The sequence below is a fragment of the Thalassophryne amazonica genome, chromosome 4 (assembly GCF_902500255.1).
Source record: "Thalassophryne amazonica chromosome 4, fThaAma1.1, whole genome shotgun sequence".
NCBI classification, from domain to species: Eukaryota; Metazoa; Chordata; class Actinopteri; order Batrachoidiformes; family Batrachoididae; genus Thalassophryne; species Thalassophryne amazonica.
In genome coordinates, this window is record NC_047106.1 from 33,077,478 (window position 1) to 33,325,038 (window position 247,561).

The window sequence follows — 247,561 nt, forward strand, 5'->3', positions numbered from 1 at the left end:
GCTCATCTAATAATATTAAGTGGTCAAACAAATGAGGTTTGGGAAAAAGAAAAGTTCTACATATTAAAGGTTTTACTATTGGTTGCCCACAAACTGATCACAGCTAATTGGTTGAAGCCACAGTCGCCTACTTTGGATCAATGAATCCAAAGATTAAAGTCCATAAATTGTATGGAAGAAATTACAGTTCCTGAGTTTAAAGAAGGACATTTATTTAAGAAAAATGTCATCTGTTATTCTCTACTTAGAAAAGAAATGTCTTTTGGATTGATATATTGTGTATTATTATAACTGCTATTATTTCTATTACAGGGGTCGAAATACATTTTTTAACCTACTTGCACTGGTGCTAGTAACAAAAAAATTACTTGCACCAAAAAAAAGTTACTTGCACAACCAAAAGTCAGTCTTAAATCACCCTTAAAACTCTGATGTGTCAGACTCTTAATTCCTCTCTGGGGAGAGTTTGCCGCTGTTGCTGCTGCTCTCCCCTCAGTTTTTTTTTTTCACGTACACGTGTGAACGAATCATCCGTGAAGATTATTTTATTTATTAACTACACAGATGTATAATAAAACAAATGTTGACTGGTTTATAACAGAATTATGACAGAGTTTCAGGGGAGAGAGAGTGAGTAACTACGGAGCCTTGGAAGTTTTGCATGTGGAGAGAATGTGTGCACGTTTTATTATATCATGCGCTCGTTTTATTATATTGTGCGCACGTTTTATTATATCATGCTCACGTTTTATTATATTGTGCGCTTGTTTTATTATATTGTGTACACATTTTAAACATCGTTTGAGTAAAACAAGGGCACGATCTACTTAAACGTGGCCACATTTTGTAAAACGTGCACTCAATATTGTCTTGACACATAAATGCTGATTATTAGTCAACAAACCAGGAGACAGTGTAATACATTTCCCCATTAGAAATGGATCTGGTCAGAGTGTATCATCATGGTTTGGGTGCACAAGGACATACAGAGAACTCCAGCTACCCAGCATGGCATCATCTGGAATTTAAGCACATGAAAAAGGATGCTGAGGGGGAAGCGTCGTGAGGATGACAATTTAGGTCATATTATGGAGTTCATTTTGAATGAAAGGAAAACATGCACACGTTTTATTAATTCGAGGACTCAATTAAAGGAAAACGTGCGCATGTTTTATTAATTTGAGGGCTCGAATAAAGGAAAACATGCACACAAATTAACACGGCCAGGAAAACAGGCGCACATTTTATTAATTCGAGGGCTCAATTAAAGGAAAACGTGTGCATGTTTTATTAATTTGAGGGCTCGAATAAAGGAAAACGTACGCACAAATGATCACGGCCAGGAAAATGTGCGCACATTTTATTAATTTGAGGGCTCAATTAAAGGAAAACGTGTGCACGTTTTATTAATTCGAGGGCTCGATTAAAGGAAAACGTACACACAAATTATCATGGCCAGGAAAATGTGGCAAATTTTATTAATTTGAGAGCACGTTTTATTCATTTGTGTGCTCAATTAAAGGAAAACGTGCACACAAATTATCATGGCCAGAAAAAAAAAAATCACTTTAAGTGACATCTCCTGGGTTCCATAAAGGAACCGCAGCGGCAGCCACTTTTTTTTTTCATGTGCGTGCGTGAACTAATCGTCCGTAAAGGTCATTTTATGAACTACACAGTTGTATAATAAAACAAATGGTGACTGATTTATAACACAATGATGACAGAGTTTGAGGGCAGAGAGAGAGAGAGGAACCACAGCCAGCCAGTTTCTTTTCTTTTCTTTGTTTACATGTGCGCGCGAACACAACAAATGGAGCACAGCAACTCGCTTCATGTGTCTGAGTCATAAAATGAAGGGAAGACGAAGACAACACACTGGAAATTGTATTTTTCCTTATTTATTCCTCTATTGGTTCATTTTACTGTTGCTTATAGTTGATAAATCTTGGATAAAGTTACTTGCACCAGTGCAAGTGCAGTATAAAATTATGTGCACCGCTCAAATAATACGTGCACAAACTAGCACATGCATGTACTATTTCGAGCCCTGTATTATTATTATTATTATTTACTCCTCTTTTTTCCTGTCTTTTGCTGTTTCTTGCTCATTGTGAATTTTCAAAATGTCCTAAATAACGAGTGTGCATACATGTCAAGGAATGTTCAGTTTTAAAAAATGTAAAAAAAAAAAAAAAAAAATGGTTCAAACACAAACAAATCAGTTGCTCCAAAAAATTATTCACTGTTTGAAAATCCTCAAAACAGGAGCTTTAACGGGCAGTCGGCTACACTCTCGGTCAGATGGATCAGAAGTTGTCGGGCCTTATTTGGCCCCCGCTCCACGAGCGGTAGCAGGATAATGACGGCATATTATTGAAAATCTACACAGAATTATTTGTTGCTGATAGATTTGTGATCATTTTACCTCTCCAGTCATCTCACAATAATTTAAAAAACAGTAAAACGGCTGATTAAACTTTGCAGAGCTCCTGTACGGCCCTTGAAGTGGGGGTCAAAGGTAGGCATGGGACTGTGTATTAAAAAAACAGCCAGGATGGATGAGAGAAGCAACAACAGATGGTAACACTAATCCGCTATACCAGTGGCGCCTCGAACTCTTTCCACTGTACCAGTTGCAGCAGGTTACTCACTCTTGGTGATCTTCTGTAACCCAAGCACATCCTCCGGCGTTATAACGGTGTTTCTGCGCAGTTCCTCCTCCGTTCGCACCGGGATGCCCATGTCTGACGAGTTGCAGCCTTGCTGCACTTTCATGTCCACCTCAGCAGAGCTGACAGGATCTGTGCGCTTCCCTCCTCTTTTGCTCAGTCGTGTGGCCGTAGCAGGAGCCGATCGGTTTGCGTCGGTGCCGTGTGATCGCGCGCTGGTTAAACCGCGGCGCAGCAACCACACGCTGTGCGCCGCCACAACCAGATCTCCGCGCCTCCTCCTCCTCCTCCTCCTCTGCTCCTCCTCCTCTTCGTCGATCCCGTACAAGATAGACAGAAAGCAGCCCTTCAGCGTGCTGCCTCCCCGTCCTCAAGGCTCAGCGGCTCCCAAGATATTTAATCCAAATCCCGTGTCTTTAAACGCACCACCAGGTCTGTGCGCTGTCGGTGCATGCGCGTCATCCGTGCGCGGCTGTCGGTGCGTGCGCATGGATTTATTCAGCTGGAGCCGTTTTCAATTCAAACATGATGCGCCTTTTTACGCACACGAAGGAGAAATGCATCCTGCAGCAGCCTGAGATGTTACAGCAAATCCTGTGACCCGAGCAGGAATGATATTTTAGATACTACTGTCAGGGTCGCAGAGGAATAACCAAAAGTACTTTTACCCCCCAGAGAGACTTATTGTTGTGTTAAAGGAGGTCACATTGTGCCAAATCTTTTTATTTTTACCTTTACATTGGGTTCATGTTCAGTATCTTGCATGACTCATCAAGTCAAAATTTTGTGGAATGTGCAATTAGAGCTCTTGGGGAACTTGTATTATACTTTCTTTAAATGTCCACCAGGTGGAGATATTGCTCCATATCAAGAGCTGTGGGACACAAAGTTGCTTTTTGTCATTAAAGCCCCATTTACACATAGACGGTAAGAGCTCCCGGAAGCGTCCGGAAGAGTTTATGGCCATCTTAAGGATCACACGCCATTGTTAACACCGGCACTAGGGGGCGTGGCTTAGTTCCGGCTTTACTGGGAATCATCGAAAAAATTATTCAACATGTCGAATAATTCCGGGAGCGCTCCCGGAGAATTCGCGTGACGACGGAGACAACGCGAACAACGGCGTTTGATACTTTTTAATTGCCGTTTCATCCTGCCCCTTCCTGTAGTGCCGCAGTTTACACCGCCGTAATTGGCGGCCGGCGTTGTATCCCTAACCAACGGTGTGTAAAACGGCGATAGAGCCCACATTGGCGTCCTCAAAGGCGTTTTAACTGGCGACAGAGGAAGACAAAACGGCAGTGCTAGTGGGCAGTACGCCATTCTAAACGCCACCTCCCGGTTAACGGCGTTCCAAACGGCCGATAGGTGGCGGTCAGTATAAAAACGCTAGCGCGCTGCATGCAGGCCTCTCACTCACGGCCAGCTCCAGATATTTTTGCAGAGAAGCTCCAGTATGCCTCCTATAAGAAAATTGGCAGCGGCAAGGACTTACAAAGAGGTCTGATTCAGAAGCAGAGGAGAGGCCTGTGGTGGAGACGAGCAACACGTTGAGGAGGGGAAAAGGAGAGGAAAAGAAAAGGCTGAGCTCCCTCCCCCTGCAGTGACAGCTGCTTCAGCCTATTATACTCTGGGGGCGGTGCCTATATGCAAAAGTTCCTGGAGTAACGCAGGATTTGCCTGGATATATCCAGCGGTACACAGGGCATTATCGGCGGCAGCAGAACACCGCCATTCTCACGCGCGTCTTAACCTGCGATTGTAAAGGATAGAACTGGATATTAACCCCCGTTGCCTGACGTGTGCCGGATGCTACGGCATCAAAACACCGCTTTATTCGGCGGATTTAGCGGTGTTTTATCCGCGTATTCGCGGCTAGTACGGCGCTCAAAACGGCGGCGAAATGCTCCGCCCTTTTCCACCGCGAAAACAGCCGGAGCTACCGCGAACTTCGGTCTACGTACTACCCGCCGACAAAACCGTCTATGTGTAACCTGGACTTAACACACATTAGCTACAAACGATGGCCATTCTCAGGGCATGTGCATTACATCTCCGGAAAAAGTCTTGTAAATCACTTCAGAGGCGTTATCTGATTACAAAAACAGCTTTTTTTTTTTTTTTTTTAAGTTTTAGAAGTGTTTATTTCTTGCTCATCTTACAAAACATAAGAGAAACATGTTAGATATATACAGAAACACAGATGGTTCAGAGATTTTGGATTAGCATCTTGGATTATTTAGTTCACATGAACAACCAGCTGTTGTTACGCTGTCACTCTGATTGACAGTCGTGGTGTCACGTCGCTCAGTATTTGCCTAAAATACATTTCAGGTATATTTTGGCCCTGCCAAGCTGGCGGTAGAGCAGCCGTTGTCTCTTGTTCATGCAAAACGCCCACTCTGGTTGAAAATAAATGTCTCTGCTTTGCCTCTGTTGCTAGCTTTCACTTGTAGCTAATGTGACCACAGCTTTAAAGAAGAACTCTGGGATTTTGTAGGTGGCGGTATGCACCTCTCCAGCTGGCTTGCGATCTGCTGCTAAATGCAATGTTAAATTTATTTACAGACTATGGTTGATGACATGACCAAGGCTAGCATCTTAAAGCAGTGATTCATGATGGATTTAATCATTCACGTGTATTGAAAATGACTCATCTTGTAGAAGTTGCTAGCATGACAGGCATTTGCATGAGCAAATGACTCCTCTGTGAGGATTTTATTACAAATATTTGTATCATAAAGGACCTTAGGTACAAATATAAACGCAACACTTTTGGTTTTGCTCCCATTTTGTATGAGATGAACTCAAAGATCTAAAACTTTTTCCACATACACAATATCACCATTTCCCTCAAATATTGTTCACAAACCAGTCGAAATCTGTGATAGTGAGCACTTCTCCTTTGCTGAGATAATCCATCCCACCTCACAGGTGTGCCATATCAAGATGCTGATTAGACACCATGATTAGTGCACAGGTGTGCCTTAGACTGCCCACAATAAAAGGCCACTCTGAAAGGTGCAGTTTTATCACACAGCACAATGCCACAGATGTCGCAAGATTTGAGGGAGCGTGCAATTGGCATGCTGACAGCAGGAATGTCACCAGAGCTGTTGCTCATGTATTGAATGTTCATTTCTCTACCATAAGCCATCTCCAAAGGCGTTTCAGAGAATTTGGCAGTACATCCAACCAGCCTCACAACCGCAGACCACGTGTAACCACACCAGCCCAGGACCTCCACATCCAGCATGTTCACCTCCAAGATCGTCTGAGACCAGCCACTCGGACAGCGGCTGAAACAATCGGTTTGCATAACCAAAGAATTTCTGCACAAACTGTCAAAAACCGTCTCAGGGAAGCTCATCTGCATGCTCGTGGTCTTCATCGGGGTCTCGACCTGACTCCAGTTCATCGTCGTAACCGACTTGAGTGGGCAAATGCTCACATTCGCTGGCGTTTGGCACGTTGGAGAGGTGTTCTCTTCACGGATGATGCGAAGGAGATGTGTTGCACTGCATGAGGCATATGGTGGTCACACCAGATACTGACTGGTATCCCCCCCCCAATAACACAAAACTGCACCTTTTAGAGTGGCCTTTTATTGTGGGCAGTCTAAGGCACACCTGTGCACTAATCATGGTGTCTAATCAGCATCTTGATATGGCACACCTGTGAGGTGGGATGGATTATCTCAGCAAAGGAGAAGTGCTCACTATCACAGATTTCGACTGGTTTGTGAACAATATTTGAGGGAAATGGTGATATTGTGTATGTGGAAAAAGTTTTAGATCTTTGAGTTCATCTCATACAAAATGGGAGCAAAACCAAAACTGTTGCGTTTATATTTTTGTTGAGTATATATGGCTCTGTATTTTTGCGGTGGCTTATGAATTCAGGAAGCCACTACGCCAGACACACATACAGAGCCACAGAGCCGCTTGAGCTGCCATGTAACGAAGTAAAAATACTTCACTACTGTACTTAAGTATGTTTTGGGAGACTTTGTACTTTACTTGAGTTTTTTAAATTCAGCTTACTTTCACTTTTACTTCACTATATTTCCAACGTTAATTGCATACTTCTTCTCCGATACATTTTCTATGCGCCATGCCATTACTCGTTACACAAAAAACAAAACAAAAAAACAACACACACACGAAAAAAGTCGTGTTTTCACCCAGAGACACCACTGATTACTAGTGACTGTAATGAAGTCAGGCCGATTTGTCATGAGGCCTGTCCAGTAGGCTTTTTTGCAGTTGCGCACTTGGGGGGTTTGTCAGGAAAATGATCATTTCTCTACATTGATTACAGACTTGCAGTGGGTCTGTAATCAACTTTTCTGGAGTGCGGCTTTGCTTTGAACCTTGAACCAATCGAAGCAGTGATTCGCAGATCGAAGCAGTGCTTCGTTCTACGATTCATGGATTCATTGTTTAATTTCACTTTATCCTAATTTTTTCCCCACTAAAACCCTGAAGAGCATATGTCTGTGAGTAATATTTAATATTTTTATGTTAAACCGACCTGTTATGGTCTTCTGAAACAGTTGATTTTTTAAATTTATTTTTATTCATATATTAATAATATCAACAACAATAATAGTCTACATAATAGACAATAATAGTCAATAATAGACTAATAATGTTACAATACAATTTTAGAGAAAGAGACAAAAAGAACCTAATGAAACAAAACAACAGAAAAGATAAAACCATGTAACAATGAAAATAAATAAATACATATAGAAATAAATAACTGTTTCTTGTGAACACCTAGTGAGTAGCTTACTCTCATTTAGGTTTTGAAACCTTGTTTCTGAAGTGTTTTTGTGTGATGTGCACAATTTTCAGTATTTTGACTAATACTACCAGTCATTTACAGGCCTAGATAAACTTTGTAATATAAAAAAATCAGTCCGTTTTTGATTATTAACATTTACTTGTACTTTTATTTTCAATACTTGAGTACATTTAGTTGTACATTGCTTGTCATACTTAAGTACAATAAATACTAGATACTTTAAGACTTTTACTTGAGTAGCATTTCAATCTGTGACTTTTTAATGGGTATCTGTACTTTTACTTAAGTGTGATTTTCCGGTACTTTATACAACACTGATAGGCACACATAGAGCCATACAGCCACACACGTTTGTTTCTTCAGTGCAACTTCATTATCATATTTGTCAGAAAGTACTATATGATTCATCATATGTCGATCCTTGTCTGGATGGGCACAAAAGTTCACTTTTTCACAGTCAATTCTTGTCTTTCTATTTCTGATTATTTCTTTAAAAGCTGTTATTACAGTACTAATTTCTTTATGTAACAGTCAAATCAAAAAATATGCAGTTAGTTACCTCAAACCTTGTGGTTTTTAGCTCAAGATATGATCTTCTCCATTCAACAAAGATGTACAGTGACTTTTGTGACCTCACAAAGGCTTTGGAACAAATCAGTAAAGATGGTTTGTTCAAGATACTTGAGAAATTTGGTTGCCTAACAAACTTAGGTGCCATCATTGTTGCCATTATTTGCCATATGTTTCTGTAAAGGTTGGCTCAGACCCATGTAAATGGGCTTGGATCAGAAGCTTAAAACAAAACAACAACAAAAACACTTTTTAGTGAAGGGTTTATTAGTTTTATAACAGGGTACATGCTAACAAATGTGTAATGTTGGAATTTCTAATATGTCTATTTATTCAAATTTAAAACCCAAACACTGTGACATAATTAAAAATAATAATTACAAAAAGAAAGACAGAAGACTGTAGATTTGTAACATTTATTACTGTTATTCCACTGGAAAGTTGTTTTCCAGATGCCAGCTTCCCTGAGAAAGTGTCAGATGCACATCTTGTGGACTGTCTCCTCAGTTAAGGAGTGAGCGATAATACTGAATCACATTTGCAAAACACAACCCGCACAGCCACATGTCTCTTCAACAGTCGTCTGACTCTTCTTGAGATATTTTTGTTGTTGAAAAAGAGATAGCGCCTCCTTGTGTGTGGCAGTCTTACTTCAGGGCTGAGAGCTGTCCAGTTATATTTTACTATTGCGAGGAGCATTTGAGGAGTTCAGATGCAAAACCCAGTAAGTATTTTTTAATGGAGAAAAATGCGGGTTGAAAAACGAAACCATATTTGGAAATGCACAGTCTTTCATCAATAAAATAAAAACAGTTTGTTCAAATTCTTTCATATTTTGCACACTGATGGTCCCCTAGACAGCCAAGTACATGTTGGCCTCAGCTAAAAATGTATGGTTTTGGAGATACTGGGTTTTGCATTTGAACTCTTCATTTAGTCTTAGTCTCTAACAATGTGGATGCCAGCACAAAGTGAGTGATTAATGGCATCAGTTCAGTAAACAAGAATAATAAAAGATAAATGCATGGATGCATATAGCAATTAAACAAACTAAAAAAATAAAATAAAATACAAAGTATTCATTGAATCTGCTATAATCTGACTTGTATAAATGATATTTCTATGAGGTCTGTAGATTCAGTTTATATCAGTGTTACTCTGTAAGTGTCACAGTCACAACATTCCATCCCATAAACGATGGCACATACTCCCTTCATCTGCCAATAAAAGCAGTAACAACATCCAAAAGCCATTATCTTTAGTGGCTTTTTTTTGAATTTCCAATGGATTTGCAGCACCATGGTAAGCGCGACCCGTGTGTTTCCTTCCTCTTCGTCTGTCGATCTCATTTCTATGCATTCATCTCGAAACAGCCCCTGCGGTGAGTCTGCATGTCTTTCACACGTCGGATGGACTGGATCTGGGGGTGATGAGCACCCCAGTCATTCCAGTGCTTGTAAGGACCCATCTCAAACACATACTGGTAGCCACGGTAACCCGGGTACTGGTAGCCCACCCAGCTGTGAGATATGGAAATACATGGAATGTAAGATATGTCATACACAAAACAAAAACTGAAAATTGTGAGCTGAAACAATTCACTGCATCGTAATTTATTTAAAAAAATGAAAACAATTACTATATTATCATTAATATAACATTTTTCTTGTATAATTGTTGTGTGGGCCGCTGAAGAGGAGGTACTGCTGGCCCACCACCACCAGAGGGCGCCCTGCTTGGAGTGCGGGCTCCAAGCACAAGAGGGCGCCAGACCCAGAGGAGGTGACAGCTGTCACTCATTACTCCAGCTGTCACTCATCTACACCACCATATAAGCCGGACTGCAACTCCACCTCCCCGCCGAGAAATCGACTACCGGTACTAAGGTAATTTCTCTGCTGACTGACACATTGTGTAACCAACTGAACTTCTGTTGCAGCCGTTTTCCTGAAGTGTTTCCTTGTCTGGAGGATTGGCGTTTTGGTGTGACAGTGACGGCTTCACCTCGCACCCCGTCCCAGATAAGTGGTTGATCAGGAGCTGCACGAGTGTGTGTGATTTTGGAGGTGGAGGTGCTCCCTCCTAACGGTGTCTGGACTGTTAATCACTGAGTGTGCGGACTCACACTCACACATCATCTTTCTGTTTTCTGCCAGCAGTACCAGGGTCGACAGCCGAAGACAGAGGCCACCTGGGGACTCGGGACTTGGCGGCTCCGGTGTTCTTCAGGCCGTTGGTGGTGGAAGCCGTGTGGGACGCGGCTTCTCTCTCGTCGGGCGTCTTCTATCTTCGAGCCTGCCCACACGTCACCTGGTGTTTATTGACTGTGAACATTAAGACACGTTTCGTTGTGTAATATCACAACATTAAATTGTTACCTTTTGGCTTACTCATTGTCCGTTCATTTGCGCCCCCTGTTGTGGGTCCGTGCTACGACACCTTCACAACAGGATTTCTCGGCCATCGTCATGGACTCCGAGGGGCGTCAACTCCAGCTTGAACGGCCAATGGAAGAGCCAGGAGCACAGGCGTCAGCGGGAGGCGGGTTGAGTGAGCTGCAGCAGATCTTAATCGCCTTCAAGGCCCGGTTAGAATTAGTGACCGAGCAGAGTGTCCTCCTTAATCGGAGGGTGGAGGCTCTCACCGCCAGGGTGGAAGCGCGCGATCAGGGCGCTGCTGCAGCCACTCCTCTGGCTGGTCCTGGGCCCGTATCAAACGTTCCACTGGTCGTTCAACGAACCCCCCCACCGTCCCCTGAAGCATACATAAGCCCTCCGGAACCGTACGGGGGCTGTGTCGAGACGTGCGCGGACTTCCTCATGCAGTGTTCGCTCGTCTTTTCACAGCGCCCCGTCATGTACGCATCAGACGCTAGCCGGGTGGCTTATGTTATTAATTTGCTTCGAGGATCGCATGGGCTACGGCGCTTTGGGAGCAGAATTCACGGCTCCTAACGTCTTATACTGGGTTCGTACGGGAATTCAAACAAGTGTTTGATCATCCCAACAGAGGCAAGACCGCTTTGAATGTGCTGCTGTCGATGAGACAGGGGCGCCGTAGCGCAGCCGAGTATGCAGTCGACTTCCGCATCGCGGCAGCGAGGTCCGGCTGGAATAACGTTGCGCTCCGCGCTGCCTTTGTAAATGGACTGTCCCTGGTCCTTAAGGAGCACCTACTGGCCAAGGATGAACCGCGGGAATTTGACGGGCTGATCGATTTGGTTATACGTTTAGACAACCGTTTAAATGAGCATCGTCGGGAGCAGGCCGGGGGGCGTGACCGGGCACGAGCCGTCCCTCCCCCTTCCGGTTCCGACAAGGTGACGTCGTCCCCACGCTTCACTGCCAGAGAGCTCCGTGTGGCTACGGCTCCCCCTGCTGAGGAGGCTAGGGACACGAGCAGGGCCAAATTAAGATAAAAAATCAGACAAAGGAGGCTGGCCCGCGGGGAGTGTTTTGTCTGCGGCTCTTGCGAGCACATGCAGAAGGACTGCCCTAAAACGGTCAAACTACAACGCCCATCCTTAGAAACTGGGCTAAGGGTGGGTCATAACACGCACGCGGGAAAACCCCGCAAATCTGCACGAATCCCAGTAACAATCCTTTGTGGGGATTTAACCCTTCATGCCCCAGCACTGATAGACACAGGGTCTGAAGGGAATCTGCTGGACAGCAGATGGGTAAAGGAAGTAGGGCTCCCTCTGGTGGCTCTGCCGGCACCATTGCAGGTGCGAGCACTAGATGGCACCCTGCTTCCATTAATCACACATCAGACACAACCAGTGACTTTGGTTGTGTCTGGGAATCACAGGGAGGAGATAGTGTTCCATGTAACACCTTCTACCTCCCGAGTGATTTTGGGCTTTCCATGGATGGTGAAGCACAATCCCCGGATTGATTGGCCGTCTGGGGTTGTGACGCAGTGGAGCGAAACCTGCCACCGGGAGTGCTTAGGATCCTCGGTTCCTCCCGCCACTACGGCTAATGAGGAGGTCAAAGTTCCCCCCAATCTATCGGCGGTGCCAAAGGAGTACCACGATCTTGCTGACGTTTTCAGCAAAGATCTGGCACTCACTCTTCCCCCGCACCGACCGTATGATTGTGCCATCGATTTGGTCCCGGGCGCTGAGTACCCGTCCAGTAGGTTGTACAACCTCTCACGTCCGGAACGCGAATCAATGGAGACCTACATCCGGGACTCCTTAGCTGCCGGGCTGATCCGGAACTCCACCTCCCCGATGGGTGCTGGTTTGTTTTTTGTGGGCAAGAAAGACGGCGGACTCCGTCCATGCATTGATTACCGAGGGCTGAACGAGATCACGGTTCGCAACCGATACCCGTTACCTCTGTTGGATTCAGTGTTCACGCCCCTGCATGGAGCCCAAATTTTCACAAAATTGGATCTTAGAAACGCGTACCACCTGGTTCGGGTCCGGAAGGGAGACGAATGGAAGACGGCATTCAACACCCCGTTAGGTCATTTTGAGTACCTGGTCATGCCGTTCGGCCTCACTAACGCCCCGCGACGTTCCAAGCTTTGGTAAATGACGTCTTGCGGGACTTCCTGCATCGGTTCGTCTTCGTATATCTGGATGATATACTCATCTTTTCCCCGGACCCTGAGACCCATGTCCAGCATGTACGTCAGGTCCTACAGCGGTTGTTGGAGAACCGGCTGTTTGTGAAGGGCGAGAAGTGCGAGTTCCACCGCACTTCTTTGTCCTTCCTGGGGTTCATCATCTCCTCCAACTCCGTCGCCCCTGATCCGGCTAAGGTTGCGGCGGTGAGAGATTGGCCCCAACCGATAAGCCGCAGGAAACTACAGCAGTTCCTAGGCTTTGCAAATTTCTACAGGAGGTTCATTAAAGGTTACAGTCAGGTAGTTAGCCCCCTGACTGCCCTGACCTCCACCAAGGTCCCCTTCGCCTGGTCGGATCGGTGCGAAGCCGCGTTCCAGGAGTTGAAACGCCGGTTCTCGACTGCACCAGTTCTGGTGCAGCCTGATCCTGATTGCCAGTACATAGTAGAAGTGGACGCCTCTGACTCAGGGATAGGAGCCGTGCTGTCCCAGAGCGTGGAGGCTGATAAAGTCCTCCATCCTTGTGCCTTTTATTCCCGCAGGTTGACCCCAGCTGAACGGAACCATGACGTCGGCAATCGGGAACTTCTTGCGGTGAAGGAGGCTCTTGAAGAGTGGAGACACCTGCTGGAGGGGGCATTGTTGCCCTTCACGGTTTTCACGGACCATCGGAACCTGGAGTACATCCGGACCGCCAGGCGGCTGAACCCCAGGCAAGCCCGCTGGTCTCTGTTCTTCGGGCGCTTTGACTTCCAGATCACGTATCGCCCCGGGACCAAGAACCAAAAACCAGATGCATTGTCCCGGGTGCACGAAGAAGAAGCCAAAGCGGGGCTGTCGAACCCCACCGAGACCATCATCCCCGAGTCCACTGTCGTGGCCACCCTCACCTGGGACGTGGAGAAGACCGTCCGGGAGGCCCTGACAACGAGCCCGGACCCGGGGACTGGCCCCAAGAACAGACTGTACGTCCCACCAGAGGCAAGAGCTGCCGTATTGGACTTCTGTCACAGGTCCAAGCTCTCCTGTCATCCCGGAGTGCGTAGGACCGTGGCAGTAGTCCAGCAGCGCTTCTGGTGGGCGTCCCTGGAAACCGACGTCCGGGACTACGTCCAGGCCTGTACCATCTGCGCCAGGGGCAAGGCAGACCATCGGAGGACGACGGGACTCCTCCAACCCCTGCCAGTGCCTCATCGTCCCTGGTCTCACATCGGCCTGGACTTCATCACGGGCCTCCCGCCGTCCCAGGGCAACACCGTTATTCTCACGATAGTGGACCGGTTCTCCAAGGCGGCCCACTTCGTGGCCCTCCCGAAGCTCCCGACGGCCCAGGAGACGGCGGACCTCCTGGTCCACCACGTCATGCGGCTGCATGGGATACCATCGGACATCGTTTCAGATCCTGGTCCCCAGTTCTCTTCACAGGTGTGGAAGAGTTTCTGTAAGGAGCTGGGGGCCACCGTGAGTCTCTCGTCCGGGTACCACCCCCAGACCAACGGCCAGGCAGAGCGGGCTAACCAGGAGTTGGAACAGGCCCTTCGCTGCGTCACCTCCGCGCACCCGGCGGCCTGGAGTCACCATCTGGCCTGGATGGAGTATGCCCATAACAGCCAAATCTCGTCTGCTACCGGCCTCTCCCCTTTTGAGGCATGTTTGAGGTTCCAGCCCCCATTGTTCCCGCTGGTGGAGGGAGAGGTCGGTGTGCCCTCGGTCCAGGCCCACCTCAGGAGGTGCCGCCGGGTGTGGCCCTATTAAAGGCCCGGATGAGGGCCAAAACCCATGCGGACCGCCGACGTTCCCCGGCCCCCACATACCAGCCCGGGCAGGAGGTGTGGCTGTCAACAAAGGACATCCCCCTCTGTGTGGACTCACCCAAATTAAAGGACAGATACATCGGCCCATTCCCCATCCTCAAGATCATCAACCCGGCCGCAGTGAAGCTCCGACTCCCAGCTTCACTGCGGTTCCACCCTGTTTTCCACGTGTCCCGTATCAAGCCACACCACACCTCGCCCCTCTGTGCACCTGGCCCTACGCCGCCTCCTGCCCGGCTCATCGACGGGGAGCCTGCTTGGACGGTCCGCAGGCTCCTGGACGTCCGTCGTAAGGGCCGGGGGTTCCAATATCTGGTGGACTGGGAGGGGTATGGACCCGAGGAACGCTCCTGGGTGAAGAGGAGCTTCATCCTGGACCCGGCCCTCCTGGCCGATTTCTACAGCCGACACCCGGACAAGCCTGGTCGGGCGCCAGGAGGCGCCCGTTGAGGGGGGGGTCCTGTTGTGTGGGCCGCTGAAGAGGAGGTACTGCTGGCCCACCACCACCAGAGGGCGCCCTGCTTGGAGTGCGGGCTCCAAGCACAAGAGGGCGCCAGACCCAGAGGAGGTGACAGCTGTCACTCATTACTCCAGCTGTCACTCATCTACACCACCATATAAGCCGGACTGCAACTCCACCTCCCCGCCGAGAAATCGACTACCAGTACTAAGGTAATTTCTCTGCTGACTGACACATTGTGTAACCAACTGAACTTCTGTTGCAGCCGTTTTCCTGAAGTGTTTCCTTGTCTGGAGGATTGGCGTTTTGGTGTGACAGTGACGGCTTCACCTCGCACCCCGTCCCAGATAAGTGGTTGATCAGGAGCTGCACGAGTGTGTGTGATTTTGGAGGTGGAGGTGCTCCCTCCTAACGGTGTCTGGACTGTTAATCACTGAGTGTGCGGACTCACACTCACACATCATCTTTCTGTTTTCTGCCAGCAGTACCAGGGTCGACAGCCGAAGACAGAGGCCACCTGGGGACTCGGGACTTGGCGGCTCCGGTGTTCTTCAGGCCGTTGGTGGTGGAAGCCGTGTGGGACGCGGCTTCTCTCTCGTCGGGCGTCTTCTATCTTCGAGCCTGCCCACACGTCACCTGGTGTTTATTGACTGTGAACATTAAGACACGTTTCGTTGTGTAATATCACAACATTAAATTGTTACCTTTTGGCTTACTCATTGTCCGTTCATTTGCGCCCCCTGTTGTGGGTCCGTGCTACGACACCTTCACAACAATAATATCTGAAAAAAATGGGTCAAGACTTTTTTATGTAATTTTATAATTTTTATAATTTATAATTTATTAGACAGCCATGCATAACAGAAATTCACTCTTATACAAATGACCAAACTCGTAACAGAAAAGTCAAAGATGAAAAGAAATATAAGAAAATAAACCAAATACATGGTGCCTAAAGGTGTAGGCAGAAGCAACGCTTATCCACGCCTGCCCTCCTGTATAAAATCAAACAGGCATATATGCCTGTTCATAGACATTTATATCCAACACAATCTGAACACAGCAGCACATAGTTACAGATAAAAGAAGTCAAATATTTCTCCAGACAACTCACAACCCCCCCCCCCCCCAAAAAAAACGAAGGTTCCAGTACAACAGCATCTACATATAACACAACTCAACCATATTAATCTAATACATATCTAGAAAATACCACTTGTTTGTATAAATGTTTGAACCGGTTAATATCTGGACATTGCATAAGTTTCTCTGGTAAATTATTCAATTTTTTTGGGCCACAAATGGAGACACAGAAGCACCTCCTTGTCGTCCTAGCGCCCGCAATTTTAAAATAAAACGTGCCCCTTAAATTATACATTCCTTCTCTCAGCGTAAAATATTCTTCAATTCTGAGAGGTAATTGCTTATTTCTTGCTTTATGCATCAACTGAACAGTCTTAAATGAAATCATATAAAGTTTTAATATCTTTGATTTAACAAACAACGGATTGGTGTGATCCCGAAACCCTGAATTATGAATTATTCTTAATGCTCTTTTTTGAAGGATGAATAATGATTGTAATGTAGTTTTATAGTTATTACCCCAAACGTCCGCACAGTATCTCAAATATGGTGCAATCAATGGACAATACAAAGTATGTAGTGATTTACCATCTAGAATATACTTTACCTTATTCAATATTGCAATACTTTTAGAAGCTTTCTTTTGAATATGATGAATATGAGCTTTCCAGTTAATTTTATCATCAATCATACCTAACAACTTATATACCATATACATCAGCATACATCAACAGTTAGTGGTGGCAAATACCTGAGAAATGAGTGTGGCTGCAAGGACTGAAGTGTCTCACCCCCCTCTAACTAGCTTATATTGCTACATGATGGAAAGAGAGAGTGATTATTCTGAAAAGAGAGTGCCTCAAAATTATTGTAAATTATCCAGCAACTGAGAAGAAGCTATGATGCAACTTTCATACGATGGTGATAAATACAGATCAGTCATCAAACCACTCTGAAGCAGCCAAGAAATATGGTGTGAGAGTGTAATGATGAAACTTGTAAGATGGCAAGCCCAAAAATACAGTTTTAAAATTGTTGTCAGGTAGGCTTGCTGCAGTCATAAGTGTGGCAGTAGGTAGTCTGTTACTTGGTTGAGGTGCAGTTGGTGGGGGGAGGGGGGGTTGTTAGAGATTGTCTATAAAATATGCTTTTATTGTAATTATTTTCAAATTAAACCATTTCCTTGCTAAAAAAAAAGATGTTTTTCAAAAAATGGGGTTATATTATGCGTCATTTCCACATATCGTATGCGTATGTAGCCATGATGACCATTTACCTATTTATTTCTGTGGAAGCCTGTGTAATATCCATTTATTCTCTAGTCTGGAATGTGCTTTAAGTACATTGAAAAAAGAAACCTAATTTTGCTGTATGCCTGGAAGCTAGCTTTGGCAAGCTGACGCTTTAGAAAGTGAACAGGCTAGGTGCTAGCGCCTTTGCTTCAGTTATGTTGATGAAAGTATAGTTGGAAAAATAAAAATAAAGTATTTTAGACTGGGTTGAAATATTAATAATTTTTTTGCAGCAGCATGAAGTGAATTTGTTGGCTCTTGTTTTTTGTCTCTATAGTGTTTCATGTGCATATTCTACACAAGTAGATGAGGAAAAACCAAAAACAGACTCTCATGGCTCCTGGTGCATGTAAAGAAATGCATTTCTTTGTGTATATTGAGGAAACCTTTCATCCAAACTTGTTCCATGCAGCCTTCTCCCTCTCCGTGATGGAATAAGGACACAGCTAGTGGCATGTCTTTTTCCTTTCAAGAAATGGGCACAGCAGTGACACTTTTAATGGAGTCCTCCTAAATTGTGTATTTTTTTTAAGGGTGCTTCAACCAAATCGTCATGGGGTATGTTGTGTGTGGGAGTGTGTTTTTATTTTTAGCTCCAAACAAATTATTTTCCAGGAACCCGTTCAATATACATTAGATTTTTGAAAAATTGTACAATATGACCATTAAAGTACAACACCCTCCAAAGTGAACAAGCTCAGAAAGCCAACTGTGTCTGACTTACGTTCCACCAGTCACCTGAAGACTACCGACACGATCTTGGAAGCCGTACGACCACAGACTTGGTATATCTTCATCGCAGACCTCCATCTTACGACCCTCAAAGTTTGCACATTCATACAGACAAATTTTGTGGTCCTGTGGGTCCTGTAAGATACATACAACACTGGGGTTTTGTTTTCCAGAGCCAAAAAAGTTCCAAGTTGGGATGTCTTGAGTGTTGGTGGGGTTAAGAACTCCTATAACCGTCCGTCACATTATAAAATATGGACATGCAGTGCATATATGTACAGTAATGTGCTAAAAGACCAGAGAACAATAACATCAAGACCTGATCTTTGATACTTTTGAGGATACTTTTGCACCCTGACAGAGATGGACAGTAACTATTGTTTTGTAGAACAAACATTGATAGTTGTCCACAAAATAGATAAGAGCTGCAGTGGGTGGACAAAAAAACACCTGGACTTACCATTTGGACTGGTCTGACTGACATGATACAGTCACACCTGTAGCTGTTGGACCAGGTGTCCCAGCGGGGGTACTCCCCCTTTTCCAGCATGAACATCTCTCCCATCATGTTCTGCTGCTCATAACCCACCCATCTAGAAAAATACACACATAAGTATATGCTATACTATATTAATATGATGTAACAGAGTTCTTTGGATGACCTACGGTCCACAATCCACTCTGATTGAGCCGATTCTATCGAAACCTTTCTCACACAAGTTGTGGCACTTGCCAAACAGGTCCATCCTACGGCCTTGGAAGTTCTCATATTCATAGAAGCATATCTGAAAGGTAAAATAAGTCAAAGTAATCGATCAGTTGTATTGAATGGCTCGTTTGTTTGCATTCTTACTGTTTAGGGATTAGGGTCCTAAAAAACAACCAGACTACCTTGTAATTGTGCAGTCCTATTGCAGAGTGGCTGCCAAAGCTGCCTTGAGCACCGGAGTGAGACATGATCTGATCTGAAGAGAAATGGGGGATGGACGGAAAAAGACCCAAAGACACTTTCAGGAATCACTGAGTATGACAAAGGAACTGCTTATTTTGTACACACTTTATGTAAAATTGCAGCTTTACATGCAGAAAGTACTACAGGAAAGTCACTGAAAGAACAATTAATTTGATATTTCAGTCATAACTGTCTCTCAACAGTCACTCAGTGAATACCAAACACTGAAGCACAGATTTCAATGCAAGTAAACTCACTGTCAAAATATAAATACTATTTTCAAAAGAGATATAGTCAGTTTCAACATTTAATTTAACCAGGTTTGTCCCACTGAGACTGAGACCTCTTTTTCAAGGGAAACCTGGGCAATTATAAAGTTTCCAATTCATCTAACCCGCATGTCTTTAAATGTAGGAGGAAACCAGAGTACTCAGAGGAAGCCCATGCAAACACGGGCGAACATGCAAACTCCACACAGACAGGCCACAGGTGGAAATTAAACCCATGACCTTCTTCCTGTGAGGCAACAGTGCTAACCAACAGGCCACCATGCTGCCATTGTCCCCTCTGATCATTAATGGGCAACAGCTTGTTTCTGTCATGGGTTATGTTTAAGTGTTTTGGGTTCATCTCCTTGTTGATTGTCTCTCACGATTATTTCTGCTTGTCATATTGTCATTTTTATGTTTTAGCCTTCTTCATCACTTTGTCTCCCCTTGGTCTCTGGCTCCCTGTTGTGTCCTCTTTTGGCTCAATCCCTGTTGTCCTCAGTGGTCATCAATCACTTATTCTACATCTGATTTCCTATTGTCACTCATTTGTCACTATTTAAGGTACTTCCTTTGTCACAGTATTTGTTGGTTCATCATATCCCACTCCCTGTATTTCCTGTTTCAGACCACGTCTTGTGATCTCCAGTGAGAGATCTGCTGTTGCTCTTGAATAATATGTCTTGGCTGATGCCATACTAGTGTTCCTGAGGTTTTTTTTTGTTTTTTTTTTAGCTTGCTGTTTTGAACCTACTCTTTAGTATGTGAATCTTTCATTGCTAAAGTCAGCTTGTTTTTAGGAAAGCCCTCTGCTGCCTCTTTCGAAGGACTGTTCTTGGCCTTAGTTAGTATCCTAAATTTCTTTTAGCATGTCTCCTAAATGATTAGTCTGGCTATATCATAGACTTTTGTTCCTGGCCCCTGTTTTTTGGTATAAAATGAAGAACTCTGGGCTATACATCTGATTGTTCTCTCTGCACTGGGGTCATGTCCAAGTACTCACCTTCACAGCTTCTTGATTGCATGTTCTTTATATTTATAAGGTCTTACCAGTTTTACATAACATTCAGAAGGCTGATATTGAGATGTACCTATATTTGGTCATACTGGAAACCTGTATTTATATCGCTGAGATGTTTGGGGTATGTGCTTTTCAGTGAAGAATAAAATAAATCCTATAGAGGTCCTGAGGCCCAATGAAGGCCCATTAATCCTGATTACATGGTCAAAGTAAGAGAGACAAAAGGTGACAAAAACACATTTTCCAGAGGAGGATCAGGAATCAGCACCAAAGATAAGTGCTCGGCTTTAAAAAAAATCATCAATTGCAGGTGAGTGAATAGGATCAAAGTCACAGACTTTTTTTAAAAATCAGCAAATGAGTGATCAGGAACAAGTGCCAGCAATTACGAACAAAAGATCATGGTCAAACGTCAATGATCAGGATTTATGAATAATAATAATAATAATAATAATTTGTATTACTCAGAGATCAGGCAGGGGTGGTAGCCTAGCAGTTAGTGTCTTTGCTTCCAGTGCAAAAGGTTCCAAATACAAGACCACCCCTGTCTATTCTCCATGTAATATGAAGTTGCATCAGGAAAGACATCCAGATTAAAACGTGCCATTTCAACATGCAGATCCACCTCACTTCTGTTGTGGTGACCAGTGATGCCGGTAACGCGTTACTAAGTAACGCAATCTGACTCTAATCTGACCACTTTTTTTAGTAACGAGTAATCTAACGCGTTAATCTTTCCAAATCAGTAATCAGATTAAAGTTACTTCTCCATGTCACTGTACGTTACTATTATTTTTTCATTGTGGGTCGATAGCAGCATTAAACTTGGTCTGTGGGCAGGAGGTCGGGGTTCGACTGAACTGCCCACTTTAAGTGAGCTGTGAGCTTTTCATCCACGTTTTTTTCCAGCTGCTCGACTCGTCTCCTCTTAAAGCACGGTGATCAGCACACCTGCACTGAGCTTTACAAAGACATTTTTATACTTTTTTTCCTCCTTTATTTAGAGCTGAGCCGCTCTTTATCTGGTCATTAAAAACAGCTGATCCTCCGCGACGCGTCAACAACTAACACTATTTTCCACTCAAATGCACCTAAACTCTCTTTCTGAGGACCACATGATGTGAAAACACAATAAAACTTTACCTGTAAATCTGGTCACGTTTTCTGCATAAATAAATGTTATCCATTCTTTGTGCTCAAACGCCAAAGCAGGGGCGAATCCAGATGGAATGGGGGCGTGGGGCAAGGATGTGCCCCCCTCCCCCACAACACCCCTAGATTAAAGGTCCAGTTTTGAAGCCTTTTTTTTTACTACAACTACTAATACTACTTAAAATAATATTAATTTCGACAAGTAAAATATTTAGAGAGAATTTAAATGTTAGAAAAATGCTAGAATGAATTTAATAGTTACATTTATAAACAATGTAGGTTCGAAATTGCAAGTTTTACTGTTACAGTGCTGTCAACAGTTAAATATGAGGTCAAGAAAGAGGTCTTTATTTTACTTTTTATAAAACAAGTATTTATTTTCATTGAAGTCAAGAAAGGGTGACTATAAAGTAAGTTTTGGCAAAACAGGTATCATTGTCATGTTGAGATGGCAGAGGGTTGTTGTCGGTAGCTGGGCAAAGTAACTTAAAAAGTAACTAGTAATCTAACTTAGTTACTTTTACAATTGAGTAATCAGTAAAGTAACTAAGTTACTTTTTCAAGGAGTAATCAGTAATCAGTAATTGGATTACTTTTTCAAAGTAACTGTGGCAACACTGGTGGTGACCCTGAGTGAAATACGGGAGGAACCCAAGGGACTTGCTGTTATATTGTGTCTAACTGTAATTAGGATGGGTTAAATGCAGAGGACACATTTCGTTGTATGTATGTACAAAGCCAAATAAAGGAAATTATTATTATTACTCAGTTTAAGCATGTGATCTTATTAGGATTCTAAGCCCCACGGGGCTGTTCTTCAGATTTGCAAAAGGAGACTTTGTAACCTGTAAATACTTGTTCTCTTGCTGAGAGAAAAATGCACATCATTCTGTCCAAACCTGATTTGCTCTGGAACAATGAAGTGTGAGACCGTCTTCCATCGTTCTCTCATGTGTCAGAACGAGCCAGTCAATGTACAAGTTCATAACCTTGTTGTCTTCTGAACCAATCCTCCATCTCGTCAATCCAAAGAGACATTTTAAGAAATCAGCCAATCCATTCTATCAGTCCAAAATGTGAAAAATCACTTCAGCCACCCAGTGACTCACATTTTAGAAAAGAGTTTAGAACTTTGGAGACAAACTTACATAGTTACGGCTGCAGGATGAGCAGAGCGATCCCTGGAGAAAGTGATGGACACAGGTGTTGCTCTTGGGGATATATATATATATATATACATTCCCAACCAACCTGAGTCTATAGAACCATAATTCTCAATTCTTATTGGCTGTGAGGTGTTTGGAACATAGTGCAAGGTCAGAGGTCACACTGCTGATGTATGGACAAGCTGTGCTGACTCGACTGCATGCTTTGTTGTCCCGGCACTATTGTGGAAGATGGGGGACAGCCACTGCCATCAGCAGAAACTTAAATTGCCTGGCACACACTCACACACACACACACACACACACACACACACACACACACACACACACACACACACACACACACACACACACACACACACACACACACACACACACACACACACACACACACACACACACAATCCTGCTCACTTTTACACTTCAACTTATTTTTCATCTTTCTCTCTGCATGCTCTGTTTCTTCTCTACTGACATTCAGTCATTTTCTCTGCGTGAATCGATTTGTCTTTTACTTCGCTTTTCTTTTGACCGGTGGTGTAGTCGCATGAAGCCTTTCAGTGGTGTGTAGCTGTGCAATGTGCTGACTGCAGGAGACAGCTTGGACATTTTTGTGTGCTGCATATACTCAACAAAAATATAAACGCAACACTTTTGGTTTTGCTCCCATTTTGTATGAAATGAACTCAAAGATCTAAAACTTTTTCCACATACACAATATCACCATTTCCGTCAAATATTGTTCACAAACCAGTCTAAATCTGTGATAGTGAGCACTTCTCCTTTGCTGAGATAAGCCATCCCACCTCACAGGTGTGCCATACCAAGATGCTGATTAGACACCATGATTAGTGCACAGGTGTGCCTTAGACTGCCCACAATAAAAGGCCACTCTGAAAGGTGCAGTTTTGTTTTATTGGGGGGGGGGGGGGGATACCAGTCAGTATCTGGTGTGACCACCATTTGCCTCATGCAGTGCAACACATCTCCTTCGCATCATCCGTGAAGAGAACACCTCTCCAACGTGCCAAACGCCAGCGAATGTGAGCATTTGCCCACTCAACTCGGTTACGATGACAAACTGGAGTCAGGTCGAGACCCCGATGAGGACGACGAGCATGCAGATGAGCTTCCCTGAGATGGTTTCTGACAGTTTGTGCAGAAATTCTTTGGTTATGCAAACCGATTGTTTCAGCAGCTGTCCGAGTGGCTGGTCTCAGACGATCTTGGGGGTGAACATGCTGGATGTGGAGGTCCTGGGCTGGTGTGGTTACACGTGGTCTGCGGTTGTGAGGCTGGTTGGATGTACTGCCAAATTCTCTGAAACGACTTTGGAGACGGCTTATGGTAGAGAAATGAACATTCAATACACGAGCAACAGCTCTGGTTGACATTCCTGCTGTCAGCATGCCAACTGCACGCTCCCTCAAATCTTGCGACATCTGTGGCATTGTGCTGTGTGATAAAACTGCACCTTTCAGAGTGGCCTTTTATTGTGGGCAGTCTAAGGCACACCTGTGCACTAATCATGGTGTCTAATCAGCATCTTGATATGGCACACCTGTGAGGTGGGATGGATTATCTCAGCAAAGGAGAAGTGCTCACTATCACAGATTTAGACTGGTTTGTGAACAATATTTGAGGGAAATGGTGATATTGTGTATGTGGAAAAAGATTTAGATCTTTGAGTTCATCTCATACAAAATGGGAGCAAAACCAAAAGTGTTGCATTTATATTTTTGTTGAGTGTATATATATATATATATATATATATATATATATATATATATATATATATCCTGGTATCCGTCTGTCTGCAGGAGACGATAGTGTAGCATCCAGTTTGTTTGTTTTTTTTGTTGTTGTTTTTTGTTTGCTTTTTTATATACACTTTTCCAATTCAATTTCAGTTTATTTATATAGCACCAAATCACAACAAAGCTGCCTCAAAGCACTTCACACAAGTAAGGTCTAACCTTACCAACCCCCAGAGCAAACACACAGGCGACGGTGTTAAGGAAAAACTCCCTCTGATGATTTGAGGAAGAAACCTCAAGCAGACCACACTCAAAGGGGTGACCCTCTGCTTGGGACATGCTACTGACACAGTTGACAATACAAATATACAGGAAATTTTTGTCTTTTCTATCTGCGCCTGCTCGAATGACTTATCAGTCCAATGCACGAGGGACAATCTCTGCTGCATTTGTTGCACGTGTACTGTGATGCCTGCAAAGACTGCGTCTGTCACTCCATCTTCCTACTTCATTGCTCAGCAAAGCGTTGGTTCCTGTCCTGCTCAGCCCTCTGTGCATCTGTTCTGACAGTAAGGCACCAGGCTGCACGGTCTCTATACACACTGCTCCCACGTGTTGACATTGATGCTGCACATTTTCATATGCTTCTTGCAGATATCCTTGAAGCGCAGGCGTGGTGGACCAGCCAAACAAGTGCCCTCTGCCAGCTCACAGTAGAGTAGATCTTTAGGAATGTGGCCCGGATTCATTCTTCTGACGTGGCCAAGTATACACACACACACACACACACACACACACACACACACACACACACACACACACACACACACACACACACACACATATATACAGTGAGGCAAATAAGTATTTGATCCACTGTTGATTTTGCAGGTTTTCCCACCTACAAAGAATGGAGAGGTCTGTAATTTTTACTGTAGGTACACTTCAACTGTGAGAGACAGAATCTAAAAAAAAAAAAAAAAAAAAATCAGAAAATCACACTGTATGATTTTTAAATAATTAATTTGTATTTTATTGCATGAAATAAGTATTTGATCACCTACCAACCAGCAAGAATTCTGTCTCTCAAGGAAAGAACTTTGCAACAAAATAATATACACACACATATATATATATATATATATATATACACACACACACACACACACACACACACACACACACATATCCCCGTTTTCCCATCAGGGGGCCCAGGGCTCTCTATGCAATATTCTGCCTTAAGAGGGATGGGTCGGTTTACAAGCATGGCCAATATCATGTACATTGGAATGCCAGTATCAATAAAATGTCAAATTTCATCACAAATAAAAAATATATCACAAATAACTCACCTGATTGTGTCCATTTCTGTCCTTTTTCATTTATTAAATTATTTCATGTAATTTAATTTAAGGTTGGCGTTTGACCAACTTTCTTCAAATGGGGTGGGCTGATGTTTGGCACTGGGCCCCATGACAGGCAAAAAGAGGATATATATATGTATATATTCATTCAGTCTCTATACCTGCTTACTCCAGCCAAGAATCACCATGAGGGGCAGCTATCCCAGCAGTCACAGGGTGAGAGGTGGGGTACACCCTGGACAGGACAGCAGTCTATCGCAGGGCCACATATAAAGACAAACACTTTCACACCTATGGTCATTTTCAAGTTTCCAGTTCACCGAACTTTCATGTCATTGGAAGTGGGAGGACGCCGGAGCCCTTGGAGGGAAAAACACACATACATTGGAAGAACATGCAGACTCCACACAGAAAGGACCTGACAGCAGTCTATGAAATAGCTACTATATATTAGGGCACCACCCTGGCGGGCTAACACAGGGCAGGACGATACTAATCATGAAGGATCCTGACAAGCGTACAACATCATTGAACTAACCTGTCTCTCTACAAACTCAGAAGGCCGCTGGAAACAATAACACAGGATGGAAGCACCAGCTACAGGCCTACAGAGCAATTAGCCAAGACTCTACCACACAGACACACCTGAGTATGGCCTGGATTGACGACATGACGGTTTATGAGTCAGTGCAGGCTCTGCACAAAGTCAACAGAATGCAGCTTGGATGACATCAAACTATCTGCCAAGAGCAAACAAGACATTTACTCAGTGATCTACCGCACTAGGATATTCAGCAATGACATTTGGACTGAGGCAAAGAGGACAAGGTGGTTAAAATCAAGGTAATTAAGTTACCAGAAGACAAGATTTGACATAAATGATAGGTACAAATGCCCCAATATCCCACAGGCCAATGGGAGCCATGATAAAAAAGCAAGGAGCAAGGACAGCCACAGCTAAATACACCTCGAGTGAGGGAAGCACAGAGAACCCAGCTGAATTGTAGAAATAAGAACTCAGCCATTAACATGTATGCTCTTGCAGCTATCAGATGCTTTGCTGGAATAATAAGATGGCCACAAAACATACACTCAACAAAAATATAAACGCAACACTTTTGGTTTTGCTCCCATTTTATATGAGATGAACTCAAAGATCTAAAACTTTTTCCACATACACAATATCACCATTTCCCTCAAATACTGTTCACAAACCAGTCTAAATCTGTGGTAGTGAGCACTTCTCCTTTGCTGAGATAATCCATCCCACCTCACAGGTGTGCCATACCAAGATGCTGATTAGACACCATGATTAGTGCACAGGTGTGCCTTAGACTGCCCACAATAAAAGGCCACTCTGAAAGGTGCAGTTTTATCACACAGCACAATGCCACAGATGTTGCAAGATTTGAGGGAGCGTGCAATTGGCATGCTGACAGCAGGAATGTCAACCAGAGCTGTTGCTCGTGTATTGAATGTTCATGTCTCTACCATAAGCCGTCTCCAAAGGCGTTTCAGAGAATTTGGCAGTACATCTAACCAGCCTCACAACCGCAGACCACGTGTAACCACACCAGCCCAGGACCTCCACATCCAGCATGTTCACCTCCAAGATCGTCTGAGACCAGCCACTCGGACAGCTGCTGGAACAATCGGTTTGCATAACCAAAGAATTTCTACACAAACTGTCAGAAACCATCTCAGGGAAGCTCATCTGCATGCTCGTCGTCCTCATCGGGGTCTCGACCTGACTCCAGTTTGTCGTCGTAACCGACTTGAGTGGGCAAATGCTCACATTCGCTGCCGTTTGGCATGTTGGAGAGGTGTTCTCTTCACGGATGATGCGAAGGAGATGTGTTGCACTGCATGAGGCAAATGGTGGTCACACCAGATACTGACTGGTATCCCCCCCCCCCCAATAAAACAAAACTGCACCTTTCAGAGTGGCCTTTTATTGTGGGCAGTCTAAGGCACACCTGTGCACTAATCATGGTGTCTAATCAGCATCTTGATATGGCACACCTGTGAGGTGGGATGGATTATCTCAGCAAAGGAGAAGTGCTCACTATCACAGATTTAGACTGGTTTGTGAACAATATTTGAGGGAAATGGTGATATTGTGTATGTGGAAAAAGTTTTAGATCTTTGAGTTCATCTCATACAAAATGGGAGCAAACCAAAAGTGTTGCATTTATATTTTTGTTGAGTGGAGGGTTCCACCCAAAGTTCAGCACCCCAAGACTGTACGATCAGCAAAAAGAATAGTAATAAGTACTACGTAATAAGTGTCAAAGCCACTATGATGAAACATGGGAGATCCAGGAGTACATTAAGAAATGGATTTCTGGGGACAAATCACTAGGTTAGTACCTCAAACAGCAAAAAATGGAGCGCAGTGAAAACAAAGGGTGGCGGTCATGGAAGACCGACCCCCTCTATAGGATGTCACACCAGCAGATAGCAAGGCTAGCTGACATCAAGAAATCCTACCAGTTGATAGAAAATGATGGCCTGATGAACAGCACTGAGGCTCTGATCATGACGGCACAAGAACAGGCCCTGAACACCAGACCCATAGAGGCTGAGGTTTGCCATAATATACTGCACCAGAGATGCAGGCTGTCTGTGCAAAGATTCCTCTGAGGCAGTCCAGCACTTAATGACAGTGTGCAAGATGCAACCTGGGATGGCATACATTGGGAGCCACAGCAAAGTAGCTGGGATAGTGTAAAGGAACATCTGTGCCAAGTACAGACTGTAAGTACCAAAGTCCAATTGGGGAACACCACCAATGGTGGCTGAGAACAGTACAGCCAAAAAGTGCTGTGTGACCTCAAGACCCAGACAGAAACAGGTACTGGCCAACCAACCAGACATATGGCAAGGAGCGAAAAGGGCCGCTATTGTCGATGAGGCAAATCAAGTGATAACAACATCAGAAAGAAAGAGCATGAGGAGAAGAAAGACCACCATCGGGCCAGCCGCTGCTTGCCCATGGATACCATAGCAATAGCATAAGAATCTGAGAGTTCACTGTGGATGGAACACCAGTCCATCCCAGATTAGTTCCACAGCCAAGACCAGTATCCATTTATAGATGGTTTTGTCCAAAACCACTAACAGGCAGCTTGAAACTGACATACCAGAAATTGAACCTTGGTCTATATAAAGGTAGTTCAACTCCAGTTACAAAGGTAGATGGGTTAGGAGTTGAAAATAAAGTAGCAAAGATCGCATGAGAATCCCATATTAATTGTTTAATACCTTATTTGCTGGAGTATTTTTTTATTATTATTTTTTTTTACTAGTTTGGGAGGTCCTGCAACTTATATCCTGGTGCAACTTATATACTGAAAAGTCATGTGTTTGTTATGTTAAAAATAATTAGAATAATTATATAGGTATTTCCCAACACAATAAACAAAATAGCATATCCCTTTGGCTTTTCCCTTGTTTTACACTTGAGGTCACCACAGCAAATCCGAGATGGATGTGCATGTTGAAATGGAACAAGTTTTACGCCGGACGCCCTTCCTGACAACTCCACAATACATGGAGAACTGCCAGGGGTGGGGTTTGAACCGTGAACCTTCCACACCAGAAATTCCAATAATGAAAGATAAATGACAGTAATAAAAATTACACTACAAAAATGCACAAAAATCCAATACCAGCAGTTATCTGCATGTATAACTGATTGTCATCAGCATAGTAATGAAAAGCAATCCCATAACGCCTCAGTATGTGCCCAAGGGGTGCTATATAAAGGGAGAAAAGCATGGGGCCTAAGACTGTGGAACCCCGTATTTCATGTCAAGGTTAGAGGTACTGTTATTGTATAGAACACAATGACAGTGACTGGTTATGTAAGATGCCAACCATGCAAGGACATTCCTAGTAATCCCAAAACGATTCTCCAGCATATCAAATAGGATACAATGACCTACCGTATCAAACGCAGCACTAATATCTAACAGTAACAGAACCGTAGTGGTGTCTGAATCCATTGAAAGGAGAAGATCATTCACCACTTTAGTGAGCACTGTCTCCATGGACTGGTGCACTCTAAAAGCAGAGTGCAGTGGCTCAAAGAGAGTATTTTCAGTAAGGTAGTCTAGAAGCTTCTGTGAAAGCACTTTTTCAAGAATTTTAAAACAAAATGATGGCGGAGATTGCTACGTCACACTCTGGCTGTTTCCACAACCAGCAAAAAGTTCAGAGATCGCCATCTTGAATTTGCGTCGCCTGAACCACAAAAAACCTTTAAAAAACAGCAGTAGAACAATTCTCCCATCACCCTGCAGGGAGAAGCTTTTTTTCCAGCTACTTTTCGGAGTGACGCCGACTGAGGGAGGACTGACGACTTGGTGGGATATTGATCGAACCGCGACAGCGGGCCGACCCGCATGGAGAAGACGGGGTTCAGGCATCATCCCTGGGCAGACCGAGGCAGGCAGCCGGGGTGATGGAGCAGATCCACTCAGTCTGTAATCTCCCACTTTTTGGATATGTTTGAACTCCCAGTTTGACTACCAGAGTTTAGTTCTGCAGCTTTATCGAGGTGAGAATAATATAAAAATAAAACGTGACGTTTACTACACTGCTGTGATGGTTTAGTGATCAGCTAACGTTAGCTTAGCCTTTTAGCACAGTTGATCTGAGTGAAAGCTTTAATTTATAAATGGTTCTTTTTTTTTTTTTTACCAAAGTTACAGCTTTTTTCAGAGACCATAAAAGCTCAACTTAAATAACTCAGTTTTTTCAGGTGTTTCTTTCCATAGTTTTTCTGTTTTTTAATATTATATATATATATATATATACACTCAATAAAATGCAACACTTTTGGTTTTGCTCCCATTTTGTATGAGATGAACTCAAAGATCTAAAACTTTTTCCACATACACAATATCACCATTTCCCTCAAATATTGTTCACAAACCAGTCTAAATCTGTGATAGTGAGCACACTCTGGCCACTCTGAAAGGTGCAGTTTTGTTTTATTGGGGGGGATACCAGTCAGTATCTGGTGTGACCACCATTTGCCTCATGCAGTGCAACACATCTCCTTCGCATAGAGTTGATCAGGTTGTCAATTGTGGCCTGTGGAATGTTGGTCCACTCCTCTTCAATGGCTGTGCGAAGTTGCTGGATATTGGCAGGAACTGGTACACGCTGTCGTATACGCCGGTCCAGAGCATCCCAAACATGCTCAATGGGTGACATGTCCGGTGAGTATGCCGGCCATGCAAGAACTGGGACATTTTCAGCTTTCAAGAATTGTGTACAGATCCTTGCAACATGGGGCCGTGCATTATCCTGCTCACGGTATCTCTGTGCATTCAAAACGCCATCAATAAAATGCACCTGTGTTCTTCATCCATAGCAGACGCCTGCCCATACCATAACCCCACCGCCACCATGGGCCACTGGATCCACAACATTGACATCAGAAAACCGCTCACCCACACGACGCCACACACACTGTCTGCCATCTGCCCTGGACAGTGTGAACCGGGATTCATCCGTGAAGAGAACACCTCTCAAAGGTGCCAAACGCCAGCGAATGTGAGCATTTGCCCACTCAAGTTGGTTACGACGACGAACTGGAGTCAGGTCGAGACCCCGATGAGGACGACGAGCATGCAGATGAGCTTCCCTGAGACGGTTTCTGACAGTTTGTGCAGAAATTCTTTGGTTATGCAAACCGATTGTTTCAGCAGCTGTCCGAGTGGCTGGTCTCAGACGATCTTGGAGGTGAACATGCTGGATGTGGAGGTCCTGGGCTGGTGTGGTTACACGTGGTCTGCAGTTGTGAGGCTGGTTGGATGTACTGCCAAATTCTCTGAAATGCCTTTGGAGAGGGCTTATGGTAGAGAAATGAACATTCAATACACGAGCAACAGCTCTGGTTGACATTCCTGCTGTCAGCATGCCAATTGCACGCTCCCTCAAATCTTGCGACATCTGTGGCATTGTGCTGTGTGATAAAACTGCACCTTTCAGAGTGGCCTTTTATTGTGGACAGTCTAAGGCACACCTGTGCACTAATCATGGTGTCTAATCAGCATCTTGATATGGCACACCTGTGAGGTGGGATGGATTTTCTCAGCAAAGGAGAAGTGCTCACTATCACAGATTTAGACTGGTTTGTGAACAACATTTGAGGGAAATGGTGATATTGTGTATGTGGAAAAAGTTTTAGATTTTTGAGTTCATCTCATACAAAATGGGAGCAAAACCAAAAGTGTTGCGTTTATATTTTTGTTGAGTGTATATATATATATATATATATATATATATATATATATATATATATATATATATATATATATATATACAGTGAGGAATATAAGTATTTGAACACCCTGCAATTTTGCAAGTTCTCCCACTTAGAAATCATGGAGGGGTCTGAAATTTTCATCTTAGGTGCATGTCCACTGTGAGAGACATAATCTAAAAAATAAATAAATAAATAAAAAATCCGGAAATCACAACGTATGATTTTTTAATAATTTATTTGTACGAGTTACTGCTGTAAATAAGTATTTGAACACCTGTGAAAATCAATATTAATGTTTGGTACAGTAGCCTTTGTTTCCAATTACAGAGGTCAAACGTTTCCTGTAGTTTTTCACCAGGTTTGCACACACTGCAGCAGGGATTTTGGCCCATTCCTCCATACAGATCTTGTCTAGATCAGCCAGGTTACTGGGCTGTCGCTGAGAAACACAGAGTTTGAGCTCCCTCCAAAAGATTTTCTATTGGGTTTAGGTCTGGAGACTGACTAGGCCACTCCAGAACCTTGATATGCTTCTTACGGAGCCACTCCTTGGTTATCCTGGCTGTGTACTTCGGGTCATTGTCATGTTGGAAGACCTATCCACGACCCATCTTCAATGCTCTTACTGAGGGAAGGAGGTTGTTCCCCAAAGTCTCGCAATACATGGGCCCGGTCATCCTCTCTTTAATACAGTGCAGTCGTCCTGTCCCATGTGCAGAAAAACACCCCCAAAGCACCATGCTTCCACCCCCATGCTTCATATAGGGACGGTGTTTTTGGGATGGTACTCAGCATTCTTCTTCCTCCAAACACGGCGAATGGAATTAATACCAAAAAGTTCTATTTTGGTCTCATCTGACCACATAACTTTCTCCCATGACTCCTCTGGATCATCCAAATGGTCATGGGCAAACTTAAGACGGGCCTGGACGTGTGCTGATTTAAGCAGGGGAACCTTCCGTGCCATGCATGATTTTAACCCATGACGTCTTAGTGTATTACCCACAGTAACCTTGGAAACAGTGGTGCCAGCTCTCTTCAGGTCATTGACCAGCTCCTCCCATGCAGTTCTGGGCTGATTCCTCACCTTTCTTAGGATCATTGATATGCCACGAGATGGGATCTTGCATGGAGCCTCACTCCGAGGGAGATTGACAGTCATGTTTAGCTTCTTCCATTTTCTACAGTAATAATTGCGCCAACAGTTGATCTTTTTTCACCAAGTTGCTTGGCAATTGCCCCGTCGCCCTTTCCAGTCTTGTGGAGGTCTACAATTTTGTCTCTGGTGTCTTTGGACAGTTCTTTGGTCTTAGCCATGTTAGTAGTTGGAGTCTTACTGATTGTGTGGGGTGGACAGGTGTATTTATGCAGCGAACGACCTCAAATAGGTGCTTCTAATTTGGAATAATAAGTGGAGTGGAGGTGGACTTTTTAGAGGCGGACTAACAGGTTTTTGAGGGCCAGAATCTTTGCTGATTGGCAGGTGCTGAAATATTTATTTGCAGCAGTAACATGCAAATAAATTATTGAAAAACCATACATTGTGATTTCTGGATTTTTTTTTTTTTTTTTTTTTGGATTATGTCTCTCACAGTGGACATGCACCTAAGATGAAAATTTCAGACCCCTCTATGATTTCTTAGTGGGAGAACTTGCAAAATCACAGGGTGTTCAAATACTTATTTTCCTCACTGTGTGTGTGTGTGTATATATATATATATATATATATATATATATATATATATATATATATATATATAGTCATGTTTTTGTCCTGTTTGGGTTCTTGTCTTATTCGTCCCCTTTTCTTTTCCTTCAGTTTAGCCCGTTCTTGACTTATTGTTTTCATTCTTGTCTGTTTCTGATTATTCATGTTTGTGTATTATTCTGTGTTCCTGGTCTTGGTTCTTTATTGTATTCTTGGTTCTCTCATGTATTGCATTTTCAGTTTAGTCATTTATTGATTTTCTTTCTGTCACTAGTTTCATTCTTGGTTATCTTTTATTTTATTAGTCATGTATGTATTGGTTTAGCTTTTCACATTCTTTACATTATGCTTTAGTCTGATGTTTTGCTTATTGTTTATCTTCAGTGTTTCATATCTGATTAGGTTCTGTTTGTGATTTATTGAATTCTCTGTTTTAGTTATTTTGTATTGTCATTGTATTTATTTCTATACTTTATTCAGTGTCAGTTCTGTTCCAGTTTTGTTTATTATTATTGATCTCCTGGTTTTCCACTTTGATTAGTCACATTATTTCCTAGTTTTCCCCTTTTGTTTTGCTCACTTTTATTTTTGTCTGCCTTAAGCACATCTCATTTTCCTCTGTTAATTTTCCAGTCACTTAGTTCTTCTGGTTTGTCTGCATTGCATCTTTTCTTCCCTCACTTTTGCACCTGTTTCTCTGTCAGCCACGCCCCCTTTCCAGATCCTTCGTCCTCACGTGCACCTTGTTTTCCTGTCACTGCCGTTCCTTATTTAACCTGTCTGCTCGTTTGTTGATGATGTTCATCACTTACCAGCACTTAGTCTCGTCCTGTTTTTGCTCTAGCCGTATTTTGATTCTGCTCTGTGTACCGGATCCTGCTTTTGCCTCAGCCCTGAAAACCCAGTTTGCTCGTATACTGACCCTGCCTGTTTTTGACCACGTCCTCTGTCTCACCCCTGCCTGGTACTTTTGCTCCGCGTACTGCCTTTGTATTACCGAACCCCTGCCTGTAATAAAGACCAGTATTTTTACTCATACGTCCAGTTTGAGAGCCTGCATTTGTGTACAGCCTCTGTGCCTCGCCTTCGCTCAGCCTGACATATAAGCTCAACTTTAAATAACTTAGTTTTTTTTTTTCAGGCATTTTTTCCATAGTTTTTCCATTTATATACACACACACACACACACACATACATATATATATATATATATATATATATATATATATATATATATATATATATATATATATATATATAAACCGCTAAGGTTAGCTTAGCGTTTTAGTACAGTTGGTCTGAGTGAACACTTTCATTTGTAAATGGTTCAGTTTTTTTTTTTTTTTTTTTACGAAATAAAGCTACAGCTTTTTTCGGAGACCATAAAACCTCAACTTTAAATAACTTAGTTTTTTCAGGCGTTTTTTTCCTTAGTTTTTTCTGCATACATACATATACATACATATATATATATACATATATATATATATATATATATATATAGTAGTATTTCTTTATATTTTTTTATTTGTCCCATTCAGGAACATTTGCTGTGCAGACAACCTAAATACAGATGCGTTTCAAAAACATCCATTGATGAGCCGAACACCATGAAGTCTAGTCAGAAGAAAACATCTCTGCTCTTCAAAATAGGAGAAAAGTGTCTTCAACAGGCAGCACGGTGGATTAGTGGTTAGCACTGTTGCCTCACAGCAAGGCCTGTGGCCTTTCTGTGTGGAGTTTGCATGTTCTCACCGTGTTTGCGTGGGTTTCCTCCAGGTGCTCCGGTTTCTTCCCACATCCAAAGACATGCAGGTTAGGTGGATTGAAGTCTTTAAATTGTCCATAGGTGTGCGAGTGGGTGTGAATGTGTTTGTTTTTCTGTTTGTGGCCCTGCGACAGACTGGCGTCCTGTCCTGGGTGTACCCCGCCTCACGCCCTATGACTGCTGGGATAGGCTCCAGCCCCCCGCGACCCTTGATTGGACTAAGCGGTTGAAGATGAGTGAGTGAGGGAGTAAGTGTCTTCAACAATAACACCAGAGGTCAAAGCTGCAGAAGAGACCTTCATTTGGTCCAGAGAATCCAGCATAACATCATCTGCTTCTAAATAAAAGGCTTTAAACAGCAACTGTTTTATTATTTTTTTAAAAAGCTGTGTCATTTTATATTTTAACAGTAAATCATTCATCTTTAAAAATGTCCACGAAATCAAAGTCAAAATACATTTGCACAGGTAGAAGCTCTCCCCTTATTGTGCACAATTTTAAAACATTCACAATCAATAGTCGCATTTATATTTTAGAAATGACTGTCCTGATCACAACATCAAAGGCAATCACATATTTTGATGTAATTACAAGTTGAAATGACTCAATTAAAAAAAAATTTCATCATGAGGTTTATGTCAGAAATCCTACTTTACAATCACACTGCAGTCATTCTTAAATTATCTCCTGTTGCATTTATAATAAACACTTGCATTTATTTACAGTGTGTGTTTTTCTGATTGAAATGAGACATGAATAATCTACCAGACTTAAAACAGTACAAATTTCCATGTTATTTTATTTGACTAAAAATAAATGTCCATGGTTCCTTATGTTAAACAAGAAATTATCTAATCTGAAATAACAGGTGGTTTTAATTTACAGATGAAGAAAGCTTTCTAAAGAACCATGTATTTATATATTTAGCTATTTTAATTACAAGTGTTCTAAACTTTTTTTAACAGTAATCAGAAATTGAGGCAAAAAAAACATTTGCAAGGGTTTTTCTTCAGAAAACTGCTCTATAAATGAGCAGTCCTGTCACACGTTTCTGTTTTGTATAGATCAGTGGTTTCTGCCACTAGTATAGTCTTGTACGGATCAGTGGTTTCTGCCACTAGTCTAGTTTTGGCCCGACACGTCATTCCTATTGGACAGCGCGAAGCTATGTCATGGCTCAGAGGGGCAAAAGTTGGATTGGGTTGAACTTGGACCGCATCAGCCTGTTGACAAGTGGCAATGGGCGCTCCCATCAAAAGCGTCGGTTTAGCTCCGCTTTTGACGCGACGCTTCTGACGCCTCTAAAAAGCAACGCTTGTCATTGAAAATAATGCTTTTTAGACCGATTTGTGACGCCTGTGACGCTTCCAACACGTTCGGTGTGAAAGGCCCTTTATGCCTGTTTTTGTTAATAGGCCTGCTTTGTAGCCAGTAGTGCATGCTTATAGTCTAGAATAGCATCACGCCATGGAAGGTGGAATACTTTTAGTTTTGAACTACGCCATTTTGCTGTAGACCTCTAGACGTATGCTTGAGGCCACATAAGTAATCATGGAACCAAGGCGAGTGTGTTTTGGGGGGTTATGGTTTTAATGCAGATGGAGTGATCATGTCCAATGTGGTTGTGAGCAGTGGTGGGCACAGCTATCCAAAAAGTTAACTTTGATAACTGCTAATCAGCTAACTGAAAAGTTATCTTTTATAACTGTTAACGCTCAACTACTAACAAGCCGATTTTGAGTTTAAACACCGCCAGCGCTTCTGACAGAATCAAAGGCAATCACAAACCCAAACACAGCCATTGAGTCAGCGCTTCTGTCTTTGTGCGCTCTGCCCACTGCTGTAGGAAAGCATTATTTACCTTGACAGCATACAGAGATTCAGCTGTGAGGCAGACACCTTGAAAAGGAAAGCAGGTTTGACTTATGGTTTTGATTTATAAATCAAATTAATCCAGATAGAATAACTACATTTAATGTGTTGTTGTTGTTGTCCATTTGACTGCTCCCATTTTTGTTCGGGGTTGCCACAGCGGATACAGCCAGATCCGCACTGGTATTTGGCACATGTTGTAAGCCGGATGCCTTTCCTGATGCAACTCCAGTGTTACCTGGAGAAACACACACAGCCACTAGTGTTCCAAAGAGGTCTCCCATCCAAGTACTAACCAGATCCAGCACTGCATAGCTTCTGTGATCTGTCAGGATCAGGCTGACACAGAGCAGACCAGCTGCAATAACTACATTAATGTCAACTCTTAAAATGTACAAAGTGAAAATATAACACATATTTGTTAATTTAAAATAATGCACTAATTCTAAAGATTTGAACACACACAGATGCCCAAAGGTATTATTGGTAAGTTGTGATTCGACAACCATGTGATATAACCGGGTGCCAGTAGATAGCAGTGTTCTATGCATTCTGACCCTGGTTATATCACACGGTTGTCAACCGAATCAGAACTTGGCAAACAGACTTTTTGGTTTTGTGAATGCTTCTTTTTTTTTTTTTTCTTTTTTTTACAAATGAAAACAAAGACATATTTTACAAAACCCATTTATTTGTAAACACCAACACACACACATTACATTAACTTGTGTTGGTTTTTACATAGAATGAATTAGTAAACCAATCAGTGTGAGCAGAGACTGAGTTTACCCATAATCCCAATGGGCATGTGTGTGTGTTAATGTTCAAATCTTCAGAATTAGTGTGTTATTTTAAAATGAACAGATATGTGGTTTCACTTTGTACATTTTAAGAGTTGACATTAATGTAGTTATTCTATCCACATTAATTTGCTTTATAAGTCAAATCTGCTTTCCTTTTCAAGCCAGGTTTCACATAAGCCAATCATATCTAGGTTTTGCTTATATGTTCAATCCAGTAATTTTTTAACAGGAAGAATCTTCAAGCAGACCAGACTACTAATAACAAAATAACACATAACAAATCATAACAAATCACTGGCAACATCATACATCTTCATGGCTACACTTCGACTTCAGTCGTGGTAAAACTCCTAAGAGCCAGTAAGCTAAACCCCAATTTATGAATTAGAGTAATACCTTGCTTTGTATCATGACGGAGGTGACTGAATGTGTGCACTGGTGGGCAGGCTTAATTTAAGGGGAGGACAGCGGTAGGTTTCAGCCAGGTTTGACTTAAACCAATCATATCTAGGTTTGACTTATATGTGGGTTGATTTTTGTTTCTTTCTTCTTCAGGAGGCATTTTTTTGACCGATGGGACTTATATTCTGGTATAAAAATCAGGCAATTAATTATGGAATTCTTCTTGTATAAAATTTGATGAAAACATACAGCTGGAGTTAAAATATTTTTGAACTGTTTAATTATTGTACATTAAGGGAAAATAAATATTTTTAAAATGAAAGGATTTTATTTTTACATTGCAGAGGAGGGGAACCATTGTTCATCTCCAACGTGTTTTGTGTTGCTGTCTGAATGGCTGTGTACATTACTTCCTTTGTGCACACAATGTGTGGGTGCCTCCGTGAGCAGGCCTTGGCTTTGTGTGTCCATGATTATCTGTGTGCATGACTGAGCATGTGTGTTCAAAGCACTGTATAAAAAAGTGAAAGGAGCACACATGTGGGGTCAGCTGTGGTGGGCGCCAAGCTCAGATCGGATACAGCGCGGTGCGGTGAGAATGCAGAAACTCAGTATGTACAAATTCAGAATGCTGTGCTTTGGATAAATTGTTACTTCAGACTGTTCGTAGATGCAGAGTTTTATTTGTTTTACCTTTTCTAAATGCACTCCCCAATGTTTGCACCTGTGATGACCTGTATCCTGTACCGCACCGTGCAGAGCTCTGAGTGGCCCATTTGGAACTTGTGCTCACTGGCACTGGGCACTGTGCCCTTCATCCAGATCCAGTACTGCGAACTAAAGCCAGGAGCTCAGTTCTGAACAATGGTTGGACCTGTAATGTGCTGACTGCTGACCCGACCCACAGGCCCGGCAGCTTTTAAGCAACAACATGTATAAATAGGCCCACTTGCACTGGGGTCAGGGTGTTGTTTTCTTGGAACCCCCTGTGAGCACTCCATAGTCAGGTAAGCCATCTATCTCATTTTAGTTTAGAAAATTGACACTTTATATTTTTTTTTTCTTTAATTTTGCTGAGAGACTTTAATGTATAAACATGCAAATGCACATACAAAGACATATTGATCCTGAAGGTATAGCAAAGGTTTTCAGACTGGGTCCAGGCCACCATGTTTTTTTTTCAGGGATGGGGGAGGGGAGATAAACAAACTGATGCTGTTGAACACCAAAACACCTGATGTGCAAAATGATAACCTTTTGGCAGAGGAATTTATTACTTCCATCAAACATGCCAATCAAAACCAAAACGCAACGAATCTCATCCTGCTTTTGAGTTCAAAGTGTTAAGTCAGCGTTAAGTGATGCAAACTACTGGTGGGTGCATAAAACTTAAATGTTTCACTTTGCCATGAATAGAGCCTAAGCAATTTATCGGTTATCCGATAATATCGGCTGATATGAGTCTTTCACAAACATTTTAGTATGTGCACTATTTCTGCCGATATTAAAACTTTTATTCTACCAGATAAACAATGCCAAAAAACACACTGGCTGTTGGAAATGGTGTAATTGCAAAGTTTGTCCAGTAGAGGGTGCTTTGACAACATTGTTTACACTGCTGTTGAGCATGCGGGGACCCCCACCAGCCCTCGGTCATATTAACTGCAAGATGCAGACTCAAAGGGACCAGCTTTTCAAACAGAGCGAGTGTTTTACAGTGACAAGAGACAAGTGGTTGTTATGCGACCAGCTAGGCGAGGCCAAAATGGACAACCGAAGGGTCTCCCCAAAATCCATAATGGTCAAGCTCTATTCATGAAGAAACTATGCAAAATTTCAAAAAGCTGCAGGGCGTGATTATTACTGTTACAGTGGTAAAATTATACTTTCATCTGCAGTTTTATTGACAGATGATTGAATTGAAACTGGTTTATCTGAGAAAAGAGGCTTGGCTGTACTATAATGTCAAGCAGGCAAACCTTTTCCTTCAGCATCAGTTGTGCAAACACACCTCACTCTGGCAGAAAATAATTTTTCTACGTAATAATGTCTTGTGATAGAGGTCAGAGATTGTGGCTGAACTTTCCAGTGTTTTCTTGAACTTGCCTTTGACACTCCTGCAGTGAAGGTTAATTCGCACTGAGGCACGTAGCAGGATGGCTCTGAATAATCCCAACCCACTGGGACCATGGAAGGTAAGGTTGATGATTAGATGATAAACCTAAGCAGATTTGTTTTTTAATGTCCAGCCTGATGATGTCAGTAGAGTATGTGTGTGCGTACCTTACGTGTCTACCAGCCTGATGTCATCAGTAATTTTTGGCCCATCTCCAACTGGCATCCGGCTGCCCCTGTTTGTTCAGAGTCACCACAGCAGATCCAGCAGACAGCCACACCAGGATCTGGCACAAGTTTTATGTCAGAGAAACAAACACCAGTTTAACTGGAGATGCCGCTGGTCTTCCTAAGCGGTCTCCTAGCCAAGTACTAATCAGGACCTACTCTTCTTAACATCTGAGGTCTGATAGGATCGGGTGTACACAGAGCAGGTTGGTCCATTTCCAATCAAAGTAAAGAAAATACTGCAGCATACATGTTGTGGCTTCCCAACTTCAAACTCACCTGTTTTTTTTCACAAATTGAGTCATTGCGATCAGATTTTCACCCTCAACACAGCACAGAATCATCTGTCCTCAAAATCTCCAGAGATCTCCTCCTCTCTTCAGACACTGGCCACCTCAGCATTGTCATTGTCCTTGATTTCACTGCAGTTTTTGATACCACCGGCCACACCACTCTTCTCTTTTGCCTTGCATTGACTATTTTAAATTGAATGTAGAATGACTTTGAGCAAATTGCAAAAGTGCTCATAAAATAAAATGCATAACCGCCTTGATTATTCTCCAGATTACAGTCTATGACCAGGAGAATTTTCAGGGGAAGCGTCTGGAGTTCACCGCATCCTGCCAGAACATCATGGATTGTGGAGTGGACAACATTCGCTCCCTGAAGGTGGAGTGCGGCGTGTAAGTTAAGACTTCTGCAGAATATTCTACACATAATCAGTGTCATGATCAAAATAGGTGAAACTTTAACTTCATGTTCGCAGTAACTGTTTCTTAAAGTAACAGTTTGTGCATTTTAACCATTATAGGGAGGTTCAGCACATGTTCAAAGCACAAAAAGAGCCCAAGGTACATTACACCGATTTGACCTCAGAAATCAGCTTATTCAACATCTTCCAATTTTGTGGACAAACCCAAAAAAATCTTGTATTTCTGTGGAAATAAAATTAACATCTGGATTGCAAATGGTGAAATTTGACAGTACAAGTTTCTACTTTGTTGTAAATTATTATGTTTCTGTGATTTTCACATCAATATTTACAAAGAAACAACACAATTCTCATAGTAGGCATAGATGGATGATAAGAGCTGGTGCAAAAACAGACTAAAAAGACACTGATGCTGTTTTTGTTATTATAAGAAGTGAAATGAAAGAAAGGAAAAAACAAGCTAATTTCAAGCTACATCTAACTTAAACCACACCTGCTCCTAATTTCCATTCTTCATGTGATGATAAATTATTCCACGCAAAAAGCCAAATGCACATCCATGCAACATACAGTGACGTGGTATATTAAATAAACAAAACATACTAGGTTTTTTTTCTTATTTGGTGCATCAGAGTTGAACAAATTTTAATCTGTTCATCCTCGTTATATGTATGTTTAATTTGGAAAGTTAAAGGATGACATCATGTATAGTTTTTGAGTTAACGTGCTAATAATTTGTCATTCATTTGTGTAGTCACTCACTGCACTTTACAGGGTACAAGACTGGAAGACACAACTTAAGCATTAAACTGGCAAAAGGCTGCACCTCAAACTACATTAAATTAGACTGTTCTGGTTTGAAATAATAAATAAATATGTCTGTATTTGACACATTAGTGGCTGATCCAATACACAAGTCTATATGTGTGTGTGTTGTTGTGCATGTAGCTGGGCAGGATATGAGCACTCCAGCTTCTGTGGACAGCAGTTTGTGTTGGAGAGAGGAGAGTATCCTCATTGGGAATCATGGAGTGGCAGCAACGCCTACCACATTGAGAGGATGATGTCCTTCCGCCCCATCTGTTCTGCAGTGAGTCTCAACCCCAAAGACACTGTAGGGCTTCTGTTTGTCAGACACATTTAGATTTTTTATTAAAAAAAAAAAAAATCTCATTTGAGATTGGTATCTTCAAAGTGACAGTCCTATGACTGACAATGCTTATATCTTAAAAGAAACTGTTTTTTTTAACCAACAAGAAATTCAAAGATGAGTATGTTTTAAAAGATGAAAAGAGTCATATTTTATACCTTTTCATCAAGCTAATATGGGTCACTTTAAATCAAAAGGAGCTGCTGCTGCTGCAGCCCTCAACATTTTGGAAAAAAGGAGCATTTCTCTGTTTGCCACAGTGCAAACTGGATCAGTGGGCGTGTCTCACAGAGAGAGAGAGAGAGAGAGCAGGAAATTCATATTTATTTAGATTTTTTTAGCTTCAAGATCAAATTCTTAAGATTTGAACAAAACTACAACAGTTGTGCCAGTTGCAGTATTTAGTTACGTATGTACGAGGGTCAGCTGAAAAGTTCTGCCTCCTATGCTATTTCAATAACAAGCAAGATACTATCATAAATTGCATTATCTGTTTAAAGCTTGGAATGTTCTCGATCAGGCCACCTACTCTCCTTCCCTTTGCACACACTTACGCCAACCCCGGACAGGTTTTTGCGAAAAATTGGTTGTCTACTTTCAGCTGTAGCAGCATACAGTTGCGTCCACCTCTGGATGATAAGTCAAATCCGGACTGTACAACAGGTGTGGTAAGATCTTGTCAAATCTGAGCTGCTGTAAATGCATCCTTTATTTGTGGACTCACCTTCTGAAGAACTGCATCTTTTCAGTATATTCCCACTTCAAAACCCACTTTTGCAAAGTGTCTAAATAGAATTGAGAGTTGACATTGTTGCTGTGCTCCAAAACTTGTGTGAGGATGATGCCATCACACCCACACATGATGCTGAGCATCTGTGGCTGTCATGGGGTTCCAGGTCATGCAGATTGGTTGTCTCTGGAATTTTGCCCTTCAGACTCCTTGCCCACCTCCACACGGGAGTTGCCATGGACAACAGTCCTTGACAAATGTCCACAGGTGCACAACCCTCTACCATGAGAAATTCATTAACAGCATGTTGTTTGAAACTCATGTATGTTTATGATGCCATTTTTTTAACCGACTACTGTGCACATGTGTTACATCGCTGGCGATTCTGTGCCTGCCTGAAATTACATGTTACAATCCCTTTGGTGTAGCAATAGTCACAAAGTAAAGGATTATTCTCATACCACCTTCACTTTCATATCTTGTTTGTTATTGAAATAGTCACATTGGAGGTATAACTTTTCAGATGACCCTCATACATCATCCATCCCACTATTAATGGTGGGATGGATGATGGATACCCACTCACCATGTGTCCATCCACCCACACCCCATCCATATGTCCACCCAACCATCGACCCACAAACCCACTTAAGTGCATCCACCCAACTAGCCACCCACTCACCCATCCTTCGACCCACTGTCTGATCATCCACTAAATCATTCACCCACTCACTCATACTGTACATCCACCCACTCATTGTCCATCCATCCACTCATCCATCCACCAGCTCACCCAGCTCACCCATCCTTCAATCCATTGTCCAACCATACATTCATCCATCCACCCTCCTAGTCACCCACTCACTCATCCATCCACCCACCCATTGTCCATCCATCTACTCATCCATCCAGCCACTCAGCCATCCTTCGACCCACTGTCTGTCCACTCACTCATCCATCCACCCTCCTAGCCACCCACTCACTCATCCATCCACTCATCCATCCAGCCACTCAGCCATCCTTCGACCAATTGTCCATCTGTCCACTCATCCATCCACCACTCACCCATCCATCCATCCATCCTACTAGCCACCCACTCACTCATCCATCGACACATCCACTCATCCATCCATCCACTCAGCCATCCTTTGACCAATTGTCCATCTGGCCACTCATCCATCCACCACTCACCCATCCAGCCACCCACCATCTATCCGCCCACTCATTCATCTAACACATCACCCATCCTTCGATCCACTATCTGACCATCCATTCACCTATCCATCCACCCATCATCCCCCTGTCCACTCATCCATCCACACATCTGTTTATCCACTCACTCACCCACCATCACAGTCTCAGTGGGGTTTTCCTTCCACACAGAACCACAAGGAGTCCAAGATGGTGTTGTTTGCGAAGGAGAACTTCATGGGGCGCCAGTGGGAGATAAGTGATGACTACCCGTCTCTGCAGGCCATGGGCTGGGGCAACAATGAAATCGGCTCTATGCAAGTGGAGAACGGCGCGTGAGTCACAGTTTACTACACTCCGACAGCTCCCTTTTTTTTTCTTAGAGTTCTAAATTGCATGAACCAGGTATTTACAACACACTAGAAAAATGACTCCTTGATAATCAATGTACCTGAACACCTAGGAATATACAGTGACTGGGAAATTTTATTGTATTTAACCTGATTTTTCTAAATCCAGCTGGCTGTAACAGTGATTATGTGTGTTTTATTTAAAAGAATGAGTACTTATGCAGGTTATTTGATGTTTTTATTTTTATTTGATTCAGATCATGCTGTACAGATTATTTCTTACTTTTATATTAAACATCTTAATTTTTTTGTTATTATTTCATACGGAAGCCAGAATGTTTTAAATTGGCTTTTGTTTTTGTTTTTTGCAATATATCTCTAAACATTTTACTTTGTTTTGTGCATATTTCACCATGTCATACTTTAACATTAATCATCTTTTCATCTCCTCCACCCTTAGGTGGGTGTGCTACCAGTTCCCAGGTTACCGCGGTTACCAGTACATCATGGAGTGCGACCATCATGGCGGCGAGTACAAACACTACAGAGAGTGGGGCTCTCATGCTCAGTCCTTCCAAGTGCAGTCGGTGCGTCGGATTCAGCAGTGAACGCTGCAGCTTCCTCTCACATCATCTCACTCTTTACCTCCTTTAACTCCTTTTCATCCCATCACCTAATCATTTCAAGCTACAGCCAGCTCTGTCCGAGCTCAAACAGCTGAGGCCACCCCCCAAAGACGTTTACTTCACTTTCATTTTGTTCTGCTGCTAAAAGAAAGTTTCTGACCCCCCCCCCCCCAAAAAAAAACAACTGACTGACTCCCCACTGAGAAGAAAGATGTCAATCAGAGTCATCACTACGACACTGCTGCAAGTAAACCAGATACAAGCAGAGATCAGTAAGAGGGAATGACAACTTCAAATAAAAAAAGAATGCGACTATGTTCATAACTTGCATTGTTATATTTTCTTGAAGTGCTTTCAGGACATTTACTTTTGCAGTAAATTGCCAGTTTCTCCTTTGGATTGTGTCTGCTTACTGACAGAAATCATATAATCATATAAAATATAGGTTTGCTTAAAGATGATTTAATTAATTTATTTAATTTATATAGCGCCAAATCACAACAAAGCTGCCTCAAGGCATTTCACAGAAGTAAAGTCTAACCTTGCCAACCCCCAGAGCAAACACACAGGCGACAGTGGCAATGAAAAACTCCCTCTGATGATTTGAGGAAGAAACCTCAAGCAGACCAGACTCAAAGGGGTGTCCCTCTGCTTGGGCCATGCTACCGATACAATTGACAGAACAATTTATAAAACGAATATACAGGAAATGTTGCCAGAGCACAAGACAGGAGAGTTGCAAGAAGAAGACACCACACCCATCTCTGGATGGAGTCGCACCTCAAACAGAGAGGCAAAAAACAGAATCAGGCATCAGAAAGACAACAAATACAGTATAATTTGTCAGCATTAAGCATCAAGAAAAATAGAAGAAATACTAAGGTGATTGCCAGCCACTAGCCCTAAGCTTCACTAAAAGACACAGAATTTATATAAAGTTAAGGCCGCGGCACGCTTCATATCCTAATAAAATGAATTTAAAAGGGTAGAAGGCATAGTAACATACTATGCCAGTATGCTAGCCATATGAAAGGGAAAATAAGTGTGTCTTAAGTCTGGACTTGAAAGTCTTTACAGAATCTGACTGTTTTATTGACAAATGGAGAGACTCTGCTAGATGAAAGGATGAGTGGGTTCTTTCTTGCTTACTACGTTATACAAATCAAATAAAGTCTGGGAGCATGTATGGGCGTGGCGCCTCGCCACATCCACGGCATCACTGAATTGCTATGGGTCCTGGATGGCAACCAGCAACTGGTCTGTCCCCACATCACAAAACAAAAAACAAAACAAAAACACCCCATCAATCTGCTGCAGCTAAGTGAGGTGTGGGCATCCCTTTGGCCTTCTTCAGACACTGGAAGGAGTCTAGCAGGTCGAGGAAATCTAAAGAACAAAGCTGGAAATGAAGGCACAAGGTGCATCGATCTGGCGGGGGAACAGGTGCAACTGGTGGATCTTAAATACACCGAGGTGAGCTACAAATTAGAAACACATGCGTGGAAAGCATCAGAACAACGGTGTGGCCAGACAGAGGGAAACGCCCACCACCAAGCACCAGGAGACAGACAACAGAGACAGAGACAGACAGACCCAAGCAGGAAAAAACCCAGCAAGAGAATAAACACACACAAAACCAATGAACAAAAAAATAACAAAATAGACCAGAAAATAAAACAGAAGACATGGCAAACCTCAAACCCTGACACCTTTGTCACAATTCTTGCTGTTTTTACCCCATAACATTCAGTCATACATAGTCCACACTATGCCTTTTTGGAATCTTTATGTTCAGACAAATAATGTGGTATAGTTTTCATTATGATTGGAGAATTTCTAAATTTTGACCTCTGTATAATTATTCCGTTGACCCCTACCTGGTCACCTATTCAGAATTCAAGTGGCCAGTCAGTTTTTTCAAAAGAGTAATGTCTAAGGAGTATTTGTGCTGAATTTGGTGCTTGCATCACGATTTGCAGGATTCCTATGTAAATATTCGGTTATCTGCTGCACTACAAGGAAAATGAACAGTTAAAAAAAGAAAAAAATACCAGGGATAGGTTGATGAATAATCTAGGAGGGGAAATCCATGAGCGCATACCTCTGGCAAGGACCCAGAGTTCTCTTTAAACTAAGCCACAAACCAAATTCCAGTCCTTAGTCTGCCCCAGTGAATGACATCACTCTGAAAACATACTTTTTTTCTATCTACTTTTTTTATGGATAGAAAATTGTAGGATCTTGAGCACTCACCTTTGATCCTGGTTTCAGTATTTTGATCCTGAATGCTAAAATTAGAACACCCATCTTTGATCTTTATGTTTCATTTTGATCATACATTTTTGATTTAGAATAGACCTTTAACTGTGTTTGCTGACCTTTTGATCCTGATTGTTGACCTTTCATTCTATTCTTGATTCTGATTGTTTACCTTTTGTCCTGATATCTGATCTTCAGCACTGAACTTTGATCCTGATTGCTTGAATTCTTGGAATAAGGTTACGTTTTTGTTTGTGTTTGTTAGTGTGCCTTTGAAGAATAAGGGTTAACGCCTGACCATTGACCACAGATGCTGACCTAATGTCTTATCCTGATTACAGAATCACAACAATCAGGATCAAAGGTCAAAAGCAAGATCTAGCACTGATCCCAATCAATTCTAATTCTTGTCTAATGTGTAAGCTGCTGGATGCCTTGAATTTCCCTCTGGGATCAATAAAGTATCTATCTATTTATCTATCTATCTAAAGTGTATTCAACTATTCCTTTGACCCAAGTCCTATCTCTCACCACATTTCATTGAAAACTATTGTGTCCTTTTGAAATATCCTGCTGAAAGACAACCAGGCAGTAATAAAAACAATCTCCCAAGTGGAACAAAAAGGTGCATTTCAGATCTGTCTAAAAATATACTCAACAAAAATATAAACGCAACACTTTTGGTTTTGCTCCCATTTTGTATGAGATGAACTCAAAGATCTAAAACTTTTTCCACATACACAATATCACCATTTCCCTCAAATATTGTTCACAAACCAGTCGAAATCTGTGATAGTGAGCACTTCTCCTTTGCTGAGATAATCCATCCCACCTCACAGGTGTGCCATATCAAGATGCTGATTAGACACCATGATTAGTGCACAGGTGTGCCTTAGACTGCCCACAATAAAAGGCCACTCTGAAAGGTGCAGTTTTGTTTTATTGGGGGGGATACCAGTCAGTATCTGGTGTGACCACCATTTGCCTCATGCAGTGCATCACATCTCCTTCACATCATCCGTGAAGAGAACACCTCTCCAACGTGCCAAATGCCAGCAAATGTGAGCATTTGCCCACTCAAGTCGGTTACGACGACGAACTGGAGCCAGGTCGAGACCCCGATGAGGACGACGAGCATGCAGATGAGCTTCCCTGAGATGGTTTCTGACAGTTTGTGCAGAAATTCTTTGGTTATGCAAACCGATTGTTTCAGCAGCTGTCCGAGTGGCTGGTCTCAGACGATCTTGGAGGTGAACATGCTGGATGTGGAGGTCCTGGGCTGGTGTGGTTACACGTGGTCTGCGGTTGTGAGGCTGGTTGGATGTACTGCCAAATTCTCTGAAACGCCTTTGGAGATGGCTTATGGTAGAGAAATGAACATTCAATACACGAGCAACAGCTCTGGTTGACATTCCTGCTGTCAGCATGCCAATTGCACGTTCCCTCAAATCTTGCGACATCTGTGGCATTGTGCTGTGTGATAAAACTGCACCTTTCAGAGTGGCCTTTTATTGTGGGCAGTCTAAGGCACACCTGTGCACTAATCATGGTGTCTAATCAGCATCTTGATATGGCACACTTGTGAGGTGGGATGGATTATCTCAGCAAAGGAGAAGTGCTCACTATCACAGATTTAGACTGGTTTGTGAACAATATTTGAGGGAAATGGTGATATTGTGTATGTGGAAAAAGTTTTAGATCTTTGAGTTCATCTCATACAAAATGGGAGCAAAACCAAAAGTGTTACAAAGCAACAATTGATAAGACTTTGGAAAATGTTAAAATTGGTTTGTTATTGGGATTTAAAACTGTGACACAATTTCCTTTTATGAATGTTTTGCACAGATGAAAAGATTTATAATGAAATCAAGCGTGACATAAATAATAAAGAAATCTATTTTGAATAAACTACAAATGAAAGGCATCAGAGAGCTGATGCATACCCTGCACACAACAATATAAATGAACAAATAAATATACATATGTCTGTAATGGTGTTTCCGACTATGTATGACTTCATCATATGACTTCTACATGATTTCATTATGAAGTCATTCATACCAATCAATAACAAGTATTGTGCTGATCAATATACGCCTTACAATCGAATATCTATCTAGGCTTCTTGCTGTTGAGATATACAAAATGGTGTTTCTCAGACCATGTTTTAAGTTGACCTGGAACTCTGGCCAAGCAACTCCAAAATATAATCACCTCTAGAGATCTAGCCAAGTAATATCTCCCCCAAGTTTGATGGTAATCTGTCCAGGCATTTTTGACACAAACACACATGCCAGTGTAACTAATATATATATATATGTGTATATATATATATATATATATATATATATATATATATAAAATTGTCAAACTTTGATTAAAGTTTGCCGACGGCACTACGGTGGTAGGCCTTATCAGGGACAACAGCGAGACCTGTTACTGGGAGGGAGGTCAAACACCTGACAGTGTGGTGTGCAGACAACGACCTGGTCCTCAATACCACCAAAACCAAGGAGGTCATCATAGACTTCAGGAGGACCAGGAGAGTCTCACAGCCCCCACTACATGTCAGCGGAGAAGAGGTGGAGAGGGTGGACTCAATCAGGTTCCTTGGCACCCACATCACCAAGGATCTGACATGGACATTACACATCCACAACCTGGTGAAAAAAAGCACAGAAGTGGATGTTCTTCCTGAGGAAGCTGAAGCAGGCTGGTCTGGCTCCACAGCTGCTCAGGAACTTCTACAGAAGCACCATTGAGCGCATTCTTTACCAGGGCTGCACAGTGTGGTACAGCAGCTGCATGGCAGAGGACAGAAAAGATCTGTCCCAGGTGGTGAAGACAGCACAGATGATTGTAGGATTGAGCTCCCGGAATTAGATTCTGTGTATGTTGAGCGCTTGCAGAGGAAAGCACTGGCCATCTGCAAGGACACAGCCACCCGGGACATTCCCTGTTTGTTCCTGTGCCATCACGGAAGAGGTACCGCACTACAAGGACACAGACTAATAGGCTAAGGAACAGCTTTTCCCCAGAGCTGTAGCCTCCATCACCTCACTATGCCCAACCTCCCACAAACACAAATACAGACATTCAGTAACGGATATCAACATGTGCAATAAATAATTTAGTCTGTTTACATATCTAAAACTATCATGCCTCACTAAGCATTAAGCACCTTAATAATTTATTAAGCACCATCTTTTTATTTTTTGTACTTTAAGAAGGTCTTGCCATCCTGGAAAGTTGTTTATTGTTTTTAAAGCTGCTGTTGTGTTGTTTTTTGTGTATAGCTGTTTGGAAAGTGCCACCAGAATTTCATGCAGAAATGTAATGACAAAAACATCTGTTCTATTCTATTAACTGTTTATACAGATGAGCGAGAGAGAGAGAGAGAGCGAGAGAGAGAGATAAACAGTTATTAAATCAGAGTTTGACAAATACAAAATGTATTTTATAATAAAACAATAGCACCTTCCCAAAAAGTCAATTAGGACACTTTGCCTCTGGGCCACCTTAAAAATATTTCCTGTGACACCAGGAGCTCCGCCCCGTCACGTGACAGGGAAGTAGTTGTTTGCTGTTGTTAGGTCAGTGTGTGTGTCTGTCTGACAACAAAGCGGACGTACGATGTCGACAAATAGTTTTTAAATTTTCAACTGGGGTGGAATATATTTCTGTAACTAAAAGCACGAATGTTTTTAAAAAAAACACAAGTAAGACAATCATGTTGGATATCTGGGCGCTTTGCTTGATGAGGCCGAAACTACCAGCGTCACTTTTTGCGTTTCTTCTTCTTCTCCTCCTCGTCCTCGGCTCCTCCAGTGACGCCGGGCTGCAGCGGACACGAAGGTCTTCCACGGACGATTTAGTGGAAGAAACTTACAGCGAATACTACAACTACGTGAAATTAACGGCACGGCTGCAGGCATGGGTTCAGAGGTACCCTCACATAGCAAACCTCACCAGTATCGGAGAGTCTGTAGAGGGCAGGCAGCTGTGGGTGATGCGGATCACTAAGGACCCACGCGCGGACACGCCGGGGAAGCCCAAATTCAAGTACGTGGGGAACATGCACGGCGACGAGACTGTGTCCAGACAGGTGCTGGTCTACCTTGTGGAGCACCTGCTTACTGAGTACGGTAAACATCCGCGTATTACTGAGCTGGTGAACGGCACCGATATTTACATCATGCCCAGCATGAACCCGGACGGCTTCGAAAGGGCCACAGAGGGGGACTGTGACGGAGGTTCCGAGGGTCGCAACAACGCCAGAAACATGGACCTCAACAGAAGCTTTCCAGACCAGTTTGACGGAAACACTCTTAACCCAGATAGTATTCCTGAAGTCATGGCCATGATCAGATGGATCCAGGAGAAAAAGTGAGTCTCTTTCCTGTCTTCTCTGGCAGGGGCTGAGGCAGAAAGTTATGAGTGGGGTGGCCATTGGGTGTTTAGAGGGTATCCTGGCAGTTTTTCCCGCACAAATATTTTTTAAAGCAATTTTCCCTATTGAGGTTTCAAATACCACAAACTCTCCGCAAAATTTCGGAGAGTTTGCTGCTGTCAATAACCAGTGATGCCGGTAATGCGTTACTTAGTAACAAACCAAATTCCAGTCCTTAGTAACGTGTTACTCTAACCACTTTTTTTTTTTTTTTAGTAACGAGTAATCTAACACGTTAATCTTTCTAAATCAGTAATCAGATTAAACTTACTTCTCCAAGTCACTGCGTTACTATTATTTTTACATTGTGGGTCGATAGCAGCATTAAACTTGGTCCGTGAGCAGGGGGTCTGGGTTCGACTGAACTGCCCACTTTAAGCGAGTTGTGAGCTTTTTATCCGCGGTTTTCTGCAGCAGCTACGACTCGTCCTCACCTCTTAAAGCACGGTGACAACAGCACACCTGCACTGAGCTTTACAAAGACATTTTTATGCTTTTTTTCTCCTTTATTTATAATTCTGAGCTGAGCCGCTTCGTATCTGCTCGTTAAAAACAGCTGATCCAGCGCAACAACAACTAACACTATTTTCCACTCAAATGCACCTAAACTGTTATGTGTCGGACGCAGCTCGGAGAACCGACCAGCGTTTGAAGGACCCAGTATGAAATAAGCAGAGCACGGTACAAAGGCTAACTGAATTTAATACATAACAGTGATACATAAAGAACAAAGTGCGGTCTGGCGTGGTGCGCTCCCAGCAGCGCTAACGGTCCGGAGCCAGAAGCTGTTCGGGCCCAAGGACCCCGCCGACACCCCCCAGGTGGCCGCAACAAACCGAGTCTGTGAAAGAAGGAACCATTATGTGAGTCCACACTCTACACACAGAGAGAACACTTAAAGGTGTACAAACAGCAAACACTTCCTGGCTTGATTACTAATCAACTTCCCAACCTGCAGGCATGGAACATCCAGTTCACAAAACTCCACTGCAGGGGAAGTCGATACATGACTAACATACAGCTCAATATAAAAAGGTGTGAGGGACACCACATTTACTGACTGTATAAATGTTAGTCACAAAATCTAACGTACCTCAGGAAGTGTGCTGACGAGCGTGAGACCTCACCCCCTCCTCTTTCACAGACCGTCCATCAAACCTGGACGTTCTCTGCATCCACTGATGATGAGATGGCTCCCGAGACGACGATCTCACCCGTCTGGTCACAAGGTCGAGTCTCTGGCAAATACACACTGTGCACTCCAGTCTTAAATGCCACCATGTTCCAATCCATGCAGATGCACCACAGCTGTGAGTCCTGTCCTGATAAACTCAGCAACACAGCCACTCAGTTCCAAATGCAAGCCACCTGGAAGGAAAACAAAAGACAGAAAACAAAAGGCAGCCAGGCCCCCAGCCATACAACATAAACTCTCTTCTGAGGACCACATGATGTGAAAACGCAGTAAAACTTTCTTACCTGTAAATCTGGTCATGTTTTCTGCATAAATAAATGTTATCCATTCTTTGTGCTCAAATACCAAAGCAGGGGCGAATGCAGATGGAATGGGGCGTGGGGCAGGGATGTGCCCCCCCCACAACACCCCTAGATTAAAGGTCCAGTTTTGAAGCCTTTTTTTACTACGACTACTAATACTACTTATAATAATAATTTCGACAAGTGAAATGTTTAGAGAGAATTTAAATGTTAGAAAAATGTTAGAAAGAATTTAATTTATAAACCTTTTACATTTATAAACAATGTAGGTTAGAAATTGCAAGTTTTACTGTTACACTGCTGTCAAAGGTTAAATATGAGGTCAGAAAGAGGTCTTTATTTTGCTTTTATAAAACAAGTATTTATTTTCATTGAAGTCAAAGGGTGACTATAAAGTGAGTTTTGGCAAAACAAGTATTATTGTCATGTTTAGGTGGCAGGTTGTTGTCAGCAGCTGGGGAAAGTAACTAGTAATCTAACTTAGTTACTTTTACAATTGAGTAATCAGTAAAGTAACTAAGTTACTTTTTCAAGGAGTAATCAGTAATCAGTAATTGGATTACTTTTTCAAAGTAACTGTGGCAACACTGTCAATAACATTGAAGACTGCATTGAGATGGTCTGATAAGGCTGCAATTTAACCGCTGCACACACACGGTTAACATCGCAACGTAAAATTCTTTGTATATTGTGCCTAAAACTCTAGTGAATATATTTTTAGATGTTGTAGTGATGTCATCATGATTGCTCCTATTTTTAGCAGCTCCCTGGGTTCATGCAGAGTTCATGACTGCCTTGGGTGGTGGTGAGCTTGCTGTGGTGGTCTATAGGTTGGCTCAACTTTGACTGGTTTTGAACGTGTTCAAAATCTTTGGGAGCATGGCCAGACTCCTTGCCACTGCAGCTCAAGTTGATGCAGTCATCTGGGAGGCCTAGTGCAAGCTCAACACAACTGAGCACCCAGTTTTCATACTAAGCATGGAAGAAGTTAAGTTGAGGACAAGCTCAGTCATAATGTATGCCACATTCACGTGGAGTTACACCAGGCTGTCCTGGGAGGGCTGAGGTTTGAGAAGTCTGACAAAGCTCAAAATTCTACACACAATACCCCATAATGACAATGTGTTTTTTTTTTTAGATTTTTGCAAATTATATATATATATATATATATATAAACCTAAGAAATCACATGTACATTCACATTTACTCCATTTTGGAATAAGGCTGTAACATAACTAGGGCTGCCACAACTAGTCGACTAGTCACGACTAGCATCGGCGTTAGCATAAAATACATCTATCAACTGTTTCAGAAGACCATAACAGGTCAGTTTAACATAAAAAAGGTAAATATTCCTCACGGACATATGCTCTTTAGGATTTTAGTGGGGAAAAAATTAAGATAAAGCAAAATAAAACAAATGAAACCAACGAAGCAGCAGCTCGAAGCACTCCTGCATTGGTTCAATATTCAAAGCAAAGCTCGGTTGATTATATGGAAGAAACGAAACATTTGTGGTAAAACAAAGTTATTTAGCAACTAATCAATGACTAAATTAGTTGACAACTATTTTAATAATCAATTTTAATCGGTTAACTCGATTAGTTGTTTCAGCTTTACTGTAATTTCAGAATGCAACAGAAACAACCACAATCAGAAAAAGTTGGACTATATGTAAAATGAAGATGAAAATAAAAATGTTGCACTATTCCCAGTTTCACCTCTCACAGAAGCCAAACGTTCTTCCAGAGTTGTGTCTTGGTGGCTTCCCTCACTTGTCTCCTTCCAGCATGGACATTTAGTTTTTGAGAACTGCCTACCTGACACAGATTTACTATAAAGTACCACACTGTTTGTATTTCTGAATGATTGCTGTAAATGAAGTCTAAGAAATAGTCACCGATTTGGAAATGTTCATGTTTTCATCCCCTGACGTTTCTCGGAAAATGCTGCAGGCCTTAATTTAGGAAATTACATATGATCCGACTAGTCGACTAATCGCAAAAATAATCGTTGACTAGTCAACTATCAAAATAGTCGTTTGTGGCAGCCCTAAACATAACAAAATGTGGAAAAAGTAAAGTGCTAAGAATACTTTCCGAATGCACTGTACATATCCTGATACACCTATCGCAGTATGATACATACCATTAAACATAATTACATTGTATAATTTCTAAATCATTAATGATTCTTCTTCAAAAGGTCATGATTTCTTCCATGCAGTATTTGATGTTTCATGATATCATGATGCAAATAAAAAAAAATTGATTTGATACAGGCATCATGATAAGATGGTCAACATTGATGATACATTATTACACTCCTACTACGTAAGTAGTACTGTGGGAATTTGGTGATTTGATGTTACCCATCATGCAATGTAATGGTCATACTTTGCAGGACATGTTGGCTATGCAGAATCATTGGAGAGTTCCAGTTTGGTCCAGAATATAAATAAATCATGTGGTTGCATTCATGTTATAATAATTTGAGTCAAAAGGTATTGGACAAATGTTAACAGTTTATCTGGCTAACAGTCCTTTCTGGCTTTGGAGAGCTTAAATTAAGTAGTATTAACATTGAAAATACAACTTCATGTGTATCAGTAGAAAAAAAAACTATAAAAAGAACTACGACAATTTTGTGGGCATGTGTTGTAGTGTAGCATCACTTTGCATTATGGTTAATGTCAAAACGTCAAGTTATCTCCACAATAAGGGTCACTATTTTTTGCTACAGACCCTATCGCATTACAAATTGTTAGCACTGTAGTACTTATCTTCGTTCATGAGCACAAATTTAGTGGAAAAAGTTAGGAATTAATCAGTTGAGCAACTGCACAGGAAGTTAAAAATCCACTGTATTCTTAAAATTTTAATCATCAGCATTGTACTTTTACAAAATCTGAAGAAATGTACAAAGTCTATAGAAATGTGACCTGTTATGTATTCATTTCTCCAATTCCTGCTTCAATATTATTATATTATTATCAGAAACATTGAAATATTCAGTTCCTTCTTAAAGCTCAGATATAATAGATGACCATTTTTTGTCAGGACGAGTTGCCAGAAAGATCAGTTTGAGGTCAGTGAACTTTACTGAGCTTAAACACTTTTGCAGTCACAATGACTCTTGAGGTAGATCATTTAGAGTATGTCAAAAAGCCCTGTCAATGAATGACTTGCCTATGTCTCGAATTTTATTTATTATAGCTTCAGGCATAGAACAACAACTAATGAACTGCTATAAGACTGAGGTAGGGTTCATGTTGAAGGCAAGTATTCTTGCTTGCATGACAACAACAAAAAAATAAAGTCAGCCAACATCAAGGCTGTTTAGGGCAAAACAAGAATTTCCAAGAAGCTTCATATTTTACTCAGAATAGTGTTTCCTTCATAGCCTGCAGTACGATTATTTGGCAGTGTTTAAATAAATCTTGTTCTTTAGATTGTGTTGTTCAGGGAACCTGCACGGCGGCTCTGTGGTTGCCAGTTTCCCCTTTGAATGACTCCGCCTCCCACCAGCAGCAGGGCCTCTACAGTAAGACGGCGGACGACAGCCTGTTCGCTATTGGCTTGGGTATATCCCAGAACAACCCTGTGATGAAGACCGGGAAGCCCAACTGTCCTGATACCCCATATGAAAACCTTTCAAGATGGCATACTAATGGAGCAGAGTGGTATGACGTTGCTGGTAAGACTACACATTTTCAGTGTTGACAAGTCATCAAGGAGGCAGTTTTGTTATTTCACACAGTGGTTTTGTCTGCTGTGAGGGTGTCACAATTAGAAGGGCACATGTTGTATAATACCATAATTATTCAATTCAGTCAAAACTAATAAAAAAAAGGTTTTCCTTTGATTAATGAAAAATAAATGAGCTCAGTTCCTCCTAAATCATTTGGTGGCTTTCCATGAAAGTTCACATAATGGTTGAACACCACATGATAATGTACATAATAATAATAATAATAAAACATAAAAAAATAATAACATAAAAAATCTGAAAAAAGTCTGACATCTTCAGTGGGTAATGATTGTTTTTTTTTAAAGATCAATTTGTTAAACTGTGTGTTTCATAAGGAAGTATTTGCTGCTGCTGATATATAACATATGTAAGCATGTAGTAACGGCAGAGTGGTGGTGGTGGTTTGTGTATTGTGTGACATGCTCATAGATCTCTCATTTTGATTTTTTTCCAGTCAAGTAGTTCCTTCTTCATTGTGTTGCTCTTGTGGTACTGCGGATGTGGATATTTCCGCTTGCTGATGTGGGTGTTGCTTTTGGAGGATGTGTGCAAGAAAGCTTCAAGTGAAGTAGTGAGTGTGTGGAATTGGTGTGTTGTTACCTCTGTAAAAGAGAGAGGTTTTTTTTAATGCTGCTCTCTGTCGGTTTGTTGGTCACAAATCACTCCTGCCACCTTTCTCCACCCACTCCACCCAGTCTGTACTCTCTTCTTCACCTCTCTCCCACACTCTCCATTACTTTGGACAGTTGACCCCAAATATTTAAACTCATCTACTTTCACCACTTCTACTCCTTGTAACTGCACTATCCCACCGGGCTCCCTCTCATTCACACACCTATACTCTGTCTTGCTCCTACTGACTTTCATTCCTTTTCTCTCCAGAGCATATCTCCACCTTTCCAGGCGAGGCTGAACCTGCTCTCTACTCTCACTACAGGTCACAATGTCATCTGCAAACATCATAATCCATGGAGACTCCTGTCTGATCTCCTCTGTTAACTTACCCATCACTATTGTGACCAAGAAAAGACTCAAAGTTGATCCTTGGCATAATCCCACGTCCACCTTTAATGAGTCTGTCATTCCTACTGTGCATCTCACCGCTGTCACACTATCCTTGTACTTGTCCTGCACTACCCTCACATGCTTTTCTGCTACTCCAGATTTCCTCATATAATACCACAACTCATTTCTTGGTACCCTGTCATAATTTTCCTCTAAATCCACAAACACTCAATCTAACTCCTTCTGGCCACCTCTATACTTCTCCATCATTATTCTCAGAGCAAACATTGCATCTGTAATGCTCTTTCTCAGCATGAAACCATATTGCTGCTCACAGATCTTTAGCTGTTTTCTATGCCTAACTTCTACTACTCTTTCCCATAACTTCATGCTGTGGCTGATCAACTTTGTGCCTCTGTAGTTACTGCAGCTCTGTACATCACCCTTATTCTTAAAATTAGGAACCACCGCACTTTGTTGCCACTCCTCAGACATCCTCTCACGTTCCAAGATTTTATTAAACAATCTGGTTAGAAACTCCATTGCCATCTCTCTGAGACATTTCCATGCCTCCACTGGAATGTCATCTGGGCCACCTGCCTTTCCACTCTTCATAGCTGCCCTCACTTCATTCTTACTAATGTCTTGTACTTCCTGATTTACTCTTTCCACATCATCCAGGGTTTATTCTCTCATTTTCTTCATCCATCAGCTCCTCAAAATATTCCCTCCACCTTCTCAACACAATCTCCGCTTGTCAGCACATTACCAGGTGCATCTTTTCCAGCTCTGTCCCTTTGTCTAGCCAATCGGTACAAGTCGTTTTCTCCTTCAATTTCAGTTAAATTTATTTTCATTTATATAGCTCCAAATCACAACAAGGTTGCCTCAAGGCAAGTAAGGTCTAACCATACCAACCCCCAGAGCAACAGTGGTAAGGAAAAAATCACTCTGAGGAAGAAACCTCAAGCATACCAGACTCAAAGGGGTGACCCTTTGCTTGGGCCATGCTCCAGGCACAAATTACAAAACAATTCACAAAACGAACTTACAGGAAATGTTGTCGGTGCACAGGACTGTTTCCGGAACAGATACAGCACCCATCTCTGGATGGAACCGCACCTCAAACAGAGAGAAAAGAAAAAGCAGAATCAAGCATCAGAAAGACAACAAATAGTGTAATTTGTCAGCAAGGTGTAAGGTGATCGCCGGCCACTAGCCCCAAGCTTCACTAAAAGGCCCAGAATTTACATAAAGTTGAGGCCGCGGCCCACTCTGTTTTCTAATAAAATGAATTAAAAGAGTAAAAAGCATAGAAACATACTATGCCAGTATGCTAGCCATACAAAAAGGAAAATAAGTGTGTCTTAAGTCTGGACTTGAAAGTCTAGAATCTGACTGTTTTATTGATGCAGGGAGATCATTAACAGAACAGGGGCACGATAAGAGAAAGCTCTGTGACCCGCAGAATTTTTATTCACCCTAGGGACACTAGGTAGTCCTGCTCCTTGAGAGCGCAACGCCCGGGCCGGTACGTAGGGTTTAATTAGGTCAGCTAGGTAGGGAGGTGCCAATCCGTGAACAATTTTATAGGCTAGTAGCAGAACCTTAAAATCTCATCTCACTGGGACAGGAAGCCAGTGAAGAGATGCCAAAATGGGTGTAATGTGGTCAAACTTTCTGCTTTGTGTCAAAACTATGGCAGCAGCATTTTGAACCAATTGGAGACCCATAATGCTGGACTGCGGTAAACCAGAAAATAGAATATTGCAGTAGAAGTAGTCTAATCGAGAAGAGACAAACGCATGAGACTTACTTACTATTCAACTTCTTGCCAATTCTGTTTTCCCCTCATGCCGCATCTCCTTGTGCTCCTGTCTACTTTCTTCATCTCTCCGACTATCCCCGTTCTTTATCATCAACCTCTTTTTCCTTAAACTTTCCTGGACATCTTTGTTCCACTACCAAGTTCCCTTGTCTTTCTTCCACTGTCCTGATGTCACACCCAGTACCTTCCTAGTTGTCTTCTTCACTACATCTATAATAGTTTTCCAGTTGTCCAAAATTGCTTCCCCTCTATCCGGTGCCTCTCTCACCTGGTCACTGAATTTCACACAACAGTCTTCCTCCTTCAGCTTCCACCATCTGATCCTTTGTTGATCTCTCGCTTCTTCTTTTTAACCTCTAATGTCATCCTACCAACCACCATCCTATGCTGTCTAACTACACATTCTCCTGCCACCACCTTACAGTCTCTAATTTCTTTTGGTTTGCATCTCCTACAAATAATGTAGTCCACCTGTGTGCACCTTCCTCCACTCTTATTTCACCCTGTGCTCCCCCCTTTTCTTAAAGTAGGTATTCACCACAGCCATTTCCATCCTTTTTGCAACATCAACTACCACCTGTCTTTCCACATTCCTGTCCTTGATAACATGTCTACCCATTATTTCCTCATCACCTCTGTTTCCTTTGCCAACGTACCAATTGAAATCTGATCCTATCACCACTCTTTCCTGCTTGGGCACACTCTCCACCACACCATCTAACTTGCTCCAGAAATCTTCTTTCTCCATCATCTCAGAACCTACCTGTGGGGCATATGCAGTGATGATATACACTGTCACCTCTTCAATTTCCAATATTAACCTTTTAAATAGGAGATTTGTAGTATGACATTGTCAATATGATCAAAATTTGAGGTGTCCGTTAAAAATTAAAAATGATTTCCCTTGAAGGAAAACCTTCAAGTGAATAGATGGCCATGAACTACTTAATGGCAGTGACCCATACAGTCTATGATAGCAGCCATAGCAATGTCCTAGATCAGATGGGGGTGTCCCCCAACTTGCGCGAGGGATGCTGGGAAGCATACAGCAACAGACAGAGGTGAGATGCATGGTGATGTCAGCTTGCTGCTCACTTCAGCAAAATGATCCATGATGGTGGAAAACCCTCCGAAACAGCTTATTTGTGTCTAATCTGTTTCTCATATATTTTGTAAAAGTTATTGAGAAATAAACACTTCTACATCTAAAAATGCCATTTTTGAGACCAGATAACACCTCTGAAGTAATTTAAAAGACATATCACAGATGTTAGTATGCACGCCCTGTGTTCTTGCATCACGACAAGTCAAAGGTAACTTCCAGTAATTTCAAAACCTCAACCCCACTTCCTCAAAAGTTTTGAACTGTCAGACACTGAAAGGGCCAGCAGGCATTTCTCTCTGCATGGGCTGGAGGACAGTAAGCCCTTCAGAGTTCATGGACAGAATGCTGCAGCTCCAGCTGGACTTTTTGTGCAGCACCTCTCTCCTCTGGTGTGTGCAGCACTGGAAAAACACCACGATCACGGACTGCCGTGCGCTGGCGGAGAGACTGACAAATTCTTCCTTGCCGGCCAGCACCACAGCATGACCGCAGCAGCACTCACCACATCACACGCAGCGGCAGAAACCCCACAACACACGCACCAGCACCGCCGCGGAGGAGCTGCAGCCACTCCACAAAAGTGCTCACAAACCAGCTTCTGTACTGTGTGAAAACATTCAGGTGGTTGAATGAAGTCAAACTAAACGATGATATTACAAAAACTAAAATGATAAAATACTGTCAAGAATGACAGCAAACAGCAAAACGAAATACAGACAAATTGAGGTTTTCGGCAGCATGCGTTCAAATTTTTCAACAGTTTAAAAATTCAGACGAAATGCCAGCTGCAGGAACAAAGCTGCGCAAAGGTTAAACGATGCCAACGAAAGTGAATAAAAGTCCAGATTTCTTGTTTCGTTTGGGCTTTGTTGCCCTTTGTTAAGTTCTGTGTGACCGGGCCTCTAGATTTAGACAGAAATAAGCTGTTTTGGAGGGTTTTCCCACCATCTTGGATCATTTTGCTCGAGCAAGCATCTCTACTTCGATTGGCTGTAACAAAAATTGTAAATATTCTGCACACTTGCTGTATTTTTTTTATAATTTCATTAAACATCTTCATGATTAGTAATATAGGTTAGCCGGCTGATGTATAAATTTTGCTTATTTTTTAACTTGAATTTTTTATTTTATTTTATTTTTTGGTCACTAGGCATTTTGAGTTTGATATTGTACTATTTTATGTAGCCCTGTTGGCGTGTCATGAACAGGAGCTACAGACTGTATAAAAGCAGTGAATTGTTTTCACAGCCTTGATGGAAGTGTGTGGTAATAAAGTAGATTACAGCAGAAGTCTGTTGTAATGTTTGTTGAGTAGTGATTACTATGGACTGAGGCTGATGATCTTTAACTGCAGTACTGCTAGAAAAACATCTTTGGGGGAAAAGGCTATTTTGGCTGAATGGGACCGTTTTCTGCTGGTTCTTAGAAAAAAAAAAAAAACAGTCACTATTGAGAGGTAAATGTCTGCTAAAGCTCTCTGAATCATATCTCCAGAGGGTAAGACCTGCAGAAAATTGCTGAATAGACAATGCTGTATCTGTCCGACACTTCTCAGTGTGCAGTCTTGCTTTCTAAAAGTGGGCTAGTAGCAGATGATGGAATGGACAGGTCTTTGTATGTCATAATGGGTGATCCACCATCGACAGATTGTTGCTGTGACGCGAATCTGAACTTCACACAGTTGTATACGCTTCTTTTATTTCTGTTTTGCACTCTTCTGGTTATTAATTGTATCTACTCTGAACGTTATTTAACAACAGTCCTGTTGTGAATTGCTAGCAGTTAGCATTCGCTAGCAGTTAGCTATCGCTAACTAGGTCGACCCCTCCCCTCTCCGTTGTTACTTTTATAGCCGTTTCTTTTCTACCCGTTAAATACTTCTGTTCGTTTTTCAGTTGAACTGCTGTGAGTTTTAAGTAATTATTTTACTCCTGTGTAAAATCTTAGGAGCGGCTAGCATGTTTGCTAGTGGTTAGCTTGCATTAGCTATTTCGGACCCCCGTCATCATTTTTTCATTTCATTTTTTACACTCCTGTTAGTTAATTAACTGTTCAGTGTATTTTATAGCTGCTGCTTTTTTACCTGTTTAATACTTCTGTTAGTTTTTCAGTGTAACTGCTGTGAATTTTAATTCATTTATTTGCGTCTGTGTGAGCCTTAGGAGTGGTTAGCTTATCCATTATTGGTTAGCTTGTGTTTGCTTGGTTTGACCACATTACACCCATTTTGGCATCCCTTCACTGGCTTCCTGTTCCAGTGAGATCAGATTTTAAAGTTCTGCTACTAACCTATAAAATTATTCATGGACTGGCACCTCCCTACCTAGACCTAATGACCTAATTAAACCTTACATACCGGCCCGGGCTTTACGTTCTCAGGGTGCAGGACTACTTTGTGTCCCTAAGGTGAATAAGAAGTCTTCGGGTTACAGAGCTTTCTCTTATCGTGACCCTGTTCTGTGGAATGATCTCACTGCGTCAATCAGTGTGTCTGCGTCAGTCAGATTCTGTGGAGACTTTCAAGTCCAGACTTAAGACGCACTTATTTTCCCTTTCATATGGCTAGCATACTGGTACAGTTTTGTTTTACGCTTTTTACTCTTTTAATTCATTTATTAGTAATTGGAGCGGGCCGCAGCCTCAACTTTACCTAAATTCTGGGTCTTTTAGTGAAGTTTAGGGCTAGTGGCCGGCAATCACCTTAGAATTTCTCTGTTTTCTTGTTGTTTAATGATGGCAAATTAGACATTATTTTTTTGTCTTTCTGATGCCTGATTCTGTTTTTTTCTCTCTGTTTAAGGTACAGGTCTATCCAGAGATGGGATTTGTATTCGTGTTGGCGATCCTCCTGTCCTGTGCGCCAATAGCATTTCTTGTATATTCGTCCGTGAATTGTTCTGTAATTTATGTTTGTAGCATGGCCCAAGCAGAGGGTCATCCCTTTGAGTCTGGTCTGCTAGAGGTTTCTTCCTCAGAGGGAGTTTTTCCTTACCACTGTTGCTCTGGGGGTTGGTAAGGTTAGACCTTACCTGTGTGAAGCGCTTTGAGGCAACTCTGTTGTGATATATATGCGAAAATAAATTGAAAGTAAATTGAAATTGATCCAGACAAATTTCCCAGGCCAGGATTTAGGAACAGGACATTTTATTTTTGTGCAGCAGTGAGGTCTTGAAATGATGTTTCTGTAGAAGATTTTCCTCAATCTTTTCACCCTGTGTAGTCTCAAATAGAACCTTTAACTTAATTGAAAAAATATTTTTGATTGATGTACAGTAAAATACAACATCATCAATACTGCTTGAAAATTGTTTCAGTTATGGAATTTCTTCTTTCATAGTTTTAGGTACAGTGTGTCCTACCTAACAAAATTTTATTGTGTATGCATAATTACAAAGAATTATCGATTCTATTTGTTCTGTTACAAAATAGAAAATTGCATGTTCTCTGAACATTTGTTCTAACCTTTGGCCCTATTGAAGCATAGCCAATATTAAACGCAAGTATGCATCACTGTTTTATTGTACAACCCCTGGCAAAAATTATGGAATCACTGGCCTCGGAGGATGTTCATTCAGTTGTTTAATTTTGTAGAAAAAAAGCAGATCACAGACATGACACAAAACTAAAGTCATTTCAAATGGCAACTTTCTGGCTTTAAGAAACACTATAAGAAAATCAGGAAAAAAAAATTGTGGCAGTCAGTAACGGTTACCTTTTTAGACCAAGCAGAGGGAAAAAATATGGAATCACTCAATTCTGAGGAAAAAATTATGGAATCATGAAAAACAAAAGAATGCTCCAACACATCACTAGTATTTTGTTGCACCACCTCTGGCTTTTATAACAGCTTGCAGTCTCTGAGGCATGGACTTAATGAGTGACAAACAGTACTCTTCATCAATCTGGCTCCAACTTTCTCTGATTGCTGTTGCCAGATCAGCTTTGCAGGTTGGAGCCTTGTCATGGACCATTTTCTTCAACTTCCACCAAAGATTTTCAATTGGATTAAGATCCGGACTATTTGCAGGCCATGACATTGACCCTATGTGTCTTTTTGCAAGGAATGTTTTCACAGTTTTTTCTCTATGGCAAGATGCATTATCATCTTGAAAAATTATTTCATCATCCCCAAACATCCTTTCAATTGATGGGATAAGAAAGGTGTCCAAAATATCAACGTAAACTTGTGCATTTATTGATGATGTAATGACAGCCATCTCCCCAGTGCCTTTACCTGACATGCAGCCCCATATCGTCAATGACTGTGGAAATTTACATGTTCTCTTCAGGCAGTCATCTTTATAAATCTCATTGGAACGGCACCAAACAAAAGTTCCAGCATCATCACCTTGCCCAATGCAGATTCGAGATTCATCACTGAATATGACTTTCATCCACTCATCCACAGTCCACGATTGCTTTTCCTTAGCCCATTGTAACCTTGTTTTTTTTCTGTTTAGGTGTTAATGATGGCTTTCATTTAGCTTTTCTGTATGTAAATCCCATTTCCTTTAGGCGGTTTCTTACAGTTCGATCACAGACGTTGACTCCAGTTTCCTCCCATTCATTCCTCATTTGTTTTGTTGTGCATTTTCGATTTTTGAGACATATTGCTTTACGTTTTCTGTCTTGACGCTTTGATGTCTTCCTTGGTCTACCAGTATATTTGCCTTTAACAACCTTCCCATGTTGATTGTATTTGGTCCAGAGTTTAGACACAGCTGACTGTGAACAACCAACATCTTTTGCAACATTGCGTGATGATTTACCGTCTTTTAAGAGTTTGATAATCCTCTCCTTTGTTTCAATTGACATCTCTCGTGTTGGAGCCATGATTCATGTCAGTCCACTTGGTGCAACAGCTGTCCAAGGTGTGATCACTCCTTTTTAGATGCAGACTAACGAGCAGATCTGATTTGATGCAGGTGTTAGTTTTGGGGATGAAAATTTACAGGGTGATTCCATAATTTATTCCTCAGAATTGAGCGAGTCCATATTTTTTTCCCTCTGCTTGGTCTAAAAAAGTAACCGTTACTGACTGCCACAATTTTTTTTCCTGATTTCTTATAGTGTTTCTTAAAGCCAGAAAGTTGCCATTTGAAATTACTTTAGTATTGTGTCATGTCTGTGATCTGCTTTTTTTCTACAAAATTAAACAACTGAATGAACATCCTCTGAGGCCGGTGATTCCATAATTATTGCCAGGGGTTGTATACAGACTTTGACATTGTCACAGAGTACTCAGGTGTGATCCAATCACAGAGAGCAAATCAGATGCTAAAGTCCAGAGTTCTTTATTTAAATAAATACAGGATAAGTCCAGGAACAAAAAAAACAAGCATCTATGGTGTGCTATGCTGAACGTTAACTTGGGATATAATTTGACTTCAGGGAAATAGGGAATTAGGTTAACCAGATGGCAGTCTTTCACAGGGTGGCAGCTGAGGATTATCCAATAGCAGATGAGGTTCAGTGACAAGGGGGGTATCATACCAGTTAATCAGACCAAAATGGCAGGCAAGACATTAGGAATGTAACACAGCAGCAAAGGTCTGTAACAGGAAGGCAGCAAAGTGGAACTTGAAAGGCTAACAACTGGGAGCACCCATGACATTTGGGCTGATTGAACATGCGTGTGGTGACTATTGTCTACAGAGGATATAAGAAGGAAGCAGAGACCAGATAGAAGGGGAGAAGAGACCAGGTTACAGAAAACTGAAACACAGGAATGGTGATATGCCAGAGACTAAAGAAGCACAGGAATGACAATATGACAGAAGGGAGTATCCATTATAATTACAATTGCCCAAATTGAAGTTGGGAACTGAAAATATGCTGAATCTAAACACGCATATTTCAGAAAAAACATGAAATATCGCTAAATAAATAAAATTAAATTATGCTCTCGTGATGTTATTTTTCACTTCTTTCATTTGTCCGAAAACAGTCAGACATCATTAATAGCTAGCAGTGCTAACTGCTTCATAGCCACACATAGCTGTCAGGTTGAGATTGCTTCCTCTGTAAGTCTTCATGGTTGCACTCTGGCAAAATCAGATAAACTTGTGTGGCTGTCTCTGAGATACATGTAAAATTAAAATGTGGATGTCAAGCATTGTTAACAGTGGGACTGGAAATTTTTATGACTTAAAAAAAGGATGTTGACAAAACGATGTATTCTGGGTCAATTTTTTTTGTTGTTTTATATGGTAGGGAGAATGATGCATTCTGGCCCACTTGTCCTACAGATAGATATATATAGATATAGATATAGATATATATATAGATATATAGATATAGATATATATAGATATATAGATATATATAGATATATATAGATATATGATTTATATTGGCTATAATTTGCTTCACTGACTCTTCCTTTGTTGGCTGGACAGCAGTTAAATTTAGGGTGCGCCACTGGATCCGGTATATAGGCAGGATCTGTAAGGATTGGTATGTCAGGCAGTATCCTTTTGGTATATTTGTCATTTCATCAGGATAAAGAGAATGTTTGCTTTAATGACAGGTGTTAAACTTACACAAAATTTCTTATCTTGTTTTTGGTCTTGTATTGTACTGCTACAATTCTTTCAGTGCATGTCAAATATACAAGGAAATTAATTAGTTTTATGTCTATATGTCTGTAATATGAAAATAATAGATTATTGTAAAAATAATTGACAATATGTTGGCCCTCAGTATAAAGTTTGTGAAATAAATCCTGGCCATGTAATGAGGACAAAAAAAGTGTAGAAACTGTTCTTTAAAGTCAGATGCAATTGAAAATGATTTCATGAAATTGCTCAGAAAAATACTGGTATACTGTAAATGAATAGGACTTATTTAGCTATAAATAAAACACTTTTGAAGTCATATTATGATTCTGTATGTTAGATTCATGCTATAAGAACAGTTGCCTCTTATTATTGTTACAACTGCTGAGAGATGTAAAAATAACTTAAAATCTGTTTGTCTTACAGTAGCTCAAAACAGGATTTTTTTTGTTTGCAGCCAGTCCAGCAGTAATTTGATAAAGTTGGATGAACTTGCGTGTGTCTGTCACAGTGGTTGTCACCAAATTGTGTTTACCAAGATCACCTTCTTTTTTCCCATTTCAATTTGTTTATGGTTGAAAATTTAATGTATGACTCTTAATATTTGGACTTTGGATGGAAGGTGCATTTGGTGACTTTTTGTTTTCTTTGGCCACCCAGCAGGCTGTCATGGCAGCTGTCCAGGCAGGGGGCATATGGCAGGTTGCAGGGGGAAGGCCAGCTGAATTGCCTCCTGTCCTCTCTGTCTGTTTACTGGAGGGCCACGTTTGCTTGCAGACTGCAAATGTCTCATTTTAGAAATGTCATATGCAAAGTGGCTCTTGAAACGAAAGAAGAAATCAGTTGTCATGATAAAGTTGAGATTTTTAGACACAAATTTGATGGAAGAATGCACAGACCTGTGCAGAAACTCTCTCCCAGTTGTACACACACATTGTATTTTAGAATTGGTAGAAATTGCTGACGCCAAAGGTGAACAAATGAAGCCAGATTTTCCAGTTACCTGTATCACATGAGTTCTTTATACTCTGTAACAATTGAAAGATAATAAAGGCAGTTTGAAAAATGTGAAGCATTTATTGTTATTCTGGAAAACCGAGAAGTACAGTTACAAAATTAAGATGCACAGAGCTCCGTGATGAGCTGGATCAAGTCATGAGTGTTTCATTCTAATAATATGTTTTGAACAAAAGGTACATTATATTTAGAAATAAAAAATAATGCACAGTACCCATAAAATGAATACAAACAAAGACAAGCAGTCAAGATGAATGTATGACAGGGACTTTGGACAAAGCTCTGTATCTTTATGTTTATAACATGCTGGCCAAGCACAAACCAAGTTTTGGCTTTAGTTGACAGAGTTGAGAGTGAAGAATTTGCTGGAAGTCTGTAAGGGTCATTCTCAACATTATTCAGAGCATTCTGGTTTCACACCCAAGACGTTTATCATTAGTTGCTCTTTGGATTTAGGGTTTTCATGGAACACAAGAATAACTGTCTAGAGTTGTTCTTTGTAGACTATTTAGTTGACTGAACTGCTCTGTGGGACATTCTGAAGCTTCCTGGGTTCCCTACTAAATTTCTGGGTATTATTATTATTATTTTGGTGGTGGGGGGGGGGGGGGGGGGGGGGGGGGTTCTGGCCTTTATTTTAGAGATAGCGAGAGAGAGACAGGAAATAGAAATAACAGAGATGTCCAGCATAGATCAGGAAGGCTGGGATTTGAAATCTGAACACTGCAAACTGTATCTTCTGGCATGTGGTTAGGACCTTAAACCTCACTGGCCAACCTCACTCCCAGACCCGAATTGATCATTAAATTTTGTTACAATTATCGTTTATTACTTCAGTTTAATTGTAAAAATTCAGTGTTCACTTTGATATTGTAATAGTTTGATGGGTGGCTGATTTAAATAAATGTTGGTTTTTGTTGAATACTTTGTTTATTATTATTTTGTTGACTTGCTACACAGGAGGGATGCAGGACTACAACTACATCTATGGAAACTGTTTGGAAATCACCATGGAGCTGAGCTGCTGTAAATACCCTCCTGTTGATCAGCTCCATAAGGAATGGAATCTCAACAGGGAGTCGTTATTGGCATACATGGAAAAGGTAGAGTTTACAGTATAAAGGAGGAAACAGAGGGAGCAATGATTCACTCACTTCCTGTTTTCTGATACATCTTTTGCTATTTATATACAGGTTTAATGGCATAATCAGAGTCCTCTGGACTGCAATTCATGTTTTTTTTTTTACAGTATTTCTGTTTTCCAGGTCCACATAGGCGTCCGTGGCTATGTCGTAGATGCCATCACTGGTGCTGCTCTTCCCAGCGTTAGCATTATAGTGATGGGGATTCAGCACAACCTGGTCACAGGCTGCTTTGGGGACTATTACCGCCTTCTGCTCCCAGGGATATACAACATAACTGCTGCTGCTGTTGGGTAAATCAGATCATTAAAATATTTTGATATGGCATGCCAGCTTTATAAAAAATCATTTACAAAGGTTTTTGAAGTTTATTAAAGAATTCATAGTGTAATCCACATCAGAATAATATGAATGTGTTTTTCTTCCTTTTGCAGTTTTTAAGCGTTTATTAAAACTAGATTATGTTCACATTGTTCAGTGATGTAGAAGAAGCTATAGTTACCACAATGGGCATATGAGGAATCTGTCATTGACCACACAAGTGAAGCAGAATTTGTAATGTGGCTTATTGAGCCTATCTAACAGTGAGGAAGAGGCTCCACCTTTCAGACAACTTTGGCTCCAAGGCCGTATCATCCACCATCCGCAAAAATGGTGCATGAGTCAGTGTAGGTGTAACTGCTAGTTTACACCTGACGTGGATGTCATATTCAAGTTACAGAGCACATATTGTCCTTCATTACCAAATGTACTCACTCTCATCTGTACACCCATGGGCATGTTTGTATAAAAACAAGGTGTGGTCATCTAACTAGCTGGCAAGTTCCTGTTGAACTTTAGAAGAAAGTGTTTGCACTTTAGACTACGTTAAAGCAGATCTGAAATGTACCCCCGTGACTCTGTGCTGTGTTCGGAGCCCTGCAAAATATAAGAAATAAATTGAACCAATTTAAAGCACAAAATTTTAATAACTCTGATTTGTATCATATTTTTACAAAACTTCTCTTCCCCCACACAGCTCGGACTTTGTGGAGAATGGGGGAATATGCAGTTTACATCTTGATCTTAAAGACTGAAATGAAAATGTATCTGCCGGTAATACATATTTAAAATGCAGAACAGCCCTGTGCTTTGGTGTCAAAACGCATTACAAACACAAATCACGCATTCCAACTATGCCACTTTGCACAGAGTGCATGCCATTTATTGGCAGTCGAGTTGTAACTGAAAAATTTCTGTATGCAGCAGGTCCATCTGCATGTGAGAACCATCTCATATTCCAGCTGGAACAGTTGCAGCTCACATGCACAATTTGTGCACAGTTGTCAGTGGATGCATCACATAGAATGCAATATTCACATCTGCGTTTAATGTACTGTTGTGGCAATAATAATACAATAATCCATGTGCCCACTCTGTCCATGTGCAGCCATTTAAACTAAATCCTTTACACATCTTTCCTTTGAACCACAGCACTGTACGCATTGTGCTCCTGTCTAAAGGGGATGACAAGTGACTGATTGTTTAATGTTATGAAATGCTACAGAACACTCTCAAAGCACTCCTGAATAATGTGATGCAGTACTTCAGCCCATTCAGGTTTTCGCTCAAAAATTCACATCCTCAATATAGTAATGTGTGCTTGGCCATGGCCTAAATGGATTTACGCCATGCATTTTACTCATTTATTTTTTTTCCCATTTTCATTTAAACGCTACAAAAACAATGAACAAATACAAACCCTGAAAATGGGTCAAAGGAAAAAACAAAATGAAAACAAACAAACACACACACACTTAATCAGAGGCTTCCATTGCTGAGGAGTCACACATTTTAAACCCTGCACCAAGGAATTTCAAGACAGGGCCCTATATGTCTTACTAAAGAGATTCTTTAAAGTTGCATGGAAAGATTTGCTACCTACAATTAAAACAAGTTTCACTGCATCATTGTTGAATGACTTCCTTGATGACAGAAAAGCAACCAGCGTGCATTTTGTCACAGAAGAGATGGCACTCACTGATAATTTTAAGGTGGATCTGAAAAATTATTATGCCTGTGTTTTTATTTGTCTGCAGATACAAATCAGTTACGGTCTACAGTGTCCAGGTCTTGGAGGGCAAAGCAGCAGAACTTAATTTTACCATAGCACCTGTGGTCACGGAGTCTTTAAGTAGCACAGTTGTGCCCACAACCAGCGTCCTGCCGACTGTGTCTGTGCCATCCACTGCCTCCAGTTCCACCTCTGCCTCCCAGAATCCCTTTGTTTTTTCCAAATTGTCTGAAAGCAGCCCACCTTCGTTTCCCCCTGAACACCAGCCCATCCAGCCCCAGGAATTTCGTCACCACAACTATGCAGATATGGAGCTCTTCTTGCGCAAGTACAACAGCAAGTTCCCCTCTATTACCCATCTTTACTCTGTCGGCCGCAGTGTGGAAAATCGTGAGCTGTATGTCATGGTCATCTCAGACAAGCCCAGTGTCCATGAGCATGGTATGTTCAGGAAGTATAATTAAATGAGCACTTTATCTTCCCTAGAATGAAGTAACGAACTTTAAAATTATGTGATTTGTCTTTACCTCCCATTTTGTTCTTGTCTCTCCCCCTCTATTCACCTGTCTGTCTCCTTGTCAGGCGAGCCTGAGTTTAAGTATGTGGCCAACATGCACGGTAACGAAGTGGTGGGCCGTGAATTATTGCTAAACCTCATTGAGTATTTGTGCCGTAACTATGGCACTGACCCAGAGATCACTCAGTTGGTCAACACCACTCGCATTCATATCATGCCTTCTATGAACCCCGACGGCTATGAGGAAGCCACAGAAGGTAAGGCAATATGATGTGCAAACACATTAGTGGGACTCTGAGGCGTCTTACATGGGTCAAAATGAAACGCTATCTGCAACAACTCAACGCAACGTAAACTTTATAAAGCACGTTTAAAATGACCAAGGTTTACCAAAGTGCTATACATATTCCAATTAGCAAATCAATAACAGATACACAATAAAAGTAACACAATACTATAAATACAACATAAAATAAAAATTGCCAAAAGAGCCACTTAGACTTGATGAAAGCCAGGGGGAAAAAAAAGATGTCTTTAAAAATGATTTAAAAACCTCAATTGATCCAGCAGAGCGGATTCCATGGCAAATTGTTCCAGTGCCTTGGGGCTGCAGCCACAAAGGCCCTATCATCATTAGTTTTTAACAGTTGATTGGCAGACCTCAGTGCTCTAGCAGGGGCACAGACACAGAGAAGCTCAGACAAATACTGAGGGGCTAAGCCATTGAGAGCTTTAAAAACAAATAATAAAATGTTAAGATCAATTCTAAAAGCAACTGGAAGCCAGTGCAATGAGGCCAAGAAGGGGAATATATAGTCACGCTGCAGGTGGTGCAAGAGTGACTGATCCAGACCACAGTACAATGAGTTGCAGTAATCCAGCCATGTATTATTAAAAGCATGGATCACAGTCTCAGCATCTTTACATGACAAGTACCCTATAACGTTCGCTAAAATCCAAAATGGAAAAAAATATTTTTCACAACCAAATTCACTTGACGATCAAGTTTCAACCTGTCGTCAAATATTATCAAGATTTTTCACAGAAGGCCAAATGGTTAGAGTCAAATGGCCTAGAAATCCAACAGAACAATCTAATGGACCGCAACCAAACAGAATTCAGCCTTATTTTCTTTCAAGTTCAAAAAATTTGCAGTGATCCAAGACTTGGGCCCAATCTCATTTCTCTTTTGTACCCCTTCCCCCTCCCCTTGGCCCCACCCCTACCCCTACCCCTTTAAAACAAGGGGTAAAAAAAAAAAAAACTGCCTGTCTCATGTGTTTGACATCATCATGTTGCGTTGCTTAAAGTGCCGTCTTCACTGTTTGTCAACATGGCAACCGAAGCGCAATTTGTTGCAGTAGCCTGTTTGCTCTTTTTATTTTCTTGCCTTTCTGCGTCAATGCAAAGAAATAGTAGGGGACCAAGATTTCTTTGACGCATCACAATCATGTTGGAGAATTTTGTGGAGTTAATAATTAATTTAATTAATTAGTCAATTCATTAATAATTGTTTACTTAATAATCAATATTAATAATCATACTTAATACTAATTAATAATATAATATTATTAATTAATTAATAATTAATGGATTAATTAATTAATTAGTAATTAGAAGAAATAAACACTTGAAATATATCAGTCTGTGTGGAATGAATGTATACATTATACAAGTTTCACTTTTTGAATGGAATTACTGAAATAAATAAACTTTTTCATGATATTCTAATTATATGACCAGCACCTGTATGTATGTTATGGGCTGCATCTAGTTCTGTTAACCTTATATTTCTTTTTCAAATTCTTCCATTGTTTTGGAGGCCTGGGAATTGTTGATGACTCCATCCAGCCCCATTTCCTTTAGAAATGTCCTTGACAAAAATAATAGCAGTCTATTAGGACATCGGGTTATGTGTTACACATATACATGTATGTGTATATGTTTTCCAACTTACTCCCATTGGTCTTTAGCTGACTGCTTAGAACGCAGAAACTTCTCCTCATTTTCTGTCCAAAAGCGAATTAGGAGACGAGTGTGCTCAGGGCTGTTTACAAAATACACACGTGTTACAGACCTTGAAATCCAACAGCAGGGATCGCTATTATCCAAAGATTTATGAACATACAAATTTACGTGTTTTATCATGATTTTCTTCATTGTGAGATATAAAAGTGTCTTATCGTAGCGTTCATGTGTATATGCATTATAACGCCTCAGCACACGAGCGAAGTTACGATTTTGTTCAGAACAACAGTATATGCAACATGCATCCAGCAGCATACACGTTGCTGTCATAGGCAATTGCCTGTAAAGTTTTTTGGCAAGTTAGAACTTTCTAAACAGTGTAATTTGTAATGAAAGCCACTTACATTTGTGCGACTCTTTTGGCACCATGTTTGTTTCTTTGGAGACAGCGATAAGCTCCTCCTACCCCTCTAAACAGAGTGTGTATCCAGATTCCCTCCATTTGAAGGGGTTTGTAGCCCTCCGCCTACCCACCCCCCTCGCTCCAAAAAGAGAATTGAAATACCCCTCTGTCTCTCGTGTGCGTGCAAAATGGAGGGGAAGGGGTAAGGGGAAGGGCTGAGAGGTAGAATTGAGATTCAGCCTTAACGTCAATTAAACGTCAAACAGTGTCTCCACAGAATCATTGAATCTTGGTGTCAGGGGCAGCAATGGAAAGCACAGCAATGGAAATTTTGGCCCTAATGGTAACATGTACAACAGGAAAAGAATTGGCCCAAGGATGGATCCCTGGGGAACCCCAGAGACAAGAGGAGCCGAGGATGAAGTGAAACCACCTGACTGCATGGAAAAACCCCGGTTCGGCCAAATAAGAATGGAAACATGGGAAATCCAGAAGCACTAACAACGCAGGATTTCCTGTTTCAGCAGTTACCACTAGATCATTGAAAACTCTCAACAACGCCATCTCAGTACTATGACCTGGTTTAAAACCAGACTGAAATTTCTCATAAATATGATTGCCCATCAAACGTGTTTGAATCTGGATGAAAACTACTTTCTCCAAAATTTTAGATAGAAATGGCAGTTTGGAAATAGGCCTAAAATTAGACAGCATGGCAGGATCCATTTTTTTTTTTCTTTTAATAAGAGGCTGCACAATGGCATGTTTAAGAGCAACTGGGACACATCCAATACTAAGGCAGGAATTAATAAACAAAAGTATAGCAGAGTCCACCGTACCGGCTACCTCTTTAAAAAGACAGGCAGGAATAGTATCCAAAGGACAGTTTGTAGGTCTCAGGTGCTTAACCACATCAGCCAATAAAGAAAAAGTTATAGGATGAAAGTGATCAAAAACAGCATGTGAAACTGGAGGTGTGACATCAAAACTAGAGCCCACAAAAGAGGAATCAGACGTCCTCAGAGCAGAGAATTTCCCAACAAAAAAATTTAATAAAACTCTCACAAAGAAAAAGGATACCGCTGGCAAATTATCACAGGGGTTTACAAGAGAGTTAAAAATATAAGAACCAGAGGCTTATGGCTATTCTTGAATTCACAAATTTCGTTTACACTCATAGACAGATCATAGGATAAGACCAAATCTAAAATATGACCTTTCTCATGTGTCAGGTTCCTTAACCCATTGAACAAGATTAAAAGATTGAATAAGAATAATAAAAAAAAATCAGTAACTAATGGTCTTTATTTGCAACAGACATGAATATTAAATTCTCCAGAAACTAAGAAATGGTCATATTTCACAATAACGTCTGAGAGAAAATCCCCAAAATCACAAATAAAATCCTTCCTTAATTTCCTTGAACCACAAACAAAACAGACAAAGAGCTGAGTTGAAACGAAACATTTGCTTTTAACCTGTGTAAGCTCTGACAAATGACACGTTACTGCACAGGTTATACAATCAATCAATCAATCAATCAATCAATCAGCATTTATTTATAAAGCACTTTACAGCACCGACTGGTGCCCAAAGTGCTTAACATTAAAAACAAATTCACAAAAATAAAACACGTATAGAATAAAAATTTTAAAACAGCACATAAAAAAACAGAACATGTCACCTCCCCACTAAGTGTTAAAAGCCAGTTTAACAGTTTTTAAATAAGTCTTTAACTTAGATTTAAAAAGTGCTAGGTCAGGAATAGTACGTAACTCAAGAGGTAGCTTGTTCCACAGTCTGGGGCCAGCTACCGCGAAAGCATGATCACCCCAGCATTTATATCTTGACCTTGGAACATCTAAGTAAAGCTGGCCAGACGCCCTTAATGTCCTACTGTATGTGCGCAAAGTTAAAATTTCAGACAAGTAGGGAGGTGCAAGGCCATAAATAGCTTTAAAAACAAACATTAAAATTTTAAAATCAATTCTAAAACGAACTGGAAGCCAGTGGAGTGAGTACAGGACAGGCGTAATATGGTCATGTCTAAAAGTGTTTGTTAAAAGACGAGCAGCAGCATTTTGCACCAACTGGAGATTGCAAGAGACGACTGATTAATGCCTGAATAAAGTTCATTACAATAATCAAGTCTGGAGCTGATGAAAGCATGAATGGCCATCTCAAGATCACGTCTACTGAGAAAGTGCTTTATTTTAGCCAAAAGGCGAAGTTGGAAAAAACTAGCTTTGACAACAGAGTTTATCTGTTGATCAAACCTCAAACAGCTGTCAAATATCACTCCCACATTCTTGACAGCTGGTTTTACATAGTTAGCCAAAGCACCAAAATTTGGTGTTATCACATTTGGTATGCCAGAGCGCTCAAACACCATGATCTCCGTTTTACCATCATTCAGGTAAAGGAAGTTTTGGGACAGCCACTGCTTTACATCGCGAATACAATTAAATAATGATGACAAAGCATCACTCCCATTAGTCCTCACAGGCAAATAGATTTGCAGATCATCTGCATAACAATGAAAGGACAGATTGTGCTGGGTTATAATTGACCCCAATGGCAGAATGTACAAAGAAAATAGAATCGGCCCAAGGACAGAACCCTGCGGCACACCACAAGACAGATGAGCAGTTGATGAGGAAAGGTCCCCAATCATGACAGAAAAGCTCCTTTCAGCCAAATATGATCTAAACCACTTAAGTGCAGTACCATGAATGCCAGTAAAATGTTCTAACCGGGAAACAAGTACTGTGTGATCCACAGTATTAAAGGCTGCTGTGAGGTCCAACAGAACCAGCACAGCAGGATTCCCTGCATCCACCGACGAAGTAATGTCATTATGAACTTTTAAGAGTGCCGACTCAGTGCTGTGTCACGATCTAAACACAGATTGGAATTTTTCAAGGATGAGATTGTCTTCTAAAAATGATTGTAACTGTAAAAAGACAACCTTTTCTAAAACCTTAGACAGAAATGGCAGATGAGACACAGGTCTAAAATTGGATACAACTGATGAGTCCAGGTGAGGTTTTTTAAGAAGAGGTTGAACCACAGCATGTTTAAAAGCAGCTGGAACAGACCCTGATCTAAGACAAGCATTCATAAAATTTAGGAGACCCGCTCCAACAGTATTAAAAACCTCCTTCAGCACCTTAGCTGGAACAACATCTGAAGGACAACTTGTAGATTTTGTGTGTTTGACAACATCAGCAAGAGATGCAAAAGAAATGGGCTCAAACTGCTCGAGCACAGCAGAATGTGCACGAGGAGCAGACAACTCAACATTACAGTTCTGATCAGCGTTCTGTCTGACTGATGAAACCTTGTCAATAAAAAAACTGAAGAAACTCCTCACAGGCTGTGGTTGTAGCGTCCATCAAAACAGAGGTGCGTGGATTTACAACTGAGTTTATAGTCTGAAATAACACACTGGGACGATGACAATTGCAAGAAATAATATGAGACAGATATTGTCTCATATTATTGTTGTAATGTGTATATTAATGTGTATTATTATACACATTAAGGCATTTGATTTATTGCTATAAGGGAGGAGCTCAGAGTCGAGCCGCTGCTCCTCCATGTCGAAAAGAGCCAGCTGAGGTGGTTCGGGCATCTTTTGTGGATGCCCCCTGGACGCCTTGCTGGAGAGGTGTTCCAGGCATGTCCCATTGGGAGGAGGCCTCGGGGAAGACCCAGGACACGCTGGAGGGGACTGCGTCTCTCGGCTGGCTTGGGAATGCCTCGGGGTTCCTCTGGAGGAGCTGGGAGAGGTGTGTGTGGATCGGGAGGTCTGGGCGGCTTTGCTGTGCTGCTTCCCCCGCGACCCGACCTCGGATGAAGCGGAAGAAAATGGATGGATGGATGGATGGATGGATGGTTTATTGCTACTATATTCTAAAACTGGAACATTACTTGCTTTCATTGAGGGAAATGGTGTTTTTCTGTACTTCTTCTTGTTTGTTAGCAAGATTAGTTGAATTTGGAACTAATTTTCATGGCTGCAGCTTTAATTATCTTTATTAAAGAGGTTGCATGTGTGTGTGTATATGATTGTTTGTCAGTATTTCAGACTTGCAAAAATGGCAGAAGTAAAAAAATTTTTTTTATTGTAGAATAGAGTAGATTAATGTACATAATTTTCCTGAAAATTGGTGAAAGGTTTGGGCTGATCCGATTACAAGTGGCCTTTCAGTTTTGTAGTGCTTTGAGATAAAAGGTGTGGCCAGAATATGTTGATATAATAATGTGTAATTATGAATTTGGAACAAATTTTCATGGCCACAGCTTTATCTCCATAAAAGAGCCTGCATGTGTGTTCAGTGGTCAGTCATTACTACTTAAAAATGAATGAACCCATTATAAAATTTGATAAAAAGGATTGGCCTTGACTGGATTAGTTATAGATGTGCAAAAAAAGGGGCAGAAGTAGAAAATATAGTTTTTGAAACAAATTTTTTTTAATATAGAAAAAATGAGCCAGGACATTCTCATAACAGCAAAACAAAGTATACATTTATTGAGTGCTTATAGGGGTTTTTTCTAATCATATTTCTCAAGAGTTGGTGGATCAGTTAGTTTATTCATGGAAAAATAATCAACTATTTCCATAATTATTAAAGTACTCATGTACAAAATTAAGAAAAATGCCAACTTTGAGTGTCTCCATTTCTATGTTAGGATTTGCTATTTTTCCTCTGCTTTTCTCTTTAAATTGAGTACGCTAAAGTTATGGACTTTTAATTGGACATTAAGGGCTCACTTTGTGGTATAGATTTACTAAAAAAACAAAACAAACAAACAAAAAAAAACTACAAAATATTCTCTAGTATTGAACAAAAAAAGAGAGTTGTCCGCGCTTCTGTACAGCACAAAAATCCAGTGCAACCAGGTAGGACTGACTTGTAGAAGAGGAAAGCAGCTGGTGCCACACAGAAGTAGGTGCTGAAAAGTTTAATAACATGCTGAAAACATAGAAAAGAGACTAACGTTTCGATGTGCAATTCACATCTTCATCAGAGTCAGAGATGAAGATGTAAATTGCACATCGAAACGTTAGTCTCTTTTCTGTTTTCAGCACCTTATTAAACTTTTCACCGCCTACTTCTGTGTTGCACCAGCTGCTTTCCTCTTCTATTCTCTAGTATTGTCTGCACTAAACAAAACGACAGTTTAATAATCATGAAAATAAGTTTTATTTGCAACCCTGATTTATTTTGAGTGCTAAGAAAATTGCAAAATAGTCAACTTGCATAGTGAGCAGATGGCATTTGTGTACAGGGCCTGTGTGTTTAGGGTAGTATCTAGGGTCTATGTTTTTTGGGTAGGGAGACATTTGTTTGCATTCTATGTCATGTGAAAGCTTTACAAACCACTTCCTCTATTTGCTGAAGCATTTTAAAATGGTGGCTGCTGTTAATGAATAACAGGAATTATGCCAGAGGGTATCGTCTTAGACCACTGGCAAGACATTTCTATAATGCATATTGTCACTGCGTTGCTCCATGTTAATCTGATGTGTGCATACAGACACACTCATTGTAATTCTTTCCTCACAGGCGATGTAAAGGGCTACAAAGGGCGCAACAACAGCAACAATTTTGACCTGAACCGCAACTTCCCAGACCAATTTAATACCATCACAGAGCCCAGGCAGCTGGAGACAATAGCTGTGATGAACTGGCTAAGGAGCATCCCCTTTGTCCTGTCTGCCAACCTTCATGGAGGTATGATGTTATTTTGAGAATGTATCGACACCGCTACTCCCAAGATAGCCCTATCATTAGGGCCCGAGTAGGATAAAGTCCTACGAGGTCCCTATTGTAATTGTGTTGTTTATTATTGGGTTTGCTTTTATCTCCTGATAGTGAACCCATTGTTGCTATTTTACCATTTGAGAGAGCTGCAGTCATTAAGTATGGTCTTCCAACAGGGCTGCTTCAGTTCCCTGCTTCTGTCTACATTGTGACAGTTGATATGGGAAATAGTATCTCCTTAAATTTCCAGGTAATAATGTTATAAATGATACTCCTACAGCATCAGTGGCATGGCATCAACCTGACAAAGGAGAGGTTACAGAATTTGTTGAATGGTGTAAAGGGCATAATTTGTTGGTTATTGTTAAAAACAATGGAACCTAAATCATTAATAAGGTAGAATTGATTAAACATACAATGGAAGACAAATATTTAGCAACGATCTTTGAGTGGACCACAAGAAACTGAGTTTTAAAGCTGCTGCATCAGTCAACTCTTACTACACAGATCAAAACTGTTCAGAATAAACAGAATTGCAGTGATGTTCATTATTTCCTCTGAAAGAGAGTTGCTGGCCTGTTGATCAAGTTTAGCATTTACTTGATTAATTATAAACATTAAAAGCTGTTATTTGTTTTTTGTCTTTAGATGTTTTCAGTCCAAGTATTGGATTTTAAAACTTTTAACCACAAATTCTGTTTGTCTTCTCTGTTTTGTCTTTGTCTTGTGGACTGTAGGTTCTTTGGTGGTAAACTATCCTTATGATGATGACAAGAAAGGGATTACACAGTATAGCAGGTCACCTGATGACAAGGTCTTTCAGCAGTTGTCTCGAGCTTACTCACAGGTAACTATTGCTGTCGGATGTCTTTCAAGATTTGAACATTGGCCGACTCATTTGTTGAGTTCTCACTTGTATGGATGTGTATGTGTACAGGAGAATCCTTTGATGCACAATGGGCACCCTTGTCCCGATCTGTACCCTGAGGAGTACTTTGAAGACGGCATCACTAATGGTGCCAACTGGTACAATGTTCCTGGTATGCCTACATTGTCTATCTTTCTGTGATTAGCTTTCACTGAAACATCAGGGTCCGGTTTCATAAAGTGGTCTAATCTTGTTTAGTGGACTAAACTCACTTAGTCCACTCATCTTTTGACATTAGTCATTGCACAAAGCACTTAGTCGGCTAAAGTTTCACATTCCCAACTAAACTTTTTAGCCTGGTACAGAGGAGGCACATTTTATTTTAGTCGACAAAACACCAGCGTCTTACCTCAAAAAAGGCGGCTATCATGTACAAGCACTTGATGGAGGAGGAAGGAAGGCGAGACTTGTGGCAGACACCCTCTCTACTTTTAAGATTAGGCTTAAAACTTTCCTTTTTGCTAAAGCTTATAGTTAGGGCTGGATCAGGTGACCCTGAACCATCCCTTAGTTATGCTGCTATAGACGTAGACTGCTGGGGGGTTCCCATGATGCACTGCTTCTTTCTCTTTTTGCTCTGTATGCACCACTCTGCATTTAATCATTAGTGATCGATCTCTGCTCCCCTCCACAGCATGTCTTTTTCCTGGTTCTCTCCCTCAGCCCCAACCAGTCCCAGCAGAAGACTGCCCCTCCCTGAGCCTGGTTCTGCTGGAGTTTTCTTCCTGTTAAAAGGGAGTTTTTCCTTCCCACTGTAGCCAAGTGCTTGCTCCCAGGGGGTCGTTTTGACCGTTGGGGTTTTACATAATTATTGTATGGCCTTGCCTTACAATATAAAGCGCCTTGGGGCAACTGTTTGTTGTGATTTGGCGCTATATAAAAAAAAAATTGATTGATTGATTGAGGAGTGGGTGTTCTGGACCTTAATCCGTTGGAGATGTTTACGGACGCTGAGGTCGGGAGCGCCTCTCTGCTATGGCAGACTCGGCCATGTTTGTAGCAGACGGACCAACCCAAAAGTAAACAAAACTGTCGCGCATTTGAGGCGTTTTTTGGCATCGGCACTCGTGAGGCTGCTATGACTGTGAAAATTGTTTACGAACAAAAGACAGCTAATCTAAAAGTTTAGTCGTTGATGTGAAACAGAGATTAGACTGATAATGTTATATGACTAACCTTTTTGTTTGTGCTCTGACATGCACTGTCAACTGTGGGACCTTATATGTGGACAGGTGTGTGTCTTTCCAAATCATGTCCAATCAACTGAATTTACCCCAGGTGGACTCCAATTAAGCTGAAGAAACGTCTCAAGGATGATCAGTGGAAACAGGATGCACCTGAGCTCAATTTTGAGCTTCATGGCAAAGACCGAATATTTGTGTACGCGTGATTTCTTAGATTTTAATAGATTTGCAAATATATATATATATATATATATATATATATATATATATATATATATATATATATAAATTAATTGTCTTTTTTAACATTGTCATTATGGGACATTGCGTGTAGAATTTTGATGGAAAACAAAAGAATTTCATTCATTTTGGAATAAGGCTGGAACATAAAATATATATCAGTTTATTGACGTCACCTCACAGTTTTTCCATAGTCTTGAAATGTTTTACAGTTCAAAACCTAAAGGTTTTGCTTGCGAAATAATATAACAGTTACGATTAACAAAACTGTATTTAATTAATTTAATTTCAGATATAAAATTCAGATATTGTCAGGGATTGAGACTCTTTCTTTGACCATTTAATCCTTTTGAGAACAATCAGTGATTCTGAACTATACATGCAAATTGACTAACTTGACATATTTTATTATAGTCAGTATAGTTGAATGTAGCTTCAGTATAAAACAAAGTGTTACTTATGAACTGTTTAGTTAGTTCTTTTGCCATCTAAAGTTGTAGTCAGTCAACTCAAATTAAAATCTACAGTAGCTGTATGTTTTACCCATGTGCATTATACTGTATTGCATAATAAGTTAATCCTTTGGTCTTGAGTGTGTCTGTGTACAGTTGATGTTGAAATAAAGCACAGTCTGATTTGGGCTTAAATATTGTTATTATTTTTTTTTTAGGTGGCATGCAGGATTGGAATTACTTAAACACCAACTGTTTTGAAGTGACCATAGAGCTGGGATGTGTCAAGTACCCCATGGCCAAAGAGCTGCCCACATACTGGGAACAAAACCAACGAGCCTTGCTTCAGTTTATACAACAGGTAAATCACTTAAACTGCAGACAGTTAAATATTTCCTCTTATTATATGGCTGCGATGCTATGCGTGCTCTGATTGGCTGATTACCAGTCGGATATTTTCCCATATCCGGACTGGGTACCATGACAGTCGGTCTGCAACGTGTATTTTCATTACAAACCAGGAAGCAAAAAAACACAATTACAAAAACCAAGTCAGATATAAATGTACTCCATGAATATCTAAACAGCATCTGATAAAACACAGAAATTGAAAGCTTACCAGCTAATGACCAGATCATCTGTTAGAAAGTTCTTCATGGAGGCGAAGTGAATAGGTCTGACTACGAGCCATCAGCAGCTTTCATATTTGGGCGATACTGTAAGTTTGTGTGTTTGTATATTTAATAGTCATATAATAAATGATTAACCATCCGTACTGACAACACATCGATGTAATATTTTCCTGTACAGACCTCGCATTCGGTTTATAATCCTTAATATTTCTCTTCACTGACTCAGTTTCTGATTTTACTCCACTGGATTCTGTGTTTTGGGTTACTAGGTTCACAATGGAATAACGGGCACAGTAGCTGACAGCAGGGATGGAGCAGGCATCCCCAATGCCACTATTAGTGTGGAGAGTATAGAACACAACATCACCACAGCCCTTACTGGAGATTATTGGAGACTGCTTGTCCCTGGGACCTACTCTGTTACTGCCTCTGCCCACGGGTAAATTTTGAATGTTGGAAGGAAACACTGTACTACAAACTGATTATTAATTTGCTGTCAGTAGTAATATTACATGCACAGTTCCAGGCAAAACTTTTTGTGCTCCTGTTTTTCTGTGGCATTAACTAGAGTACATAACTCCTCTATTCTTCAGGTACAACCCTGTCAGAACCTACGCCACAGTTTCACAAGAAGGTGTTGAAGTGGTGGACTTCAGATTGACACGTGTCTTCTTAGAGCCTAAGGGCCCACCACCTCCACAGAACCCATTTGAGGAGGAGTTCCACAAATTAATCAAGAGCCTCTCACTCGGTCAGGGTTTGGAGCAGCTAGTCAGCAGCACTACTACACAAAATAACTTCCAATACCGACACTACAAAGGGCAGTCGGAGTTCCTAAGGGGTCTCACCCTCAACTTTCCAAAAATTACATCCCTACGCAGGTTGGAAGACTTTATCTTTGGTTGTATTTGAATCATTTCTGTTTATGAGAATTTTAAAAGGAGAACAGTGGGATTTTTCAAGATGGGCTTATTTTTTTACATGTTTTAGGGTTCAGCTTTTCACTGAGACAAAAATGATTTTATCTGTTCAGTATTGACTTAGATTGCTAACACTATCACAGGTTATGGGGCAAACTAAAACCCTCAACATTAGCAGTCTCTCGCTACCATCAAATAGGCAAAAATATTAGAGGCATCTGGTAGTATGGAGAGGATCCTTATGGAAATACATGTGCATATTTACCTCAGCAAATGTAAAGAAACTTTTTAAATTACTAATTATACATTTAGTGTCTTACTTTAGCCTGCTTTTGTTTTGGCAAGTTTACTGTGGCATTCATTACAAGTTGATTTAAGATGTGGAGCTTGTTGTTTTTTTTTTTTTTTTTTTTGTAAACAGAAGAATGAGCTCTTCGTGACATTGTTAGCTCTCTGCAGCCTCTACACCTGCATGCTGCTTGATTATGTTGTGTTCATTGCTGACTTGCTAAGATTGTCACAGCAATGGGGAATCAAAGAGAGGATCCTCTAGTCTTGAGCCAAACATTGCTAGCGTTCTAACAAGGAAATTGGTTGATTAAAAAAAAATTATCTAAAAATTGAGCCCATATTGAAAAATGCTGACGTTCCAAATTAATAAATACAATCTTAATCCTTATCAATATATGTGTATTTTGACACATTTTGAATTTTGACACATTTTGAATTTTTAATTGTCATTTTTTTTCAACACAACAAAAATATAAACGCAACACTTTTGGTTTTGCTCCCATTTTGCATGAGATGAACTCAAAGATCTAAAACTTTTTCCACATACACAATATCACCATTTCCCTCAAATATTGTTCACAAACCAGTCTAAATCTGTGATAGTGAGCACTTCTCCTTTGCTGAGATAATCCATCCCACCTCACAGGTGTGCCATATCAAGATGCTGATTAGACACCATGATTAGTGCACAGGTGTGCCTTAGACTGCCCACAATAAAAGGCCACTCTGAAAGGTGCAGTTTTATCACACAGCACAATGCCACAGATGTCGCAAGATTTGAGGGAGCGTGCAATTGGCATGCTGACAGCAGGAATGTCAACCAGAGCTGTTGCTCTTGTATTGAATGTTCATTTCTCTACCATAAGCCGTCTCCAAAGGCATTTCAGAGAATTTGGCAGTACATCCAACCAGCCTCATAACCGCAGACCACGTGTAACCACACCAGCCCAGGACCTCCACATCCAGCATGTTCACCTCCAAGATCGTCTGAGACCAGCCACTCGGACAGCTGCTGAAACAATCGGTTTGCATAACCAAAGAATTTCTACACAAACTGTCAGAAACCGTCTCAGGGAAGCTCATCTGCATGCTCGTCGTCCTCATCGGGGTCTCGACCTGACTCCAGTTCATCGTCGTAACAGCCTTGAGTGGGCAAATGCTCACATTTGCTGGCGTTTGGCACGTTGGAGAGGTGTTCTCTTCACGGATGAATCCCGGTTCACACTGTTCAGGGCAGATGGCAGACAGCGTGTGTGGCGTCGTGTGGGTGAGCGGTTTTCTGATGTCAATGTTGTGGATCGAGTGGCCCATGGTGGCGGTGGGGTTGTGGTATGGGCAGGCGTCTGTTATGGACGAAGAACACAGGTGCATTTTATTGATGGCATTTTGAATGCACAGAGATACCGTGACGAGATCCTGAGGCCCATTGTTGTGCCATACATCCAAGAACATCACCTCATGTTGCAGCAGGATAATGCACGGCCCCATGTTGCAAGGATCTGTACACAATTCTTGGAAGCTGAAAATGTCCCAGTTCTTGCATGGCCGGCATACTCGCCGGACATGTCACCCATTGAGCATGTTTGGGATGCTCTGGACCAGCGTATACGACAGCGTGTACCAGTTCCTGCCAATATCCAGCAACTTCGCACAGCCATTGAAGAGGAGTGGACCAACATTCCACAGGCCACAATTGACAACCTGATCAACTCTATGCGAAGGAGATGTGTTGCACTGCATGAGGCAAATGGTGGTCACACCAGATACTGACTGGTACCCCCCCCCAATAAAACAAAACTGCACCTTTCAGAGTGGCCTTTTATTGTGGACAGTCTGAGGCACACCTGTGCACTAATCATGGTGTCTAATCAGCATCTTGATATGGCACACCTGTGAGGTGGGATGGATTATCTCAGCAAAGGAGAAGTGGTCACTATCACAGATTTAGACTGGTTTGTGAACAATATATGAGGGAAATGGTGATATTGTGTATGTGGAAAAAGGTTTAGATCTTTGAGTTCATCTCATACAAAATGGGAGCAAAACCAAAAGTGTTGCATTTATATTTTTGTTGAGTATAAGATCCTATTGGAGATGGAAGTCATTTAGCTCCCCGTTGTTCAGTGTTTGATGACGGTATTTTGTTACCTTCTGGATTGTGTCCAGTTTAGGGCAAAGTGTGGAGGTTCGAACTATTTGGGCACTGGAAATCTCCAACAAACCAGATGAGCCTGAACCTTCTAAACCCAAGATCCGATTTGTGGCAGGAATTCATGGCAATGCTCCATCGGGCACGGAGCTTCTGCTGGAGTTTGCTGCCTTTCTGTGTATCAACTACGGCAAGAACCCAGCCATCACCAGAGTGAGTTTTTGTTCCTCAGGAACTATTGGGGGTGGTGGTGGGGGGAAAAAAAATTACTGCAGGATATGCTCAGTTGGGTTGTATGTTATGTATGTTATACAAAGAAAATACTAGTGATTATACTGTAGTATTTCATTCTCACAGTCTCAGAACAGCATGGGGTAATGTCATAAAATACCAAATTGAATATTTGTTAACAGCAATAAGAAATTCTTTATTCATATCTTTACAAAGGACACAAAATATATATCATCTTGCATCTAAAATTGTTCACAATTTATTCATATATTAGACAAGAGAGCTATTCAGATGATCCCAGTAATTATGTAGTACAACTTTGACTGTAGTTGTTGCTTTTTTTACTCTTCCTGTTACAGCTGATTAATGAAACCCAGATTGTCATCTTACCCTCTATCAACCCTGATGGACGGGAGTTGGCAAAGGAGAACCAGTGCACTTCCACTCAAGGTTTCACTAATGCTCATGGCAAAGATCTGGACACAGATTTCTGTGGTTAGTCATTTTATCTAATTGCCATAACACTACAAGAGATTAAAAAGTTATCTTTGCTTGTAAATAACACACGCTCAGCAGCAGCACCTGTGGGGATATTATTTGTGGTCCTGTATGTCTGTCTGTCCATCCGTCTGTGTGTGTGGAAAAAATAAACTTAAGTTTTGATCCGATTTGGCAATGTCATATTATGAATCCCCTATTTAAAGACTAATAAACAAAATTATAGTGGTGCGATATCTTAAAAAAATCTCAATGGCTATACACCTTTAAAGTCAATGTGGTCAAGGTTCAAATTTTGGTACCACTTACTTTTATATACAGTAGGATTGCTATTCTAAGGATTTAGTTAAAGATATCCCTGTGCTTTCTGTTAAACCCTAATATGATCCCATCTATCTATCTATATATGTATCACCTTTCTTTGGTCACTTGACCCTGGGTCACCTTAAAAGATCACCACGGTCAAGTTCATAAGTCTTTTAATTCAAACCGTTTTGAGTTGGGATGAATTAAATGTGTTGGAAGGCTTGTGTGTTGAGGCTGGAATGGTTCAGTTTTTTGTTTGGTTTTGTTTTTTTTACAGAATGTATTAAATATCAAGGCTGCACAGACCATATAATATGGTATCACTGACTCACAAAGAATTAATATGAATGACTCCATGTTGTATTTGTTTTCCTGCTCCTCCAACTACTCCCTATCCTATTCATTAAAAAAAAAATATATATATATTTTTTTGCTCAGGCAATGCATCCCAAAATGTAGTAGAACCCCAACCAGAGACCAAGGCTGTGATGGATCTGATCCTAAAGAAGGACTACACGATGTCTGTGGTCCTCGATGGAGGCTCCCTAATTATTACCTACCCATATGACAAGCCCGTACAGTCTGGTAACGTTACTGGGCTGAAAATGTGTTAAGAACTCTGTGTTTAGTTTTATAATTTATGTAATAAATTACTTATTTTTGCAGTTATAAATGAGGGAACTCTCAAATACTTGGCAAATGTGTATGCCAGCAACCACCCCAAGATGCGCTTTGGAGACATTGGATGTCCAAGTAATGGGCAGAGTATGTAAAAGAAGTGTTACAAATGATTACTGTTGACAGGCAATCATTCATGAAAGTGAAGGTCGTTCTGCTCATTGTAATTTTGTGGGGTCTGTCTCTCTCAGTGGACAACACCCACAGTGGCGTTCTGAGAGCAGCAGAGAAACAAAGTCATATGGGGAGCATGAAGGCAAGTCTCATCTTCAGTTTGCAACAGTATCAGCAGTCCATTGTTTCAGAATAAGCCATCTATTGAAGATACATTAAAAATGTGCGTTAGATTAACATATGATCTGAAAAGAATCCAATACTATGTCTCAGCTGAGGACAGATCTGATTTGATGTATTGCTAATTAACTTTACAATTGATAATATTAATTTGGACAGGTGCACCAAATTAGAAGGATAAAGTGTAATCATATTCTCTTGCGGTGTGAGAAATGTGGTGTCACGTGTGTTCTGCGCTCTTTCAGGACTTCAGCATGGATTTTGGCCACTGCCCTGAAATCACGGTGTATACTGGCTGCTGTCTCTTCCCTCCTGCTGAGCAGCTGTCAGCGCTCTGGGCGGAGAATAAGAAGGCGCTCCTCAGCATGTTGGTGGAGGTACACAACAAGATCAGCTGCTTTTGGGCAAATATATATACACTCAACAAAAATATAAATGCAACACTTTTGGTTTGCTCCCATTTTGTATGAGATGAACTCAAAGATCTAAAACTTTTTCCACATACACAATATCACCATTTCCCTCAAATATTGTTCACAAACCAGTCTAAATCTGTGATAGTGAGCACTTCTCCTTTGCTGAGATAATCCATCCCACCTCACAGGTGTGCTATATCAAGATGCTGATTAGACACCATGATTAGTGCACAGGTGTGCTTTAGACTGTCCACAATAAAAGGCCACTCTGAAAGGTGCAGTTTTATCACACAGCACAATGCCACAGATGTCTCAAGATTTGAGGGAGCATGCAGTTGGCATGCTGACAGTAGGAATGTCAACCAGAGCTGTTGCTCGTGTATTGAATGTTCATGAATGTTCATTTCTCTACCATAAGCCTTCTCCAAAGGCATTTCAGCGAATTTGGCAGTACATCCAACCAGCCTCATAACCGCAGACCACGTGTAACCACACCAGCCCAGGACCTCCACATCCAGCATGTTCACCTCCAAGATCGTCTGAGACCAGCCACTCGGACAGCTGCTGAAACAATCGGTTTGCATAACCAAAGAATTTCTGCACAAACTGTCAGAAACCGTCTCAGGGAAGCTCATCTGCATGCTCGTCGTCCTCATGGGGGTCTCGACCTGACTCCAGTTCGTCGTCGTAACCGACTTGAGTGGGCAGATGCTCACATTTGCTGACGTTTGGCACGTTGGAGAGGTGTTCTCTTCAGTGATGAATCCCGGTTCACACTGTCCAGGGCAGATGGCAGACAGCGTGTGTGGCGTTGTGTGGGTGAGCGGTTTTCTGATATCAGTGTTGTGGATCGAGTGTCCATGGTGGCGGTGGGGTTATGGTATGGGCAGGCGTCTGTTATGGACGAAGAACACAGGTGCATTTTATTGATGGCATTTTGAATGCACAGAGATACCGTGACGAGATCCTGAGGCCCATTGTTGTGCCATACATCCAAGAACATCACCTCATGTTGCAGCAGGATAATGCACGGCCCCATGTTGCAAGGATCTGTACACAATTCTTGGAAGCTGAAAATGTCCCAGTTCTTGCATGGCCGGCATACTCACTGGACATGTCACCCATTGAGCATGTTTGGGATGCTCTGGACCAGCGTATACGACAGCGTGTACCAGTTCCTGCCAATATCCAGCAACTTCGCACAGCCATTGAAGAGGAGTGGACCAACATTCCACAGGCCACAATTGACAACCTGATCAACTCTATGCGAAGGAGATGTGTTGCACTGCATGAGGCAAGGTCAAGGTCAGGTTTATTTATAAAGCACATTTACAAACAGTCAACACTGCCCCAAAGTGCTGTACAATAAAAGGATTTAAAATATCGTTAAATACAAGAACAAAATAAATCAACAAGACAGTAAAAGATGTGGCAGTGTTCAGCTCATCTTGTATTAAAAGCCAGTGCAAAAAGATATGTCTTTAAAAGAGTCTTAAAAGAATCAACTGAAGGAGCCAGTCGGACATTCAATGGCAGAGAGTTCCAGAGCTTGGGCCCCACAACAGCAAAGGCTCTGTCTCCCCTGGTCCTTAGCTTAGATCTGGGACAGACCAGTGAACTCTGGTCCGCGGAGCGCAGAGCTCTTCCTGGAGTGTACAATGACATCATATCAGATAAATAGAATGGGGCTCGACCGTGAATTGATTTAAAAACAAGCAACAAAATCTTAAAATCAATTCTAAAAGGAACAGGCAACCAGTGCAGTGAAGCTAAAACAGGAGAAATGTGTTGGTGCCGTTTGACTCCAGTGAGCAGACGCGCAGCTGCATTTTGCACCATCTGGAGACGATGCAGAGATGACTGATTAAGACCAACATACAAAGAATTGCAGTAGTCTAAACGAGACGTGAGCAAGGCGTGCACAACCTGTTCCAGCTGATTTGGGGGCAGGTAACGCTTGATTTTACTTAAAAGTCTAAGCTGGAAGAAGCTTGTTTTGACCACTGTGTTGATCTGCTTCTCGAATTTAAAAGAGCTGTCTATAAAAACACGAAGGGTCTTAGCAGATGAACGACAGTAGGAGGCGAGTGGACCAAGGGCAGAAAGGTCAAGGTCACCAAAGACCACAATCTCTGTTTTGCTTTCATTTAGATTCAAAACGTTTAAAGACATCCAGTCTTTGACTTCTTGAAAGCAAGTCTGTAGGATGGCAGATGAGTTTGTTTTAAGGTTCAGAGGTAGATAAATCTGCACATCGTCAGCAAAGCAGTGAAACTGAATGTTATATTTCTTAAAAATTGATCCTAAAGGAAGCAAATAAAGCGAAAATAAAATGCAAATGGTGGTCACACCAGATACTGACTGGTATCCCCCCCCCAATAAAACAAAACTGCACCTTTCAGAGTGGCCTTTTATTGTGGACAGTCTAAGGCACACCTGTGCACTAATGGTGTCTAATCAGCATCTTGGTATGGCACACCTGTGAGGTGGGATGAATTATCTCAGCAAAGGAGAAGTGCTCACTATCACAGATTTAGACTGGTTTGTGAACAATATTTGAGGGAAATGGTGATAGTGTATGTGGAAAAAGTTTTAGATCTTTGAGTTCATCTCATACAAAATGGGAGCAAAACCAAAAGTGTTGCGTTTATATTTTTGTTGAGTGTATATTTCTGAAAAAGAAAAGTGTAACTGTAATATCACTATGTAGTTTTATGTTTGACATTTTCAGAATGTATGGAATTTTTGTTTTAAAAGGATCACTTTAATCCACATTTTACATGTGGTTTATTTGTCAAATAGAATCAGTCAGAATTTATAATAGATTATCTCGCCTACAGCAGCCATTCCCAAACTTAAGAATGCCACAGCTCACTTTATCTGAAGAAAAAAAAAAAACCTGACTCTTCAATCACAACTTTGATCAGTATACCAGTCCATTCTTCATTTTCTGCTGTTTATCCTGGACCAGGTCGTAGATATGAAATGGTAAATGTACAGCATTTGTTATATCTATCTATCTATCTATATATATAGCGTTTGTCCATCTGTATCAGAAGCTCAAAGCGCTTTACAGTTATGCCTCATATTGAGGTTGACCACTACTTTGGTCTGCTCTGGATCATTGTGTTTTTCCACAATGTGGTTGTAATCATTTCAGCAGCAGCACCCGCCACACCTCCCTTGAAATTTTTTTTTTAATTATTATTATTAATTTTATTTTTTATTTAAGCAGTAGCAGAATAAAGATACAGAACATTAGCTGAAACAGCAAGGTTAAATATAATATTCTGCCCCAGGTGTGATGTACACTGGTTGCCTAAACAGAATAGTCCAAGATGGTGGAATACACTCAGAGACAGCATTATTTCTATATAAATCTAATATGGTTGGACTTTTTTTCTTGTATTTTGTAAAAGTTAAAGTCTAAAAAAGCTGGTTTTGTAACGAGATAATACTTCTGAGATGACTTCTAAGACAACTTAAGGAGATGATAACAAGCTCAGTAGCGACATAGGAAACATTCTAATGAAACCAATCAAAATTTGGTTCTGTCACTCACTCAGGCACAGAAGAAAAGCTCATGTTAACTGTGTCGGATTTCCCTGTCCTTTATACGCTATCAATTATTGTACACAGTAAAGTCAAGTACCCACAAACTCCCCACGTACTGGGAATGTTCATCAAGCGACAAACGTCAGCTGCTTATCGTCATTTGTAGATAACCTGACCATAGGGTGCATGTTCTTTGTTTGATGAGTGACAGTAGGTATGGTTTGTATGTGCTTGTGTAGTGTAAGTGATAACAGCATTTCATTCCGGGGCCCTTTGGGTTATCAGCAGCCCTCTATCTATATGGAGAGCATCTACTGATAAAGCAGAGTGCACTTCAAACTCATGTTATAGCATTATTATTTTGGGGTAATTTTAAACTACATTACAAATTTGAAAATTTAAGAGACTTATTTTTAATAGCCTCCAGTACGTCCATGTCCCACCATGGGGCTGTAGCCCACAGTTTGGGAATTAATGGACCACTGAGGTTTTTAAAACCAGGCTTAAATTTTTTATTCGTATCTATCTGGAATCACTCAGTTTGTGTATTGTTTTAGTCTTAAAGTTGTATTTTATTTTATTTATTTATTTTTTTGTCAATGTTAAATGATAGTGTATATACGTATTGTTCTTTTCATTGTATTTTATTTTGTGCAGCACTTTGTATCTGTTAATTCTAGAATAGAATTTAAAATTCTTCTTCTTACTTATAAGGTTTTGAATAATCAGGTCCCATCTTATCTTAGGGACCTCATAGTACCATATCACCCCAATAGAGCGCTTCGCTCTCAGACTGCAGGCTTACTTGTAGTTCCTAGGGTTTGTAAGAGTAGAATGGGAGGCAGAGCCTTCAGCTTTCAGGCTCCTCTCCTGTGGAACCAGCTCCCAATTCAGATCAGGGAGACATACACCCTCTCTACTTTTAAGATTAGGCTTAAAACTTTCCTTTTTGCTAAAGCTTATAGTTAGGGCTGGATCAGGTGACCCTGAACCATCCCTTAGTTATGCTGCTATAGACTTAGACTGCTGGGGGGTTCCCATGATGCACTGAGTGTTTCTTTCTCTTTTTGCTCTGTATGCACCACTCTGCATTTAATCATTAGTGATTGATCTCTGCTCCCCTCCACAGCACGTCTTTTTTCTGGTTCTCTCCCTCAGCCCCAACCAGTCCCAGCAGAAGACAGCCCCTCCCTGAGCCTGGTTCTGCTGGAGGTTTCTTCCTGTTAAAAGGGAGTTTTTCCTTCCCACTGTCGCCAAGTGCTTGCTCACAGGGGTCGTTTTGACCGTTGGGGTTTTTCCGTAATTATTGTATGGCCTTGCCTTACAATATAAAGCGCCTTGGGGCGACTGTTTGTTGTGATTTGGCACTATATAAATAAATTGATTTAATTGAAAGGGCTGTATAAATGTGTTTGTCACTGAATTCTTGCAAGATATTGTGTCACATGTCAGCATGCAACCTGCTCTCCATTTTTGTCCCCATCCAGGTACACAAAGGGGGTGCGTGGCATAGTGAGGGACATGAGTGGGAAACCTATTGTTGGTGCTATGATCAAGGTCAATGGAGGCATGAGAGCCTTTCTACTGAGGGCGGTTATTTCCATGTGCTGCTCGTCCCTGGCAACCACAATATTGAAGCTGTTGCTGATGGCTACAGACAACAGGGGCAGAAGGTACAGAATTAGCAGCATTATTATGTAAGATAGACTCTCACCTAATGAGCCAAATCAGATCAGTTTCATTGTTCAGCCAGCTGGTGATTGTGTTTATCTGATTAGATCAAGAACTAGTGGAAAATGTGCAGTACTTTGGATCCTGAGGATCAGCATTGGCAAACACTGATGTAGCGGAACACAAGAGAATTGTAAGGGTTTATTTATTTTTTTAAACGAGTGCTGCTGTTGAAAGTCAAACACAGCTTTGGTAAATTTTCAAGTGGATGCACTTAACAGGTAATAGGGATGACTAAGTAGGGTTTTACTCAATGAATGCATCTACTTTAACTGAGCCCAAATCTACCTTAATTGAGATACAAATCCTACAGGGGGGGAAACGACCCCCCCCCCCCCCCCAAACCTTTCACTGAATTTGACTGAGGTCTTTTATAGATTTGTAAAATGAACTTTCAGTGCTCCCCCCCAAATAAGTAAATCTGATTTCTACATTTTTATATTAGGAAAAAGTAAAAGTGAATTGTCAAACTAAAATGTCATGATCTTGTCAAATAACGTAGCTGTGACTCTCCTTAGCAGTCCAGGTCTGTGTGAGGTGTGGGGCGGAGCACACAGAATCTTTCCAGCACTTCTACTTCTCCATTTGGCTGCTCTGAAATTTGAAATGTTGGGTACGCCAGCTCCTCAAACAGGCGTTCCTTGATGGTTCGTCCCAGCTCCAGACTGTAGGAAGTGAGTTTCCCGCATGCACTAAAAAGAAGAGGATCCACCACTGAATGATATGTGCGCTGGTACTCCAGCACTGTGAAGCCATGGATCAGCAAAGGTCCTGGCTGACTTGAGCGCAGACTGCTGGAGGTCTTCTCCTGGGACGTGACAGCGGAATCACTGAGCAGCAGAGAGGGTTCTGGTAGAACCGCAGCGTTCCTTATATACTTCTCATGCATGGGTTTTTGGGGGTTGGCTTCACTCTGCTCACACTCCATCTCCAGATCATGGTTTGGGGCCGATATACATGTTCTCTCTGTGATGGTCTCCCCATATTTCTTTGGACACCTAATGCTCCGCCTGAGTCCATAAGGGCGCATCTTACATGTCTAGAAATTAGTCTACAAAGTAAAGTAATGTCACATTTAGTTAACTGAGATGCATCTGTGAATTCCACTCTCTAGAAACATACCAAAATACTGATAACATATAAATGAGAAGATAGGATGAAGAGGTGCACTTACTCTTTTGCAGTGCTGTCCTTGGTGTGTGTTGAGATATCGCAGCATGACTCAGTCAGGTCTAAAACAGCCACGTGCAGTGAAATTCTGGTTTCCTTGCACCCATAGCGCCTGACAAATAATAGTGAAGAAATGAAAGACACATTCACACACAACACATGGTGCTAAAAAAGAGTGAAGTTTTAAGTTCTGCTAACCTACTTTTCTAAAGGAGCTGAAAACTTTTTTAATTTTCATGAGCAAAATCCTCACATTGTAAGTCAGAGATACAACACAACCTGCTTTAATCACACTAACCAGTCACACCTGCAAGTGAGGATTGTTAATGAGGTGATTGGTGACCCACTTTTGTAGGAAGCCTTACAACAAAAGCCCACATAAGCTGTTATATTGTTGCTGGTTTATGTTTTTGAGTAGCCAAAACAAAATAATATGTTCAAAAAGGATTGTAACAAGGCAGATCTTTGTGCCATTGAAATATAAGTAATGTAAGTTTGTTGATTTGATTTCCCAGTAAAGCGGGTCTGATTCTGGTGTCGCACATGGAACCACTTCACTACTTGGAATTAAATTTAGTGGCACATTTACTTTGTCCCTTCCAGGTGGTTGTGTCTCGATATGAAGCTGCTGTGTCCATCACCTTGGAGTTGGACATAGACAACAACGTCCTTGGTCTCCCCAGAGAGTTTGTGGTGGCCATTACAGGTACACACTCAGGGTTCCCAGTGAGTCATTGTGTTGCTTGTTCATTTAGAATGATTGAAAGAAAACAAGCAAATTCTCATGTTTTGGATGCTGAAACCAGACACGCTGGCTTTTTAAAATAACTTGGCTATTTTTCTGTCAGTTGACCAATTAAACATTGGTTTTAGCTTTCGTAGATGAGAACTATTGCTGCTTGCTCTCAATAGAAAAGTCATATTGTTTGATTATGGTAAAAGTCTATAACTTTGTTTCATCATTTGTTAAAATTTAATGAGCAAAAGATTTATGAAGGGTGTCTTTTCATCCATTTATAGTATACTCTCTGGGTGCATGTGTACCAGTGTTTTTTTTTTTTTTTTTTTTGATATTTTAACTTCAGGCATCCTGGTGAAGCAGGTCAAAATAAAAAGGAGACCGGGCTAAATATGGGCCGCAAATTAGCAGCTCTGATTCAGCTGCTGAACATCGTCCGAGTTAACAAGCTGGTTTGCTGAGGGTCACATTAAAGGCTTAAGCCTTGTGTGTTTTCCCGCCATGACACTTTACTTTCAGAAATGCAGCCGTCTGTTAAAACAGGTGTTACTGAGGAGTTTCAAAGACGTATGACTTTGCACAAACTGGGCACGTTTTGTCTGGGCAGGTGTTAATGTCCCCCTTTTGCTTCGTTGATAGGAGCCAAAATCTTCTGAGTGGATGTTAGTCAGAACTTTCAGTAGAAGGTGTCAGACTGGTGATTATATTTGCTGCTGGATAGCAGGCCATCAGCACTGCAGTGCCGATCTAAGGGTGGCACTGAAATGATTGATTTAGAATTAATGGGTTTTTGATATTGGTTTTCATTATTTAATTTGTATTTACTAAACTGTGTATATGTGTGGCTTGTGTTGCATAATACAGGAGAAACACTGCAGTGCATTGTGACTTACTCAGAGTTGGATTGAATAAATAGGACTTGCAGCCTTTTAACAGAATAAGTACCAGGAGGTATCAAACATACTCAGTTGTATATTTTTCATCCCCTGCAGCAGCCTCCATGATGGCATTCTTGGTGACGGCATGCGTCATCTGGTGCGTCTGCACCTCCAAGTCTAACCGGCAGAAGGACGGCTTCTACCGTTTACGGCAGCATCGGGAAGACTACGAAGACGAGGTCCGGCTCACTTCCATGGGATCCAAGAAGTCACTGCTCGCTAACGAGTTTCAGGATGAGAGTGATAGTGATGCAGAGACGCTATATGCTAACAAAGTCTAAGAACTGTTGCACTAACTTGACTGTTGGTTCACAATCCCCTCCTCTAAAATTTAAGGTCTTTGACCAACAGGAACTGGTTGAACACTGGGCAGTGGTTCTCTCTCTGAGGATGGTCACCTCATTCTGTTAAACCAGCAACGTCTGGGCATTCAGTGCTACTAGAGTGATACTTATCTTGTTGCTATGTGGACTGAAGAACTTATTTGTGCTTCGTGTCACTCAGTCTGACTGGATCAGGAACACTGGTTCACTGTGGTACTCATCAACACCTATCTTTCCATGCACAGAATCTTTTTTATCAAGCCTGACTTCAGGTGTCATGCTGATAAGTGTGATGAACTCTGTGTACTCCTCCCTCACTGATCTGTCTTCACCCCAACATTCTGTAAATACTGCTGTGACGGCAGTAAGTCACATTGGGTTTTTATCTTCAAGTCAGCCATCATAGAAAGTTTTCAGCTTTTAGCAAACTTATTACTGTGCCTTGGTTTCTGTAAAGTTATTCTTGGTGGAGTAAGCGGTAGCAATTTGCAGCAGGGAATAGAAATATTTAATCCATGTTTGAATCGGATCCGTCCTGTACTCAAGCGGCAGTAGAAAGAGTTGGTTTAAAGAGCTGCTCAGTTCCAGTGTTAGAGATTCCGCACCAAGACGGTGTGTGTGTTTTAGCTGGTTTCAAAGTATCAGGGTAAATGCTCCTGAACATGAAAATGTGCTGTTACTGCTGCTGAACATGCAGCAGGGATCCCTGCTCCTGGAGATCACCTGCAACTACTAATTAACTTCAGTTAGCTTACCAATCAAGAGCAAGGAAACTCCAGATTTAATCAATGAGCTGTGGGCTGCAGGTGGAAAACATTTAGGATGGGTGACACCTGGCAGTCATGTTGCATCTTGTGCAAACATGCACAATCATCCCTCCTTCATGGTAAGGAAATTATAAATTAAGAGGGTAATTGTTTTTGTTTTAAGCATAACTTTTGTTGTGCCCACTTCTAATGGTTTCAGTATGAAAGCTTTTATTTTTTAATATAAATTTGTTTTAATTTTGTTTTTGTTGATGGGTGTGCGGTTTCACAAGGCCCTTAATTGGTATCGCTTCAAGGATGATCAGTTTTATTTTGATTTGAATGTATGCTCTTTTTCTCCCCAAAACACTGAGTACAGATCTGGTACTCAGTCTGCCAGTCAGGGCTCATAATCAGAACCAGCCCAGACAAAATTAAATGTCTGAACTTTGTTAAACTGTTGTCGTGGTGTAAATTAAGTTTAAAATCTACTTAATGTAACTCTTCTGCTGATCACCAAAAACTGATATTCAGCAACTACCTGACTGATGTGAAAAGAATAATTGCATAGTAATGCAGTTTAATTTTTTATATTTTTAAATCTTGGCATGTACATGTTGAAGTCACCAAATTTGAGTTGAATATGTTGACAGAAAGCAAGGAAATGTCCTTGTACACAAACTTTAGAGGAAGGAATGTGAAATCTGAATTGACAGTTGAAACTTGCAATTTGATTATAATTTATATTTAAAATGTTGCTCACTGGATGATTAAAATATGTTTAAGTTATGAGTGGGATTTTTGTGCACATTTACGTGAAGATGATCACTAAACACACCCACCCAACACACGCACATCCTTAAAGATTGTAATGCTGATAACAAAATTCTGCTTGAAAGCCCATGAGGCATTGTATAAGTTCTGACTTATTTGGTGTGTTTTTTTGACGCTGTATGGGTTTTAAGATTCTTTTGGTATCGCAGTGTGGAGTTGTGGGTAAAAACAAATTCAATCTAAATGTTTTAGAATTGAGAATGAATGCAGTTATTATTTACTAATTTACACAAAAACTAACAGTTGCTGTGCTGTTGGCTCCAATTTTTTTTCCAGCTTTTTTTCTTTTTTGTTTTTTTTTTAGTTCTTAAATAAGCTGTCGTACTCAGTGGGTCAGACCCACATGTCACACCTGATGCCTTTCTTGAAGCATCAAAATGTACAAGGAGAATGGAGTCAAAGGGGTCTAGTTTGCAGTGCCCCTGTGGTGACCTTGTGCAAAATTGGTAGAAGCCAATTATGCTTAGACCGGTTCAGTGAGGCCACAGGTGAACCATCATAATGTTGGTGGTTGTCCTGTAGAAAATGCCTTGCTGCCTGTGTGGCCTTGTGTTATTGTGCTCAAACGCCAATCTGTTGTTAAAACCATGTTTCACCTTTAAAAGAAATGGCTGTAAAAATTCCAGTGATGCACAGTGAGGAAAATAAGTATTTGAACACCCTGCGGTTTTGCAAGTTCCCACTTAGAAATCATTGTTGGGGTCTGAAATTTTCATCTTAGGTGCATGTCCACTGTGAGAGACATAATCTAAAAAAAAAAAAAAAAATCACTTTTTTTTTAATAATTTATTTGTATGCTACTGCTGCAAATAAGTATTTGAACACCTGTGAAAATCAATGTTAATATTTGGTACAGTAGCCTTTGTTTGCAATTACAGAGGTCAAACGTTTCCATTAGTTTTTCACCAGGTTTGCACACACTGCCGCAGGGATTTTGGTCCACTCCTCGATACAGATCTTCTCTAGATCTTTCAGGTTTGGAGTTTCAGCTCCCTCCAAAGATTTTCTATTGAGTTCAGGTTCTGGAGACTGGCCAGGCCACTCCAGGACCTTGAAATGCTTCTTACGGAGCTCCTCCTTAGTTGTCCTGGCTGTGTGTTTGGGGTCATTGTCATGCTGGAAGACCCAGCCATGACCCATCTTCAGTGCTCTTATTGAGGGAAGGAGGTTGTTTGCCAAAATCTCGCAATACTGACCCCATCCATCCTCCCTTCAATATGGTGCAGTTGTCCTGTCCCCTTTGCAGAAGAGCACCCCCAGAGTATGATGTTTCCATCCCCATGCTTCACAGTTGGGATGGTTTTCTTGGGGTTGTTCTCATCCTCTAAACATGGTAAGTGGAGTTGAAGCCAAAAAGCTTTATTCTGGTCTCATCTAACCACATGACCTTCTCCCATGCCTCCTCTGAATCATCCAGCTGGTCACTGGTGAACTTCAAACAGGCCTGGACATATGCTGGCTTGAGCAGGGGGACCTTGCTGCCCTGCAGGATTTTAAACCATGACAGCATCATGTGTTACTAATGTAATCTTTGTGACTGTGGTCCCAGTTCTCTTCAGGTCATTGACCAGGTCCTCCTGTGTAGTTCTGAGCGTTCGCAGAATCATCCTTACCCCACAAAGTGAGATCTTGTATGGAATCCCAGACCGGGGGAGATTGACAGTCATCTTGTGTTTCTTCCACTTTCTAATAAATAATCATAACAGTTGTTGTCTACCAAGCTGCTTGCCTGTTGTCCTGTGGTCCATCCCAGCCTTGTTCAGGTCTACAGTTTTGTCCCTGGTGTCCTTAGACATGATTTCTAAGTGGGAGAACTTGCAAAACCGCGGGGTGTTCAAATACTTATTTTCTTCACTGTAACTCAGAACACCTCACCACCATACCAATGCCTTTCTTGGACATGGAGAACAAGTAGAATCTGACCCACTGCAATAAATGGAAGTTATTCGTTGGAGATTTCTGCCTCGCCCTCTGACTGTGACCTGCAGTGGCAGTCCATCTCTACCTTGCAAATTTTTGTCTGAACCTGATATGGTCTTGCACAAAATGTACACAGCTGTGACACTCCTACACGTGCATGCATGCAAAATAATAGCACAAATGAAGTGGTCTAAGAGCATTAGCTCATGATTCTAAACATTTTTCTGGACCCATAATGAAAACTCCAGCTTGCTCTTGAATTCAATTTATTTTCAATTGTACAGTGCCAAATCACACAAAGTTACCTCAAGATGCTTCACACAAGTAAGGTCTAGCCTTACCAACCCCTAGGGCAAGCACACAGGCAACAGTGGTAAGGAAAAAAACCCTCTGATTTGAGGAAGAAACCTCAAGCAGACCAGACTTAAAGGGGTGACCCTCTGTTTGGGCCATGCTACAGACACAATTGACAATACAGGAAAGTATACAGGAGATTTTGGGAGTCCATGGTGGTGCACAAAACACCCAGTCCCATCTCTGGCTGGAGCTGCACCTTAAACAGAAAAAAAAATTAGGTGGCAGAAAGAACAAATGTAGTATAATTTATCAGCATTTAGCAACTAGAAAAACATAAGAAATAATAATGTGATTGCCGGTTGCTGGCCCTGAGCTTCACTAAAAGACCCAGACTTTAGATGAAGTTAAGGCTGCGGCCTGCTCCGTTTAATAAAAAAAAAAGAATTTGATGAAGGCTCTGCAAAAATTCTATATATTTTATTAAACCATGCCTGAAAACCATTTTAATTAGATAATATATGTGAACATTAGAATTTAGCCTTTAGCAAATCATTTCTTGTCAGTATATTTTATTCTCTTTAATTAAGAATGCCAATCAAATTATTTAGCAATGTGAGCGACAGCCAAATACTGTGATAGGACTGCCTCATTCCTGCTCAATAAGAACGCTAGATGGCTGTTTGTACAGTTTGCTTGTGCAGCTTGGGCCTGACAGACATTACTGAGGGAGATAAAAACCTCTGTGGTTGCGGCACATACTGACACGTGACTTGCTGGGTGACGTCGCAGAATAACAAAGATGGCGGGATTAGCAAGCGGCACCTACTGGGAAGGTGAGAAAACAAAACAGTTTCATTTGCAGTTTAACAATACCGCGGGGACAGTCTGGAGTGTTTTATAACATTTATGGCAGTTTATTTTGCTACAGTGTACGAAAATACGCTTGGGTGTAAAATCGGTCGTGTTTCTGTAAGGTTTAGCTCTCAACATGCTAGCTAAATTATCATTAATGGTCAGTAACGTTACAAAAGCTTTAAATAAGATTAGATTTTAATTAACCAAATCTGTGATTATGACTAATTGAGGGCCACATTGGAAATAAGTGTTTTATACTTTAATATGTTATCTTCCTTTTATTTATAGTTGTTGTACAGGCATGAGTTTGACCAAATACATCTAATCCAGTTTAGCGAGAGTTCCTTGTGAGAACTGTCAGCGACACTGGTTTTCCTTTAACTTTGTTTACTTTCGGATTGCTTACGGCCATACATAGATTACCTCATCTGTAGGTAAAACTGCTGGTTGTGTGGGTGGGTGGCATGACGATATCAGTTCTAGTTAGATAAAGTTGGAAAGATATTCGACCTTCCGGAACATGCCGTTTGTTTGTTGGTTTTCTTTTTTTTTTTTTTTTTTTATTTGCAAAAATCTCAAACTTTTTTCACATCGTCATTATAGGGAAATTGTCTGTAGAATTTTGAGGGGAGAAAATGAATTTCATCCATTTTAAAATAAGGCTGTAACATATAAAAATGTGGAAAAAGTGAAGAGCTGTGAATATTTTCCAGATACACCGTATGAATGAAATGCAAATTATGCACAAAATATACCACTAAACGTATATATGTATGATGACACAATTTATTTTGGTTTAAATTCATAACTAAATGAGTGCCAAACTCTTCACTCAACTTGCCAGCGAGCAATGCTCACCACATATTATTATACTATATTATATTACATTATTCTGCAAGAGACATACGTGGGTATTACAACACAGGTGTAATTATCAGGGTTCTCAGCACAATTTCTTTCTCAGTGTAATGGGGTGGAAAAATCATTTAAAAAGCCAGGGTGATGTTTAGCCCCCCCCTCCCGAAAGCTTTTGCATTATGGGCTTATAAAGGGCCTTCTTTGTTAGTCTAAATAAATATACCAAAATCTGATGTCTAGAGAGAAGAAGAGAACATATTTGTGTTTCAAAATGTGAGGAAAGTGTTTCCAAAAATGCCACCAATTTGAAGTTGAAGCTGCAGAGGAGATCTTCATCTGGTTAAATGTGCTGAAAGTCCAGCTAACCTGTCATCTCTGCAAACTCGTACCTGCTGCTATGCTTCTAAATAAAAGGAGCTCAAAAATGCAGGCAGTAGTGTTTCAGAGCATTATAAATTTCAAAATTTAGTGAGGGAAGCTGGCCCAGGTCTCCCCTATCCTGCAGCATTCCCACGCGGCTCTCTGCAAGGAGAACTTTAGCGGCTGTAAGAGAACTCGGTGCAGTGCACATTATAGGAGAATGTTTCCCCCAGCACTCGGTGCGATGCACATTGCAGGAGAACTTTAGCGGCTGCAGAACTTAAGTGGCTGCAGAGAACCTTCCCGCAGCACTCGGTGCCGGGCACACTGCAGTTGTCAGAACGTTAGCGGCTGTACGAGAACGTTTCCCCAAAGAACTTTTCCCATACGCGCAATGATCCACTCCAAAGAACCTTTGTGCGCGATCCCATGGAAAAGCATGTCATGAGTCATTAGGGGAGGTGATGGTCTAGTGGTTAAGGTGTTGGGCTTGAGTCCAGAAGGTCATGGGTTCAAATCCCCGCCTGACTGGATAATCACTAAGGGCCCTTGGGCAAGGCCTTTAATCCCCTATTGCTCCCGGTGTGTAGTGAGCGCCTTGTATGGCAGCACCCTGACATCGGCGTGAATGTGAGGCATAATTGTAAAGCGCTTTTGAGCATCTGATGCAGATGGAAAAGCGCTATATAAATGCAGTCCATTTACCATTTATGAGGAACAGAAAAAAAACTGCGGTGTTAAACGGTGGACGATTTTCTTTTCTTGCCCACAATAACAAATGATAGTCAGGTAGCGACTTCAGTCAGCAGAAACGTGAGTCACAGTTGACATCTTTAAATGGGTTTGACTGAGGTTGACTGGGAAAAAAGATCATTTCTGTAGGTTGTGTGTGGACCCGCTCCGGGTCCACAATCAGAAATGATCATTTCTGACCATCAGAAATGATGGGTGCAGGGCAGGCGGAACAGAATTCAGAAGGGTCACAGGGATAGACTACCTTCTCCTCAGGCATAACAATGGCCTCCTATAAGCTATGGGGGAGAAGGCAGGCTGTGGCGGGTACGACACCCAGCAGTGGTGGTTGGAAGTACATCCTCCTTAAGTCCTGCTGAGTTGAAATCCTGGAGAGCTCTGAGGGCTTGGGGCATGCGTCCAGTGGATGGATGTGATCAGCCCATGGTGGGGAAGGGCCAGTTAACCGTGGTGGATACCCGTATGAGCAATACAGGCTTGTAGGCTCTACCGTTCCTGCAGGAGGAGCATCGGCAGGCGCTTGGATTGCTGGTATCTGTGCCATCCGTCTGTGTGTGTGGAAAAAATAAACTTAAGTTTTGATCCGATTTGGCAATGTCATATTATGAATCCCTATTTAAAGACTAATAAACAAAATTATAGTGGTGCGATATCTTAAAAAAATCTCAATGGCTATACACCTTTAAAGTCAATGTGGTCAAGGTTCAAATTTTGGTACCACTTACTTTATATACAGTAGGATTGCTATTCTAAGGATTTAGTTAAAGATCCCTGTGCTTTCTGTTAAACCCTAATATGATCCCATCTATCTATCTATATATGTATCACCTTTCTTTGGTCACTTGACCCTGGGTCACCTTAAAAGATCACCACGGTCAAGTTCATAAGTCTTTTAATTCAAACCGTTTTGAGTTGGGATGAATTAAATGTGTTGGAAGGCTTGTGTGTTGAGGCTGGAATGGTTCAGTTTTTTGTTTGGTTTTGTTTTTTTACAGAATGTATTAAATATCAAGGCTGCACAGACCATATAATATGGTATCACTGACTCACAAAGAATTAATATGAATGACTCCATGTTGTATTTGTTTTCCTGCTCCTCCAACTACTCCCTATCCTATTCATTAAAAAAAAAATATATATTATTTTTTTGCTCAGGCAATGCATCCCAAAATGTAGTAGAACCCCAACCAGAGACCAAGGCTGTGATGGATGATCCTAAAGAAGGACTACACGATGTCTGTGGTCCTCGATGGAGGCTCCCTAATTATTACCTACCCATATGACAAGCCCGTACAGTCTGGTAACGTTACTGGGCTGAAAATGTGTAAGAACTCTGTGTTTAGTTTATAATTTATGTAATAAATTACTTATTTTTGCAGTTATAAATGAGGGAACTCTCAAATACTTGGCAAATGTGTATGCCAGCAACCACCCCAAGATGCGCTTTGGAGACATTGGATGTCCAAGTAATGGGCAGAGTATGTAAAAGAAGTGTTACAAATGATTACTGTTGACAGGCAATCATTCATGAAAGTGAAGGTCGTTCTGCTCATTGTAATTTTGTGGGGTCTGTCTCTCTCAGTGGACAACACCCACAGTGGCGTTCTGAGAGCAGCAGAGAAACAAAGTCATATGGGGAGCATGAAGGCAAGTCTCATCTTCAGTTTGCAACAGTATCAGCAGTCCATTGTTTCAGAATAAGCCATCTATTGAAGATACATTAAAAATGTGCGTTAGATTAACATATGATCTGAAAAGAATCCAATACTATGTCTCAGCTGAGGACAGATCTGATTTGATGTATTGCTAATTAACTTTACAATTGATAATATTAATTTGGACAGGTGCACCAAATTAGAAGGATAAAGTGTAATCATATTCTCTTGCGGTGTGAGAAATGTGGTGTCACGTGTGTTCTGCGCTCTTTCAGGACTTCAGCATGGATTTTGGCCACTGCCCTGAAATCACGGTGTATACTGGCTGCTGTCTCTTCCCTCCTGCTGAGCAGCTGTCAGCGCTCTGGGCGGAGAATAAGAAGGCGCTCCTCAGCATGTTGGTGGAGGTACACAACAAGATCAGCTGCTTTTGGGCAAATATATATACACTCAACAAAAATATAAATGCAACACTTTTGGTTTTGCTCCCATTTTGTATGAGATGAACTCAAAGATCTAAAACTTTTTCCACATACACAATATCACCATTTCCCTCAAATATTGTTCACAAACCAGTCTAAATCTGTGATAGTGAGCACTTCTCCTTTGCTGAGATAATCCATCCCACCTCACAGGTGTGCTATATCAAGATGCTGATTAGACACCATGATTAGTGCACAGGTGTGCCTTAGACTGTCCACAATAAAAGGCCACTCTGAAAGGTGCAGTTTTATCACACAGCACAATGCCACAGATGTCTCAAGATTTGAGGGAGCATGCAGTTGGCATGCTGACAGTAGGAATGTCAACCAGAGCTGTTGCTCGTGTATTGAATGTTCATGAATGTTCATTTCTCTACCATAAGCCTTCTCCAAAGGCATTTCAGCGAATTTGGCAGTACATCCAACCAGCCTCATAACCGCAGACCACGTGTAACCACACCAGCCCAGGACCTCCACATCCAGCATGTTCACCTCCAAGATCGTCTGAGACCAGCCACTCGGACAGCTGCTGAAACAATCGGTTTGCATAACCAAAGAATTTCTGCACAAACTGTCAGAAACCGTCTCAGGGAAGCTCATCTGCATGCTCGTCGTCCTCATGGGGGTCTCGACCTGACTCCAGTTCGTCGTCGTAACCGACTTGAGTGGGCAGAATGCTCACATTTGCTGACGTTTGGCACGTTGGAGAGGTGTTCTCTTCAGTGATGAATCCCGGTTCACACTGTCCAGGGCAGATGGCAGACAGCGTGTGTGGCGTTGTGTGGGTGAGCGGTTTTCTGATATCAGTGTTGTGGATCGAGTGTCCATGGTGGCGGTGGGGTTATGGTATGGGCAGGCGTCTGTTATGGACGAAGAACACAGGTGCATTTTATTGATGGCATTTTGAATGCACAGAGATACCGTGACGAGATCCTGAGGCCCATTGTTGTGCCATACATCCAAGAACATCACCTCATGTTGCAGCAGGATAATGCACGGCCCCATGTTGCAAGGATCTGTACACAATTCTTGGAAGCTGAAAATGTCCCAGTTCTTGCATGGCCGGCATACTCACTGGACATGTCACCCATTGAGCATGTTTGGGATGCTCTGGACCAGCGTATACGACAGCGTGTACCAGTTCCTGCCAATATCCAGCAACTTCGCACAGCCATTGAAGAGGAGTGGACCAACATTCCACAGGCCACAATTGACAACCTGATCAACTCTATGCGAAGGAGATGTGTTGCACTGCATGAGGCAAGGTCAGGTCAGGTTTATTTATAAAGCACATTTACAAACAGTCAACACTGCCCCAAAGTGCTGTACAATAAAAGGATTTAAAATCGTTAAATACAAGAACAAAATAAATCAACAAGACAGTAAAAGATGTGGCAGTGTTCAGCTCATCTTGTATTAAAAGCCAGTGCAAAAAGATATGTCTTTAAAAGAGTCTTAAAAGAGTCAACTGAAGGAGCCAGTCGGACATTCAATGGCAGAGAGTTCCAGAGCTTGGGCCCCACAACAGCAAAGGCTCTGTCTCCCCTGGTCCTTAGCTTAGATCTGGGACAGACCAGTAAACTCTGGTCCGCGGAGCGCAGAGCTCTTCCTGGAGTGCAATGACAGCATATCAGATAAATAGAATGGGGCTTGACCGTGAATTGATTTAAAAACAAGCAACAAAATCTTAAAATCAATTCTAAAAGCAACAGGCAACCAGTGCAGTGAAGCTAAAACAGGAGAAATGTGTTGGTGCCGTTTGGCTCCAGTGAGCAGACGCGCGCTGCATTTTGCACCATCTGGAGACGATGCAGAGACTGATTAAGACCAACATACAAAGAATTGCAGTAGTCTAAACGAGACGTGATCAAGGCGTGCACAACCTGTTCCAGCTGATTTGGGGGCAGGTAACGCTTGATTTTACTTAAAAGTCTAAGCTGGAAGAAGCTTGTTTTGACCACTGTGTTGATCTGCTTCTCGAATTTAAAAGAGCTGTCTATAAAAACACGAAGGGTCTTAGCAGATGAACGACAGTAGGAGGCGAGTGGACCAAGGGCAGAAAGGTCAAGGTCACCAAAGACCACAATCTCTGTTTTGCTTTCATTTAGATTCAAAACGTTTAAAGACATCCAGTCTTTGACTTCTTGAAAGCAAGTCTGTAGGATGGCAGATGAGTTTGTTTTAAGGTTCAGAGGTAGATAAATCTGCACATCGTCAGCAAAGCAGTGAAACTGAATGTTATATTTCTTAAAAATTGATCCTAAAGGAAGCAAATAAAGCGAAAATAAAATGCAAATGGTGGTCACACCAGATACTGACTGGTATCCCCCCCCAATAAAATAAAACTGCACCTTTCAGAGTGGCCTTTTATTGTGGACAGTCTAAGGCACACCTGTGCACTAATGGTGTCTAATCAGCATCTTGGTATGGCACACCTGTGAGGTGGGATGAATTATCTCAGCAAAGGAGAAGTGCTCACTATCACAGATTTAGACTGGTTTGTGAACAATATTGAGGGAAATGGTGATAGTGTATGTGGAAAAAGTTTTAGATCTTTGAGTTCATCTCATACAAAATGGGAGCAAAACCAAAAGTGTTGCGTTTATATTTTTGTTGAGTGTATATTTCTGAAAAAGAAAAGTGTAACTGTAATATCACTATGTAGTTTTATGTTTGACATTTTCAGAATGTATGGAATTTTTGTTTTAAAAGGATCACTTTAATCCACATTTTACATGTGGTTTATTTGTCAAATAGAATCAGTCAGAATTTATAATGATTATCTCGCCTACAGCAGCCATTCCCAAACTTAAGAATGCCACAGCTCACTTTATCTGAAGAAAAAAAAAAAACCTGACTCTTCAATCACAACTTTGATCAGTATACCAGTCCATTCTTCATTTTCTGCTGTTTATCCTGGACCAGGTCGTAGATATGAAATGGTAAATGTACAGCATTTGTTATATCTATCTATCTATCTATATATATAGCGTTTGTCCATCTGTATCAGAAGCTCAAAGCGCTTTACAGTTATGCCTCATATTGAGGTTGACCACTACTTTGGTCTGCTCTGGATCATTGTGTTTTCCACAATGTGGTTGTAATCATTTCAGCAGCAGCACCCGCCACACCTCCCTTGAAATTTTTTTTTAATTATTATTATTAATTTTATTTTTTATTTAAGCAGTAGCAGAATAAATACAGAACATTAGCTGAAACAGCAAGGTTAAATATAATATTCTGCCCCAGGTGTGATGTACACTGGTTGCCTAAACAGAATAGTCCAAGATGGTGGAATACACTCAGAGACAGCATTATTTCTATATAAATCTAATATGGTTGGACTTTTTTTCTTGTATTTTGTAAAAGTTAAAGTCTAAAAAAGCTGGTTTTGTAACGAGATAATACTTCTGAGATGACTTCTAAGACAACTTAAGGAGATGATAACAAGCTCAGTAGCGACATAGGAAACATTCTAATGAAACCAATCAAAATTTGGTTCTGTCACTCACTCAGGCACAGAAGAAAAGCTCATGTTAACTGTGTCGGATTTCCCTGTCCTTTATACGCTATCAATTATTGTACACAGTAAAGTCAAGTACCCACAAACTCCCCACGTACTGGGAATGTTCATCAAGCGACAAACGTCAGCTGCTTATCGTCATTTGTAGATAACCTGACCATAGGGTGCATGTTCTTTGTTTGATGAGTGACAGTAGGTATGGTTTGTATGTGCTTGTGTAGTGTAAGTGATAACAGCATTTCATTCCGGGGCCCTTTGGGTTATCAGCAGCCCTCTATCTATATGGAGAGCATCTACTGATAAAGCAGAGTGCACTTCAAACTCATGTTATAGCATTATTATTTTGGGGTAATTTTAAACTACATTACAAATTTGAAAATTTAAGAGACTTATTTTTAATAGCCTCCAGTACGTCCATGTCCCACCATGGGGCTGTAGCCCACAGTTTGGGAATTAATGGACCACTGAGGTTTTTAAAACCAGGCTTAAATTTTTTATTCGTATCTATCTGGAATCACTCGTTTGTGTATTGTTTTAGTCTTAAAGTTGTATTTTATTTTATTTATTTATTTTTTGTCAATGTTAAATGATAGTGTATATACGTATTGTTCTTTTCATTGTATTTTATTTTGTGCAGCACTTTGTATCTGTTAATTCTAGAATAGAATTTAAAATTCTTCTTCTTACTTATAAGGTTTTGAATAATCAGGTCCCATCTTATCTTAGGGACCTCATAGTACCATATCACCCCAATAGAGCGCTTCGCTCTCAGACTGCAGGCTTACTTGTAGTTCCTAGGGTTTGTAAGAGTAGAATGGGAGGCAGAGCCTTCAGCTTTCAGGCTCCTCTCCTGTGGAACCAGCTCCCAATTCAGATCAGGGAGACATACACCCTCTCTACTTTTAAGATTAGGCTTAAAACTTTCCTTTTTGCTAAAGCTTATAGTTAGGGCTGGATCAGGTGACCCTGAACCATCCCTTAGTTATGCTGCTATAGACTTAGACTGCTGGGGGGTTCCCATGATGCACTGAGTGTTTCTTTCTCTTTTTGCTCTGTATGCACCACTCTGCATTTAATCATTAGTGATTGATCTCTGCTCCCCTCCACAGCACGTCTTTTTTCTGGTTCTCTCCCTCAGCCCCAACCAGTCCCAGCAGAAGACAGCCCCTCCCTGAGCCTGGTTCTGCTGGAGGTTTCTTCCTGTTAAAAGGGAGTTTTTCCTTCCCACTGTCGCCAAGTGCTTGCTCACAGGGGGTCGTTTTGACCGTTGGGGTTTTTCCGTAATTATTGTATGGCCTTGCCTTACAATATAAAGCGCCTTGGGGCGACTGTTTGTTGTGATTTGGCACTATATAAATAAAATTGATTTAATTGAAAGGGCTGTATAAATGTGTTTGTCACTGAATTCTTGCAAGATATTGTGTCACATGTCAGCATGCAACCTGCTCTCCATTTTTGTCCCCATCCAGGTACACAAAGGGGTGCGTGGCATAGTGAGGGACATGAGTGGGAAACCTATTGTTGGTGCTATGATCAAGGTCAATGGAGGCATGAGAGCCTTTTCTACTGAGGGCGGTTATTTCCATGTGCTGCTCGTCCCTGGCAACCACAATATTGAAGCTGTTGCTGATGGCTACAGACAACAGGGGCAGAAGGTACAGAATTAGCAGCATTATTATGTAAGATAGACTCTCACCTAATGAGCCAAATCAGATCAGTTTCATTGTTCAGCCAGCTGGTGATTGTGTTTATCTGATTAGATCAAGAACTAGTGGAAAATGTGCAGTACTTTGGATCCTGAGGATCAGCATTGGCAAACACTGATGTAGCGGAACACAAGAGAATTGTAAGGGTTTATTTATTTTTTTAAACGAGTGCTGCTGTTGAAAGTCAAACACAGCTTTGGTAAATTTTCAAGTGGATGCACTTAACAGGTAATAGGGATGACTAAGTAGGGTTTTACTCAATGAATGCATCTACTTTAACTGAGCCCAAATCTACCTTAATGAGATACAAATCCTACAGGGGGGGGAAACGACCCCCCCCCCCCCCCCCCAAACCTTTCACTGAATTTGACTGAGGTCTTTTATAGATTTTGTAAAATGAACTTTCAGTGCTCCCCCCCAAATAAGTAAATCTGATTTCTACATTTTTATATTAGGAAAAAGTAAAAGTGAATTGTCAAACTAAAATGTCATGATCTTGTCAAATAACGTAGCTGTGACTCTCCTTAGCAGTCCAGGTCTGTGTGAGGTGTGGGGCGGAGCACACAGAATCTTTCCAGCACTTCTACTTCTCCATTTGGCTGCTCTGAAATTTGAAATGTTGGGTACGCCAGCTCCTCAAACAGGCGTTCCTTGATGGTTCGTCCCAGCTCCAGACTGTAGGAAGTGAGTTTCCCGCATGCACTAAAAAGAAGAGGATCCACCACTGAATGATATGTGCGCTGGTACTCCAGCACTGTGAAGCCATGGATCAGCAAAGGTCCTGGCTGACTTGAGCGCAGACTGCTGGAGGTCTTCTCCTGGGACTGACAGCGGAATCACTGAAGCAGCAGAGAGGGTTCTGGTAGAACCGCAGCGTTCCTTATATACTTCTCATGCAATGGGTTTTTGGGGGTTGGCTTCACTCTGCTCACACTCCATCTCCAGATCATGGTTTTGGGGCCGATATACATGTCTCTCTGTGATGGTCTCCCCATATTTCTTTGGACACCTAATGCTCCGCCTGAGTCCATAAGGGGCGCATCTTACATGTCTAGAAATTAGTCTACAAAGTAAGTAATGTCACATTTAGTTAACTGAGATGCATCTGTGAATTCCACTCTCTAGAAACATACCAAATACTGATAAATATAAATGAGAAAGATAGGATGAAGAGGTGCACTTACTCTTTTGCAGTGCTGTCCTTGGTGTGTGTTGAGATATCGCAGCATGACTCAGTCAGGTCTAAACAGCCACGTGCAGTGAAATTCTGGTTTCCTTGCACCCATAGCGCCTGACAAATAATAGTGAAGAAATGAAAGACACATTCCACACACAACACATGGTGCTAAAAAAGAGTGAAGTTTTAAGTTCTGCTAAACCTACTTTTCTAAAGGAGCTGAAAACTTTTTTAATTTTCATGAGCAAAATCCGCACATTGTAAGTCAGGAGATACAACACAACCTGCTTTAATCACACTAACCAGTCACACCTGCAAGTGAGGATGTTAATGAGGTGATGGTGACCCACTTTTGTAGGAAGCCTTACAAACAAGCCCACATAAGCTGTTATATTGTTGCTGGTTTATGTTTTTGAGTAGCCAAAACAAAATAATATGTTCAAAAAGGATTGTAACAAGGCAGATCTTTGTGCCATTGAAATATAAGTAATGTTAAGTTTGTTGATTTGATTTCCCAGTAAAGCGGGTCTGATTCTGTGTCGCACATGGAACCACTTCACTACTTGGAATTAAAGTTAGTGGCACATTACTTTGTCCCTTCCAGGTGGTTGTGTCTCGATATGAGCTGCTGTGTCCATCACCTTGGAGTGGACATAGACAACAACGTCCTTGGTCTCCCAGAGAGTTTGTGGTGGCCATTACAGGTACACACTCAGGGTTTCCCAGTGAGTCATTGTGTTGCTTGTTCATTTAGAATGATTGAAAGAAAACAAGCAAATTCTCATGTTTTGGATGCTGAAACAGACACGCTGGCTTTTTAAAATAACTTGGCTATTTTTCTGTCATTGACCGTAACATTGGTTTAAGCTTTCGTAGATGGAGAACGATTGCTGCTTGCTCTCGATAGCAAAAGTCATAATTGTTTGATTATGGTAAAAGTCTATAACTTTGTTTCATCATTGTTAAAATGTAATGAGCAAAAAGATTTATGAAGGGTGTCTTTTTCATCCATTTTATAGTATACTCTCTGGTGCATGTGGAACCAGTGTTTGTTTTTTTTTTTTTTTTTTTTTGATATTTTAAACTTCAGGCATCCTGGTGACGCCAGGTCAAAATAAAAGGAGACCGGGCTAAATATGGGCCGCAAATTAGCAGCTCTGATTCAGCTGCTGAACTCGTCCGAGGTTAACAAGTGGTTTGCTGAGGGTCACAATTAAAGGCTTAAGCCTTGTGTGTTTTCCGCCATGACACTTTACTTTCAGAAATGCAGCCGTCTGTTAAACAGGTGTTACTGAGGAGTTTCAAAGACGTATGACTTTGCACAACTGGGCACGTTTTGTCTGGGCAGGTGTTAATGTCCCCCTTTTGCTTCGTTGATAGAGCCAAAATCTTCTGAGTGGATGTTAGTCAGAACTTTCAGTAGAAGGTGTCAGACTGGTGATTATATTTGCTGCTGGATAGCAGGCCATCAGCACTGCAGTGCCGATCTAAGGGGTGGCACTGAAATGATTGATTTAGAATTAATGGGTTTTTGATATTGGTTTTCATTATTTAATTTGTATTTACTAAAACTGTGTATATGTGTGGCTTGTGTTGCATAATACAGGAGAAACACTGCAGTGCATTGTGACTTACTCAGAGTTGGATTGAATAAATAGGACTTGCAGCCTTTTAACAGAATAAGTACCAGGAGGTATCAACATACTCAGGTTGTATATTTTTCATCCCCTGCAGCAGCCTCCATGATGGCATTCTTGGTGACGGCATGCGTCATCTGGTGCGTCTGCACCTCCAAGTCTAACCGGCAGAAGGACGGCTTCTACCGTTTACGGCAGCATCGGGAAGACTACGAAGACGAGGTCCGGCTCACTTCCATGGGATCCAAGAAGTCCACTGCTCGCTAACGAGTTTCAGGATGAGAGTGATAGTGATGCAGAGACGCTATATGCTAACAAAGTCTAAGAACTGTTGCACTAAACTTGACTGTTGGTTCACAATCCCCTCCTCTAAAATTTAAGGTCTTTGACCACAGGAACTGGTTGAACACTGGGCAGTGGTTCTCTCTCTGAGGATGGTCACCTCATTCTGTTAAACCAGCAACGTCTGGGCATTCAGTGCTACTAGAGTGATACTTATCTTGTTGCTATGTGGACTGAAGAACTTATTGTGCTTCGTGTCACTCAGTCTGACTGGATCAGGAACACTGGTTCACTGTGGTACTCATCAACACCTATCTTTCCATGCACAGAATCTTTTTATCAAGCCTGACTTCAGGTGTCATGCTGATAAGTGTGATGAACTCTGTGTACTCCTCCCTCACTGATCTGTCTTCACCCCAACATTCTGTAAATACTGCTGTGACGGCAGTAAGTCACATTGGGTGTTTATCTTCAAAGTCAGCCATCATAGAAGTTTTCAGCTTTTAGCAAACTTATTACTGTGCCTTGGTTTCTGTAAAGTTATTCTTGGTGGAGTAAGCGGTAGCAATTTGCAGCAGGGAATAGAATATTTAATCCATGTTTGAATCGGATCCGTCCTGTACTCAAGCGGCAGTAGAAAGAGGTTGGTTTTAAAGAGCTGCTCAGTTCCAGTGTTAGAGATTCCGCACCAAGACGGTGTGTGTGTTTTAGCTGGTTTCAAAGTATCAGGGTAAATGCTCCTGAACATGAAAATGTGCTGTTACGGCTGCTGAACATGCAGCAGGGATCCCGCTCCTGGAGATCACCTGCAACTACTAATTAACTTCAGTTAGCTTACCAATCAAGAGCAAGGAAACTCCAGATTTTAATCAATGAGCTGTGGGCTGCAGGTGGAAAACATTTAGATGGGTGACACCTGGCAGTCATGTTGCATCTTGTGCAAACATGCACAATCATCCCTCCTTCATGGTAAGGAAATTATAAATTAAGAGGGTAATTGTTTTTGTTTTAAGCATAACTTTTGTTGTGCCCACTTCTAATGGTTTCAGTATGAAAGCTTTTATTTTTTAATATAAATTTGTTTTAATTTTGTTTTTGTTGATGGGTGTGCGGTTTCACAAGGCCCTTAATTGTATCGCTTCAAGGATGATCAGTTTTATTTTGATTTGAATGTATGCTCTTTTTCTCCCCAAAACACTGAGTACAGATCTGGTACTCAGTCTGCCAGTCAGGGCTCATAATCAGAACCAGCCCAGACAAATACTTAAATGTCTGAACTTTGTTAAACTGTTGTCGTGGTGTAAATTAAGTTTAAAATCTACTTAATGTAACTCTTCTGCTGATCACCAAAAACTGATATTCAGCAACTACCTGACTGATGTGAAAAGAATAATTGCATAGTAATGCAGTTTAATTTTTATATTTTTAAATCTTGGCATGTACATGTTGAAGTCACCAAATTTGAGTTGAATATGTTGACAGAAAGCAAGGAAATGTCCTTGTACACAAACTTTAGAGGAGGAATGTGAAATCTGAATTGACAGTTGAAACTTGCAATTGATTATAATTTATATTTAAAATGTTGCTCACTGGATGATTAAAATATGTTTAAGTTATGAGTGGGATTTTTGTGCACATTTACGTGAAGATGATCACTAAACACACCCACCCAACACACGCACATCCTTAAAGATTGTAATGCTGATAACAAAATTCTGCTTGAAAGCCCATGAGGCATTGTATAAGTTCTGACTTATTTGGTGTGTTTTTTTGACGCTGTATGGGTTTTAAGATTCTTTTGGTATCGCAGTGTGGAGTTGTGGGTAAAACAAATTCAATCTAAATGTTTTAGGAATTGAGAATGAATGCAGTATTATTTACTAATTTACACAAAAACTAACAGTTGCTGTGCTGTTGGCTCCAATTTTTTTTCCAGCTTTTTTTCTTTTTTGTTTTTTTTTTAGTTCTTAAATAAGCTGTCGTACTCAGTGGGTCAGACCCACATGTCACACCTGATGCCTTCTTGAAGCATCAAAAATGTACAAGGAGAATGGAGTCAAAGGGGTCTAGTTTGCAGTGCCCCTGTGGTGACCTTGTGCAAATTGGTAGAAGCCAATTATGCTTAGACCGGTTCAGTGAGGCCACAGGTGAACCATCATAATGTTGGTGGTTGTCCTGTAGAAAATGCCTTGCTGCCTGTGTGGCCTTGTGTTATTGTGCTCAAACGCCAATCTGTTGTTAAAACCATGTTCACCTTTAAAAGAAATGGCTGTAAAAATTCCAGTGATGCACAGTGAGGAAAATAAGTATTTGAACACCCTGCGGTTTTGCAAGTTCCCACTTAGAAATCATTGTTGGGGTCTGAAATTTTCATCTTAGGTGCATGTCCACTGTGAGAGACATAATCTAAAAAAAAAAAAAAAAAAAATCACTTTTTTTTTAATAATTTATTTGTATGCTACTGCTGCAAATAAGTATTTGAACACCTGTGAAAATCAATGTTAATATTTGGTACAGTAGCCTTTGTTTGCAATTACAGAGGTCAAACGTTTCCATTAGTTTTTCACCAGGTTTGCACACACTGCCGCAGGGATTTTGGTCCACTCCTCGATACAGATCTTCTCTAGATCTTTCAGGTTTGGAGTTTCAGCTCCCTCCAAAGATTTTCTATTGAGTTCAGGTTCTGGAGACTGGCCAGGCCACTCCAGGACCTTGAAATGCTTCTTACGGAGCTCCTCCTTAGTTGTCCTGGCTGTGTGTTTGGGGTCATTGTCATGCTGGAAGACCCAGCCATGACCCATCTTCAGTGCTCTTATTGAGGGGAAGGAGGTTGTTTGCCAAAATCTCGCAATACTGACCCCATCCATCCTCCCTTCAATATGGTGCAGTTGTCCTGTCCCCTTTGCAGAAGAGCACCCCCAGAGTATGATGTTTCCATCCCCATGCTTCACAGTTGGGATGGTTTTCTTGGGGTTGTTCTCATCCTCTAAACATGGTAAGTGGAGTTGAAGCCAAAAAGCTTTATTCTGGTCTCATCTAACCACATGACCTTCTCCCATGCCTCCTCTGAATCATCCAGCTGGTCACTGGTGAACTTCAAACAGGCCTGGACATATGCTGGCTTGAGCAGGGGGACCTTGCTGCCCTGCAGGATTTTAAAACCATGACAGCATCATGTGTTACTAATGTAATCTTTGTGACTGTGGTCCCAGTTCTCTTCAGGTCATTGACCAGGTCCTCCTGTGTAGTTCTGAGCGTTCGCAGAATCATCCTTACCCCACAAAGTGAGATCTTGTATGGAATCCCAGACCGGGGGAGATTGACAGTCATCTTGTGTTTCTTCCACTTTCTAATAAATAATCATAACAGTTGTTGTCTACCAAGCTGCTTGCCTGTTGTCCTGTGGTCCATCCCAGCCTTGTTCAGGTCTACAGTTTTGTCCCTGGTGTCCTTAGACATGATTTCTAAGTGGGAGAACTTGCAAAACCGCGGGGTGTTCAAATACTTATTTTCTTCACTGTAACTCAGAACACCTCCACCATACCAATGCCTTTCTTGGACATGGAGAACAAGTAGAATCTGACCCACTGCGATAAATGGAAGTTATTCGTTGGAGATTTCCGCCTCGCCCTCTGACTGTGACCTGCAGTGGCAGTCCATCTCTACCTTGCAAATTTTTGTCTGAACCTGATATGGTCTTGCACAAAATGTACACAGCTGTGACACTCCTACACGTGCATGCATGCAAAAATAATAGCACAAATGAAGTGGTCTAAGAGCATTAGCTCATGATTCTAAACATTTTTCTGGACCCATAATGAAAACTCCAGCTTGCTCTTGAATTCAATTTATTTTCAATTGTACAGTGCCAAATCACACAAAGTTACCTCAAGATGCTTCACACAAGTAAGGTCTAGCCTTACCAACCCCTAGGGCAAGCACACAGGCAACAGTGGTAAGGAAAAAAAACCCTCTGATTTGAGGAAGAAACCTCAAGCAGACCAGACTTAAAGGGGTGACCCTCTGTTTGGGCCATGCTACAGACACAATTGACAATACAGGAAAGTATACAGGAGATTTTGGGAGTCCATGGTGGTGCACAAAACACCCAGTCCCATCTCTGGCTGGAGCTGCACCTTAAACAGAGAAAAAAAAATTAGGTGGCAGAAAGAACAAATGTAGTATAATTTATCAGCATTTAGCAACTAGAAAAACATAAGAAATAATAATGTGATTGCCGGTTGCTGGCCCTGAGCTTCACTAAAAGACCCAGACTTTAGATGAAGTTAAGGCTGCGGCCTGCTCCGTTTAATAAAAAAAAAGAATTTGATGAAGGCTCTGCAAAAAATTCTATATATTTATTAAACCATGCCTGAAAACCATTTTAATTAGATAATATATGTGAACATTAGAATTTAGCCTTTAGCAAATCATTTCTTGTCAGTATATTTTATTCTCTTTAATTAAGAATGCCAATCAAATTATTTAGCAATGTGAGCGACAGCCAAATACTGTGATAGGACTGCCTCATTCCTGCTCAATAAGAACGCTAGATGGTGCTGTTTGTACAGTTTGCTTGTGCAGCTTGGGCCTGACAGACATTACTGAGGGAGATAAAAACCTCTGTGGTTGCGGCACATCTACTGACACGTGACTTGCTGGGTGACGTCGCAGAATAACAAAGATGGCGGGATTAGCAAGCGGCACCTACTGGGAAGGTGAGAAAACAAAACAGTTTCATTTGCAGTTTAACAATACCGCGGGGGACAGTCTGGAGTGTTTTATAACATTTATGGCAGTTTATTTTGCTACAGTGTACGAAAATACGCTTGGGTGTAAAATCGGTCGTGTTTCTGTAAGGTTTAGCTCTCAACATGCTAGCTAAATTATCATTAATGGTCAGTAACGTTACAAAAGCTTTAAATAAGATTAGATTTTAATTAACCAAATCTGTGATTATGACTAATTGAGGGCCACATTGGAAATAAGTGTTTTATACTTTAATATGTTATCTTCCTTTTATTTATAGTTGTTGTACAGGCATGAGTTTGACCAAATACATCTAATCCAGTTTAGCGAGAGTTCCTTGTGAGAACTGTCAGCGACACTGGTTTTCCTTTAACTTTGTTTACTTTCGGATTGCTTACGGCCACACACATAGATTACCTCATCTGTAGGTAAAACTGCTGGTTGTGTGGGTGGGTGGCATGACGATATCAGTTCTAGTTAGATAAAGTTGGAAAGATATTCGACCTTCCGGAACATGCCGTTTGTTTGTTGGTTTTCTTTTTTTTTTTTTTTTTTTTTTATTTGCAAAAATCTCAAACTTTTTTCACATCGTCATTATAGGGAAATTGTCTGTAGAATTTTTGAGGGGAGAAAATGAATTTCATCCATTTTAAAATAAGGCTGTAACATATAAAAATGTGGAAAAAGTGAAGAGCTGTGAATATTTTCCAGATACACCGTATGAATGAAATGTAAATTATGCGCAAAATATACCACTAAACGTATATATGTATGATGACACAATTTATTTTTGGTTTATAAATTCATAACTAAATGAGTGCCAAACTCTTCACTCAACTTGCCAGCGAGCAATGCTCACCACATATTATTATACTATATTATATTACATTATTCTGCAAGAGACATACGTGGGTATTACAACACAGGTGTAATTATCAGGGTTCTCAGCACAATTTCTTTCTCAGTGTAATGGGGTGGAAAAATCATTTAAAAAGCCAGGGTGATGTTTAGCCCCCCCTCCCGAAAGCTTTTGCATTATGGGCTTATAAAGGGCCTTCTTTGTTAGTCTAAATAAATATACCAAAATCTGATGTCTAGAGAGAAGAAGAGAACATATTTGTGTTTCAAAATGTGAGGAAAGTGTTTCCAAAAATGCCACCAATTTGAAGTTGAAGCTGCAGAGGAGATCTTCATCTGGTTAAATGTGCTGAAAGTCCAGCTAACCTGTCATCTCTGCAAACTCGTACCTGCTGCTATGCTTCTAAATAAAAGGAGCTCAAAAATGCAGGCAGTAGTGTTTCAGAGCATTATAAATTTCAAAATTTAGTGAGGGAAGCTGGCCCAGGTCTCCCCTATCCTGCAGCATTCGCCACGCGGCTCTCTGCAAGGAGAACTTTAGCGGCTGTAAGAGAACTCGGTGCAGTGCACATTATAGGAGAATGTTTCCCCCAGCACTCGGTGCGATGCACATTGCAGGAGAACTTTAGCGGCTGCAGAACTTAAGTGGCTGCAGAGAACCTTCCCGCAGCACTCGGTGCCGGGCACACTGCAGTTGTCAGAACGTTAGCGGCTGTACGAGAACGTTTCCCCAAAGAACTTTTCCCATACGCGCAATGATCCACTCCAAAGAACCTTTGTGCGCGATCCCATGGAAAATGCATGTCATGAGTCATTAGGGGAGGTGATGGTCTAGTGGTTAAGGTGTTGGGCTTGAGTCCAGAAGGTCATGGGTTCAAATCCCCGCCTGACTGGATAATCACTAAGGGCCCTTGGGCAAGGCCTTTAATCCCCTATTGCTCCCGGTGTGTAGTGAGCGCCTTGTATGGCAGCACCCTGACATCGGCGTGAATGTGAGGCATAATTGTAAAGCGCTTTTGAGCATCTGATGCAGATGGAAAAGCGCTATATAAATGCAGTCCATTTACCATTTATGAGGAACAGAAAAAAAACTGCGGTGTTAAACGGTGGACGATTTTCTTTTCTTGCCCACAATAACAAATGATAGTCAGGTAGCGACTTCAGTCAGCAGAAACGTGAGTCACAGTTGACATCTTTAAATGGGTTTGACTGAGGTTGACTGGGAAAAAAGATCATTTCTGTAGGTTGTGTGTGGACCCGCTCCGGGTCCACAATCAGAAATGATCATTTCTGACCATCAGAAATGATGGGTGCAGGGCAGGCGGAACAGAATTCAGAAGGGTCACAGGGATAGACTACCTTCTCCTCAGGCATAACAATGGCCTCCATATAAGCTATGGGGGAGAAGGCAGGCTGTGGCGGGTACGACACCCAGCAGTGGTGGTTGGAAGTACATCCTCCTTAAGTCCTGCTGAGTTGAAATCCTGGAGAGCTCTGAGGGCTTGGGGCATGCGTCCAGTGGATGGGATGTGATCAGCCCATGGTGGGGAAGGGCCAGTTAACCGTGGTGTGGATACCCGTAGTGAGCAATACAGGCTTGTAGGCTCTACCGTTCCTGCAGGAGGAGCATCGGCAGGCGCTTGGATTGCTGGTATCTGTGCTGCTGGTAGCCTGTGAGGCGGCTGCTTGGGTGGGGCTTCTTGGGTCTTGTCAGACTGGGCCATCAGTGGCAGACCAGGGGCCATCATCAAGTGATCTCTCTGGACAACTGGAGTGTATCGCCGAAGGAACTGGTGATTACGCAGAGCGACACGTCTGATCCATCAACCCGAATCATGTGCTGATTGAACTGTCGCACTTCGATGACAATACCGGGAAGATATCGATATCCTAGGATATCTTCCCCCGGAGGAGGGGGTAGATATCTGGGGGGGAGGTAAACTGTTGCACTGGTTTCGTTTTGGATGTGGACAGAGTCACAAACCTTTGGGGGGGGTAATGTGCGGGTGTGTTCGGAGAGGTGTTCGGCATCTACCATAGTTGGATCACTTGAGGCGGGCAGTCGGATGTCATCCCATGAAACTGATTTGATCACTTTATCAGTGGAGTCATATGAGCATACCTCAGTGATTGTTGTGTTGGTACAACGTAGCCAGGCCAGGACCTTGGGGGTAGGGTTGGTGTGATGCACAAAGCGGACAAGTCATCAGGTAGCTCCAAATGTGATGGCCTCCCAACCGGGTGTCTGGACAGAGCATCTGTAGCAGCATGCCGGGCTCCAGGGACGAGAACAACATGAAGGCGGTAGCGCAGGGTTTTCTCCTTCAGGTTTCGTAGGCAGGGACTGGGGATGTCATCCTGTCACCTAGCACTTTAAGGAGGTGCTTGTGATTGACGGCTATGATGAGGTTGGGGCAACCAGTGATAAAGTGGTGGGCCTTGTCCAGGGTGTTCATGACAGCTAATGCTTCCCCTTCGATTGGCACATACCTGGACTCTGCGCCCGAAGTAAATCTACTGCCGACTAGGGTGATCTGCCATCCAGCTGGGCAGCAGAATGGCTGCCACTAGGGGCATGTGCAATGCTTTTGGAAGAGCCAGAACCCTAAGCCGTCCTTGTTCCAGTCTGTGGCCAGCTATGTGGATTTAGATTTGTCAAAGATTTCTACACCCTTTTTGATTTCATTAATGATAAGGGCTTTACTTTCCTCAAGCAGCCTGTTCATGTTGTCAGTCCAGTCAAACTTGATTCCTGGTTTCAAGAACTGACAGAATGGTTGCATTCTCTCTATAGATGCAAAGGCATATGACACCTGATTGAGCAGCCCGAACCAGCTACGCATGTCCGTAATGTTTTTTGGGGCCGGGAAGTTCTGGATGACCTCAATAGATTTATGGCAGGGTCGCACTGTTGTAGAGTCAATTTGGAAGCTCGCAAACTCAACAGACTCTTTGGTGAATACGAACTTCGAGGGGTTATGACACCATTACGTCCACAGGTGTCAAGCCAGTCAACAGCCTGGAAGAAGCTGCCATGGATGTCATCCGCCCACATCAGCGTGTCATCGACGATCTTCACCTTTTGAGAGATGTTGGTGATGAATTCATTGACGCGCCGACTGTATGAATCGCCTGAGGCAGTGTAGCCTTTTGGGGGCAACACGATGTCTATATCGACCGCAAGGCGTTATAAACGTTGTCAAGTGCCTGTCCTCTTCATGCAGCGGGATACTATGATACCCATTCCAGGCATCGAACACTGTTTTCCTAGTGTATGGTGGAATGGCGCAAGCCCGGTGGAATAATGACTGGGTGTGGTGTGTTTCTCTGGTCATGTGGCGATTAAGTGCCTGGAAGTCAGTTGTGCATCGGGGTTTGCCTCATTTTTTTGGGGCACACAACCATCTGATGACACCATGTAACAGGCGTTCCCACTGGTTCGATAACTCCCAGACGGACATCTTGATCAAGCCTTGACCTCTATCTGCTATTGTATTGGGACCGGGATGGGGGTGTGATGGGCTACCGGTGTAACATCTGGATCTATCATGAGGTGCATTGGGGGACCTGACATCATGGGGAGGGGCTAATGTTGACAGACGTTGAATGTGCTTGATGCATAGTAGTCCAGCAGCCACTTCTCCAGTCTATCCCGATTCTCCTCTGTGGCACTGGCAGGGAACAGTAGAGTGTAGGACGTGAGGGTGGAGCCTGTCATCAAGGGCAATCACAAAGGAGTTTTCTGTTGAGTGGGAAAGTAGCATCACGTGACGTGGGCTCTGTATGAGTAGTGAGTGTGCTGCACCAACAGTGGGGAAACTGGAGGGGATGATTCCCAAGTGCGACACTGTCCTGTTTGGACAGGAATAATCTGTCAGTTGATGGTGTGATATAAACAAGTTGATGAGTAGTATGTGGATCACTGGCTGGTAAGGTGCCTGATATGCGGAGAGGTTTAGCTCCCAGTTGTTGGCCGCAGACCTCGTCATTGTAGTGGGGATCAGATGTCAGGACTGTAATCCAAGCTTCAACAGGACTGACTCACCAGTAAGGCAGGACAGGCGTGGAGGGGCTAAGGAATGTGGGTATGTGTGTGTGTATATATATGTATATATATATATATATATTCTATTTCTACCTCATTTCTCATGAAGTTATTGTAAAACATTAACAGTCCAGGGCTCTCCCTAAGTAATGGCACAATGTCACTGCGTCATCATGGAGATTGTCAAATTTAGTGTATCCCTTTCTGTTTTCCTGGGTAGTTATTTATGTTTTCACATGAAGTTTTGGATCTTTCCTGGTGTCAGGAGCTCAGCCAGAGTCAGGCCAAAGTCTTGACATTTTGCTCAAATGGTGATGGGTTGTGGCTTTCTGTTTTTTTTTGTTTGTTTTCCTAACTTGTAAAATGCAACCATTTTTATTTATTGATTGATTTATTAAGGTGGTGGACTGGGTCCCTGCATGAATTTCTTTTTAACACTGCGATTCAGCCAATGCATTTCATTTCCAGCTGGAGGTTGAACATGCAGCCTCGCAGTCACTGTTTTTTTTTTTTAATTATTATTATATTATTTGAGTTTCCGTTTTTGTGAAGCATTGTGTGTTGCCCAAAAAAGCGAAAATTAAAAAGCGAAACACTTATTACGAATCTAAGCAAAACGCAAAAGAAAGCGTGGACTTCTTCCAGAGACTCTGTGGCCGGGACGGAGCTGTGTGAGGGCAGTGCTGAGCCGCTCACACCGGGTAGAGAGAGGCAGCAGCCGGCTGCCACACGTAGAGCGGCCAGTGGACGAAACTGTGTTGTTTTTTAAACAAAACAAAACACACTGCTTTGCTTTAAATGCACAGTAAACTATTTGAGATGATCAGCGTGGACCGTCTTTTTCATAAAAGACTTTATTTCATTCTGTTTGTCGCGTTGGAAAGCTGTAGCTATTGTGCTAATTTGATTAGCGCTTGCTCTAGTCTTCTGTTTGTTTTTCTGGGGACGTTACAGCGCCACACACAGGCCTGGCATATGTACTACAACGTTAAACGAAGCTTCGAGGCACAGAATTTGCCTCGAACATTTTTTGTAATCGAATTATTCGAATTACTCGACTAATCGTTTCAGCCCTAGTCTTGTCTCAGTGATGCTGAAAAACTAATTCATGCATTTATTTCCTCTAGGCTGGACTATTGTAATTCATTATTATGAGGTTGTCCTAAAAGTTCCCTGAAAAGCCTTCAGTTAATTCAAAATGCTGCAGCTAGAGTACTGACGGGGACTAGAAGGAGAGAGCATATTTCACCCATATTGGCCTATCTTCATTGGCTTCCTGTTAATTCTAGAATAGAATTTAAAATTCTTATTCTTACTTATAAGGTTTTGAATAATCAGGTCCCGTCTTATCTTAGGGACCTCATAGTACCATATCACCCCAATAGAGCGCTTCACTCTCAGACTGCAGGCTTACTTGTAGTTCCTAGGATTTTTAAGAGTAGAATGGGAGGCAGAGCCTTCAGCTTTCAGGCTCCTCTCCTGTGGAACCAGCTCCCAATTTGGATCAGGGAGACAGACACCCTCTCTACTTTTAAGATTAGGCTTAAAACTTTCCTTTTTGCTAAAGCTTATAGTTAGGGCTGGATCAGGTGACCCTGAACCATCCCTTAGTTATGCTGCTATAGACTTAGACTGCTGGGAGTTCCCATGATGCACTGTTTCTTTCTCTTTTTGCTCTGTATGCACCACTCTGCATTTAATCATTAGTGATTGATCTCTGCTCCCCTCCACAGCATGTCTTTTTCCTGGTTCTCTCCCTCAGCCCCAACCAGTCCCAGCAGAAGACTGCCCCTCCCTGAGCCTGGTTCTGCTGGAGGTTTCTTACTGTTAAAAGAGAGTTTTTCCTTCCCACTGTTGCCAAGTGCTTGCTCACAGGGGGTCGTTTTGACCGTTGGGGTTTTTCCGTAATTATTGTATGGCTTTGCCTTACAATATAAAGCGCCTTGGAGCAACTGTTTGTTGTGATTTGGCGCGATATAAATACAATTGATTTGATTTGATGTCTTGTACTGTTACAAATATTATTATTATTGCTTATCCTTGCACACGCTGTTCGATGAACATTAAGAGCTGACGTAACGTGAATTTCTCCTCTGTTAGATCAATGAAGTTTATCTATCTATCTATAAGGCCAATATCACTGGTGTTCAAGGGGACTGCTTGGACAGAGATCTCGATGAAGGGCTGGGAGTCAGATGTACGCTTTTCCCATGCCTCACGTAGGTCAATAAACACACGATGTTCCAGTTTGAAGATTTGGGCCACTGTGTGGTCATCGGGAGGTTGGTGGGTAGCGTTGCCTAAGAGGGCTCCAACGGAGCACAGGGCTTCAAACACCGCTGTGGCACCACTTGGGGCTGGGGTGGACTCAGGTGATTTTTGCCGCTGTGAACGGCAACAGACACTCTCATGGTGATGCAGTAGACCACACTTGGTGTATGTGTTGTTATAGGCGGGGCATGCCTTCATGCGTGTGTTCCTGCTGCCAGTATACCCTTGCCTGCCACATTAGTTACACGAGGGGTTGCCCTGGTTGAGATGGGGAGTGTTGCTGTCCTGTCGCATATTGTGAAGTTGGATGCGAGCGACCAAGATGTTCTCCTGGTGGACAGCAAGCGTTTTTATATTCTGAAGGACTGTGGCCTCTGTACTGCTTGAAAGAGAGCTGAATGTGCGGCTGAGGTCTTTCCTCAGCAAGTCATTGCAACATTCCAGGAGCTGCCACACGATGTCCTGTCCAGTAAGGTGTGTAGCCACTTTATAGTCATTCCACCATTGCAAGAAGTAGGACCATTCCTCCCTAGAACCATCCGCTGAGATAGTGAGCCGTTTCACCTTCTCCGTAGAGGCTGTAATGGCAGTAGCTGTGTTGGGCGGAGGGTGGGACGTGCTGGTGTGTATATCCAGGAGACGGTTGAGGACTTCTGGAGGAGTTGAACTGGGTCAGCTGACATCACAGCCTGGTGCAGGACAGTAGATGTTGACCATCGTGGATGAGACGTGTGAGCGTAAAAGAGTGCTAAACTCTTTACTCAACTTGCCAGCGAGCAATGCTCACACATTTATTCTGCAAGAGACAAACGTGGGTATTACAGTACAGAACGACCTGTAATTATGTACAGTGGCTATACAGTAATTCATCACCATCTACTTAGCACGATGGTTAGAAAGTGACCCATCACCAGATACTTATCTGTAGCATGATATCTGTCACATCATCTTGAAGCATATCTCAGGGAATTTTACAAATCTATTTTATGAATCTCGTATCTCTGGTGTTCATTTCTAATTTCACCTCAGTTTGTAAGAGTTTTGGCATTCACAATATGTTCACCACTCCTCTGGTTTGGCCAGATCTCCCTTTGTTAACATTGTGAACAGCTCTTTGTTTGAAACTTCTTTACAATCCTTCATATTTCTGTCTGGAGCTAACTTTCTAACTGTGAAATGTGGAGGTGCACCGATCATTATCGGCCGATCACACCTCGATCGGTTTGATCGGTGATCGGCAAAATGCGCCGATCAAAAGGACCGATCACAACAGTGCAGGCAGTAGTGCAGGGAGCGCTTGGTCCTGTTATGACATGCTTTCCTCTGTGAAGTAAACTCATTTTGACTTCTGATATGAGCTGGACGGACAAGGAGAGCAGTCGCCATCATCTAATGTAGTCCATGTCCGTCCAGCTCATATCAGAAGTCAAAATGAGTCAAATGGCTCTGAGAGATCTAAATAGACTGCTGTGAACCACACTGCCATCTAGTGGATATCCAGTGTGCGTGAGTATGTATTTGTGAATCAGTAGGCATTTTGATTTTGTTTATTTTTTTCATGAGTGTAGAGGTACAGAGAGTACAAAGAAGCTTTGTTCATTTGATTTGCTTATATTGTGAACTGCCATGATACTGGAATTGACAACTATGTTCAAAATAAAAAAAAGAAAATTGATTGGATGGATTGATTGATTGATCTGTGGATTTCGCGAAAAGAATGTCTCAAAATTACGTCACAGAGGAAAGCGATGAATGCATGTAATCGGTGATCCACAAATGCTGAAACTCAATTCACAAATACAATTTCCAGTTTTACAAATGTATTTTTTTTTTTTTTACAAATTAAGTTTTATATTTGCAAATACAACATTATCTGCAAGACCAATTTACAAGTTACAAATATGAAATTTGCATTTGTGGATATCTGAACACATTTGCAAATCAATGATTATTTGTAGATCACCCTCTGTGCATTTACAAATATTAATGAGACAATTTTAACCCCATAGAATGAGGGCTGTATTTTACATTCTCAACGTATTCTCTGTAGGCTGTAACCTGAGCAGCATGAAACATGGGGAAAAAAAAAAGAAGCTTGCTGGTAGAACAAAGTCAGTGTAATAAAACAAAAGTTGGCAGTTTATTCTAGTGTCTTTATTTGAATGCATGTTTTTTGTTTTCATCATTAAGTTTTAATGCAAAAATAGTCCTGTACATTAGACCTATATTCTTATTTTGGGCATGATCCAAATATGTACTTGATTGGTATCGGCCTTTCAGTAAAATTTCAGTGATCGTTGATTGGCCTAAAAAATCCTGATCGGTGCACCTCTAGTGAAATGACATTGATATTGTCGTTGGGTTTGCACGATCGACTTGGTCTCAAAATAGAATTTCACCAGTTTCCCTTTTTACTCGATTTTTAAGTGGCATCCTCACTGGATCAGTTTCAAACTATATCAGAAGAAATTCTTGAAATATTTATTTAAACTCTGTGTCCTACATTTCTAGTTCCTCACTACAGCTGTCCCATAAATGCACACCTTTGACTTTGTTGATGTGTTTGTGGTGTTTTTTTGGGGGGGTGCTCACTGAACATGAACCATTATCTATGCTGAAAATCACTTATCTTCAGTAGTAGTACATTCACTTAAACTATCTGAAACTTATTTTAATTCAGAATGTTTAACATTGTAATTGCAAATTCTGGGACTTAGTGTAGCAAAGGGTGAGCTGGCAGCAATTACATTAGCATCCTGTCTGTTTGCTTACAGTGCTCTGTGAGTTGTTAGTTCTGGCTGATTGATTCTGTTTGAGGTGTGTTCGGCCAACTTTTCACTGATGCCTGGAGAGGCGCACCCATTTTGCCGTCCCCTGTCTTAGCATGTGGTTTTAGACTGAACTTGTAGGAGGAAGAGCTCCACCACTTGTGACGCACTGTGGCCTCCGATGGCCAATGGACTTTTCAATAATATGAACAATCCTTTTTCTGTTTTTGTTTTGCATGTTTGAGAGCTCCTTTTTTGTACTATTTGATATTTGTTATAGTTAGCATTGCCTAAGCAGTTGGGCACCCCTCAGTCGGATGTGCTTGACTTTCTTCCTTAAAAAAAAAAATGCCGGAGGGAGTTTTTCCTTATTGTTGCACATGTGCTTGCTCAGGGTCTTTGGTAATATTAGACTTTACCCTTGTGACGTGCCTTTGGGTGATTAATATTGTGATTTGGTGCTACATGAACAGATTGAGCTGAAATTACTTTTGTTTTGATTCTGATAGAAAACATAAAATGAGCTGCTTTCAAGTTAAAATGTTTTGATTGGGATTCCTTTGTGTACTTTACAGATCTGAGAAAGCAAGCAAGACAGTTGGAAAATGAGCTTGACCTGAAGTTGGTGTCCTTCAGTAAATTGTGTACCAGCTACAGCAGCTCCAGGGATGGATGTCGAACAGACACGTGAGTAGTATGTGGTATCTTGTCCTAAGGTTGCATATGGCACAAGATTGTTGGTCATTCAGGTCAGGGGGTATCCAGTAAAAGTGCTACAGTCAATGGCCCTTTTTACATGCACATAAAAATCCACTTGCTGTCTGATTATTGGCCCTTCTGATTATTAAGTGGTCATGTAAACTTCAGTCTGATATGCTTTATCCAATAATAACCATTATCCGATTATGAGAATTCAGATTAACACACTTGGATTTCTCCCCAATATTTTTAACTAGGACATTGACCTGTGGGGAACTATGGAAGTATTGACATAGAAAAATTTCTTTGCTCTTATGAAATTATTTATTGAAGGTTTATTCCATTTTCAGTTATGTTCCAATGTTCTAAAATTAATTTTTGTCATCAGTAAGCTTTTCTGAAGCTGTTAAACCAGTACAATATTCCATGTAAAGAAATTTCAATTAACTGATGTTTTGTATTTTCACATTAGACCAAATTTCGTTTTTTTTTTTTCTTTTTTTTTTTTTTGCTTGTGTGAGACACTGAGACACAATTCTGCTGTCTTGCCCAGAGTGTGAACATGTTTATTCTGGGTTTTGGGTCACATACATACAGAAAATGTCCAGATTTGAATCTGCTCTCTGGGATTTTGGAGGATGGACGGACTGATGAATTCTTTCATGTCTGCAGCAACCTCACAGGCTTTTATTTTGAAAAACAAGCTCTTATTGTAGAAGTGTGACATAAACAAGCTTGTTATTTTCAAAAATTACTGATTTCTCAAAAAATATTGGTCCAATGACCTTGCTGTTTTCAAGACTTGAATTCTCATGAAAAAGTATGTACAAAGGAGAAAGTTACCTCTTTCTGGATTTCAATTGACGAGCTGAATACACAAACACACAGAGGCCACTTGCCTCTTATTATATGAATTACAGAGAATGTTAATATAATTAACAAGATAATATTTTAGCATTGGTATACCAATGTGAAAATGTATTGAAAAATGCAGTGGTCATTAATTTTCTATACCTGCTTATTCCAATTCAGGGTCACAATAGAGCTGGAGCCTATCCCAGTGGTCATTGGGCAGGAGGCAGGGTACACCCTGGACACTCTGCCGGTTTCATTGCAGGGCCACATATAGACACTCATTTGCACTCACACAGATGGCCAGTTCAGTTTCCAAGTCACCTAACCTGCATGGAAGGAACCCACAGACCTGGGCCTTTTGGTTGTGCCTAGGTCACACCTGAAGACCAGGGGAGACTGTGCATTCTAGGTTGTTGCACTTAAATAGTGGAATGCACTGCCTTTGGACTTCTGTGTAATTCATTTTTTTGTTTTTAACCTTTTTGGAATACTTAATAATAAAACCAATAACATGGTTTTGGAGGGCGGTATGCATTTTCAGAGGCCCGGCGTCCATGCCCAGTCACCCAAAATGACAGATATTTGCCTGAGTTAGACAAGGGCAAATAACTGTCATTTTGGGCGACTGGGCATGGATGGAGGGACTCAGAAAATGCATACCGCACGATAAATGCATGTTATTTGCATTATTATCACTTACTTATGCGTACACTTTATGTATGCATTACAACACGTAACGCGTACATAAAAAGTTGACTCACTTTAACTTTTGTCATGTCGGCTGGCGTGCGCTGCTCTCCGAATTCGGCAGTGCGTCCTCATCAAGCTGGCTGCTTTGGCTGCTGTTCATTGTCGTACTATCCATGAGAAAATCATCCGGAATATCCATATTGGGACCAACACACACTTCTCGTGTTTTTATCTTTTCCTCTGCGGATAGTTCTTGTGCTGTGCGTGCTATGACATCATTTGTTTACCGTCAGCAGGCGGGTATAGCCAGGTAGTGTCCACGTAAATCTACACTACCGACCTAGCAATGCCTTGGTAAAGTGATAATAATGTGTAGTTTTCAATATGATTGGAGCATCTTTTAATTTTGACCCTTGTGTAATTCTTCAGTTGACGCCTACCTGGCTGCCTATTGAAAATTCAAATGGCCAATTGTTTTTTTTCAAAAGAGTAATGTCTACGGAGTATTTGTCCTGAATTTGTTGCTTCTATCACAATTTGCAGGATTGTTTCTGTTATCTGCTGCACTAAAAAGACCAACCCGATGTTGGTTTGTATAAATGACTTTTCCATGCTCCTCATGTTAACATGCAGAATATCTCCTAGACTCCAGCAATGCGCCATCACATCACATTTATTCTAATGGGGATCTGTTATTTTTGTCCTCCAGGTCAGATACCACCCCTCTGTTAAACAACTCCACTCAGGACAGAATGTTTGATACAATGTCTGTGGAGCTTGAGCAGCTACTAGCAAAAGTAAGTTAAAACTTTTCAGTCACTGGGTTGTGAAAATCTTTCTCGATAAATATCTTTATCATCTATCAGTCTGTGAGGATTTGTTGTTTTGGAAGAGGCAATTCAAGGGAAATCACTGCAAATAACAGGAGACCATGACAGTGCAGTAACTTTGTTCCTGGACTAAAAGATTGGAAATTAAAAAAAATGAAAGTCCAAAAACAGGGACAATTTAAACGCTAATATAGAAAAGTTCAGGAAACTTAAGGGTCCAAATATATCTTGGATGAAATGCATCACTGTGAGTTAATCCCAGACATTGACTCCTTTCATGTGTACTTATCCCTATAAGTAGTGTTGATGTTTCAGTCAGGTTTAGTCATTTTCTGATATCTTCTCAGTGTTTCCCCTGAGGGTTGTATTTTGGCCCAGTGTCAGGTCTGGGAAGACAAACCTGCTACCCCTGACCAACAGAACTGATGTTGCTCTCCTTTATTGTGAGTTGTCATATATCTGACATAACTAATTTTGTACATACACTTTCTGAATGGCGTGGTAAGCAAATGTATTTGTCCATTTATGTACAGGCTAATGTAACATTAGCAATGAATGTTCTTCCCAAATAAAGATATTTACTGTGCTCTTCCATGCAGCTGCTACAGCTTCAATTATTATTATTTTTTTTAATCAATTAATTGCTGCAGCAGCAAGCAAAAATGGTTACTCTCCAGCAAATTTTGTTTTGTGCCAGTTGGTTTTCCTAATTTGAAAGTGTACTTTGTGAAATTTCAGACCGAACAGTTCGTTTTGTCCTCACAAATTGATCACATCTCATAGAATACAATTCTTTGTCATTGTATAGAATACAGTGTTCCCTCGTTTATCGCGGGAGTTACGTTCTAAAAATAGCCTGCGATAGGTGAAATCCGCGAAGTAGTCAGCGTTGTTTTTTACAATTATTATAGATGTTTTAAGGCTGTAAAACCCCTCACTACACACATTTTCTCACTTTTCTCTCCTGTGTAAACACTCTCAAAGTTCAAACCTTAGTAGAAAAGTAAGACCAGTATTATAGAATGAAACCAAAGATCAAAGCCTGTTTTCAGTCCCAAACATTTGTTTCAGAAATAAAAATAGAACGTTTTCCTGTAAATAATTATGATGTCTTTTATAACTAACATTGAATTTTAATGATCAACCTACGAGGTTGGACAACTAAGAAGTTATTAATAGCAGAGTGTTTTTCCATTGAGAGACACCTCGGTGCAGGTGTCTTTTTCCGAGTGAAGAACACAGTTATGAGTAGTTGGTGCTCTTTTTTTCTTCTGGGCGAGAAGATTCTTATAAACAGACAGACGCAGAACACAATGCGCATGCTGTTTCTTCGCTCACTGCCTCCGGTGCACCGTTGCGGGATGGATGCGGGACCCGCAAAGAATCCAAGTCATTAAAAAGATACAAACTTCTCTGTGGCCACGGAGCGCTGCGGTTACCGAGACCATGCAGCGCTGCTGAATTCTATCCTTGCGGGCTGCTGGAGCGCTCTGCATCAAAACAGCGAGCGTAATCTCTGGACCTGTTGCCAGATTTTGGCTGCAACTAAGCACAGCAGACGGTGGGGCGGTGTGAGTGGCCCGCTGCAGCGCTTACCAAGCCCACAGACTCGGGAAGTGCATCGGAGGCAGTGAGAGCAATCACGGTGATGCCGACCTGCCTGCCTGATGAGGAGGCAGAACACAATGCGCTGTTTAAAAAAAAAAAAAAAAAAAGCATGCAAAATTGCACTAAAAAAATCTGCGAGGGACCACTGTACAGTGAAATTGGTTGGCATTCCTCAAGGTGCTTTGTAAATAAAAATGCATATGTCCTGTCATACAGACATATTCTCAGTCCACCAGCTTTCCTATTCACCCCACATACAAAACTCATACACTCTCAAGTGTAAACAGTGAGGTAGCACAGGTTGTAGGTGCATTCTTGCTACAATCAGGGAGTGTAGGAGGAAGATATTCTCCAGGGAAGGCAGTGCACAGCCTGTGATCTCTTGGGCAGTGTTATTGTGCTGCTGAGCAGCTGGCATACCAGGTGGATATACAGTAGGCCAACACACTTTCAATGGAGCAGCGGTAGAAGGACACCAGCAGTTTTTGCTCCATGTGGTTTTTCCTGAGGATCGTAAGAAAGTGGAGTCACTACTGGGCCGTCTTGACAATGCCAGTGGTGTTTGTTGTGCAGGAGAGATCCTCTGCGACGTGTGCCCCCAGGAATTTGAAGGCAGAAACCCTTTGCACACACTCCCCATTTATGTGGAGTGAGTCTGTGCCTGCCTTCTTTTCTACGGAAGTTGAAAGTGGAAGTACGTTTTGTTTTTGGATGAGGTTTAAGATAAGCTTATTGTCTGTGCCCCACTCAGCCAGCCTCCTCCCTATAGGCTGACTTGTAACCACCTGAGAGGATTTCCACCACGATAGTGTCGTCCGCAAACTTGATGATGGTGTTGATAGAATGGGTGGGGGTGCACTTATTTGTGTATGGAAAGTAAATTGGAGGACTTGGCACACAGCCCTGAGGGGCACCGGTGCTGAGAAGAGATATGTGGGACCATTCTGACAGTCAGGTTGATTAGGAAGTCTGTGATCCATTGGTAGATGGGTGGAGAGATTCCTAAATCTGTGAGTTTGGTCAGTCTGCTGGGAATAATTGTATTGAATGCAGAGCTGAAGTCTATGAAGAGCATCCTGACATAGCTCCCCTGGTGTTCAAGGTGGGACAGTTCATTGTGGAGTGCAGTGGTGATGGTATCCTCTGTGGACCTGTTTGCTCTGTATGCAAACTAGTGTGGGTCAAAGGTGGGTGGCAGGCTGGCTGTGATTTAGGATGCTTATAGCAGGTTTCTTGGGCAGGAGAATTTTCGTAGCAGTTTTGAGATGTGGTGGACCAATGGATTTGGACCTGTTGAAGATTCTAGTGAAGACCCCTGAGAGCTGTGCTGCACAGTCCTTTAGAGCTCTTCCTGTGATCCCATTTGGACCTGCATTTTTCCATGGTTTCACTTTGCTGTGCACATGCCGCACTCCTCGTGCTCCTGCACAGCGAGAGTGTGACTGTTGTGGGCAGGTAAGGGTGTAATGACTGCATCAGTGACAGTTGTCCTCACCTCAAAGTGAGCCAAAAACAGTTAGTTTCTCTGCCGGTGAGGTGTCACCTTTGGCATTCTTATTTCTGTTGTAGTTTGTGATCTGCTGGATGCCCTGCCAGGCACACCGTGGTTGTTGTTGTTGATGTTTCAGTGGTCCTTAATCCTACTCTTGTGAGCTGCTTTAGTATTCCCGATGCCTCTCTTCAGGCTGGCTCTAATTGTGCTCTGTCGCCAAACCTGAAGGCAGTGTTGCACTCCTTGAGGAGACTGACTGGACTGGAGGAGACTAGACTTCTCCAGTCATCCAGGGCTTCTGGTTTGGGTATAACTGAATCAGTTTGCTGACTGTTACACTGTCAACACAGGCATTATGTAGGAGAGTACCGTGGTGGTGTATGCCATAAGTCCTCATCCTCGAAGACGTCCCAGTTGCTCCTGTCGAAGCAATCCTGCGTACTTGCCCAGATGCTGTTGGGTCTGAATCGGAATATCGGACCTCCATATGTTAAGTACAGATCTCTTCTGAAATGGAAGCACTAACCCCAGTTCTTTAATATTCATCCTTCCAGGCACTCATCAAAGTGCCAATCCTGCTCAGAAAACCTTTTTCTTGAGTCCTTAAAAACAGGAAAATAGATGCAGGATATGGTTTTTGTACACTTGCTTTATTTTTACAGCACTTCCTCCTCATCTTTTGACCAAATGAAATTCACTTAGGCTGTAAGGAATGATGCAAATCCTGTCAGTGTCATTTTAGTCATTTCCTGTGACATTGCCAAGTAAATGGCCAACAAATGGGGCAGGTGAATTTGTCACTGTGATAACATGCATGAAGTAAAACCCCAGGCTTTTGTTTTCTAGTACTACTTCTTTTTTTTTTTTAACTTTGTTTTTACTTGATGCCTCTGTCAGCTGACTGCAGTAAATGACAAGATGGCAGAGTACACCAATGCTCCAGGCACAGCATCTCTCAATGCTGCGCTCATGCACACACTCCAGAGACACAGGGACATTTTACAGGTTTGCCCTCCTGTTTCTTTTTTTGGTGACATGTTAAATGCTACTTTGAAGGAATTTAATTCACAGATAAGCAATATTATTCGTATTGTTTCAAGTCCCCCTGTTAATTTTTTTTCTTTTTTATTCAGGACTACACACATGAATTTCACAAAACCAAAGGCAACTTCTTGGCAATCCGGGAAAGGGAGGATCTGCTTGGCTCTGTCAGGAAAGACATTGAGTGAGTACCCGTTAATGCTACAAATGCTTGATTTGCCTCTGCATGTTCTCTACCGGCATGTCACATTTTTGGGAACCAGACTTCAAGAATATAATCATGAGGGGTGTAACGATACACAAAAATCACTGTTCGGTACGTACCTCAGTTCGGAGGTCACGGTTCGGTTCATTTTCGGTACAGTATGGGAACAAAATGCAAAACCTAAATTTGCTTGTTGTTTAAACCAACAATTTATTGTAACATTATACAAACAGGAAAATAAAATAATTGCAAAGTGCTGCCTGGTAATAAGTTAAATAAAATGTTCTCAAATAAACGACAAATGTATGAAATATTATAAAAAATACATTCCTAGTAAACAGCTTTTAACAAAACCTTTCCACAAGTAAAGAGCAGCACAACAGTTCCAGCATGAAGCCCTGTTCAATTTTATTCAACCTTCATATTTTTTGCCAGAAAAATTAACTTGTCCAAAACTGTCACACTCTATGGGATTTTTTTTTTAAGAGAATTAATGTTAAAGAATCCCTTTACTTTTGTACAATTTATTTTATTTTCTATCTCTTTCTATGTTTAATGTTTGTTAATATAACTTTTTAAATTAAAGTTTTGAAAACAAAAACATTGTGGGAGAGGCAAAAAAGTGAGTAAAACCACCTTTAAAATATTTAGAACCACAAACAAACTTGATTGTTGGTTTGTTTATTTATTTTGCCATTAAAATTGGCCATCACTTATTAAAATAAAATAACTTCTCAAGGCCAGGGCTTCTCAAAGTCTGGGGACTATTTAATCACAGCGCAGCAAACGAGGTCAGTAGGCTGAGCGAGTCCAAGTGAGGAGGATTATAGATATCCCTTCACTCAGTGCTTTACAGGCTACAGCGGTCAGCAGAGGAGAACGAGACCTGCTGCCGCTAGGTGACAGCAGAGACTTTCAGTTGCCAAACATCAGAAACGTCTCCAGTAATGCTAGGAAAAGTAGCTCTATTTGTCGCTAGTTGCTTTTGAGAAAATAAGTCAAGAGGGTTTGGAAAGTCGCCAGATTTAGCAAGAAAGTTGCTAAGTTGGCAACTCTAAATGTAAACACATGCAATGCAAACTCACCCGTGACCAGCCCTGTACCGAACCGAACGTCTCGTACCGAAATGGTTCAGTACAAATACATGTACCGTAACACCCTTAATAATCATGTTATATACAGTTCAAGTGTTTTTATGTTTTCTTGCTCTGCGCCTTGGTGAAGTGACATAAGCAGGGTATTGTTTTCATGTGTGTGTCTGGACAAGATAACTCAAATGGCTGGACTGATTTTCTTCAGACTTTGTGGGAGTATTTCTTAGATGGATATTTAGAGGTGATTTGATTTTGAAGCAGTTTGGTCAGAGGTCAAGGAAAACATGAACAATCAAAAAGGCTGGATGGATGGATGGATGAATGAAGCCATATTGATCAACAAAATGTGATTAATTGGCATGGCTTCATCTTGAAGCCATATGATAAAGTAATACATAGTCAAAACCACTTTTGGAGACATATGAATATATTTATTTGTACATTTATATCATGGTGTGCAGAGTGCTCAGGATATGCACCATCCCCCGATGCCTTCAAATTTTTATTGCTATATATATTTAATCAGCAGGATATCTTTATGTTGCATCAGTAACTAAAATTGGAAATCATAACTGTACTCTATTGAGACTGGCACTAGTTTGGGTTATGGTTTGCTTTTCCACCAGCGTCTGTAGAAACTTTACCACCCATGTTGACATTGCACCGGTGGTACATAACACACCCATATTAAGCTGCACTCATAGCACAACTTTTACCTGAACACCTACTCTTTCCTTTGCGCATCTTTCTGTTTACAGTGTATGTGCAAATATCATAATAAACGTGTCAGCTTGTTTGTATTGGGTGTAACACCCATATCTATTCAGTGCCTTCCTCTTCACTCTGCATGTGATCTCCAGACCAAATACAGAGTCTATATGGGTCTGTGCTGTGTATCTTGGTTACACAAACATGTTGCATGTTTGTTGTCTTAGTGTGTGCATCACTTTACATACAATAAGGAAGTCCTCTGTCAAAGCACAGCATTTACCAGTTGTCACATTGTAGCCAAATGGGGTTGCAGGCAGTCGTGATTGGCAATGCAGTTGCCCTGCCCCTAGTATCCAGTTATATCTGCTTAGTACTGTATGTTGAACAGGGACTAGAAACTTAAATAGGAAAGGAAGCTAGAACTGAATGCTTGGCCAAAAGACCTTCCTTCTCAGGGTTCTCGCCAGTGCAGTTAAGCATAGGGGGCCTCTATGCTGTGATTTAACCAGCATTGGGGGGGGTATTTTTTTCTTCTTTTTTAAAAGGACATGTTGCACTATTTAATGTCCCATTTAGCAACACAAATTGGCCCTCAAAATGCAGGAAATGGTATTTCTTGGGGGATGCCCCTGGACCCTCCTACAACACGTGTGCCTGCAATGCTCGTTGCACTTCTGTGCCCCACTAAATTCCCCCCTATGCTGTAAAAAAATTCCAAGTGAGAACCCTGCTTTTAGTTTAGAGCACCAAAACAATACAGTACTCTGGTACTGGAAAAGGGGCTCATGGTTACAACAAAATTATGTTTTGGGTTGGTATGTTAACATGTGGGCTGGCATTGTAATGCCTAATGGCAACTTCTGCTCCTACTGGCAGTTAGGATGGGTTAAATGCAGTAGACACATTTCATTGTGCAGGGAACATGTTCTTTTGTGCATATGACAATAAAATTCTTTTGAATCCTTTGAATTGTAAATTTTGCAAGGTTGATGAGCAGTATTTGCTTTTTTCTTCTTCTCTTTAGTGGAATCTAACAGCAAATGTCTGAGTAAATAACAAAATATCACTTTCTTTAGGCAGCATTAGTAGCCAGAATAGGTGACTAAAACGACACTGTTGTATTTGCAGAAATGGTAGAATAAATAGTAACTGCATTTCTATAGCACTTTTTCAACAATGCTTCAGAGTTTTACAATACCTCACATTTACTTGTTCACACACTCCAGTGTCAGTGTGATGTCATGTATGGCACTCGACTTTACACCAGGAGCAACCTTGGTGATAGTGCCTGTCTGGTTGAGTGATTGAACCTATGACTGTCCTGTCACCAGCAGACTTCTCTGACATTTTGGCTCCCACTTTCCTGCCACTTGGCATTATTCACTGTTAGTGATGTTCCTTATAGCAGTAGTTGAGCCATGACTTCTCTACACTGCTCTTGAAAAAATGTCTGTGGAAACCTGGGTAGATTTATAGCCTGTTTGGCCTTATGTTAGGAAAGTGCCCAGTGAACAGATTGGCTCAGTTGTGACATGACATGGGGATTTGGAGCCAGACCGTGATTGTTGATGTTGCTTAAAAATAAAGGCTTATTGATTTGAAGACAGCAGTGAGCCCTGCATTCTTCCTACTGACCTTGTTTCTGTTATCTAGAATACATAATGGCTTCTGCTTCAGATGGCTGTACATTTGTCCCATGGCTTGATCACCTTGTTTTTAATGATGCCACATTAATTGACAGTTTATGTTCCAGGGACCATTTTTTCCATGTATTGAGATAAATTCATGCATTCAGTTGTTCATGATAAAAGTTGAGCTCTTGTATTATGAAATGGTACTGCGTCTCAGTGTTTTCACTTGCAAGTTCTCCCTGTATACAAATGTGTTCATATAGTAACTAAGGTTAACAAAAGAGGTGATCATTTAAAACCTTTTAGATTAGATAGAACTTTGTTGATCCCTTGGGAACATTCCGTCAGGGAAATTGAAGTTCCAGCGGCATTGTATAGCAGCACACAGGGTAAGAAGCACACAGAGTATCAAAAGTGAAAATAAAAATGGAAAACAGTTTGCAAATATAAATGCCAGACATACTGGTTTACTGGCTGCTACTGTTCCTCTCATTCCCAACCTCAGTCTTCCTGTTACTCCTCCCCTTAACAAGTCGTAGTGATTGTGAATGTAGTGTGCAGATCAGAGATGAAGTTGGTAACTCTGTGTTCTACCAGACAAGTGTCATTATGCTGCTAATTAGAGAGCTTACAGATAGGGTTATCGTTTTAAAACACATTTTTGGGCTTTCTGTGGCACCATTTGTGCCTTGAGGCAACTCTGTGATTTGGCACTATATAAATGAAACAAATTGAAACCATTTGGAGGTTTACAAAAAGAAAAGTTACCGATGGGTGGTGTGTGTGACATCTGTTTGAAAACCTATCTTCTGGCGACACTTCCATCCTGCTTAATGCTGTTGTTTTGGCTCCATGATTGGTCAGGATAGTTGATTTCTCTGTAAATGCAGCAGATTTTGTTTCCCAAAAAGATGTTTCTGGTACTGCAATGGCATGTTGGCAATTTGCAGCCCATGGTGTCATGGATGTTTCTTTAATTTTGATTAGAAGATGGGCAGTTTTGCCACCCTCCAATAGGTGTGAGAGTAGCAGCTGCTTACTAGTATGTGCTGTTGAAAATTTTAAAAATAAATCGATAAACAAAAAATTCCGTTGCTGCAGCAGTGAGGAGACACTGTATCACAGGCTAGGTAATTGTGTTCATGCTGCATGCCAGGTCGCAGTCTCACGCTTTAGTATACCTTCTCATGCAGATCGATGGCTTCATAACTTTACTGTATGCAGTGAGGAAATAGCAGCAGCATGGTACTAAACTGAGAAGTGCTTGCCCGAATCTTTCTGCCTCCTTCGTTCGAGAATTTTTTTTTTTTTTTAACTTGTGAACAAGTAGGCTAGTAAAATAGTAGGATTACATAGGCAGGAACATGCATTTCTTGATGTAACTTATAAAATAATAGCAGTAAAGATTTATTTGGAGATGGCAAGTCTATATATGTTGCTGTAGGCCAGGAAGATCAGTTCTGGGTGTATGCACTGATGACACACGTTGCTGCATCCACCACTCTATCCATCCATCTTGGGACCTGTATGGCAACTGCTCAGGCAGGTCTTAATGCTGCAGTGCAACTTGTGTTTTGATTAACCAGGTTGTTTTTAAATGTGTTTGCTCTCATAAAGTTTTGGCTGCTGTTAATGCAGAGCTTCGTCGCTGTCCCTCCATTAGATGGCAGCAGAGATCTTGGAAATGATGTTTCCCAGGAAGCTGGCTGCTGTAATGTTTTAGCCTGTTACCACACCCAGTGTGGCTTTAAAAACATGCAGCACATGTTTTTAATGTCGTTTGGGGCAATGTGTAGCAGTTCTGAAGTCCATGTGCTCTCAGTGCTGCCGTCTCTGTAAATGCCAGCAACTTAATTGGCCTACCTTTGTTTTCAAATTGGTGCCCCGTTGCAAAATCTCTTTTTGATTAAGGAGTAATGAAGCAGTTTACTGACAGTACTGCATTTCATGAAGGCCCTGTACTACTGGCTTGGAGATTAAAACTTCGATCAAGACAGCTAGTTGTGAACTGTAGGCAATATTTCATTTGATCTAGATGGTGTGCTAACCATGAATTAGACATATTCATTTTTGCATTGTGTACAAAGAGCTGTGAGTAGTAGGTTACGGTTCTTGGTATATACACTGTTTTGATGTTGTTGCTAGATTGGTTAACCAGATGTACAGCAAGAACTAAAATGTCTACTTTGTGGTCAGGGTATTTGTTTAGCCGATGCATATGTTGTATGTCACACTTGACTTGACTGACACGGTGTACGACACGTCTGTGATTCTGGAATACAGGAATCTTATCAAAAATCACACATTAAGACAACATTATAAAGCTTTTTTTCCACTTTGGTCCAGTGTATACAAGCAAAGGTGGCATAATAACTGCTCTTTTTTTAGCAGAAGCATAATGGCATTTCATTAAAAAAAACTGCTCCTGTGAAGAGAAGAAAAACATTCTGGCAATCATTTATGTTTCATGGTAAATGTGATTAATCAGGATTGTTACATGCCATCATATAAATGTAGAAAAATTACATTGTGTATTTTTTTCATATTTCCTGTTTCTAGGACATACAAAAGTGGTTCTGGAGTCAACAACAGAAGAACAGAGCTTTTTCTGAAGGAACATGAGCACTTGAGAAAGTAAGTGCCACTGCCCTTTCACTGCATGCCCTGTTTCATGTTGTTCGTACAAGTGGAATTCATCCAAAATGTAGCTTTTTTTTTTTTTTTTTTTTTTTTTTTTTTTATGTCCTGAGTATTCATGCGTAGGATTAATGGAGACAGTGAGTGAGTGGGTCTGCTGAGTTTTTGTCAGTAACTCTTGTTAAAAGCTACCGCATGTTCCTCTCTGCAATTTTGGGGTTCTGAGGGATACAGGTGAGGAGCAGTGAACTTCCTGTTTTGGGTCATGCTGACATCTTTTATCATGAAAATTAAATTTGACTGAGCCAGTCAAGTTACTTGTGGAGCTTTTTTTCTAATTGCAGGTCCCGCAAGCAAGTAGAAGGTGCTGTTAGTTGTTCAGTACCACTAGAATGTGGCTGCCATTGATGTATAGACATTTCACAAAACACATCTGGGTTGACTCATTTTGGCTGTGCTGCTTAGCCATTTAAAGCTCTTCACTCTCACAAGGATCCTGGAGGGGGCCTGGGAGTACAGTCTACATGTGTTTTGTGGACTTGGAGTAAGCGCATGGTTGCGTACCCTGGGAGATACTGTGGGGAGGTGCTATGGGAGTATGGAATGAGTGGGTCCCTTCTCAGGGCCATCCAGTCTCTGTACTCACAAAGTGACAGCTGTGTTTGGCAGTAAGTTGGACTTGTTTCCAGTGGGGGTTGGCCTCCGCCAGGGCTGCGCCTTGTCACCAATCCTGTTTGTGATATTCATGGACAGGATATTGAGGTGTAGTCGGGGGGGAGGAGGGTTTCCAGTTTGGTGGGCACAGGGTCTCATCACTGTTTTTTGCAGATGATGTGCTCCTGTTGGTTTCATTGGCCTGTGACCTCCAACACTTACTGGATCGGTTCGCAGCCAAGTGTGAAGCAGCTGGGATGAGGACCACCACCTCTAAATCTGAGGCCATGGTTCTCTGCAGGAAACCGATGGATTGCCAACTCCGGGTAGGGAATACAGTCTTGTACCAAATGGAGGAGTTCAAGTACCTCGGGGTAGTTGTTCACGAGTGAGGGGACAATGGAGCGTGAGATTGGCCTGAGAATCGGTGGAGCAGGGACGGTGTTGCATTTGCTCCACTGTACTGTTGTGATGCAAAGGGAGCTGAGCCAGAAGGTGAAGCTCTCGATCTACTGATCAGTCTTCCTTCCTACTCTCACCTATGGGTATGAGGGTTGGGTCATGGCCGAAAGAACTAGATTGAGAGTACAAGTGGCCGAAATGGGCTTCCCAGGAGGGTAGCTGGTGTCTCTCTTGAGATAGGGTGAGAAGTTTGGTCATCTGTGGGGAGCTCGGAGTAGAGCCGCTGCTCCTTGGCGTTGAAAGGAGCCAGCTGAGGTGGTTCGGGCATCTGGTAAGGATGCCTCCTGGGCGCCTCCCTAGGGAGGTGTTCCAGGCATGTCCATCTGGGAGGACACCCCAGGGAAGTCCCAGGCCTAGGTGGAGAGAATATATCTCCACACTGGCCTGGGCACCCCTCGGGATCCCTCAGTCAGAGGTTGTCAATGTGGCACAGGAAAGGGAAATCTGGGGTCCCCTGCTGGAGCTGTTGCCCCCATAACCCAAGCGGTTGAAGATGAGTGAGTGAGTGATGACGACGGTAACCTGGGACTGATTTTTCCTTGTTGAGCTGTGACAACCCTTAGTACCCTTAGAAAAGACGTATGTTATGCCTTCATTCTGAGAGATGAAAATATCTGGTTTCTAGCACTTACTGCATTTGCTTAATCATGATGACCTGTGTAATGGAGGCTGCAAGCATCCTTGTTTGGATTTGTGTGGTTTCTTCATTGTTTTAAACCACAATCAGTCATTGCGCCAGTTAATGTGTTAGGTGAAAATTTGTGCGAGGAAAACTTTATTCTTAGTGTTTCTGTGTAGGCTCTCAGTTGTCCGGGTGGTTTCCATAGTAGAGAAGCTTGAATCTTCGACTAGACTGGGTTGCTTGACGCGAGGACGTTTCGCTTCAAATCGCAGAAGTTTCCTCAGCTAAAATTCTTGCTCTGGTGGTCTGACTTCTGTCTTGACTCTTGTAGAGAAGAATTCTCACCAGACCACCAGAACAGTAACTTTCCCACAGCACCAGTGCCTTGGGGCCCTGTCACACCTTGACGATTTAACCAGCGTATGCTGACCGTATTAAAAACGCGGGCGTATGTCTAATATGTTATGCAGTTGTCACACCATGTCGATTTAGCTAGCATATGATGGGCTGCAGCTATCGCTTATTTTAGGAAACGAGTATTCTATTAATTATTCTGGCGGTTAATGGAGTAATCGGATAAAAAGTACTTCTGCGTTTTTTAAGCAACATCAATAGTCTAAGGCTCTCCCTAAGCAATGGCACAATGTCACTGCGCCACCATGCAGATTGTTAAATTTAGTGTATGCCTTTCTGTTTTCCTGGTTAATTATTTATTTTTTCACATCTTTACAAGTTTTGGATCTTTCCCGGTGTCAGGAGCTCAGACCTCCCCTGACACCGGCCCATAAGCGCAGGCAGTGGGTGTAATCCTCAGTCAGTCAGGCTGCACCTGAACATGAGCACAGCCTGTGAAAAACTGGGCTCTGGGAGGGGTGCAACGATTTACCCAAACTGACTCTAACAATTTGCCTAAACTGACTCCAAATGACTAAATTAAGTGGTTTTATTTATTTTATTATTTATTTACAATTTTTTTGGGGGGGGGGGCATACGACGGACTCTGATGTTACGTGTCCTGACAAGGCAGCAGTGTGTCCCGCTGTACGTCTGCAAAGGTGAGTGCCATTTCCTTTCATGTACTGTTTTGAGAATGGAGTGCATTTACGAAAATAATAGTACTTAGTCTTGGGCCCTCTTTCTCTTAGATTCAGATTCAGACAACTTTATTGATCCCTAAAAGGGCAATTCATTTCACACCCAATTACCTCAGACAAATATACAACAATTAATCCACAATTATTACTAGTTGAACATAATAATGGCACACATCAGAATTAAAACAACCGCACATATACATTTGATGTTTATGTACGCTAAACTTTGAAACAGTGTTGTGAGCGGGGGCTGGGATGGGGGTGGGTGGGATGGGGGGGTGGGAACAGGAACACAGAGATAGAGGAGAGAGAAGGAGATGTGACCGCCCTTGCCGGCATCCCAAGCAGTTAAAAAGCCTTTATTTTACTCTTTTGTGTCACGTTGGAAAGCTGTAGCTGTTCGTGCTACAGATTAACTCTTACACGGCTTATGCGCATGCGCTAATCTTCTTATGTTTTTTTTCTGTGGATGTTACAGCACCACACACAGACCTGGCATATGTACTACAACGTTAAATGGAGCTTTGAGGCACAGAATTTTCCCCAACATTTTTTTTGTAATCAAATTATTGAAGTTACTTGAGTAATCGTTTCAGCCCTGATATGATGACAGCCTCGTTTCCACCTGTGGTTCAGGTCGGTACTGCAGGGTGTGGTGTGGGTCGGAACAGTTAAGTCTGGCTTGGTTTGCATTTCCACTGTCGGCAGAACCTTTTTGTTTGGCAGGTGGAACACTTAAATATTGACGAGCACATCATCCAGCACGTGTGCGCTGTCACGCGGTGTGTCTTCTCCACATGGAGGCAAAACAGAGTAATTTAACAATATTTCATTTATTTTTTTCTTGGATCATGGGATTTATTTTCATCGCATGCAGACTGCTGAATAATCTGTTGTTACCTGTGGTAAGCGCTGAACGTGAGTGAGGCACTGTGATTCTTTCAACTTTTAAGTGCCGGTCGCGGGGCTGATCAGACTGCGACGCCACAGGGGGAATGATCAGACCATGACACCTGCATCCTCTGGTTGCTTGGAGCGGGAAAAACTCACCAAGGGACTTGCTTAAAAAAATGCTATGTTTCAGCCATGACAGGGAATTGAAGTACTTTTCAGATATCGTTTTCCAAAATCAGGAGGCTTTATGTGGATAAGTTTTTGTTAGGCTGTGATGATGAATCTGATTGAACAGTGTAACAGGTAAGATTAAGACTTTATATTTACTCTCTGTGTGTGTGACTCGTTTTAATATTTGAAACAGACCTGTTCACATGAGGACTGCAGCTTTCAGCCAATTATTGGACAGCGTTAATGGACATATTTTGACTCATGAGAGTAACCTAACAAGAAACATATGTCAACAATTGCATAACTTACCTACAACTTGTGTTTTGCATATATGGAACATATGAATCATACGCTGGCATGCGATGAAAATATTGTGTATGCTCAAACTTTTACAAGGTACTCTGCGCATTGCGTTTTTCAACGTGCTCTTACCCATAACTTATTACTTATGTATGCCCAGCATATGCCAGTGTTTTTAATACAGTGGGCATATGTTGGCTAAATTGTCAAGGTGTGATGGGGTGTTACATTCATTTGACAGATCCTCATGTCAAATCCGAGGAATATGCTTTGCCACGTGACACCATGGAACTCAGGGCCGGTGCTAGCCATTTGGGTGCCCTAAGCAGAATTGCTTTGTGGTGCCCTCCCGAGTAAGTCCCTTCGGCTGCTCCCTTGTTTGCACTCGGGGTCGCCACAGCAAATCCAATGTGGGTCTGCATGTTGAACTGGCATAGGTTTTACGCCAGATGCCCTTCTTGACGCAACTCCACATTACGTGGAGAAATGTGGCAGGGGTGGGATTAACCACTTGGCCACCGCCCCCTCTGTGGTGCCCTCCCGAAATGAACAATAATGAAATGAATAATAATTTGTCAGTGCGGTTCTCTTTATTTCCAAAATAACATCTCAATACACAATATTAAATTAATATTGAGTTATTGTTGTTATTGTTCATTCAGCTGCTCCCGGTTTTGTTCGGGGTCGCCACAGCGGTAATTTATTAATGTTTTGAAAACTGCTGCACATAAATTTGTATTAACAATGGCACCAAACATGACAAGAAATAAATAGAAAAGTTAAAATAAATAAATGCCACCATTATTTAGAAATTTAGTTAAATACAGTCTGTAGTTAATTAATTAAACTTGTCTCAGGAAACAAATGTTAAACCTTTTTCATATTTCAGCTTTTAGCACAGGATTTTGTGCTTTTTCTCCAATTTAGGTCACTGTCAGTTCAATTCTCTTTATATTTTTGGACCATTTCATGGACAAAACATAGTCAATGTAAATTTTCACAAATATTTGACATTTTACACACTAAATTAATTTAAAAAAAAAATCAGTCTAATAATGAAAACAATGAGCAGCTGCAGCATTAAATGTGGCATACAGAACTAAAACATTTAGCAGGATCTTATGGCCCAGTCACACGGCACACGATTCCTGAATGAAGGGAAAAGGTAAAAAAAAAAAAAGTCACAGTTCGTTGAGAAAAGGTGGACGACAGAGCTTTATCGCCAAACAGTCTGCGAAGCAAGTGCGCAAGAGGGACGAAAGAGGAACTTAACAAAACCGAAGCTAACAATCTCGCCGCTTTAAAGAAAACACGTCTGGAGCCACAGCTGGATCAGTGTGTGTCTGCATCTCTGAGTTCCAGGACTCGGCGCTGGGATGGAGCTCATAGCGCCTGAGTCCTGGAAAAACTGCAAACAGAAGCTGTGGAGATCTGTGTGCATGCCGGTGGACCACCTGCTCTGGTTCCTTGTCCAGAACAAAAGAGGGATCATCTCCTTCATCATCAGAATCCACACTGTCTGACCACACGCTTGCGCGCTCCATCTTGCTCCACTTAAAAAAAAAAAAAAAAAAAAAAAAAAAAAAAAACTCTGGTGTGCCGTGGTCACTGCTGTATCACTGTACCTGTTTCACCTTTACTAAGCCATATATATTGATTTATAACTGAAAACTGTCAAAAGGGGGTTATAAATATAAGTGTAAAGATGACTGAATATATCACAGCAGTAAATTGATCAGTATGTGTGAACGCGCGCATTGACTCCCCATGTGTGGTTATTTCATGAGCTGCAGCTGATACGTGAATTCTGTCTTCCAGAACAGCTCTTTATACTCATATAATCATTCTAATTATCTAGCTGTTGCCACATGTACATGAGGGCTGGATTGTCATTCCTACACTCATATTATTATATTTAATAAAAAATAATAAGTGCACGCAGGAGCTGCTGCTGCGCTAATGCTGCATTCAAGTACCGTCGGAAATTACACAACGTTTTTGTTGTTTCAAATTCAGCAGTTGCTTGTGGCAAAATAATTAATTGTATCCACACAAAAGATTAATTCTGGCCTATATAAGGTGCGTGAGCCCATTGAAGCTGACCTCCCCACTCAGATAAAAAAGAAATCCAAGCAAACAAGCCGAGTTTGCCCTGTAATTTCTGGCGGTACATGAACACAGCAGCAGCCTCAGCACTCACAAACCGGCTTCTGCACAGCGTGAAAACATTCAGCTGGTCGAACGAAGTCAAACTAAACAATAACATTACAAAAACTAAACAAATGATTAAAAACGTCAATAACAGCAAAATGAAACACAGACGAATTGAGGTTTTCATTGCCCTTCGTTCAAATTTTTGAGCAGTTTAAAAATCCTGACGAAGCACCAGCTGCAGGAACGAAGCTGCGCGAAGGTTAAATGATACGAAAGTTCAGATTTCTTGTTTCGTCAGGGCTTCGTTGCCCTTCGTTAAGTGCCATGTGACTGGGCCATAAATCGTGATTTTGAAATAAAATGTTCAATTACATGGCAGTTAAGGCTTATTTAATGTCAGTGAGCATAAGTGGCAATTTAATCGCACGTGGAATTTAAAGCATCAAGTGTTACAGAGCCCTGGCTGTAAACAGACTCATTCAGCTCTCTGTAGCTTAACTCCAGAAAACATGATTCCAAAAATGATCCGGGTGAGGTCGCACTAGAGACTATTAAAGTGATGTAATGGCTTAAGAAAAACATACAGTCTGGATCTGGAAGATCCAAGTTCTTACATGGAAAAACAGCAGAAAAAAACACTCGCTCATCTTCCAAGTCATTATACTTTTGCTCTCCTGAAATGTTAAAGATGAGAACAGTGCGGTTTTCTTCTTTTTTTTTTTTTCTTTTTTTTTTAAGTAGCAACAGCTACTGAGTAGCAACTGCTCAGTGGATCATGCACAGAGAAAAGCACCACATGGCCAAAATGTCGAAGCCGATGCTTCCTCAAAATGCAAGCCCTCTGAGTCTCCTTCAGTAACAGCTTGTTTGACACAGTCATTCCAGCAGTACCCAGGGATCCACCGAATGCAAGGATGCTTATTCACCGTCTTTGGACAGTTTTCCGTTTTTTGTAAATTCTTGCCGTCTAAAAGAACGCTCTTGTGAAGGTAGTAAATGCGCAACGTCTTGATGTTCCAGACAATTTCCTGCCTGCTTCCCGCGTCAAATCTCATAGCATCGTTCAACAAATTTTCTACCTCGTCAGTTTCTCAGTTTAGTTCCAATATTACACAAGATAAATACAGGTATGGCAATAATTTAACGCTGATATCATTTAAACAAGTAAATTCTGTGACATTTTGGTATTGTTGTATTATAAATGTAACGCTTCATAAGGTTGGGTATCGAAACCCAGTTCTCTTCGGGTGTCGTTAAGAAATGATTCAGTCCACCGACATCAATAGCCTTTTTGCTTAACGGTTCCCTTATCGGTCCCCTTCACCATGGGCTTTTTTTTTTGTGTCATTTGCGGTTTGTGGCTTCGTCTACCATGGGCATGGTTCTTGTTTTTTTTTTTTTGTTTGTTTGTTTTTTGTTTGTTTTTTTGTTTTTGCATTTCCGGTTTGTGGCTTTTTCCCCTTGTGGTCAGATATTATTATTATTTGTGCCATTTCCGCTTTATGCCTTTGTGTACCGTAAGAGCGAGCTTCGCGGCACTTCACTTGTATTATGTAAAAGCTAGCGAAAAATAAACACTTTTGAAACTGAAAATGCTGTTTTTGTAACCTAATAATTATTAAACAACTGCAAATTATAAAGAACACAATGCTCATACAGCCGAGGGTATTTTAGCATTGTGTTGTATTTTAATTTTTCTTTAAAACTCTGTGCCGGTACGTGACACCACTTTGTGAGTGTTCTTGTTGGCGTTAAACTAAACAGCTAAAGACCTGCGATGTGTTAACAACAAATGCTTTTTCTGAGGATGACAAAATGTAAAATGCACAGATAAAATAGTCTTACTTGTCAGTCAGGTCGTGCTTTTTGCGTAAATATACGTTATCCATTGTTTCATGCTCAGATGGCAAACCATGGGTGAATCCAGATGGGGGGGACAACACCCCTAGATTAAAGGTCCACTTTTGAAGACATTTTTTTTTTCATAGTTACTACTATGACTTATTATTTAAATAACTAAAATGTTTAAGCCAGTATTACTCTTGTACTGCGTTTTACTACAGTTCTGCACTAAGTTTAATTGATGAGCCAATGTATGTTTAGCATTTATAATGTGGGTAGATCATTTTGACTTGGTCATTTTAAAAGTAGCTCTCAAGAACAAAAAAATGTGGGCACCCCCAAGCTACACTGTACTCTGTATTATATAATTGAGACATCTAACATTCCCCAAGAGCAAGCAAAACTCAGCAGATGCAAGGAAAAACTCATCTTAATATATATTAAGAAACTTCAAACACAACCAGGCTCAATGGAATGGAGCGTGTATAGGAATGACTTTGATTTAAAGATGCAGGTAAATTTTCCTTGGGTAAAAAAGTGCTATAGCAGCTACAGTGCAATGCAAAATGACAGAGACAACACATGACGGATAAAATAATTAAAATGAGCTGTAAATCCTGCCCTAAAAAACACCATATAAAGATTGATACTAAAACCCATGAATTTAAAAAGTTTAATGTTGTCAAATTCTAACATTAAAAAACCAGTGTGCAGAATAATGCTGGAATCCAAAATAAGTGGGAGAGCCCATCGAGATCCATCTTTATGAGTGGCATGATGGGACATTGGGGTAAATGAGAGCCTAAGCCTTCTTTATTTATTTATTTTTGTTAAAGTCCACAGTGAGAGAGCTGTACTGTGCTCATCTCTGATGATGATTTCCAGCCCAGCAGAGTAAAGAGCTGGCATGATGGAAGTGCTCACACCAAACAGTCTGAGTCTGTGGAGGAAATGCAGCCTCTGAACCAATCTCCAACACAGAAAGACCACATGGATGCTCCATCTTAAACTAATGCCCATCTGAATAACCAGATATTTGCATGTGTCCCCTGGCTCAATGTCCTTGTCGTTTATAATTAGTGGATGATGGACCATCACCTTTGTGGTATCAACTATAATCTCTTTTTGTCTTTTTAACATTAAAAGTGAGATGGTGGCTGTCACAAAAGGCAATCTCATCATCCCTGCACGGTACACTTAAAGTCGCCCTCATCTCAAAATTTGATGTACAGTACCAGTCAAAGGTTTGTACACACTCTCCCATTCAATTGAGTACCAAAGTGTGTCCAAACACTTGACTGGCAGTGCACTTCTGTTTTCTCTTTATTATTTTAGAATGTCTTGGTCAGGATTTGGGTTTTGTTTGCTGTTTTTCTTTGTTTTGCTTTGTTGTGTTACTTTCTGTTATGTTTAGTTTCTTACTGGAGTTTTTCCTGCTTGGGTCTGTCTGTCCCTTTCTCTCTTATCCGTCTCTGCTGACTTTTGTGGTGGGTGTTTCCCTCTCTCTGGCCACACCCTCTTTCTGGAGTGTTCCACTGCTCTCAGTCTGCACCTCATCACCTGGGTGTTTATAAGCTCCTCATTTTGCCTGCTCCCTTGCCAGATTGATGCTCCTAGTGTTTTCTCTCCAGCTCTGTTTTGTGCATTCTTGACCTGCCTGCCTCACGTGTGTTTTGATTACCTGTCTGTATTCTCGACCACACCTTTGCCTGATGATTTTGATATTGTTACTCTTGTTGGACTGCTTCTGTGTACTGTACCCAGTTTACTGTTTCAGTAAACTGCTTTTACTTACAGAGCTTGTTGTCTAAGTCCTGCATTTGCATCCAACCTAACCTGTCACCCAGACCTGATAGTCTTTCTCTTTCCCTTATTTACTCACACTTCTGTGTCTCTCTCCTTGTGACTGGTTGGTTTTGTGTGCTGCAGTCGCAATGTTGCTCTGAATAAAGGATTTGTTTGGTTGAGGCATTGGCCCTGGCAGTGCTCCTGTACACACTGTGCACTTTCTTTCTCTTTTTGTTAAAATCACTTATTACAACAACAAAAATGGCTTGTGTGAAAGATACATTTAATATCCTGATTGAAACCTGCTTTGCACAAATGATAGCTATGTTTGAGGGGCTGGGGAAAGAGCAGAGATTTCCATCACAGAGTGTTCTCAATAAAGATTCTAGAAAAGCGCTATGACATAAGCAATTCTGATGCTTAACATTCCGTTCATTCTTCAAACATTCAAGCGTACTGCTCCAGTCGTCATGAAAATAAGATGCAACTTATCAGGCGTTTAGCAGCAGTAAAAGGTGCACTGTAAGCAGTGATTCTGGCAGCAATGAAAGATCAATCGGCTCTCCTCTGTTCTATTTTCTGGTTTACCGCAGCATTAGGGCTCTCCAGTTGGTTGAAAACACTGTTGCTAGACTTTTGACAGGAAGCAGAAAGTTTGACCACATTACACCCATTATGGCATCTCTTCACTTGCTTCCTGTCCCTGTCAGATCAGATTTTAAGGTTCTGCTACGAACCTATAAAATTGTTTACGGACTGGCACCTCCCTATCTAGCTGCCCTAATTGATAAAATGGTAAATGGACTGCATTTATATAGCGCTTTTCCATCTGCACCAGTTGTTCAAAGCGCTTTACAATTATGCCTCACATTCACCCCGATGTCAGGGTGCTGCCAATCAAGGTGCTCACTATACACCGGGAGCAATAGGGGATTAAAGGTCTTACCCAAGGGCCCTTAGTGATTTTCCAGTCAGGTGGGGATTTGAACCTGTGATCTTCTGGAGTCAAGCCCAACACCTTAACCACTAGACAATCACCTCCCCTAATTAAACCCTATGTACCGGCCCGGGCTTCGCGTTCTCAGGGTGCAGGACTACTTTGTGTCCCTAGGGTGAATAAAAAGTCTGCGGGTCACAGAGCTTTCTCTTATCATGCCCCTGTTTTGTGGAATGATCTCCCTGCATCAATAAAACATTCTGTAGAGACTTTCAAGTCCAGACTTAAGACGCACTTATTTTCCTTTTCGCATGGCTAGCATACTGGCATAGTATGTTTCTATGCTTTTTGCCCTTTTAAATTAATTTAATTAGGAAACAGAGCGGGCCGCGGCCTCAACTTTATCTAAAGTCTAGGTCTTTTAGTGAAGCTTAGGGCTAGTGGCCGGCGATCACCTTAGTATTTCTTCTATTTTTTTATGTTGCTTAATGCTGACAAATTATACTGGGTTTGTTGTCTTTCTGTGCACCGGCAAAATATTCTGTAGAATTGTTTTGTTAATTGTGTCTGTAGCATGGCCCAAGCAGAGTGCCACCCCTTTGAGTCTGGTCTGCTTGAGGATTCTTCCTCAAATCATCAGAGGGAGGTTTTCCTTACCACTGTCGCCTGTGTGTTTGCTCTGGGGGTTGGTAAGGTTAGACCTTACTTGTGTGAAGCACCTTGAGGCAACTTTGTTGCGATTTGCTGCTATATAAATGAAATAAATTAAATTAATCAAATGTCATATCCTCTACAGTCACATCTTCTTCTACCAGCAAGGAAATTGGATCACCAGTACTCTGTGAAGGCATTGACATTACATCTGAAGCTATTAGCTTTAAATTCTATGGAATATAATCCTGGCGGCACCCATGGGTTGAGGAGTGTCACGTGGGATGGGTTACAGTGCACGAGATTAGTATGTGCTTTTGGTGTGTGTGTACGAGGTCTATTAGAAAAGAAACCGACCTTTTTATTTTTTTCAAAAACTATATGGATTTGAATCACGTGTGATTGCGTCAGACAAGCTTGAACCCTCGTGCGCATGCGTGAGTTTTTTCACGCCTGTCTGTTGCGTCATTCGCCTGTGGGCAGGCTTTGAGTGAGCACTGGTCCACCCCTCCCGTCGGAATTCTTTTGTCTGACTTCTTGCTGAGAGACTGGCGCTTTGCTTGATCAAAATTTTTTCAGAAACTGTAAGGCACATCCAAGTGGACACCATTCAAGAAATTCAGACTGTTTTCGGTTAACGGCTGATGAGAGATTAAGGAGTGTTACTATCGCTTTAAGGACAGCCCACGGCGCCGGACGGCGCGCCGCGGCCCGAGTTGCCGTCGTCAGCCTGTTTCGAGCTGAAAACTTCCAAGTTTAAGCCTCTGTTGACCCAGGACGTCGTGAGAGAACAGAGAAGTTTCAGAAGAGGTCCGGATCAGCAGTTTATCCGGACATTCCACTGTTAAAGGAGATTTTGTAATGAAAGACGTGCGGACGGATTTGCGCATTGCCACCCAGCCGCTCATCGCGCGGCGCCACAGCTTAACACCTCTGTGTTAACCATTCGTAAGATTCAGGCGGTTTTCGATGGCTTTCAGTCGAGTGAGTATCCGAGAAAGTAACAGCTGGGCATGTTCAAACTTGTCTTGTAATGCTTCCAACGGAGGTGTTTTTCTGTGGCGCCGCGCGAATTCGTCTGCACGTCTTTCATTACAAAATCTCCTTTAACAGTGGAATGTCCGGATAAACTGCTGATCCCGACCTCTTCTGAAACTTCTCTGTTCTCTCACGACGTCCTGGGTCAACAGAGGCTTAAATTTGGAAGTTTTCAGCTCGAAACAGGCTGACGATGGTGGCTCCGGGCGCGGCGCGCCGTGCGGTGCCGTGGGCTGTCCTTAAAATGATAGTAACACTGCTTAATCTCTCATCAGCTGTTAAAATTTTCACCGAAAACCGTCTGAATTTCTCGAATGATGTCCACTTGGATGTGCTTTACAGTTTCTGAAAAAAATTTGATAAAGCAAAGCACCAGTCTCTCAGCAAGAAGTCAGACAAAGGAATTCCGACGGGAGGGGTGGACCAATGCTCACTCAAAGCCTGCCCACAGGCGAATGACGCAACCAACAGGCGTAAAAAAACTCACGCATGCGCACGAGGGTTCAAGCTTGTCTGACGCAATCGCACGTGATTCAAATCCATATGGTTTTTGAAAAAAATAATAAGGTCGGATACTTTTCTAATAGACCTCGTATATTGCCTTTTTCATTATTTGCCTCTCACATGCCTGGAAAAGCTTTTCACCATCTAACCATGTCCTTTAGGTCCTTCAGACTTTTTTCAGTAAAATGGTTCTTGGGAGCATGAGCATGACTAAAACCTGTTAGCTTCAATGTTATTATGTTCGGTTAGGTACTAAGGTTGGTAAGGTTGTACCTTACTTGTGTGAAGCGCCTTGAGGTAGCTTTGTTGTGATTTGGCACTATCTAAATGAAATAAATTGCATTGAAAAAGTGGGAAAAAAAAAAAAACCAAACAAGAAAAGCAAAAACCAAACTGGACGCTACACTGTCTCCCGCAGATTAACGGATGCCAGGAAGAAATACATTGACTACCATTACAAAGAATAAAGGTCTGACATTAAAATAAGACTACTATAAATGCAAGAAAAGTTATGTTAGAAATGACTATGCATTGAATGCTTTTATCTTAAGTGATTATTGACATGTAGTGGCATTGGTTCTAACAAAATGTATATAATTAGTGGCCAAGTGGTTAATGCGCTTGGTTTGAGTGCAGAAGGTTCCGGGTTCAAATCCCACCCCTGCCACATTTCTCCATGTAATGTGGAGTTGCGTCAGGAAGGGCATCCGGCGTAAAAACCTGTGCCAATTCAACATGCAGATCCACCTTGGCTTTGCTGTGGCGACCCTGAGTGCAAAACAAGGGAGCAGCCGAAGGGACTTACTTACTTACTTACTTTAGTCATGTTACACCACATCTATATTATAAAGGCCCAGTGGCCTCTGTGTCCGTGTATATAGCTTCGGTCACACAGAACCCGGGGAGAGCTCACCTTTACTGTTTGATATGCTTATGTATTTTGGGTCAAGGATGAATGCTGCGAAAATGGAAAGTTGTTAGGGCAAATATTTTTGGTGCAATTAGCCATTTTAGCTAACCAGTAAACAATGGACATAGTGCTGCAATGCTTCATGGGAGTTTTAAATGTTATTGTGGCTCATGTTAGTTTAACACTGTTGTTAGTGTTACTGATTTATTGTGGTTTTTGTAGTTCATTTGGGTTGGTTAGTAAGTTTTGTTGCTGGTACCATAAGTGAGAAGTTTATTGGGTTTGATGTCTTCTGCCACAGTTTCTGACTAAAATTAGAAGTTCCTGCTTGCGACAGAATGCGAGAAAGACAAAAAGCTCTGCGTGCATGCAGGCAACTTCGATCATGGAGAAACCGAGGACAGCTGACATTTGCCATTTAATATGCTTATGTATTTTGGGTCTGCAATGAACGCCAACAAAGCGGGACGTTGATAGGACTAATACCTTTGGAGAAACTATGGATATTAGCTAACATTGATAACTACATACTGGACTCCGATGCCATTCCAGCAAAGGGCAGTAAATCATCTTTATATTAAAAGTGTGAGTGCATGCGTACTTTTATTTAGTAAGTTTAATGTAAGTACATAATTTAATTGTAAATACAAAAAGTGAAAACACTTATTTCCATTGTGGTACATTTAAAAATCAAATGACAAAATAGAAGTAGAAATAGAAATAATAACAATAGTGTGTATATGATAACAACAAACTTATGGTGTGTTTACACGTCATGAATGCCACAAAGTATACTTTCTTGGCCGCTGATCACAAATGTGATGATTCGGGGCAGAGGCGTCAGGAGTCCTCAGGAACTGTTGCAACCTGTTACCATGCGTTATGATTAATAGCATGTATCGCTGGCGAATGATCAGGAACCATTATGCACGGTCATTAATAATGTCCTGTGCCATTGAACATAATACCACATTATGTTCTGTCACATTGTGAATCTAGGCGAATTGTCTCCACACACCCCCCATATTCATGCTACCGTCAGCTGCAGAACAGTTCACATTGCTCCAGATTGTTCCTCAACATCGGACTCTGTGCCATGGAGTTGCGCAGAAAGGAGGAGGAGGAGACTGGAGAGAGCCAGATGTCTGGCTGTACGCGGCTCTCCTCTGGCTCACTTGTTCTCCCGAACATCATGCACAACAGCAGGTGGACCACATGCAGGAGCACGCTGTCGAGCAGTGTTTAATTATGTGCATGAGAGAAAAGTGATTCTTAGTGGCGTGCAGTGAACTATGAAACCGCATTACAATTCATGTCAAACTTGACAGTTTTCATGACAGTTAGTGACGTGTGACAGTTTTGGCTCCAAGAACCATCACAGGAACCACTACGAGCACTGTCACGCTCTATTAAGGATCATCACTTATCAACACGCTCATTTTCGTACTCCACGACATGAGGTGAAATGAGGGTGATGCATGACATTCGCGGAAGATTTTTGACAGCCAAAAAGATGCTTGACGAACATCACACACCTACACGCACTGTTAAGAACCCTATTGAGATACATTAAGTCTCGTTAAGAATGTCAGGAATGTGCCACGAATGACAGAAAAATGACATTCATAACACATCCTGCCTATGTGTAAATGCAGCATAAACAATTTCTAAATACATTAAGACTAGGGATGTGAATCTCATCACTGACGATTCAATACGCACAGATGCAAGCACACAGCAACCCATACATCTCGATTGCGGACGACAGTTGAATCAATGCACACTGAATGAATCGATACACTTGCATCGCGCACATTTGTATCTAGATACCGAGTCGTATCGATTGATCTCCACATCCCTAATTAAGACAGTAAATTAACATTAAAAATTATGTAATTAAGAGGAATTAAAAGGGCTGAGTACTACTTCTAAAAATTGTTGAGGTCTAATGCTGCGTTTACACATAACGACGATGAGTCACGAATGCCACGAAGTATACATTCTTGGCCACTGATCATGAATGTGATGATTCGGTGCAGAGGTGTCAGGTGCCCCCAGGAACTGTCGCGGCCTGTTAAGACGCGTTAGGATTAATGGCATGTATCGCTGGCGAATTATTACAAGCCATTATGCATGGTCAAGAATATTGTTCCGCGCAGTTGTGCGCAACAGCGCATCGTTATGTTCTGTCACAATCTGTCAGGAACGAATTTGGCGAATTGTCTCCACACACCCCGCATATTCTTCCTACTGCCAGCTGCTGAACAATTCACATCGCTCCAGATTGCTCCTCAAAATCCAGATTAATCTACAGCAGAAAAACTTTGTGATTGCAGACTTAGTTGGACTCTGTGCCATGTAGTGGCGCAGAAAGGAGGAGGAGGAAATGGAGCGACCCAGATGTCCAGCTGCACACGACTCTCCTCTGGCTCAGACTTGTTCTCCCAAACATCAGGCACAACAGCAGGTGAAACATCTGCAGTAGCGCGCATTGGAACAAGACTTTTAGCCGACTTGGTGTCACTGTCCTTCTTCGGCAATTTCAGCAATGAAACTGAACACAGTGCAGCAGGGTTTAATTGTGCGCGCGTGAGAGAAGTGATTTGTTGTGGCGCACAGTGAAATGTGCTGCAGCATTACAAGAACCATCACAGGAACCACTACGAATGCTGTCATTCTCTGTTAATGATCACCACGAAGACGGATCAGCACGCTCAGTTGTGAACTCTGCGACGTGAGGCGAAATGAGGGTGGTGCGTGACATTCGTGCAAGATTATTTGACAGCCAAAACATGCTTCATGAATGTCACGCACTATTAAAAACCCTATTCAGATGCATTAAGTCACGTTAAGAATGTCAAGAATGTGCCAAGAATGACGCAAATATGACATTCGTAACGCGTCCTGCTTATGTGTAAACGCACCATAAGGTTCTAAAATATTCTGGAATCACACACCATTCCAACTCATTATAGAAACTTTGCATAATTATTATTCCCCCCCCCCCCCCCCCCCCCAAAAAAAAAAAAGTTAGCTACCTATTTTATAAACACTATCCAGTTTAGAGCAGTGGATCCCCACAGGCAACGCGCTAGTATTTTAAATTGAGCAAGTAGAGATTTCCATAATGGTGCTCTCCAAGAAATGCTACTACGTTATGTCCTGAGAGTGGACACTGCAGCTCCAGACTGAATTGCAAATTATCTAAGTAACTTGACGTGAAAGCAAAACGGGTGTACGGCATGTTGCCCACAAAGTGAGGCTTGCTGCAGCTAAGATCCATTGCAGTTGATCAGGATATTGACAATGAAATTATCTTATTAAACAGCAACCCACATTATTGGTTTTCCCTGGGCCATTCTCAAATATGTGAGGGGCAGGAGGAGATTGCAGATGAGGATAGAGTTACTTTTGATTGATTTTTATTAGAACCATAAAACAGGAAAGAGATGAGAAAGGGAGTCTAATGTTTTAGTACCACGAGCAGTGCTCAGACATTTCACTGAAGGACTCTGCAGGTCAATAATCAAGAATTCTTTGTCATTAAGCAGACACATAACGTTTTGTTTGTTAGCTGTCTGCTTCAAAAAGGCGCAAGTACTCTTAAAAAAAAAAAAAAAAAAAAAAAAAAAAAAAAAAAAGGCTCTTAAAAAAAGGCGTAAGTGCTTTCAAAAACACAAAATACACACTATAAATATGTGCAACAAGGAGATATATCCGACATCACATTTTTATGTAAATATACAGAATTGTGCAGAAAAGCACACAAGGTTTCTCATATTTAAATAATAAAACTCAAACAATAAGTGGACTGCATTTACATAGCGCTTTGTTCCATCTGCATCAGAAGCTCAAAGTGCTTTACATTGATGCCTTGCATTCACGCAGACACACTCACACATAGACATCAGGGTGCTGCCATGCAAAGTGCCAACTACACACCGGGAGCAACTTGGGGATTAAGGACCTTGCCCAAGAGTCCTTAGTGATTTTCCAGTCTGGCTGGTTTTTGAATGGGGATCCTCTAGTCTCAAGCCCAACGCTTAACCACAAGACCCTCACCTCCCCCATACTAAACACAAGGACACTTTTTTGTACAAAGTCTAAACCAAAATGTGCAAATGTCATTGCATTAGTTTTTCCAATATCTGTTGTACTGTCTGTACAGGTGATGCAGTTTTTAAACTGTAGTTTATTTCAAAGCATGGAAAAACGGTTGCTGCAGCCCGTGCATTAGCAGAGTCAAACTGTCATGAAACATTGCTTCCCTTACAGTCAAGAAGAGTATTGTGATGTAACTAGCCAAAGAAATGGTCACAGAGCAGTGTTGTATTGGTCTTGTTCAAGTATCAAACCTGCTAAATGCTTCATTACTAAGTGTCTGCTCTGTGATGCCACAGCAGCTCGGTGTTCCTGGGTGTGAAGAGGCAGCTTTCAGACATAATTTTCTGGAAAAGACTCATTGAATTCCACTGCTGTGGTTCAGTGATGCAGATTATATTTTTGGAACATGAAATTAAGACATAATCCAAACATAAACAATAAATGTTGCCGCTCTCACTCCTGATGAGCGGAGCTGAAACCGGAGGAACCGATAGCCAATCAGGCTATCGGTTCCTTTATGTCACATGACTCGTTTGTACTAATGGGCAGTGAGAAAACTTCAGTGTGAGACAGAAGCTGCAGGCAGCTCTGTGGTCAGTTCTAAGACACAAAATATAAATGGCCAACCTGTGGGAAGGAAACCTATCATCCTCTTCAACACTCGACTAGTTTTTAGAAAAGTTAAAATAAAAAATTTAAGCTTAACTTTTTTTCACATTTAATGTTACAGCCTTATTCCAAGATGGGGGGGACACTCAAAATTCTACTCACAACACCCCATAATGAGCACATAAAGTTTTTTTTTAATTATTTGTTTATTTTTACAATCTTAATAAAAATTAAGAAATCATACATACATAAGTATTCACACCCTTTTGCTCAATACTTTGTTGATGCACCTTTGGCAGAAATTACAGCCTCAAGTCTTCTTGAATATGATGCCACAAGCTTGGTGCACCTATCTTTGGGCAGTTTTGCACATTCCTCTTTGCAGCACCTCTCAAGCGCCATCAGGTTGTGATGGGAGCGTCGGTGCACAGCCATTTTCAGATCTCTCCAGAGATGTTCAATCAGATTCAGGTCTGGGCTCTGGATGGACCATTCAAGGACGTTCACAGAGTTGTCCTGAAGCCACTCCTTTCATATCTTGGCTGTGTTCTTAGGGTCATTGTCCTTCTGAAAGATGAATGGTCACCCCAGTCTGAGGTCAGAAGCGCTCTGGAGCAGGTTTTCATCCAGGATGTCTCTGTACATTGCTCCATTCATCTTTCCCTCAATCCTAACTAGCTTTCCAGTTCGTGTTGCTGGAAAAACATCCCCACAGCATGATGCTGCCACCACCATGCTTCACTGTAGGGGTGGTGTCAGGTTTCCTCCAAACATTACACCTGACATTATGCCATAGAGTTCAATCTTTGTCTCATCACACCAGAGAATTTTGTTTCTCATAGTCTGAGAGTCCTTCAGGTGCCTTTTGGTAAACTCCAGATGGGCTGCAATGTGCCTCTTACTAAGGAGTGGCTTTTGTCTGGAGTGGCTTCTGTCTGGCCACTCCTTAGTGGATTGCTGCAGAGATAGTTGTCCTTTTGGAAGGTTCTCCTTCTCATCACAGAGGAATGCTGGAGCGCTGACAGAGTGATCATCGGGTTGTTGGTCAGTTTAGGTGGGTGGCCAACTCTAGGAAGAGTCTTGGTGGATCTGAACGTCTTCCATTTACAGATGATGGAGGCCACTGTGCTCACTGGGACCTTCAAAGCAGCAGAAATGTTTCTGTACCCTTCCCCAGATTTGTGCCTCAAGACAATCCTGTCTCAGAGGTCTACAGACAATTCCTTTCACTTCATGCTTGGTTTGTGCTCTGACGTGCACTGTCAACTGTGGGACCTTATATGTAGACAGGTGTGTGTCTTTCCAAATCATGTTCAGTCAACTAAATTTACCCCAGGTAGACTCCAATTAAGCTGTAGAAACATTTAAAGGATTAGCAGTGGAAACAGGCTGCACCTGAGCTCAATTTTGAGCCTTATGGCAAAGGCTATGAATATTTGTGTACATGTAATTTCTTAGATTTTCATTTTTAATAAACTTGCAATCTTTTTTTTTCATCTTGTCATTATGGGTAATTGTATGTATAATTTTGAGGAAATAAATTATTTTCATCCATTTTGGAATAAGGCTGTAACATAAAAAATGTGGAAAAATCACAGTGCTATGAATACTTTCCTGGATGCACTGTAGAAGCTAGTATTGATGCGTAGAGCATTATTATGTATTTGATCCTCAATTTTAGTTATTTTTTAAGTGAGACTTTAACTTGACCACCAAAAGTTAGAATTGATTAAATCTAGGCAGTTACATTTTGTTGTTGTGTTTTTTGTTTTTTCCAATTTAGGCTGTGTGACATTTTAACAAAGGTTCCTGGTTATATTTTAAACTTGATTAATCTATATCGGTCTCACTTTCATCACGCACTCAGTCACTCCTCTTCAACCGCTTATCCGGGATTGGGTCATGGGGGCAACAGCTCCAGCAGGGGACCCCAGACTTCTGTTTCCCGGGCTGCATTCACCACCTCAGACTGGAGCATCCCGACACTTTCCCAAGCCATTGTGGAGATATATTCTCTCCACCTGGTCCTGGGTCTTCCCTGGGGTCTCCTCCCAGATGGTTGTGCCTGGAACACATCCCTAGGGAGGCATCCAGGGAGCATCCTTACCAGATGCTCCAACCACCTCAGCTGGCTTTTTTCAATGCAAAGAAGCATTGGCTCTGCTCCGAGCTCCCCACGAATGACCGAGCTTCTCACCCCATCTCTAATGCAGCGTTCACACCGAACGCCACGCGAGTGACAGTGGCAAGAGGTTGCCATGTAATCTCGATGGAAGGATGCGTTGTGGCACCACAAAAGTCCAAGGTATGCAGTGCGACGTAATGGATGCGAATAAAGCGACACGATTTTGAGCGATTGGCACATTTGTGGCGCAATATCGCGTTGCATCGCGTCCCGTCGCCCTCTTCCCCAAGTTGAAAAATCTGAACTTTTTTGTCTTGTCAAACCACGATGACCAATCAGGGACTGGATATGTAATGACATGGAGATGTCTGGAGTTTATACTTGATGTGGCAGTGTCCTGTCACTGGCAACCAGCCTGTGAGCAGGACTTATGTCCCTTTTGTCCTTGATTTAACACAATTAAGAAAGAGTTTGAGGGGAGACAGGAACTGCAGCTACAGCCAGTTTTTTTTTTTTTTTTTCACATGTGCGCGCGCGCAAACGGGACAGGAGGTCCTCAAACTGGGTCCTGGAGAGGTGGAAGTACCGCTAAAAGCGGCTGTCATCCAGACGCAGCTCCTGCAGCAATTGATGAAACTCCCTGAATTGGGAACGTCTCATGAGGATGTTGTGAACCCAGGGACGGCACCGCTGGAGACGTTTGTCAGCTTTCCACAACAAATAGAGTACAGCAACTTGCTCCGTGCGATCAAGGTCCGTCATGTTGACTTGACGGCGAGCGGAATGGAAGCTCCTCCTATTTGATGACGCATTGGGGCGAATTTTTGCAGCGAAAGCAGAGCGACACAACGGGCGATGGTGGCGCGTCCATCGCCAGGCGAGGGACGTGAATTTCTGGAATCTGGTGTGAACGCGGCATTAGGGAGACACCAGCCATCCTCCTAAGGAAGCCCATTTCAGCCACTTGTACCCATGACCTACTTCTTTGGTCATGACCCAACCCTCATGATCATAGGCGAGAGTAGGAACAAAGATTGACCAGTAGATTGAGAGCTTCACCTTTTCCTTTTCGACACAACAGTACAGTGAAGCGAATGTATCACTGCCCCTGCTGCGCTGATTCCCCAGCCAATCTCACGTTCCATTATCCCCTCACTTGTGAACAAGACCCAGAGGTACTTGAACTACTTCACTTGGGTCAAGACCGCATTCCCTACCCGGAGTAGGCAATCAATTGGTTTCCTGCGGAGAACCATGGCCTCAGATTTAGAGGTGCTGGTCCCCATCCCAGCTGCTTCACACTCGGCTGCGAACCGATCCAGTGAGTGTTGGAGGTCACAGGCACATGAAGCCAAAAAGGAGCACATCATCTGCAAAAAGTAGTGATGAGACCCTGAGCCCACCAAACTGGAAACCCTCCTCCCCCGACTACATTTCAGTATCCTGTCCACGAATATCACAAACAGGATTAGTGGCAAGGCGCAGCCCTGGCGGAGGCCAACCCCCACTGGAAATGAGTCCAACTTACTGCTGAGCACATGAACACAGCTTTGTGAGTACAGAGATTGGATGGCCCTGAGAAGGGACCCCCTCATTCCATACTCTTGCAGCACCTCTCACAGTATCTCCAAGGGTACACGATCATACGCCTTCTCCAAGTCCACAAAACGCCAGGATCCTTGTGAGAGTGAAAAGCTGGTCGGTCCCTTTCATTTAATGTTGTATTTATAAAGAGCTGCTATAAAGCAATGGCTTTAATAAAGGCCATATCTATTCATTTTTAGCACTGTAAATTCCTCCATTTGCCTTTCTCGTTAGAGAGAAATTCAAACAAAAATCTGGATCAAATTCATGTTTGTAGCACAAGGATAAGTATTATTGTAAAGGTGGTATTCAATTTAAAACTCATTCAATGTTTCTTTCTTTAAAAATGACTAAAGTTAAAAATCACTTAACAAAAATCACTTAAATGAATAGAAATGCAAGTTTTCAGGTCACTTGTGCATGAGTATATCTAAACAAATGCTGTCTCAAAAGTGTTTTTCAAAAGGCAAACATTTGCTGGCAGTCTGGAGCTCTGTCCTTTTTTTCATGAAGTAGCCCTGAAAAATAATAATTTGTAAAGGAAAAAAAACAAATAAAAGCAACAACAAAAAACGAGTTAACATCAAACTTTCTCCGGGCTTATTTTTATCCGCCATTTTGCATGAATTGTCTTGGCATTTTTGAGTGAAAATCGATTACTGTAAAAGGGCTCTAGTACCCTTTGCCCAACTCTACGTTAGGTAAGCAATTTTTGGTAACTGTGTTCTTGTGGGTTGAATTTGAATATTTATTATGATTGCTTCAAATTTTAGTTGTCTCTGTTATCACCCAGGCAATGGCTGAAGGGTGTGTTATGATGTTGATGTTGCACACAAATCTGTGTTTGTTTTTGTCTGCTGGAGGAGCATTTTGAAAATTCACAAAGAAAGCCAATCACCAAGATTTGTTGTTCGGAGATGTTAATTTGAAAAGTCCAGTCGCTGCGCTGTCCGTGTAGTTTTAGCTTTGTATTAATGATGCAGAGGAAATGGAACCACTTTTCTACTCATCTGGGACAAGTGATGATGTTGGTCCTTGGCATGCTGTTCAAACACTTTAGTGTTTCTAATGGTCTTCATAAATGGTTCCCAGATAATTTTGTGTGTGTGTGTGTGTGTGTGTGTGTGTGTGTGTTGTTTTTTTTTTTTTTTTTGCCATTTATGTATTGCATTTGTGAAAGTGTTACAATATTTGTTATACTGTACATGCTTCATTTTGGCCTGTGTCTTTCCTTTCATCTGTTGTTCCGTCATCATCTACCATAAAGGTTGATGTTCCTGAATAAGCTAGAAAAAGGGAGGGGTAGTTCCATTAAATGTTTATGGTGGAATACCTTTTAAAGTTGTCATTCTGATAAGGGCTTCCTGTTAAACATGGACCTTTTTTTTGACACAGCAAGTGTTTTAATGTTCGATGGAAGCAAGCCTTTAGCACTCTGCTTTGTGGTAACAGAATGTTGTGTGGGTGGAATCAAAAAGCCTTTAAAGAAGAACTCAGACAGCCACTATGACCATATCCACTTTTTATACTCCAGCAAACAAATGTTGGTGGTGATGGGAGAGGAGGGCGTCATTCTGTCTGTCTGTCCATGAGTCTTGTAAGCATATCTCCTCTGCAGGGCTTGACATTGCCTTTTGCCCAATGGCCTGGTGGTGATTTCACTATGAGCCAGTAGTATTTATAAAATGATGTCTCGCTCGGGCCACTACATATATTCACAAAATACAGTTTTTCTTTTTGTTTTGTTTTTTTCCCCCAGTTTCTTCACGTCTCTCTGTCATCAAACTTTTATTTTTTTGTCTTGCATCACACACCCACAGAGTCTCTGAGGAAACAAGAATTCAGGTCAAAGCAGTGTATGTTGTTCATGTGTGGAGCGTACATTGGCCAGGGTTATTCAAGAGAATATAGTTCAGTGTTATTTTCCCCACTTTTTTTTTTTGTTTCTCCCCTCCCTCATCTCCACAATTCCATCAGAATCCATTAATGGTCCACACCTAAACAATTGGTGGTGGTAATGCACCATGTTGGTTTGCAAACTGCCAGTAAAAAATCGAAAGTGCCGTGTGCATTTGGCCTTCGTCAGTCTTTGTGAGCATCTTTGAATTCCCTGTGCAGGATTCTGCAGGAAACAAAGATGACACAAACAGAACAGAACACTTTGAATGAATGAAACTCTAATATGTTTAAATTGCAACCACCCAAACCCAGACAACAGCCAGGAAAAAGGTCAGTTCCAACTTAAAAATGAATTCACCTCACTTAAATGGTAAGTCAGATGTAAAATAAATTAGTAAGTGCAAGCGAGGTCACTTCCAACTTAAAAAAAACAATGAAAATTTTAAACAGAAATAACAGATTAAACTGTAACAATTTAACACTTTTAATGTTATTCTGCACAAGTGTTATTGATGTGCTCAACAATGAATAACGTGTAAATAAGTAACACAAAGTTATGCACAAAGCAAGTTCAAACATAAACATGTTCAAACAAAACTGAAATGCAAAAAAGTTGTAAACTAATGACAATTTTGTGCAATCTTACTGTTCATTAATTTCAGCCTTAGAATGCACAAAATTGCATCAAAATTTTAAAATTTTGGCAGCTGTAGTTCATGTCGTGCATGTACGCCTGGGCAGTAGAATTTTAGTGGGGCCAGTAATTTCTCAAAGCTACTGACCCCGTGGGCCAGTGGCAGCAAGTGGTCAGTGTCTAACCCTCCTCTGAAACCATATGGTGGATTTCAGTGAAACACAAAACAGGGTACACCATGGTAGCATGTGCGTGAAGGAAAATTCTGCTCAGATATCTTCATGGAGAGATAATTCTAATGTTTTAAAAGTAATTTTTCAATTACATTTGCTCTGTTTAAATGTCATCTTTTAAAAAATGGATGACATTTAAGCAGGATGAGTTGAAACTGTGTTCCTGTGGAATAAAGACATTTGTAATTAAGCAGCATACATGGAGTACCGTGTGAGCTCACACATCCATAACTGTGGTTCTGGATGGAAAATAATTGCAACTTTCCACATGATCAGATCTGTTTTGATCCCCCCCGCACCTTGATGAAGTAGTTTTGGATTATTGGGAAAAAGTAGGATGCTTGTGACTCATTTATTTTAATCCTGGCAGGTAGTTTTGGATGAACTGAGCGATTCACAAGGGGCTGTGATGTCATTAGTTTGGTGCTAACCTGTGTGCCCTTCATCTGCCATCAGACTACATTTAGTCCAGTAAAAATATGAAATGATGCACCGCTTATTGCAACAAATTATTTTTTCATCATGAGTCTACTAAATGACATAATAAATGTCCCCTAAAATCCAAGTGGTGGAACAGTGCTAAATTTGCATATATAAAAAATGGCCACCATAACAATAAAAAAAAAAAAAGATATAACTTTAACCCTAGTACACTTAGAATGACAATCTTGGGGTCTAAATCGACATTTTTGAGGCCAAGGAATACAATGGAACCACTCTTAAATCTGTAAGACAAGGCCCTAATTAACATATTTCAAAATGGTTGCTGAAATTATCAAAATATTTATAATTCTGATAAGGGCACCTAGAGGGACCATCTTGGGGTCTAAAATTACATTTTTTTTTGAGGCTAAGAAACACAATACAACCATTTTTAAACCTCTAAATTGGGGCCCTAATTAACACAATATCATTTAAATGGCTGCCTAAATGATCACTTTATCCATATCATTGCAATAGGAGCATCTAGCGGCACACTTGTGGTGTGTAAAGTGCAGCACAGTGCAATATCTAAGCTAGGGCCTCAATGAGCACATTTTAAAATGGCTGCTGAATCATTATAATATTGCAGTTCTTTCTGGCTTAACTAAAGTTTGGTCCCTGTACATATGTTCAGATTCCAGTGAATTAGGTATTGTTCCACTACTTGGATTTTAGGGGACTTTTAGTACATTATTCTAGAGGCATTTCTGCACCCATTAGTGAATATAGAAATTCTGTTGCAATTAGTGGTGGGTTGACCCCCTGTTTTTCATACATTCACTGGACTAATTCTGTTTTGTTGTTGTTGTTGTTCCTTACATGCAATAGTGACCAGTCTGCAGGGTCTTTCTGATGTCCTCTTATGTCTTGAGGCAACTTTTTTTTTTTTTTTTTTGGCCTCAGTTTCACGTATGTCATTGATTCCATGTTAAACAGTTGGTTGTAAGATGCAAGCTTCCTGCAGTTTGAATGGAATCTGCTGAGAGTTCTGCTTGAAAGCTGTTTATGGTCTCTCTGGCTGAGGCTCAATGAAACATGGAGGAGCCAGTCAGTCGGTGCAGAAAATCTAATATAGAGCTTTTTGTAGGGTATCTGATCCGTACTATAATGTTAACCAACAATCTGAGAGTAAAGCTTGAATGCTTCCTGCTACAACTTTAACGGATGAAAGGGAAGGTGTTGCTTCAGTGCGGACTGATTGGATGTTGTAGTTTGGAACCAGCTTGATGCTCTTATATATTAGTTTAGACTTTTTTGGGGGGTGGGGGGGGGGGGTGATTTATTTCATGAACAATCTTTGTTTAGAGTGGAGACCAGCACAGTTTTGTCTTTTACCCAAATGGGAACGGAGTTTTGTGTTTGCACAGGAAATCCTGCATATAAGTACACATCAGAAATGCAGTCGCACACTGCTCATTTGCATCACGTGTTTAACTGACATAGACAAACCAAAGCTGTCACAGTGTGTGGAAGCAGAAGGCAGACATTTCCACTGTGCCACTGTATTTTTGGCTTTTCGTGTCCTGCTAACAGGTATGTGCATAGGTGGGCATTTATTCAGACTACTACAACTCCTGGCAATAATTATGGAATCACCGGCCTCGGAGGATGTTCATTCAGTTGTTTACTTTTGTAGAAAAAACTCTTAAAAGAGGGTAAATCATCACGCAATGTTGCAAAAGATGTTGGTTGTTCACAGTCAGCTGTGTCTAAACTCTGGACCAAATACAAACAACATGGGAAGGTTGTTAAAGGCAAACATACTGGTAGACCAAGGAAGACATCAAAGCATCAAGACAGAAAACTTAAAGCAGTATGTCTCAAAAATCGAAAATGCACAACAAAACAAATGAGGAACGAATGCGAGGAAACTGGAGTCAATGTCTGTGACCGAACTGTAAGAAACCACCTAAAGAAAATGTGATTTACATACAGAAAAGCTAAACGAAAGCCATCATTAACACCTAAACAGAAAAAACAAAGTTACAATGGGCTAAGGAAAAGCAGTCGTGGACTGTGGATGACTGGATGAAAGTCATATTCAGTGATGAATCTCGAATCTGCATTGGGCAAGGTGATGATGCTGGAACTTTTGTTTGGTGCCGTTCCAATGAGATTTATAAAGATGACTGCCTGAAGAGAACATGTAAATTTCCACAGTCATTGATGATATGGGGCTGCATGTCAGGTAAAGGCACTGGGGAGATGGCTGTCATTACATCATCAATAAATGCACAAGTTTACATTGATATTTTGGACACTTTTCTTATCCCATCAATTGAAAGGATGTTTGGGGATGAAATAAATTTTCAAGATGATAATACATCTTGCCATAGAGCAAAAACTGTGAAAACATTCCTTGCAAAAAGACACAATAGGGTCAATGTCATGGACCTGCAAATAGTCCGGATCTTAATCCAACTGAAAATCTTTGGTGGAAGTTGAAGAAAATGGTCCATGACAAGGCTCCAACCTGCAAAGCTGATCTGGCAACAGCAATCAGAGAAAGTTGGAGCCAGATTGATGAAGAGTACTGTTTGTCACTCATTACGTCCATGCCTCAGAGACTGCAAGCTGTTATAAAAGCCAGAGGTGGTGCAACAAAATACTAGTGATGTGTTGGAGCGTTCTTTTGTTTTTCATGATTCCATAATTTTTTCCTCAGAATTGAGTGATTCCATAATTTTTTTCCCTCTGCTTGGTCTAAAAAAGTAACCGTTACTGACTGCCACAATTTTTTTTCCTGATTTCTTATAGTGTTTCTTAAAGCCAGAAAGTTGCCATTTGAAATTACTTTAGTTTTGTGTCATGTCTGTGATCTGCTTTTTTTCTACAAAATTAAACAACTGAATGAACATCCTCCGAGGCCGGTGATTCCATAATTTTTGCCAGGGGTTGTACACTTACAGTCAGTTACTCCAAGTCCCTCAGTTGTTTTTGAAAGAAATAACTTTTGTTGCGATGAAATGATTGAAACAGTAAGGGTCTTTCGTGCTTGCTGTCTGTCACCGTGCAACATTCGATTTCTCTTTGCTAGATTTTCAAAAAGTGATTAATTGGTTATTTGCTTTATTTCATTCTTCTTTGTGACAAATCCCAGCTGTCTTTTTTTTTTTTTTTTTTAGAGCATGATAGACCGTACACGTATGTTGGAACACCCTGGAAATTGTCTCAGCTTTTTTGAAACGTGTTGCAGGTATCTATTTCAAAATGAGCAAATATTTGCACAAAAACAATAAAGTTTATCAGTTTGAACATTAGATATCTTGTCTTTGTGGTGTATTCAACTGAATATAGGTTGAAGAGGATTTGCAAATCATTGTATTCTGTTTTCATTTACATTTTACACAACGTCCCAAATTCCAAGGAATTTGGGACGTACAACTACTTCCAGCGTACACTGATGCCACAGGTAAGATGCCAAAGGAATGAGGGAAAACGTTGTGAAAACTTAACGTTTTTCTTCCTTTTTGGGGGGGGCTTTTACAACGTATTGGGGGTTACAAAATGTATTTATTGTAGGATAGGTGTTTAATCAGCTTCAACAAAACAATAATTACATTTTCCCAATCTGTGGATATGATAAGCTTGAATAAGAATCAAATTTATTGCCAAGTACGTTTGCACAGACAAGGAATTTAGTCTGGTGTTATTGGTGCATAAACAATAAAAAAAAAAAAAAAAAAACACTAATAGAATGTTAGTCGGATGATTTCAGTGCGACGTCCTTTAAAACAGAGAAGAATGGAAATAATGCACGCCGCTGTCCAGCACCAGAATCAAAAGTGTGTCTCGGTACCTGAATAATTTTGAATTCTATTCTGCTGTTTTCTTCATAAAAGCCTCCCTGTTCACTGTCACAGAGGTAGCTATTGTTCTTAGCCTTTAATCTGATCGCTCCCACAGCGGACAGCATTGATCGAGTTGGCTGTGCACCTGCCTCCGTATGCTCGCTGCTGACGTGCCTCCTCCCTGGACAGGCCAACGATCGCTGCATCCCCACCAAGACGAAACAAATAAATGTGTCATCTGTATGTAAACAGGCTAAAATAAAGAGCTGAAGTTGTTTATGTGAAATTTCCCGCAAAAGCGGGTTTGCGTGCCATTAGATTCCCACAAAGTCTACCGGTAAAACTTCATGAGATGACACTACAGTGTAGCAGCGCTAGATGGCAGTATAAGGGCGTGGTGCGATTGTTCCATTGTCTGGGGAAAACCCTGTGGCAGACAAAGGAGTAAAAGCATAAAAGTGTCATATCACAGCCTTTTGCTGTGTCTTATTTAACAGGTGCACGCACAGTTTGGAAAAAATATAAACGGTTGGACTTTTAATCATAGAAATGACTCTCGGCCCACTTACCTGAAATCGGCGAGTGTCAGAGCGGAACTTTAATTCTCTGTTCCTGTGCACATCCAGACTGCTCTGGGTTTGTAATGGAAATACATTGCAATCAGACAGGACGTTTTATCCGATGTGAGCAAAAATCCATTGTACAAAATCTGTTATATATGGTGTTTATTACATGGAAAACAATACAAAAACTTTGGGACTTTTTTGTCCAGAGACTGCGAATGTTGACTGTTTAGGTGAGTTTTACTGTACATGGGACTGAACAATAAATTTACCTCTCAAAGCTGTGTCGATGATGTCGGCTTCCATCCCACACAGCTGACTTTATTTTCCAAAATTTTTCTTCTGTTCAGATCTGAAGGGAATCTGTACATCTTGAAGCCCTTGCTGTGTCTATTTGTGCATCAAAATGCACAGCAGCCTGGCATTTTCAGCGAATAAATCAATAAAATAGTTGGATTTACATGCACATAGATTAACAGCGAATGCTATTTTGTAACCAAGATGGCACCACGAGTCACAAAAAAAAAAAAATCAGATCCTGATTACAGGCCTGAGATTTCAGTTGGTAGTGAATGAAGTAAAAGTTGTCCCTTTAAAATGTATTTATCCTGAAGTATTTAAATAATGTGTAGGTTAAAGTCTTTCTATAATATGATGCTGCATTAGAAAAGAGCAGCAGTGGTTAGTGAGTGAAATATAATATTAATACAAAATGACTGATATTCATCCAAGTTAGACAAAGGCGAATATCAGTCATTTTGGGCGACTGGGCATGGACGTTGGGCCTCTGAAAATGCATACCGCACGACAACTGCATGTTATTTGCATTATTATCACTTACTGAGATACACAACACATGGAATCACATTAACAATATTTAATGTCATTTCAAAACGCACAACACCCAGCAAACGCGTACATAAAAAGTTGGCTTACTTTAACTTTTGTCGTGTTGGCTGTTACCGCGCTGCTCTCCAAATTCGCCACTGCGTCTTCATCAAGCTGGCTGCTTTGGCTGCTGTTCATTGTCGTACTATCCATGATAAAATCATCTGGAATATCCATATTGGGACCAACACACACTTCTCGCCTTTTCATCTTATCATCTGCAGACAGTTCTTGGGTTGCGCATGATATGACATCAGTTTATGCACAGCGGGCGGGTATGGGGATACCTGCCCGCTACCCAATACCCGCTCGCTACTGCGGGCAGGTATGGACAGGTAGCGTAAATGTAAATCTAAGCTACCGGCCCAGCAACGCCTAAGTAAGTGATAATAATATTCAACAAGATAGCAGTTTGCTGTTTTCTTAGCTGTCTCCACCTTGTTTTACCTTACATGCTAGGATGCGATCGCAAAAGACTTTCTATAAAACTCTGTGTATTTGGGTGTGAAAAAAGTCAGTCAGTTTCTTTCTTTCTTTTTTTGCTTTAGTCCGTGTGTGTGTGTGTGTGTGTGTGTCTGTGTGTGTGTGTGTCTCCCGATGTATCTGTATCAGCCCCGAGTCCGAAGAACGAGGGCTGATACAGAGAGTGATACATAAACAGACATGTGATAAGGTATTTATCACATATTTACAGCAAAAATGAAGAACAAGAAGCATATAATTATTGTCATCTCCATTTAATAACTCATTCACATATTACAACAAAAGAACCATATATCATAGACATGAATCATGACTTTGGGTGATAACTACCCACAGACTCAAATTTAACACAATATTCTGCAGAGGTGTAAAACTCCAGCTTCAGAAAGAAAAGCCCTCCCAAGTGTTGCTTCTGTGCACCTAAAACAGGTGATCTCAGTAATTGGCTCAACAACCTGCCTGAAGAGCTGAACTAATTACAATCAGATTGTTTATGATTCATCAGTCCTGTTTTTTTTTTTTTTTCTCCTTATATCTCATGAGGGCTGGTTTACTAGTATAGGGCAGATTTTTGTTGTAATATGTGATGTGTGTGTGTGTGTGTGTGTATATATATATATATATATATATATATATATATATATATATATATTGTTTGTATATGACTCTTGAAGTTGGTATGTGTGTTGCATATGTGGCAGAGGAATTTACTGACCACTGTTACTCTTTGCTGATGCAGTGTGTTCTGCAACTGTTGCCAAGCTGTGCTGTTGTCCTTGGCAAAGTAATGCAGTTTACTTGAATGATGTGACTGTCATCCTAACGTCTTTCCCTCTTGAGAATTCTCTTACTTTGCTCATAAGGCTGTAAAAAGCGGTTGCCAGCACTAACGGAGCTTTACAATTTCTTTTGTTCCTCCTCCTGTAACAGTGTCATAATTATAAAGCAGGGTTGATTTAGTTGTTTAACTGATTAGTGCACAGTAACTGTATTTAATTTAGGCCTGCAATACTAATTTTTTAAAATCATGCTCACATCATAGATTGAGCAGTTGTGTGTAGCCCTATTGCTAAAGGCCTGGTCACACGGCATACAGTAGTGTTCAGAATAATAGTAGTGCTATGTGACTAAAAAGATTAATCCAGATTTTGAGTATATTTTTTATTGTTACATGGGAAACAAGGTGCCAGTAGATTCAGTATATTGTCACAAATCCAACAAGACCAAGCATTCATGATATGCACGCTCTTAAGGCTATGAAATTGGGCTATTAGTAAAAAAAAAAAGTAGAAAAGGGGGTGTTCACAATAATAGTAGCATCTGCTGTTGACGCTACAAACTCAAAACTATTATGTTCAAACTGCTTTTTTAGCAATCCTGTGATTCACTAAACTAGTATTTAGTTGTATAACCACAGTTTTTCACGATTTCTTCACATCTGTGAGGCATTAATTTTGTTGGTTTGGAACCAAGATTTTGCTTGTTTACTAGTGTGCTTGGGGTCATTGTCTTGTTGAAACACCCATTTCAAGGGCATGTCCTCTTCAGCATAAGGCAACATGACCTCTTCAAGTATTTTGACATATCCAAACTGATCCATGATACCTGGTATGCGATATACAACCCCTGGCAAAAATTATGGAATCACCGGCCTCAGAGGATGTTCATTCAGTTGTTTAATTTTGTAGAAAAAAAGCAGATCACAGACATGACACAAAACTAAAGTAATTTCAAATGGCAACTTTCTGGCTTTAAGAAACACTATAAGAAATCAAGAAAAAAATATTGTGGCAGTCAGTAACGGTTACCTTTTTAGACCAAGCAGAGGAAAAAAATATGGAATCACTCAATTCTGAGGAAAAAATTATGGAATCACCCTGTAAATTTTCATCCCCAAAACTAACACCTGCATCATATCAGATCTGTTCGTTAGTCTGCATCTAAAAAGGAGTGAACACACCTTGGAGAGCTGTTGCACCAAGTGGACTGACATGAATCATGGCTCCAACACGAGAGATGTCAATTGAAACAAAGGAGAGGATTATCAAACTCTTAAGAGAGTACATCATCACGCAATGTTGCAAAAGATGTTGGTTGTTCACAGTCAGCTGTGTCTAAACTCTGGACCAAATACAAACAACATGGGAAGGTTGTTAAAGGCAAACATACTGGTAGACCAAGGAAGACATCAAAGCGTCAAGACAGAAAACTTAAAGCAATATGTCTCAAAAATCGAAAAATGTACAACAAAACAAATGAGGAACGAATGGGAGGAAACTGAGTCAACATCTGTGACCGAACTGTAAGAAACCGCCTAAAGGAAATAGGATTTACATACAGAAAAGCTAAACGAAAGGCATCATTAACACCTAAACAGAAAAAAACAAGGTTACAATGGGCTAAGGAAAAGCAATTGTGGACTGTGGATGACTGGATGAAAGTCATATTCAGTGATGAATCTCGAATCTGCATTGGGCAAGGTGATGATGCTGGAACTTTTGTTTGGTGCCTTTCCAATGAGGTTTATAAAGATGACTGCCTGAAGAGAACATGTAAATTTCCACAGTCATTGATGATATGGGGCTGCATGTCAGGTAAAGGCACTGGGGAGATGGCTGTCATTACATCATCAATAAATGCACAAGTTTATGTTGATATTTTGGACAATTGAAAGGATGTTTGGGGATGGTGAAATCATTTTTCAAGATGATAATGCATCTTGCCATAGAGCAAAAACTGCAAAAACATTCCTTGCAAAAAGACACATAGGGTCAATGTCATGGCATAGGGTCAATGTCAGTGAGCAGATCTGATTTGATGCAGGTGTTAATTTGGGGGATGAAAATTTGCAGGGTGATTCCATAATTTTTTCCTCAGAATTGAGTGATTCCATATTTTTTCCTCTGCTTGGTCTAAAAAAGTAACCGTTACTGACTGCCACAATCTTTTTTTCTTGATTTTCTTATAGTGTTTCTTAAAGCCAGAAAGTTGCCATTTGAAATGACTTTAGTTTTGTGTCATGTCTGTGATCTGCTTTTTTTCTACAAAATTAAACAACTGAATGAACATCCTCTGAGGCCGGTGATTCCATAATTTTTGCCAGGGGTTGTATAGGCCCAACACCATAGTAGGAGAAACATGCCCATATCGTGATGCTTGCACCACTATGCTTCACTGTCTTCACTGTGAACTGTGGCTTGAATTCAGAGTTTGGGGGTCATCTCACAAACTGTCTGCGGCCCTTGGACCCAAAAAGAACAATTTTACTCTCATCAGTCCACAAAATATTCCTCCATTTCTTTTTAGGCCAGTTGATGTGTTCTTTGGCAAATTGTAACCTCTTCTGCACGTCTTTTATTTAACAGAGGGACTTTGCGGGGGATTCTTGCAAATAAATTAGCTTCACACAGGCATCTTCTAACTGTCACAGCACTTACAGGTAACTCCAGACTCTTTGATCATCCTGGAGCTGATCAATGGGTGAGCCTTTGCCATTCTGGTTATTCTTCTATCCATTTTGATGGTTGTTTTCCATTTTCTTCCACGCGTCTGTTTGTTTTTTTTTTTTCTTCTCCATTTTAAAGCATTGGAGATCATTGTAGATGAACAGCCTATAATTTTTTGCACCTGCATATAAGTTTTCCCCTCTCCAATCAACTTTTTAATTAAACTACGCTGTTCTTCTGAACAATGTCTTGAACGTCCCATTTTCCTCAGGCTTTCAAAGAGAACAGCATGTTCAACAGGTGCTGGCTTCATCCTTAAACAGGGGACACCTGATTGACACCTGTTTGTTCCACAAAATTGACGAACTCACCGACTGAATGCCACACTACTATTATTGTGAACACCCCCTTTTCTGCTTTTTTACTAATAGCCCAATTTCATAGCCTTAAGAGTGTGCATATCATGAATGCTTAGTCTTGTTGGATTTGTGAGAATCTACTGGTAACTTGTTTCCCATGTAACAATAAGAAATATACTCAAAACCTGGATTAATCTTTTTGTCACATAGCTCTACTATTATTCTGAACACTACTGTACAATGATTCCTGAATGAAGGGAAAAAGTAAAAAGTCACAAATCGTTGAGAAAAGGTGGACGAACAAGCTTTATCACCGAATAGCGTGCAAATCAAGAGCGCAAAAGGAACGAAAGAGGAACAAAATGAAACCGAAGCTAATGTTGATCTCCACGCTTTAAACAAAAAGCGCTGGAGCAGTGTGTGTCTGCATCTCTGTGACTCGGAGCTGGGATGGAGCTCATAGCGCCTTAGTCCTGGAGAAACTGCAAACAGAAGTGCATGATCCAACCCACTGTGGAGATCTGTGCACACACCGATGGATCCACCTCCTCTGTTTCCTTGTCCAGAACAAAAGAGGGATCATCTCCTTCATCAGAATCCTTACTGTCTGGTTCAGAGTCTGACGACATGCTGCGCACTCAGTCTTGCGCCAATTAAAATAAATAAATAAAAACAAGCACAAACTGAAGCTAAACATTCATAGGATACCTAATTTTTACAAAAAACAAAACACCAAACATCACCACACTAACCACACACGCTAAGTACTCCACCAAAATTGTACACACTGCAGACATACCAAATATTTCTCAAATCTCTCAAATACCAAAACTCTAATCACTGTACGGGTAGGGGTCAATTGAAGAATTGCACAGGGCTCACAATTTTAAAATGTTCCAATCATATTGAAAGCTATACCACATTATGTGTCTGATCACAAAGATTCCAGAAAGTTTGACTGTCTATGCATGAATGTTATGGGGTTAAAAACCTTAAGAATGGTGACAAAGGTCAGTTTCAGTTTGTACAGGTGTCAGAAGTTAAAGTTTCTCCAATTTTGGTAAAAAGTGGTGTACATTATTGGTTGAACTAATAGGATTAATAAATGGAATAGTTTCGATTGTGTTTAATGTTTGGTCTCCAAAGTAAAAGTCAAAAAATGTCGACGTTCATTGATTCTATGGCATGTGACATATGTTACCCCGTAATGCGACATGACACATGGTGCAAACTATTCCTTTTAAAAAAAACCCTATTAACTCAACCAATAATTTGCATCACATTTTACAATATTTGGAGCAACTTTAACTTCTGACCCCTTTACAAAATAATCTGACCTTTGTTACCATTCTTGCTGTTTTTACCCCATAACTCCATAATATTCAGTCATAGATAGTCCAAACTATGCCTTTTTGGAATATTTGTGTTGAGACAAATAATAATACAATAACATGCTTTTGGAGGGCGGTATGCATTTTCAAGAGGCCTGACGTGTTATGTGTCGGACGCAGCTCGGAGAACCGACCAGCGTTTGAAGGACCCAGTATGAAATAAGCAGAGCACGGTTCAAAGGCTAACTGAATTTAATACATAACAGTGATAATATAATAACAAAAAGGTGCGGCCTGGCGTGGTGCGCTCCCAGCAGCGCTAACGGTCCGGAGCCAGAAGCTGTTTCGGACCCAAGGACCCCGCCGACACCCCCCAGGTGGCCGCAACAACCGAGTCTGTGAAAGAAGGAACCATTATGCGAGTCCACACTCTACACACAGAACACTTAAAGGTGTACAAACAGCAAACACTTCCTGGCTTGATTACTGATCAGCTTCCCAACCTGCAGGCCTGGAACATCCAGTTCACAAAACTCCACTGCAGTGGAAGCTGATACATGACTAACAAACAGCTCAATACAATAAGGTGTGAGGGACACCACATTTACTGACTGTATAACTGTTAGTCACAAAATCTAACGTACCTCAGGAAGTGTGCTGACGAGCGTGAGACCTCACCCCCTCCTCTTTCACAGACTGTGCATCAAACCTGGACGTTCTCAGCATCCGCTGCTGATGAGATGGCTCCCGAGACGACGATCTCACCCGTCTGGTCACAAGGTCGAGTCTCTGGCAAATACACACTGTGCACTCCAGTCTTAAATGCCAACATGTTCCAATCCATCCAGATGCACCACAGCTGTGAGTCCTGACGAGTCGCAGGTGATCAGGGTGAGGTCCTGACAGCCTCAGCAACACAGCCACTCAGTCCCAAACGCACGCCACCTGGGAGGAAAACCAAAAAACAGAAACAAACCGGCAGCCAGGCCCCCCCAGCCATATAACATGACGTCCATGCCCAATCGCCCAAAATGACAGCTATTCGCCCGAGTTAGACATGTTTATAACTGTACTTGTGCAAGGCCAAGAGTATGTTCTTGTCTGCTAGTTCATCTATTAGGGTTTCCATTAGACCAACATCAACCAACAGAGTTGTACCCAGAAAAAAGTGAGTAGTGGGTGGGGAAGCAGCTGACCTGTGCTGCGACTTTGCCCTCTTGGAACATTTTGTCTTAAGTTTTTTTTAAAAGATGTAAAATGGTGCATTCTAAGGCTATTTTCCTACCACTAAAACAACTTTCATTGATACTCACAATCTTCCTGACCATGGAAAGGATCAACACGCAAGATGAGTTTTAAAAGTTAGTCTCTCTCACCTGACCTGGCCGATTTGCAGACTCTGACTAGAAAGGACAACACCACATCTACAAGAAAAAAATAACCAAATTGGTGTGGCTGTAATAAGCGATGACTTCCAACCCATGTGACAACCAACTCCAGTCTCCCATAGTGCATGCAGTGTAGCATATGGTCACACATACAAGTGAACAAGAAGACTTAGTAGCTATATGATGACTGCTATGCTGTGTCCCTTTATATCCTTCATGTTTGGATCCTTTGCAACCTGCTGAAAGAACTTTGTGTGATCATATTGTCCAGTTCTGATCATTGACCATTCCCTGATTGAGTGGGTCACACCAGTAAATCCCATAAATTGGTTTGACACAAGAGGCAGCAGTGTATTGCCGCGTTCACACCAGGCTCGATCAGACACCACAAATTCGTGTCCGGTTGCCACGTCCGGTGTGTCGCTCTGCTTTTGCTGCGAAAATTTGCCCCAGTGCGTCATCAGATAGGAGGAGCTTCCATTCCGCTCGCCGGCTCCGGTTGTCAGTCAAGTTAACATGACGGACCTTGATCACACGGAGAGAGTTGTTGTGGAAAGCTGACAAACGTCATGAGACGTTCCCAATTCTGGGAGTATCATTATTTGCTGCAGGAGCTGCGTAGGGATGACGGCCGCTTTCAGTGGTCCTTCCGCCTCTGCAGGACCAAGTTTGAGGACCTCCTGTCCCGTTCACGCACGCACACGTAAACAATAAAAAAAAAAAAAAAAAAAAAACTCCACTGCCCCTGTTGTGGGGCTTCTCCTCGCTCTTCCCTCAAAAACTCTGTCATAATTGTGTTTATAAACCACTTACCATTTGCTTTATTATACATATGTGTAGTTAATAAATAAAATAATTTTCACGGACGATTCGCTTGCACAAGCACGTGAAAGAAGGAAAACTCCCCTGCTGTGGGGCTTCTCCTCGCTGTCCCACACCAGCGTAATGTATTCCCATTAAAAAAAAAAAAAAAAAAACCTTTGCATGTACCAGACAGAGCAGACTGGAGGTGCCCAATAACTGGTACAAAATGAGGTTGGGCACTGACACTCACCGATTCGAAGAATGTGGGTACCGTATTTCCTTGATTAAAAGCCTGGGCTTTTATTTTTTCAAACTGTGCTCCAACACAGGACCTAAATGAGGCACGGTGTAATTCAAGGCCAGTGACTATTAACAAAATTCTGCTTGCTGCCTAGACTGTAATGTGGTGTTAAGTTTCACACATATCCCTGTATGTGACAAACCAAACCGCTTTGGATCAGAACCCTCTGGGTGACGGCGAACCCATGCACCTGCTAAGTGACTGCGAGTGCAAAGGGCTGTGATTTGTCACTTTTATGTTTTTCCTTTCCTGTCATATTTTAAAAGTTTTTGCAGTGTGCCTGCTGACTACATTTTATTCATGGATGAAATGCATTTGGCAGGCAAAAGTCCGCAAATATGACCAACTTCACAAGGAGTCAGAAATGGGACACTCAAATGACCCGCAATTCATAGAGGGAAACTATGCAATACCGTACCAGTTTGGAGGATGATGATTGGATAAAGAAGTAGAACTCGTTGAAGGACACAATCTAGAAAAGCCACTATTCCTGTGGCAAACTTACATAAAGACGCGGCACAGAACTTTCATGCAAAATCAATGTTCATTAATACCAACAAACAGTACAGAGAGGTTGCTGGGCAGGCTTGGTCAGTACTGGGCATGCAGACAGAGTGGTGGGCAGTCCCACTCACTGTGGACGGAATTTCACAACACTCCTAGGTCCTCCTCCTTCTCTGCAACTGACAGACTGTAGTAGCAGTAAAAATCACACATTGCTCTGATATATTAATACTTTGTCGTATAATCATCTTGAAATGTACTGTGATCTGTGCAGTCAGCTTAAGCATTGAAAGTGCATGTGCACGTCGTAAAAAAGGATCAATGCCTGTGAGCACGATGGGCTGATCTATTACAGAATAAAAGGCAATTAGCTAGGAGATAGTGACTGCGCAGAACAGGAAAAATAAAGGAGCCGACTCGATGTGCAGTGTTGAGACTGCAACATGGAGGATTTTTGCCGTTTCCTCCACGATAGCAGCTATGGTCAGATGGAGGGAGCAAAATGTAAAGTTTTATTACAAGTACATGATAAAAGTTCACGAATCAGATCTCAGCTTGCAGCCTACTTCTCATTTTCCATTCCCCACATTGTTTGTAACAGTCATCAGAAATTAGAAAATAAGAGTTTCACTTGTTTCTTTTCCTATAATTTGTCTTTCATTACATCATAATCAGGTGTCTGTCTGCTTTCTCTTCTGACCATATATTATTTTGTTAACTTATATGTTCAGATTTTATTTTCTGCACCTTAGGGTCAGTGTAGCTTAAAGTATTTTGCATGAACAAGCATTAGCCTATAAAATCATCTGAAGCTATAAGACCTAAGGGCCCTATCCCACTGGCGTTTAGGAGGATTTGCGTATGGATTGCGCACAAAATTGTCCCATATTCGCCAAACATCCGCAATATCCGTGTAACATGCCTGTATGAGTCGGCCGTCATCCGAACACGTCCATGATCATCCGCAGAGGCACGCATGTCCGCAGCCAGGATTTTTGAGCTGCTTAAAAATCTGGATGCGGATGACATCTGCCTTACACACTCCATACATACTCAATTCATACACAATACATACTCACTCTATACGCTGTATATCTGCAGTTAACCGCTGATATCCGCAACTGACAGGGATTTGCGGCTTGGCAGCGGACTGGGACAGTGTGTAAAACAGATATATATCAGGCCTATCACATCCACATCACAAACTAAAATATGTTATAGCGAATGCATATAAATTTGCCATGAATAAAGCGTTTTTATTACATCTGCTTTGCAGCTGATTTGCGGACAATCTGTGAATGCATAACAAACACGTCACATAAACCCAAAGTACTATATGTGGCAGAAAGCAACATACCAGTCAGTGCCGGTCCGGCTGTGTAAATCCACAAAGACGTAGCTGCTGCAATCCAGGACTTTTATTTAACACCAACAAAAGGAAGAGTTGCTGTTTAGCCACAACTCACACTGAAGTCTGTTTTCTGTGACACTCTCAAAAAACAAACAACAACAAAAAAAAGAACATTTCACACCCCAAGCGGCTTCCCCCCTACTGCTCCCCAAACTCATGAACAGTTAACCCTCGCATGACAACATGAACATTAACTCTGTGATCAACTTGTCCAAGTCCAGCAATTGCTCCAGAGGCTGTATTGTTGGTGTGAATAGTCATGCCGACGGCCCGAGTGAGCTTATTTTATGACCGCAATGCAGATGCCGTGCACGCACAACACGTGCGCGATGCATTCATAATACACCTGTAATACTGCCGTCATAATCGCAATGCCTCGGATCCGTTTCCTCACTACATATGTTATATAACTGTGATTGTTCATCATATATTCGCTATATATTATTAATATATCTGTAATTCATACTGGGACATTTGTCATTTTTGGCCATTTTTGTTGCGGACGACAACGAACGCCTATAATTTGTGTATTCAATTCATGCGCAATTGATCCTCTCCCCAGTGGGACAGGGCCCTAAGGAGAAGAAAAAAAAAAAAAAAAAAAAGATTTTAGCCTGACTCCTTCAACCTCAAAGCAGTTATGATGAATAATTTTGCTGTTGAGGGGTAATAATTACTAGAACCATGGAATGCAATCTGTGTTTCACAGTTTGCTTTAGTTCTGTGAAACATTATCCAAATTGATTCCAGTTAGAGAATAACCTGCTGAGTGCATTGTTGTTTATGAGCAACCTGAGACACAAAACTGTTCTCACAGAATGAGAGGTCTGTGTTGGTGTATGCGTGTCTGTGCAGTTTGTGTAGGGCAAACTTCAGTGTTTGACACTCCATTTAAAGTAGAGGTTTATTAAAGAATTGCTGAACATCCAGACTTTGGCTTTTGGATCAGTTTTAAATATTGCAAAAAATCATTTGTCTTTACAAATTGTTGCATTTGATTTTCTTTGATTGTCTACAGGATACAACAACATATGAATAAATTTTCTGAAGGAGTTGAATGAGTTTTGTTTGACAGCTGATATAAAGAGCTCTGTCTTTATGCTGTGGAGAGAACGAAGCCTTTTGGAGCATGTCTGAGTGCATGTTATGTAAGTGGTGGGGAATCCCAGTGCAAAGCTGGGTGTGGTGGGGTTCCAATTACCGTGTTCATTAGATGTGAGTGTGTTCTAGTCCGAACATAGTATCATCCAATCAGAGTGGTACATCTACTAACTTTTTTTTAAATTGGACTACGCCAGCTGCACAATGCTGTGGTATTGAGAAAGTGAAAAAGACCTTGTGGTGTTGTGACCAACTGTGGCAAGAGGTGGTTTTGTTTGTCAGACTGAGCCAGCCTGCAACCTGATATCTTTCCCTATATGTGGTGCATTACGTCAGTTTGTGTGGAAATGTGTGTGCATGGCTGACCCGCCGCCTGGTCCTCTTGTAGTCACTGCGACCACCTCTCCCCGTTCGGCAACAATCCTCAACAGCTTCTTCAGTCCCGCGGCCAGTCCGCCCTCGACATATATAGCTCAAGTTTTGTTAAAAGATGTAACACACATGTAAAATGGTTCATTGTTGTGTGCATAAAATTCAGTTTCACATTGTTGCAGTGGCATCATTAGCGTGGTTGCATAAAAGTCGCAACCACAGCAGCGGTCTCTCCACAACAAAACCTCCTTCAAACTCTTCACATACGTGTGAGCGATATAGGCTGGTGAGTCAGACTGCCACACCCACCAGGTGTTCCATCAGCACTGACCCTGCAGACAACCTGCCTAAACCCCGCCTACTGAGACACATCAATACCCAAATTAATTACCTTAAACACACTCGTAACATTAGTCCTACTTGTCATGCATTGTGTGTGCGTGCGTGCGTGCGTGCGTGCGACAGAGTGAGAGAGGGGCTGCTGTTGTACTTTACGTGCCTTAACTAAAGCACTCCTTCTGCTGAATCACCTCTAAATTATTTACACATTATTCGCTTTGCGTGTTTTTAGGAATCCGCTAGCTTAGCGTAGCTACTAGCTCTTAGCCGATTTAGCATGGCGGCTTCTCCTGTCTCTCCCGCACTTTTCTGCTCTGGGTGTGAAATGTTTAGTTATTCCTCGGCCTCCTTTAGCAGTAATGGTACTTGTAATAAGTGTAGCTTATTCGTAGCTTTGGAGGCCAGGCTGGGCGAATTGGAGACTCGGCTCCGCACCGTGGAAAATTCTACAGCTAGCAAGGCCCCTGTAGTCGGTGCGGACCAAGGTAGCTTAGCCGCCGTTAGTTCCCCCCTGGCAGATCCCGAGCAGCCGGGAAAGCAGGCCGACTGGGTGACTGTGAGGAGGAAGCGTAGCCCTAAACAGAAGCCCCGTGTACACCACCAACCCGTTCACATCTCTAACCGTTTTTCCCCACTCGACGACACACCCGCCGAGGATCAAACTCTGGTTATTGGCGACTCTGTTTTGAGAAATGTGAAGTTAGCGACACCAGCAACCATAGTCAATTGTCTTCCGGGGGCCAGAGCAGGCGACATTGAAGGAAATTTGAAACTGCTGGCTAAGGCTAAGCGTAAATTTGGTAAGATTGTAATTCACGTCGGCAGTAATGACACCCGGTTACGCCAATCGGAGGTCACTAAAATTAACATTGAATCGGTGTGTAACTTTGCAAAAACAATGTCGGACTCTGTAGTTTTCTCTGGGCCCCTCCCCAATCAGACCGGGAGTGACATGTTTAGCCGCATGTTCTCCTTGAATTGCTGGCTGTCTGAGTGGTGTCCAAAAAATGAGGTGGGCTTCATAGATAATTGGCAAAGCTTCTGGGGAAAACCTGGTCTTGTTAGGAGAGACGGCAGCCATCCCACTTTGGATGGAGCAGCTCTCATTTCTAGAAATCTGGCCAATTTTCTTAAATCCTCCAAACCGTGACTATCCAGGGTTGGGACCAGGAAGCAGAGTTGTAGTCTTACACACCTCTCTGCAGCTTCTCTCCCCCTGCCATCCCCTCATTACCCCATCCCCGTAGAGACGGTGCCTGCTCCCAGACTACCAATAACCAGCAAAAATCTATTTAAGCATAAAAATTCAAAAAGAAAAAATAATATAGCACCTTCAACTGCACCACAGACTAAAACAGTTAAATGTGGTCTATTAAACATTAGGTCTCTCTCTTCTAAGTCCCTGTTGGTAAATGATATAATAATTGATCAACATATTGATTTATTCTGCCTAACAGAAACCTGGTTACAGCAGGATGAATATGTTAGTTTAAATGAGTCAACACCCCCGAGTCACACTAACTGTCAGAATGCTCGTAGCACGGGCCGGGGTGGAGGATTAGCAGCAATCTTCCATTCCAGCTTATTAATTAATCCAAAACCCAGACAGAGCTTTAATTCATTTGAAAGCTTGTCTCTTAGTCTTGTCCATCCAAATTGGAAGTCCCAAAAACCAGTTTTATTTGTTATTATCTATCGTCCACCTGGTCGTTACTGTGAGTTTCTCTGTGAATTTTCAGACCTTTTGTCTGACTTAGTGCTTAGCTCAGATAAGATAATTATAGTGGGCGATTTTAACATCCACACAGATGCTGAGAATGACAGCCTCAACACTGCATTTAATCTATTATTAGACTCTATTGGCTTTGCTCAAAAAGTAAATGAGTCCACCCACCACTTTAATCATATCTTAGATCTTGTTCTGACTTATGGTATGGAAATAGAAGACTTAACAGTATTCCCTGATAACTCCCTTCTGTCTGATCATTTCTTAATAACATTTACATTTACTCTGATGGACTACCCAGCAGTGGGGAATAAGTTTCATTACACTAGAAGTCTTTCAGAAAGCGCTGTAACTAGGTTTAAGGATATGATTCCTTCTTTATGTTCTCTAATGCCATATACCAACACAGTGCAGAGTAGCTACCTAAACTCTGTAAGGGAGATAGAGTATCTCGTCAATAGTTTTACATCCTCATTGAAGACAACTTTGGATGCTGTAGCTCCTCTGAAAAAGAGAGCTTTAAATCAGAAGTGTCTGACTCCGTGGTATAACTCACAAACTCGTAGCTTAAAGCAGATAACCCGTAAGTTGGAGAGGAAATGGCGTCTCACTAATTTAGAAGATCTTCACTTAGCCTGGAAAAAGAGTCTGTTGCTCTATAAAAAAGCCCTTCGTAAAGCTAGGACATCTTTCTACTCATCACTAATTGAAGAAAATAAGAACAACCCCAGGTTTCTTTTCAGCACTGTAGCCAGGCTGACAAAGAGTCAGAGCTCTATTGAGCTGAGTATTCCATTAACTTTAACTAGTAATGACTTCATGACTTTCTTTGCTAACAAAATTTTAACTATTAGAGAAAAAATTACTCATAACCATCCCAAAGACGTATCGTTATCTTTGGCTGCTTTCAGTGATGCCGGTATTTGGTTAAACTCTTTCTCTCCGATTGTTCTGTCTGAGTTATTCTCATTAGTTACTTCATCCAAACCATCAACATGTTTATTAGACCCCATTCCTACCAGGCTGCTCAAGGAAGCCCTACCATTATTTAATGCTTCGATCTTAAATATGATCAATCTATCTTTGTTAGTTGGCTATGTACCACAGGCTTTTAAGGTGGCAGTAATTAAACCATTACTTAAAAAGCCATCACTTGACCCAGCTATCTTAGCTAATTATAGGCCAATCTCCAACCTTCCTTTTCTCTCAAAAATTCTTGAAAGGGTAGTTGTAAAACAGCTAACTGATCATCTGCAGAGGAATGGTCTATTTGAAGAGTTTCAGTCAGGTTTTAGAATTCATCATAGTACAGAAACAGCATTAGTGAAGGTTACAAATGATCTTCTTATGGCCTCGGACAGTGGACTCATCTCTGTGCTTGTTCTGTTAGATCTCAGTGCTGCTTTTGATACTGTTGACCATAAATTTTATTACAGAGATTAGAGCATGCCATAGGTATTAAAGGCACTGCGCTGCGGTGGTTTGAATCATATTTGTCTAATAGATTACAATTTGTTCATGTAAATGGGGAATCTTCTTCACAGACTAAAGTTAATTATGGAGTTCCACAAGGTTCTGTGCTAGGACCAATTTTATTCACTTTATACATGCTTCCCTTAGGCAGTATTATTAGACGGTATTGCTTAAATTTTCATTGTTACGCAGATGATACCCAGCTTTATCTATCCATGAAGCCAGAGGACACACACCAATTAGCTAAACTGCAGGATTGTCTTACAGACATAAAGACATGGATGACCTCTAATTTCCTGCTTTTAAACTCAGATAAAACTGAAGTTATTGTACTTGGCCCCACAAATCTTAGAAACATGGTGTCTAACCAGATCCTTACTCTGGATGGCATTACCCTGACCTCTAGTAATACTGTGAGAAATCTTGGAGTCATTTTTGATCAGGATATGTCATTCAAAGTGCATATTAAACAAATATGTAGGACTGCTTTTTTGCATTTACGCAATATCTCTAAAATCAGAAAGGTCTTGTCTCAGAGTGATGCTGAAAAACTAATTCATGCATTTATTTCCTCTAGGCTGGACTATTGTAATTCATTATTATCAGGTTGTCCTAAAAGTTCCCTAAAAAGCCTTCAGTTAATTCAAATGCTGCAGCTAGAGTACTGACGGGGACTAGAAGGAGAGAGCATATCTCACCCATATTGGCCTCTCTTCATTGGCTTCCTGTTAATTCTAGAATAGAATTTAAAATTCTTCTTCTTACTTATAAGGTTTTGAATAATCAGGTCCCATCTTATCTTAGGGACCTCGTAGTACCATATTACCCCAATAGAGCGCTTCGCTCTCAGACTGCAGGCTTACTTGTAGTTCCTAGGGTTTGTAAGAGTAGAATGGGAGGCAGAGCCTTCAGCTTTCAGGCTCCTCTCCTGTGGAACCAGCTCCCAATTCAGATCAGGGAGACAGACACCCTCTCTACTTTTAAGATTAGGCTTAAAACTTTCCTTTTTGCTAAAGCTTATAGTTAGGGCTGGATCGGGTGACCCTGAACCATCCCTTAGTTATGCTGCTATAGACGTAGACTGCTGGGGGGTTCCATGATGCACTGTTTCTTTTTCTTTTTGCTCTGTATGCACCACTCTGCATTTAATCATTAGTGATCGATCTCTGCTCCCCTCCACAGCATGTCTTTTTCCTGGTTCTCTCCCTCAGCCCCAACCAGTCCCAGCAGAAGACTGCCCCTCCCTGAGCCTGGTTCTGCTGGAGGTTTCTTCCTGTTAAAAGGGAGTTTTTCCTTCCCACTGTAGCCAAGTGCTTGCTCACAGGGGGTCGTTTTGACCGTTGGGGTTTTACATAATTATTGTATGGCCTTGCCTTACAATATAAAGCGCCTTGGGGCAACTGTTTGTTGTGATTTGGCGCTATATAAAAAAAATTGATTGATTGATTGATTGATAGTGTTCAGAATAATAGTAGTGCTATGTGACTAAAAAGATTAATCCAGGTTTTGAGTATATTTCTTATTGTTACATGGGGAACAAGGTACCAGTAGATTCTCACAAATCCAACAAGACCAGGCATTCATGATATGCACACTTAAGGCTATGAAATTGAGCTATTAGTAAAAAAAAAGTAGAAAAGGGGGTGTTCACAATAATAGTAGTGTGGCATTCAGTCAGTGAGTTCGTCAATTTTGTGGAACAAACAGGTGTGAATCAGGTGTCCCCTATGTAAGGATGAAGCCAGCACCTGTTGAACATGCTTTTCTCTTTGAAAGCCTGAGGAAAATGGGACGTTCAAGACATTGTTCAGAAGAACAGCGTAGTTCAATTAAAAAGTTGATTGGAGAGGGAAAAACTTATACGCAGGTGCAGAAATTATAGGCTGTTCATCTACAATGATCTCCAATGCTTTAAAATGGATTAAAAAAAAACAGAGACGTGTGGAAGAAAATGGAAACAACCATCAAAATGGACAGAAGAATAACCAGAATGGCAAAGGCTCACCCATTGATCAGCTCCAGGATGATCAAAGACAGTCTGGAGTTACCTGTAAGTGCTGTGACAGAAGACGCCTGTGTGAAGCTAATTTATTTACAAGAATCCCCTGCAAAGTCTCTCTGTTAAATAAAAGACGTGCAGAAGAGGTTACAATTTGCCAAAGAACACATCAACTGGCCTAAAGAGAAATGGAGGAATATTTTGTGGACTGATGAGTAAAATTGTTCCTTTTGGGTCCAAGGGCCACAGACAGTTTGTGAGATGACCCCCAAACACTGAATTCAAGACACAGTTCACAGTGAAGACAGTGAAGTATGGTGGTGCAAGCATCATGATATGGGCATGTTTCTCCTACTATGGTGTTGGACCTATATATCGCATACAAGGTATCATGGATCAGTTTGGATATGTCAAAATACTTGAAGAGGTCATGTTGCCTTATGCTGAAGAGGACATTCCCTTGAAATGGGTGTTTCAACAAGACAATGACCCCAAGCACACTAGTAAACAAGCAAAATCTTGCAAACTTGCAAAATTAATGCCTCGCAGATGTGGAGAAATCATGAAAAACTGTGGTTATACAACTAAATACTAGTTTAGTGATTCACAGGATTGATAAAAAAAAGCAGTTTGAACATAATAGTTTTGAGTTTGTAGTGTCAACAGCAGATGCTACTGTTATTGTGAACACCCCCTTTTCTACTTTTTTTTTTTACTAATAGCCCAATTTCATAGCCTTAAGAGTGTGCATATCATGAATGCTTGGTCTTGTTGGATTTGTGAGAATCTACTGAATCTACTGGCACCTTGTTTCCCATGTAACAATGCGAAATATACTCAAAACCTGGATTCATCTTTTTAGTCACATAGCACTACTATTATTCTGAACACTACTGTACATAAAATCTGTTTTCCCTCCCACTCCATTTTGTCTCTTCTCTACAGTGGCCATAATTTACTTTTGATTTGTACACTCATTTATAAAACTGTGTAGAAATGATTATAAGTGCTGTTGTATGAACAAAATTTTAGCATGTGTAAGTACAGAAAAAAATCTATATCAAACAAGCACATGTTTGACATGCGTATGTCCATAATGAATCAGCTCTTGACAAATCCCACATTCTGAGGCATATGCTTGTGCACGTTTATGACCATTTGTATTCAGAAATGCTGTCAATTAACCATATATGGTAACAAAACCTCTGTCTGTTGCGTTTCTGATCGGAATAATGGGGTTATGTGCTTATGTGTGGTCACAGCAGTGAAATGACAAAAATAAGTGCAGCTATTGACAACTGTAGATGGTGACTAACTGTCTGCTAGTAATTTTGAACCCAACCATTTGTAACAAGCATTCAGTTATGGTGTCATGTTTGGACATCGCAGTTACTTATGGACATAACTTTGGTTATCTTTAAGTCGCTTGATCAACTTCATCACAAGAACCAGCTTAAAATGAAATTATTTATCGTTAGTTATCCCAGAATCACTTGCACTCCTCTGATGTCACCACACTGCTGTATTTTTATATATATATATATATATATATATATATATATAAAGTATCTCTTCGTGACATTTGAACAGCAGAAATAATGTGGGTCCATTTTTAAGATAAAAATGCAGGTGGAAAACTTTGATTCCTGTCTTGTTGTGGCAGGCGGACATTGAGTTGTGAAGCTGTTGTTTAGTGAACGCAGGTGTCTAGATTTCGACACAGTGAGGCTACACATCTCTCTTTCTTGACGTCATTATTAAGTCTGTACTTGTTAATTTGATTAAATAAGTGACGTTTGTGAATGAAAGACTTGTTAGCAGACTTTTAATGAGCCTTTCATTGGATTCAGGTGTGTTGGAGCAGGGAGACAACTAAGAATGTCAGGAATGTGGCTCTCGAGGACTGAATTTGGCCACCCCTGGGCTACATCCATTTCTATTAAAAAAAAAAAAAAAGATTGTAACTATTACAACTCTAAAGGCCCCCTGACACTTGCATGACTTTGCATGCACTGTGTCGTGCAGGAGAGTAAATTCGTTAATGTTTGTGAAAGTGAAAGGAGCGCCACAATTGCAATTACGCAAAGAGAATTTTGAAATGTTAAAAAAAAAAAAAAAAAAAATCTTTCACACATAAATGTTGTGCAACAAAGTGGTAGTGAATGATGCGCAATCTGCTCACCAATACTACATGTAGCTTGTGAAGTCAAGTAAAGAAGAAGTGAACAGTGTGAGTGGTTGCGTCAGCGCACCACATCTGAATGATTATAAGGAGATGTTAAATCTATCATAAACATACTTTAACAGCTGTACACAAGAAGGAAAGAACATGCAACTGTTTTACCAAGCCATGACAATATAAACATGACAAATAATGACCTTTTTAAATGGCTCCAAAAGCTTTCTCCGTGTCGTTCAGCGTGTGCATGAGGAGAACAGCTGGAGTGCTCCTCTATGATTCTGGAAGACATTAGAGCTGTCTTCAACAGCTAACTTAGACAGAAAAAGATTAATCCACTACAAAATAATTATTTTATATACGCAGCATCCAGCACACAGTGCGTGGCAGCCAGTGGAACAAAACACAGCTTCCAGCTGGAAAAACAGTAGGTGGGATTGTCACGATGATGTGTGTGCAAGTGCGCGGATCAAAGTCGTGCAAGTGTCAGGGCCCCTTAAGTTTAGTGCTTGAATGATGCTGTCAGTCAGTCGCACATAAACCAACACAACGGGACAGTTAAAATGATCTGGTGTTCCACTGGATTGGTTGAGTCATTGATGCATTCATCATCTTCCATAGTTTTACTGCACTGCCCCCAGCAACCCAATAACCATTATGTCACTTTTTTTTTCTCTTTCTTTCCTTCTCTTACCTCTTTTAGCTCTGACCGGCTGATGGATGACACAATAAGGTAAGACTGCTCACTCTCTCCTACTTACGGAACAATGTGTATTTGTGTGTGTGACAGCTTGTCCTTCTGCAAAAAAACTGAGTCACTTTTCTCAGTTGGTTCATGGTTCAACCTGAGAGAAAACGCTGGAGGAACTCTTGAATTAATAGTGAGGCAGTTTTTGCCTCTGTTTCACCACAAGTAATGTGCAGGCCTATCGGCTGTATAGACCAAGCATTTCCACCCCCCCTCCCCCCTTGTAATTCAGAATTTTTAAATAATATGGACAGCTAATCTGGGTTGATTTGCATTAACAACTGGCTGAGTTTGATTATCATGTGACATTTTGTACTGATATATTAACCTGTTGTACCTGTCATAACCAGGTAACATGATCCACCAATGTATTGTACTTGCTTATTTGTATACTTGGTTGTTTGGACAGCAGGAAATCTTCCTGTTTGATCTCACTGTTGCTGCATGCCTATTTTCCGCAGACACCATTAGATCCCGTTTTTAGCATTGCGCTATTTTGGGTATCCTATGACCATATTTACCCGTTGTACCTGTCATAACCATGTATCATGATCCACAAGCCAGTTTTTCCAAATCTAGGTCAGAAGAACTGTCAGTCAGCAGCCTGTACTTCCATAACCAGCCGCCTTCATAATAGGTGATTTTAAAGCAAATCAATGTTTGAACCCAATACCTATATTGATGGAAAGTTAATCACATCATCTCTTACATACAAATATGTGACTTGATAAATAACAAGATGCTGGCATTCTTAGTTTGGGAGTTATCGTGCCTGAAAGGATGTAGATGCACTCACTGGTTGACTCAGATTACTGGCATATGAGTCTTGCTAGTGTTGTGTAATTTTTGTTAAAGAAAGATGATGTGGTAATGACAAACTTAGTATGGTAATATGTAATGCCAGAAAAGGAATCTGTTGTGTATTTCTGATGGCCGTGAACAGACGTTTAGAATAAAATATGTTTTGTGCAAATGGTGTGTTTTCTTTCAAAGGAAACTATAAGGCCAAAATGGACTATATGCATGCATTAGTTCCGTGTTCTACACCTGATGGCACCGGAACTTCCGATGCAGTCTCGCCAAGCGCCAGATCCACTACAGCTGATCTCTGCAGAAGAGCAGTAGTCGTGATCAGGCATAGTTACCTCCATCGCTGGTTCCTCCAGGTCATCAGCGAGAGGGTTTGGTCGCTCTCTTCGCTCCCAAACACTGGGACGAGTGGCAGGAATGGAGTAGTTGTTCCACACAAAAAGAACGATGATGGCTCCTTTTTTTAACAAACGGTGCACTGGATCACATCAGCAGGCAGAAAATGCAGAGAACAGACTGGTGTTACTCGTTACTACAAAATGATCCCTCCAGATATTTATGACCTATTTCCTTCGCTGCTCAGCATCTTTCAGGAAAGAGAAAAAACTTAAAACGGAGTTACACCACGCATAATCTGTACATTTGGGTACGCAGCAATGATAGCTCGATGTGCTGTCCTGTCGCTTCTGGAAATAAAACTTGGTCTTCTTCAGTGTCATGACGGATACACACAACCACAAAAATATGAACAATGGCAAAAAAAAAATACTAGAAATGCTGTAAATTGATTAAAGTTTTTGGATATTGAACAGAATCAAACACTGGCATCTGCCATAACCGGAAATGACGCAGCAATGAGAGATTTTAACAGAAATACGTCACACCTCTCTGTGCATATAGTCCATTTGGATTTAAATGTATAATTTGAGTAAAACACTTAATTTTTGAAGAAAATGAGTATTGGATTAAATTCTCCAGAATGGAGAAATGATGAAAATTTGGGTTTTAAAGAGGAGTAAATTTCCATGACTCAGGGCCTGTTCACACAGAGATGAACCCACTATCCTGGTAATTTTCCATGAAGGTTTTTTTTTTCTTTTTTTTTAACACCTGCACCCTGACCCAGAGTGAACTCACTGACTGGAGGAGTGTCCAAGAAATTAACTAATTTACACCTGCATAATGATGTCATTAATAACTGTTTTGACTGGTGTAAGAAATGCTAAGTTTAGAAAGGATGCCCACTTTGGGTGGAGATACTGACCCCTGAAGTGTTCTTTGAAGCTGTTCTGGTGTTTTTGAAGACTGTGAATTTTTCTTCCTTTTTGCCAGCAGAAATTTAAAAAAAATGTTACTTTGACACTTTGATCCTCTCTGACCTTTTTGAACACCTTTGAGAAAAAGTTTTTTTTTTTTTTTTTTTTTTTTTTTTTTTAAGATTGAGCAGCTAAAACACATAGACTCTATAGTCTGGTGATTAGGGACTTTGATGCATGGAATCTATGAGCATCAAGCATCATTGGCAAAATAAGAGAAGTCAGCATCCTCTGCCTCACCTAAAAAAAAAAAAAAAAAAGTAAAAGTAGCCTCACTTTAACAGATGTGTGAGTGCTAAACACAACACAAATATGCCAGATTCAGAGATGATTAGAAAAAACCCTTTGTGGTGTGTTTTCTAGGTGTCCAATGTGGTCACCTCTTTAGATTGCTCTTCCAACAAACTTTAAACTCGTATCAGCAAGTGCTGTCACACACTGTGTGTGTGTGTGTGTGTGTGTGTGTGTGTGTGTGTGTGTGTGTGTGTGTGTGTGTGTGTGTGTGTGTGTGTGTGTGTGTGTGTGTGTGTGTGTGTGTGTGTGTGTGTGTGTGTGTGTGTGTGTGTGTGTGTGTGTGTGTGTGTGTGTGAGAGACAGGAATCTCTGTCCTCCAGCTCCCGTTCTCATGCGCTAGTCCAGGTTGCTGCAGTCAGCATTGTGTTTCTGCCTGACTGAGGGAACATGATCCACAACAGACTGAAGCCTGTGTCCTCAGCAACCTCCACAGTCAGGCAGTACCGTAAAACACACACACGCACACACTTCAACAACACTGCCAATCTAAAGGATAAACAACAGTAATGATTTCATTTGCCTTGTTTTTCCCCCTCGTCTCCCTTGACTTACCTTACCCTGGGGGTGGAGCTTGTCCCATGTGGCCAGTGCTTACTGGTTGTCACCCTGCAGGTGTTTGAGCTTTATTATTTTATAACAGAAAAGAGAGAGAGGGGAAAACAAGAGGACAGCCCTGCATTTCAAAATCAGAAACATGTTTAGTTACAGGTTGTTATTGTCTTGACAAAACTCAGCCTCATTGAATAGCATGTTTTATTATATTATACTGAAGAATATGCTTGAATATTACTACCTACTACACATTTAAAGGACATGTTGCACATTTGGTAACGGCCCACTTAGCAAGACAACATAAAAACACTCATGATTGTAAAGCTGCGTTCACACCGGGCACGATCAGACACTACAAATTCGTGTGGGTCGCCAGGCGACAGACACGCCTCCTTCGCCCAGTGTGTCGCTCTGCTTGGGTGGACTTTCGCTGCGAAAATTCACCCCGGTGTGTCATCAAATAGGAGGAGCTTCCATTCCGCTCGCCGGCTCCGGTTGTCAGGCAAGCTAACATGACGGACCTTGATCACACGGAGCGAGTTGCTGTAGAAAGCTCCCAATACAGAGAGTATCATTATTTGCTGCAGGTGCTGTGTCTGGGTGACAGGTGCTTTCAGCGGTCCTTCCACCTCTGCGGGACCCAGTTTGAGGATCAACTGTCCCGTTCGCGCGCACATGTAAATAATTAAAAGAAAAAAAGAAACTCCGCTGCTTGCTGCAGCTGGCTCTTCCCCCAAAAAACTGTCATAATTGTGTTTAGAAACCAGTCACGATTTGTTTTATTATACATCTGTGTAGTGAATTAATAAAATATTCTCTACAGACGATTTGCTCGCGCGTGCACGTAAAAAAAATAAAGAACAGGAAAAAGCTCCGCTCCTGCTGCTGCAAGTAGGGCTGCTGCTTGCTCCAAAAACTGTCATAATTGTGTTTAGAAACCAGTCACCATTTGTTTTATTATACATCTGTGTAGTTAATTAATAAAATATTCTCTACAGACGATTTGCTCCCACGTGCACATAAAAAAAATAAAGAACAGGAAAAAGCTCCACTCCTGCTGCTGCAAGTAGGGCTGCTGCTCACTCCAAAAACTCTGTCGTAATTGTGTTTAGAAACCAGTCACCATTTGCTTTATTATACAGCTGTGTAGTTAATAAGTAAAATAATCTCCAGGACATTTCGCGCGCGGGCGCACGTAAAATAAAAATAAAAAGAAACTGCGCTCCCCGCTGTGGTGCTGCTGTTCGCTCCAAAAACTGTCTCCACGTCACTACATATTCAGTCCCTGATTGGTCATCGCGACGAGACGAAAAAGTTCAGATTTTTGAACTTGGGGAGGAGGGCGACGTGACGTGACGCAATATCGCGCCACAAACGCGCAAAACGCTCAAAATCGCATTACTCGCATCGCTTTACTCGCATCACTTCACTCGCGTCCATCACGTCGCGCTGCGCGGTTTGGCGCCAAAACGCGTTCTTACATAGGGATTACATGGCAACCTGTGGCTGCATTCGCTCGCGTCGCGCCCTGTGTGAACGCAGCATAAGTCTCTCCGTACATATGCACTAATAATTAGTGATTGCTGATGTATTTTATTCCTCTCACTCTAAGCGTTAGCAGGCGCATTTCCGGAAGATGTCTTACTCGGCAGTTCTCGGCATGTGACGTGCATTTTAGAATGAGCAGAAACATCCCGATGACTGACAGACAGAGTGAAACGAACCTGCTCTGTCTGAAAATGAAGCTTCTGAGTTTTCATCCGAAAGTGATGGCTCGGATTGACAAATGAGGACGCCACACTTCACCCCAATCTCTTAAGTTTTTCAATTTATTGGATTTTGGAATCTAAAGTGTGGTGGCACGCTGTTTATGTGGCAGGATGCTGGTTTACTGAAGCTGTGTACATGGATGTGGGACATCTCCTTGATGCTGTAAAAACAGCATCATGGAGATAAGAGAGACCTGAAGCCGGTGCTGCAGCCAACGATCACGTGTGAGCCTGCATGTGTGGGGGCTTCTTTGATTGTGTGGAGTTTACATTTGGAAAACAGTCTACAACTGGTGTGTTCAGTTTTTTTCCAGTGGTGCTGGCAAGCTATGGGTTTTTTTTTTTATTTTAACTTTGAGTCTGTGAATTTGGATATTAAATGTGTGTGCTCCTCAGCAGCTGTTTTAATTCGGTCCTCTCAGCTGTTATCCTGCCACTGTGCACGTGAATGAGTATCTCGTCAACATTTTTTTCCCCAGCAGCCCATACAGATTTTTTTTTATTTTCTTGATAACAGCAGTTATAATAATCGGCACAAAGCTGAACCTCGAGCAAGGGCTGCATGTGCACTAAATCTTCTCAGAGCTGCAGCTTTTGCCGTGACTGCATCAAAATGAACAGTTTTCACTTAAAAACGAGTCACGAAGTCACACTTATGTCAACTTTGCAATTAATCTGTGGCTCAGTTCTTAACATTAGCAGATACATTCCATTCAAGTGCACGCTGGGACGCTTCTAACAGTCACGTTACCGCTGTCGGAAACACTTGAGTACCCACGAGTACTTTGTTTTTGGAAGTCTCTGTAGCTGTTTGTTGCAAATGGCATATGCTTTGAAACCGGTCACAGAATGTGCACAAAGTAATCCCAGTGGTTACAAACAGCCTACATCTAAATTGCTATGATTTTGGTGTAACATATCCATTAAATTACCTGCAAACACACACACACACACACACACACAGAGTCCCCATTTATGTCAAAATAGAAGATTACTGAATATCTAAAAAAAAAAAAAAAGCTTGTCCCCAATTTGAAAATATTTAGTTTGTTTCAGTGGAAGTCTCTTCACATTTTGTTGCCAGTGGTTTCTATAAACACACATTAGTGTGGGCACATTTTTGCATGAGCACGGACACTGCAACAAGCACCACCCACTTTTACTGGCAAATGGTCGCCGGTATCGAGAGAATCAATACCAAAATGTGAAAAATGACCGTCTGAAACCTTCACACGTTTCCTGAACCAGTCCAACACATGCGATAGTTGTGTGAATTGGCTATGAGCGCTTTTCCAGTCAATGTGCCAGCTTCACTGGAAGTGCAGCGCTCAAAAAGTGGGCTATTGATTACGGTTTGTAACGGATGCCACCAAAGGTGAGAAGAGGAGCTAAACTTCCCCTGCCAGCTGCCTAGTGTGCACTTTCCTGCTCTGAAAGATGCTGAGACCCTTATTTCAGAGAAACAGAGGTGCAATATCTCAGCAATTCTATCTCTTTTCACAAGCTCGGTCAACTTGCACACCTACTGTAGCTGGAAGCACGTTAAAGTGAAGCGGGCCGTAATGGGAATATGCACCATCTGTTCTTTACAAATTATTTATTCCATCTTTTATTTCTCAGCAATTGTAAATTAAAATCTGTGTTCAAACCCACTTGAGATTTTTTTCACACCACACTGGTGGTAGACTCTTCATTGTCTTCCAGTAAAAGTGAGAGCAGAATATCAAGGTTCTCTGTTGACTTGTAAAACTGTAAATGGCTATGTGCTGCCATATCTGATGGAACTTACTGGGCCTTATGTGCCACCCTCGTAGACATCGATGTCGGGATGCAGGTTCATTCTCTGTCCAGGATTAAGAACAATTGGACAGGATGTTGAGTTTTTGCTTATTGTGCTGCCAGTTGCTGGAGTAATTTGCTGATGGATATTAAAATGTTTAATCCTTTTAAGCTAATCTTGAAACATATGTTTTTCTGCCATTTGTAATTAGCATACGGTTTTAATTTTTTCCCAATTTCCTGTGATGATTATGTATTTTATTTATGTTCAGCACTTTGAAATGTTGTGCATGTTGTAACTTTCCTCGCTCTCTCTCTATCTATCTCTAGTATTGCCATGGCGACCAAGGAGAACATGACATCCCAAAGGGGCATGTTGAAATCCATACAGAGCAGAGTCAACACGCTGGCCAGTATCTTTTTATGCCTTGTCAAACTTACTCTGGATCTCTCGTTAGGTCTTCACTGAAGTATACATGAATACACCAATTAGAAATAACCTTCAGAGTGCAAGTTTCTGAAAATATGCTACTTTAATCTTTAAAGTGTTTCTTTACCTAGACACAGTTTGGTTTTTAAAAGTGCTCAAGAATGAGCATAATGCAATGCTGGAAAGGTTGTGTTGTTGCTGTAATTTGGTTACCAGTAATGAAATACTTGATCTAATGGTGTATATCGTGCTAAATCTCATAAAACTGCCACTTTGGTCCTTTCATCTGGAGGATGAGTCATTAAATCATCCCAATTGCTGCAACTCTGCAAACAGGACTCAACCATACGATAACAATTGTGGAACTTTTGTGAAGATCAGGAATCACCCTGTCTGCTGGTCCAGTTGTCCATAAACACAAACCCTTCTCAACTTGCTGATGGACGTCAATCAAACATCAGTTTTAGCACACAGTATCAATAAAATTAATTTTGGTACATACTGAGACATGTATGAACATCATTTAGGAGAGGATAACTCAACTGTTCTAGACTAATATGACACCATTGAACAACTTGGGATGTGTGCTAAAATATCTATCCGGGACGAACAGCCTGAAAATGGCCGCGCCCTTTTTTGTTGCAAGGGTTACTTCAAATACAGCTGTATTTTCTAAACTGCAGTAGCTATAGATTTTCCAAGGTATTCAATATTTTTAGAACGGCCAGTACATGTTTGGGAGGGTCATAGAAAAGTGTAAATTTTCTATTTTGATATTTATGAGAAAATGGCTAAAATAAATGGGTCAGCTAATTACCGTATATGGAAAGAAAACAGACATTTGTCAAATATAATTAAGTTTTATTTTCAGTCATATTGTTATCAATGGAATATTGATTTAAAGTGAAAAATACAAAACAAACATTTCTAAGCAGACAGCAGTATCTAGGGATCTGAAATGTTTCAAAAGATTATCAAGGAAATTCCCAACAGCCATAATACAACTTATCACATTACTGTTCTTTTTCAAACACGTAAATGCAACAAAATCCAGATCATTTGATGTAATGTTTTCTCTTAAAATATCAAAATTAGAAATTTTACACTCTTCCATCACCCTTCTAAACTTGTACTGGTCATTCTGAACAGATTGAGTACTTTGGAAAATCTATAGCTGCTGTAGTTTAGAAAATACAGCTGCATTTGAAGTAACACTCGGGATGGAAAAGGGTGTGTTCATTTTCGGGCTGTTCGTCTGGATAGAGATTATGGCACATATCCCATGTTGTTCACTGGGGTCAGACTATTAGTCTAGAACAGTTGACGTATCCTCTCCTAAATTATGTGCATACATGTCAAAGGTATAGGTCTTCGACTAGCAATATCTCCAAGTGGAGATAATTGGACATTTATTGTTGTTTAAATACTACATTATTTCTCAGTTACATGTTGGGGACCTACGGGCTGAGTGGCAGTGCAGAGTACCCGACCTTCTTGGAGTCCCTGGGAGGGGTACTAGATAGCGCTCCGACTGGGGACTCCATTGTTCTCCTGGGGGATTTCAACACCCATGTGGGCAGCGACAGTGAGACCTGGAGGAGGGTGATCGGGAAGCACGGCCTCCCCGATCTGAACCCAAGTGGTGTTCAGTTGTTGGACTTCTGTGCTAGTCACAGTTTGTCCATCACGAACACCATGTTTGAGCACAAGGGTGTCCATAAGTGCACGTGGCGCCAGGACACCCTGAGCCGGAGGTCGATGATCAACTTTGTAGTCGTATCATCTGAGCTTCGGCTCAGGGTGTCCATAAGTGCACGTGCACCAGGACACCCTGAGCCGGAGGTCGATGATCGACTTTGTAGTCGTATCATCTGACCTTCGGCCACGTGTCTCGGACACTCGAGTGAAGAGAGGGCAGAGCTGTCGACAGATCACCACCTGGTGGTGAGTTGGATCCGCTGGGAGGGGAGGAAGCCGGTCAGACCTGGCAGGCCCAAACGTATCGTGAGGGTCTGCTGGGAACGACTGGCAGAACCCTCTGTCAGCAAGATCTTCAACTCTCACCTCCGGGAGAGCTTCTCCCAGATCCCGGCGGAGGTTGGAGACATGGAGTCCGAGTGGACCATGTTCTCCACCTCCATTGTCGATGCGGCCGCTCATAGCTGTGGTCACAAGTTCTCTGGTGCTGTTTGCGGCGGCAGTCCCCGAACCCGGTGGTGGACGCCCGAAGTAAGGGATGCCGTCAAGCTGAAGGAGTCCTACTTATCTTTGTTGGTAGGTGGGACCCCGGAGGCAGCTGACCGGTACCGGCAGGCCAAGCATGCCGCAGCCCGTGCGGTCGCAGAGGCAAAAACACAGGTCTGGGAGGAGTTCGAGGAGGCCATGGAGGAGGACTATCGGTCGGCCTCGAAGAGATTCTGGCAAATCGTCCGACGCCTCAGGAGGCGGAAGCAGCTCTCCACCAGCACTGTTTACGGTGCAGGTGGGGAGCTGTTGACCCTGACTGGGGATGTTGTCGGGCGGTGGAAGGAGTACTTCGAGGATCTCCTCAGTCCCATCGTCACGTCTTCCGAAGAGGAAGCAGAGACTGGGGACTCAGAGGCGGACTCATCCATTACCCAGGCCGAAGTCACCGAGGTTGTTAGAAAGCTCCCCGGTGGCAAAATTCCTGGGGTGATGAACTCCATCCTGAGTACCTTAAGTCTCTGGATGTTGTGGGACTGTCTTGGCTGACACGCCTCTGCAACATCGCGTGGCGTTCGGGGACAGTACCTCTGGATTGGCAGACCGGGGTAGTGGTCCCTCTGTTTAAGAAGGGGGACCGGAGGGTGAGTTCCAACTATAGGGGGATCACACTCCTCAGCCTCCCCGGTAAGGTCTATTCCAGAGTACTGGAGAGGAGAATTCGACCGATGGTCAAACCTCGGATTCAGGAGGAGCAGTGTGGTTTTTGTCCTGGTCGCGGCACACTGGACCAGCTCTACACGCTCCATCGGGTGCTCGAGGGTTCGTGGGAGTTTGCCCAACCAGTCCACATGTGTTTTGTGGATCTGGAGAAGGCGTTCCCGTGTCCCTCTGGGCACCCTGTGGGGGGTGCTCCGGGAGTACGGGGTCCTTTGCTAAGGGCTATCCGGTCCCTCTATGACCTCAGCAGGAGCTTGGTTCGCATTGCCGGTAGTAAGTCAAACCTGTTTCAAGTGCACATTGATCTCTGCCAGGGATGCCCTTTGTCACCGGTTCTGTCATATTATTTTTATGGACAGAATTTCTAGGGCGCAGCCAGGGTGTAGAGGGGGTCTGGTTTGGGAACCACAGAATCTCGTCTCTGCTGTTTTGCGGACGATGTGGTCTGTTGGCTTTGTCAAATCAAGACCTTCAGCGTGCACTGGGGCGGTTTGCAGCCGATGAAGCGTCCGGGATGAAAATCAGCACCTCCAAATCCGAGGCCATGGTTCTCGACCAGAAAATGGTGCTTTGCCCTCTTCAGATCGGTGGAGTGTCCTTGCCTCAAGTGGAGGAGTTTAAGTATCTCGGGGTCTTGTTCACGAGTGAGGGACGGATGGAGCGTGAGATCGATAGACGGATCGGTGCAGCATCTGCAGTGATGCGGTCGCTGTATCGGACCGTTGTGGTGAAGAGAGAGCTGAGTAGGGGGGCAAAGCTCTCGATTTACCGATCGATCTACGTTCCGATCCTCACCTATGGTCATGAGATTTGGCTCATGACCGAAAGAACGAGATCGCGAGTACAAGCAGCCGAGATGAGTTTCCTCCACAGGGTGGCTGGGCACTCCCTTAGAGATAGGGTGAGGAGCTTGGTCACTCGGAGGAGCTCGGAGTCGAGCCGCTGCTCCTCCACGTTGAAAGGAGTCAGTTGAGGTGGCTCGGGCATCTTTTCCGAATGCCCCCTTGACGCCTCGCTGGAGATGTGTTCCAGGCACGTCCCATTGGGAGGAGGCCCCGTGGAAAACCCAGGACACGTTGGAGGGACTAAATCTCTTGGCTGGCTTGGGAACGCCTTGGGGTTCCCCCGGAGGAGCTGGGGAGGTGTGTGGATCGGTAGGTCTGGGCTGCTTTGCTTGAGCTGCTGCCCCGCGACCCGACTCCGGATAAAGCGGAAGAAAATGGATGGATGGATGGATGTTGGGGACCTGTTGGGCTCTTCACTACAGAAACTGTCCACATTAATTCAGGTATTCATCACAAAAGGTTTACTATCACCAGTGTATAGTACACGCAAGCAACTACTTGCGGCACAGGTTTTTTTCTAATTTGTGAGATTGCTTAGAAATCTCTAGTCGTCTTGTTTTTAATTTAATTTCTGATCTGGTTTAGAACTGAAATGTTTCCTTAACTCCTTATTCTCTGACCGTTTTCCGACCATCAACAATCTTATCCAGCGAATCAACCTGCGAAAAAGGCGGGACTCCCTCATTCTAGGCGCTGTCATCGGCATCTGCACCATTCTTCTTCTGCTTTACGCTTTCCACTGAAACGGGCTGAGTGAAATTTTAGTCTTTTGCTCTGTGTTGCACGAAAACTCCAGCAGACTGGCTGAGTGATTGAAGGACCCTCAAGGCTGCTGAGCAGAAAGGCATCCATTTGGTCCAGTCCAAGAACATAAACACCCTCAGCCCTGTAGAACTTGTATTTAGAACATGGCACAGATGGAGGGCTGGTGGATGGGTGCTGATCAGCAAACGAGGGAATGGAGACCAAACATCCTAATACGACGTGATTTGCAGGAATAAATCGCTTGAAGAGAAACTCTGTGCTGAGTAAAATCTAAGACACTGTGAATCTCCGTGCTATATTTTTATTCAAATTCGGCTCTTCTGTGATCCCCATTCCTCAATGCAAGGAGATGGAAAATTGGTGAATTTCTATGGTTTTAACAAAACATTTCTTGCTTGCTGCATGCAAGAAAGAAATGATGCTAACCCTTTGTATGAAAAGATGTTTTCCAAGATCTTCATACAGCAATAATGCCATATTTTCTGGACTCTAAGTTGGACTGTATTATAAGTTGCATCTGTCAAAATGTGTCATGAAGATGGGGAAAAAAAGTCTTGCCAGAGTGTAATACATTCATTTTTAAAACACATTTCATAAGAATTCAAGGAAAAAAAAACAATTTGGAGCAATCTGCAGACTTTGTCACACACTAGCCTAGATATTTTAATGTTTTTCCTTTTTCCCAATTGTACTGTAATCTTAAACTGTAATATTTGTGTACAGTTGCACCCTTAGTTGACATTTAAGTTGCCAATCTCTTAAACTTTTTTTTTAAAGCATCTTATAGTCTGGAAAATATGGTACTGGCATAGACTGTATTCCGATTTGTCCCTGTCGCTATTACAAGTGGAAAAAGTGGAAGATTTTGACTTTTGATGGCACATCTGTCACAGTGTGCGGCTGCTGCTCTCACAGTCAGCAGAATTTGTCATCATCCTTTATATTACTATGACGTGTTCATCTAGATCAGTGTTTCTCAAGCTTTATCAAACTAAGGACATCAGACCCTTAACCAATAAAAAGTCTCCCCAAATATCTCAAAAACCACTTAAATACAAGATGAATTAATGCAGCTAATATATGTGCTACTACCAATTAGACCTTTGTGTCGCTTATGAATGGTTTGAGAAACATGACCTATTCATTTTAAAATGTGATGTTTTGCCAATATAGTCACAGACCGCTAGGGGTTGCTCGCGGACCACCAGTTGTCCCCGGACCACAGTTTGAGAGAGGCTGATCTAGATCGCTCAGCCTTCCATGAGGAGCTACACTGATATTTGGGTATTTGTTCGTGGAACATTGGTTTGCCATCTGCCCCACGCGACCAATGTGAATGTGGTGTCAGAAGCACTTTTGTGTGGATCATCTGTCATATTTGCAGAGAACTATTTTACCAAACCTGAACATCGGCAGAGAAGTACCATCCATGTTGAGCAGGGCGGAATTCATTCTGGAAGACTGGTTGCTCCAATTGGGAGCCATGTTGCTTCTCCTTAACTTTTTTTGTTTTGTTTTTAAACTGTATTTGAACCCTCCAGTGGGATCTCAGAAGGGCCTGATTATTATTTTGTCCAGTTTAAGTGATGTGTGGGAGATGAATAGTTCTTTATGGGTTGTAAATGTGCGTTAATAAATTAATATACTGTATGTGCAAAGTCTGTGTTACTGGACTTATTTGCAACATTTAAAAGCTTTTATTCAGAACGAGTGGTTTCTAAAGCTATATACTGCAGTAAATGGAACTGAGGTTAACACTCCTGCAACACGGTGAGAAGGTTCAAGTCCCTAATATCCAGTTCCTTTCTGTGCGGGCTTCCTCCCACCATCACAAACATGCAACTTAGGTTGTGTCAAAGGAGCAAATGGAAGATAAGATAATCCTTTATTAGTCCCACGGTGGGGAAATTTACGATGCTACAGCAGCAAAGGGACAGTCACAGAACAACTGTGCAAAGTATGCAAAATAAGGTAAAAGAAAACAAGTACAAAAAAAATAACATAGAAGTAAAGTACTGTGCAAAATGACTATACAGGAGAATACATTAAGGTGGGGAACAAAAGATTCGTAATATTGCACGAGTCTCCAAGTGATGTACATGACTGTACAGTATTATTGCACATGAGAGATGGAAAAAAGCTATAATGATTTGAATGATCTGAGTGGTTTACAGCTTAGTCATCATCATCATCCTTTCTCCCACCACCTGCACTGAGTCCAGGGGAGTACGCAGGACAGAGCTGGCCTTCCTAATCACTTTGTCAAGTCTCCTCCTCTCAGCAGTTGTGATACTGCTGCTCCAGCAGACCACTCCATAGAAAATGGCTGATGCCACTACAGAGTCAAAGGAGGTCCTCAGGATGTCCCCCTGCACTCAAAGGACCTGATTCGCCTCAGCAGGTAGATTCTACTCCGGCCTTTCTTGTAAAGTGCAGTAGTGTTTGACCAGCCTAGTTTGTTTATGACCACCCAGGTACTTCACTGGTTTCGATGAAGAGTGCCTGTACCTGCGGAAATCCACCACCAGCTCTTTGGTTTTCCCTGCATTGATCTGCAGGCAGTTCCGCTGACACCAACCTCCAAAGTCCTGGGTCACCCCTCTGTACTCTGTCGTCCTCGTCAGCGATGAGGTCAACAAAGTCATCAGTGAACTTTTGCAGTTGACAGAGTTGTACATGAAGTCTGCGGTGTAGATGGTGAAAAGAAAGGAAGCTGAGACTGTTCCTTGCGGGGTCCCCGTGCTGCAGATGACCATGTCAGGGATGCAGTCTTGAGCCCTTATGTCCTGTGGTTGTTCAGTGAGGTAGTCCAAGATTCAAGATGAGACAGGGTTCCACACCTGTGATCTCCAGCTTGTCCCTCAAAAGCACTGGAGAAATAAAAAAAAAAAAAAACTGATTCTCACAGTGCTCCCAGGCTTTTCCAGGCAAGAGAGTGCTCTATGTTGAAGGTAGATGATTCATTGTTAACTCCAATGCCACGCAGGTACGCAAACTAAAGTGATCCATCAATGATTTCACCAGGGGCGGAGATGTCAAAGGAGCAGCCTCTCCGGATTATTATCAGATGCGATGTCAGTACCACCAGCCTGAAGTTGTTGAAAAACAGGTTTAGGTCATTCATCCATATCGGATCCCCTGCACCTTGGGCATTGGGCTGCTTGTGACCAGAGATGGTTTTTAGACCTCTCCAGACTCTGCTGATGTTATTCCATCTTCCTCATGTAGCTGTTTTTCCCCCTCCCTGATCTTCCATCTCGGCTTCCTTTGCACAACATTGTTCTTTCTTGTTTCCTGATCTGAAGGCCCACATTTTCTCACTGAGTAGAGCCTTAATATCAGTGTTGATCCAGTAACCAACTGTGGAAATTAATTGCTGCACCTCATTTATCTTCTTGATAATTAACAGGAGAGACACATCTGCTTTTGAGGAAGGTACCAGGCATTAAACCTAAAGGTTGCTGCCTTTTTACGAGGTCTGTTAGAAAACTATCCAACCTTTTTATTTTTTTAAAAAACTATATGGATTTGAATCGTGCACTTGCATCAGCCAAGCTTGAACCTTCGTGCGCATGCATGTTTTTTTGTTTGTTTTTTTTTCTTTCACACTTGTCGGTTGTGTCATTCACCTGTGGGCAGACTTTGAGTGAGCACTGGTCCACCCCCTCGTCGGATTTTCATTGTCAGGGAAATGGCTGAGCGATTGGAGCAGCGCTGAATCAAATTTTTCCAGAAACTGTGAGAGACAGCCAGGTGGAAACCATTCGGAAGATTCAGACGACTTTCGGTGAGGATACTCTGGGCATCACACAGATTAAGGACCATTACAACCGGATTAAAGACGGCCCACAGCGACGGAGGGCGCGCCGCACTCCGAGCGGCCATCGACAGGCTGAAACGACCAGATCATTTCCAAAGTGAAGGCTGTGTTGATCCGGGATGTCGTCTGACTACCAGAGAAATTGCAGAAGAGGTGTACATCAGCACTTTTGCGGCACATTCCACTGTTACAGGAGATTTTGTAATGAAAGACATGCAGAGGAATTCGCGCGTCGGGACGGAGCCGCGTAATGGCACACAACAAAAAGCACGTCTGTGCTGGAAGCCATTCGGAAGATTCAGATGGCTTTCGGTGGCGCTTCAGTCGAGTGAGTATCCGAGAAATTGTGTAACAGCTGGGCATGTCACAACTTGTCCTGTGAGACTTCCAACACAGAAGTCCACAGTTTGTCCCTAAAAAGCCTTCAGTTAATTCAAAATGCTGCAGCTAGAGTACTGACGGGGACTAGAAGGAGAGAGCATATCTCACCCATATTGGCCTCTCTTCATTGGCTTCCTGTTAATTCTAGAATAGAATTTAAAATTCTTCTTCTTACTTATAAGATTTTGAATAATCAGGTCCCATCTTATCTTAGGGACCTCGTAGTACCATATCACCCCAATAGAGCGCTTCGCTCTCAGACTGCAGGCTTACTTGTAGTTCCTAGGTTTGTAAGAGTAGAATGGGAGGCAGAGCCTTCAGCTTTCAGGCTCCTCTCCTGTGGAACCAGCTCCCATTCAATTCAGATCAGGAGACAGACACCCTCTCTACTTTTAAGATTAGGCTTAAAACTTTCATTAGTCCTACTTGTCATGCATTGTGTGTGCGTGCGTGCGTGCGTGCGTGCGACAGAGTGAGAGAGGGGCTGCTGTTGTACTTTACGTGCCTTAACTAAAGCACTCCTTCTGCTGAATCACCTAAATTATTTACACATTATTCGCTTTGCGTGTTTTTAGGAATCCGCTAGCTTAGCGTAGCTACTAGCTCTTAGCCGATTTAGCATGGCGGCTTCTCCTGTCTCTCCCGCACTTTTCTGCTCTGGGTGTGAAATGTTTAGTTATTCCTCGGCCTCCTTTAGCAGTAATGGTACTTGTAATAAGTGTAGCTTATTCGTAGCTTTGGAGGCCAGGCTGGGCGAATTGGAGACTCGGCTCCGCACCGTGGAAAATTCTACAGCTAGCAAGGCCCCTGTAGTCGGTGCGGACCAAGGTAGCTTAGCCGCCGTTAGTTCCCCCCTGGCAATCCGAGCAGCCGGGAAAGCAGGCCGACTGGGTGACTGTGAGGAGGAAGCGTAGCCCTAAACAGAAGCCCCGTGTACACCACCAACCCGTTCACATCTCTAACCGTTTTTCCCCACTCGACGACACACCCGCCGAGGATCAAACTCTGGTTATTGGCGACTCTGTTTTGAGAAATGTGAAGTTAGCGACACCAGCAACCATAGTCAATTGTCTTCCGGGGGCCAGAGCAGGCGACATTGAAGGAAATTGAAACTGCTGGCTAAGGCTAAGCGTAAATTTGGGTAAGATTGTAATTCACGTCGGCAGTATGACACCCGTTACCCATCGGAGGTCACTAAAATTAACATTGAATCGGTGTGTAACTTTGCAAAAACAATGTCGACCTCTGTAGTTTTCTCTGGGCCCCTCCCAATCAGACCGGGAGTGACATGTTTAGCCGCATGTTTCTCCTGAATTGCTGGCTGTCTGAGTGGTGTCCAAAAAATGAGGTGGGCTTCATAGATAATTGGCAAAGCTTCTGGGGCAAGAACCTGGTCTGTGTAGGAGAGACGGCGCCATCCCACTTTGGATGGAGCAGCTCTCATTCTTAGAAATCTGGCCAATTTTCTTAAATCCTCCAAACCGTGACTATCCAGGGTTTGGACCAGGAAGCCAGAGTTGTAGTCTTACACACCTCTCTGCAGCTTCTCTCCCCCTGCCATCCCTCATTACCCCATCCCCGTAGAGACGGTGCCTGCTCCCAGACTACCAATAACCAGCAAAAATCTATTTAAGCATAAAAATTCAAAAGAAAAAATATAGCACCTTCAACGGCCCACAGACTAAACAGTTAAATGTGGTCTATTAAACATTAGGTCTCTCTCTTCTAAGTCCCTGTTGGTAAATGATATAATAATTGATCAACATATTGATTATTCTGCCTAACCGAAACCTGGTTTACAGCAGGATGAATATGTTAGTTTAAATGAGTCAACACCCCCGGTCACACTACTGTCGAATTGCTCGTAGCACGGGCCGGGGTGGAGGATTAGCAGCAATCTTCCATTCCAGCTTATTAATTAATCCAAAACCCAGACAGAGCTTTAATTTCATTTGAAGCTTGTCTCTTAGTCTTGTCCATCCAAATTGGAAGTCCCAAAAACCAGTTTATTTGTTATTATCTATCGTCCACCTGGTCGTTACTGTGAGTTTCTCTGTGAATTTTCAGACCTTTTGTCTGACTTAGTGCTTAGCTCAGATAAGATAATTATAGTGGGCGATTTTAACATCCACACAGATGCTGAGATGCCAGCCTCAACACTGCATTTAATCTATTATTAGACTCTATTGGCTTTGCTCAAAAAGTAAATGAGTCCACCCACCACTTTAATTAATCATATTCTTAGATCTTGTTCTGACTTATGGTATGGAAATAGAAGACTTAACAGTATTCCCTGATAACTCCCTCTGTCTGATCATTTCTTAATAACATTTACATTTACTCTGATGACTACCCAGCAGTGGGGAATAGTTTCATTACACTAGAAGTCTTTCAGAAAGCGCTGTAACTAGGTTTAAGGATATGATTCCTTCTTTATGTCTCTAATGCCATATACCACCACAGTGCAGAGTAGCTACCTAAACTCTGTAAGGGAGATAGAGTATCTCGTCAATAGTTTTACAATCCTCATTGAAGACACTTTGGATGCTGTAGCTCCTCTGAAAAAGAGAGCTTTAAATCAGAAGTGTCTGACTCCGTGGTATACCTCACAAACTCGTAGCTTAAAGCAGATAACCCGTAAGTTGAGAGGAAATGGCGTCTCACTAATTTAGAAGATCTTCACTTAGCCTGGAAAAAGATGTCTGTTGCTCTATAAAAAAAAGCCCTTCGTAAAGCTAGGACATCTTTCTACTCATCACTAATTGAAGGAAATAAGAACAACCCCAGGTTTTCTTTTCAGCACTGTAGCCAGGCTGACAAAGAGTCAGAGCTCTATTGAGCTGAGTATCCATTAACTTTAACTAGTAATGACTTCATGACTTTCTTTGCTAACAAAATTTTAACTATTAGAGAAAAATTACTCATAACCAGCCCAAAGACGTATCGTATCTTTGGCTGCTTTCAGTGATGCCTGTATTGGTTAGACTCTTCTCTCCGATTGTTCTTCTGAGTTATTCTCATTAGTTACTTCATCCAAACCATCCAACATGTTATTAGACCCCATTCCTACCAGGCTGCTCAAGGAAGCCCTACCATTATTTAATGCTTCGATCTAAATATGATCAATCTATCTTTGTTAGTTTGGCTAGGTACCACAGGCTTTTACGGTGGCAGGTAATTAAACCAGTACTAAAAAGCCATCACTTGACCCCAGCTATCTTAGCTAATTATAGGCCAATCTCCACCCTCCTTTTCCTCCTCAACAATTCTTGAAAGGGTAGTTGTAAAACAGCTAAACTGATCATCTGCAGAGGAATGGTCTTATTTGAAGAGTGTCAGTCAGGTTTTAGAATTCATCATATAGTACAGAACCAGTCAGTTAGTGAAGAGTTACAAATGATCTTCTTATGGCCTCGGAGCAGTGGACTCATCTCTGTGCTTGTTCTGTTAGATCCAGTGCTGCTTTTGATACTGTGACCATAAAATTTATTACAGAGATTAGAGCATGCCATAGGTATTAAAGGCACTGCGCTGCGGTGGTTTGAATCATATTTGTCTAATAGATTACAATTTGTTCATGTAAATGGGGAATCTTCTCACAGACTAAAGTTAATTATGGAGTTCCACAAGGTTCTGTGCTAGGACCAATTTTATTCCTTTATACATGCTTCCCTTAGGCAGTATTATTAGACGGTATTGCTTAAATTTTCATTGTTACGCAGATGATACCCAGCTTTATCTATCCATGAAGCCAGAGGACACACACCAATTAGCTAAACTGCAGGATTGTCTTACAGACATAAAGACATGGATGACCCTCTAATTTCCTGCTTTTAAACTCAGATAAAACTGAAGTTATTGTACTTGGCCCCACAAATCTTAGAAACATGGGTCTAACCAGATCCTTACTCTGGATGGCATTACCCTGACCTCTAGTAATACTGTGAGAATCTTGGAGTCATTTTTGATCAGGATATGTCATTCAAAGTGCATATTAAACAAATATGTAGGACTGCTTTTTTGCATTTACGCAATATCTCTAAAATCAGAAAGGTCTTGTCTCAGAGTGATGCTGAAAAACTAATTCATGCATTTATTCCTCTAGGCTGGACTATTGTAATTCATTATTATCAGGTTGTCCTAAAGTTCCCTAAAAAGCCTTCAGTTAATTCAAATGCTGCAGCTAGAGTACTGACGGGACTAGAAGGAGAGAGCATATCTCACCCATATTGGCCTCTCTTCATTGGCTTCCTGTTAATTCTAGAATAGAATTTAAAATTCTTCTTCTTACTTATAAGGTTTTGAATAATCAGGTCCCATCTTATCTTAGGGACCTCGTAGTACCATATTACCCCAATAGAGCGCTTCGCTCTCAGACTGCAGGCTTACTTGTAGTTCCTAGGGTTTGTAAGAGTAGAATGGGAGGCAGAGCCTTCAGCTTTCAGGCTCCTCTCCTGTGGAACCAGCTCCCAATTCAGATCAGGGAGACAGACACCCTCTCTACTTTTAAGATTAGGCTTAAAACTTTCCTTTTTGCTAAAGCTTATAGTTAGGCTGGATCGGGTGACCCTGACCATCCCTTATTACCGGCTGCTATATAGACGTAGACTGCTGGGGGTTCCCATGATGCCTGTTTCTTTCTTCCTTTTTGCTCTGTATGCACCACTCTGCATTAATCAGTAGTGATCGATCTCTGCTCCCCTCCACAGCATGTCTTTTTCCTGGTTCTCTCCCTCAGCCCCAACCAGTCCCAGCAGAAGACTGCCCCTCCCTGAGCCTGGTTCTGCTGGAGGTTTCTTCCTGTTAAAAGGGAGTTTTTCCTTCCCACTGTAGCCAAGTGCTTGCTCACAGGGGCGCTTTGACCGTTGGGGTTTTACATAATTATTGTATGGCCTTGCCTTACATATAAAGCGCCTTGGGGCAACTGTTTGTTGTGATTTGGCGCTATAAAAAAAAATTGATTGATTGATTGATTGATAGTGTTCAGAATAATAGTATGCTATGTGACTAAAAAGATTAATCCAGGTTTTTGAGTATATTTTCTTATTGTTACATGGGGAACAAGGTACCAGTAGATTCTCACAAATCCAACAAGACCAGGCATTCATGATATGCACACTTAAGGCTATGAAATTGAGCTATTAGTAAAAAAAAAGTAGAAAAGGGGTGTTCACAATAATAGTAGTGTGGCATTCAGTCAGTGAGTTCGTCAATTTTGTGGAACAAACAGGTGTGAATCAGGTGTCCCCTATGTAAGGATGAAGCCAGCACCTGTTGAACATCGCTTTTCTCTTTGAAAGCCTGAGGAAAATGGGACGTTCAAGACATTGTTCAGAAGAACAGCGTAGTTCAATTAAAAAGTTGATTGGAGAGGGAAAAACTTATACGCAGGTGCAGAAATTATAGGCTGTTCATCTACATGATCTCCAATGCTTTAAAATGGATTAAAAAAAACAGAGACGTGTGGAAGAAAATGGAAACAACCATCAAAATGGACAGAAGAATAACCAGAATGGCAAAGGCTCACCCATTGATCAGCTCCAGGATGATCAAAGACAGTCTGGAGTTACCTGTAAGTGCTGTGACAGAAGACGCCTGTGTGAAGCTAATTTATTTACAAGAATCCCCTGCAAAGTCTCTCTGTTAAATAAAAGACGTGCAGAAGAGGTTACAATTTGCCAAAGAACACATCAACTGGCCTAAAGAGAAATGGAGGAATATTTTGTGGACTGATGAGTAAAATTGTTCCTTTTGGGTCCAAGGGCCACAGACAGTTTGTGAGATGACCCCCAAACACTGAATTCAAGACACAGTTCACAGTGAAGACAGTGAAGTATGGTGGTGCAAGCATCATGATATGGGCATGTTTCTCCTACTATGGTGTTGGACCTATATATCGCATACAAGGTATCATGGATCAGTTTGGATATGTCAAAATACTTGAAGAGGTCATGTGCCTTATGCTGAAGAGGACATTCCCTTGAAATGGGTGTTTCAACAAGACAATGACCCCAAGCACACTAGTAAACAAGCAAAATCTGCAAACTTGCAAATTAATGCCTCGCAGATGTGGAGAAATCATGAAAAACTGTGGTTATACAACTAAATACTAGTTTAGTGATTCACAGGATTGATAAAAAAAGCAGTTTGAACATAATAGTTTTGAGTTTGTAGTGTCAACAGCAGATGCTACTGTTATTGTGAACACCCCCTTTTCTACTTTTTTTTTTTACTAATAGCCCAATTTCATAGCCTTAAGAGTGTGCATATCATGAATGCTTGGTCTTGTTGGATTTGTGAGAATCTACTGAATCTACTGGCACCTTGTTTCCCATGTAACAATGCGAAATATACTCAAAACCTGGATTCATCTTTTTAGTCACATAGCACTACTATTATTCTGAACACTACTGTACATAAAATCTGTTTTCCCTCCCACTCCATTTTGTCTCTTCTCTACAGTGGCCATAATTTACTTTTGATTTGTACACTCATTTATAAAACTGTGTAGAAATGATTATAAGTGCTGTTGTATGAACAAAATTTTAGCATGTGTAAGTACAGAAAAAAATCTATATCAAACAAGCACATGTTTGACATGCGTATGTCCATAATGAATCAGCTCTTGACAAATCCCACATTCTGAGGCATATGCTTGTGCACGTTTATGACCATTTGTATTCAGAAATGCTGTCAATTAACCATATATGGTAACAAAACCTCTGTCTGTTGCGTTTCTGATCGGAATAATGGGGTTATGTGCTTATGTGTGGTCACAGCAGTGAAATGACAAAAATAAGTGCAGCTATTGACAACTGTAGATGGTGACTAACTGTCTGCTAGTAATTTTGAACCCAACCATTTGTAACAAGCATTCAGTTATGGTGTCATGTTTGGACATCGCAGTTACTTATGGACATAACTTTGGTTATCTTTAAGTCGCTTGATCAACTTCTCACAAAACTTAAATGAAATTATTTATCGTTAGTTATCCCAGAATCACTTGCACTCCTCTGATGTCACCACACTGCTGTATTTTTATATATATATATATATATATATATATATATATAAGTAGTATCTTCGTGACATTTGAACAGCAGAAATAATGTGGGTCCATTTTTAAGATAAAAATGCAGGTGGAAAACTTTGATTCCTGTCTTGTTGTGGCAGGCGGACATTGAGTTGTGAAGCTGTTGTTTAGTGAACGCAGGTGTCTAGATTTCGACACAGTGAGGCTACACATCTCTCTTTCTTGACGTCATTATTAAGTCTGTACTTGTTAATTTGATTAAATAAGTGACGTTTGTGAATGAAAGACTTGTTAGCAGACTTTTAATGAGCCTTTCATTGGATTCAGGTGTGTTGGAGCAGGGAGACAACTAAGAATGTCAGGAATGTGGCTCTCGAGGACTGAATTTGGCCACCCCTGGGCTACATCCATTTCTATTAAAAAAAAAAAAAAGATTGTAACTATTACAACTCTAAAGGCCCCCTGACACTTGCATGACTTTGCATGCACTGTGTCGTGCAGGAGAGTAAATTCGTTAATGTTTGTGAAAGTGAAAGGAGCGCCACAATTGCAATTACGCAAAGAGAATTTTGAAATGTTAAAAAAAAAAAAAAAAAAATCTTTCACACATAAATGTTGTGCAACAAAGTGGTAGTGAATGATGCGCAATCTGCTCACCAATACTACATGTAGCTTGTGAAGTCAAGTAAAGAAGAAGTGAACAGTGTGAGTGGTTGCGTCAGCGCACCACATCTGAATGATTATAAGGAGATGTTAAATCTATCATAAACATACTTTAACAGCTGTACACAAGAAGGAAAGAACATGCAACTGTTTTACCAAGCCATGACAATATAAACATGACAAATAATGACCTTTTTAAATGGCTCCAAAAGCTTTCTCCGTGTCGTTCAGCGTGTGCATGAGGAGAACAGCTGGAGTGCTCCTCTATGATTCTGGAAGACATTAGAGCTGTCTTCAACAGCTAACTTAGACAGAAAAAGATTAATCCACTACAAAATAATTATTTTATACGCAGCATCCAGCACACAGTGCGTGGCAGCCAGTGGAACAAAACACAGCTTCCAGCTGGAAAAACAGTGGGATTGTCACGATGATGTGTGTGCAAGTGCGCGGATCAAAGTCGTGCAAGTGTCAGGGCCCCTTAAGTTTAGTGCTTGAATGATGCTGTCAGTCAGTCGCACATAAACCAACACAACGGGACAGTTAAAATGATCTGGTGTTCCACTGGATTGGTTGAGTCATTGATGCATTCATCATCTTCCATAGTTTTACTGCACTGCCCCCAGCAACCCAATAACCATTATGTCACTTTTTTTTCTCTTTCTTTCCTTCTCTTACCTCTTTTAGCTCTGACCGGCTGATGGATGACACAATAAGGTAAGACTGCTCACTCTCTCCTACTTACGGAACAATGTGTATTTGTGTGTGTGACAGCTTGTCCTTCTGCAAAAAAAACTGAGTCACTTTTCTCAGTTGGGTTCATGGTTCAACCTGAGAGAAAACGCTGGAGGAACTCTTGAATTAATAGTGAGGCAGTTTTGCCTCTGTTTCACCACAAGTAATGTGCAGGCCTATCGGCTGTATAGACCAAGCATTTCCACCCCCCCCCCCCCCCTTGTAATTCAGATTTTTAAATAATATGGACAGCTAATCTGGGTTGATTTGCATTAACAACTGGCTGAGTTTTGATTATCATGTGACATTTTGTACTGATATATTAACCTGTTGTACCTGTCATAACCAGGTAACATGATCCACCAATGTATTGTACTTGCTTATTTGTATACTTGGTTGTTTGGACAGCAGGAAATCTTCCTGTTTGATCTCACTGTTGCTGCATGCCTATTTTCCGCAGACACCATTAGATCCCGTTTTTAGCATTGCGCTATTTTGGGTATCCTATGACCATATTTACCCGTTGTACCTGTCATAACCATGTATCATGATCCACAAGCCAGTTTTCCAAATCTAGGTCAGAAGAACTGTCAGTCAGCAGCCTGTACTTCCATAACCAGCCGCCTTCATAATAGGTGATTTTAAAGCAAATCAATGTTTGAACCCAATACCTATATTGATGGAAAGTTAATCACATCATCTCTTACATACAATATGTGACTTGATAAATAACAAGATGCTGGCATTCTTAGTTTGGGAGTTATCGTGCCTGAAAGGATGTAGATGCACTCACTGGTTTGACTCAGATTACTGGCATATGAGTCTTGCTAGTGTTGTGTAATTTTTGTTAAAGAAGATGATGTGGTAATGACAAACTTAGTATGGTAATATGTAATGCCAGAAAAGGAATCTGTTGTGTATTTCTGATGGCCGTGAACAGACTTTTAGAATAAAATATGTTTTGTGCAAATGGTGTGTTTTCTTTCAAAGGAAACTATAAGGCCAAAATGGACTATATGCATGCATTAGTTCCGTGTTCTACACCTGATGGCACCGGAACTTCCGATGCAGTCTCGCCAAGCGCCAGATCCCTACAGCTGATCTCTGCAGAAGAGCAGTAGTCGTGATCAGGCATAGTTACCTCCATCGCTGGTTCCTCCAGGTCATCAGCGAGAGGGGTTTGGTCGCTCTCTTCGCGTCCCAAACACTGGGACGAGTGGCAGGAATGGAGTAGTTGTTCCACACAAAAAGAACGATGATGGCTCCTTTTTTAACAAAACGGTGCACTGGATCACATCAGCAGGCAGAAAATGCAGAGAACAGACTGGTGTTACTCGTTACTACAAAATGATCCCTCCAGATATTTATGACCTATTTCCTTCGCTGCTCAGCATCTTTCAGGAAAGAGAAAAAACTTAAAACGGAGTTACACCACGCATAATCTGTACATTTGGGTACGCAGCAATGATAGCTCGATGTGCTGTCCTGTCGCTTCTGGAAATAAAACTTGGTCTTCTTCAGTGTCATGACGGATACACACAACCACAAAAATATGAACAATGGCAAAAAAAAAATACTAGAAATGCTGTAAATTGATTAAAGTTTTTGGATATTGAACAGAATCAAACCTGGCATCTGCCATAACCGGAAATGACGCAGCAATGAGAGATTTTAACAGAAATACGTCACACCTCTCTGTGCATATAGTCCATTTGGATTTAAATGTATAATTTGAGTAAAACACTTAATTTTGAAGAAAATGAGTATTGGATTAATTCTCCAGAATGGAGAAATGATGAAAATTTGGGTTTTAAAAGAGGAGTAAATTCCATGACTCAGGGCCTGTTCACACAGAGATGAACCCACTATCCTGGTAATTTTCCATGAAGGTTTTTTTTTTTCTTTTTTTTTTAACACCTGCACCCTGACCCAGAGTGAACTCACTGACTGGAGGAGTGTCCAAGAAATTAACTAATTTACACCTGCATAATGATGTCATTAATAACTGTTTGACTGTGTAAGAAATGCTAAGTTTAGAAAGGATGCCCACTTTGGGTGGAGATACTGACCCCTGAAGTGTTCTTTGAAGCTGTTCTGGTGTTTTTGAAGACTGTGAATTTTTCTTTCCTTTTTGCCAGCAGAAATTTAAAAAAAATGTTACGTTTGACACTTTGATCCTCTCTGACCTTTTTGAACACCTTTGAGAAAAAGTGTTTTTTTTTTTTTTTTTTTTTTTTTTTAAGATTGAGCAGCTAAAACACATAGACTCTATAGTCTGGTGATTAGGGACTTTGATGCATGGAATCTATGAGCATCAAGCATCATTGGCAAAATAGAGAAGTCAGCATCCTCTGCCTCACCTAAAAAAAAAAAAAAAAAAAAGTAAAAGTAGCCTCACTTTAACAGATTGTGTGAGTGCTAAACACAACACAAATATGCCAGATTCAGAGATGATTAGAAAAAACCCTTTGTGGTGTGTTTTCTAGGTTGTCCAATGTGGTCACCTCTTTAGATTGCTCTTCCAACAAACTTTTAAACCTCGTATCAGCAAGTGCTGTCACACACTGTGTGTGTGTGTGTGTGTGTGTGTGTGTGTGTGTGTGTGTGTGTGTGTGTGTGGTGTGTGTGTTGTGTGTGGTGTGTGTGTGTGTGTGTGTGTGGTGTGTGTGTGGTGTGTGTGTGTGTGTGTGTGTGTGTGTGTGTGTGTGTGTGTGAGAGACAGGAATCTCTGTCCTCCAGCTCCCGTTCTCATGCGCTAGTCCCAGGTTGCTGCAGTCAGCATTGTGTTTCTCTGCCTGACTGAGGGAACATGATCCACAACAGACTGAAGCCTGTGTCCTCAGCAACCTCCACAGTCAGGCAGTACCGTAAAACACACACACGCACACACTTCAACAACACTGCCAATCTAAAGGATAAACAACAGTAATGATTTCATTTGCCTTGTTTTTCCCCCTCGTCTCCCTTGACTTACCTTACCCTGGGGGTGGAGCTTGTCCCATGTGGCCAGTGCTTACTGGTTTGTCACCCTGCAGGTGTTTGAGCTTTATTATTTTATAACAGAAAAGAGAGAGAGGGGAAAACAAGAGGACAGCCCTGCATTTCAAAATCAGAAACATGTTTAGTTACAGGTTGTTATTGTCTTGACAAAACTCAGCCTCATTGAATAGCATGTTTTATTATATTATACTGAAGAATATGCTTGAATATTACTACCTACTACACATTTAAAGGACATGTTGCACATTTGGTAACGGCCCACTTAGCAAGACAACATAAAAACACTCATGATTGTAAAGCTGCGTTCACACCGGGCACGATCAGACACTACAAATTCGTGTGGGTCGCCAGGCGACAGACACGCCTCCTTCGCCCAGTGTGTCGCTCTGCTTGGGTGGACTTTCGCTGCGAAAATTCACCCCGGTGTGTCATCAAATAGGAGGAGCTTCCATTCCGCTCGCCGGCTCCGTTGTCAGGCAAGCTAACATGACGGACCTTGATCACACGGAGCGAGTTGCTGTAGAAAAGCTCCCAATACAGAGAGTATCATTATTTGCTGCAGGTGCTGTGTCTGGGTGACAGGTGCTTTCAGCGGTCCTTCCACCTCTGCGGGACCCAGTTTGAGGATCAACTGTCCCGTTCGCGCGCACATGTAAATAATTAAAAGAAAAAAAGAAACTCCGCTGCTTGCTGCAGCTGGCTCTTCCCCCAAAAAAACTGTCATAATTGTGTTTAGAAACCAGTCACGATTTGTTTTATTATACATCTGTGTAGTGAATTAATAAAATATTCTCTACAGACGATTTGCTCGCGCGTGCACGTAAAAAAATAAAGAACAGGAAAAAGCTCCGCTCCTGCTGCTGCAAGTAGGGCTGCTGCTTGCTCCAAAAACTGTCATAATTGTGTTTAGAAACCAGTCACCATTTGTTTTATTATACATCTGTGTAGTTAATTAATAAAATATTCTCTACAGACGATTTGCTCCCACGTGCACATAAAAAAAAATAAAGAACAGGAAAAAGCTCCACTCCTGCTGCTGCAAGTAGGGCTGCTGCTCACCTCCAAAAACTCTGTCGTAATTGTGTTTAGAAACCAGTCACCATTTGCTTTATTATACAGCTGTGTAGTTAATAAGTAAAATAATCTCCAGGACATTTCGCGCGCCGGGCGCACGTAAAATAAAAATAAAAAGAAACTGCGCTCCCCGCTGTGGTGCTGCTGTTCGCTCCAAAAAACTGTCTCCACGTCACTACATATTCAGTCCCTGATTGGTCATCGCGACGAGACGAAAAAAGTTCAGATTTTTGAACTTGGGGAGGAGGGCGACGTGACGTGACGCAATATCGCGCCACAAACGCGCAAAACGCTCAAAATCGCATTACTCGCATCGCTTTACTCGCATCACTTCACTCGCGTCCATCACGTCGCGCTGCGCGGTTTGGCGCCAAAACGCGTTCTTACATAGGGATTACATGGCAACCTGTGGCTGCATTCGCTCGCGTCGCGCCCTGTGTGAACGCAGCATAAGTCTCTCCGTACATATGCACTAATAATTAGTGATTGCTGATGTATTTATTCCTCTCACTCTAAGCGTTAGCAGGCGCATTTCCGGAAGATGTCTTACTCGGCAGTTCTCGGCATGTGACGTGCATTTTAGAATGAGCAGAAACATCCCGATGACTGACAGACAGAGTGAAACGAACCTGCTCTGTCTGAAAATGAAGCTTCTGAGTTTTCATCCGAAAGTGATGGCTCGGATTGACAAATGAGACGCCACACTTCACCCCAAATCTCTTAAGTTTTTCAATTTATTGGATTTTGGAATCTAAAGTGTGGTGGCACGCTGTTTATGTGGCAGGATGCTGGTTTACTGAAGCTGTGTACATGGATGTGGGACATCTCCTTGATGCTGTAAAAACAGCATCATGGAGATAAGAGAGACCTGAAGCCGGTGCTGCAGCCAACGATCACGTGTGAGCCTGCATGTGTGGGGGCTTCTTTGATTGTGTGGAGTTTACATTTGGAAAACAGTCTACAACTGGTGTGTTCAGTTTTTTTCCAGTGGTGCTGGCAAGCTATGGGTTTTTTTTTTTTATTTTAACTTTGAGTCTGTGAATTTGGATATTAAATGTGTGTGCTCCTCAGCAGCTGTTTTAATTCGGTCCTCTCAGCTGTTATCCTGCCACTGTGCACGTGAATGAGTATCTCGTCAACATTTTTTTCCCCAGCAGCCCATACAGATTTTTTTTTTATTTTCTTGATAACAGCAGTTATAATTAATCGTGCACAAAGCTGAACCTCGAGCAAGGGCTGCATGTGCACTAAATCTTCTCAGAGCTGCAGCTTTTGCCGTGACTGCATCAAAATGAAGTTTTCACTTAAAAACGAGTCACGAAGTCACACTTATGTCAACTTTGCAATTAATCTGTGGCTCAGTTCTTAACATTAGCAGATACATTCCATTCAAGTGCACGCTGGGACGCTTCTAACAGTCACGTTACCGCTGTCGGAAACACTTGAGTACCCACGAGTACTTTGTTTTTGGAAGTCTCTGTAGCTGTTTGTTGCAAATGGCATATGCTTTGAAACCGGTCACAGAAGTGCACAAAGTAATCCCAGTGGTTACAAACAGCCTACATCTAAATTGCTATGATTTTGGTGTAACATATCCATTAAATTACCTGCAACACACACACACACACACACACACACAGAGTCCCCATTTATGTCAAAATAGAAGATTACTGAATATCTAAAAAAAAAAAAAAAAGCTTGTCCCCAATTTTGAAAATATTTTAGTTTGTTTCAGTGGATAGTCTTCACATTTTGTTGCCAGTGGTTTCTATTAAACACACATTTAGTGTGGGCACATTTTTGCATGAGCACGACACTGCAACAAGCACCACCCACTTTTACTGGCAAATGGTCGCCGGTATCGAGAGAATCAATACCAAAATGTGAAAACTGACCGTCTGAAACCTTCACACGTTTCCTGAACCAGTCCAACACATGCGATAGTTGTGTGAATTGGCTATGAGCGCTTTTCCAGTCAAATGTGCCAGCTTCACTGGAAGTGCAGCGCTCAAAAAGTGGCTATTGATTACGGTTTGTAACGGATGCCACCAAAGGTGAGAAGAGGAGCTAAAACTTCCCCTGCCAGCTGCCTAGTTGCACTTTCCTGCTCTGAAAGATGCTGAGACCCTTATTTCAGAGAAACAGAGGTGCAATATCTCAGCAATTCTATCTCTTTTTCACAAGCTCGGTCAACTTGCACACCTACTGTAGCTGGAAGCACGTTAAAGTGAAGCGGGCCGTAATGGGAATATGCACCATCTGTTCTTTACAAATTATTTATTCCATCTTTTATTTCTCAGCAATTGTAAATTAAAATCTGTGTTCAAACCCACTTGAGATTTTTTCACACCACACTGGTGGTAGACTCTTCATTGTCTTCCAGTAAAAGTGAGAGCAGAATATCAAGGTTCTCTGTTGACTTGTAAAACTGTAAATGGCTATGTGCTGCCATATCTGATGGAACTTACTGGGCCTTATGTGCCACCTCGTAGACATCGATGTCGGGATGCAGGTTCATTCTCTGTCCAGGATTAAGAACAATTGGACAGGATGTTGAGTTTTTGCTTATTGTGCTGCCAGTTGCTGGAGTAATTTGCTGATGGATATTAAAATGTTTAATCCTTTAAGGCTAATCTTGAAACATATGTTTTCTGCCATTTGTAATTAGCATACGGTTTTAATTTTTTCCCAATTTCTGTGATGATTATGTATTTTATTTTATGTTCAGCACTTTGAAATGTTGTGCATGTTGTAACTTTCTCGCTCTCTCTCTATCTATCTCTAGTATTGCCATGGCGACCAAGGAGAACATGACATCCCAAAGGGGCATGTTGAAATCCATACAGAGCAGAGTCAACACGCTGGCCAGTATCTTTTTATGCCTTGTCAAACTTACTCTGGATCTCTCGTTAGGTCTTCACTGAAGTATACATGAATACACCAATTAGAAATAACCTTCAGAGTGCAAGTTTCTGAAAATATGCTACTTTAATCTTTAAAGTGTTTCTTTACCTAGACACAGTTTGGTTTTTAAAAGTGCTCAAGAATGAGCATAATGCAATGCTGGAAAGGTTGTGTTGTTGCTGTAATTTGGTTACCAGTAATGAAATACTTGATCTAATGGTGTATATCGTGCTAAATCTCATAAAACTGCCACTTTGGTCCTTTCATCTGGAGGATGAAGTCATTAAATCATCCCAATTGCTGCAACTCTGCAAACAGGACTCAACCATACGATAACAATTGTGGAACTTTTGTGAAGATCAGGAATCACCCTGTCTGCTGGTCCAGTTGTCCATAAACACAAACCCTTCTCAACTTGCTGATGGACGTCAATCAAACATCAGTTTTAGCACACAGTATCAATAAAATTAATTTTGGTACATACTGAGACATGTATGAACATCATTTAGGAGAGGATAACTCAACTGTTCTAGACTAATATGACACCATTGAACAACTTGGGATGTGTGCTAAAATATCTATCCGGGACGAACAGCCTGAAAATGGCCGCGCCCTTTTTTGTTGCAAGGGTTACTTCAAATACAGCTGTATTTTCTAAACTGCAGTAGCTATAGATTTTCCAAGGTATTCAATATTTTTAGAACGGCCAGTACATGTTTGGGAGGGTCATAGAAAAGTGTAAATTTTCTATTTTGATATTTATGAGAAAATGGCTAAAATAAATGGGTCAGCTAATTACCGTATATGGAAAGAAAACAGACATTTGTCAAATATAATTAAGTTTTATTTTCAGTCATATTGTTATCAATGGAATATTGATTTAAAGTGAAAAATACAAAACAAAACATTTCTAAGCAGACAGCAGTATCTAGGGATCTGAAATGTTTCAAAAGATTATCAAGGAAATTTCCCAACAGCCAATAATACAACTTATCACATTACTGTTTCTTTTTCAAACACGTAAATGCAACAAAATCCAGATCATTTGATGTAATGTTTTCTCTTAAAATATCAAAATTAGAAATTTTACACTCTTCCATCACCCTTCTAAACTTGTACTGGTCATTCTGAACAGATTGAGTACTTTGGAAAATCTATAGCTGCTGTAGTTTAGAAAATACAGCTGCATTTGAAGTAACACTCGGGATGGAAAAGGGTGTGTTCATTTTCGGGCTGTTCGTCTGGATAGAGATTATGGCACATATCCCATGTTGTTCACTGGGGTCAGACTATTAGTCTAGAACAGTTGACGTATCCTCTCCTAAATTATGTGCATACATGTCAAAGGTATAGGTCTTCGACTAGCAATATCTCCAAGTGGAGATAATTGGACATTTATTGTTGTTTAAATACTACATTATTTCTCAGTTACATGTTGGGGACCTACGGGCTGAGTGGCAGTGCAGAGTACCCGACCTTCTTGGAGTCCCTGGGAGGGGTACTAGATAGCGCTCCGACTGGGGACTCCATTGTTCTCCTGGGGGATTTCAACACCCATGTGGGCAGCGACAGTGAGACCTGGAGGAGGGTGATCGGAAGCACGGCCTCCCCGATCTGAACCCAAGTGGTGTTCAGTTGTTGGACTTCTGTGCTAGTCACAGTTTGTCCATCACGAACACCATGTTTGAGCACAAGGGTGTCCATAAGTGCACGTGGCGCCAGGACACCCTGAGCCGGAGGTCGATGATCAACTTTGTAGTCGTATCATCTGAGCTTCGGCTCAGGGTGTCCATAAGTGCACGTGGCACCAGGACACCCTGAGCCGGAGGTCGATGATCGACTTTGTAGTCGTATCATCTGACCTTCGGCCACGTGTCTCGGACACTCGAGTGAAGAGAGGGGCAGAGCTGTCGACAGATCACCACCTGGTGGTGAGTTGGATCCGCTGGGAGGGGAGGAAGCCGGTCAGACCTGGCAGGCCCAAACGTATCGTGAGGGTCTGCTGGGAACGACTGGCAGAACCCTCTGTCAGCAAGATCTTCAACTCTCACCTCCGGGAGAGCTTCTCCCAGATCCCGGCGGAGGTTGGAGACATGGAGTCCGAGTGGACCATGTTCTCCACCTCCATTGTCGATGCGGCCGCTCATAGCTGTGGTCACAAGTTCTCTGGTGCCTGTTGCGGCGGCAGTCCCCGAACCCGGTGGTGGACGCCCGAAGTAAGGGATGCCGTCAAGCTGAAGGAGTCCTACTTATCTTTGTTGGTAGGTGGGACCCCGGAGGCAGCTGACCGGTACCGGCAGGCCAAGCATGCCGCAGCCCGTGCGGTCGCAGAGGCAAAAACACAGGTCTGGGAGGAGTTCGAGGAGGCCATGGAGGAGGACTATCGGTCGGCCTCGAAGAGATTCTGGCAAATCGTCCGACGCCTCAGGAGGCGGAAGCAGCTCTCCACCAGCACTGTTTACGGTGCAGGTGGGGAGCTGTTGACCCTGACTGGGGATGTTGTCGGGCGGTGGAAGGAGTACTTCGAGGATCTCCTCAGTCCCATCGTCACGTCTTCCGAAGAGGAAGCAGAGACTGGGGACTCAGAGGCGGACTCATCCATTACCCAGGCCGAAGTCACCGAGGTTGTTAGAAAGCTCCCCGGTGGCAAAATTCCTGGGGTGGATGAACTCCATCCTGAGTACCTTAAGTCTCTGGATGTTGTGGGACTGTCTTGGCTGACACGCCTCTGCAACATCGCGTGGCGTTCGGGGACAGTACCTCTGGATTGGCAGACCGGGGTAGTGGTCCCTCTGTTTAAGAAGGGGGACCGGAGGGTGAGTTCCAACTATAGGGGGATCACACTCCTCAGCCTCCCCGGTAAGGTCTATTCCAGAGTACTGGAGAGGAGAATTCGACCGATGGTCAAACCTCGGATTCAGGAGGAGCAGTGTGGTTTTTGTCCTGGTCGCGGCACACTGGACCAGCTCTACACGCTCCATCGGGTGCTCGAGGGTTCGTGGGAGTTTGCCCAACCAGTCCACATGTGTTTTGTGGATCTGGAGAAGGCGTTCCCGTGTCCCTCTGGGCACCCTGTGGGGGGTGCTCCGGGAGTACGGGGTCCTTTGCTAAGGGCTATCCGGTCCCTCTATGACCTCAGCAGGAGCTTGGTTCGCATTGCCGGTAGTAAGTCAAACCTGTTTCAAGTGCACATTGATCTCTGCCAGGGATGCCCTTTGTCACCGGTTCTGTTCATTATTTTTATGGACAGAATTTCTAGGCGCAGCCAGGGTGTAGAGGGGGTCTGGTTTGGGAACCACAGAATCTCGTCTCTGCTGTTTTGCGGACGATGTGGTTCTGTTGGCTTTGTCAAATCAAGACCTTCAGCGTGCACTGGGGCGGTTTGCAGCCGAGTGTGAAGCGTCCGGGATGAAAATCAGCACCTCCAAATCCGAGGCCATGGTTCTCGACCAGAAAATGGTGCTTTGCCCTCTTCAGATCGGTGGAGTGTCCTTGCCTCAAGTGGAGGAGTTTAAGTATCTCGGGGTCTTGTTCACGAGTGAGGGACGGATGGAGCGTGAGATCGATAGACGGATCGGTGCAGCATCTGCAGTGATGCGGTCGCTGTATCGGACCGTTGTGGTGAAGAGAGAGCTGAGTAGGGGGGCAAAGCTCTCGATTTACCGATCGATCTACGTTCCGATCCTCACCTATGGTCATGAGATTTGGCTCATGACCGAAAGAACGAGATCGCGAGTACAAGCAGCCGAGATGAGTTTCCTCCACAGGGTGGCTGGGCACTCCCTTAGAGATAGGGTGAGGAGCTTGGTCACTCGGGAGGAGCTCGGAGTCGAGCCGCTGCTCCTCCACGTTGAAAGGAGTCAGTTGAGGTGGCTCGGGCATCTTTTCCGAATGCCCCCTTGACGCCTCGCTGGAGATGTGTTCCAGGCACGTCCCATTGGGAGGAGGCCCCGTGGAAAACCCAGGACACGTTGGAGGGACTAAATCTCTTGGCTGGCTTGGGAACGCCTTGGGGTTCCCCCGGAGGAGCTGGGGGAGGTGTGTGGATCGGTAGGTCTGGGCTGCTTTGCTTGAGCTGCTGCCCCCGCGACCCGACTCCGGATAAAGCGGAAGAAAATGGATGGATGGATGGATGTTGGGGACCTGTTGGGCTCTTCACTACAGAAACTGTCCACATTAATTCAGGTATTTCATCACAAAAGGTTTACTATCACCAGTGTATAGTACACGCAAGCAACTACTTGCGGCACAGGTTTTTTTCTAATTTGTGAGATTGCTTAGAAATCTCTAGTCGTCTTGTTTTTAATTTAATTTCTGATCTGGTTTAGAACTGAAATGTTTCCTTAACTCCTTATTCTCTGACCGTTTTCCGACCATCAACAATCTTATCCAGCGAATCAACCTGCGAAAAAGGCGGGACTCCCTCATTCTAGGCGCTGTCATCGGCATCTGCACCATTCTTCTTCTGCTTTACGCTTTCCACTGAAACGGGCTGAGTGAAATTTTAGTCTTTTGCTCTGTGTTGCACGAAAACTCCAGCAGACTGGCTGAGTGATTGAAGGACCCTCAAGGCTGCTGAGCAGAAAGGCATCCATTTGGTCCAGTCCAAGAACATAAACACCCTCAGCCAGCTGTAGAACTTGTATTTAGAACATGGCACAGATGGAGGGCTGGTGGATGGGTGCTGATCAGCAAACGAGGGAATGGAGACCAAACATCCTAATACGACGTGATTTGCAGGAATAAATCGCTTGAAGAGAAACTCTGTGCTGAGTAAAATCTAAGACACTGTGAATCTCCGTGCTATATTTTTATTCAAATTCGGCTCTTCTGTGATCCCCATTCCTCAATGCAAGGAGATGGAAAATTGGTGAATTTCTATGGTTTTAACAAAACATTTCTTGCTTGCTGCATGCAAGAAAGAAATGATGCTAACCCTTTGTATGAAAAGATGTTTTCCAAGATCTTCATACAGCAATAATGCCATATTTTCTGGACTCTAAGTTGGACTGTATTATAAGTTGCATCTGTCAAAATGTGTCATGAAGATGGGGAAAAAAAGTCTTGCCAGAGTGTAATACATTCATTTTTAAAACACATTTCATAAGAATTCAAGGAAAAAAAAACAATTTGGAGCAATCTGCAGACTTTGTCACACACTAGCCTAGATATTTTAATGTTTTTCCTTTTCCCAATTGTACTGTAATCTTAAACTGTAATATTTGTGTACAGTTGCACCCTTAGTTGACATTTAAGTTGCCAATCTCTTAAACTTTTTTTTAAAGCATCTTATAGTCTGGAAAATATGGTACTGGCATAGACTGTATTCCGATTTGTCCCTGTCGCTATTACAAGTGGAAAAAGTGGAAGATTTTGACTTTTGATGGCACATCTGTCACAGTGTGCGGCTGCTGCTCTCACAGTCAGCAGAATTTGTCATCATCCTTTATATTACTATGACGTGTTCATCTAGATCAGTGTTTCTCAAGCTTTATCAAACTAAGGACATCAGACCCTTAACCAATAAAAAGTCTCCCCAAATATCTCAAAAACCACTTAAATACAAGATGAATTAATGCAGCTAATACATATGTGCTACTACCAATTAGACCTTTGTGTCGCTTATGAATGGTTTGAGAAACATGACCTATTCATTTTAAAATGTGATGTTTTGCCAATATAGTCACAGACCGCTAGGGGTTGCTCGCGGACCACCAGTTGTCCCCGGACCACAGTTTGAGAGAGGCTGATCTAGATCGCTCAGCCTTCCATGAGGAGCTACACTGATATTTGGGTATTTGTTCGTGGAACATTGGTTTGCCATCTGCCCCACGCGACCAATGTGAATGTGGTGTCAGAAGCACTTTTGTGTGGATCATCTGTCATATTTGCAGAGAACTATTTTACCAAACCTGAACATCGGCAGAGAAGTACCATCCATGTTGAGCAGGGCGGAATTCATTCTGGAAGACTGGTTGCTCCAATTGGGAGCCATGTTGCTTCTCCTTAACTTTTTTTGTTTTGTTTTTAAACTGTATTTGAACCCTCCAGTGGGATCTCAGAAGGGCCTGATTATTATTTTGTCCAGTTTAAGTGATGTGTGGGAGATGAATAGTTCTTTATGGGTTGTAAAATGTGCGTTAATAAATTAATATACTGTATGTGCAAAGTCTGTGTTACTGGACTTATTTGCAACATTTAAAAGCTTTTATTCAGAACGAGTGGTTTCTAAAGCTATATACTGCAGTAAATGGAACTGAGGTTAACACTCCTGCAACACGGTGAGAAGGTTCAAGTCCCCTAATATCCAGTTCCTTTCTGTGCGGGCTTCCTCCCACCATCACAAACATGCAACTTAGGTTGTGTCAAAGGAGCAAATGGAAGATAAGATAATCCTTTATTAGTCCCACGGTGGGGAAATTTACGATGCTACAGCAGCAAAGGGACAGTCACAGAACAACTGTGCAAAGTATGCAAAAATAAGGTAAAAGAAAACAAGTACAAAAATAAACATAGAAGTAAAGTACTGTGCAAAATGACTATACAGGAGAATACATTAAGGTGGGGAACAAAAGATTCGTAATATTGCACGAGTCTCCAAGTGATGTACATGACTGTACAGTATTATTGCACATGAGAGATGGAAAAAATAGCTATAATGATTTGAATGATCTGAGTGGTTTACAGCTTAGTCATCATCATCATCCTTTCTCCCACCACCTGCACTGAGTCCAGGGGAGTACGCAGGACAGAGCTGGCCTTCCTAATCACTTTGTCAAGTCTCCTCCTCTCAGCAGTTGTGATACTGCTGCTCCAGCAGACCACTCCATAGAAAATGGCTGATGCCACTACAGAGTCAAAGGAGGTCCTCAGGATGTCCCCCTGCACTCAAAGGACCTGATTCGCCTCAGCAGGTAGATTCTACTCCGGCCTTTCTTGTAAAGTGCAGTAGTGTTTGACCAGCCTAGTTGTTTATGACCACCCAGGTACTTCACTGGTTTCGATGAAGAGTGCCTGTACCTGCGGAAATCCACCACCAGCTCTTTGGTTTTCCCTGCATTGATCTGCAGGCAGTTCCGCTGACACCAACCTCCAAAGTCCTGGGTCACCCCTCTGTACTCTGTCGTCCTCGTCAGCGATGAGGTCAACAAAGTCATCAGTGAACTTTTGCAGTTGACAGAGTTGTACATGAAGTCTGCGGTGTAGATGGTGAAAAGAAAGGAAGCTGAGACTGTTCCTTGCGGGGGTCCCCGTGCTGCAGATGACCATGTCAGGGATGCAGTCTTGAGCCCTTATGTCCTGTGGTTGTTCAGTGAGGTAGTCCAAGATTCAAGATGAGACAGGGTTCCACACCTGTGATCTCCAGCTTGTCCCTCAAAAGCACTGGAGAAATAAAAAAAAAAAAAACTGATTCTCACAGTGCTCCCAGGCTTTTCCAGGCAAGAGAGTGCTCTATGTTGAAGGTAGATGATTCATTGTTAACTCCAATGCCACGCAGGTACGCAAACTAAAGTGATCCATCAATGATTTCACCAGGGGCGGAGATGTCAAAGGAGCAGCCTCTCCGGATTATTATCAGATGCGATGTCAGTACCACCAGCCTGAAGTTGTTGAAAAACAGGTTTAGGTCATTCATCCATATCGGATCCCCTGCACCTTGGGCATTGGGCTGCTTGTGACCAGAGATGGTTTTTAGACCTCTCCAGACTCTGCTGATGTTATTCCATCTTCCTCATGTAGCTGTTTTTCCCCCTCCCTGATCTTCCATCTCGGCTTCCTTTGCACAACATTGTTCTTTCTTGTTTCCTGATCTGAAGGCCCACATTTTCTCACTGAGTAGAGCCTTAATATCAGTGTTGATCCAGTAACCAACTGTGGAAATTAATTGCTGCACCTCATTTATCTTCTTGATAATTAACAGGAGAGACACATCTGCTTTTGAGGAAGGTACCAGGCATTAAACCTAAAGGTTGCTGCCTTTTACGAGGTCTGTTAGAAAACTATCCAACCTTTTTATTTTTTTAAAAAACTATATGGATTTGAATCGTGCACTTGCATCAGCCAAGCTTGAACCTTCGTGCGCATGCATGTTTTTTTGTTTGTTTTTTTTTCTTTCACACTTGTCGGTTGTGTCATTCACCTGTGGGCAGACTTTGAGTGAGCACTGGTCCACCCCCTCGTCGGATTTTCATTGTCAGGGAAATGGCTGAGCGATTGGAGCAGCGCTGAATCAAATTTTTCCAGAAACTGTGAGAGACAGCCAGGTGGAAACCATTCGGAAGATTCAGACGACTTTCGGTGAGGATACTCTGGGCATCACACAGATTAAGGACCATTACAACCGGATTAAAGACGGCCCACAGCGACGGAGGGCGCGCCACACTCCGAGCGGCCATCGACAGGCTGAAACGACCAGATCATTTCCAAAGTGAAGGCTGTGTTGATCCGGGATGTCGTCTGACTACCAGAGAAATTGCAGAAGAGGTGTACATCAGCACTTTTGCGGCACATTCCACTGTTACAGGAGATTTTGTAATGAAAGACATGCAGAGGAATTCGCGCGTCGGGACGGAGCCGCGTAATGGCACACAACAAAAAGCACGTCTGTGCTGGAAACCATTCGGAAGATTCAGATGGCTTTCGGTGGCGCTTCAGTCGAGTGAGTATCCGAGAAATTGTGTAACAGCTGGGCATGTCACAACTTGTCCTGTGAGACTTCCAACACAGAAGTCCACAGTTTGTCCCTAAAAAGCCTTCAGTTAATTCAAAATGCTGCAGCTAGAGTACTGACGGGGACTAGAAGGAGAGAGCATATCTCACCCATATTGGCCTCTCTTCATTGGCTTCCTGTTAATTCTAGAATAGAATTTAAAATTCTTCTTCTTACTTATAAGATTTTGAATAATCAGGTCCCATCTTATCTTAGGGACCTCGTAGTACCATATCACCCCAATAGAGCGCTTCGCTCTCAGACTGCAGGCTTACTTGTAGTTCCTAGGGTTTGTAAGAGTAGAATGGGAGGCAGAGCCTTCAGCTTTCAGGCTCCTCTCCTGTGGAACCAGCTCCCAATTCAGATCAGGGAGACAGACACCCTCTCTACTTTTAAGATTAGGCTTAAAACTTTCCTTTTTGCTAAAGCTTATAGTTAGGGCTGGATCGGGTGACCCTGAACCATCCCTTAGTTATGCTGCTATAGACGTAGACTGCTGGGGGGTTCCCATGATGCACTGTTTCTTTCTCTTTTTGCTCTGTATGCACCACTCTGCATTTAATCATTAGTGATCGATCTCTGCTCCCCTCCACAGCATGTCTTTTTCCTGGTTCTCTCCCTCAGCCCCAACCAGTCCCAGCAGAAGACTGCCCCTCCCTGAGCCTGGTTCTGCTGGAGGTTTCTTCCTGTTAAAAGGGAGTTTTTCCTTCCCACTGTAGCCAAGTGCTTGCTCACAGGGGGTCGTTTTGACCGTTGGGGTTTTACATAATTATTGTATGGCCTTGCCTTACAATATAAAGCGCCTTGGGGCAACTGTTTGTTGTGATTTGGCGCTATATAAAAAAATTAATTGATTGATTGATTATGCTTTTAACTAGTTTCCTCAGATATTTGGTTTATTTGTTTCTGTTGAGGGACGGGGGTCATGTCCATAAATATTTAGCTGTTGTGCTGTTGTTGTTTTTTTGGGGGGGGGGGGTTGTATTTTAGATGTTTACCAGAGCATGTTAGTGCAACTAATATGAGCTTTATTTGCAGTTAAGATTGTAACACTTGAAATTACTGAGACTTTTTTCATAAAGGAATAAATCAGCCACCAATACTCCAGTTACATTTGATGTCTCTCACACACACAGGACAATTTGTTAAAAAATATGTTTGGTGATGCTGGTGTCTGTAATTTCATATTCCCTTTCAGTGTGCACCCCCCCTCCCCCAATCATTTTGATTGTATATTAGGTGAGAGATATATGGAGAGATGATAAACCTAAAGATATGTAACACACATGGATGGGTGTGGACCAATGTAATCTAAGGGTCCCTTCACACATAGTACGAATAAGTACAAATCATGGCGAATCACGGTAGAACAGCTCGTATGAGCGAACGTAGTGTGAGCAGGAACACGGTGCAAGCAGCTGGGACGTGGTGCACCATGTATAATTAGTGAATATCACTGAGTTTATATAAATAATAAATAAAAGGGGACGCAATACAGAACCCCACGGTTAAATAACCCTGGTTAATTAAAAAAATAAATGTCGCTCACGGGATTCGAACCTGCAATTTACAAAAGCTCTGATTACCAGACAAACTTTACCATTGCACTGCATTCACTGTCTTAGAACAAGAGTGTGAAATGGCTAAAATCAACAAGCAGATAAATATTTTTTAAATAAAGAAAAAGCGCAATGTTAACTGACCAAACGTCATTTGTTACGGTGTATTTCTGCTGATACTGTATTTGACTGAAAGTGGCGTATTGGTCGCACTGCTGGCTTGTCATATAGACCTGTGCCGCTCACAGGACACACGACAGAGGTGACATTCAGATCGCCTGCTGCATGTTCACATGAACTGATGGTCTGTTTCTCTAGCCCGTCGCAAAAGCAATATATGTTTTTATGTATTTCCACATGAGGACAGCAAGCACAAACATGCATGTCCGTCAAAACACTGTACGTGTTCTGCAGCTGTGGCATCCAGGACCAGAGCAGCTGTTGGCAGTCAGCCACGCCCCCATCCGTTCAGCGCACAGACCAAGGTGTCACTCTGTGATCAAATAAGAGGCGACTCATCTGCGGGGGGGTGCGAACCACATGCACGCCATGTGTTGGGAGGTCACGGGAAAAACACTCGCACGTGTTGTGGGGGGAGCTGACACTCTGGCACGCATGTGGCGCAACTTCACAGTCGTCGGGGTGTCGTGCCAAAGTACTTATCCCCGTCAGAATTTGTATTCCCTGGTGCGAGAGTGCGCATTCACAGTGCAGCGCTTTGAGACGTTCTGCAGCTCTTTAAACGATCTCTTCCTGCTCCCAGACAAAAATAATAGCATGTTGGTTGTTCAATACATGACATTAAAAAATAAGTTTCATAATGTTTTGATGACGTTTAATGCATGCGTGTCTTCACGTGGATTACACACACAGACACACAAACGGTGTCCAACATAAAAAAAAAATGCTGAAGACATTTATTTAAAAAATAAAATGCTGTAACCCATTTATATATGTAAAAACAAACAAACGCGCTGTAAGACGTTTATGATCGCACCACCGTCAAGATAACCCAATGATTTTCACTCTTCAGTTCGTTCATTCGAGATTAAAATATGAACAGTTATAACCTGTACACTCTTGTACTTGTCTGTGACTTTTTCTGTTTTAAATAAAAGATAAGCAGACAAACGTGATGTGGGTGATGGTTGTTTTAGTTTACAAGAAATAAAATTCAGCTTTTACACTGTAAAAAAAAATTCAGTTTTTACAGAAAAATTCTGTCAGCTATGGTTTCCAGGGGAATTCTGTAAAAATTATAATGAATATGTAAATGGTTTGCACACACATTTATGTAAATTTTACAGTTTAAACCTGTAATAAAAAAAATATTAATCTGTAATTTTGACAATCTTTTTCAGGTTGAATTGGCAAGGCCATGCTGATATTACACGTGTGTGTGTGTGTGTGTGTGTGTGTGTGTGTGTGTGTGTGTGTGTGTGTGTGTGTGTGTGTGTGTGTGTGTGTGTGTGGTGTGTGTGTGTGTGTGTGTGTGTGTGTGTGTGTGTGTGTGTGTGTGTGTGTGTGTGTGTGTGTGTAAAATTTACAAATATATCAAGCCCCTTTGGCTGCTCCCATGATTTCACTCAGGGTCATCACAGCAGATGCATGTTGATTTGGCACAAGCTGTACACCAGATGCCCTTCCTGCTGCAATGTCATGCTGCAGTGAAATGTGACGGGTGAGGTTCAAACCAGAAACTTGTTACTGAAACCAAGTGCACTAAACACTTGGCCAGCACCCTGATATCTGTCTGTATCTTATAGATTAATAAGCACAGTAGCTTTGTTGTTAGTGCATGCTGCCTCAGAGCAAGAATCAGAATCAGAATTACCTTTATTGTCATTGTAATTTGCATTAAAACTAGATTTGAGTGCAACTCCAAAAAGGTGCTTTCTGTGGTGCGAGTGATTTTTAGCCAATATAAAAGATAGTGAAATTTAACGGTAAATGTTTCACAGTATATGTACAACTATATAAACATAAGGTAAGATAAAATAAAATGTGGACCAAGTAAAATGTAAAACGAGAATTATATACAACTGTGGAATCATATTGCACGGGAAAATTGCACATGGTTTACAGATATTGCACAAGAAACTTGAAAGGTGCAGATTAACAATTTGTTTTTGTTCAGTGCAGTGATCGCTCTGGGGAGAAAGCTGTCCCTGAGTCTGTTTGTCCTAGTTTTGATTGACCTATACCGTCGGCCGGAGGGTAGTAGGTCAAAGGTTGCTGGGGTGGGATGCGTCTTTGCTGATGCTGGCAGCTCTGCTGAGGTAGCGAGAGCTGGCAATGTCTTCCAGGCTGGGCAGAGAGCAACCAGTGATCCCCTGGGCCATTTTGATCACCCTCTGCAGCGCTCTCCTGTCAGCTGCTGAGCACCCCCCGTACCATGCTGTGATGCAGTACGTCAGGATGCTTTCGGTGGTGGCTCAGCACCAGCAGCTTCTCCTCCACATTGTTTCTCCTGAACACCCTCAGGAAGTGGAGTCGCTGCTGGGCTTTCTTCACCACCACTGTGGTGTTGGCAGTCCAGGAGAAGCTGTGAGAGAGCTGCACTCCCAGGAACCTGATGGAGCTGACCCTTTCCACACAGTCCCCTTGGATGTAGAGTGGGGCTGGGTCAGCCCTGTTCTTCCTGAAGTCCAAGATTATTTCTTTTGTTTTTGTGGTGTTCAGCGGCAGGTTGTTAGCTGAACACCACACTGTTAGTTGCTTTGATTCTCACCTGTGGCCTTTCTGTGTGGAGTTTGCATGTTCTCCCCATGTTTGTGTGGGTTTCCTCTGGGTGCTTCAATTTCCTCCCACATTTAAAGACATGCAAGTTAGGTGAATTGGAAACTTTATATATGTTCAGGTCTCCCTTGCAAAAGTGATCTTGAGCTCAATGGGACTAACCTGGTTAAATTAAAATTACCCCCTACCATCAGATATTTCAACTTAATATATACTTTAGCTCATCCACAATTACTACAGTAAATTTCAGGAAGTTTTGTCTTTATTTAGTGGAGTTGCATAGGGGATACATTTTCTGGCAGCCACCATCTGTCGGCCTGCCAGAATTTGTATCCCCTATCTTTATAGCTGGAATTGCACCCTACCATCAGGTGTTTCATAGTGATATATACTTTAGCTCATCCACAATTACTACAGTAAATTTCAGGACGTTTTGTCTTTTAGTGGAGTTGCATAGGGGATACATTTTCTGGCAGTCACCATCTGTCAGCCGGCCAGAATTTGTATCCCCTATCTTTATAGATGGAATTGCACCCTGCCATCAGGTGTTTTATCTTTATTTATACTTTAGCTCATCCACAATTACTAAAGTAAATTTCAGGAAGTTTTGTCTTTATTTAGTGGAGTTGCATAAAGGATACATGTTCTGGCAGCCACCATCTGTCGGCCTGCCAGAATTTGTATCCCCTATCTTTATAGATGGAATTGCACCCTACCATCAGGTGTTTTATCTTCATTTATACTTTAGATCAGCCACAATTACTACAGTAAATTTCAGGAAGTTTTGTCTTTATTTAGTGGAGTTGCATAGGGGATACATTTTCTGGCAGCCACCATCTGTCGGCCTGCCAGAATTTGTATCCCCTATCTTTATAGCTGGAATGGCACCCTACCATCAGGTGTTTCATAGTGATATATACTTTAGCTCATCCACAATTACTACAGTAAATTTCAGGAAGTTTTGTCTTTATTTATTGGAGTTGGATAGGGGATACATTTTCTGGCAGCAACCATCTGTCACCGGCCAGAATTTGTATCCCCTATCTTTATAGCTGGAATTGCAACCTACATCAGGTATTTTATCTTCATTTCTACGTTAGCTCATCCACAATTACTACAGTAAATTTCAGGAAGTTTTGTCTTTATTTAGTGGAGTTGCATAGGGGATACATTTTCTAGCAGCCACCATCTGTCAGCCTGCCAGAATTTGTATCCCCTATCTTTATAGCTGGAATTGCAACCTACCATCAGGTGGGGAGAACATGCAAACTCCACACAGAAAGGCCACAGGGTGGGAATCGAAGCAATGACCTTCTTGCTCTGAGGCAACATGCGCTAACCACAAATCTACTATGCTTATTAATCTATAAGGTACAGACAGATATCAGTGGTGGTGGCCAAGTGTTTAGTGCACTTGGTTTCAGTAACAAAGAACCTCACCCCTGCCACATTTCACTGCAACATGACGTTGCAGCAGGAAGGGCATACAGAGTTTTCTTTTTTTGAATAAACGTCTTCAGCGTTTTTTTTATGTTGGACAGCGTTTGTGTGTCTGTGTGTGTAATCCATGTGAAGACACGCATGCATTAAACATCGTCAAAAGATTATAAAACTTATTTTTTAATGTCATGTATTGAACAACTAACATGCTGTTATTTTTGTCTGGGAGCAGGAGGAGATTGTTTAAAGAGCTGCAGAACGTCTGGAAGTGCTGCACTGAGTGAATTGCGCGCTCCTGCGCCAGGGGATACAAATTCTGACGGGGATAAGTACTTTGGCATGACAGGGGCACTTAGACAAATTTCACCGCCAGCTCAAAAGTGATTGTCTGCTGACTGTTTTCGTGCTAACAGCATGACTGGCCACACATTTCCTAAGTGCCAAGTGAGTGGTGGTAGATGTTTGTGTGTGTCACCTGGAATTTGCCCGACACCTGCCACAAGAGGGATCGAATGGGCTCTCACAGGGCGCACACTGTCTTTCAGGTGCTGGTGTGCGCAAATAATTATAGCAACAAGTGTACGAGGCGTTGGAGGCGGCTATGATTTTACACGTATTACATACGATTCCTGCTTCATGCGCAATTCGACCACATTCGTACTATGTGTGAAGGGGCCCTAATGGAGGACTCATTTCAGATCCAGATAGAACTTTCAAAATACAAGCATTTTATTGCATAAATCTTAAGTGTTTATTTTGAATTTCACCTTTTTTTTTTTTTCTTTTTTTTTTTAAACACAGTTGCAACTCAATACTTATTAATGGAGTTGAGACATCCAGTGGAAAGCTTGTTTGCAGTAAAATCAAACTAGTCAAACTGATAGTCTTCATAAACACAGTGTGTAGATTTTAGAAACTTTTAAAGCACAAAATAAAGATAACATTCTTGTCTGTTAAGTATTGACGAGATGTTTACTGAGTGAGTTTAGCTTTCGTTGTACAACTCTGTGAGTGAGATAGATTATCTCGTTAATAGTTTTACATCCTCATTGAGCACAACTTTGGATGCTGTAGCTCCTCTGAAAAAGAAAGCCTTAAATCAGAAGTGCCTGACTCCGTGGTATAACTCACAAACTCGCAGCTTAAAGCAGATAACCCGTAAGTTGGAGAGGAAATGGCATCTCACTAATTTAGAAGATATTCACTTAGCCTGGAAAAAGAGTCTGTTGCTCTATAAAAAAAAGCCCTCTGTAAAGCTAGGACATCTTACTACTCATCACTAATTGAAGAAAATAAGAACAACCCCAGGTTTCTTTTCAGCACTTTAGCCAGGCTGACAGAGTCAGAGCTCTATTGAGCCGAGTATTCCTTTAACTTTAACTAGTAATGACTTCATGACTTTCTTTGTTAATAAAATTTTAACTATTAGAGAAAAAATTACTCATAACCATCCCAAAGACATATCGTTATCTTTGGCTAGTTTCAGTGATGCTGGTATTTGGTTAGACTCTTTCTCTCCGATTGTTCTGAGTTATTTTCATTAGTTAGTACTTCCTCCAAACCATCAACATGTTTATTAGACCCCATTCCTACCAGGCTGCTCAAAGAAGCCCTACCATTAATTAATGCTTCGATCTTAAATATGATTAATCTATCTTTATTAGTTGGCTATGTACCACAGGCTTTTAAGGTGGCAGTAATTAAACCATTACTTAAAAAGCCATCACTTGACCCAGCTATCTTAGCTAATTATAGGCCAATCTCCAACCTTCCTTTTCTCTCAAAAATTCTTGAAAGGGTAGTTGTAAAACAGCTAACTGATCATCTGCAGAAGAATGGTCTATTTGAAGAGTTTCAGTCAGGTTTCAGAATTCATCATAGTACAGAAACAGCATTAGTGAAGGTTACAAATGATCTTCTCATGGCCTCAGACAGTGGACTCATCTCTGTGCTTGTCCTGTTAGACCTCAGTGCTGCTTTTGATACCGTTGACCATAAAATTTTATTAGAGATTAGAGCATGCCATAGGTATTAAAGGTACTGCGCTGCGGTGGTTTGAATCATATTTATCTAATAGATTACAATTTGTTCATGTAAATGGGGAGTCTTCTTCACAGACTAAGATTAATTATGGAGTTTCCACAAGGTTCTGTGCTAGGATCATTTTATTCACTTTATACATGCTTCCCTTAGGCAGTATTATTAGAAAGCATTGCTTAAATTTTCATTGTTAAGCAGATGATACCCAGCTTTATCTATCCATGAAGCCAGAGGACACACACCAATTAGTTAAACTGCAGGAATGTCTTACAGACATAAAGACATGGATGACCTCTAATTTCCTGCTTTTAAATTCTGAAGTTATTGTACTTGGCCCCACAAATCTTAGAAACATGGTGTCTTACTCTGGATGGCATTACCCTGACCTCTAGTAATACTGTGAGAAATCTTGGAGTCATTTTTGATCAGGATATGTCCTTCAATGCGCATATTAAGCAAATTTGTAGGACTGCTTTTTTACATTTGCGCAGTATCTCTAAAATTAGAAAGGTCTTGTCTCAGAGTGATGCTGAAAAACTAATTCATGCATTTATTTCCTCTAGGCTGGACTATTGTAATTCATTATTATGTTGTCCTGAAAGTTCCCTGAAAAGCCTTCAGTTAATTCAAAATGCTGCAGCTAGAGTACTGACGGGGACTAGAAGTAGAGAGCATATCTCACCCATATTGGCCTCTCTTCATTGGCTCCCTGTTAATTCCAGAATAGAATTTAAAATTCTTCTTCTTACTTATAAGGTTTTGAATAATCAGGTCCCATCTTATCTTAGGGACCGCACTGAGTGTTTCTTTCTCTTTTTGCTCTGTATGCACCACTCTACATTTAAATCATTAGTGATTGATCTCTGCTGTCTTCCACAGCATGTCTTTTTCCTGATTCTCTCCCCTCAGCCTCAACCAGTCCCAGCAGAAGACTGCCCCTCCCTGAGCCTGGTTCTGCTGGAGGTTTCTTCCTGTTAAAAGGGAGTTTTTCCTTCCCACTGTTGCCAAGTGCTTGCTCATGGGGGTCGTTTTGACCGTTGGGGTTTTTCTGTAATTATTGTATGGCTTTTGCCTTACAATATAAAGCGCCTTGAGGCAACTGTTGTTGTGATTTGGTGCTATATAAATAATATTGATTTGATTTGATTTACAATATCTGGAAAGCCTACATTGACAAAAATGTAATTCTCCTTTAAAGTGTGTTTCACTGCTAAATAAAATGTCAAATGGTGCCATATGCCCTGAGAAATTAAGTGATAAACAGGAGGAAATTCGCCTGATTTCACCTGCTGCTGATCAACACTCAAATGTGAAGCTGTGAGGAATTGTGACTTTGATGACATCATGTAGGGGGGTAACGCCCCTTCAGGCCCTCTCTTGAAATGAATGGGGGAAACACTGAATTTTCTACAGTGTGAAATCTGTTTCTTTGTGGACTTTGACAGTGAATATGTCAAAATGGTTAAAATGTTTGTTTCAGGAGCATGGATTCACATGACTAGTGATGTTCAATAGATTGACATAATTTTAAGATATAATATTTTGATGAGGAAAGTGGGAGGGTTTTTTTTTAAAATTATTATTATTATTGGGGGGGAGGGGGTGTGCCTCTGGGACAGACTGCAGAAGTGAAGCCCAGCACAGTGTGAGAATGGTCTTCAAAACATGGATCTAACGACAGTGTTCTAGTCTTGCTGTTTGTGGACACAGGTGGAGTCGCTTTCAGGCATCAATTTCAGTTTATACAGGGGTCAAAAGTTAAAGTTGCTCCAACTTTGGTAAAACGTGGTGCAAATTATTGGTTTAAAATGGTAAATGGACTGCATTTATATAACGCTTTCCCATCTGCATCAGACGCTACCAGCGCTTTACAAATAATGGCTCACATTCACCCCGATGTGATGATGCTGCCATACAAGGTGCTCACTACACACTGGGAGCAATAGGGGATTGAGGGCCTTGCCCAAGGGCCCTTAGTGGTTTTCCAGTCAGGCTGGGATTTGGACCAAGGATCTTCTGGTCTCAAGCCCAACGCCTTAACCACTAGACCATCACCTCCCCTTAACTCATAGAATTAATAAAGGGAATAGTTTTGACTGTGTTGAATGCTTGATCTGCAAGGTAAAGGTCAATGTCGATGTCCGTTGGATTCTATGACATGTGACATATGTTACCTGTATGTAACATAACTAATCATGATACATGGTGCAAACAATTCCTTAAAACCCTATGAACCAATAATTTGCATCACGTTTTACCAAAATTAGAGAAACTTTAACTTTTGACATTGACCTGTCATCATTCTTGCTGTTTTTACTCATAACTCCATAACATTCAGTCACAGATAGTCCAAACTATACCTCTTTGGAATCTTTGTGATCAGACAAATAATGTGGTATGGTTTTCAATATGATTACAGCATTTTGAAATTTTAACCCCTGTATAATTCTTCCATTGACCTCTACCTTGTCACCTATTGAAAATTCAAGTGGCCAGTCTGTTTTTTTTTTTTTTTCCGAAGAGTAATGTCTAAGGAGTATTTGTGCCAAATTGGCTGTCTATCACCATTTGCAAGATTCCTCTGTAAATATTCTGTTATTGGCTACACTAACAGTAAGCGGCAAACACTGCATTGCCCCGCCCATTAATACACAATTATATTGCATGTTCTTTGTACTGTGTTGACCTCATGTGAAGTGATTTAAAGAACATGTGCATCCTGTCTATGTTCGGTTATTCTGATCTTCACCCAGTGAATTTCACCATACAATAAAATTAAAGTATCATCAAAAGGTGAACATTGGACCATGCATGAAGACTTTATTACAAACATGCGAAATGCACAACACAGATTAACACTTGCATATATAGCATATTGCAAAAAAAAAAAAAAGAAGACATAATTGGGAAAAAAGTTTGAACATTTGTAACTGAGTCAAGTGCCACAACTACTTTGGGAGACTGAAGACTTGGAGAAATGAGGACAGTGAAAGAAGTCTGCAATTTCTGCAACAATGTCAAATTTCTGTCAACATGGCTGCAAACGTGGGAATCTTTGGATTTTGCTGCTTTCAGATGTTTGCATAAAAATTTACAATTGCAGATTGAAAATGACCTTTTGTGCAGAATGCTGCATTATACTATTGCAATTATTAGTTTTTATTTGTGTGTGATGATCTTTATTTTTCAAACTTACCAATATCTCTCATGATTTAGAACTTCACAATGAATATTAGCTGCATAGTCTGATAATTTAATTTCATGTTCCTGCTTGGTGTTGTCGAAGTCACTTCTGTTTCCGTCTAATGCTGCCGTCTTTTAACAGCCTTTCCTATAGACTTATTTAAAGTGTAGGTGACACTATATGTAATGTTTTTATGAGTATTTAAGACTAAAATTAAACAACAGTTTGAAAATGTATCCTTTCCTGGTGGCAGTGACTGAAGACAGAAATATCTGGATTTTGAACTGCACGTCACTAAAAAACCAAGAAACTTCCCGGCGAGTGCCGACATCAAGAGAAGAAGAAGGAAGTGATTGTAGTGCCGGAACCATTATTTTAATAGCCCCATTTATTGATGGATTAATTTATGGATTTTTACAGGTTGCTGACAGCCCCGTTTCCACCGAGTGGATCGGGTCGGAGCTGCACCATGTTTTCGGTGTTGGAACGGTTATTCTCGCCAGCAGAATCCCTTTGATTGGCAGGTGGAACACTTATATTGATGAGCGTGTATGCACGGTGTCTTTCGCTTCTGCACTCGACACAGAGGTAAAACTGACTGTTTTTCACATTATTTTATTGTTTTGTGGATCATAGGAATTTTGTCGTGTGCAGACTGAGACGTTAGGAACAAATGAGGAGCTGCGAGTCTTTTGACTTGCAGCGCAAAGCGGCCCGCAGTGGAACAAGAGGAAGCATTCACAGCAGAGACTCGAACCATCAGACGCAGACGCAATGAACAGATTACACCTGTAGCTGACCATGCAGGACGAGGATCAGTACAGCAGAAACTCGACCCATCATGGACTTTTATTCCCCCAGGACAACAAATTAAATTATTTTCAGACATTTTCAACAAAATTAAGATGATCTCACTGAAACGGACAGGTAAGACTATATTATTTTCTCCTTGTGTGAATGGTTTTAATATTTAATAATAATGGTGATACACTACTAATGTACAGTACAATAACTGTATTAAAGAAGGAAACAATATTTATTTTAAAATTAGCTGAGATCTTCAGTCCCTCATGACATTTTTCAGATTTGAATGTACCTTTAGTAAAAATATTTTTTAAATCAGTTGATTAGACCAAAGAGCTGGCAAAAAATGTATCATCTCCACCTGCATGCCGAAATCGCCAGCATTATTATTTATTTATAATCACCATTCTGCATTCTGAACTCTGCCAATATCATCACTGTTGTCAGACTGAAGGTTTTCCTCCAAGGCTTCTTCTCTCTTATTGTCATTTAAATAAGGCTCAAACTCATAAGCTGGCCCCCCCCCCCCCCCCCCCCCCCCCAGCTTATTCAGACTGGACTTAAAAAAAGCTCTGCACTACACAAAAATATCGTCTGTAAACAGCTCGACCTCCGCTGTGTTTACAACTGATTTGGGCTTGAATCAGCAGGTCCCGTTCCGGTGATGACGTAGCAACAATATGGCCGCGGCTGAGGGCTGAAATAGAGCGCAGGCTTCAGACAGCTGTAGTTTATCCTTCACCTGCACACTTATCATCGAATTTTATTGTTCATGATTTTTTTAAAATATCAACATAATTTTTAGTGATTATTTGTGCGCATTTTTGGTGTCACCTACACTTTAAATTCAACATGTGCAATCCTCTGTACTTGCAAATCCAGAACTTAAATATTTGCAGAAAACTTCCATTTAACTTGTGGTTGCTTCGCATTGCTGCGCTTCTGGGCACACGTGCAGAAGACTGAGTGTGCTGAATTAAAATAAGTCTGTATGAAGGACTGTGTGTTAAAAGCATGGCACTGTTAGAAGGAAGCGATTTGGACAACGCCAAGCAGAGCTACTTGTTTCAGTAACACCTATGAGCCCTTAACATTGAAAACACAAAACAAAACTGTACTGTGCTTCTATCATAAGCATATATGTAGTGTGTCATTTTTTTTCTTTGCTCAAATGACAAATACAATCTGTCAAACCTGGAACAACAAAAAAATTAAATG

The 247,561-nt window shown here is 41.7% G+C and overlaps 5 protein-coding genes and 1 long non-coding RNA gene across 8 annotated transcripts in view; 3 read left to right on the forward strand and 3 right to left on the reverse strand.

The window, feature by feature from the left end:
• The window catches only part of unc119a (unc-119 homolog a (C. elegans)), a 60,203-nt gene extending 57,081 nt beyond the window's left edge, over positions 1-3,122 (reverse strand). For 2 of the 3 annotated variants that reach the window (XR_004560451.1, XM_034169365.1), the window contains exon 1: positions 2,655-3,120. Coding sequence is in view for 2 of the 3 variants with exons in the window: in XM_034169365.1 (XP_034025256.1) it covers positions 2,655-2,778 (124 nt within the window). In the remaining variant the exon portion in view is untranslated. Of the gene's footprint in view, positions 1-2,654 lie in introns of all 3 variants that reach the window. The other variant, XM_034169366.1, reaches the window with a different exon arrangement.
• Positions 3,123-9,008: 5,886 nt separating this feature from the next.
• On the reverse strand, positions 9,009-19,038 carry crybb1l3 (crystallin, beta B1, like 3). The gene is made up of 5 exons (XM_034168912.1): positions 18,902-19,038; positions 18,677-18,795; positions 18,471-18,603; positions 18,003-18,145; positions 9,009-9,571 (listed from the first exon to the last, which is right to left on the reverse strand). The coding sequence occupies exons 1-5, from the start codon at positions 18,965-18,967 to the stop codon at positions 9,403-9,405; spliced, it is 630 nt and encodes a 209-aa protein (XP_034024803.1). The 5' UTR covers positions 18,968-19,038; the 3' UTR covers positions 9,009-9,402.
• A 20,430-nt stretch (positions 19,039-39,468) lies between these two features.
• On the forward strand, positions 39,469-45,787 carry cryba1a (crystallin, beta A1a). Its single transcript, XM_034168913.1, has 6 exons — positions 39,469-39,531; positions 40,648-40,719; positions 41,432-41,550; positions 42,528-42,669; positions 44,843-44,985; positions 45,461-45,787. The coding sequence occupies exons 2-6, from the start codon at positions 40,681-40,683 to the stop codon at positions 45,606-45,608; spliced, it is 591 nt and encodes a 196-aa protein (XP_034024804.1). The 5' UTR covers positions 39,469-39,531; positions 40,648-40,680; the 3' UTR covers positions 45,609-45,787.
• A 5,661-nt stretch (positions 45,788-51,448) lies between these two features.
• Positions 51,449-99,802, forward strand: cpda (carboxypeptidase D, a). Its single transcript, XM_034169367.1, is given in 23 exon segments — positions 51,449-52,271; positions 57,283-57,340; positions 57,342-57,528; positions 70,055-70,197; positions 70,360-70,529; positions 72,315-72,730; positions 72,872-73,063; positions 80,754-80,921; positions 81,689-81,798; positions 81,889-81,991; positions 83,974-84,116; positions 84,657-84,826; positions 84,981-85,268; positions 87,765-87,960; positions 88,338-88,473; positions 89,221-89,367; positions 89,449-89,547; positions 89,652-89,716; positions 90,000-90,137; positions 95,220-95,304; positions 95,307-95,398; positions 97,230-97,332; positions 98,358-99,802. Coding segments are annotated over 23 exon segments (4,092 nt in total). The 5' UTR covers positions 51,449-51,615; the 3' UTR covers positions 98,585-99,802.
• A 16,111-nt stretch (positions 99,803-115,913) lies between these two features.
• On the reverse strand, positions 115,914-124,275 carry LOC117509624. The gene is made up of 3 exons (XR_004560452.1): positions 124,264-124,275; positions 119,512-119,517; positions 115,914-115,995 (listed from the first exon to the last, which is right to left on the reverse strand). It is a non-coding gene; the product is annotated as an uncharacterized LOC117509624 (long non-coding RNA).
• gosr1 (golgi SNAP receptor complex member 1) lies at positions 120,322-207,279 on the forward strand. Its single transcript, XM_034169368.1, has 9 exons — positions 120,322-120,429; positions 130,978-131,089; positions 133,356-133,443; positions 137,474-137,581; positions 137,710-137,801; positions 143,818-143,892; positions 194,749-194,778; positions 201,644-201,726; positions 206,111-207,279. Exons 1-9 carry the CDS (start codon positions 120,396-120,398, stop codon positions 206,233-206,235), a joined length of 747 nt encoding a protein of 248 aa, XP_034025259.1. The 5' UTR covers positions 120,322-120,395; the 3' UTR covers positions 206,236-207,279.
• The last annotated feature ends 40,282 nt before the right edge of the window (positions 207,280-247,561 follow it).

What these genes read in the sequence shown, in the direction of transcription:
- crybb1l3 (XM_034168912.1), bottom strand. Translation starts at nt 18,967, where the DNA reads ATGTCTCACTCCGGTGCTCAAGGCAGCTTTGGCAGCCACTCTGCAATA. An exon ending in ATCAGAGTGGATTGTGGACC is followed by an intron (nt 18,604 to 18,676) that starts GTAGGTCATCCA and finishes GTATTTTTCTAG; the next exon opens with ATGGGTGGGTTATGAGCAGC. An exon ending in CAGTCAGACCAGTCCAAATG is followed by an intron (nt 18,146 to 18,470) that starts GTAAGTCCAGGT and finishes TGTATCTTACAG; the next exon opens with GACCCACAGGACCACAAAAT.
- cryba1a (XM_034168913.1), top strand. Translation starts at nt 40,681, where the DNA reads ATGGCTCTGAATAATCCCAACCCACTGGGACCATGGAAG. An exon ending in ACCCACTGGGACCATGGAAG is followed by an intron (nt 40,720 to 41,431) that starts GTAAGGTTGATG and finishes ATTATTCTCCAG; the next exon opens with ATTACAGTCTATGACCAGGA. An exon ending in TCCGCCCCATCTGTTCTGCA is followed by an intron (nt 42,670 to 44,842) that starts GTGAGTCTCAAC and finishes CCTTCCACACAG; the next exon opens with AACCACAAGGAGTCCAAGAT.
- gosr1 (XM_034169368.1), top strand. Translation starts at nt 120,396, where the DNA reads ATGGCGGGATTAGCAAGCGGCACCTACTGGGAAG. An exon ending in GATGGATGTCGAACAGACAC is followed by an intron (nt 131,090 to 133,355) that starts GTGAGTAGTATG and finishes TTTGTCCTCCAG; the next exon opens with GTCAGATACCACCCCTCTGT. An exon ending in CAGAGTCAACACGCTGGCCA is followed by an intron (nt 201,727 to 206,110) that starts GTATCTTTTTAT and finishes CCTTATTCTCTG; the next exon opens with ACCGTTTTCCGACCATCAAC.